The 288,358-nt window shown below is 46.0% G+C and overlaps 1 non-coding gene and 2 pseudogenes across 1 annotated transcript; 2 read left to right on the forward strand and 1 right to left on the reverse strand.

The window, feature by feature from the left end:
* The first annotated feature begins 7,924 nt into the window (after positions 1-7,924).
* Positions 7,925-157,241, forward strand: LOC115315603 (annotated as a pseudogene).
* Positions 13,653-13,832, forward strand: LOC115315604 (annotated as a pseudogene).
* Positions 129,687-129,768, reverse strand: Trnas-gga. The gene has a single exon. It is a non-coding gene; the product is annotated as a tRNA-Ser (tRNA).
* Positions 157,242-288,358: the final 131,117 nt, after the last annotated feature.

The raw sequence follows: 288,358 nt of genomic DNA on the forward strand, positions 1-288,358 counted from the left end.
GTTTCACGACATGAACAAAATTTCTTGCAATCAGTTGAGAACAAGCCAGAGCAGTGAACTTGTCCTTGCCCTTGGCATAACAGTTTAGTGTTGCCCATGGAAACACAAATAAATTTGTGAATAAAAACAAAAAAGACTAACCTTCATAAAAAAAATCTAACTTTCGCAAAGAAAAGCTATCTTGAACAAAATATGCTGGATACAGTTGTACAGCATCCATTTTTGCGCTGAACCAATTTTGAGGCGAATCTGCGACAATGAAAAGAAAACGCCTGAGTACATTAGGGAAAGACAGAAAGGGTGCATACCTACAACAAAAAAATTTAGAACGACCACGGGCAGGAACCTCTGGTGAGGCTCTCGGAGTGACTCCCTGCAATGGGCCTGCGCAGACCAGAGAACAAAATCGGTCAGAGCTTGCAGCCATAAGGTGCTTCATACCATGAAGTTCCAGAAGTAGCTGCAATTGAAAGCAAAGTGCATTTCATTTCTCTGCAGAATGGAGAGTTTAATAGCTATAATGCATTCATAAGGTGATACAGTCACGAATGCAGATTTTTCAATGCAGCACTATATCACCAAATTGTTAACCGTGCCGGGCAACACTAAAAACCGGGAGCATTATTCCAAACTATCTCAGTTTAAAGTTAATTACGGCAGAAGCTGCAAGCCATGTGACCTTCTAGTTGGATGCCATGGTACGTCGAGCTTATAATCATGTCTCGCACTGTTTTTGCTGCAATGGCTTGTAGTGTCAAAAGTGGTCGAGCTTAAAGAGATGCAAAGTATAGACGTTTGTGAGTGGGGCCCTGACCTAGTCTTGAGCTACATTGCGAGGAAGGACGTTTCAACCGGGATGTTTGCTGTCTGCATCCACACGACCAGCTTGTGCACAGCGATTGCTCGAGCCGAGTACATGTCCTCGACAGTGCCATTATTTGACAAGCAGTTTTATGAATGTTAAACATGACTGACTTGCAGAGAGACTGCATCTCAACGACTAATGACTTGGGATACCTAACTGAATACTCATATATTAACTGAATGCAAAACAAATTACCTGGCAGGCATTAAATTTATCAACAGGGTGGGTCAACTCCGCATTAAGTTGGAGTCGATGCGTCAGGCACGTAGCCAGGATTTTGTTTCAGGGGGTGCCCCCTCATAACAAAACGCTGTATGAGGGGGAGGTGGGAGAGGAGGACCCATGCAAAATGGAAGATATCGGGGGGGAGGGGGGGGCCGGGCCTCATAAGCCTCCCCCTGGCTACGTGCCTGCGATGCGTAATAGGACAATACAAACAAAGATATGCCTTACAATTCCTTTTGCACCCCCAAAATGATCTGTTTTTAAAGGTAAGATACACAATGTTCTTGATTCAGAAAGTGCCTCAGCTGTACAAATGCATATGCAGTAAGGGCACTCGCCAAGCCTATTCTCCTCAGCTATGTGCAGGTTAAGCTAAGTTAGAGTATAGAGGTACACGCTCACTGACAGCATCAGAAAGGCAGGGAGAAGTCTCCGTTGTTCCACCACCAGCCCGTCTGCTACCTTCGATGACGTTTCAGCGCCTCATGAGCCTGGAGTAAGCACATCTGTCCAAAGTGGGGTGTAAAGCACAAGCACTTGCTGGAGGACGCCCAGCCATCCTCTTTTTGTCATCGGCTATTTTACATATTTTAGTATGAGATGTTTTTAAGTGAGAAAAAGTATTGCAAACATGCAGTCCAACTTTGACCATAATACAGAAGTCTGATAAAGATAACAGTTGCCATTCACCATTTTCCAAATAAGTGCTCCCACCTATCGGAACATCTACACATGTGGTGCGTGAGTGGGTTCAGGACTGAGACGCTAGAAAATGAAGCGCTCACAAGGCTTGTCTGGCCCTTCCAACCATGCGGGTACATTCATCGCAAATCCCAGATTTTTAGACAAAATGATTTAGAATAAGCAAATCTTGTCTACGCCCGAGGTAGAACATTGAATTGTGATTCCCCCATATTGTGCCAACCATCCTTCAACCTGCGGTACCACCTGCAAATGAACTATGTTGTGCTGCGGCACGCATCCATGCTGCCTGCTTGAGAAGAAAACCACTGCTCGTGTTGAAGACGACATCCCACAATGTACAGGCAACAATGTTTAACGAACTAAAACAAAATTGATATCATTCAATAGACACAGATAGGTTTACAAAGTGTCGACACCAAGATTGTTGTTGTTGGTTTTACTCCTGCATACAAACATAAGTGACTTCCTCTTTCCTCCGATGTACAGTAAAACCCCCTTATCTTCGTGGCCCCTATTTCTTCTCGAATCGGTCACAGAGGACATAATCGCAGCCACTGAATTCTGCAAAATTAAAGGCCGCGAAAATTAAAGGTTCGCCAACATTAAAGAGTTTACTGTTCTTCCGTGTGTCACATGATGTTAACATTTCAAGGAGGCTGAAGGTATTGGTTTAAGAAAAAATTGACCTATGAAAAAAAATGTCCTTCTCCAGGTTAGGCACGCGAGGTTCTTTTGCACTACCTATAAGGCGGCAACTTTGTTTCGGCAGAGCTTTTGGTTAAACGGAGTCACAAAAGTAGCTATACTTGGAGTCAACTATTTTGTGCTGCATTATAAAGCTAGAGTAAATTCCACTGTGCTTCTGCACAGCACTGTTTGTTGCGAGAGCATATGTGGTTTAGTGTTGCATCCCATTTGCATGATCTAGAGAAACTAGCGCTGACAGAGTTGGAGCACTAAAAAAAAAAAACAAAAAAAAAAGCAGCCGACTGTGGAAACATTGAGAGATGCACACATGCGAACTGTGCATTTCTTAAAAGTGGATTCGAGCAAAGGTAAAGACAATATGTATACTTACGGCGGCCATACTTGCCTTTCCCAAGCATGACCACTTTTCCCTCGGTAGCACCATCCAGTAAGCACCAGCAACACGCCCATGAGACGCCGCCGACTCATGGATTAAATGACGACCCGCCTGAGGTCTTGGAAGGAGATCCGGAACACTGCTTTAGGCCAGATGTTGTATCTTGAGGGGGCAGGGACTAAAAGTAAAAATTAACAAATTTATTTGAAGCGCTACATTCCTATAGCATAAACTCTAGGATAGCAGTATTTTCTTTTTTTTTTGAGGTCAGTGATGCATTTTAATTAAACACAAATGGTTGGTTTATATGATGAACCAGCAGCCCCTATTTTCCTTAAGTGTAACGGAGTGTCTAACGTTACGTCCGACGGAACCCGAAATAAAAATTAAAGTTACCGTGTTTACTCGAAAATATTTCGAACCCTATTTATTGGATCCACCAAAAACAAAAAAAAAAATCAAATATAGGTCGACCTTTTTTTTTATTTTTAAGAACAGGAGAAATTTTGGGCAAAAGAAAGAAAAAAAACCTTTATTTACATCACTCTCAGCTAAATCACGGGGCGATGCCAAAAACTTCATCACCGTCAGAACTTCTGGACATGTTATCATCGTCCGAAGCTTCGTCAGCTGGGTAGACATCCTCGCAAATTCGCAGCAATACTTCACTGACACCGTTGTAAAATGACGACAAGAAACGAAAAAAGGTGCGAAGCGACGGGAGACAAACTACAAAGACGCAAGCAAAGCCGCCGTGTCGCCATGAGCAACACGCGAGCCGAGCCGCCTCAAGCAACTAACAAAAATAACATCTTTTCTCTTTTTTTTTTGTGCGCGTTTGCGAGGATGGAGGGTAAAGTGCATGGCGCATCGCGTTCCTCTCCTTACCCGTTGCCCAGCAAGGGGAACGCTAGAGGCGCGATGTCGAAATCCGACGCCCGAGGGGTGCACGCGATATCGGCACCGGCCACCGCGGGCGGCGAGCCATTTCGGCAACCAAAAGCTTTTTGAAACAAGAAGCGGCGCGGCCCTACGGCAACGCCGGCTCGGTGACTCGATAGCTTCATGCCTCCGGTAGGGTCGCAAAATTTGGTCGCGAATGTAGGTCGAAATTCCTTAATCACAATTTCCGAAAAAGAAAAAAAAAAAAAAAGTCGACTTATATTTGAATAAACACGGCAGTCAGCCGCGCGACGAGACACACATTATGAAAGCGATTGGTGCGAGCGACCAAGGCGATTAGCGACGTTTTCTAGAAGCCCAAGAACCGATCGGCGCAAGCACTGAGAGTGAGAAATCTTCGGCGCTCGGCGCCAGCTCCCGTAGCTTCTCGCCGTCGCTCGTCTGGTTGATCGCTATATTGCAAACATGCCGTTCAGAAACTCGCTCTAAGTGCTTACCATCGCATTGGGACCAGCCTCGCATCCAACCGTAACCAGTCTTGACTTTTTTTTTTAGCCGCCCAGGTAGAATTTAACATCGTACTACATACACCGTTTTCAAGGGGAGGCACTCACTTGATCGAATGACGTTTTAGCGAACGCCCACGTTTCATCGAACGACACTCTAGCGAATAGTCGGACGCCGCGATGCGGCGTTTTCGGGTGGGCCAAATGAGTTCATATTTTTGTACTGAGTTGCCTCAGACTGTCGCCGCGAAGCGGCATAAAGCGCAGCGCGACAGGTGGGCTAACGCGCGCCCCCGTTATTCGCTAGAACGAACATTCGCTCAAATGTCGCCGTTCGCTAAAATGTCATTCGCTCTTGTGATATGGACCCGTTTTCAAGCATGGCTCCTCGTTCATTGCTCGATTTACATTTTTGGCAAATGACCGCAATGAAGCACAATTATTCTAGTTCAAAACTGTCACGAACACTTGGCACGCATGCTTATACTGTAGCGCACCTAACGTAATTTAAAAGTAGAAAGAAAACGGGACGAGATTCGCTTACCGCTTCACGGATCCTAGGCCTTCGGATCCTAGGCCTAACGGCCGTACTTGGAAGTCGCCTGCGGTCCGGCGATCGGACGAGTCGAGCCGGCCTGACGCAGGCTGACCACGCCTGGTTGAACTATGAGAGGCGCCGTCCAGTTGAGAGCCAGAGACGCAGTAGAAACGGACCGCAAAACATCTGTCCCGTAACCGTAAACGAGCCAACGACCCCCCACACCGCTCTATCTTCGCCATCTCCGCGACGACCGGAAGTGGAAGCCGCGAAGTTAGAAAAGCCGCGGCAGCGGAAGCCACTGGGCGGAAACTTTAGTTTCAGTTTCGCTTTTCTCCAACGCAGGCTACGGTAGGTATACGGTTTCGGGCTGGCGGGTTTGTCGGGTTTGTGGCTGGTTGCGACGACGCGAGGGGCCACAAAAAGACGCCAAGTTGGCCGAGTACGAGTCACGGCCCACCATACAAGCAACGGGCCGTTTGCCGCTGTCGACCGGCGATGCGGTATCCGCGGCTTGGTGTCACCATCGGTTTGTGGCCGTGCACGTTGACTCAAAGCTCGAAGTTATGCAGTTCCGTTCCGGCACCAGCCGCACCACGTTTTCCGGTGCATCGCACGTGGAGGCCTTTCGACGCATTCAGTGAACGTAAAGATCGTGCCCGCTGTCTTCGGTGCTGTGGAAGAAGTTGGGAGACGGAAGGCGTTTAGGACTCCAGGCCGGGCCGCCGGTTCACTCTGAACGAGAGGCGACGTGTGTGTGCACGCTTTGAGGAAGCCTCCGCGTTTCGCCGCGCTAGACCTCGCCGATCGCGACCGGACCAACCGGACCCCGAGTCCGAGAGGCTCTTGCGGAGTCAGGAACTGCGCCGAGGTAGGAGCTGCTCGTTCTGCGCTACCATGCAGTGCTCTACAGTGTTCGGAGCTCTCGGTGTCATTCGTGCTTACACTGAAGCCTTTGTGACCCCTTCGGACGCGCAAGTCGTACTTCTCAAAGGTTGTGACGGGGCCGCCCTCACCGAGCAGCTCCGCTATATTCCGCTTACTTATGATCGCAATAAAAGCTTGCGTTCTCGGGAAAAAAATTGCGGGACCGCTCTCCGCGCCGCCGACGAGGTTGGCCGCCGCCATGTTCTCAGCTGTTCACTCGCTCCCGCAGCGAGCGCCTTCCGATAATCCTCCCCGTTCCAAAATGCGATGCGCTTTGCGCATTATGCCGTTTACATGACCGCATATTGAATGCGCCAACTGGATTTAATGCGACTAAGTCGCATTCGTGTAAACGTGGCTTATGTTCTTTTTCGACATGTATGGTGTATGTAACGATAGCGGTGGTGAACGATGGACGTTTTTGTTGGAAGACGGTGGTCGTCTTTCTGCATGTATGATTTGGTTATACCGGTGGTCCTGTGGTATAAGCGTTTTGTTGGAAAGACGGCAGTCACCTACGTCATCGGACGCGAAATCATACCAGCCACACCGAATCATATCGGCAAGCAAAGTGGCTGCCAGTATAGACAGACGCGGTGTCATAGCGGTGCCGGTATCTCCAGTTATGCAGAACGCCAAACCAAACTAGCTGCATGCATAACACAAAGAAATTATGATGGTGTCATACCAGAACTGTACAAGCAGCAGGTTTGTTTCTTGTACGTTTTTCCAATAGGGTATTGGTGTTTTTAACCCTAATTTCGCAGTTTTTAAGACTTTTGTAACTAACCTGTGAACATTTTGTTGTGCATCATTACCAAGGCGTCAAGCTGTTCACGAGCACAAACAATAAACAAAGGAATGAATAAAAATGAATGAATAGCGGGAACATTGGTTTCGGTTCCGGATTACGACCGAAATAGGCATGCTTGGTGCACGTGGAAATACAAGCACATGTTTTCATCGCCACAAGAGATCGATGCCGTACGTGCTGTTCCGTACAGACACATTTCGTGCCCATACTTATGGTCCTAGTGGCACACACCACAAAAGTGAGTATGTTCGATCCGATTATCTTCAACGTGTGTCCAACGGAACACGGGGAACAATCAAACTTCTTGCGCCTTGCTATTACAGTCTCCTGTACTGCATTTGTACCTTTCTGGCGAATAATAATAATAATAACAATCATCTTTATTTACAAGAGTAATGTTACGTCCAGTGGCTTGTGAGGCAAAGACAGGCAATGACAGAAAGAACAATAAAGTTTCGTTGGACACATCTGCGTTGTGTTTCTTTTTCATCAAATACAGTTCACGCACACAAAACTTGCTGCCGAGAACGGAGAAACGACACTGCGACGCTTTACTTCGCCGCCGGTAAGAGGTCGAAGTTGAGACGAGCAACATTCATGTCGCTCTCGCGCCTTAAACCTACAGACATGAGCAGCTCTAGAGAAGGAGACGAATCATTTCCTTGGCTGAATATATTTATTCTGCGTTGCGCCACCTTATGTATAATACATAGCATTTCGCGACATTTTATTGATCACAGCGAAAACGCACAGAAACCGAGACCATTGGTTAGGCCCACGTCAACCACACCAATCAGGTCAGTTGGACATGGTTTAGAAGGACAGTACAGTACATACCATACGTTGACATAAACAAGACGAAATCTGGTAATATGCAGTACCAGTATCTAGAGAAAAGCACAACTGACCGCATTCGCGGGAATCACGACCAGGTTCACGCTGCCATCTGCAACCAGCGACGAATCTCCGAGTCTGCCGCATATTCGTTGCGGGAAGTTCGGAAATTTCCGATTCTGTCCGAATCTGAATCTCCGGGGATTCGTCCCGGCCATCGCTAGCTGAGATCGAAGTTCGAGCTTGTCGGCAATTGCTACGCAAGAATCGTCTCCCTGTGGTCCGCGTCCCTCAGTCGCGCGCCACCGGGGCCCCCACCCTATTGCCACGGAAGATGCCGCCGCCATCCCAGGCCCCGCCGAAAGCTCAGTCTTTCGTGTTCTCGGCACCCGCCGAAGTCCCTGTCGATGAAATAATCGACAGCTTGTATGGCCTCGTTGGTGAGGACAGTTTGACGCAGTTGCAACACTTCGGTGCAATGAACTTCCTGGCTGCAGTAGGTTCGACGGAAGCTGCAGACAAGATGGTAGCGCAGAGCCACCTGCTATTTCGAAACGTCGTGGTCCCGCTCGAACAGGTGGGACCGCGTATCATCCACGTGACGGTCTTCCGGCTCCCTCCCTACGTCCCCGACGACGCCCTCCGAGCAGTCTCAGACTTGTACCGTACGTATTACAAATAATCAAATTACTTGTAATTGATTACTCTTTGAAGTAATTTTGTAATCAGTTGATTACTTTTATTAGGCAGTAATCAAGAGAGTCATCTGATTTCTTTTTGAAGTAATAAAAATTACTTTTAACCGTTACTATTTTTTCACAGGACCTTCCCCCCCCCCTGCACACACCTTTTTTTTCTGAAATGACAGAAATAAAATTTTCGTCTTTTTTTTTTTAACGGAAAAAGGAAAGATTTTTGCAGAGCTGTAGGAAACAAGGTCAACCCCTTTGTATGCACAGTTTATAAAGAACGTCCGTTTTTCTTTTTTTTTTTTTTTTGATTTGGGACTGGGCGTGGGAAGCCTTAGTGAAGCCCCTGTGCGTGACAAAGGCTATTCAGGGCGAAGTTTTAGGGAGCAGAATGTAGCTTTGTAAGCCCTTCGTTCAAACCAGCTCCGTCATGCACACACACACAGAAAAAAAAATCCTGCTTACGTTACCTACTCGCAGCTCGTAGGATAGCCAGAACCGAAGAATGTCTAAAGCGGATACAAAATATAACGAAGCCAGTTCAAATATTTCCCTATTTCCCCTACGTAATCTTTGTGGCAAGCAAGGTTTCGAGTCGAGAAGTGGTCGGGGCAATCTCTTCCGCTAATGGATACTACACACGATCCGTTTGAAATCCTGGAGCTGCTGCTCTTTTGTAAAACATGCGAGTTCATCCACGCGTGAATAATAAAATGAGCGACGCAAACTTTGAGCGACAACTCTTGCTTAAACCTTAAGAAGATCTAGAACCCCTCCGCTCCCTCCCCCCTCTCCCCCTCCCTCTCCGCAACTGGCGAACGCCAAAATCATGAAACTTCTTCAAACGAATCCTATGCTTGTGTCAGCATTGTGAAGGTGCAACGACCACGAAGTGGGAACCCGTTTTTTCTTCTTCAATACTTGTGAAAATGTAGAATAGAGGTTGGAAGTAGTTCATTGTTATGAGCGCTAAAGATGTAAGTTTTCACACAATGAAGTAATCGGAAAAGTAACTGTTGCTTCTTAAAGTAATGTCCAATTACTTTTGCTGCCGAGTAATCAAGTAATCTAATCGAATACTTTTTAGCCAAGAGTAATAGTAATTGTAATCGATTACTTTTTTTAGTAACGTGTACAAGACTGAGCAGTTTTCAGTTCTTACGGGAAGGTGCTCGCCATTTCCCACCTGACCTACAAAGACCGGCCAAAGCTTCTCACCGGCTCGCGAGTCCTTCGCATGGAGATGAAGACGCCCGTGCCGAACTTCGTCAACGTGGGAGCGCACCGTGTGATGTGCGAATACCGAGTATGAAGAAGCTCTGTGCCAGCTGCGGCCTGGAGGGCCACTTTGGAGCCGCTTGTCGCACACCCCACTGCGACCGGTGCGGCGTTTCCGGCCACGGCACTGACGGCTGCAATGGCCCGTGCAAGCGTTGCGGTCACAACCACGGCACCACGGATTGCACGCAGCGCCGGAGTTACTCGGCAGTGATTCGAGACGAGGGTCCTTCGGATCATAGGCCCCCTCCGCTGACGGCACCCGACCCGCCCGACAGCACTCCAGGTGCATCCCCCCAGCCTGCAGAGACTCACCCGACCGCCGGCACGACCCAACCGGACGCTCCCCACCAGCCGCGCTTTCGGAGGCCAGCGGGCGCGACTGCCCCGACTCGGAAGCCGAGTCTCTCCCTCCCCTTATCATCGACGAGTCGGCAGAAAGGGCAGAAAGCGAGTCGCCCGCAAGCCCAGAAGCCCAAACCCGAGCAGCCACTGCTCCGGTTTGGTCTTCAACAAGCGACCCAGGTGTGAGTCCACGGACTCGCGTGGAATCCGCCACCGACAACACGGAAAGCGTGGAGTCGTCGCCGCCAGAGAGCGACTGGGTCAGCTTCTCGGCGCCGGACCAAGCGGCCAAAAGCGGTCCCCCCTCCTCGTCAGACTCTGGACTTGACGGGTACGAAGAAAATGGTTCGACGTCTGAGTTTGATAGACCGTCCCGTAATTGGACGCCAGCAGCCGTAACTAAGAGGCCGTACTCGTCACTAATTTTATGTCGCGTTCCAGCCTTTTTTTTTTTACCATGATCGTGTTTTTTTGTTATTGTAATGGCCCTCCGCATGTTATCCCTCAACGTCCAGGCTTTCCCAAATGAGGATAACCAACGCGAAGTTGTTCATTTCGCCAGGGGTTTGGGCTGTGACCTTCTTTTCGTACACGAAACTAACGTCTACGGTGCTCGCGATGTCAAAGATTTTGAAGGTCGTTTTTTTTTCCTTGTTATTTTTTTTTACAGTTCGTCGCGTTGCACGGGTGTGGGCGTGTTTTTTTTTTTCGACCGTGCTTCTTCACTAGTAGTTTTTCCGCTTTCGACCTAGGCGGCCGCGTAATCTTTCTCGATCTTTATCACGGATCGCAACCGGCGCGCGTTATCAACGTTTAGGCGCCCGCTGAACCAGCGTTTTCACATTCCTTTTTCGCATCGCTAGACGCGTTTCTTTTAGAGTGCCATCCTTTTATTCTTATGGGGGACTTCAACTGCGTCATTAATTCTTTCCAAGACGTCCGGGGGCGGGGCTGGGGCCGCTCGACATTGAACGCAAAAGAATTAGACAGCCTTATTCGTCTGTTTGGGTTAGTGGACGCCTGGGAGGTTAAAAACCCTAACGTTTTTGGGTACACCTGGGCGCGCCGTGGCTCCTACAGCCGTCTGGATAGGGCTTACCTCCACGCGAACTTCCCGTTCCCTGTGACCCGGTGCGATATCGCGCCCCTCCCGCCTGGCAACCGGTTTATCTCGGACCACCGCGCACTGCTCGTGGCACTGGCGGTTCCTGAGCACCGGGCTGGAAGAAGCGCCCTGTGGCGCATGGAAGTGAACCTCCTTCGGGATCCGGCTTCCGTTTCTGAACAGCGTAGCAGCATCTCAGAAACTTTGAGTCAACAACACTTTGACCCCACCCAGTGGGACGGTCTGAAAGCCGCCTGGCACCTAGGCCTTGCTGGCCTCGGCTGGCCGAAGCCGTAGAGCTCGGCAAACCGCAACTCTGAACGACCTGATAAGGCGGATGCGCATTGTTCAGCGAGGTGGGACAGCGACCTTGCTCATGCAAGAGTAGCTGAGCGTGCTTCGGTCGCGCTACAGCCGCGTACTTATGTACAACTCTCGAGCCGCCAGTGCCCAATTTCTAAGGGGCAGACCTGTGTCCGACCCCGAGGTTCTGAGGTATTTGCGCGTGTCTGGTGGGAGGGGCGGGGCCTCTACGCGGGTTTCGGAGGTGGTCCTGTCGGACGGCAGTGTGTCATCCAAGCAGGATGACATAGACGCCGTGTTCCGGGAGTATTTCTCTCGCCTGTACGCTTCGGCTCAAAGCGATACCCCTTGTGAATGTGCCGCGGACGTACCTCAGTTTTGTGGGGACCTCCCTGACGTTCCGACTGAGACGGGCGAGAGGTTGGTGCGTCCCGCCACCCGTCAGGAGGTGGTGGACGTTTTGCAATCCATGAAGACCGGCTCAGCCCCGGGTCCAGATGGCTTGCCTACAGAATCTTACTCAAAGTTTTGGGACGTTTTGGGCGACGCGCTGGTCAAGGTAATTAACACATTTCTTGATTCGGGCTACGCCCCTGGATCTATTAAAACTGGACGAGTCATTTTAACCCCCAAGACGGGGGTTTCTGGCTCCGATCGTCAATCGTGGCGGCCAATCACGCTACTAAACGCGGATTACAATTGATACTAACCAGTTTGTTAAGTAAGCGGCTTCGCGATATTTTGCCCGTGATCATTAGTCCGTTTCAGACGTGCAGAGTCTACGGGCGCACAATCTTTTCTTCTTTAACTTTGACGAAAGACCTTTTTGCATACGCGTCTTCAAGATCTCTTAACGGTTGTTTCATCTCTCTTGATCAAGCCAAAGCGTTCGACAGTCTTGAGCACAATTACCTCTATTGTGTCTTAGCTACGTTTGAATGTTCTAGTCAGTTTATAAATTTTTTAGCAAGTTTGTACTCAAACATGTCTGGTGAGATTTTTGTAAACGGGCGCCTGACAACGGATTTCCCCGTAACGAGAGGAGTGCGTCAAGGCTGCCCTTTATCGCCACTGCTTTTTGTTCTGTGTATCGATTTTTGCTACGTAGAATTCACAGAATCAAAAATGTTCGGGGGTTTCCACTTCCGGGGCTAAGTACAGTTTCTGTTTTAGCGTATACTGATGATGTTTCTTTATTTTTGCGCGACAGTGACAGTTTTCTGGCAGTAGATTGTATATCTTCGAACTACGCCGCGCTGTCTGGGGCCCAGTGGAACCCGAGGAAAAGCCAGGCTTTGTCTTTTGGTTTGTTCCCGCGTACTTCACTTGGTGCTATCTCGTTTGTCCAAACTGTTCATGTACTAGGCGTACCTTTCTCACACGAAGGAGTGTCACTACTGGCTTGGGACGAGGTCTTTGGTGAAGCTCGAACACAAGTTCGGCTGGCGTCATAGTTTGAATTATTAAAATGTAATCTGCGCCATGCTATGGTACGCGTCGCGGGTGGCACTTCCTCCTGCTGTTTTTACTCGACGTTTGACATCTTTATTCTTTTCTTTTGTATGGGAAGGGAAGACTGAGCTCGTTGCCAGACCGGCGTTGGTCTACCGCGGTCCAGCGGCGGCCTTAGCATTCCGTGTCTCAGTACGTTTGCTCGGGTACTGGTCCTCCACTGCGTGTTAGATATCTTGGAGGATGTAGACTATATCGGCCGTACTCTAATGCTGTACTGGTTCGGTCATTTGCGCCGGACGCTCGTGCCTCCGGGACTGGGGAACCTCTACCGCATTACCCGGCGGTCGTTGCGACGCAGCGCCGAGTGACCCAAGAGTTACCCGGCGGTTACATTCAACAGCTACCAGTATCCCGCCTTTGTGAGTCGCTTTGTGCCTCAGAGGTGTCTCTGGCGCACCAGCCACGTAGCTCCCAGGTGTCCTGGTAGAGCCTTGTTTCTGCGGGCGTCCCTGCGCAGGCAGCCGATACTGGCTGGAAATTTGGGTGGGGAGTCCTACCAACGAGAGACCGACTAGCACACTGGGGAGTTGCCGCTGCCGACAGCTGTCCCAACTGCCCTTCTATCGAATCCAATGAACATGCCCTCATCGGTCGTGTTGTCGCCAGGTCCTTCTTGACACTAGTGGCACGGGTCTTCGGGGTGCGCCTCCTCACGCAGAGACAACCCAACCGTTTCGCTAGACTTTTAGAAATTTTAACGCGCCAAGTCTTGTGGGAGTTTAGGTGTCGCGCTGTGGTCCAACGCCGCCGGTTTAGGCCTCTGTTATTCATGCTCCGAACTTTAAGAGAGAAAGTTGCGGACTACCTGGAAACACAACTGTGGACGCTTGGGGATCAAGAGTTCCTGAGACGGTGGCACTCGGGGTTTTTTCACGTTAATAACAACAGAATTTTGGTGCGGCCTACTCGGGTTCTGCACGGAATGTGACATAAATGAGTGGTGAAGTGTGGCCTGCGTGCCACCAACTCTGAGCACTGTTGTCAGAGGTGTGGCCTTTGTGCCAAGATCTTTGTAAATATGTAAATAAACTTTTCTTTCCAGTATCTGTTCTTTTCAGCTTAATATCTGAGAAGGGCCCGAGATGGGTCCTCGATATTAACTTTATTTTTGTAGCGAAGTGGGGTTCTCTGGGCTTGCCCGGAATCTGCCACGGTCGGTCCTGCATTGCAGTATAGCGGGGATCGGCCCAATTCCTTCGGGAATAAAATATTTTAATCCAAAATGAGATTCTAGCACATGGTAAGATTCTAGCAAAGTGGAACCCTCCTCGGCGAGATGCGTTCCACTGTGCTAGAACCAAGTGTACCTGCCTCCGGGTTACCGTGGTGACGCGAAGCGAACTTTTCCGAGCACTACCAGCGGCTCGGACGGGCCCATCGCGTCAACCGTCAAAAAAAAATAAAAAAATAAACAGCGTTTCTAGCTTTATGACTTGGACGAGGACTACAGCCTCACATTTTAGCCTCGGCTGTATATACAGTGCCGTCCGAAAGAGAGTCGAAGGACGCGTGTATCACTAGAAAACTCCCCCCCCCCCCCCCCCCCCCGCTATGGTTCTGCCCCCCTCCTGCGTTCACGCCGCTTCGCGGGGACAGTATGCGACTGCTAATTACAGAACTATTAATGCACTTGGCCCCATCGTGCACGCCACTTCGCGGCTTCCAGCCAGCAACCGAAGCCCCGCTATCCCCCATGCACCTCCGGAAAGGAAATCTCACACGATTTTGTTCAGCGAAGTTTCATCGGCAACACTCGTTTCTGTTTTCTTCTTTTTTTTTTTGTTTTAGTGTTAATTGTAAAAAAAGAAATGTCGTACACATGATTTCGAGTCAAGAGGTCCAACACGTCAAGAGTTCCAACGAGTCAAGTGCACACGGTTGAAAAAACCCCGAGACTGCGGGTAAACGACACAACACTAAAAAGTCTCTAACAAGTCAAGTGGTCCAATATTGGACCTTTGACCCGTTGGACCTCCTGACGAGTTGGACCCCTTGACTCGCCGTGGATCTCTTGACTTGTTGGACTCCTTGACGTGTTGGACATCTTGACCCGTATTGGATCTCTTGACTCGTGCCTCGATGTGTCAAGAGGTCCAACGCGTCAAGGGGTCCAATATTGGATATCTTGACTTGTTTCATCTCTTGGTGTGAAATATGTACAGGCAAGAGGTGTGAAAAAGGTGCAAACAAAAAAAAACAGAAGAAAAAAAACTACGGGGACACAATTAAGCTTTTCCTTTTGATGTGAGAATGCGTGAGCACTAGCTTTGCCCGAGGGCAAGCAAGTTGCGCCCTCCTATGGTTCCCTCTCGTGACGTCATTACCTTGCGAACAACAAATTCAACAGTGTTTTTAATGAGCATGGTGGAAGCTCAAAATCATAGCGCTCTGGAACCAAAACTGCAAATACCGTCAAAATTGAAGCTCTTACATTACTCTTATTTCCGTCGAGGAGAAATCCTTTGCCGACGTCATTGTCGGCATTCGGCCATCGGGAAGGCTGATCCCAGCAAACGTTACTAGAACAGCTCAGTTGACAAGCTCCGAATTAGCCGCGCGTCGGAAAGCGGGCCCCTTCCGTTCGCGCGCGAGTGGTGGCGCTATCGTCGCAGCCCGCCTAGAGTTCTGTATAGGCTCCCCACGGGAGCCAGAGTTGCGTGTTCATGCATGGCATGTGGATGCAGCTCCTCACGTGACTGAATTCGGCGAATAGCAGCGCCGCGCGTTCGAGGCGCGCGGCGCGCTCAACAGCCGGGAACGTACGCCAGGGCGCGTGCAGCATCTACTTTGCTGCACGACACTCGATACGGCTCTTCACGCGATCGGATCTCGGCGAATAGCGGCGAGGGCGGCACGCGGCACGTGGAATCAAACGCGCAACTCTGGCTCCCGTAGGGAGCCTATACAGGAACTCTAAGCCCGCCCGGTCCGCGAGGCCCGCCAAGCTCTGGGCAACCTCGGGACGCTGTCTTTTCATCGCGTAATCAGGCGGTCGGCGGCACGTCGGCGGCCCTTCCGCATTTCTTTTTAAGAAATGGACTCTGCAAGTAGATTCTGCTGCAGTCACGATTGTAATTATGCAAGCTATCGATTTATTCGATTTTTACTCTATAATCCATCGGATGGCAGCATGGGTGCCTACAGTGGTTTCCCCAGGTATTGCAATTGGGGGGAGGGGGGGGGGGGTAAATTTTTAGGGGGGGGGGGCATTGAAAATAGAGGGGTCGTCGCAAATTCAGGGATGTGCCTTCAGAAACTAAAGGGGGGGGGGGGGGTACACCCCGCCTAAGGGGCTTGTAGGGAAATCACTGGGTGCCTAGCTATGGGTCTGGCTTCCAAGCGCGATTCTATGATAGTGCAATATCAAAGTACACCGGGATTTATATCAAAGTTGATGTCGCTCATATTTGTCTATGACCAGTATCCACGAGCAGGGGCTCGCGTGCGTTGTCAGCGTCGTACACACACAGCGAAAAAGTACACCCCTGGACGTGTAAACCGTTGTCCCAGGGCGGACTCCCCAAATGGTGTTCGTTTTACACGCGAGGCTCGGTGTATATCGTTTGCACCCGAGGTCTCGTGTAAAATGAACATCTTTGAACGTGTACTTCGTTCTGCGATTACACGTCTAGGGGTGTTTTTTTTTACAATGGCGGCCGTTTGACGTAAGACGCGTTCTACGAGCGAGGCCCAGCGCTTTACACGGCTTTTCGCCGCAGCGAAAGCGTAGTTTGCACGTGTTCGTTCGTAATCGTCCATACGTGCTGAACTACCGCAGGCATTCACCCCCAAGCGCCGACGCCGTATCCATTACGGCGATTACGCGACAGTGGGAGCGACCATCGGCTGCATCCAGCAGCGTGTTTCCCCATCGAGTGGGTCCCGTTCGCGTGGCGGTTCAGCCGATCGCCGAGGCCTCAAGCCGGTTGCATTGTCACCGACGCCGGGTAATTTGCACAGGAGTTATCTTTTCGCGACCACAGATATAAACTTTATTGAAAAAACCCGTTTGCCGTGAGCGACGACGAATAGCTCCGACACCGACCCGACCCTACCTGACCGGCGTTACCGACGTCCCGCTCACCTCTTTACCGCGAGCAAAGTTGTACGCGACGTTTCGACGTATCCACTCATATCTCGTGTGTACGCAAATTTTGCGGCTTTCCGGGTACGAATCGGCTACCGAAACGGCCAGCTAACGAAGACGAACTGAACGCCGGCGCTATGCGCCATTTAAACACGCGGTTACTTTTCTACTAGACTGTAGCTATAGTGGTGTGGTTCCTTACACACTAAATGGACTACGTACGAACAAAGCTAAAATAAAATTAGGCGGCTGCTTGCGCCATCTAGTGAGTATGCGGAAAACTACAAAAATGAAAGACATTTTGGCATTTTTTGGAAGTGACACGCTCGAACACGGACCACCCATACATATATCACAGCACATACCACAAGATCAACATACAAGCATATACATGCACCAACAACGAACAAAAGCACTAATCACCCGACACTCCTACTCAGTTCCAACGGTAACCCGCTCGGTATATATAGCAGACTTTTTGTTTCAGACGAAGGTCTGGTGACCCTCACCGTATTTTACATGAACGTAACGATACTACACAATTATTACTTTATAGTACGGTGACATAAATATAATTTGGGAAGGTACACATTTCTCTTAGTCTAAATTATGGCTAAAAGACACCTTATATTTAAAAAAAAAATGTTTCGAGCTAGCCAAAATGTAGCAAAATCTGGTTTCGTTTTCGGAAGTTCGAGCGCTCAAGGCTGGAATGCGCTAGCGAAGTGTGTGCTTGCTTCTGTCAAACTTCAATTCATTGTATGACGCTCTCAAAGCTGCTGGCTGCAGCCCCCGTCTGGGTTTAGGGTTTGTTTTACACGCGCTCCCGTGGAAATGAAATTATGCGCGCTCGAGTCGATATTATTGACAGCGTGAAGTATAAACCGAATGTAAACGATTTTGCGATCGACGAGAAAAGCGACGGCGACCTCTTCGCTGACGCTCGGTCACTCGCGCGAAGACGCAAGCCGCATAAAAGCGGAACGATGTTTTCTAGAAATCCAAAAACCGAGTGACGCGACGAGCGATAGTAAGAAATCTTCGTAATACGTCACTGACTCGTCGCTGTCGCCGTCGCTCGCTAAATCGCTTTATGCAGTTCAGCCTTTATACTCACGCTAGTGCCGACCTGCGTTACCCGCTGAGCCCAAGCAAGCGATAAGGATATTCAAATATGTCAAACAGTGGCGTGCATTCGCTAAGAAAACATATATCTCAAATTCCTGCAGTTTGACGTCGGGATCCGTTACTTGTTCTGCTGTTACCTTGGCGAAACGGTCACTGAAGAGAAACTAGTCAGTTTGTTTTATCAGAAATTATAAAAAACCTTATCTAGCCACTGTTATGCACAAAAGCACTCTGGCATTTTATATAAATAGTTTAGAATAAACTGAACACAATCGGTAACTTAATTTTCCAAGCATAATAATAAAAAAAATCTTAGAAAACAATATATTTTTAAGGTGTTTCAAATAAAAAAACTGAAAAAGGAGTTCAGCTGCACTCTCACGTAAATACTTTGGGAAAAAATATCTATTGAGAAGTAGGTTTTGCAATCTCTAATTTGCTTCTTTCAACTTTCAAGTTACTTTATGCATACTTGCAGATTGTATCCTGACAAATCTAGACAAAATTGTATAAAAAGTAACATAAATTCACATTTGTTTGATAATGTTCAATCTTAAATATGAGTTTTAAATTTCACATCTATTATTACAAATGATTGAATTACATGCTGCTTGATGCATGCTGTGGCCCCCCCCCCCCCCCCCCCTTTAAATATATATATCCTGTATATTTGCTGGTTAGTTGTTGTAAACCTCTTAATGTCGTGTTATTTGTTTGTTGTTGTAGGTGTGTGAATGCATATGTTGTGCCCCACTCCTACTTGGTCCTTCAATGGCCTGTAGTACCCTCTAAATAAAATTAAAAAAAACAAGTGAGCAGTAAAAATCTGGAAGACAAACGTAAACACAGAGCCGTGCAAAAAGGCATTCAGTATATGAAACAGATACAGATATGGGCCTCTGGCGGTCCATCGGTTCAGCCTCCACACCGCCTAAAGACGGCAGTGTTGCAATATTACGAACCAGCGCACAGGTAGACAGTTACCCAAAATCCAAACACAAAAAACTCACATCAGTGCTGTGCGAGTGTATATTTTTGTGTATTTGGATTTTGAGTAACTGTCTACCTGTGCGCTGGTTCGCAATTATGCCGTACCCACTCGCCCAATCTGCCGTATTAATAGTGTTGCAAAATACTTAGATCAACTATAATGCTAATGACTGCAGTGTATAAAAGCAAGCTACTCGTCGGAACGAGCTTGACAGTACGAGAATAAAGAGAATGTTTTCACAGTTAAACTCAGAGTCTGTTGCACCGTCTCTTCCGTCCTCAAGATCGAAAGTGCTACAAATTGGTGACCTGGACATGATGATTGACTCCGAGCACCTGCTATCCAGGGGAATGTTCTTCGTGGCCAAGGGCACGGCAACGGCTCTGCCTTTTCGGACGAAAATGCAGTAGGCACATATTCAACTTTCTCAGCCTCCACATCTGCAGCGCCTCCGCAACCGCATCTGCTCTGTCGCATCTAGCGCCGGCATCTCCCAGCAATGGGCTGCGACCACCTTGCTTGCCCGACCGGCTCGGCAAGTGAATATTCATCGACATTTTCACACTGTTCACAAGGCATGTTGCTAGCCGACCAGGGTCTCCTCATCGTTGCCACGTCAGGCATTCGCTCTCAGTTCGGTTCCTCATCTTAGAGGATGTTGCATCGGCCCCGCAGTCGGCCGGCATCCCCCTTTCAGACCGAGGCTGAACACTCCAAACTGATCGAGCCGGACTAAAAGCACGACAAGGTCCATTTTCCCCGTCTGCTGCCTCATTTCCTGACCTCGGCATCGACTACCATGCACGGCTTCCGAACGCTCTCTTTCCTGCTCTCTAGTATGTCGTCCTGCTTGCGGTACATGTCAACAGCAACGACACCTTTCTGGAGCCGCAATCACTTCAACAAAATCGTGCCATTCCTCACAGTGCAGAGCTGAGGGCGATAGCTCTGCGGCAGTCTATCGGTTCAGCCTTGGCATGGCCAAAGATGACAATGCTACTCATACTTGTTGCCACGAGCTCAACGACATGATCGAGAATAAACAGAATGTTTTTATTGCTCGGAGTCGGTCGCAGCATCTTTTCCGTCCACAACATCGTATACTCTATAGGTAGTAAGCAAGAGACACACTTCCGATGAGAAGAACAAATGCTCAGATCACACATGCCGCGGGTGTCCACAATTATCCATCATGTTGAATATTGTTTTGGTTTTTTTAATTCTAACAGAAGACAAACATGATTATCGCGCAATCAAAATGAATACTTACGAAACACCTAAGTCGCAGTGTAAGTGCTCATCGCTGAGCTGCGGCTGTGGCATATATTTATTGAAAAGTGCACCGATGATAAAACTTTCAGGTTTGTCAACAATACCGAGATTACAACGCTTGTCACCCTCTTAACAAAGAAGAGTTGTCCATTAAAAAATACAAAATAAATAAAAAATACCGGAAACAATGCAAGGTACAAATCTGCACAACAGGCTTCTGAATTCAACTACTTCGTCGTACTGAAGTCTGTTACAGTAATAACAGCTTTGGATGGGCTGTGTGGACAGCATTCGCACTGAATTGGGTGCCTTGGTGACTATCACCAGTGTTGAGGAGTTGCCACTCCAGAGTTGGAACTATTCCGCACTTCCACAACCCTGGAATCGAATGCAAATAAAATGGTGGCAGCACTGGAATGGAATGGGAATGAAATTATTAGTATTTACATTTTGCCCAGAATCGAGTAGGAATGGAATAGGCTTTGTTCTAATGCGAGCTGCATCGATGCCGTCAAAGGGGCTTTCGAAACGGCATTATTGCACTTAGGTAACTGACGGCTTGGTTATCTGACTGCTTATGTTCCTTCGAGGATGAAAGTGGCAACCCCAGTGAAGCAACCCAAACTGTAGAGTTGTAGGCGGACAAGGGCAATTTACTCGATCTTACTCCAGGGTAAGGGTTTTGTACCTCGGCGTTCCAAAACCTACCCGTGCCCAGCACTTTTCAATCTGTGTTGTCACGTGACACGACCCACCGGAGTAACTCGGATCCATTTGGGTAAGATTTGGAACCCAGCCAAAGTGTCGTTCCTGGCGCTGCGAGATGCAACCATAAGGCTGTTGGGACCCTGTGTGATTACGGCACCAGTTGCAGGCCACCAGGCAGGGACAATGTCACACCGCCCGCATTTCGTTAATACACGTGACTCCACACTTATTATGTATCTCGTAAAAGTGCAGGACATATACAGTTCTTTTGTGGAAAAGATGGGTGACTTAGTTTTCCTCTCTGTTATGAGGCTTTTACGCCTGGTGGTGCGATTGATATCTGCAGTGCCCCCATACCAATTGCCACTAGTGCTATATGCGACCAGAAGTCGGCATTTTAGGTCGCCCTCACTCACCCTCACCCTCACAGCCACACTCACCTAAGCCCCTCACTCACCCTCACCCTCACAGCTACACTAACCTTGAGCCCCTCACTCACCCTCACCGTCACAGTCACACTCACCTTCAGCCCTTCACTCACCCTCACTGAACCTCACGGCCCTCACGCACTCACCGCCCTCACGGCCCTCACGGCCCTCACCGCCCTCACAGCCCTCACGCCCCTCACTCACTCGTGGCCCTCACGAAACTCACCGACCTCACGCCACTCACCGCCCTCACGGCCCTCACGGCCCTCACGCCACTCACCGCCCTCACGGCCCTCACCGCCCTCACGGCCCTCACCGCCCTCATGGCCCTCACGCCACTCACCGCCCTCACGGCCCTCACGGCCCTCACCGCCCTCACAACCCTCGTGCCACTCACCGCCCTCACGGCCCTCACCGCCCTCACGCCACTCACCGGCGTCACCGCCCTCACGCCACTCACCGCCCATTAACAATACTAATGCACCTTTCTGAAACAGTTTATTTCCAAAAAACGATCGATTTCAAACCAGAACCAAGTCTTTCGGTGTCATCATCACCGGCACGAGGTATCACGTGAAAATTTTGCGTCCCTGATTGGATGCAGCCGCTTCAAACGTATTCGAATTGCTCCGAGTTGCTTGCTTATTTCGAGCCGGACCCTATCTCAGCAATTCGAATCGATCTAGGGAAAGCTAGAGAACAACCCGTCATTAACACCAAAATTGCTGAGAAAGATGCTCGATCTGAAGGGGGCCTCACGCACTCACCACCCTCACGCACTCATGGCCCTCACACCACCCCATGCACTCGCCGCCCTCACGGCCCTCACGGCCCTCACGCCTCTTATGCCACTCACTGCTCTCACGCACTCATGGCCCTCACACCCCTCACGCACTCACCACCCTCACACCACTCACGCGCTCATGGCCCTCACGCCACTCACCGCCCTCACGCCCCTCACGCACTCATGGCCCTCATACCCCTCACCGCCCTCACGGCCCTCACGGCCCTCACCGCCCTCACGGCCCTCACCGCCCTTACAGCCCTCACGGCCATCACCGCCCTCACAGCCCTCAAGGCCCTCACTCACCCTCAAACTCATGAATTTTCCTGGTTCAGAAACTCACTCACCCTCACCTCACCTGTGAGGATGAGGGTGAGTGAGGGTGAGTGAGGGCCCTCATGAGTGAGGTTTGCCGAGGTATGTGTGCGACCAATGCTCAACTTAGTAAAATCAATGATTGCGGATAGGGTTTTGAATTTTGCAGTTGTCTACGCATTTCACAACGCCAGCTTTACGCTGACGTTATTTTCCGGTAACTTAGTACTAGCCATCAAGTGCCATTTTCACAATTGGGAGGGATCGAGAGCAATGGAATGCAGCAGTTCAGCCATTCCAGGAGTGGGGATGGGCCCAGTTTTTCCTTTCCAGGAGTTCAAAGGAATGGAATTAGTATTAGAAAATTCCAATTCTCTGGAATGGAGTTGGGTGGAATGGGGAATCTTTCGTTTGTTTGCATGCCTAGAATGTTTGAGATGACTCGAGAATCTTGTTTGTTCGAGCTCGGAACCTTCTGGATACCTACGGGCTTACAAAAAGAGCTTCGCATGGCTGCTCGAGTCAGTCGTCCTTTTGTCGCTGTCAAAGTATGTGCGATCTTTGTTACTTTATGTTTCTCGGCACAAGTTCCCTGCATTTAACATTGATCTGAAGTTTTAATAATCAAGTTTGTTTTTGTTCATGACATATTGGTGGATGTGCAGGGTAACGCAGTCTATGCCCATAAGGCGTACCATCTGTGAACACGATAACTCTGAAGACGACGATCGTGAAGGCGACGTCCTTGAAATCATCCGAGGACGACTCCAACTGTGACATCAACGACGACCTCAACTATGGCCTCGGAAGCGACCCGGACAATGAACTGGACAAAGCCCCTGGCTACCACACTTAGACGAAAACATCATGACGACTTCTACGCTGATGATGAAACGGACAACTCCAAAGACCAAACCCGGCTACAATGTCAACAACCAACCTGACAACGGCCTCGATGACAAACAGTCTTCAACCGTGATGACGAGACTGATGACGACACTGATGATGACCCAGGCGAAGACTCAAACAATTTCATGGAAGACGATCCCAACTACGGCTTTGACAGTTACCCAAGGACAATCCGGACGATGACTTTAAAGGGCAACTCCGGCCAAAACTCAAAATTAAAGAAATTACTGGTATCGCTGTAGTGACACAAAATACGACCCCAGCCAAATTATTACGTCCGTGGGATGCCGCATTCTCAACTAATGCCAATAATAAAAATGTGACCCGCAGCGAGCCGCTGCACCTTAGCGGGCGGCTAGCGGGTTGCCGATCACTAAAGCAACAATGGGCCGTGACGTCAGTATCGTTCTCTTTTTTTCCTCCAGTCCGAGCGTTACGCGGAATGCGCTTCTTTGAGCCGCTACCTCCGCTACTTGGACTTGTGATTGTCACATTTAGCCGTTGCTTTTATCTGTAGCCCGTGTAGCTTCGGTATAGCCTTTTGTTTATTTGCTTGTGAGGACTCAAAGACTGGTTTTAGCGAGCAACTCGTAGCGCCCAAGACTGCCCAGCTGTTCCTTGAAGGATGCCGAGTACAACTTATAGTGCTGTGGGCTGCTCAAACAACCCGCTGCACAACCCGGAGGTGCGTTTTCACAAGTTTCCAACGGTCCAGAATTGAAGAAGGTGTGGGTAAACGCTGTTCGACGAGTGGACTTTGGTTTTTACGCGCCCAAGGAAAAAAGAGCGCAAAAACTGACGTGTACAGCCCTAACGCAGCAGCCCGTGCCGGAAAGCCTCAAAGCTTCGTGTCTGTTACTGACCCGCAGCGCGAAAGCGAGAGGGCCCCCAGTACTGTACTTCACTGGCAGCGCGTCGTAGAGCAACGCCGCTCCATCCACGGAGCCCCGATGACAATTTAGGCATAGTGACAGAGTACGGAAGACCGCACACACGGCGACAGCCGCTGAGTACGGTACTGAACGAGTCCACTCGTTTTCCAGTCGCTACCTTTTGGGTATACTAGCGACAAGTATGGCATGGTGCACGCACGGTGGTAGCGGCCGCCGAGTACGGCACTGTATGAGTTTACGGGTTTTCCAGTCGCTAGCTTTTGGGTATACGCACTAACTCTTCCTACATGTGCTGGATAACTACCACGTATACAGAATTAGAATAAAATCAGCTTACCTCCTACCTTTCGACGGCTAGCGCAACAGAAGTAGCTGCTGCTCGGCCTGCGTACTTGTTGAACGAGAACGATCGTGACGTCACAATCACATAGCCGCTGATTTCTAGTGCTGCCATGGCCTCGAGCGGCTAGTTTTGGTTTTGTTGGCCGTGCCCCAAACAAAACTTTGAGGCGTCCATATCTTTAAAACTACGCACAATAACGAGGGAAAAAGTACACCTTGCAATTCAGGGACGCTGACTGCACTAAAAACAGTCATAATCCCAAAATTGAAAGTATGGTCCGGAGTTGCCCTTCAACGACAACCACAACTACAAACTTGACGGCGACCTTGATGGTGAACCCGATGACGATACCTACGGCAAGTGTGGTATCTGGCACGAAGACGAACAGGACGACGACGCCTGCTATGTCACTCAACGAACGGAGGAAGTTCGCCAGCTTGGTCGCATTTTGATGCAAGCCACAACTTCCCGAAGATGACTGCTACAATATTTGTCGCCACGACGCCCAGTTTCAGCCTGGCTACCCACTGTGAATCTAAACAGCAATTCATTGTCGCAGCAAGGAACTGTTAAAGTGGTGCTTCGACCTCAAGGTTATTCGCTACATGAGACCTAAGTTGTAAGTCGTTGGCCAACGGCACATCAACATTGTCACGCTGCCCTCTGCGACCCGAAGGCGATTCACGTCTTCCGACTCAACTGAACTAGGTATGCTCGGTAGGACTGTGAAAATCTGCTATTTACGTGACTCTGTATTTTGACCTAGTCTAGTTTAAGCTGTTAATTTAATTTTGTGTTGCATAGAGACGACGAGTCTTTCACAAGAGGGGAGCAATGCCACGTGCAAATAGCCGAGTCAGCAGCGTGATCGACTCTCATGCCGCTGACCCCGCCAGCGCATGTCCTTCTTTCTTTTGTTTGCGTGACTGGAATGATGAGATGACTAAATTTTTGTTGTTCGAGCTCAGAAACGTCTAGATACACACGCGCTTACAAAAGTACCTTCGCATGGCTGCTTGAGGCAGTTGTCCTTCCGACACCATCAAAGGTCTTTGTTCATTTATGTTTCTCAGCACAAGTTCGGCGCATTACACACTTATTTTAAGTTTAATAAATAAGTATGTTTTTATTCGTGACAATATTTAGATGAATTTTGATAATTCAATCTTCTGATATTTCAAACTAAAGTGTGTGGCTTCCAGGGCCCGTTTGCTCAAGCGCTAACCGACGCTAAAGCTAGCCGCAGTACATAGGAGAGGGATTTTGAAATCACGTGACTGGCTCGGCCTGTATGCAGAGAAACATGGCGGTGCCCCCATTGAGTGAGCGCCGCTCGCTTTGAAACTAATATGTCGTTGTAGCTGCAATAATGGGCGAGGTTAGTCAGCAATGAATGGTGCCAGAGGCTTTCGCTTTGCCTTACCTCATTTAAATCGCAAAGCATGAGCATATGACCTCGCCGCATTTTTTAGATTGTCTTTCGATTCTGGCCATTCCTAAGCCTAAATGAACGCGATAAATGTTAGCATAATTAAAATAAGAACGCCGACTTGACATAACAGAAAAAACAACTTCATTAGACGTTTCGCCTCCCATGCGGGAGGCATCATCAGTAGTTACACAGCAAATGCAGGGTTCAACCTAAACTCAACGTTATTTATCACGAATGTCCGTGTAGGCTTCGTGGAGAGGGCCGCGGTTTTTGTTGCACACGGATGTGTCCCTGCGAAGAAACCACGATTCTAGAAGCTTTCGGGGCCCCCATCTGTCCTCTCTCGCCAAGGTCGTCGCAGCCGGAAAGTCGAAAGAATGCCCCATTGTCCACGCATGGTCCACCAGTTCAGTATTCAGTCGCGTCGCGTGGGATGCGTACGTGACGTCACGCTTGTGTTCTTTCAGTCTGGTATCTCTCCTCCGTCCGGTTTCACCAATGTAGGACGCTGGGCAGTCACTGCAGGGGATCTTGTTGATAACGCCTCTTTGGACGTTCGCCGGGGTTGGGTCCTTTGGTTTGGAAACGGAATTTCCAATAGTTCTGTATGGCTTGAAAACAGTTCGAATGCCAAGGGGCCTCAAAGCGCGACTAAGAGGTTCGGAGACTCCTTTGACATAGGGGATGCACACTACATTCTTATCTCTTTCCCTTTCGCACGGTTCCACATCTTGTTTTATTTTGTTTTTGACCTCGTCAACAAAACGCCTCGGGTAGTGACGTTTCACCAAAGCTTCCTGTAAATGAGTCATCTCATTTGCGCCATGGAGCTCATTAGATGACACGGTATTTGATCTCTGTACAAACGATCGCACTACTGATTTCTTGTGTTGCACTGGGTGATGGGACAAAAAATCCAAAAACATTATCTGTTTCACATGGTTTGCGGTACACCCCCGTTTCAATCCTGTGGTTCGGCTCGCCTGTCCTTATTACAGATACATCTAGGAAGGGCAATTTGCCCTGCTGTTCTGCCTCGCAAGAAAACTGTATCGCGGGGTGAACACTGTTTAGCTCCCGGTGGAAATCATTAGCATGACTTTTATCTAAAATGACGAAAGTGTCATCCACATATCGGCGGTAAAATTTGACCGGGAACAGAACTTTTTTCAGCACTTTCTCCTCAATATGCTCCATAACGAGATTGGCAACACTGACGGATACCGGGCTCCCCATCGGACATCCGTTCACCTGATGATACGTCTCCCCACGGAAGGCGAAAAAACATTGGTTTAAGCAAAAACGCAAAAGTAAAATTATATCATCAACGTGAAGTGACGTGCGACATCAATGTGACATCTATGTCATTAAGTAGACGCTCGCGTGCGACATCAATGGCAACATCGTTAGGAACATTAGTGAAAAGAGAAACTACATCAAAAGAAAACATGCCTTCATTCGGAAGAAGGGTCTGGGCGCGGACTAACTGAACGAATTCTTGGGAATTCTGCACACAAAGACCATTTTTCCCTGTCACCGGCGCCAGTAGCTCTACCAAATATTTTGACAGGTCGTACGTGGGGCTACCGATAAAGGATACAATCGGGCGGAGAGGACATTCTGGTTTGTGCACTTTAGGTAGGCCGTACATTTTAGGTGTGCATCCGTCGGAGGAAAAAAGGCGGCGGTACAGAGAATCATTTATCCTACCCTTCTTTCGAAGTTCCCGGAGATGACCAACTAACGAACGTTCGGTTTTCCCAGTTGGGTCGCGAGCTAGTTTGACAAAGTGTGCGGGATTACTAAGAACGTTATACATTTCCTGGTCGTAGTCGGTCTTGTCGAGAATCACCGTTACCCCAGCCTTATCAGCACGTACAATGACGATCGACTCATCAGCTCTCAACTCCTGCAACGCCTTGCGTTCATGCTGGTCCAGGTTTGGCTGCGGAGGCTTGGCATTGCTCAAAGTGGACAACACTCGACTTCGGGCAAGGTTGACGCCAGTCTCGCTAGATATGTGGCGGAGTTTCTCCTCGATTTCGACAATGAAGTCACGCTTGGGGACGTATCGAGGTGCCATTGCAAAGTTGAGACCTTTTGAAAGAAGACTCACGTGGTGGTCCGTCAACTCCTTGGAAGAGTAGTTGAACACAGTCCTTTTCTCGTTCTGGGAAGTTGGTTCCGGGGGCATTCACCGTGCGAGCTTCTTGTTGTGCAGTTCTGACTGTTTGTTTTTTCCATGTCCTCGGCCTGTTTTCGTTTTCGCCACGTCGCCACACAGCCACAACATGTTTTTCAAAAAAGGGTGCACGTGGAGCGAAAGCTCGCGCTGCAGAACCCAGGGGCCTGGTTTCAATCCCCACCCCTGCCCGTGTCGATCTTAATGAGCATCGCACCGGCGTGCGGTCGTGTATCACTACTGCGTGGTGCACGTTAAAGACCCCAGGGCTGGTTTGCTCATCTTGCGGCTGCGGTCGCGGCTGCGGCCAGGAGGGATTTTTACGTCACGTGACCAGCTCCATGGGGACAAGGAAGTACCTAGCGTCCCTGCCTTATGGCGGAGTGATCCGCATCGCTTCAAGCACAAAAGCCTAATTTCGCTCGCAGAAACTGATTGCCGGGACTTTCATCTAAAACCTAATTGACCGCCCCTTTATACTGTAGGAGCGGCAGGTAAAGTTACGGCCAGGGAGGGTAAATAGGAGCCAAAATAAAGAAGAAACCACTGGAGATATAAGCGGTAGCAGTATATTTATCTACCTCCGCCGGCGCCGGCGCCTTGTCCCTGCTGCTAACATCGCTGAGATAAAAAGTCGAAAGACTCCCGGTCCGGATGGCCTGCCGGCAAGTTTCTTTAAGAAATGGAAAAAAGAACTTGCACCAGTTCTTCTTCGTGTATTCAACGAATCATATGAAAAAGGTGCCTTACCGCCATCGCTCCGAAAAGCGCACACAGTTTTTCACAAACAAAAATTTTTCGGATCAGGCAGTCGTATTGCCGGATCGGACGTCGGATCGGATGGATTTTTCGCGCATGTGTCTCGCGTTTTAGTCATACATTGCTGTCATGACGTCATTGTGTATCTCTCTTTTTGATAATTGCCGTTTTGTCTCTCATATTATTTTAATTAGTACTGCATTTCACTTATTCTCAAAATTGATTTGCAATTCCAACTGTTATAACCTTGCTCTGTTAATTCAGTGTTATTTTATTTATAAGTTTATAATTATTATGAGTGTTAAACTTACTGTTATTTTGTTCATTTTATATCACTGCAATTAGTTCTGTGTTTCACTTATTCATGTCATAATTTATTTTCTATTCTGACTGCTGTAAATTTGTTTTATTATTATTATTGCTACCATTAACAGGAGGTCCCTTTCCAGTTTCTGACTCTGGGACCTCCTTCTGTAATATTTCTAATGTATTCACCTTTGATCTACGCACAATAAAACCTGAAACCTGAAACAGTACTTATTCCGAAGTCGAAAGATCCAGACAAGCTACAGCAGATTGGCGGCTACAGACCAATTAGCCTTCTCAATTGTGACTATAAAATATTCGCCCGCCTGCTCGCTGCTCGATTGCAAAGCGTTATATCCTCGGTTGTAGGAGGCCACCAAACTTGTTCCATAAAAGGAAGAAATATCCAGACAAATCTTCATATTGTACGGTCTATATTAGAAATATGCGAAAGAACCCGTGAGACAGCTGCTATATTACAAATCGATCTTTCAAAAGCCTTCGACAGGGTGGAACATCATTTTCTTTTTACTCTTCTGAAACATATAAAAGTAGGCGAAACAATTGAGAAAGGCGTGGGACTTTGTTACAATGATAATACGACTAAGTTGGTTATGAACGGATCTCTCTCAAAGACCATTCAGGTTCAACGCTTGGTGCGTCAGGGTTGCCCCCTCTCACCCTTACTATTCGACTTGTATTTGGAACCACTTTGCAGAAACATCATAAACAACAACGTGGTTCAAGGTTTTCGTCTCCACGGTTGCGAGGTGAAAATCCTCGCATATGCAGACGATTTGGTGATAATGTGTTCCGATAAACCTAGCATACTAAACGCAATGTCATGTGTTTCAGCTCTCTGTGCTGCGTCTGGTGCTGCCATTAACAATGACAAAAGTTGTGGCTCCTGGTGTGGGGAGTGGGGGACAATGCCATCTAAATATGTAGACATTGCATGGTCAACAAGCAAACCGCAACTGTTAGGGGTGCCTTTAAGTGCTATGGACAATCCGAAGTCTGTGTGGGACAGCGCCGGAGTGAGTGTTAAATCAGCTGCGCGTATGTGGAACATGAGGTACCTTTCGATCTTTGGACGAGCTGCAGTTTGTAACATCTTTTTCTTGTCGAAACTGAAGTATTTCCTCCAGGTCCTACACTGTTCAAGAACGACGGTCAATATGTTCAACAGGATATTTGCCACATTTATTTGGAGGTCTTCCTATGAACCGATGAGAACATCTAATTTATTTCGTTCTATAAAAGACGGTGGTCTTGGCCTAGGTCATATTTTTGTGATTCAATTAATTGACAGGTGGAAGTTCTTCCAGAAACCACAACACCCATTCCTTGAAATTTGTAAGAAATTATTTTTGACAAGCTACGTCGAACCTCAGAACCGATTGGAGGTCTCGCACAATATCGGAAGGTTGCGGGGTTTTTATAAGGAAGTGTCAGACACCTTAGATTTCCTAAAAGACAGATTTGACCAGGCCTTTCTAGAGTCATGCTCTAAAATAAGTCTAGTAAAGCAGCTGTTAAGAACGTTGTTCCCTGAACCGCTATTTCGACTAAGCCCGTTCGATCCTCCACAAAACTGCAAGATGGATATAATAAAAAGAATTAAGAGAATGCCAATTCCGCCAAAATGCAAAACATTCTTCTTTCGCTTCCATTCCCGAACTGTGCCGGTGAAGGAGTGGCTTGAGTCCAGAGGCATTGAGGAAGCATGGTCCCTGGACTGCAGACTCTGCAAGACTGCCGATACATTTACACATGCTTTTGTAATTTGTGTAGACGCGTTTTTCTTTTGGGACGTTTTCAAAAGAACATTGAAGAAAGATTTCAAGGTGGAAGAGAAACTTCTTCGCTATTTACATTTTTCAGAGCAACTAGAAAGTGTGCTCGACACGCTTGTCGTTCTAGGGCTTTAGAGCCTATGGAAAACCAGAAAGGTTGACACGGAAGGAGGGGTTGCAAAGCCTCCATGGGTAAATTTCAAGAACATAGCTATACCAGTGGGCCAACGGATGGTTAACATTTGTGAAGATACGGAATGGAAAGAAGTTGTAAGTAATCTTAGCCGTTCCCCGGACATCATATAAAACAAACTCTCTAGCCTGCAGCGTAAACTATGCAAAATTGATACCGATATCAACACCGTTATCTGGTTGGTGAAAAGTATACTGATGACTCAAATGCTATGTGGTCTTCAAAGACAGTACGTAAATAGCTTGTATCATATTCCGGCGCTGGAACCCGCAGACATCCACGTGATCCTGCCATCCTGCCTTATAAAGCTGCCTACTACAGCGGCGGCGGTATTCTGGCGGCAGCGGCGGCGAATGACGGGACGGGGATTTAATCTCTTCTGTACGCCCTTGCAGGTTGGTGACTGCCTGCTATACTTAAATTTTCCACTTGTCACTGCCGCTGCTGCTGCCTGGGTGTGTTTTTGTTTGTCACGCGTTTGCACGCGTAGATGGCTGGAACTTTGTGTCAAAAATGCCAGGAAGAGGTACTCGATCAGGAACTGTCGATTTCTTGTTCTGAATGTGAGTGTTTTTATCACTCCGGGCCATGCGCGGGGGTGTCCGAAGTGACGCTGAAGACGAAAGGGGAGGCGTACCGTAATGCATGGAAATGTCCAGCTTGCGGGCTGTCACAAAAGGGGGGTAAACAAAAATGCGGGGAAGACATGTCTGTGCTGTTAGCAAATATTAACAGAAAACTGGATGACGTTCTGACCTTAAAGGAGACAGTTGTTGGAATCGAAACGTCGGTTCAGCTAATGTCTGATCAATATGATAGCATCCTTAGCCACATGAAAGAACAGGACCGTGAGCTAAAGGACCTAAAAAAACGCGTCGAGGCAATCGAGCAAAGCGAAAAAGAGGCAAACCTAAAACAACTGCAGCTCCAAGTGAATGACCTCGAGTGGCGAAGCAGAAAGCTTAACTTAGAATTCCACGGCATCCCGAAAACTGAAGGTGAAGATTTGATAAGCAAAGTGAACAATATAGCAGAAAAATTGGAAATGCCCGAACTGTCTCAAAGTGACGTCACAGCTATCCACAGATTACCGTCAAAGCCTGATAAAATTCCGGAAATCATTATCAAGTTTGCATCGCAGACCACAAGGGACGCCTGGTTGGATAGGAGGGCTAGGCTGAGAAACGCTGGTATCAACGCGTACGTCAGCGAAAACATGACCACGTATAACAGGGAGCTGCTGGCCAAGACAAAAGAATGGGCGAAAGGGAAAGGATTCTTGTATGTCTGGCACCGGAACGGAAAGCTTTTTGTCAGGCGAAAGGATGGTGAGCGCTCTTATATCGTCAAGAACGAAGATGATTTGCGCGCACTTGACTCCTGGTTCTGCCTACGTGATTATGACGCGTCAGTTATTACTTGATGGATTCACCTTATTTACTACTTACTGATTTGAAACAACACCTAAGCTCATGTTCTAATATTTCCCTACGGGCTTTCCATTTAAATGTACGTTCTGCGAAGAACAAAGTCATTGACCTCGAATGTCTTTTTGGACAGTTTGAAATTCCTTTCGATGTAATTATGTTAACTGAAACTTGGTATTCTGATGAAGGGGACGTTTTTCATTTGCCATCCTACAATGCCTATTGTTTAAATCGCACCACTAGTCGTGGTGGAGGTGTGTGTGCACTAATAAAAGAAGGCATGGACTGTGAATTGTTACCATGTTTTTGCTCTGTCTCTAGTGATTATGAAATCCCGTCTTTGCTGACAGATAATACGCTTGTTTCTGTAGTTTATCGTCCACCTGATGGCAACATTCCGAATTTTCTTGCCTTCTTTGACACTCTGCTGGGATTCTGTAGCGACAATAAGCTAACTGTGATAATTGGAGGTGATTTTAACATTAACATGCTACTTAATACCACACCTAAAAATGATTTCGACTTTCTGCTTGCTACGTATGACTGTGTTAATGTGATAACCGAACCAACTAGAATCACGGAAAACACGGAAACCCTTATTGATCTCTTTATCACAAATGTTGATAATACTTGTGTGATTAGCGGAATTTTGAATTATCATAAAAGTGACCATTTGTCAACTTTCTTTTGCGTAGCAGGCAAGCGATGCCATAAAAATAAAAAAAAAGTCCATCAGTCGTTTTCAAGATATCACGCCTGATAACCTTGAAACGTTTCGTGAATGTATTATAAATGAAAATTGGTCTGACGTTGTTAATGAAACAAACCCTGATTTAGCATACAATCTTTTTCTGGACAGGTTGAAAAAAACTGTATGCAAGCACTTTTCCGTATAAGACATTTAAAACATCCAAAAGAATTCGTAAGCCCTGGATTACCCCAGAGCTCTTATCAAAAATTAATATAAAAAATCGATTGTTCGAAAAATTTAATAAAACAAGAGATCAGACGGATCTAAACAATTTCAAATTATACAGAAATAGGCTAACAAAGGAACTTCAAAAGGCGAAGGCGAATTACTATCATAGGAACTTGGGCTCGTCGAGGGGACGTGTTGATGTTCTATGGAAAAGGATTAATTCAATCCTACAGTGTGACAGGTCTCATGTTGATGTTGAAAAGCTTTGTGTGAATGGTACAGAACTTACAGGTGTTGCTTTAGTTAATGCGATTAATGATCATTTTGTAAACTTAGCTACAAACGCATATAGTAATGAAGCCTGTTCATACATTGAAAAAAGGAATGAGAATTTTGTTTTTCTAGATCCCGTTATTAATACCGAGGTGTTTTCGGTGTTTATGAATTTAAAGAACACTACGAGTAGAGATGTTGATGATATCCAGGTTAAGCCAGCAAAATATGTTCTAGACATTATAACGCCCTATGTAACACATATTTTCAACTTGTGCATATCGACAGGAATATTTCCTGTCCGTATGCAAGTAGCCAAGGTTTCCGTTCTGCATAAGAAGGGAGATAGAAATGATATTAATAACTATAGGCCTGTGTCAATACTGCCAGTCTTTTCAAAGGGACTTGAAAAAGTTATTCATATCCGCTTGTCGAACTTTTTTGATAAACACAAGCTAATTACAAGGTCATAGTTTGGATTCAGAAAGCATAAATCAACTGAACTTGCCTTACTTGAACAGAAAGAGTTTATTTTGGGAAATCTAGAGAAACGAAAACTAGTACTTGGTATTTACGTTGACCTTACAAAGGCTTTTGATTTTCTAAACCATGAACTATTATTGAAAAAGCTGGAATATTATGGAATTCGCGGACAAGCTTTAACTCTTCTTCAATCCTATCTTGGAAACCGCAAACAATACGTTTGTTGTAATACTTTCATTTCCACAGTTAAATCGGTAATATCGGGCAGTATGTTGGGACCTTTTCTTTTTAACGCTTATGTCAATGGTATTGTTAACATTGACCAGACAACTAAATTTGTTATATATGCCGACGATGCGACGCTTCTTTTTACTGCTGATAAGGCAGACCAACTTATATCTATGGCCAACACAGTACTAGATAAATTAGGACAATGGACCGATAAAAACGCTTTAGAAATAAATACGAATAAAACAAAAGCTATGATATTTAGGCCAAAAAATAAAGTTATTTCTCCATTAGAACACATTTATATAAACACAGTAAATATTGAATTGGTTGAGTCATTCAAAACGCTTGGCGTTGTGTTTTCACAAAACATGTCATGGGACCATCATATTGAGTATTTAAAAAATAAATTAGCAAAAGTTGTAGGTCTGGTATATCCGAATCGATATATATTTCCGAGGTCGGTTAAATTATTACTGTATAAATCTCTATGTTTTGCTCATTTAAGTTACTGCCACCTAGTTTGGGGTACTACCACGGTAACCAATCTTAAGATAATACATTTACTTCAAAAACGAATGTTACGTATAATTGCCAATGTGCCATTCTGCTCGCATACAGAAAACCTGTTCAGAATTTATAATATATTAAGTATCCACAACATGTATAATTATAGGCTTTCTACAAAGTATAAACATGAATTGTGCAGTAACAGTACTTATATAATTGAACTGTCTGGTTTAAACCAACGCGTCCCCAATTCGAAAACCTGATTGCTGGAATGTACCTACTTGCCAATTGAACCTAGGAAAAGAAATGTTGTGCTATAAATTATCTAAACTGCTTAATTGTTTTATTCACAGTGATGTTGACGTAGGCACTATAAGCATGAAAGAATTGCGTGCGTTGATGTACCATTTTGTTGTAGACGATTAATGTTTTTGGTGTGTGTGTTTTTGGCGTGTGTGTTTTTAACGTGTTTTTTTTTTTTTCTTGTCTCTCTTTTGCCTTGTCACTGCTGCAGAATGTAGTTCGGGGGCCGAGAGCTCGTCAAGCCGTTTCGTGCGGCTTTTTTTTCTCGGCCTCCACCATTGTAAATGGAAAATAAAATATATATTATTATTATTATTATAAGTGAGTGAACAATTTGTACATAGTGAAGCGTTTTGTACATAACTGTAAATAAATGTATTTGTTTAAGAAAAAAAAACCTGCTACTATGGTCTTGAGGTTTAAACGCCGGTACTTGTCGTCGCGGCGTGAAAGTTCCGGGTTCAAATCGCGCTAGAACTTCTTTTTTTTTTTCTTTTTTTTTGTATTTTGTGAGCGTCTTACTTTTTAGCTGTGATCCTTTTTAGGAAATCATCCACTTGCACTACTGCGCCTTACACGGTTTGTTTCTGTTATTCCCACCTGTTCAATCGAAACATCGGGAAGAAAAAAAAAAGATGAGCGCAAGTTAACGCGCTAATACAATCATTTCATTCCATTTGTTGATCCAAAGTCATTTTAGGAGTTTGCATTAGAGTGAAGGACCTAAAATGACTTTGGATCATAAATGGAATTAATTATAATGAATTCCATTTGTTGTTCCAAAGTCATTTTAGGTGTTTGCATTAGAGAGAGGGTTTGCGATGTCGACACCTGATTCATTTTTGCATTCGGTCGTGATCGTCCGCTAATCTAACTAAAATTCAGCAAGTAATGTGGTAATATTACAAAACGATTGCCACAACAAAATGTAAAGACTATAAATATACTTTTTATCACATTCCATGCAAGTAAAAGTGTGATCGCTTTTATTTCGGTTTTACTACTTTCTCAGACGTTTGACTTGCTGCCTTGCCTGTAGGATTTCGCTCAATCAGTGTAGGCACAGTTGCTAGTCTTTTTTTTTTGCTTGTTTTTTTTTTAGTTGTCATAACTGCAGTTTTTATTAGTCCTAAATAGGCGTCTCTTGTTATTGAAATGAATCGTAGCAAGAGCGTTGTACATTTAAAAACACGTAAAACTAGTTGCTGGGGAAAGGATGCGTGTTTCGGCTCCGTTAGTGTGAAAGCCATAGCGATGCTGTTATCTCGGTTTCCTTTTAATGAACATTACGAAATGATTGTATTGGCGCGTTAACTTGGGTAGATCCTGTTTTTTTTTTCTTCCCGGTGTTTCGATTGAACAGGTGGGACTAACAGTAAAAACCGTGTAAGGCGCAGTAGTGCAAGTGGATGATTTTCTAAAAAGGATCACAGCCAAAAAGTAAGACACGTGCAAAATACAAAAAAGAAAGAAAAAAAAAGAAGTTCCTAGTGCGATTTGAACCCAGAACTTTCACGCCGCGACGACAAGTACCGGCGGTTTTACCTCTCGACCATAGCAGAACTTTTTTTTTTTTGTAAACAGAAATTTATTCACAGTTATCTACAGAACACTATACTATGTACAAATGGTTCACTCACTTGGAATATGATACAAACTATTTACATACTGTCACTGAAGACCGCATAGCATTTGAGTCATCCGTACACTTTTCCCCTTAGCAAAAAGAGGCCGTACTTCAAACGAAGTTGAAATATATTTAGTACGAATATTCATTTTGTATTTATTCGGTATTATTTTGGCCGCATTCGAAATACGCGCGTAAGGTATTCAAAATACGTTATAAATATGAATCAAAAAATATTTTATATATACCAAAAATATTATCCCTTCACACTCAAGATGCCATTTGTGCATTAAAAACCGGCTACACAATTTTTTTTTTATTTTCGATTTTGTCAGCAAATGGTGTCCCTGTTGTATTTGAAGGCACTACTAAATACATCTCACAAAGCTACATTAGAAACGAACACAAACACAAACACCATGACGCACTGGACAGCTCATTCACAATCACGTTGACTGCTCTAGGGCCTTATATAGCCTACGTAGTGAAGGTGATAATTTTTTCGGTGACCACCTCTGCGCTTATTAAGGGTCCAAGTATTCGATCTTCTCCTCGGGAGTCTGTCAAAGGGGAAACAGTGTTTTGAAGTTCGTGGACGAAATCTCTTACTAAAAGGCATTGGTACGACTAATAACAATTCGGCGCAGTCCCTAAAACAATATCCACACAAACGGCTCATAAAATACATGTTATTGCTTCTCTGCGTAGCAGCAGTCAGGACGAAGCAATCAAGGCAGTTTCTTCACTTTTAAATACTGCAAACGACTTTATTTTCGTGAGGACCTAATTCTCGCAAAGTTCGCCAATCGCCTACAATTCCGAAAAATAGGTTCCGTGAACAATTCCGGCAAAATGTAAAAACATTAAAATCTATATTGCGATCCTAGCGCGTCGCGAAAATTAGAATTTGCGAATTATTCCAAAACTCCAATTTTGGCCTAAATCGCGAAATATTGAGACCGCGAAAAATAAATATATTACAGTAGTTGTTCTACCTTTCCTTTTTAGTAGTTGACTATTTAATATGGTAGTTAATGTCACTATATTAAAGTCACTATTCACATCACGTACAATGGTGAGTATGCACGTTCAGTGAACTAACATTGTGCTAACAAAACCACGCCAAACGTATCTGTTCACAGCACCTGCTGAAGCTTTCCAGCATCAGCAAATGTTGTGGTTGTAGCTCCCGAACCCCGTTTTGTGATTGGTGTGCAAGGAACTGATCAGGTGTGTTCTTGATAGAAAAAAGGAAACAATAACAAAAACTGGGCTGATTTATCAGTGCGATGCTGCGCAATTCAATTGACAAACTAATCAAATGTTGTATTTAGGCGCTTCAGTGAACTCCATATCTGCTTGAAGTGAACTTCTAAGAGGGGAGCTTTTCAATATTTTGGTAGTTTAAGTCAAACTACCAAAGTATTGCAGTCAAAAGGTGCTTAGAGTATAACACAACAGTATTTATGATTTTCGGGTATTTTAAGTGTATTCTGCACGTATTTTTGATTGCTCCATTTCTTTTAGGGTTGGAGTATGTTTTGCACGAATTAAATAAATATTTCAAGAAATATATGTGAAAGGTATTTTGTGCCTATTAATTAAGTATTTACATATTTCAAAACGCATGAAGGGAACTTCAAATGTAGTTGAAGTAGAGGTATTTTAAAATGATTTTTAGAAGTATATTTTAGTACTAGGTAAACAAAAAAGAAGTTTATAATTTCGGTCTATTTTTCGTGTACTTACAATTATGAACTGTATTTCAAATACACTCAAATTAGAATGTGGTATATTTCAAACGTATTGGTTTTCGCTAAGGGTCACCAACCAGATTACGCTGTTGGCATAGGTATCCATTCTGCATAGCTTGCGCTGCAAGCTAAAGAGCTTGCTCTATATGATGTCCGGGGAACGGCTAAGATTAGTTACAACTTCTTTCCATTCCGTATCTTCACAAACTTTAACCATCCGTTGGCCCACTGGTATAGCTATGTTCTTGAAATTGACCCATGAAGGCTTTGCAACCCCTCCTTCCGTGTCAACCTTTCTGGTTTTCCATAGACTGTAAAGCCCTAGAACGACAAGCGTGTCTAGCACATTATCTAGTTGCCCTGTAAAAGGTAAATAGCGAAGAATTTTCTCTTCCACCTCGAAATCTTTCCTTAATGTCCTTTTGAAAACATCCCAAAAGAAAAACGCGTCTACACAAATTACAAAAGCATGTGTAAATGTCTCGGTAGTCTTGCAAAGTCTGCAATCCAGGGACCATGCTTCCTCAATGCCTCTGGAATCAAGCCAGTCCTTCACCGGCACAGTTCGCGAATGGAAGCGAAAGAAGAATGTTTTGTATTTTGGTGGAATCGGCATTCTCTTAATTCTTTTCATTAGGTCCATATTACAGTTTTGAGGAGGGTCGAACGGGCTTAATCGATATAACGGTTCAGGGACAACGTTCTTAATAGCTGCTTTACTAGACTTATTTTGGAGCATGACTCTAGAAAGGTCTGATCAAATCTATCTTTCAGGAAATCTAAGGTGTCTGCTACTTCCTTATAAAAACCCCGCAACTTTCCGATATTGTGCGAGACCTGCAATCGGTTCTTAGGTTCAATGTAGTTTGTCAAAAATAATTTCTCACAAATTTCAAGGAATGGGTGTTGTGGTTTCTGGAAGAACTTCCACCTGGCAATTAATTGCCACACAAAAATATGACCTAGGCCAAGACCACCATCTTCGATAGAACGAAATAAATTAGGTCTTCTCATCGGTTCATAGGAAGACCTCCAAATAAATGTGGCAAATATCCTATTGAACATATTGACCGTCGTCCTTGAACAGTGTAGGACCTGGAGGAGGTACGTCAGTTTTGACAAGAAAAAGATGTTGCAAACGGCAGCTCGACCAAAGATCGAAAGGTACCTCATGTTCCACATGCGCGCAGCCGTTTTAACACTCATTCCAACGTTGTCCCACATAGACTTTGGGTTGTCCATAGCACTTAAAGGTACCCCTAAAAGTTGCGGTTTGCTTGTTGACCATGTAAAGTCTACAAATTTAGATGGCATTGTCCACCACTCCCCACACCAGGAACCACAACTTTTGTCATTGTTAATGGCAGCACCAGACGTGGCACAGAAATCTGAAACACATGACATTCCGTTTACTATGCTAGGTTTATGGGAACACACCAACACCAGATCGTCTGCATATGCGAGAATTTTCACCTCGCCACCGTGGAGACGAAAACCTTGAACCGTGTTGTTGCTTATGATGCTTCTGCAGAGTCGTTCCAAATACAAGTCGAAGAGTAATGGTGAGAGTGGGCAACCCTGACGCACTGAGCGTTGAACCTGAATGGTCTTTGTGAGAGATCCGTTCATAACCAACTTAGTCGTAATATCATTGTAACAAAGTCCCACGCCTTTCTCAATTGTTTCGCCTACTTTTATATGTTTCAGAAGAGCAAAAATGAAAGGATGTTCCATCCTGTCAAAAGCTTTGGAAAGATCAATTTGCAATATTGCAGCTGTTTCACAAGTTCTTTCGCACATTTCTAATATAGACCGTACAATATGAAGGTTTGTCTGGATATTTCTTCTTTTTAGGGAGCAAGTTTGGTGGTCTCCTACAACCGAGGATATCACATTTTGCAATCGAGCAGCGAGCAGGCGGGCGAATATTTTATAATCACAATTTAGTAAGCTAATTGGTCTGTAGCCACCAATCTGCTGTAGCTTGTCTGGATCTTTCGACTTCGGAATAAGTATTGTATGTGCTTTTCGGAACGATGGCGGTAAGACACCTTTTTCATATGATTCGTTGAATACACGAAGAAGTACTGGTGCAAGTTGTTTTTTCCATTTTTTAAAGAAACTTGCCGGCAGACCATCCGGACCGGGAGTCTTTCGACTTTTCATCTCAACGATGTTAGTTTCAATTTCTTCAACCGTCAGGGCCCCATTTAGGCTCATGGTCACAGCACTATGCAGGGTGGGTACTGCAGATATGATTTCCTCTTGTCTTGGGTGTGTAGGACTGGACTTTTCTGAAAAAAGGAATTCGTAGTGAGATACGAAAGCGTCTTTGATATCCTTTTCATCAGTCAGGAGCGTCCCATTTTCGTGTAGGAGGGAGACTAGTTTGTTTTTGGCGCACTCCCTTTCCGCGTGTAAATATTTTTTCGTTGGTTGTTCTGCTTCAATTACTTGCAGAGTTGGTGTTCTTGCAGCAGCACCTTCATAACGTCTCGTGTCATAATCTTGAAGTTGTTTTTTTATGTTTTTAATCTCTTTTTTGTATTGCCCAGAATGGAGACACTCAAGTTGGAGTAGGTATAGCATGTCGCTATTCAGGCGTCTTTCTTCAGCTTTCTCGTAAAATCTTGTGACTGAGGAAATTTCGTTGGCCATTTTTCTTATTTCAAGTTGAAATGACTCCCATTTCTGGCACCACCCATCTTTCGTCAGTGTGAGTTCATCTATCATTTTCTTTACCCTTTCTTTGAAGTCCTCATTTTCAAGCAACCTTTCATTCATCTTCCAGAGTGACCATGACTGTGACTTATGCTTTACTTGTTTCTTTTTGGAGCCTACGTTTACCATAACCATGCAGTGATCTGAGAAGAAAACTGGAATCACTTTGTAGTTGCTTAGCGAATTGCTTACTGATCCTGAAACATAGATTCGATCTAAGCGTGCGTGGGATGACCCTTGGAAGTGCGTGTATTTAAGAGAGCTATCTATTGTCGATGAATCAAACATGTCGCAATCGCAAATAGTAGCTTTTAGGATATCTGTACTGTGGTGTTCAATTTTCCTAGTATGTGTTCTGTCTCTAACATTCAAGACACAGTTAAAAACACCTAGTAGAATTACGTTAAACCTAGTGTCAGCATGTATTCGCACTTGACTAAATAATAATTCTCTCTGCTTCACATCATTGTAGGCATACACTACAATGATGCGCCAAGGAAGGTTGTAAATAAGCACGTTAGCGACCAAGAGTTTACCGGCGTCTGCGCTTTCAAGCACGCTGCACATTCTGTACTGGAGGTCTTTTTTAAACAAAATAGCACACCCGGTCGAATAGTCAATTGCTGGACAGTGGAATATATCATAGCAATTGATCCATACACTATTAGTCGAAAACAATTAATTTTTCTCTGAAACTTTAGTTTCTTGCAGGGTTACTATGTCACAGTCATAGGCCTCTAGAAGGCGAAAACGTTGGTACTGTTTTTTGGTTGAGTTGATTCCCCGGACATTGAGGATAGAAATACTAAATGGGCTTGCCTGAGCCGTGCCACCAATTACTCTAGTCCTGTTTAGGGTTAGTTTCCGGCCGGGCTAGACTTGTTTTCGCTCGATCTTTAAATTTAGGCTTTCCTCTTTGTTCTTGTAGGTCCAAGCTTGTCTGTGGCTTTTGTGTTACTGACAAGTCAACAACGGGTGTTCCAGACTCGGCAAGAGTATGTCGGTCAGTTGCCCTCAGTTTGGGTTTTTTGCATACCCGGTCTTCTTTCGTCTCAGTCTCTGGTGTTTTTCGTGGTTGTGCCGGTTGTTTTCTGGCGTCCTTACTCTTCTTAGGTGGGACGTCGTCGTCGAGGCTTGCTTGTAACCCCTGCACCGGGCATACTTCCTTATCGACGTTAGGAGTCTGTTCTCCAGATAGATGTTCTGAAACCTCAGCATCGGACATGGTAACCTCCCGGTGCGTGTCAGGAGGGTCTTGAGTGGAGCAATCATCGTTGTTGCACATCTCCTCTACGTCCATGATGTGTTCGTTGTCGTCAGCTTCCGGCGATGACTTTCCTAAAAGCTTCGACGCATACGTAACCGCGCATTCTTCGCTCTCGTGCCCATAACGCCAGCAGTTATGGCATTGTGGGGTGCGACACTGTCTGCGAATATGACCGATGGATTTACATCGTAGACAGAGAGGAGGTCTTCCAGGGATGACCACCAGCGTGTTCACCCCAAAGATGGTCAGAGTGTGCGGTACCTTGTCCACCGTGAGGTGTTCTTTTAGGACCAGTGTCACCACACGTGTCAGCGTTTCGGTTTCTTCAAGGTCTGAAAACCGCCACCTCTCTCTTTTGATGTCCTTGACCGTGCCAAACGGCTCAAGGACTTTCTTGATTTCGCAGTCTGGCAGAGGAATCGGAAGCCATAGAAGCTTCAGCTTTATCTTTTCCTTGCAGGGGTCGATTATAAGGCATCTTTTCTGTTTCACGAGTAGCTAATCACATGCCTTGATCTTGAGTTTGGCTGCTCCATTTGCAAAGATTGCCATCCAAACGTGGCTCATTTGGTATGGGCCCAAGCCTATTAGGTCTTTCCGATCAATGATCGAAAAAAGCACATCCTTGAAGTCTGTTGCTTTGTACGGTCGTCCGGTCATATCAGCATGAAGAAATAAAGAATTAGTAACAAGCATACCTGAAGGTAGACGAGGAAGAATGATCCTATACTCTTGGGAGCTTTCCGCTGCCCGTTGAGAAACCCGGTCACCAAGTGCCGTCGAACTGCTCTCCTTCGAGCTCATCTTGCTTCGCTCACGAAGAGCCACGTTGCGCGTGTTTCGGTACCCGGGACAAACCCGGGTCCCTAAAATTATATTTGACTGAGGACAAGCAAAGAGCCGCCTTCACTTACTAACACTTCGTCGTCTTCCTCCGACCATAGCAGAACGCGCGAGGCGCCGGCGGAGGTAGATAAATATGCTGCTACCGCTTTTATCTCGTGTGGTTTTTTCTTTATTTTGGCTTCTATTTACCCTCCCTGGCCGTAACTTTACCTGCCGCTCCTACAGTATAACGGGGCGGTCAATTGGACTGCAGTTGAAAGTCCCTGCAATCAGCTCCTGCGAGCGACATTAGGCTTTTGTGCTTGAAGCGATGCGGATCTCTCCGCCATTAGGCAGGGACGCTAGGTACTTCCTTGTCCCCATGGAGCTGGTCACGTGACGTAAAAATCCCTCTTGGCCGCGGCCGCAGCCGCAGCCGCAAGATGAGCAAACCGGCCCAGGCTAGCGGTTGTACCGCACTGGCTAAATCGCTTATCTACAGGCAACAATGTCGCCATGCTCTGGCATGTTGTTCCGTATAAACAACTAACGAACGATTTGTTCGTCAGAATACTCTGTGGAGGGAGAAAGATGCGAAAGAAATTACACAGTTGTTAGTCTGCGCATTCATGTAGATTGCTTTTCTTCCATCCTCTTTTAGTTTAAATCTTATCAAGTGCGTTTCTCTTGCATCTACGCAGCACAGCAAACCAACACAATAATTGTAAAAGCCTGTAGGTAATGATAAATTGCGTTCCTGGTTGCAGATTGCTGTAAAAACACATTTGTTTCTAGGATTCACTTCGTAGAATTTGTAGGTTTTACGACGGGGACGACGGTTCATTCACGGCTCCATCGCCTCAAGCCCAGTTCGCCACGCAGTTCATCGCACAGCCACCTTACCACGTATTTCGAGAGGCGATAGTGTTGTTGAAAATCAACGTCGTCTATGTCAAACACGGTGCCGTGGCTTAAGTACCTTCACCGACGGCGAAACACGCACAAAAACGCTGCCATTTTGGACGCGCCTCCCTCATCTCGCGCCCAACTCGCCCAAACTCGCCTAGGTCGGAGCCGGCAAGCTTTTCCTATCCGCGGCGGCTTTTGCCACGTCAGAATGACGTCACAGCACCTCGCCGCGAGTTCCGAATATGCCACTCTCCGACCGCCTCAAACCCTCCGTTCTGACGTCACGATCTAGGGAGTGACGGCGCGTGTCGTCATGCACGGCGCCGGCCAATCGCGGCGAGCGGCGAGTTCGGTGGAGAACTCGCCTTGATCTCTCCGAGCCGAGCTTAGCCCCCCAGCACAGGTCACTGAATGTTCCTTCGCGACCCGCCGGGTCCACCGAGGACTCCACATTCTTTTGAAGACGGGATGGGCGGCGGATTCGGCATCAAACCTCCTCAAGACTTCTTGAGTAAGCGAGGGAAGTCTGAAATTCCCCGGGAGCGATGGATTTTGCTCTTCGAATGTTTCATGGGGGCATGTGGTGCTCACGCACTCCCCTCGGAATGTCGTCGACCGATAACTGCTCCGCCACTGCCTGGGAGTGGAGGGTCAACGGGTCTTCGACACGCTGCCTTCCTCCCGCGCTGTCGCTGTGCTGTCGCCAGCTACGACGTCAGCGGCAGCCGCTACTAGAAGTCCGACGAGAGACGTCTATCAATATAAGGGCTTGTCGACACTCTCGGCGCGCACTTCAAAAAGTCGTGCAACACCTACAAGGAGTGTCACTGGTTTCGCCAGCGTTATCGACCGGTTCCGCCAGTGTTACAAGCACTCAACTACGAGAATAAAAGTAAGAAAAACTAACATCTGGCTTTGCTGCTGTGCATCGGTATGACAATGTACTGTTTGCAAGTGGTTGAACAGGTACCATTTGCAAGTGGTACCAGTAGCAAGTGGTACCAATTGCTAGTGGTGCCTGTTCAATAAACCACTCGCAAGTGGTACCATTTGCAAAAATGTTCGCTTGAGAAGGTAGTCATGTTCTATAAACAAACTCAACGGCAATCATTGAGCTCACCTAAAAAACCGCCTAAAAAAAGTTCCAGCTGCTCGCATGTAGCTGATATTTGGACTAGTTGGTAGTCTAACTTATTGAGGTATTTAGCGCACAAGGTAGACAGAAGACGGTAGAGAGAAGAAGTGCTCCTTTCTGACCTTCTTCTCTCTATCTTGTGCGCTAAATATCTCAATATGTCAGCTTCTCGCGGAGTTTTACTGATTTCAGCTTTATGTAAATAATTAAGATATATATAGATGCACACTAGATTAGAGATATGTTACTTTATTAAGACATACATGTTCCAAACGCCAGAAGTATTGCTTTTTCCCCTGACAACTAAATCTCGTAAGAACTGCTTTGCGCCGCGTATGAACAATGCGCGAAACTTTTTTTTTTCTTGAGGTGAAAACGAGTAAATACTGTTCGACTAAAGGATTCACAATGCCAAGTGCAGGACGGCCTTGAATGGCACGGGTCACAATATAAGAAAGACGAAGTGAATATGTCGGCTCCGTGCGTGAAGAACAGATTTTATACCTTCTAGGCCGAAGGCTTTATAGTATAAAATATTCAGGTATGAAATGTCCTTGGTATGAAGCGACTTGGAATGAGACGCCTTTGAATAGAAGGTTTCTGGGATACAGTGTCCGTGATAAAAAGTCCTGGGATGAAATGACCTGAACTGAAATGTGTGGCCCTTGAATCGGCTAAATTGTATGGACCATTTTTGGCAAGAATGTAGTATGGATTGTTCATGGGATAAAGTGTCTTGGGGTGAAACATCTTGGGATGAAATGACTTTCGTATGATATGTCTGAGATGAACTGTCCTGGGATGAATTTACTTTGGATGAAGTGCGGTAAAGCCGCCAATCCGCTATAGAACGTGCAAAGCAACCTCGCTTTCCGTGGGCACCATGGTGACACTCCTTAAGTAAAGCATCAAAGCAAATGGCACCAAATCATCAAATACACCAATGGACGATCCGTGGCTCATGCGACACTTAGAAACAAATGCTGGCGTGACACTAAAATAAGCAGCTATGGAGCCCCAAGTGGAAAGTTTTTCAAGTGGTACCACTTGTAAGTGGTTTATTAAACAGGTACTACTAGGAAGTGGTAGCACTAGCAAGTGGTACCACTTGTAAGTGGTACCACGTGTTAGTGGTACCGCTTGCTAGTTGTACCGCTTGCTAGTGGTACTACTTGCCAGTGGTACCACTTGCTAGTTGTACCGCTTACTCGTGGTACTACTTGCTAGTGGTACCACATGCTAGTGGTACCACTTGCTAGTGGCACCACTTCTTACTGGTAGCACTTGCAAACAGTACCATTGTTATAGAGATGCACAAAAACAAAGCAAGATGTTTGTCTTCCTTACTTTTATTTTGCAGTTGAGAGTGCTTGTAGAGCAGAAGTACTATGGCTGAAGGTGAAAAATCCTCAAAACCCAGGCACCTCACAGCTTTTCCGGAGTCCTGGGTCTTTTGTGACAGGGCTGTCGGCATGTTAGTGATGACTTGCTGAACAGGCACTTTGTTCTGTTGTCCCCAATGTTGCAGTGTCTCTGCAATAAAAATACTAACCTAATAACAGCTCATGGGAATATAGTCAAATGATTGAACAGATTGAACTCGTTTACGTATTACAAGGCCAACTTTGAAGGGACTCAGTCCCTTCCGGACCACCACATGTTGTTTTCGTCTGCCCTTCGGTGCCACCTTGCCCCCATAAGTCCTTCAAGCAAGTCCCACGCGATCCCAAATCGCTTGCGCCATGTCTTTGGTTACAATGGTAAGTTTGGTCTGCTTCATTACTTTTCTGCTTGGTAAGAGCCGATGGTGGTGCTCCGATTCATATGGTAGTGTGGGTCAAAGGGTATCGTAGCTTTGACAGCGGTCAACACCAAATCCACAATTCGCGCAAAGCCAATCGTCGCAATGAGTCGCCTCGTGCCACTTAGGCGTTCGTGTGTAAAACTCTGAGGGTGCCGACAGCCTTTTGGTAGACATCTCTCGTCGGAGTTCTAGAAGCGACTGCCACTGACGTCGTTGCTTGCGACGGCACAGCGTGACAGCGCGGGAGGAAGGCAACGTGTCGAAGACCCGTTCACCCTCCACTCCCATTCAGTGGCGGATCAGGTATTGACGGCATTCCGAGGGCAGTGCGTGAGCCCCACATGCCCCCATGAAACAATCGAAGAGCGAAATCCATCGCTCCTAGGGAATTTCTGACTTCCCCGGTTTACTCAAGAAGCATTGAGAAGGTTTCTTTCCAAATCCGCCGTCCCTCCTGTCGTGAAAAGAATGTGGAGTCCTCGGTGAACCCGGCGGGTCGGAAAGGAACGTGCTGGTCTCGTGAGGCTCTTTATTCAGCAATGCTGATGATGAAGAAGGAAGTGAAGGAACACATAGCATAGAGGAATACGATATTATCCGCATGTACGAAAATATAACAATGAAGACACAACTCCCCCAACTGGTACAGGCAGTACATGTGGCAAATGACGGCTCAAGAAACGCAGGGCGTGACTTGTTATCTTCCTGGTTCGTTATTGGTTTTCCGGCGGTCGTCTCGGCTAATGTCGCGTTCTCATTTGCTGTGACGGGATGACAAGACGCTCAAGACTCGCCATGCCCTGCGTTTTTTGAGCTTGAGCTCAAGAAACGTCTTGTTGCAATTTTTTTTTTCAATTTTAAAAAAAGATTTCTAGGAGTTGTATGCATGTGTGAAATATCAAAATATTTTAATTGCATATCAAATAAGTGTGGACGTTTCACTTTATTTTTTAAATATGTACATTTATTGTCTCTGATTTTGGCTTTTTGTAACTTAAAGTATTATATTTAAGACACCTGAAACTTTTTTGTAGATTGAACGTGAAGCAACACCTTTCTCTTATTTTATGAGTGATATATGTGATTTTGCAAACTGGTGCAATTAGGAAAACAAGTTGTACCATTTGACGCTCATGTGGCATCATTGGCAACCCAAGTGGTACCACTTGAGGCCCAAGCAGTATCACTTGAAGCCTAAGTGGTATACACTTTGCTTGCAAGTGGCACCACTTGATTTGAAAGTGGTATCATTTGACTTGCAAGGGGTATCACTTGACTTGCAACTGGTACCACTTGAAATACCACTTCCCATTTTCACTTAGGGCGGCCTCTTAAAAGAAGCCCCGGTGCCTCTCTCGCTCGTGGTCTCATTGTACGGCTGTCTTGTTTTCCACAATCGAGGTTGTCGGTTCTTGAATGAAACGCCAAGCGTGATTTTTATTCAGGGACTTTTGTTTACAGCCCTGCTTTGGCTTTTGTGGCGTCTATCGGCCGCTTGACATCTGGGTTCTTTTTAGGCCCATCATGTTTTGACGAAAAAAGGAAAGATGTTTACAATTCCCTGTAACGAGAAATTAGATGACAGCTATTGAGGAAAAGAAAGAGAAAGTACGGAAAGAAGGTTTTGCCCCTCTGCTCCCATCCCATTTAGGGGAAATTTGTTCGCTAAATTTGGCGGAGAGATTGTCCGCTGCATTTAGTGGGGAAATAGTTCAGCTAAATATATCGGGGAAAAATTCCCACTAAGTTTAGCAGGGAAAGTTTCCCGGTAAATTTAGCGGGGAATTTACCCATAATGCGCCGCGCGATTACGCCGGCGACGACGACGGCGACGACACTGCTCAAGCCGGAAACGGGCGCCTAATAGCTGCGCTCTAAAACAATTATGTGGTGTTGAGTATTTCAACGCGAGAGCTCGGTCTATGTTACATTCAATTTTCTCTCTGTCTTTAAATACCATGGTTTTATATTCGGTATGTGCGTGAACCAAGGCGAGAGTTGGTGTTTATGCTGTGACAAACCGTGATCATCAAACCCGGCTCTTAATCTACGCCGCCGAGTATTTCAAAACCTAACTGGACGCAAATTCGGCCGAGATAGCGCTACTAATGGCTTGCAGGGAAGGACCTTGCACCATTCCGGTGTGCATTTTACTTCAAAACGAAAGTAAACAGTTTACACTGCAAACGTTTCAAAGGCAGCCAAAATGGCAGCTAGTGTGACGTGTGTGCCACCATGGAACCACTGTGCTCGTGCCTTCGGCTTCGATTGCACTTATGGTGAAGATAGAACATGGAGTACATAGATGCATTAGCCCTTTGATGCCCAAAAGTTTACTTGAAATACTGCATAGCTAGAAATACTGACACACAAAATAACAAGAATCTTACCTCAGAAAAATAATGGCCTTTCTTTGTAATTACATTTTTGAAATATTGATTGTGAGCAACGTTGGACATCTGCAGCATTATCTTAAATTCAATGACCAAAAGCAGTTACGACCTGGGAGAAGACACATGCGCACTTCGCATTGCTCACAGTAGGAACACTTGTAACTGCATGCGTAATATTTCCGGCGGTTTCTCTTCTCGGAGTTTCGAGGTCAATGGTGCGCGCCATCATACCGCACATCTCGTGTCAGCTTTGGCTTTAAAGGACAAGTGATCTCTTTTAAAAATGCCATTCAATTCTTCACTGCTAAGCGCAGATATCCTCACCCTTGCGATAGAGGCCACTAAATTTATTGAGGCGCACATGGCGTGTGAGAAATAAATCATATTTGAATAGTTGCTCATGGGCCACACTGGGGATCAAAGGGCTAGGCAAGAGCCAAATTTCAGCCGTCATTGCAGATTTTCTCCTCTTACCGAGATACAAAGCTGCTGAAACGGGCGTTTACGAGCCTTTTCGCAAAAGCTAATGCTGAGAAGAAGGACATAGTGAAATCCAGATTGAAAATAACTTGACCTACTATGGTAATGGTGATGTAAAGTAATAAAGATGAGAGGACACAAAAAGAAAAGGTTATCTCGTTGTGACGGCGATGTACGGTAGCCGAGAGATGCAAAAATCCGTGCAATCAGCAAAATCGGAATACGGGTCTTGAATAGCCCAGATGTATCATCCGGACGCTACAAACCATCAGACTGAATCCAACACTGGTTGTATGCGACTCTCCGCGCTTGCCTTGCGATTCCAGGATCTCTAACTCACGTGGTGCTTAATCGGTTGCTATCGTTACTCCGGAATAGCTTGTGTTGCATCGGCCGCGGCCATATGCTCCTGCTTGTAAAAGGCACACCCTCGGCAAAAGCTATAAAGCATTGCGTATTGCAATGGCATCACAACGTTCTAACGCACCGCCTTAAAAATATTTTTCTAGACGGCAATGAAATCTTGCAGATCTCCAGCAAAGCCGTTGGACGAAGCCGACCTCGGCCGCATCCGCTGCCAAGCAAAAACACGTGCCGCGTGCCGTTTGCTCGACGCCACGTTTTGCGCTTATGCAGCATTACTGGTACGATTACTGTCTCTTACGGAGGACCTGGCAAATTTCTGTCGGCTTATGTTTTTCAAGAAAAACTAAATCTTTACTAGCCGAGGACCCATACTTGGTCAGAAACTCAAATGAGGTAATACGTTTTCTAAAAGATCATAATGACAAAGCCTTCAATGAACTTTCTAGATATTAAAGTCCTTAATTATTATGCCTTACCTCAAAATGAATGTTAATCTCCATTGAATACTGCATTGATGCCTTCGGCGCCATTGCATTTCAGAATGCGTCAGGACTGTCCCAAAGATATGTTTTTGGAATTGCTTACTGTATATCTAAAATCTAAATTTGCCGATTGAAATGGTAAAACCTACCGGCAAAAGCAAGGTGTATGCATTGGATCATGAATCGCGCCACGACTTAACCACCTTTACCTCGCACGTGAAGACAAAATCCTCCAACGGGTCTTAATTTCTTAAACTCTTCCAAAGTTGTGAAGCTATTTCGGCTCGTAGAGGACTTTTTGATTATTTTTGGACGTTGAACGAAAGAGTTCTTTTTTTAACTGTGGTGTGCCTCTGACACGCCAAAAACAAAATTTTTCTTTCATGCTAGGCGTTGAAATGGCATGTCAGGACATTACAAAAAAATTGTTTCACTATAGAGGTGCGTAGTTTCTTTATAAAAAATAAAAATACGAGGCCCAATTCAAAGTTCCCGCCAGGGCATTGTGACGTAACAGTGTACCGCAAGGTGTCGGGGCGGTCAGAAGGGAGGCATCGCCGGAAGCCACGTGAGTTGTATCCCTCCTCGTGCTTACCGCGAGCGCGTGTAATATTTTTTAAATATTTTTGTTCTTCTCCGCCCCTCCACGAGCGATATCCAAACAGACAAGGTTTCTTTTATTTGCTTTTCATCGCTTAATGTTGCTGTAAAGGTAGAAGAAGAGGAGTCAGTGAATTGACGTGATCAACTAAAGTGCCTAGAAGGTGCTGTGCGAGGGACTGTCCCGGTATTTCAGCAACTGAAGAGATCACACTGCATGCATTTCCGAGAGACGGTAGGCATCTTCAGCCTGGAGAGTATACGATGATTCGACGACCTTGGTGTCCGAAGCTTCAGCAATGCAATTGGACGTGTCGTACGCAAGCAATCCTAATTTCTGCGAGCGTTCTAAAATTTTTTTTTCAAAACTTGATAGCCTTTTTTGTGCCCAGTATAGCTCTGTATCATCGGACTGACGGCACACACTCGTACATTGGCTTGTACTCGCAACGCTTTCATCATTGACCTCCATCACGTCAATCCACTGACTCTTCGTCCTCAACTTTTACAGCACGCAAGCTAACCAACGGTGCAGCGATAAGGATATAGTGGAACTGAAACTTCGTTTTCTACAATCGCTCGTACAAAGGGCAGAAAATAAAAAAAAGTCGTACGCACGGTCGCGGAGAGCACGAGTGAAACTCACGTGACTTCCTGCGAACCCACTTTTAGTGACGTATGTCCATGCCTCCCTTCTGACCGCCCGACACCTTGCGGTACACTGTTACGTCACAGTGCACTGGCGGGAACTTTCAATTGGGCCTCCTATTTCTATTTTTTATAAAAAAGCTACGCACCTCTATAGTGAAACAAATTTTTTTTAATGTCCTGACATGCCATTTCAACGCCTAGCATGAAAAAACATTTTTTTTTTTTGGCGTGTCAGAGGATTCCTTAGAGCCGCTGGATATAACACATGAGCTACCGGTAGAGGGGTCTATACGATTCTTTGACCTCCGGCTCTTTTTGACATCAAATCACATTTGTTGGTCCTACGAGCCAAGATGAAAACAACCAGTCCTTCCGTACCAATTGGCGCATCCTAAGTTAGTGAAGACAAGTACAGTGAACCATGCATTTCACTGTATCTTTCTAAGTCGTGACCGCATTCGGTGAAAATAAGCTTTAAGGCACTAATGAAAAGGTTGCAAGCAGCGGGATACCCGATTCCTTTATTAACCTCTCTTGCGGAGAGATTCCTCAAGACCATCAAGAAGGCGGAAGTGACTCAACGCAAGGTACACAACAATATTCAAACGCATGTTGTAGTGCCATACATCTACAATATCTCTCACGGTCTAAAGAAGATTGTTAACCGCGTAAACATCGATGTCATGTTCTCTGCTGCGTACAAGCGTTTCAGTTTATGCAGAAAGGTGATTTTTTTTTTCTTCCTCAACCGGGTCTTAATTTGTACAAAAAAAACACCGAAACCGATTTGTTCCATGTACAGAAGGAGTGGTGTATTCAATTCCCCTGTCATTTGGAGAGCAGTATATAGCACAAACTGGAAGATATATCAACGACAGATTTCGTGAACACAAATACACCCTACACAAAGTAGTTTCCGGACAGCTGGGGAAGCATTGCAGAGACTGCGGTTGCTCGGCGGACATGACCAATTGCACTGTCATCAGCAGGATTGGCAGCCAGCTATCAAGGGTAATTATTGAAGCTGACAACACTCCTAGGTTTTAAGGAGAAGCTTGTGTCAGCACTCCCTCTCTAGAGTTATTACAGAAAGAACTGGACTATCTTGGAACAAGATGAACGTAGCGAAGGTTTCCTTTTTAGTTTTTTTATCTTAAGCAGAGTATTGCTTATTAATATTTATTATTTTTCTTCTTCATCAATATTTTCACTTAAATTTTCACCGTTTAATTTTCATTAACGTTTTGTTTAAGAGAAATAAAAAGATGATCAGAGAAAGTAGAAATACTAACCTGAGTTACAGTGCTCTAGAGGATGTAGCGTCAAGACCGGCATCCGCTTACAATGGGCCACGTGAAGACATAGATGTCTGCGAGGGGCTCTGGAGCTCCGAGCCCTAGGAGAATTTGTGGTAGATGTACCATAGAGTAATATAGCAAACGTAAAGAAAGGACACAGAAGCTGATTTGCGGCACAGATAGTGCGTTTAATGCCCTCCGCTACGTGGCGCTTTTTTGTAATTAGGTTAATATTAATTAGAGCTCTTTCTTCGAGAAGTATTTACTTTTTAAATTGTTATGCTTTAGAATTATTTAAAGTGCTTAAAACGGCTACAGAGTGTTAAAAAAAGTATGTCACAAAAACCACGTGATGAATGGCGCTTGCATGGTCTGCCTGCCTGCACGCCGTCCTTTCTGCACCATTCTGCATAGCCTCTGCTCGTCCGGGCGTCGTTCGTCTGTGCCGTGCGTGCCGTCCGTCTGTGCTTTCTGCTGCATTGTGTCTGGTCGACTTTGCATCAATCAAGGTGACGCATGACCGCCCGCGTGCTCGCATGCTCGGCGTGAATTTGTGGAGCCGATCGGTTTGAGTTTCTCGCGCTGTTGTTTCCGCCGGGCTGTAGGGCTGCACTTGATCGTGTGTGCATCTTGATTTTCGATGAGATTGTTTAAAAAAAAAACAGCTTAACTTACGACCCTGCACACGACATTGTCCATGGATTTACAAATGACGGTGCTGAACGAATCACTAACATTGCAGATAGAGCCTTGGTTGTTGTGTTCTCTGGAATTTCCAGGAGGTGGGGTGAACTTAAGCCCTTGTATACAGTATTGGGAACACTCCAACAACGTCTTTTGTTCAACGCAGTTTCCTCAGTTCTCTCATTCGGGAGCTTAAGACTGTTGGCTTCACAGTAAAGGCTCTGGTCTGTGATCAAGGGGCTTCAAACGTAAGCTTGGCCAACCAACGGTGTGTGTGTTGTTAATGGGGTATCCACACGAAGGGGAAATCCGCCCCTTTCCTCCGCGGAGCGCGCATCACGTGAGACATACGTCATCCCTTTTCGACGCCTCGCGGCGCCGTTCTCCTCCATGGCGGAGGCGCGGAGGCTTCGTACTGTCAGCACGAAAGCTCCGCAGGTGGGCGGCGGAGCCGAGGACGGAGTTTCCTGGGTTGCTGACGTCATGACATCCGTCCGGTGAGTTCTCCTTCATGTAGATACCCCTTAAGCCATTTTTTTGAAGTTGACAACGAATTTGTTTACTTTATCGTTCATGCTCCGCACCTCCCTAAAACAACCTAGAGCAATCTCCAAGCACACAAACTTTGCATTGGAAATGAGGTCATCGAGTAATCCTATATTGTTGAGCTTTATCGTTCTACCCATAAGATAAGCTTCCAATCGGCTCCGAAACTTACTGAGAGTCACATTGTTTTCAAAAAACCGTTCTTTAACATGGAAGTAAATCGTGCCGCACAGGTACTGGGTGCCTCACTCTTTCTTGCAATCTATCCCATGTTTATGCCAAGGAGTTTCCTGAGGCAGCCATAGCTACAGCCTATTTCTTTGATAGGATGTACATGCTTTTTGATTGTGTAAATAGCTCAAAATTCAAGAACACAGGGCAGAATTTGCGTCATGCCGTTCTGAAGGGAGAATCTGAAAAACTCCATTTCCTTCACCAGCAACTTGGATGGATTTCAGCATGGCAGTTCCAAAGTGGGAGGGAGCCATAAGCCATCACAAGGTGGCAACTTACCATAAAAGTGTCCTCATGCTTTGGGATGAGCTTTCAAACAGTCATGACTTTAAGTTCTTACTTACACGACGCTTGCAGCAAAACCCAATAGAGAAGCTTTTTGGAACTATATACAACAAACGCTGAGCTGCTACACAAACCCAAATGTGCATCAGTTCACCTTAGGAATAAAACACATAGGGATAGAGAAATTGTCCAAACTGTCGAACAATCGAAAGGTAGAGGATCACAAGGCTCACCTCCTTAAGAAGTTGCCTATATCTTCGCACCATGAAAGTTCAAATGCAGACATTGGGGAGTGTCTTCGATTGATAACTTCCCGCCACTAGAGGATATTTCTGAGCTGGCATCAGACATCAGGTCTAACGTAATTAATGACTCGTCCACTTATTAAGTTTGGGGTATATGATCAAGCTTGTGCCTTAACAAACAACCCACAGCTGTGCCTGTTCTTAGCTGCTATGGGATGAGTCTGATAACTTGACCAGGCTTCACATTTTATTGTGCTTAGAGCACACCACGTGCCAGGAAAACTCTTCGGGAACTTAGTACCATCACAGGCTCCTTTTAATTTCATTCAGCAACTAGAAAATCACTTTTTTCCTATAATAGAGAATGTGGCACATGTTCGAGGAGTGTATGCCGCCTTGTATCGCACACTTGGAGGTCTGGGTGGTTTTAACCTTTGCTCATAGGAGTGCTGCGAAAGGTTTTTAAAAAATGTTTTGCAGAATATGTTTGTGTTGGCATGTTCGATTACTTAAGTGGAATTCGGACAAAGTTCGGTTGCACTCTTTAGTGGCTGGTAAGCCACTAGACAGGTTTTACTGTTTATAGTGCATTAATGGAGGCGGTTCCCAAACCAAAAAGCAGAAAATGCTTATTAATTGGGCGGTGCTGCTTGCACAACAAACTTTTTTTTTTCACTTTTTCCAGCAAATGTGTACCACGGCTAGTGAATAAATATTTATTCACTGAAAGTGAATAAATATTTATTCACTTTCCACAGAATTTCTGTAGAAAATAGTGTATTGAGGCCAAAACTATTAGGAAGAAAATGTATCCACTTTTGTATCCACTTTTGTATCCACTCTAAATAGTTTTTTAGCCGCTTTTTCTAAAGCCATATTTTTTTCCTGAACAATTTCGGGGAATGTTCAGGGACGTTGAATCTTGCAGATTTCGAATGGAGTTCTCACTGTGTGGTAATAGCTTGCCCGCAGTGAGATTGAGGCTATGCAAATTGGTGTTTTTTTATAGCAACCGGAAATCGCGAATTTGTACCATCCGGTGTGCGCTTCGCACTCTTATTATGCTTTTATGACTGGTAACGATAGCGATGTCTTGTTTATTTATGCACTTACTTCCCGTGCGCAAGTCCGCGGGAAAGTGGATAGATCATTCAGCATGTTCTCTGGAACGTTTTTGTTAACTTGGTTCCGCTAAGAATCTATTACAAAGTCTACGATAGGCCGAACTCCTTCATATTAATCTTTTTTTTGTGAGTATCTGTTTCGTAGAAAACATACAGAGCTTCTGACGACGACGACAATGCCAGGAAGCTACGCCGGGTGACCGCGGCGCTACGTTCTAGCCCTGGACGTCAATGCATCGGGGGTGGCAGCCGTCTACTTTGACTGGGCCACCACCTGGAGCCGCTGCCTTCAACGAAGCGAGGGAGCGCACCATCAACCGCCAGGGCTTCACCATCCAGAACGTCCATGGAACAGCCTACCGAAGGTCACCTTGGCTCGCTTGCCTACTGGCCTGAACCGCCGCCGAACCTCCAAGACTCGTGCGGTGGATCAGAAGAGCACGTCGTCCTGAACACCATGAAACCGCCAAGGCTTTCCCAGCCGCAACGCACGGTGAAGCCTCCAGACACCACCCTTTCCCCAGACACTTCTTACAGCTGGTAGAAGTGTCTTGGCAAACCCCAAACCTTCAAGCTACGGTGCTTGCGATGTTGAGAAGACCGCGTCGTCCCCCCCTTGTATATATCATCTCATAATCATCATCACTAGACGTGGCACCGCGGGCCTCCATGATACGGGCTCTCGCCTTTCCGCGGTGCCACGGCTCTCCTGAGCCAATAAAGATTACGATTACGATTATGAAGTAAATCATGTATACATGAATGTGGTCTCATAAAATGTTTTCGAACCACTTACTGTTGTTGACTCCAAAATGCTCAACCAGCCAGGAGTCAATGTGGCGATTGTGTAACGTCAATGTTTTACAATAGGAAAAGAACAAGAAATACACCTCTGTTTTTTTAAGTGAGTCGAAATATTGTTTGAAACATTTTGCACGGATTCTATCGTAAAAAGTAAAATAAAAGCGCATCAGTATTAGAAATAAAACACTAAAAAAAACAGCGGCTTCGGGAGTTGAGGAGCTGCCGAGAGCCGTGCGAGGAGAGAGGCGGGGAGGAAAGCGAGAGAAAAGGGTACCGGAGAACGGGAGCACAAACACCCAAACCAAAACCGAAACTAACTTGACCGGAACAGGAGTTAGATTATGCTTAATGCCGCCCGCTAGGAGCGCTACTTGTCACTCGTCTATCTGGGCCGCTGGGGCCTATGGCAGTGCCCGTTCTTTACCGAAGAAGACGAAGCTGGAGCGGCACGCTTCTCCGGAATGTAGCGCCGACTCTCTTTTTGTGGTGTAGTGGTGGGGAGGCTTAAGGCCACGGTCCCACTGAATGTGGCAGTTTAGGTACTTTTTGACAGGCCATTACTCATCTCCTTTTAAATACTGTTTTGTGGGATTGATGTCATTCGAAAGGAAATGCAATCCTCTTTCATTTGATATTATGTATGTGTTGGTTTTTACTGTTCATGCGCGTTTGTAGCGTTGCGAATATGATGGCGCGGACCCTCGCTTGCTCCGCTAGTTCATGTTTTATGAACGATCCATTAAAGATAACACGGTTCCAATATAGCGGTTTTGTTAAGATGATGTCGGAGCAGAATCTAACGATCCACTTTTTTGATATTTGCATTACTTTGTTTTTTTCATCCCTCCAAATATTGCCCTAAAACTGACATTTTTCAGCACAAATATGTTTTTAATGACAAGTGCTAAGGCAATGAAAGTAGCTACAGATGTAGTGCTTATAATTAGTAATATGCAGAAAAAAATGTATTGTTGTGTAAAATTTTTTTGTTTAGATATTTTATATCAAACGTAGCACTTTTTTGTGCTTCGAGTCATGGTAGTTCAAATGCCGCTGAAGAAATAATTAAACCACGATAACATTTCTTATAACATTTAGAGCTACAATGGTTTCCCAAGAGGTGGACGATGGCTTTTTTTCATTTTCAAAGTCATAACGCTCCAGTAGCCCTTCAAACTTACCTGTTTTTGACGCATATCTGTTTTGGACATCAAATAGATTTATTGGCATTTAATAACATTTATTGTCTGGAATAGATATACATTGCGATGTATTAAATTTTCACAATGATCTTGATTTGGTTTCTTAATAGGTGTAGAGCTTAGCTAATTTTAAAAACAATTAAAAACTGTTTGGGTGTTTTGTTGCGCTACCTGGCGGATGGCAGACAAACTGCTGATTTCTAGTGTTCAAAAAAAGTGAAAGCCGTTTACAAATCCCTGTAACGCCGAATTGGAGCGCAGCTCTTGAGGAGGAGGAGTGAAGGGTACTGAGGGGAGGGTAGACCCCTCCCCCTTCTCCTCCTCCTCCCCTCATTCTTTAATATGCTCCGGGGGGGGTGTCACGTGACTTCGGGGAGGGGGTCACGTGACCTCGGGGAGGCGTGACCTGGGGGCGACCTCAAGGCCACGTGACCCCAAAGGTGACCCCCACGTGACCTTGGGGTCACGTGACCTGGAGGGGTCACGTGACCTCGGGGGGGTCACGTGACCTCAGAGGGGTCACGTGACCTCAGAGGGGTCACGTGACCTGGGGGTCACGTGGGGTCACGTGACCTTGAGATGACCTTGGAAGGGGTCACGTGACCTTGGGGGTCACGTGACCTCGGGGGTCACGTGACCTTGGGGAGGCGACCACGTGACCTCGGGGGTCACGTGACCTCAGAGGGGTCACGTGACTTGGGGGTCACGTGACCTTCAAAGGGTCACGTGGGGTCATCTTGAGGTCACGTGACCTTGAGATGACCTTGGAAGGGGTCACGTGACCTCGAGGGGTCACGTGACCTTCAGGGGGTCACGTGGGGTCACGTGACCTTGAGATGACCTTGGGAGGGGTCACGTGACCTTGGGGGTCACGTGACCTTGGGATGACCTTGGTTACGCCGACGCCGACGGCGACGGCGACGGCGACGCCGACGGCGACGCCGCTCAAGCCGGGAACGGGCCCCTAAGAGCTGCGCTCTAAAATTTCCGAGGGCGGCGTTGGCATCTGTATCATCATCAGTCTCCGTGTCTTTTTACCTTCACATTTAAAAAATATATTGGAAGATTTACTATCGATAAATGAATGGTTTAAGTATTGGGTCAGGCTAATAAATATAAGACAAATAATTACACAAGCGTAGCGTGATATAATGCGTTCATTATTCGATATGATTGAAATCAATAAACAATAAAGACGAAGAGGAAAATAATACACCCGAGTTCACTTTATGCCTAGAGTCACTACATAAGCTTTAAAGTATCGGCACTCAGTTCCCCAAAATTTGTTTGGGCGCCGCCATTTTAAGTCTTGCTCAGAGCAAACGCAACTGCCGATCATCATGATCCAAAAGTACGACTTCCTCAGCATTAGACGCGGTGCTAGGAAGCTGATGCAATATTGAAATGCTCTGTCGCTGGTTGTTTAAACATTTGTGAGGGACAGAGAGGCGTTTCCTGTGATTTTAGAAAAAGCTCCATATAACTGGCAACCATGATTTTAAGCCACAATTTTAAGCCAAGAGTCGTTACTCGGATCCGCAGCTAATTTACTGGCACAAGCGGGAGCAATGAAGAAGAGGCAGGTGTCAAAAGGTAGTGGCTTGTGGAATGCACGGGGCTTACGTCATGGCCCCTCCAGGTATTACTAAAGCCCCTTGATAAGAGCGTTTTTTACAAGTACCGCCAACCATTGTTGTGGAAGCGCGCAAGACACGTGCCATGAGCGGGTGCTCCGCCGCCATTCGCTTCCAAGGCCCGCTCATTTCCGTGCTGCGCCGCCATTTACTTCCAAGGGCCGCTCGAGACATGGGCCTCGTGCACTCGCGCATTTGACGCTACTTGCAAGACAAGCGCAAACACATCGAGGGGCTTTAGGTATTACAAGCCTTTTGAACTAGAGCCACTAAATAAGCTGCGCTTAGAGTATCGGCACTCCGTTCCCCGACATTGTTGTGGGCGCCGCCATATTGGCTCGTATGCAGAACAGACGCAACGGCCGATGGTCATGATTCAGAAGTGCGACTTCCTCAGCATTAGATTCGTTGTTAGGAAGGTCATGTAATATTGCTTTGCTCAGTCGCGAACGGTTTAAACATTTGTGGAGGGCGGAAAGGCATTTCCTGTGATTTCAGATAAAGCTTCAGATAACTGGCAACCATGATTTTAAGCCACAATATGGCCAAGTGTCGTTACTCTGAAGCGTAGCTTATTTAGTGGCACTATCTTGAACAAGAGCATGAATAGTGTCATTAAATAAGCTACGCTTCAGAGTAGCGACACTTGGCCTTATTGTGGCTTAAAATCATGGTTGCCAGTTATTTGAAGCTTTATCTGAAATCACAAGAAACGCTTTTCCGTCCTCCACTTTAAACAGTTTTCGACAAAGCAAAGCAACATTACATGAGCTTCCTAACACCGAATCTAATGCTGAGGACGTCGCACTTTTGAATCATGACGATCGGCAGTTGCGCATGCTCTGCTCAAGCAACAAAATGGCGGCCTTCACAACACTGTCGGGGAAGAGAGTGCCGATACTCTAAGTGCAGCTCATTTATTGGCTCTAGTTCCCGCGAAACTTTTTTCCCTGACTGAAACTGAAAGTAAATATGAATAATACACCATCATTATAGCTTATTTAGTTATAACAAAGTACACATAATGAGAGGAGGAAGCGGGCGGGTAGGAGAAACGCGGGTCTTTATGTGCGACCGTTCTAACCGTTTCAAAAGAAAGAACGCACGAACTTGCGCTGGTTTAAAAAAAAAAAAAAAAAGCACCAAAAGAAAAGATGCGGCACGCTGTGTTCTTTGTTATTATGCGTCTAATTGCAAATTGTTGTGTGTATGTTTATACAGCCGGAAGTTAGTCTGCCTTAGTGGGCGTCTGGTGTCTGAGCTGTAGATGAACAATTTAGCCAGTGCGGTACAGCCGCAAACCTGGGGTCTTTAACCTGCACCACGCAGTAGTGATACACGACCGCACGCCGGTACGATGCTCTTCCAGATCGAAACGAGCAGGGGCGGGGTGGGTTCTGCAGCGCGAGCTTTCGCTCCAAGTGCTCCGAGCTGGTGTGCGCTAGATCATGCACTCAACCACCTCCCCCCTCCCTCCCCCCCCGTTCTTGTGCGTCTAATTTATATACAGGTATAAGTATTTGAAGATCGACGATGGACGTCGATCGTCTCGAGGTAATGTAACGTAATAACAATGTATAAATAATAAACTTGTTGAAGGACTGAACGACTAAATTTTTCAATTCTTGGATTGTAATATGGCGGTAGCCTATTGTACTTACTGTTGATGAAGAGCAATATGAGGTGACGAGGTAATTATTAATTGATGAGGCTCCATAAGGACGATGACATTAGTGGGTGTCGAACCACAACGTACAGTGCCAGACTTGTTTCAAGTATCGTGTACCCAAAGACTCTTCACCCGCAACAGTATAAGGTAGAATCATTGAGGATGCTGCTTTACAACTGTACGTTGAACAGGAAAACTGCACTGTGCAGAAGTGCGGCTTATTTGTTAATATGAGGGACGGATTTCTAGGAGCATTCCCTGATTGACTACTTGGAACAAATGGCCTCGTTGACGTAAAGTGTCCCCGTTCCAAAAGATTCTTGAAGCATACCTAAACCGCAAAGGAGTATGAGGCGAAAAATAAGAAAAAGGAGCCTGGTGTGAAAGGTCCATATCGCCACTATAGCTTCTACTATCTAATACAAGGGAAGTTAAACAATACACAAAGAGAGTTTTGTGATTTAGTTATATTTACACTGAAGGTCATTGATATCCAACGTATTCAGAGAGATGACACCTCCTGGTCAGCCAACATAGAGCCTTTTCTACTCAAGTTTTACATGGAAGGCCCCACTTCCGCTGAAATTCCTCACGTAGATAAGTTGTCCGACCGATTAAACTGCCATTACTCTCTATCTGGGAATCTCTCGATCTTTGTTCGTAGGCTACAGCAATATGAGATCGAGGGGTGTGGCTCTTCGTCCACCGAATATTGCTTCGGCGGGTTTTCTTTCGTGTAAGATGAGACCGTCACGTGCTGCCGGAACGAGAACCTGGCGATTCTTCACTGAACTGCTTCTTCCGTAAGCTTCAAAAGGGCTTTTTTCGTTTCGGACATCATCTGCTCTGCTTGCCCGTTAGTTGCAGGATGGTATGGTGCACTAATGTGATGCCTCATGCCGGTTTTTTTTCTTCAAAAACTTGTTTATTTTATTTGAAGCAAAAGTTTGCGCGTTATTAGAGAAAAGTATTTTCTGTAGGGCAAAAGTAGGTAAAAGAGACCATAGAACGTCAATGACGTGTTTGGACGTCGTGGCAGGCCTCGTGTAAACTTCCAGCCAGTTAGAGCACGCATCGCCCATGACTCCGTAGATGGATACGTTTCGCCACCCACCGACTGAATAGTGGATCGTTTTCAGTTACTGTTCATGATGGCGTTGGATTCAAGGAAGACTTCGAGTCTTTCCACAAAGTTAGCCCAGGTGCCAGGACTTTTGTCGAAAGCGGGAAGTGTTCGAAACGTCGACAACGTTGGTAGCCAGGTGTTGTGCTTGACACTGGACACTTACCATTCGCTGAGCAGAAACTTGCTTGTTCGTCTGCCATGAGTCGTCCGAAATCAGGTCATCACCGCAACACCATCTCCCGACAAAACTGGTCTTTATTGTTCGCATGTCCATAGTTAGCAATCACGTCAACTTATGAATTCTCGAACGCTCATAACTTGCCGTCGCTAAACGCCGTTCATTCATAGCGTCTTCATTGCAAATAAACGTCTTCCTATTTCTTCTGTTGTTTTTCCTAAGCTGTACTTACAACATTATGTGTGTCGGTACTTCCGAAAATATCAACTGCGTTTGTTTTCCGGGAACTATAATGTAACAACCTTTACAACATCTTCCGGACCCCGTGAAACACAATATTTCGTGACGTTATTTTAGTCGTCATTAAAATGGTGAGGTAAGTACCGTAAATCGCGAAGCAGTTTACTTGACGTCCGCTTCCACTGGTTGAGTCTACTGAGCGTGCATTCCTGCAGAGGAAATTTTCATTGATAGAATATTGACACGTCAATCAACATTTGATTCCTTCTTGCTAAGATTTATTGCGAAAGCCCGTTACAACCGCCGAACCGCATCTTCCTATATCAGAGAACAATTTATACCCAGCCTGACATTCTCGCATGCATCCGTTTGCTGGGCCACGCTACTTGAGCTAGCTGAGCACAGCTGGCAGCGGCGCGAGCAAGGCCACGAGGCGAACGTGATGGTGCTCGAGCCATCCCACTGTGAACCAAAGTTTCGGCCACCCCACGGGTGCGTGTCGCCATCTATTGGTTGAACTAACGCCTTGTTCAAGATGGCTGCCGTGGGACCGCAGCCTTAACCGTTCCGTTGCCGTCTCGGTTATGAAGGCAAGAAAAAGGCCGGACACACACTGCTTTGCGCCGGGATGCAAGTCGGGCTACCCGGTCACAAGGGCAGCCAAAACACCAGCGATCGTAAGTTGTCGCTGTTTCCTGAGCCGAAGGAGGAGTGGCGCAGAATAAAGAGGGAACGAAATCTTAATTTAAAAGATAAACGCCTCGCCGAGACATCAGCGTTGTGCGACGGACATTTTAAACCGCGCCTTATCCTTCGGGACTATGTGCACATCGTCAGTGGCGAAGAGGTTAGGACTCAATGGCCGCAATATATTATGACTATTTCGTAGTCTTTTTGCGTAGGATGTTGCTGGATATCTGTCATGTGCTTTCTGTGTATGTCGATGAAGTTTATTACCACTTTTGAGAGGTCATAAAGCAGTGAGTTTAGAAAATTTTTTTTCATAATAGGGATTGTTGATGTTTGTGTTCATATTGTGTTTTAATGCTTCATGTACTCCCCAATCGAGGTATTCTCCCTTCATAGACTGCCTTCCACAAAAGACAATTCGCTATATGTTCGCCAGTTGCAGTGGCACCTTTGCCGTTCCCAAACGCGCTCGGCCTTGCACCTTACACAACGCTGGTCCCCGCATCAGCAACACGATAACAAAAAAGAATACACCAGTTTATTCTTCCTCTCAATAATAAAAAAGTGAGATATTCATTCAGATTTATTACTCCATTTTTCCTTGCTATATCAGTATCACGTGGTTTTTTTGTGTAGCTATTATGCGTGCAGCCCAAGTGATAGCGTTGCTGAACGACCTGTCAGTACTCGGAAGGGGGAAGGGGAGCCCATAATAATTAAATAATCTCCATCAAAAACATACGAATAATAATGTAGAAGATAGCACACACTCTAGAGGCCTTAGTTGAATGGAAAACATACAATTTTTTCTATCAGTAAGTTGCTCTGCAACGCGGAAACCTCCAGTCGAACCACTGTAGTACACGCCGAGCAGCGCCGACGACGAAGCTGGCGGGGGCACGTTCCTAGGTCTCAGAACAGCAGCGCTACGGTGTCGTCTACGCGCCAAATCTTCACGCGGCAGCCTCCGCTCTTTCCACTACAACACTCTAGAAGACTGTACCTGAGTTGTTAGTCAGCGCAGTGTACGTGATTTTTTTTTGTGCTTGTCTTTGCGTGTCAATCTTACGCGTTGTTTCCCTCCAGCATGAACTACCAAGCCTCTGTCCTCTCAAGCTCTTCTTCGTCTTCACGCACACTGAATGGGGGTTGATCCTGCACTTTTTTATGCGCGTGACTGGTTGGTTCGGTGATGTCAAATGCCCGAAGACGACGAGCACTTTGACGGTGCACATTAAATGTAGCATAATTTGTTCCGTCCTATCCGCGTTGTCCTATCGTATCGTTCGCAAGCTCCCTATTATAACAAAAAAGGACAAGACGAATTGTTTTGCATAGTAGCGAATGGTTTTGGCCACGAGCCGAAATTAGAGAAAAAAGAAAGGTCTCGCCCCTTCGCGGTCTTGACAGTCACGTTCGCACGCTCTCCCCGTTCCATTCGTTTTCCGCTGAATTAGAGAATCAGTCACTCAGGTTCCGTAAGTGCCTCGACCGAATTTATTCCAGTAATATTTTTTTTTTCACTCAGTTTTACCCACCCCGCTCTGGAAATCAGTGCCTGCAAAAGCGTTCGTGACTGCCGTGGCAATATCGTCATCAGTGGCAGTTTTCCCAAGTCTTATATCTCGGTTCGGCGGATTACCCCTGACTCTCCAGCCTTCTCGACGTGTAACGCCACCGATTACAAGATAGGGTAAGCTTCTGTGGAATTGAATCCTACACCGTAAGGAGGGTGCGGCAGTTTCTACACTTGTCCCATGAATCAGGGGGTACGTTTCTCAGGAGTACCATTATTTTTTAACCACCATTAACCAAGCTTATATTCGTCTCTTCTTTTATATTTTAATCTTATAATTTGAGGAAGGTTCAACCGCTATATATCTGTACCCGTTTCCTCATTGATGGCGCAGGATTTTTCCCGAAAAAACGAGTTGCATGCTTGCAGTTGCGCATGCGGGTTGGGCGCCCGAGGTGGACTCGGGCAACGGGCTGTTCGCCGCCGATTTCGAGCTAGCTGTCTTCGCTCTGCGTTCGCCGCTGCCGCAAGAGGCCAACGGGCAGTGCGAGATACGAGCCAGTGCATACGTAGATTCAAGTGGCTTACATAACGTAGAACAAGCTCTGATTTCCGAATAGATTCCAAATTCCAACCACGTTCGAAATTACCGAAAGCACAGGGTGCGGCGATGCGGTCCTTTGGACCACCACATTTAACACGCAAACGTTTTAAAAAAAAGTTTATTTTTAGAGCTTAATTAAAGCTAGAAAACAGAAAACTGTGCTCTCCCAGGTTGTGTGGAGTAAAGCCCATCTATCCTGGGAAAAGTGGCGCCATTCATTTTTGTGGAAATGCTCAAGACACGTGCCGCGCGCGCTACTTCTGGGAAGAACTAGGGCCACTAAATTAGCTGCGTTTAGAGTATTGGCAATCTGTTCTCCAGCATTGTTCTGGGCACCGCCATTTTGGTGCTTGAGCAGAGCAGTCGGTATTTCCGATCGTCATAATTCTAAAGTGCGACTTCCTCACCATTTGAATCGGTGTTAGGAAGCGCATATAATTTTGCTTTGCTCTGTCGCAAACTGTTTAAAATATGTTTAAAGAAAAGATTTATCTGAAGATTTCAGATAAATCTTCAGACACCTGGCAACCGTGATTTTAAACCACAATATAAACAAGTGTAGTTACTTTGAAGCGTAGCTTATTTAGTTGCACTATGGAAGAACATGGCGTCTGAAATCTAGCTCAGTGCTGCGCTGTTCCGCCATGATCTTCCCTACGGCCACTAAATAACCTACGCTTCAGAGTAACGACACTCTACCATATTGTGGCTTAAAATCATGGTTGCTAGTTATCTGAAAATGTATCTAACATCACAAAAAACTTTTTTACCTCCTCCACAAATATTGAAACATTTTGCGACAGAGCAAAGCAATATTACATGAGCTTCCTAACACCGAATAGATTGCTGAGAAAGTCGAATTTTTGAATCATGACGATTGGCAGTTGTGTCTGCTCTGTACAAGCACCAAGATGGCGGGGCCCACAGCAAGAACTTGAGATTGGGCGAGTTGGTTGTTCATGTTTGTCGACGTTTAGCGCACTCGAAAAACTGTCATTCAAGCATTCACACACCCAAAGAACACTCCTTTCACACAGCGCTCACTAATAACTTTGTATTTCGTCTTTTACTTCGGCTTCTACTTCTTCAGATTTTTGATGATTTGCATATAGAAAAAGACGACATAAGAGTAAAAATTCCTGTCTAACGCTTCGGCTAATTCGCGGCTAAATAATTAATCTCTTTTTGTGATAATGTTATCGACGGCGTACTAACACATTTGTCCTCTAGTCGTGTGATATTGTCGGCTTCGATGATTTCCCTTGTTAATTGGTTAACACCTTTGCCCAACACGGTGCTGTTGTTGAAGTGCGCGACACACCCACAATCCCGACAGTGTATCCCCTAGTGGCCAGAGTTAGCGTTTACAATGTTGTTGGAGTGTTCTCGAAGGCGGTCATTTAAACATCGCCCAGTTTGTCCAACGTATTGTCTTCCACAGGAAAGGGGGAATGAATAAACAACCCCCTCGACGCAAGGCACAAAGTTGGTCCTATGCTTCTTGGAGCAGCAGATTGCGGGATTTGAGGGTGTGGTGACGTTCTTGCAAAGGCTGGACAGTTTGGTGGGTGCTGAAAACACGATGTCAACATTGACTCTGTTCGCTGTTTTCTTGAGGCCGTGGGAAAAATTGTGGATGTAAGGGACGATGACTGGTCTTCTTGTCCTCTCTCTGTGTGTTTGTTTGACACAGTTCTTTTGCTTCATTCCTTTAAGAAGAGTTTCGACCACTGACACCAATAAGAACACAGGGTACGCTGCTGCCTTCAGTCTTGCAATTTGCCCGTCGAAACTCTTTTGTATGGAATGCGAGCACGACTTTGCGATTGAGCTCTTAAGGCATGACCGCACTATGCCTCTTTTCACGAGTTTTGAGTGCGCGGAGTTGAAAGGGAGTAGTGGTTTTTTACCCCTGGGTTCATAGAACCAGCAGACGTGGTGAGGTATCACCACCAGTCGGAGATCCAAGAACCTTGTGATCCTTCAACCGGCAACTCGTGGGTGATTTCTAGGGGACTCATGCAGTCTTTAGATGCCGAGAGGACGTTGTCCACCGAGCTTGAACAATTGTTTTTATCGGTGGCTAAAAGATTAAAAAATCGTCCACGTATCTAAACACGCGCACCACTTTTGTGCCATCTAACCTCTGTTGTAGAGTCCTATCGATATGTGCGAGATATAGGTCGCCGAGTACAGGTGCAATGCACGAACCTATGCACACTCCTCTCTTTTGCAAGTAAGTGTGTCCATCCCAGGCAGCAAAGGTGGATTTAAGATAGATGTTAAGCAATTCCAAAAACTTATTTTGGGGCATGCCTGAGGCATTCTGAAATGCAATAGCACCAAAGGTGTCAATGCTGTCTTCAATACTTGTTAAGAGACGGTCCTGGGGCAATGCATAGTAGAGGTCCTTGATGTCAATTGAAAAAACTTGCATCTCTTGGTGTTTTCGTTCTTCTAGGAAGTTGAAGACTTCGAAAGAACTTCGGATTAGGTAGGGGTCGTCTACTGTTAAAAGATTTAGTCTGTCTTGTAGGTATAAGGCAACTGATTTTTGCCATGTTTCCCGCTCTGAAACGATGACTCTTAGGGGGCAGTCAGGCTTGTGGGTTTTTGCACTAAAGAATACTTCTAAGGATAACGTTTTGCTGCGGTCAATCTGGGAACCAAGTTTTTTTAGGTCAAGCGATTGGCAAAAGTGTCTTGCGGCTTGTTTTACCTTGCCTAACACAATCTCGTCATGATTTTTGAAGACGGATTCAATTGCTGCTTTTGACATTTCGCTGAATGGATCTTTGCGCATAAGGACAAAACCTCCTTCTTTGTCGGCAGGCATGAGTGCAAGGGAATGCTCTTTTAGGTACCGCTTTACTCTCTTTACAGGTAGTAGTTTGACGGGTGGTTTATGTCGAAGGAGTAGGTCCACTCCTTCAGAAGTGCAACGATGAATCTCAGCTTCGGGAGCTTGCCTGGACACTTGTCTCACAATGGAAAGTGGCTCTGGTGGCGATTTTTTAGGCTCCACAGCAAACTTAGGACCGAGACTGAGGACGTGCTGGAGAAAATCTGGTACAAAGACTGCACCTATTGTGTGCACTGGGTTGCACGAACCACTCTCTTTTCTCGGGGTGTTGATGCGAAGATGCTGTACAGTAAGTCTCCAGAGATGTTCTGTAGTATGGCCCAGTAAGATGGAAATTCCTCGCTGTCTCCGAAAGGGGAAATTTCCGTTGCCTCTCATTTGACCGCAGCAAAACGTTATCCTTAGAAGTATTCTTTAGTGCAAAAACCCACAAGCCTGACTGCCCCCTAAGAGTCATCGTTTCAGAGCGGGGAACATGGCAAAAATCAGTTGCCTTATTCCTACAAGACAGAGTAAATCTTTTAACAGTAGACGACCCCTACCTAATCCGAAGTTCCTTCGAAGTCTTCAACTTCCTAGAAGAACGAAAACACCAAGAGATGCAAGTTTTTTCAATTGACATCAAGGACCTCTACTATGCATTGCCCCAGGACCGTCTCTTAACAAGTATTGAAGACAGCATTGACACCTATGGTGCTATTGCATTTCAGAATGCCTCAGGCATGCCCCAAAATAAGCGTTTGGAATTGCTTAACATCTATCTTAAATCTACCTTTGCTGCCTGGGATGGACACACTTACTTGCAAAAGAGAGGAGTGTGCATAGGTTCGTGCATTGCACCTGTACTCAGCGACCTATATCTCGCACATATCGATAGGATTCTACAACAGAGGTTAGATGGCACAAAAGTGGTGCGTGTGTTTAGATACGTGGACGATTTTTTAATTTTTTTAGCCACCGATGAAAAAAATTGTTCAAGCTCGGTGGACAACGTCCTCTCGGCATTTAAAGACTGCATGAGTCCCCTAGAAATCACCCACGAGTTGCCGGTTGAAGGATCCCTAAGGTTCTTGGATCTCCGACTGGTGGTGATACCTCACCACGTCTGCTGGTTCTATGAACCCAGGGGTAAAAAACCACTACTCCTTTTCAACTCCGCGCACTCAAAACTCGTGAAAAGAGGCATAGTGCGGTCATGCCTTAAGAGCTCAGTCGTAAAGTCGTGCTCGCATTTCATACAAAAGAGTTTCGACGGGCAAATTGCAAGACTGAAGGCAGCAGGGTACCCTGTGTTCTTGTTGGTGTCAGTGGTCGAAACTCTTCTTAAAGAAATGAAGCAAAAGAACTGTGTCAAACAAACACACAGAGACAGGACAAGAAGACCAGTCATCGTCCCTTACATCCACAATTTTTCCCACGGCCTCAAGAAAACAGCGAACAGAGTCAATGTTGACATCGTGTTTTCAGCACCCACCAAACTGTCCAGCCTTTGCAAGAACGTCACCACACCCTCAAATCCCGCAATCTGCTGCTCCAAGAAGCATAGGACCAACTTTGTGCCTTGCGTCGAGGGGGTTGTTTATTCATTCCCCCTTTCCTGAGGAAGACAATACGTTGGACAAACTGGGCGATGTTTAAATGACCGCCTTCGAGAACACTCCAACAACATTGTAAACGCTAACTCTGGCCACTTGGGGATACACTGTCGGGATTGTGGGTGTGTCGCGTACTTCAACAACAGCACCGTGTTGGGCAAAAGTGTTAACCAATTAACAAGGGAAATCATCGAAGCCAACAATATCATACGACTAGAGGACAAATGTGTTAGTACGCCGTCGATAACATTATCACAAAAAGAGATTAATTATTTAGCCGCGAATTAGCCGAAGCGTTAGACAGGAATTTTTACTCTTATGTCGTCTTTTTCTATATGCAAATCATCAAAAATCTGAAGAAGTAGAAGCCGAAGTAAAAGACGAAATACAAAGTTGTCAGTGAGCGCTGTGTGAAAGGAGTGTTCTTTGGGTGTGTGAATGCTTGAATGACAGTTTTTCGAGTGCGCTAAACGTCGACAAGCCCACAGCAATATCGGGGAACAGAGTGCCGACTCTAAGCATCGCTCATTTAGTGGCGAGGTCCACGCTACTGCGCGGCGAGGTCCACACTTCTGCGGGGCGACTCAAAAGCAACAAGGAAGCAACCGTTTCTCACCCGTAAACTGAACCAAGGAGTTGTCTGTCCGAGCAAGTGGCGCGGCTCTACTACTCGTCCACAGTCGCGCACCAAGTGCACAGCAGCTGATAACGTTAGCAGAAGGTAAGAAAAGAAAGGACACTTTACGTCAGTCTGCCAGTCGGCAAAAACGAACCACTCAAATACACAAAGCCATGTTACACTCGAGCTAGTCTCGTAAATTGCAAAAGTTGAAGGCGCTCCCGGCAAGTGCAGAATAACCACTCACTCACACTGGAAGCGGATCCGCGTTCGCAAAGCGGTTGCGAGCGCGGTTGTATATCGACATTTCCAATGTTTGCAAAATCACAGTCCAACGTGTGATCTTCACAGACCAGTACGTGCATGTTCGTCGCTTCGGAAAGCGAGCAAAGCACTCGCCATCCGAACGAACACTCAAAATGGAACCGGCCACACACTCTTTTTTGGAAAGGTCCATAGATCCAGTACAATCGCACCCGCATTTGATGTCATCGAGTGCGCGTGCAATTGTATTGAATCTTTATACAACCGCGTTCGCAACCGCCTTGCGAACGCGTATCCGCTTCCAGAGTGAATGAGTGGTAAATCCTTTTGATAAAATTCCCGCTTACAAGTGCCGCCAACCATTGTTAAGGAAACGCGCAAGACACGTGCCAGGAGTGGGTGCTCCGCTGCCATTTGCTTCCAAGCAAATGGCAGCGACAACTGCTTCCGAGGGCCGCTCGAGACATTCGCGTCGTTCACTGACGCATTTGACGCTACTTGCGAGGCAGACGCAAACACATCGAAGGGCTTTAGCCCAGACCTTGTGGTTTCGACAGATAAAGCGGGATCGGTGGCAAAGTGAAATGAACAAAAAAAAAAAAAGGATCGGTGGCAGAGTGGGCTAGAGCATACCAGCTCGGAGCACGTGGAGCGAAAGCTCTCGCTGCAGAACCCAGGGATCCTGAGTTTAATCCCCACCCCTGCCCATTTCTATTTGGATGAGCATCGTGCCGGCGTGCCGTCGTGTGTCACTACTGCATGGTGCACGTTAAAAACCACATGCTTCCGGCTGTACTGCACTGGCTAAATTTCTCATCTACAGCTAGGAGACAAGTCGCCTGTTGTGGCAGACTATGTTCTAGGCCAGGGGTGGCCAGGCTGGCCTGGCCTAAGAGCCACAAACAAAACCACGGAACTTCTAAGAGCCCCGGGGGGGGGGGGGGGGGGGAGAGGGGGCGGCACATTGAACTTTTGTTCAGAGTCTGACGGTACTGTACGTATGGGGGCACAAGGCCGTACGACTGTACGTATGGGAGTACAAGGCTGTCAAACTGCAAGCTGCAGTGTGCTTTATTCTGAAACCCTTTCTTTTTTTTTCCTGGGGAAACGCGGAAGGGGCGAAAGGAGTGGGGGACTGTCCCCTTACGAGGGATCCGCGAGCCGCACTTGGACCAGCAAAGAGCCGCATGCGGCTCGCGAGCCGCAGTTTGGCCACGCCTGTTCTAGGCTGTCTAAACATGCAGACTCCCCAGTTAGTTTCCAGACAGTTAAGACAGCACCGCTTCATTCCACCATGGCATAGTAAGATCACCTTTGAAAGATTTGTTTATAACGGACAATAGAATAGTGAACTCTCGAGGTTACTTATGAAGACACTAAAGTTATTTAGAGGCTCTTTCGATTTGGCCCAAAAATTAAAAAGCTGAATAGAAAAAAAAGAAAAAGACACGTACGCCTTACCTTTGGCAGAAACGTATTTTCTACCCAAGGATGGCCCGATTTGTTTTCTTACCATTCCGCAAAACGAGAAGTGTTAAAGTTACAAAAAAAAAAAAATGCTTCGGGCGCCAAAACGCTAACGCCGAAATTCAATTTGCATCTCAGAGTAAGCACCTAGTTGTTTGGTTAAGAAAATATATTGTAATTGTTCAAATACTAGAGATCATGGTACCTTTTTTTTTCATATCCACTAGCTACCAAACCAGGTCTACAGAGAATGAAAATATCTGAAAGAATGTTTCATAAAATAAATGTTGTTCGGAATAAGTATCATAGCCTTCTTTGCAATGCATTTAACCCTTTTTTTTATTATCAAATACATATTAGGGTATCTCTGTTCAACCCTGCACGATCTTACTGTGCTTACGAGTCGCGCTTGTAGCGTATGCAAGCGTTTGACCACGCGCGATAACATAGCGCACACTCAAAAACTAGAACCGAGAAAAGTCTCCCCTTCATAGCCTTATCAGGCCTTTCGCTAGGAGTCTGCTGACGTCTAGTTACACTCGTAACACGTGCTGGCGTCTGCAGTCATAAAACTGCTTGAAAGGAAAAATTATATTTTTCTAACTTATGTTGATTATCCACTTCTAATTACTTATATGAAAGAGACGAGTGCGTGCAGGGCATACACTTAGTAATGCTTTTGAGAAAATCTTCTTTTTTAGCCCGTGATATAACTTACGCATCGCGGGAAGATTAAACCCTGAAAATGAGACGCCAGCAGTTAGAATAGAGTGCGAAATTTTGAGAGGAGGATGTCAACTGGATCAAAAGATTAAAATGAGAGGAGAAATTTCTTTATCAAAGACGTCTACCTGAGCCTAATATTGTCAAAACAAGAATTTACGCCGCGGACACGTTTAGGATTTATTTAATTGAACAAGGAGCTGTCCGGAGGGGGGGAAGGGAACAATAGTCTTTTTTTTTTTTTTTGCTGCCAAGTGTATTTTGCTCATATATATGTCACATAGGTCCACAACGATAGTTTTGTTCGTTTTGACGATATTAGGCTTAGGTGGACCTCGGCTGATCCACTGCACAATGGCGGAACAATCGACATTGCAGAGCGTGAGTATCTGACACTTTGGGAGATAATCAGAAATGCTGCGAGGCGCAAACGTGTTTGTACCTTTGGCTTGAGCTTTAGCTGCACGAGTACTGTTGCAGCTTACGTGCAGTCGAATGCAAAGAGTTGAAGCTTGTATCCATAATTGTGCAGGGATTCCGCGGCTTGTACCAAAGGTCAAACTTTCGAAAAGATCCACTGAGCTTGCCAGAAGCCCTATTCGTAGCTTGAGCGTCACATCTGACTCCGGTCTTATGTTCTGCACTCCCTTACACTGAGGGAATATTTCCTCTGGACGTCCAGTTCCGCTACCAAATAAGATGACATGATCAAGTATAGAGGCACCCAAAAATTACTCCCAGTGGAAGAAGGAAACGAGACACAAATGGTTGTTGTTTAATATTTCCTAGTTTTATAGAGCGACAATTAGAAATAACCAATACTAACAAGCCTCAAGTAAAGGACACAATCAATCTCGGCCCCTGCCCGTTTCGATCTGAATGAGCATCGTACCGGCTTGCGGTCGTGGAGCACGTGAAAAACCCCAGCCTAGCTGTTGTACTCCATTGGCTATATTGCTCGTCTACAGATGAGAGATAAGCCGCCAGTTGAGGCAGACTAACTTCAGGCAGTATAAACACACACAGAAACACAAATGAAGCACGCGCACAAAGGTACCTTTGACAAGCTTGCTGTCTTTCGGTGCTTTTGGAGTAAGCACGAGCGATCGCAAACAAGCCTAAGATACATTCGCGTGCTTGATTCATTTGCTCGAGGTGTGTTGGTGATGGTTGTTTATATTAGGCACTCTCGGTTGGACTTGTGCATAAGCAAAGTGATCCCGCCACCGCCCAGAGCTGCAGTACAACCGGGAGCTCGCACTATTATTTCGAAGCATGCTCTGTCATCATCATCATCGTAAACTTCAATATTTGAGAAGTGAAAGGACCTTGCGGTCCCTGGTCGGTGCCCTTAGTGCAGGGTTCCGTTGGCCTCCAATATTCGGCGGGCTTGCTCAACCAGTCGCTGCTGGTCACCGAGCTCTGTGCCGGATAAGGCCGCCTACGAGGAGGAAAAGGTAGGGGAAGGGAGTGGGGGGGATTCCCAGATGGAGAGGTACAGGCTGGGACAACCTGTACAAGGACCAGTACACCGTCGCCGTGGTAGGCAGCGGAAACTCTCGTCTAAAGGCCCGTAAACAGTGGCGTTTGAGAGCGTTTGGATGTGTTTGACTGCGTTGCGGCTGCAAAACACGAGGACATCCCTGCTTCGTATGTCACGTGCCAAGATACTTTTTGAATTGAATTCCACGCTTCATACGAAGGATACATGTGCAAATGATTCGCGTCCGTTTCTTGACGCAGCGCAGCCAAAGGCGCTAAAACGCAGCTCTGTGTATGTTCATTTAAGCAACCTGTTATGCATGGCATTAATTCTTGCTGTTTTTCAGAATCTGGTTTCGGCAGCACTTGCAAGCATCACTATTTTCCTCTTGTCATCAAGGAACACGACCGCTCTCACTGATGTAACACATAAAACCAAAATATTCGTTTGTAGGAAGGTTGGTATTAATTTGCGCTCGCGAGCACAGGCGCCACAGAGAGGCACGTAGCCCGTACAAAGAATGCCGGAGAGGCCCGTATAAGGGGTGATACTGATAATGCAGTGCGATATAATGTGAGTCACTGAGAATGTTCAGTGAGGCTTCACGAAGCAGGGGTCTAAGTTGATTGCAGGTGTGTGGTGGCTTCGCGACAAAGTTGCGGAACCTTAGACTAATGAGCACGTTTGTTATTCTTTTTTTTTTTGCAACGTTTTAAAAGGTGCCGAACCTCGAAGCCATTAGTTGTAGTTCTGTAACGTATATGGTTATACAGTGGGAAGTTACTAAGCCCTGAGGACGCCTGGTCTCTTCGTTGTAGATGAAAGACAGTGCAGTATACCGCAGCTTGTCTGACGTCTTTAACGTCCATCACGCAATAGTGATACATGACAGGACGCCGGTACGATGCTCATCCAGATCGAAACAAAGAGAGGCGGTGGATGGAATCCGCGATCAGTGAGCTTTACAGAACGAGCTTTCGCTACACGTGCTACCGATCCACGAGCAACGAGACATCGTGATCGAATTCGAGCTCGAAAGAAAAACAACAACAGCAACAGGAAAACAATCACCGGTATGAGGCATTTAGTATTAGTGTCGCCATCTCGCTTAACAAGATAACGATAAAATTAACAGGGTGATTTTATTTACACCAATACGGAAATACAACAATATTTTGTTTTCTCGTTGTGGTCTTAAAATTAAGACTAGAGGCGCCCCTAGTACGTACGGCCAACCGTTTCGTCAAGTTTGTCCTCTTAATAAGTGTAGTTTCAAAAGTGCCTCAAAACGGGCTAAAAACAGTAAAAACGGTCATATTTTTGGATTTTATAAAAAAATCTCCAGCGCTCTCAAGAAAAATTGCAAGGGTCGTACAACCTAAATCACGTTTTATAAGTAACCCCTCAAAAAAATAATACTCTCGTGCATTCCTGAAACACAGATTTGTGTAGCGAAATTTGTCCATGAGTGACGAGCAGTTGAAACCCGCTTAAATCCCTCTTCGCCGCCTGTAGCACCGAGTAGCCATGGTCTGGGCAAACCCATTCATAAATTGCATGTGAAGGCATTGGCCACGATTGTTTGCTTCACTGTGTTAGTCTCGCACCACAAAAGTTTTCGTTAAAAAAAAAAAAACGGTAAGTAGATACCAGTCAGTACCCAACAACACTTGCAAGTTGTGTCTCTGATATTCATATTCTCTATTACTCATTTGCTCGGACTCGTTCAGGCGAAAATTTGAGATAATATTGAAACACTACACGGATTCATGTAAGCAGTACCCACATCGGCGCGTCCTCATAATTTACTTCCAAAGGACATTGGCGGCACCGAAATTGACCACTTAAGTTACTGCCTTAAAGGGCCACTGACAGGGTATTTATGCCCGCCGAGGTTTTTAGTTGTACGTGACATATTAGAGCCCAACTGCCCAGAACAGAATTTGCGGCTCCAAATTCGTTTTCTTTCCGCCCGAAAACCGCCGATCGAGAACTGGCCGGTTTGAGTCGCGCTCACTCTCTTCTCCGTGGTCACGGGCCGTCTTCTAAGGTTTAGACACAACCATCAAATATAATCGAAGTCATAGGTCATTGATGGCACGCACACATCATTAAAAATGGAAAAGAAATGTGATACCTATTCTGTGTGGCTTCTAAAATGCTGCAAATGCGTTTTTTTCTCTTCTTTTTTTTTAGGGTGGGGAAGGGGGATACTACAGCAACGTGTCCACTTCTCTGTATTTCTTCTTCCTCCGCCATCCAGTTTCGGTATCAGTTTTGGACAGTCACGTTTTTTTTTTTTTTGTTTTTTTTTTACTTTATTATATACGTGACGCTGTAGCAAAATAGTGAATGGGAAGTCTTCTGACACCATATTAAAGTGCCTGGCAAACAAAAAAAAAAAGTTTCCTTTTTTTTTTTGGGGGGGGGGGGGGGGGGGTGGTCGGTGTCTTTTTAAAGCGTTGGCTTCACAACATGGAAGGAAAGCGCGAGGATGCACGTTCAACCTCCATTCCACACAATCATGATCCTTGTTTTTGGAAGAAAAACAAAAACAGCCGTTCTGAGAATACGCTGGCCACGATGTCAAATAAATTGTATTATTCTGGTTAAAAACACACAAAAGACGAGGACGAATTAGAAAACAAACAAGAAATCTAAGCCCTCACTGGCAATTGGTCGTTTATTCAAACTGCAGTGACCACTTTGAAAAAAGAAAAGTTATTTCCTCCACTATTCCCCCTCCCTTTTTTTTTTGTTTGCTCATGAGAAAAACAAATTAAGTCCGGTTTATAAACAACAAATTCCGATGAAAACCCTTGTTTAGCAATCCTAGTTAAGAACGCGTGGCCATGTCAATAATAAAATCCGTACCTCAGGATCTGTTAAAAGGACCATGAAGGCAATTTAATTTTTCTTTAAAAAAGGTGTTTTCGGAAGCTTTGGGGTCCTGGCATGCCACACAATTTTTTCTAGAACGTTGTGACTCTTATTTTTGTACCTGCAATTAAATTTGCGAAACCAAAACAAACATTCAGATTTCTTCTCTTTTTCGCCTCTGGAAAGAGAAGTAACTTCAGGGAGCACTGTCGGCATCGGTAGGATTTAGTGCACACTCAGTGTGGTTCCCATGGTTCGCTCTAGTGCACGGCGGTCTATGAAGAAAACCCGGAAGAAATGGACGACAACGCCGCGCTTTCCTCAGACGCGGGAACTTCATGTTTTTACCCAGACTCCGGCTGACGTGAAGGTGTTGCTCAAAGTCTTCTGGTCGGAAATGCAACGAACAAATCCTGACACCGCTGTCCACAGCTCTACGCAAGACGACGGCGCGCAACCAAATGCTCGGCATTGCTGCATCGGTCGGCAGTTTATGCAAACTAACGTCGCCCGATCGACCGCACGTCTTTAGCCGACCTTTCGCGCAACCTACTACTGCACATAAGCGCAGCATGATTGGTGAGACACCAGTTCGCAAAGCGAACACGAGAGGACGCATGAAACCAAAACCAAGAGTCCGCCGCCCCCCGCGCTCGTACCTCTTTTTTTTTCTTTTTTTGTCCATCGTCGCTTGATGCTTGTTACGCGCCCGAGGTAGCAGTGCGGGATGCGTTCAACCAGTGAAAACGGAGGGATCGCTTCAGATTATGCTTTCATACACGGTAGGAAACCTATTAATTCCCAACTGCAACTTCAAAAGAATATCCAACGTTCAAATAAACTTCTTTCATCACATCTCACCACCGAAATCGAAACCAAGAGCGCGTCTATCGTTTGAACAAATCGCCAGACGAGGAGCCTGTTGTCGTCACGCTTCTACGGCGCACTTTATTTCACCTTTCTGCCGCCGCCTCGGTGGGGTCTCAGGCATCGTTCCCGGCGCTATTATTACCGCACCTGTTTGCTCGATTGGTGCGGCACCCAAATTTCTGTTCGGGCTAGAACTTGGTCAACAGTATCTGAGACGTGCCTGACATCCATTTCAATCATCGAATAAAACTTCGAAACTGCCTTCATGGACCCTTCAATGCAAGGCAAGGACTACTGATGCAAACGTGTCCAGGGAATTTTATTTCAGAGTTGGGCTGGGTGTCCAATATAAGTTTAACCTGATTAATTCCTACCCCTTCATGGACTATTTATAAATTATTCGGTCAATGTTTTATGCACAATAATTTAAAAATGGAAATATTATTTTTTTTTTCTGCTGAATATGTGACAAACGGCGCAGTATACAACTTGGATTATGAGTTAATCTGCGATAAGAACAGTTAAAAGACACTCACACTCGCAGATGATAACTTCAGCTGCATGAGGCAAAGAGGTTTCCTGACATTCTCGGGCAAGAGCGACCTCCTATACTTGTTGACAATATGCAAATTTTAACGATGGTGGTAACGCCGGGTGAGAATCGGGTCTCCTGTATACACAGTGTCAGCTATTTTAAGCTACGCCGCCAAAGCTAACTTCTCTTTCACTAGAAAGCCTTCAGGTATGCTCTGCTTAAAGTGATGATATTTTGCCATTTTGTTTCGAACGCAAATCTTTCCCTTTGTCTCTGAAGCGCATGAAAAAACGTCTCCCTGCACGCACTCATGGCGTCGACTGTGCTACGCCGGCATTTTGTTTTTAGTGATTCCTATAGATTTTCTCTTCAACCGCGTGCTGTCGGCATCCGGAACGGCAAAGGATGTGATCATCCGAGAGCCACTAAACGAGCTGCGCTTAGAGTATCAGAACTCTCTTCCCCGACATTGTTGTGGGCGCCGACATTTTGGTTCATATGCAGAGCAGACGCAACTGGAGATCGTCATGATTCAGAAGTGCGACTTCCTCAGCATTAGATTTGGTGTTAGGAAGCTCATGTATTATTGCTTTGCTCTGTCGCGCACTGTTTAAACATTTCTGGAGAGCGGAAAAGTGTTTCCTGTGATTTCAAATAAAGCTTAATACAACTGGAAAGCATGATCCTTAAGCCACAATATGGACAAGTGTCGTTACTCTAAACCGTAGCTTATTCACTTTCACTACATCACCCTAAACAGAAGGGCATTGAGGCGCCCTAGCTTTCACAGTTCTCCAACCCTGGAAAAGCTACTTGCGCAAGCGCATGCAGATGAGGCGGAACAGACAGATCGACGGGCTCTCGCAGCGGTGCCGCACCGCTGCATCCACAGTGCCAGCCTTAAAGGGCCAGCCTTAAAGGGCCAGCCTTAAAGGGCAGTGCCAGCCTAGGCCAGCCTTAAAAGGGTGATGCAACATTTTTTCAACTTTCAATAAATATAATTTAATATATTTTCCTGACATTTTTGACCTATAAAGCACACGTTGCTTGATTTCTCTCCGCAATGCCGGTCGCAAGAAAAAAAGAAAAAATCTGAGAAAAACGAAAACTGTTTACCCCTCAAATCGCAGCCAGAAAAAAACGTTCCCATGATCTGGAGCCGATTTTATGCCACCAGTGTTTGAACACAGCCACGCGTTGGAGTTGGCCGAGAAGGGGGCGCGCGCTGAGTTCCACGCATTCTTAAACTTCGGCAATTCACGCCATCTCAGCGATTCGGTACATGCCACTACCAGAATGCATGTCGAGGCATTGATTGTCACGAGTCTAAGCGAACGCGTACGCAGGCCTCCTGTCCGCTGTATGAACAGCATTCAAGGATCGTCACAGCGGGGATGGCAAAGCTAGATGACGCACTCCTGGGGATCGCATCACTCGCATTGTCCCCACAGCTCCGTCATCGGCTGCGTCATCAAGTTTTGCGAAAGAGAGACTGAACGAAAATGTCCGCTTTCATTCTTGGAATTCCAAAGCGACCATGACGCTTCTCGGTCAGTGGCGTTGCGTTCGAGTATAATTGGGTCTCACTCGTGCAATAAGTTGGTGTAAAGTGAGAAACGATCTTACCCAGTATCGATGCACAGCCTCTTCAGTAATGCAGCACAAAATAGTTGACGCAGACAATGCACGTTCCCACTGTTTAAAAAAACGTCACACTCCACAGATGCGAAATCACCGAATAGCCAGCGGTCGTTGGCATTTGTGTAGAGAGAGAAAGTGAGCGTGCATAACACACAAACCCCACCATGAACCCATCCTCTTCCGCTTTTATAAAGACGTGTGTAGACGTTTTCTGTTTCCTCTCGTTCTCAGTCAAGTTGGTTTCGTATCTGATATGCGGGACGGAAAAAAAATAAAACATTTCAACCTGGAATACGCGAGCACATATAGGCGAGGCGAAAGAATGTGTGACAATCACGCATTTTTCGTAAACACCTTCCAGCAGTGAGGAGAGATCAAAACGATTTTTCACTGCATACCACAAGCGATGACATTAATAATGACTTTATTTACCAGACAAGTATGGTGGGAGCTGAGGAAAAAAGCTGTGCAAGTAGCTTGACTGGGCCTCAGCCCCCTACAGGTACACAGCATTGGGGAAGTCATACACACGAATTTATATAATACAAAATACTTAACAACAACAAAAAATTAACAAAACAAAAACAAAAGCAATAATCTGCTAGCTAATCAACAGCAGGAAGGATTGTATAATTTGAAAGAAAATAATCCTTAAGCGCACACATATTGGAAGTTTCGACATCAAAATTAGAGCCCATAAGAGTGTTCAGTAATGTTGGCAAGGTTATTTTAATCATTTGGAGGCCATAATCTGTTCGTGATGTTTGTACTGCCCAAACGTCCGAGTGACGGGTGGAATATGTTGCAGCTTTTTTTCGAAGTGGTGATAATGACAATAAAAAACTGTTTAACTCGTGGCATTCCTGTTCATACTTTATTCTAAGTCTGAAAGCATAGCGACAAAAAATCTTCACTACACGCAGCTCTCTAAAAGGTTGGTCAGTGTGAGAATCATAAGGCACGTTACACACAATTCGTAACACTCTTTTCTGCACTAGAAATAGTTTCTGCAGATTGTTTTTTGTCGTCGTCCCCCAAACTGAATGGCAGTAATTCAGATGAGATAAAAACAATGAGTTATACAAAAGCAACTTAACTCCTTTTGGAAGATTATGACGATGTCTATGCAAGATACCAGTGATACGAGAGAGCTTAGAAATAATATAGTCAACGTGTTCAGTCCAGGACTAGCGCCTAGAAAAAAACACCCCCAAAGTCATAAACGTGCTTACCACTTCGATAGGCGAAGAGTCTAGAAAAATATCACTCGTAAGGTCAGGTTTCTAATTTTTGGGGCAAAATAAGGTCGCGTTAGTTTTCTTCTTATTAATTATGAGATTATTTGATTTAGCCCATGTGTCTATAGCTTTTATGGTGTCATTAGCTACGTGCGAAATTTCATTATAATTCTTGCTTGAAAAAAGGCTGGTGTCATCCGCGTAAATGATAAACTTCACTTGCTGCGCAATGTTAACGATGTCATTAATATATATATATTGAAGAGTAATGGCTCAAGTATGCTTCCGTGTGGTACCCCAGACTTAATTGGCTTGATATCAGAAAAGTGACCTTGAATACTAACATACTAACGCCGTTTCTCTAAATACGACTTAATGAGAAGCGCTGCATGTCCCCTAATACCATAATACTTTAATTTTTGAATGAGCAACTCGTGGTTAATGTAGTCAAACGCTTTTGTAAAATCGATGAATATGCCCAGTACTATATGCTTATTTTCAAAGTTGCGCAGTGTAAATTATTTTTGGTCAAGCAAAGCTAGTTCCATAGAACGTTTCTTTCTAAATCCGAACTGAGATTCTGTAATGACGTTATGCTTTTCTAGAAACACAATAAAACGAATATGTATAATCGTTTCCAAGCCTTTCGAAAATACTGGGAGAAGTGACCCAGGTCTGTATTTGTTTCTGTCATTTCTATCGCCTTTCTTATAAAGCATTATCACCTTGGCTATCTGCATCTTTTGGCCGAATATAGCCGTTTCTAAACAGAGATTAAAAATGTACGCCAGGTAACGGCCGATAATGTCCAAAACGTATAGTACTGGGCGTATCTGTATACCATCGGCGTCGCAACTGTGACTAACGTTTACGTTACGAAACACTGACACCACTTCATCTTCAGTGACTGGATTAAAATAGAAAGTTTCCAGAATTTGTTCGGTTCATATAACTGCAAGCATTAGTTATATTGAAGTCCCCCCTTAGATTTACAAAAACGTCGTTAAATACATCAGCGAGAGAACGACCAGTCAATTCAACGTTATTTTATGCTATAGATTCAACGCTGTTTTGCGTGTCGTTGCGATTTAAAACAAAATTCAACTCCCTCCACATCACATCAGTGCGGCCGGGAATTGAGCTGAACAAATTTTGGTAGTAGACGGTTTTGCATTTCTTTAGTTTCTTGTTCAAATTGTTTCTGAACACCTTAAAAGTTTTAAGCTTGTCTGGGTCTTTTGTTTTAATGAAAGCTTGATATAGCTTGTTTTTTATTTGTACCTTTGCAATTAATTTTGCCGTTATCCATGGTTTCCCGTTTTTTTTTTTTTTTAGTGTCCTTACTTTTCGATTGGGAAAGTGGTTCACGTAAATAGTTTTCAAAATATGGAGAAATTCCTCGGTAAGCTTCATTCGCGTCAGCTTTGTTTAAAACCACCGCCCAGTTGGCGTTCCTCGAGTTATCTTTGAAGTAGTCAAGACGGTCAGTGGTAATACTTTGTACTAGAGTGTGCACTTTAGGGCCTTTGCGTTTACTGATATCATTACCTATACATAAAAAAAGTTGCGAATGCATCACTGATATTGCAAGCTATCACACTTGATGTCACGATTTGCTGGTCAAAATTTGTGATGAATATACATTCAAGGTGGCTACGTCCTTCTGGAAAAGGAGTAGCATGGCGCCTCCATCTCCATGCGCACAAGCAAGTGCAGGTTCCGCGTGAACAGAGCTTTGGCAAGCTTCCAATTTTTCGGGCTTGTCCGCACGAGCTGAGATGTGGCGGCGACTATTCGTCTTGCTTGCAATCGCCTATAGGTGACGTGAGCGATAGAGAGCGTTGCTGGGATCGGCCTTCCACGATTGTCCGAATGCTGACTATCACCTGAACAAAGGCTTTCTCATCGACGGAAAGAAGAGCAATGCGAAGCCCCTCTCTGACCGGAAACAAACCACGGGCTCCCTGGGGCAGAGCGGGGCTATATGACACGCAGTTTTTACATAGAGTACATAGAGCTCTTTACACAAGGTAAAGAGCGGACACTTCCATGAGCCCCAGCGGCCCATTTAGCTGGCAGGGACCGCAATCAGCGGCCGTCGTAGTCCCCAACTGAATGAATGGAATCAGAATAAGAACACTTACCGGATGGATAGATATATAGTTTGGCGTAGTATGTTGGGCGGTAGCCTGCGCCATCTGGTTTGCCGCGAGTTATGTTTTTGCTTTTATTCCCGCATGCCGAATTTTAGCTATAATTACTTTACACGTATGTGTGAATCCTAATGCGGACAACTAATGGACAATACTATATATAGTTAACACTGATTCTAAATGCCAGGAAACCCTTGTAGGTTTGTGCTGTCCAGAAGAACACCAGGGAGTAATCAAGAGAGTTTATTTTCACAACAAAAAAATATCATGGGCAGTTTGTGCCTCATGTATGATTACAAAAACTACAAAACACAAGCACCGTGTATCAAGGATTCAAAAACAAGACATCCTACAAAAAAAGTGACAAGTCTATTATGGCATGCATGAATATCATATCAAACAACTGGAATTACAACTGCAATTGTACTGGAAGCCTGTTTTGTATTCTCAAGCAAGTTCCATGGAAGGCGCACACACACATATAACAAATGCAGCATCAGTAACAATCTCTAAAAAAACTAGCCATGCAGTATCAAAGCTCGTTAACCCATTGAATTTTGTATGCAAATAAAACGTCCAGCAGAAGAATTCTGAGATGCACGATGACCACAATGAGAAAAAACAGACAAGTAAATGCCTAAACGAGATTGCCACTATATAAACCTACTTACTTTGTGACATAGTCATTAAATAGCACTAACACAGCCTGCACTGCAAAATGAAACATACCTTGCTCCTGCTGATTTCAGTAACAATAATTACCAAAATAACAAGAAATGAAAGCCAACCGACGGACTAATATAGGTTTTAGGTTCATGCCGTCTCGTGGAACTCGGAAGAACTTTGTTCCTGGCTTCTTGCGCGTTCTTGCATTGTTTCCGCACCAGGCCAGGCAACAGTAGCTGCCGTAGGCAAACATCCTGGCGACATCAGCTGGGAAACGAAAATAGCACAAGTCAATTTGAGATAGCACACGTCAATAATCTATGTACCCTACACTGCTGTGTTAGAACTGTAAAGCGGACAGAGACCTCGTCAGGCATCACGCCTTTAGTCTCTGCCCACCTCCCGGTCAAACGGAAAAAGAAAGAATAAATAAAGAATGAAAGAATTACGCAAATTTAGTGCCTTCATTTCAAAGCAATTTGGAAACCAAAATTGTTGAAGCGACAATAAAGAGGGGTGATGAAGAAAAGCCTTCACGGTATTGCCACACCCCATTTCTTTGTATTTTCCTCGTGAGCGCGCTTTCCATGGGATGGCCTCGCCCTAAGCAAAGTACGCATGAAGGCTACCTGCACACTGCTTCATACCTGGCGCCAGGTACAACGCTGTCAACGCTGCTGGCGCGAAAGCCACGCGCTCGCGCCACCAGTATTGACAGCGATGCTCATGAGGTATGAAATTGAGTATGCTTTGAGCGCCTTGACTGGCACTCTCGCTGCACGAGCGCACGCGCGCACGTGCAACAGCCGAGGCTTCATCCAGAGCAATTAGCTCGCGCTTTAGCCCGTGTGCCCAACTATTGCCTAAACTACAGTGTACCTAAAGCAAGCAAAATACGTTGTCAGTAATACTCCATTCATACAGTCAACATAAAGGTACTTTTAACAAGTCGTCCTTTGCTATCGGCGAATCAGCCCGTGCTCTTGGGTCGCGAGGACACGCCACGAGCGGAAGATCGTTAATTGACTGGCAGCAGAGAATAAAGGTCCCTTAGCTAAAGGTAACTTTATGGTCGTGTAAATGGGGTATATAAAACGACTCACCTTTCTAACAACGAAAGAATGACGAGAAGCCCGTACGAGCTATTCAGGCGCAGCCCAACCGACCTTTCGCGCGACGTGACCGGAAAGCCACCGTCCGCGGATTCGACGGCCCCAAGGCCATCCACTGAGCCGCAACCAAAGCCGAAGCTGTTGAAATTGTTTTTAAAGTATTTGGAGCTGCTATTAATTTTGGAATATTAGGTTTTAGAGTAGAGTTATTTATCAAGGGTGAAATTATGATAAATGTCTAAATCAAATGTGTGACTGCAGTGCCACTGAGCGGTCGTCGTAGTCCCTAGCTCCTGGGCCGCGAATCGGCTCGAGTGGCCACTTTTTTCGTCTATGTTACTCTATGGTTTATATGTAGAGGGCGATAGGTCAGCAAATCCCCCAGCTATACAACACAGGAGTATGGCTATGCACGTACAGTGCAGTGACTTTACGTTGCCCTGTTGACTGCTGCAGCGCTTCTATTGCTGCCAACACACGGAGCTTTACACGCTCTCATTGTTGAGCCACGCCTGTCCAAACATTATTACGTAGTTTCGTACGCTGTTGCAGCCGTGCATGGCGGAGTCGTGACTGACATTCTATTTTTCTTCCTCTCATTTGGTGCGCCTCACATTATTCCTGTGGTCGAGAGACGTGTTTTTTTTTTAAGTTCTATACAGCAGTGTTATTTCCGATAACTTGTCGTGGGGTCAATACCTTAATACCCATTTTAGCCGCTGGTTATCTCGGTGAGGTAACAAAAAAGCCACTGGTCTACTGAAATCTGAAGTTGGGGAAATCATAGACTAGTATAATAAACGTAAAGAGTAAACACTTAATGCCCTTCGCGGCCCAGGTAAGCACTCCATGGAGCGACATACGTAGCAAGTCACTCCGTTACTTGAAGTGCTGCCTCTGCCGACCGCTATACATCGCCGGTGTGAAAAAGATACATTTTGAGATTCGTGGCAATAATTTGTCCAGAAAACCTTGTTTTTAACAAACGTAGCGTAATTGTTTATAGGAATATTTAAACTACTTAATTTCTTCCATCATTAGTCTCGTCGTAGCAGTAGCCTCAGCCCCACAGACATCACCATTTATTCCAGGCAAGGGTTGGGGAATGTTGGAGAGAGCGGGCGCGGCTCGTGCTACGCAACGTCATGTAGCGTTGTTCCTTTAAGACCTTTAAGAAAAAAAAAAAAAAAACGTGTGTCCGGTGCAATTTTGAGGGTTCTTACGTCTGGCGTTTGCTTTCCTCGCTTTCCGAAACGACAAACACGCGCTTGCTTGGATCTGAAGATCGCACGCTGGACTGTGATTTTGTAAACATTGGAACGATCTATGAATACTTCATTCGGGGTCTTTTCGTTTTTCGGTAAGGTTGTTTCAGTTGTTCGTCTTAGTTACCGTGAAGAGAGAAATCTCGCTCACGTATCGGTATTCGCACGTATAGTCCTGTGAAATACAGAAGGCCCACTGGGAGCGCCTGGCCAATATGGCTGGCTGTCGGAGGCGCTGCGCGCTCTCCGGCCCATTCCCTTTTTCGCCGTGTGGAGGACTCACTGAGGGCTTACCTAAGGAGCAACACGCGCATATGAGTTTCACTTTCGCGGCTAAAAGCGGTTAGTCAGCGTCGTGCCGCGGCTATTACCTAGTAACGCCGCAATAGACATATCGCTAAATTACCCAAGCATCAAGGATAAGGCAGGGATTGGTGTTGAACGTGCCACACGCACAAGCCTTCGCCTTATAAAATATTCGAAGTAAACAACCAAAATAATGCTTTGAGAAACGCACGTGCAAAATGCAATTTGGTTTAGGTATTTGCTTTAAAAAAGTTACTAATGCTGAGGCCAGCACGTGCGGCGCGTGGAACACCGATTCCTTCATTCTCCTTGATGCTTGGGCAATTTAGCAATAGGAAGTATTCTGTAGCGGCCATAGCTGTGTGCGCAATTGCTGAGCACGTGCTGATGGCTAGCTTCCAGGGTTCTTTTGCAACGTCCATTCCACACCGCCAAAATGGCCGGTCTTAGCAGCCTATTAATGGGGCTTGTTCTGAGCATGCGCTCTAGGCAGCACCCACAAATATGGCGCTCAGTGAATACTCCTTATGGGCCTATTGCAGCCTGAGAGAGACCGGACTGAGCCAAAGCGATTCTTCAGTCTATGTTTGAGCGCGAGATCCGTGCCATCTTTCTAACCAAAAAATGCGCCCTGAACTAATGGGGAATTCCACTCTAATAAAGTTCAGTGGTAAATTCCACCCAAATCTCGAGCGCCCCTAAGCGCTTCGTTCGGAGCCTGCATATTCCCCTCGCAGATCTGGCTCGAGTTGGTCCTCTTCCGCTTGGAAATCTCTGAGAGCGCCCGCGCCTTGGAGCGTCCCAAATCGTCCCACAACCGCCCCGTGGAATTCCACGGATCCTGGCGGAAGTTGACAAAGCGCGTTACGTCATTTCCTTTAACTCGGCGGTGCGCATGCGCGGCAAGCTTGGCGAGGTCGCCGTTCTGACTGGGCCGTCAAGTTGGATCTGATCGGATGCGTCCGTTGTTTACGCGAGATTGCTACGGCTCGAACGCTTCTACCTCGCGTAATCAGGAATACAAAGCCGACACTGGAGCGTGGTAAATGGCAAGCGCCGACAATTGTGATCGTGAGAGGAAGAATGAGAAAAAGAGTCACAGACAATCTGAAGGAGGCAGACGCAACGTTAGACCTGTTCATTTTGCCGCCACTGATAATTTACATTTTTACACTGCACGCCGCCGGCGTTTTTTCGTGAAATAGAGCAAAAGAGAAAAGGCAACGACCGTGCAAGTCATGGTTTGTTACCTCGTTGTGTTTCTGAAAGTCTTACCAGCAATCTGAACTCCACCGATGGCAATCGCTGTGTGTGCCATGTCGATTCGAGGAGGCCGAGAGGAAGGTGACGGTTGCGAACGCGGACTTCTTACTCGTTTTTTGTGACATGGGCTCCACGCTACGGATATTTTCGCCTGGTCTGTGTCGCGTGTTATTCCTGCATCTAAGCAGTGGCAGTCGTCACTGGTCGTGGGAAAGATCAGTCGGCTGACGCGTTGGTTCGTTTTTCAAGTTCGAGCAGCGGCCATCTTAAACGGCCGACCGTCTTGCGCGGGACGGTTTTTCGCCATAAAAATTCGAATTCATCTTCGGCTCATCAATTCGGAGCGGGTCCCACAAAGCTGAACTTCGCCTTCCTCGCGGATTTTAGAAAGCGCTCCGGATTTTTCTGTGGTGTATTTTAAATATAGGACTTCGTTATAACTTAAGGCCACGGTCCCACTGAATGTGGCAGTTTAGGTACTTTTTGGCACGTAAATGCTCATCTTCTTTTAGATACTGTTTTGCGGGATTGATGTCATTCGAAAGACCATGCAATCCTCTTTCATTTGATATTATGTATGTGTTGGTTTTTACTGTTCATGCGCATTTGTAGCGTTGCAAATATGATGGCGCGGACCCTCACTTGCTCCGCTAGTTCATGTTTTATGAACGATCCATTAAAGATAACACGGTTCCAATATAGCAGTTTTGTTAAGATGATGTCGGAGCAGAATGTAACGATACACTTTTTTGGTATTTGCACTACTTTGTTTTTTTCATCCCTCCAAAGATTGCCCCAAAATTGACACTTTTCAGCACAAACATGTTTTTAATGACACGCGCTAGGACAATGAAATTAGCTACAGATGTAGTGCTCATAATTGGTAATATGCAGAAAAAAAATGTAATGTTGTGTAAAACTTTTTTGTTTAGATATTTCATATCAAACGTAGCACCTTTTTATGCTTTGAGTCATGGTACTTCAAATGCCGCTGAGGAAATAATTAAACTATGATAAACTCTTTTATAACATTAAGAGCTGCAATGGTTGCCCAAAAGGTGGACGATGGCTTTTTATCATTTTCAAAGTCATAACGCTCCAGGAGCCCTTGAAACTTACCTGTTTTTGACGCAAATCTTTTTTGCACATCAAACAGATTTATTGGCATCTAAAACCGTTTATTGTTTGGAATAGATATAGATTGCGATGTATTAAATTTTCACAATGATCTTGCTCTGGTTTTTTAATAGGTGTGTAGCTTAGCTAATTTGAAAAACAATTAAAAACTGTTTGTGTGTTGTGTTGCGCTACCTGGCGGATGGCAGACAAACTGCTGAATTCTCATGTTCAAAAAATTTCCGAGGGCGGCGTTGGCGTCTGTATCATCGTCAATCTCCGTGTATTTTTACCTTCACATTTAAAAATATATTGGAAGATTTACTATCGATAAATGAATGGTTTAAGTACTGGGTTAGGTTAATAAATCTAAGACAAGTAATTACACACGCGTAGCGTGATATAACGTGTTCATTATTCGATATGATTGAAATCAATAAACAATAAAGACGAAGAGGAAAATAATAGACCCGAGTTCACTTCATGCCTAGAGTCACTAAGTGAGCTTTAAAGTATCGGCACTCCGTTCCCCAAAATTGTTTTGGGTGTCGCCATTTTGGGTCTTGTTCAGAGCAAACGCAACTGCCGATCGTCATGATCCAAAAGTACGACTCCCTCAGCATTAGATGCGGTGCTAGGAAGCTGATGCATTATTGCTATGCTCTGTCGCGGGTTGTTTAAACATTTATGGGGGACGGAAAAGCGTTTCCTGTTATTTTAGATAAAGCTTCAGATAACTGGCCCCCATGATTTTAAGCCACAATATGGCCAAGTGTCGTTAATCTAAACCGTAGCTAATGTACTGTCAAGAGCGAGAACAATGAGGAAGAGGCAGGTGTCAAAAGGTAGTGGCTTGTTGAATCCACGGAGTTTGCCTTATGGCCCCTACAGGTATTACAAGCCTCTTGAACAAGAGCATGAATAGTCATTAAATAAGCTACGCTTAAGAGTAGAGACACTTGGCCATATTGTGGCTTAAAATCATCGTGGCCAGTTATTTAAAGCTTTATCTGAAATCACAAGAGACGCTTTTCCGTCCTTCACTTTAAACAGTTTGCGACAAAGCAAAGCAACATTACATGAGCTTCCTAACACCAAATCTAATGCTGAGGATGTCGCACTTTTGAATCATGACGATCGGCACTTGCGCCTGCTCTGCACAAGCACCATAATGGCGGCGTTCACGACACTGTCGGGGAAGAGTGCCGATACTCTAAGCGCAGCTCATTTATTGGCTCTACTGCCCGCTAAACTACTTTTCCCTGACTGAAACTGAAAGTAAATATAAATAATACACCATTATTATAGCTTATTTAGTTATAACCAACTACACATAATGAGAAGAGGAAGCGGCCGGGTAGGAGAAACGCGGGTTTTATGTGCGATTGTTCTAACCGTCTCAAAAGAGACACCGCGTGAGCTTGCGCTGGTTTGAAAAAAAGCATCCAAAGAAAAGAGGCGGCACGCTGTGCTCTTTGTAATTATGCGTCTAATTGCAAATTGTTGTGTGTATGTTTATACAGCCGGAAGTTTGTCTCCCTCAGTGGGCGTCTGGTGTCTCAGCTGTAGATGAGCAATTTAGCCAGTGCGGTACAACCGCAAACCTGGGGTCTTTAAAGTGCACCACGCAGTAGTGATACACGACCGCATGCGGTACAATGCTCATCCAGATCGAAACAGGCAGGGGCGGGGTGGGTTCTGTAGCACGAGCTTTCGCTCCACGTGCTCCAAGCTGGTGTGCGCTAGACCATGCACTCGGCCACCGACCCCCCCCCCCCCCCCCCCCCCTTTGTGCGTCTAATTTATATACAGGTATAAGTATTTGAAGATCGACGATGGACGTCGATCGTCTCGAGGTAATGTAATGTAATAACATTATATAAATAATAAACTTGTTGAAGGACTCAACGACCCAATTTTTCAATTCTTGGATTGTAATATGGCAGTAGCCTATTGTTCTTGCTGTTGATGAAGAGCAATATGAGGTGACGAAGTAATGATTAAATGATGAGGCTGTATAAGGGCGACGACATTAGAGGATGTCGAACCACAGCGTACAGTGCCAGACTTGTTTCAAGTATCGTGTGCCTAAAGACTTTCCTCACCCGCAACAGAATACGGTAGAATCAATGATGATGCTGCTTTACAACTGTACGTGGAACAGGAAAACTGCACTGTGCAGAAGTGCGGCTTATTCGTTAATATGAGGGACGGATTTCTAGCCGCATTTCCTGATTGACTACTTGGAACAAATGGCCTCGTTGACGTAAAGTGTTCACGTTACAAAAGATTCTTGAAGCATACTTAAACCGCAAAGGAGTATGAGGCGAAAAATAAGAAAAAGGAGTCTGGTGTAAAAGATCCAAATCACTACCATAACTTCTACTATCAAATACAAGGGCAGTTACACAATACACAAAGACAGTTTTGTGATTTAGTTATATTTACACAGAAGGGCATTGATTTCCAATGTATTCAGACGGATGACACCTTCTGGTCAACCAACATAGAGCCTTTTCTACTCAAGTTTTACATGGAAGGCCCGACTTCCGCTGAAATTCCTCACGTAGACGAGTTGTCCGACCGAATAAACTGCCATTACTCCCGATCTGGGAATCTCTCGATCTTCGTTCGTAGGCCATAGTATCATGAGATCGAGTGGTGTGGCTCTTCGTCCGCCGAATATTGCTTCGGTGGGTGTTTTTACCGTGTAAGATGAGACCGTCGCGTGCTGCTGAAACAAGAACCTGGCGATTTTTCACTGAACAGCTCCTTCCGTAAGCTTCAAAAGGGCTTGTTTTCGTTTCGCACACCATCTGTTCTGCTTGCCCGTTAGTTGCAGGATGCTATGGTGCACTAATGTGATGCCTGATGCGGGTTTCTTTTCTTTAAAAACTTGTTGATTTTATTTTAAGCAAGATTTGTCGCGTTTTCAGAGAAAAGTATTTTCGGCAGTGCAAAACTAAGTAAAAGAGACCGTAGAACGTCAATGACGTGTTTGGACGTCGTGGCAGGCATCGTGTAAACTTCCAGCCACTTAGAGCACGCATCGACCATAACTCCGCGGATGCGGATACGTTTCGCCACCCACCGACTGAGTAGTGGATCGTTTCCAATTACTGTTCATGGTGGCGTTGGACTCAATGAAGACTTCGAGTCTTTCCAGAAAGTTAGCCCAGGTGCCAGGACTTTCGTCGAAAGCGGTAAGTGTTCGAAACGTCGACAACGTCGGTAGCCACGTGTTGCGCTTGACACTGGACACTTACCATTCGCTGAGAAGAAATTTGCTTGTTCGTCTCCCACGAGTAGTCCGATATTAGGTCATCACCGCAACACCATCTGACAAAACTGGTCTTCATTGTCCGCATGTCCATAGTTAGCAATCACGTGAACTTATAAATTCCCGAACGCTCATAACTTGCCGTCGCTAAACGCCGTTCATTCATAGCGTCTTCATTGCAAATAAACGTCTTCCTATTTCTTCTGATGGTTTTCATCATATTCCTCCGGAGCTGTACTTACAACATTATGTGTGTCGCTACTTCCGAAAATATTGCAATGGCGTTTGTTTTCTGGGAACTATAATGTAACAACCTTTACAACATCTTCCGGACCCCGTGAAACACAATATTTCGTGACGTTATTTTAGTCGTCATTAAAATGGTGAGGTAGTACCGTAAGTCGGTGAAGCAGTTTACTTGACGTCCGCTCTAAAGGAGCTGTGCAACGATATTCAATTGGAATGTATCTCTCTATACACGAGCTTACTGGCACACCTGGGACTCAAGGATACTCACACGCAACGCCATTGGCCAAGAAACTCCTTTGTTGCGGTGTAATTTCAAGGACAAAAGCGATCCTTTTCATTCAATCTCTCCTTTGCAAAATTTGATGACGTAACTCGGGGGTCCCATACACCCAAGTGACGATATTTGAATGCGGTTCATAGATTGGACCCGAGCATTGCGTGGGCACTCGACTTGGGCTCGTGACAATTGCTAGCTCGAGAAGCATTCGGGTTTTGACCCGTGTCCAATCGCTGCAACGACGACAACAGCCGAGCCATAACAATGCCTGGAACTCAGCGCGTGTCCTGCGCTTTGCCAACCCCAGCGCGTGGCTATGATCAACACTGGCGGCATATAATCGGCTCCAGATCACGTGGCCGCTTGTTCTGGCTGCGAGTTGAGGGGGTGAACGCTGCTCGTTTTTCTTAAATTTTTTTCTGGAACTTCTATTGCGTGGGGTTAAAAACGAACGCGTGTTTCATAGGTCATTAACGTTAGGGATCCGTTTTAAGCGGTATTTGCGCAAAGTACAAATATTGTTGCATTGGTCCTTTAACTGGTGTCTTGGAAGATTGAGTCTACTGAGCGTGCATTCCTGCGGAAGAACTTTTTATTGATAGAATATTGACGTCAATCAACATTTGATTCCTTCTTGGTAAGATTTTTTGCTAAAGCCCGCGACAACCGCCGAACCGCATCTCCCTATATCAGAGAACAATTTATACCCAGCCTGACATTCTCGCATATAGACCTTTCCAGAAAAGGGCTGCTGGCCGGTTTACTTTTCAGTGTTCGTGCGTATCGCGCGTGATTTGCTCGCTTTCCGAAGCGACGCACACGCGCGTGCTGAGCTGTGGAGATCGCACGCTGAGCTGTGGATTTGTAAACATTGGAAAGGTCTATATGCGTTTGCTGGGCCACGCTACTTGAGACAGCTGAGCACAGCTTGCAGCGGCGCGAGCAAGGCCACGAGGGGAACGTGATGGTGCTCGAGCCATCCCATCGTGAACCAATGTTTCGGCCACCCCACGGGTGCGTGTCGCCATCTATTGGTTGAACTAACGCCTTGTTCAAGATGGCTGCCTTGGGACGGCAGCCTTAAATGTTCGTTTTAAAGCGCAGCCCTTATGCTGCGCTCCAAAACGCTCCGGGCTTTAAAGGGATACTTTCCGGGCTTTAAAGAAATACTTCAACGAAATTTGAAATATACCCATCGTGTTAAAAAATAGGTTGAATATGATCCACAATATCCGTAAATGACAATCGCACGTTTGTATTTTGAGTCTGGTGCCGGTGTTTTTCGTTTAAACGGCCCACTCCAGCAAGCGCTCAGAGAGCAGCCAGTGGAGAGCACATGACATCCGACGCGATTGTGACGTAGATCGTCTCGGTACGAGCAAAGCTACGGTGAGGCTGGCGTGGAGAGGATGGCCTAGTCGTTCCAGCCACGGAAGCGGCTGCTTTTGTACGAATCGTGAGTGACGGGGAGGGCAATAGTGACTTCTGGGTCACACAAAAGAGATTCTCGGGAAGAGGGGAGTTCCTCCTTCCCCTCTTCTCTCGTCGTGGCTAACGTTGGTCGTGGCCGGAGGCGAGACACCTACCGTCACTACCTCAAGGTTCCTAGACGGGTATCACAAACGAGGCGTTAGCGACATCCACCAGGGCCCGTTTGCTCGAAGCACTAACCGCGGCTAAAGTTAACCGCAGTACCTAGGAGAGGGATTTTGAAATCACGTGACTGGGCTCGGTAGGGATGCGGTGAAAGATGGCGGTGCCCCAGTGAGTGAGCGCCGCTCACTTTGGAACTAATATGTCGTTGTAGCTGTAATATCGGGCGCGTTAGTCAGCAACGAATGGCACAGGAGGCTTTCGCTTTGCCTTACCTCACTTAACTTGCAAAGCATGAGCAATGACCTCGCCGAATTTTTAGATAGTCTTTCGATTCTGGCCATTCCTAAGCCTAAATGAACGCGATAATTGTCGGCATGGCAACATCTTTGGAAAGTGTATTGCCTTGACCCAATTGGCCGAGTACTGATAGCACACAAAAGCAGACAGCGTCCCCCCAACCACCGAGATGCATGCTACGAGCGTAGTTACACGGGTTTCACGTGCTGGCGTCTGCAGTAGTAATAGTTCTGATGCAAAAAGTATACACCAAATTTTGTTTTTCACGCGCGTTCGTCAAAGCCTTATTATGATTATTTACTTGGAATATTTTATAAGAGGAATGCCAGCGACCGCGAGCCGTAGAATTACACTTCTAGCGTTCTCCTGGATGCTTGGGTAATTCAGAAAAAGGTTTATTGGGACGCTGTCTGTTTTTGTGTGCTATCAATACCCGGCCGATTGAGTCAAGGCAATCCGCTTTCCGAAGACGTTGCCATGCCAACAGTCATCGCGTTCATTTAGGCTTAGGAATGGCCAGAATCGAAAGACAATCTAGAAAAATGCGGCAAGGTCATTGCTCATGGTTTGAGAGCAGTGAGGAAAGGCAAAGCGAAGGCCTTCTGCACCATTCGTTGCTGACTAACGCGCCCGATATTGCAGCTACAACGACATATTAGTTCCAAAGCGAGCGGCGCTCACTCACAGGGGCACCGCCATGTTTCCCCGCATCCCTATCGAAACAGTCACGTGATTAAAAAATCCCTCTCCTAGGTACTGCGGCTAACTTTAGCCGCGGTTAGCGCTTCGAGCAAACGGGCCCAGGTGCTGTTTGCTAATTGTATAATTCGTTTTAAATTTCATTTTCGCGACTTTTTTAACAAGATATCAGTGTGTTCGATGTGATACTGGTAATTTGAACACATATAAACGAAAAATAAGCGCCGAAATCTCGTTGTAGTATCTCTTTAAGGTGTCGCCGTCGTCGTAACCGCTCTAAACTTAGCGGGAAAATTGACATCATTTGACTTCAACACCAATTCATTTCGCCGCTAAATATAGCGGGGAAGATGACGTAACATGACTTGGTGTAATGTCACTTATAAACATATTCAGTTTACCGCTAGATTTAGCACTAAAATTTACGTCAGGTTACCTTAACTGAACGCGACCTCAATATCAATGCAGTTTCTCCGCTAAATTTTGCGGGGAAAAAGACATCATATGACTTGGCGTCACGTCAACTATGAACAAATTCAGTTTCTCTGCTAGAATTAGCGGGGAATCGAATTGCTGTAGAGGTCACGTGGCTTCACTTTTTCAGCTAAGTTTAGTGGGGGAATTGTGGGAGGAGAGGGGGGTATGAAAGAGTAGGAGGAAAGGAGGATGAGCATGAGAGGAGAGGAGGAGAGAGAGGAGGAGCACCGAGGGAGGAGGAGGAGGGGGAGAGAAGGTGAAAAAAGTGAAAGCCGTTTACAACTCTCGGTAACGCCGAATTGGAGCGCAGCTCTTGAGGAGGAGGAGGGAAGGGTACTGAGGGGAGGGTAGACCCCTCCTCCTCCTTCTCCTCCTCCCCTCATTTTTTAATATGCTCCGGGGGAGTCACCTGACCTCGGGGGGAGGGGTCACGTGACCTCAGGGGGTGTCACGTGACCTGAGGAGGGGGAGGGGGGTCACGGGGCCTCGGGGAGGGGGCCACGTGACCACAGGGGGTCACGTGACCTTGGGGGGCACGACCTGGGGTGTCACGTGACCTTAAAGTGACCTTGGGGGTCACGTGGGGGTCACCTTGGGGTCACGTGGCCTTGAGGCGACCTTGGGAGGGGTCACCTGACCTGGGGGTCAGGTGACCTTGGGGGGGGGGTCACCTGACCTGGGGGTCACATGACTTTGGGGTGACCTTGGGAGGGGTTACGTAACCTCGGGGGTCACGTGACCTTGGGATGACCTTGGGGGGTCACGTGCCCTTGGGGTGACCTTAGTTACGCCGACGGCGACGGCGACGCCCACGCCGCTCAAGCCGGAAATGGGCGCCTAAAAGCTACGCTCTAAAAGAAGGGTAGGAGGAGAGGGTAAGGGGGAGGAGGGGCGTACCCTCCTATCTTCCTCCTCATGAGCTACCCTCTAATTTTGCGCTACAGGGATCCGCAAACGTCGATAATTTTTGTTGGTAGTGTCTGTTCTGACATTTTACTATAGAAACATCTGGTAATAACCGATTCACACGACGGACCGAATAGTGATTTTCGTCCGCGAACCGTGTACCACGTGACCGGCACGTCACCGATTCCTGCGATGCGCGCCTCGTCCACGGACGCGCGGACTGGTAAAGTCGAGTGCCTTTCTCACTCGCGGACGTTTGGCAGGGGCTTGACTGGGAAAGCGTTTAGTCTGGCAACGGTACATTGTTTTCTAGTTTTTTGCTTTTGGGCGCTCAAAACAAAAATGGCGCATCGCTGTGTTTTGTGGGTTCGTTGGTTCATTTTGACGCGCGATTCTTAGTTCCACGAGTGAAAGAAACTCCAGAAACTTGTCTGGCTGACGCGGCGCAGGTTTCGGTACTCCTCCGGGTCCGTGTCAAGAAGCTGCCGTCAAAACTCGTCTAGCACGCCGCGGTAATTCTTGCACGTCCGATCAGGATTTCACCGAGTAAAACCTCTCTTGTGAATGTAGTGTGCTTGAGTGTTGTGCACGAGCGCGGAGTGCGTGAAGGCATCTCCAAACGCCCCTCCGCGAGCCCAGAGCTCCGTGGCGTCCACGCCGAAGCTTTCTCGAGCAGGACCATGCCTGTGTCACTGTCATGCTTTGGGATAGTAAAGTTAGTGGCGCTTGGTGCGAATCCTGCCTAGAGTGCCTTCATACACACGCGCGCTTTTGCTTGAGTGGTGACATCTCAGCCATTTTTCCGCCCAATCGTTTTTTTATGCATTTTGAAGTGCGCGCAATCCGGTGTCACTCAGCTCGAGCGCGTAGCTCTGGCTGATGCATTGACGCCATCTTACCGCCCAAGTCACGCACCGAGTGCGCGAGAGCGTCACGCGCTGGCACATTCCGGACAACAATGGATGTCTTCACCCTGAGACAGACAGACATCTAGGCACCCTAATCCTGCCCCGGTGTTTTGTCTCGATCTGTGCGTAAGAGCTGCGTACGATTCTTAATCGCCGTAGCAAACGTCGATTTCTCTCTTGGACAACGGTGCCACGGTGCGATGTTGGAGTTTCGCGGCACTGTGGGTAAACGAGCAAGATCGATCCGTCCTCGCTGGCGTCTGCTCGTCGTCTCCCTCGTGTGGATGTGCTTGGGAGACGGATGAACCGCGGACATGTCATCACGTGATCAATCCGTCCGCGGATCAGTCCGTCGTGTGAATCGGCTATAATCAACAGTGAGGACTATAGTCCGTGTCACTAGTTGTGTGCAGTGCTGGCGAAGGCAGCGCAGGCGAAGAGAGAAGAGCGAGCACAAAGAAGGTTGAACGGGAGAGGGGGGCAATGAAGGGGGAGGGGAGTAAAAGAGAGAACAAGGAACGTTTGAGAGGAGGGTTTTCTCCTTCTCCCAACCTTCCTTGTGGTGCCCTTTCTCCCCTCGCCTGGCTTTGTCTTCTTCTGTTCAACACCCAACTAGTGACAGGGAGTTTAACTTGATTCCAGCCTTCGTGACCTTCAATGCTGAATGCCGGGCTAGTTGGTATTGGTCTTGGGTTGCCAAAGACATGATAGCACTTTTTAGGCGAGGACAGAAGAAAGAAAGACAAGACAGACACAGCGCTCGCGTCTACCTTGTCTTGTCTCCACGACATCCACGACGAAGCTAAAAAGCGCTATGACTGCGCAATGATAGGGCCATAGACCAAACTAAAGAGGCTTATAAAGACGACCATAAAAATGCTACAGAAAGCCATAGAAAATTCTTTAGCTAACTGCGCCAAATAGCTAAAGCCGACCATACAAAAAAAATTTATAGCCGACAATGTGACATTTGTGGATGGGTGGATCGTCATGCGCACCGTGACGAATGGGATTGCGGAGTTCCTAGGTAGAGAAATGAGAAGCCGTTTTTGAGAAAGTCGTTCATCGTTATTTTTGCAAGATGACTACGACAAAATAGTTAAAAGTGATAAAAACGACCTCCTTGGGGTTTTGCGCTCAAGCCTTTAGCGTGGACACGAGGCTTCTGGGGACAACCTTCGTAATTGCGGTAGATAAAAAGATGAACCAAGCTCATCGTTGCCATTTGAATCAAACTCACTCACTGTCGATGACTGCCAAAGAGTCAATGTCGGCGCGCTTTATTTGGAGAGACCCCATCGAAGACACCGGTGAAACAAATATTCATTCACGGTTTTCGTTCATGTGGGATTCGCAAAAAAGAATTCAGATTGGTTGATCAATCAGTTTGGAGGCGTTTTGTTGCACACACGGTTATAGTCTCATAACGACGTCAACATACTCGCAAACAAAAAAAGTGATGACGCAAACAGGGCGCCAACACCAACACGACAACATTGTTTCCACGGTGTCCTGTTTCTTTTGGAGCGCCGCAGCATACACTTTGTCGAAACAGGTTGGGCTATTTTCGTTAAAATTAGTTTATCCCATAAAGTTTCACATTTTATATTGAGATTGTATTGTTTTTTTCTAACTCTCCGAAAGTTAACACTCCATGCACTATTCACTTGCTTCAATAAACAAGGTAAAGATCGAAGTGAGCATAAACGTAATAGAAATTAGGTGATTGCTGCGCCCTAATTGCGTAGCCGCATCGAAGCCACTTAGGGGGATCGGCAGATTCGAGATGGCCGCCTACGTGAACCCCACATTGAGGGTGGAGCCACGAACAAAAACATTTCGAGTTTGAGCTTCCACCTCAAGGTTCGAGTTATGGTACAAATTGAAAGATTCGCACAGGAAAAACCAATTATCGCGAGACGTCAATTGGTTTTTCCGAACCCTCATTTTACTCCAAAAGGTAGCACTAGAGGTCCAGCAAGATGCCAAGGTTCAGCCCGAACCGATATCTCATTCAAAATATGTCATTTTTTGAACATTTCAATGGAAAAATGGAGCCTCTTTTCGCCTCCTTTCGGTTTCTGGCAGCATAGAGCTCCATGCATTCGAGAGCTCTGTCGACCGCCACTTTCTCATTGATATTTGCAAAAAATCATGAAACGAGGAAGAGATTTCGTTTCAAGCTGAAACTATGGCATCTGGTTCGGACCTCCACCCCTATTATTAGGAAAAAAAGAGTGTTCGGGCGGTGCATGGTTTATATTGGCGGTGAGAAAAGCCCTGTAACTTTTTTGGGGGACACCCTGTACTTCTTAAACAGCAAGGCATCGGCGATCAGCCCCTACCTACCCGAAGTGCCGAAAATACGCGCCGAGCTTCACCGCAGAGATCGCCGAGTCGGACCTTGGTTGAGGAGACAATATCTCGAAAGTTTTCTTTACACTTTTTTCACTGCGACCCGAGCCTCTGTAATGTGCAACAGTCAAATGCTTTGACTTGCTTGCTTTCGTATTCAAGATCTCTTTCAGACAGCTCCGTGTCACCTTTCATATCTATCTCGCGCAATGGCAAGGTTTGCACTTATCGTTGTGCGGAGATTATTGGGTCAGTCACTGTTTTTTTTTTTTTTTCGCTTTTTAAGATGGGTCGTCTTTCGGCAAATCACGGAATTACGCGAGCACTTTCTGCTTAACATTGCCTTCAGTCACCCAACCTCAGGGGCCGTCCGCAGTGCCAAGCGGCGTTTCTCGTCCGAACCAAATTGACTGATGGCATTTTGTTCAAGTTGGATTAGAATCTGCGGAACCTATAAGCACGACAGTTGGACATTTCTGGTGCGTAGCTCTAACGCAGTATTTCACGGGAGGAACTAGAGTCATCAGGCGCCCAACCGAACGCGATGTAAACATAAGACGAACGGATGTACAGGGTGTCACACAAAAAAAAATTTACACGTTTTTTTTTACCGCATGAATAAACTATGCGTCGCCGAAAGCTCATTCTCCACCCAAAGGTAGAGCTAGAAGTCACAACCAGATGCCAAAGTTTCAGCCCGATCCGATAAGTTGATCAAAAGTTATAAGTGATTTTCTGAAACTTTCAATGGAAAAATGGAGCCCACTTCTGCTCGTTTCCGGTTTCTGGTGCCCTAAAACCCCATCTGCTTGAAAACTTCGTTGGCCGCCATTTTCCCATTGAAATTTTCAGAAAATCCCGTACAACTTTTGATTAAGTTATCGGATCGGGCTGAAACTTTGGCATCTGGTTGTGACCTCTAGCGGTACCTTTGGGCGGAGAATGAGCGTTCGGCGACGCCTAGTTTATTATTCAGGTAAGAAAGACCATGTAAATTTTCTTTTATGACACCCTGTATTTCTCTCACCCTGTCATGGCGGCCGGAAGTTGTTCGAATACTCTTTCTATAGGAGAAAACGTCTGCCTTTCTCCCCCAATCAGAATCAATAGAGGTAAGGCCCCTTGATAAAGGCGTGTTTTACAAGTACCTCCAACCATTGTTCCGGAAACGCACAACACACGTGCCACGAGCAGGTGCTCAACCTCCATTCGATTCCAAGGGCCGCCCATTTCAATGCGGCGCCGCCATTTGCTTCCATAGGCCGCTCGAGACACGGACCTCGTGCAGCGGCTCATTTGACGCTACTTACAACAAGACAAACGGCAACACATCGACGGTCTATAACTCGAGGATCCACACAGCGACGATTAGCTTTCGTCAGCATTGCCGCCAGCTAGTCATGAGGTGTTAACCTAATAATTCATTCTTTTTCCTTCTTTTCTCGGAATACATAATCGTGATATTGTTCGCCATGGCAGCTTTGGAAATGCGGGGTGTGCCTTATGACGTTCACGTTTCGTGCTTCGGGATTTTAAACATGTTGAAATACAGCCTCAGTAAACACGGTAGAGGATCCATGTTGTTCTCTCAGCACCACAAAAGATGAGCCAGGCTTGCGCCAGAGTTAGTATTCGCGTTGAAAAAGTCCGCAAACTGAGCGCACAAAGAATAAATTAAACACACATCAAAGACCGTTGGTGACCTGTAGATCGGGTATCGTCTACCGAAGACCCTTGTCATCTGGAAGGTGTTATGTAGGCCAGACGGGCAAGTGGTTCAATGAGAGGTTGAGTAAGTACACTTGCTCCTTTAGGGCTACGGTCGGAGGACTCCTACCGCAGCATTGCAGGGTTTAATTCTCGTCTCCCCTTTTAGAGACGCGGTTGTTGTCGGCAGACGTCGAGACACAATACCTCGTGAAATAATTGATGCACTTTTTTGTTAGCTCGCTAGCAGACAGATGTGTCGTTGAGCCATTAGTGGCAGAAGGAGGTAACGTCCCTCCGGTCTAGCATTACTGTCATTTTGCGAGGCGATATCTCTGCGGCCTCTAGCTGTCTGGTATGCGTCCGTTTTAATCTATGTGAGTAATATGTTGAAGATTACCTTGTTACGTTTTCATAGGACTACACTTCAGCTGCGTGTCAGCTGTTGTCCCGTCGTTTACGTGTCTTCTCCGGGGTCCATAATTGCTGAGTCTCCATATCTTCATGTTTAACTGTTGCCAGCTGTTTTAGTTTACAATCATACTTCGTGATATGTTCGTCGCTGTTCTTATCCACTGATGTCCAAATCGTCTTGGGAGCGGAGTAAGATGGTGACAATCCTCATTTCTGATGTTTACAGGGGCTATAAACGGCAGCATTTTATGATATTTTTGAGAATATCTTAGTGCAACAGATTACAGCCAGCAGGGTGATGAGCCTTACGCGTTGCTGCCGTTCCGAGACCCATTCGAGAACACCGGCAAGTTCTCAGAACATTTTTTATGCAAATACATATTTTAAGGGTACAATCACACGGCTACAAGGTACATACGATCCGACGTTGGCAAGTAATAAAAGAGATTGGGAGAATCGGAACAAAATACGAGAGATAGGCGAAAACGATAAATATCTTGGACGGGCCATGGGTACCAGTCGTGAGCATTGAAACGGCTCTGGGGGAACCGTATTTGCAGACTGTTGCACACGATCGGTACAGGTCGCTCCCCCTGGCAACGAAAACCTTCATCGGCTTCAGCGAGAAAAGACCGGCTTCCGTGTGTGTTTGTGGCGGGATTTACAAATCGCAGAAGACTAAGTAAATCAAAAAGTTCGTCTCGTTTTCTTTTTTCTACTGAAATCAATGCGCTTCAGTGATACAACCCCTTACGCCTCACGGCGTGTTGCCACTATCACTTTAAATTCTAGTGTTGAATGCTGGCGCTTTACTCCTTGACGATGACTTCAAGTTCACTTTTTTCGGGGAAAATAATTTACAAGTTAATTTGTATGACTGTCTGCTCACTAAGAGCCTGTTGGTCGCAAGGCATGGAACGTTCGACCTGCCGTCCTTGGACGAGGAGGACGTTGTACGGCAGTTCAGACTAAAGAAAGATTATCTCCCTATTTTCGATCGACACTGCTGACTAGAAGTATTGTAGAAGGGAAGACAAAGGAGGTATTTCGTAGCTTTAGCTTGGAATGTCACCTTTTGTTGTTCGGTGCGCGCGCATCCTGGAGACGCTGACAACCAACGGCTGGCTCCTGGTGTGAAAGGATAAGATCTTCGCGATTGCGTAACGGAGGATGGCCTGCCCTAACCGCCTCGACGCTCATGTTGCGGTCGCGTGCGGTACAGATAGCAGACAATCTCGGTCGTACGGGGGAGAACAGATTGTCGCACCATGTAGTCTACGACCACGAAGCTAAAAAAAAATGTCACTTTACTGATCTGCGCTCTTTCTAAATTATCACCCAGTAATCGGAGGGCTCGTTTTAAAGGATCTTTGTAATTAGCCTTTCTACACACATTTTTTATAATTCATGCTGTATTTTTCTTTTTAAAAATTGGAAGTCGTGTTGCAAAAGCATAGTGCTCACTCTGTCGCCACTAGACATAACCGTCATATTCATGACGGTACCTGTAAAAACGGGTAATAGGTGTTTGAATGCACATCCCAATGTTTAAACAAACATCATAAAAACTGCAAGTGTAATGACATAAACACTTTGTAGCTCAGTTGGATTTCAAATGTCCATCTTAGTTGTCCTGCGAGCACGACACTAGCGCTTTATATAACTTAGCTACTGCGAAAGCGAGTCTCAGATCAATTAAATGGTAATTTATTTATTTGGAGAAAGTTCTATCACGTTTTGTTTTGACTTTCCTTTCTTTTTTTCTGACTCCCAATGTATGCACTTGCTGCCGGGAACTACCACGAGTTATTGTATTCATGTATGAAGCCTCGGCCCTTTTTCTGACCACGAAAAAAGCTGCTTTGGTCACGAATCGAGACTGTCTCGTAGGCTATGGGCCGTGACTTTTGTCTTGAAACGCGCATCACGGTAAGACGGCAGAACACTCGCAGATTCGCAGTTGGTACCTGGTGGCCCATCCTACCTTATCATGTGTGAAAAAACACTTCCTTAAAACTCTCTTATGTCTTATCTACAGTCGCCGACAGCAAGGTCAAGAACCCTCAAGCTGCTCCACCATGGAGCTCGCGTTCCCTCTTTTATAACACTCGTCGCGCGCGCAGTGAAAGGTTAGCGGAAGGAAACGAGCGCGTGCTGGAGGCGGAGCTTCGATTGGGTTCTCAACCTTTCACCGACTTCATTAGACTATAATGTATGCACTCGGGTGGGATGTGACATATTCTCTTTGACTGTGGTTTTTGCAAATAACTTGCTTAGGTATTCAGTAAGAGATAAATTCTACTGTCCTGGATGCCTCTTGGCTGTTTTTGAGAGGAGCTGAAATAAACTAACTTCATTACTAAACATTTAACCTCCCGCTGCCTTAAGGAATAAACTGAAATAAATCAACTCTCTTACTGTATCATCTTTCGCAGACGCTATGGACGAGGGCATGCAAAATGTTGTCGAGGCTCCAGCAACACCGGAGGACGACAGCAGTATGTACACCTCCATTCTGTTTTCTCAAACCACTAACCTGATTGCGACATGAAGGTGATTCTGGCTGTCATTTTAATTTCAGCTAATCGGTAAGTTTAATTGTTACAGTGGTTTTTAAACCTCTTAAGAAATGCTAGGAGACATATTGCATACCCTACCAAAACTTTTATAAATATTTATACTGTTTGACTAGTTTAATTTATATAATCTTTCAAACTCTTCTCCCTGTATGCATACCGGAACTGTACTCATACAAGAGCTGTTCGCATGAAGGTTTTTTTTTATTTATACGAAAGCATATATGTGTAAAGGACCTGTATGCACACAGGTTTGCGTCTTGTAAAGTTGGCATAGAAGCGACCGAGGTGAAACCAATTAATAAGGCAATCAAATACTGACAAAAAAAGAAGTGAAAATAGAATTAAAATAAATTGTGAAAATTAACTTTAATGTATCGTTCAGGTTTACCATGCCAAATTTGATTCAAGTCATGTCTTCTTTGTGATTATCAAGGTGTAAACTCTGAAAAAAATAGCTCTGCCTTTCTTGACATGATTTCGGGTAAGCTGCAAGATATCAAAATAATTCATCGATTCCCCGAAGACCCTTCAACTTATATCGCTGATTCAATCTTTCCGAAGAGCCTAAACATGGGATTTCTATTTTGCTAAATATGCTCATGTTTAAAATTGCTAATGAAAAACATGCAAAACTTTCACACCCGTATTGGTTTTAGAATGTTATAAAAAATAAAGTGTAATAACACGAGCTTACCCCTCACGACATTGACACCCGCCTTCTTGTTAGAGCCCTTTGGTGATGCAATTGGGGGAACTTGTTCTGTTGTTTCGGAAATAAAAAAAATAAAAAAAATACTGATCGACAATTAAGGAAATAGTGGTAAGCCACATTTTTGTCGCAATGATAATATGCACACAATATAATACTTCTCCAAAATTTAATACCTATCTATTTTTTTTTAAATATAAATATGTCTGCCGCAAAAATAAATTAGTAATATTCACGTCGTCCGAACAACACAGGAACGTGCACCGACCCTGCTTTGTTTCCTTGAGAAATTGAGATTTTTTTTGTTGGTTACAACCTGTAGTGGCCTGCGCTAGTGTGACGAAAAGTAAGTTCTTAATTTACAGCGAAGATGTGTACCTCTACCAGGCAAGGAAATTTTTAGTCGTTGGCGTTGTAAGCAAAAAAACCTCACGGCGAACAATTCAAAGCAAATCAGCATATGTCTTTTAAAATCAGGCGTACAACATACAACTGAGTATCTGTTTCAATAAAGAAAATCATATAACAAGCATCAAATCCACATGATGGATGGTAAGGCGCGTGTCAACAATAGAAACGCCACCCTGCCCCCATGCGTTGCGGTAAAGATTAGGCTTGCAGTGATTCGAAAGGGGTTAACGTAATTCGAAGCCCTCGTGTGAAGTGCAAACCGCATAATGGGCAATAACGGCGCCTGCGAACAATGCGAAGGACGTTCCTTCTCCACGCGTGTGTTTTCGTGTCGGCGTTCTCACGGAAAAAAATACTTCAGAAGATTGAAGCGAAAAGTACAAACACCACGCATACAACGTACAGCGTAACATTCGTTTCAATAAAGAGTAAGCACAAAAAAAAGCATCCTAACCATATAATGAATAATAAGAACATCCTGAAAACAATTCGAAGCACGTGATACGCTTTCCGCGCGTCGCTGTGCCCCTCTCTAAGGTCACGTGACACTTGTTATGTATCTTGAATAACAGGCAGCGCTTCTTGGCTCCTGTGTTCTCGTGGCTACCGGCCGAGGATGAAGTGATTGGCGCGTTCTCGAACATTCCATCGATGATTGACCAGGGGTGCTATGTTGCGCTTTTCGCACTCCCAGGAAACTTGGAAGAAGGAAGTGACGTTAACGACTAGAGCAAACGCAGATTGGATGTTGTGGGATTTTGCTACCAACACAGGTAGCGATAGAGTAACCAAAGGGTTGTCTCAACAGCGGCGATATCCCGAAGGAGACGTCAAACCTAGTAGCGCGGTCCCCACATCACCGCGGCAACGTAGACGACGTTTAGGGCTACATTACCGCGGGTTGGTTCGACTAATTACCTAAGTCGGTGCCAATGATCGTCTACCTTGTCTCACTCTCTCGAATATAGCGGAAGAGAAGACACACGTACCAGAGTAAGGACAGCGTCCAAGAGCATTTATTAGAACACTCTTAAAATGAACTACTATGCCCCCATCCAAAATGCCCCCACGCCGGCAAGGTAAGAAAAGGTCCTTACCTGGCCAGACGCGGGGTTTCGGAGAGCCAAGACTGGGGAAGCATCGGAGAAGTCGCCGACACACGTCCTATCTCTTTCGCGGTCACCTGAACGAGCCCCTTTCCCAAAAGCGGGAAAACAAGAGGCGAAACCTCCTAGCCTGTCGGCAGTGATTCGCATCCGAGCGGGGGGACGGAAAAAGGTCCCCCCGGGAGAGTGTGAGAGGAGAGCACCCCAAGCCAGGCGGCCCTCCGCTTCACGAACAGGTCGGAGCTCACGGCGAAGAAGGTCGAGCGTTCCGACCCGCGGCCGTTATCACAGCCACCGGGGAAGGGAGAGCAGAGGAGTCCCCACATCCCCCCTCCTTAAAACGATAGGTGGGTCTCAAAAAAGAATGAAGGAGGCCGACCTGCTCTCATAAAATAATATATCTCTCTGCGCACCCCCAACAAATACACGCGACACCCAGCGCGCGTCTTCACAGTGTCCGCCGTCAACAGCTGCCCCGCAGGACCGAAGACCCGGAAAGTTCAAGTCCCGAAGCACTTGACAGTCGCCGCCACAGCCCCGCAAAGCAACACAAGCACCGTGCTGACGCCGCTGGACCCAGGTGTCGCAGTACGAGCTGGCCTGAAGTGGAGTGCAGTCAGGCGGTCGTGAAGGCGGCAGCACCAAAAAAAGACCAAAGACCGCCGCCCACCAGCGGAGACCAGCTGGGGAAGTCCCAGGCACGCTGCCGGGGGGGTTCGGCGCCATCTCGGCCGCACTGGGCTGGTGAAGGGGAGTGGACGATTTCGGAACAGACCTTCGAAGTCGTAATGCGCCAGCAGCAAACACGCCCAAAGCCGGCCGTAGACCTCCCCAAAGGGAAGAAAAGGCACCGCAGCCTCCGATCGAGGGGTGCGCGGGCAACCGACGCTCGCCTGCCTCGGGCCGCAAAGGCTACAGAAACGGGCAGGAGCGAACGACAAACAAAAACCACAAAAAAGGTGGCCAGTTTATCAACGGGGACAGGAGCATGCCAGAGTGACCCGATTCGACACCGGAAGAAGCCATAAAAAGGGGGCCCCTACGTTCGAAACGCATCCACGTACCAAGAAAACTAATTGAGTTCGCTTAATGTGGACACCGGGGAGAGAGCTTCTAGGAAAAACGCCGAGTTCTCAATCCTTTGTGCAAGCAGCTAACACAGAGGCGGCCTACAATACCCGGTTTTATAGTTACCGGAAGAGTCCGTTGACTATAAGCGGCCAAAAACAGATAACAGTCTGCAGCTGGCCCGTCTTCTGAAGTCGAAGTAAAGGGATACGGGGACTTCGAAGGGGCGGGTAGAAAGAAACCGCCATGCATGGGCGTCTGCAAGCGGGGAAGATGCAAGTTCCCTCGCAAAATAGCCGCCATCTTGTTCCCCACGGAGGAAGCCAAAAGAAGCGCAGCTCACACGCTCAAACCTGCTAGCTTCGCCAAATATTTGAGCTAGCTAGCTTACCGAGGCTTGAAAAACATGTCTTTCACTCGATACGGCTTGATCAAGGGCTCACAACGGTGTGGACCCTTCTTTTGAGGCAAGGCCAGGTTTCAAAGCATTGAAACTGCTAAGAGTCTTGGAGTCACTCTTCCACCTGGATCACGCGAGTCTGACAGATATCGCCAAAGGGAGCTGTGACCACATGGCGCCCGGGTTTCAGAGCAACATAACCTCCGAAAGTCTTAGAGTCACTCGTCCACACAGATACTGTTACAGTGCGCCTCAGACCGCGTAGCGCCACCACCAGGAACGCAAAACTAGTGTCGTTCTTGGAAAACAACAACAGGCTGCAGCAGTACGTTGGCATCAAGCAGATACAAATCGTTTCCAAAGAAAACCCTCCGCGCCCACTGCAATACCAGCAGTGAATACAGCGCGCGCGTCAACAGTGTACAAACTGCTTCTCGACGCCGACGGTTACGCAGCCCGGCTCCCGGAGCCCGTCAGTAGCAGTACCAGCTACTTATCGACGTTATTGGCAGGCGTACCGTCCGACTCTAAATTAGTGTCCGCGACTACTCCGAGTCAAAGAAAACGCGAATATTTACATTCCCAGTTTGCACTGCTGATCCTTCGCTACTCTTTTCTGCCAAGCCTCGCTCCCCGCCAGACATAAAAGTCCACCCGGTTCTTAAAAACATAATCGAGACTTCTATATACAATTTCCCTTCAAGAAAAGTTGTTGGTGGCGCGCAAGGAACCCAAATGCACACAGGTGAAGGGTTCGCCTCAAGCATGGAGAACAAAGGGTCTCCCGGAACAACGAATGTTGCTTGAGGCACGCCATTTCAAAACAGGAACACGCGTACGAATCACACTGCGCTCGCTCATAGGAGTGGCACTGCGGGTTGCCGACTCGGCGTTAATCGCTCAGCCATAAGTGGCGAGATCAGGACGCTCGTGGTACGGGGCGATCAAAGGCAAGGAATTGCTGGCAAAGGCCGGACAAAAGGGACGGAGGCCAGAGGCCACGACCACGATAGAGGAAGCCGTGGCCCAACGTTGGGCGCCATTTTATGTGGGATTTCGCTACCAACGCAGGTACCAATAGAGTAACCAAAGGGTTGTCTCAACAGCGGCGATATCCCGAAGGAGACGTCAAACCTAGTAGCGCGGTCCCCACATCACCGCGGCAATGTACGCGACGTTTAGGGCTACATTACCGCGGGTCGGTTCGATTAATTACCTCCGCCGGTGACAATGATCGTCTACCTTGTCTCACTCTCTCGAATATAGCGGAAGAGACGACACACGCACCAGAGTAAGGACAGCGTCCAAGAGCATTCATTAGAACACTCTTAAAATGAACTACTATGCCCCCATCCAAAATGCCCCCGCGCCGGCAAGGTAAGAAAAGGTCCTTACCTGTCCAGACGCGGGGTTCCGAAGAGCCAAGACTGGGGAAGCATCGGAGAAGTCGCCGACACACGTCCTATCTCTTTCGCGGTCACCCGGACGAGTCCCTTTCCCGAAAGCGGGAAAACAAGAGGCGAAACCTCCTCGCCTGTCGGCAGTGATTCGCATCCGAGCGGGGGGACGGAAAGAGGTCCCCCCGGGAGAGAGTGAGAGGAGAGCACCCCAAGCCAGGCGGCCCTCCGCCTCACGAACAGGTCGGAGCTCACGGCGAAGAAGGTCGAGCGTTCAGACCCGCGGCAGTTATCACAGCCATCGGGGAAGGGAGACCAGAGGAATCCCCACGATATTGACAGAAGAAAACAAAGTCAACATCCAATCTGCATTTGTTGAGTTGTTGACGTCACTTCCTCCTCCCTAGTCTCCTGGGAGTGCAAAAAGCGCAACATAGCCCCAGAGAAGCAGCATTTCATTCTTTGTTCTAGGCTATGCTGTAAATCAACATAGACTGGTACATAACAACACTCACACGGCCTCCGATGGGCTCCGATGGCTCGTAACATCCGCTGCGCTTAAACGTAAGATAAAACGGAGTATAGCAACTGATTTCATTGTTGCTGCACGACCGATATGAATAGGCCACGCATAGTTAAGTCTCCCGAGGAGCAGCGTGAAGACGAGGAGCGGCAAAGGGAAAAGAAACGGCAATACGATCAGCAATCGTTGCAGGCGATACCACAGCTTGGCTGACCAACCCCCTTCACAGCCTGGACTGGAGCCCCAACTTTTATTTACGTTTATATTTCGCGTCGAACATGAGCAACACGCAAGGTGCTCACGCTCTAGCAAGCGCGTAATTAAGGAGTTCGATCCCCAATACCATAGTGGTCTGACATTAGTAAAAACTGGTGGCCCGGAATTCGAACAGCGTCACCCAAACACCGCGAACGCCAGCTTCATCACGAACTTGGATCGCGCTAACACTTCTTCTGATGGTAACACGACAGCAGCGTCCAGTATCGCGCTCGGTATGCGATCGAGCCATGGCTTCTAGCGTTCAGGTCCAATAACCCACATGTGTGGTTAATTCATGGAGAATGCCGTTTCCATTTGAGGTGCATCAATTCGCAACTGGCATGCTGTCGTCGCCCCTTTCTGAAATAAACGTATTGTCACTGACTCAGCTCTGCTGGTACAACTGCGGATCCGGTGATAAAGCTACCAGGTGTGAACATCCCTGCTCGTGGTCGGGAAACGCCGAGGCCTAGCACTAGCAGGGAAGATGACCAAGTACAGACTACAAAGCCGCTTGTTTTATGTTGTCAATCGGATCGCACGGTATTGTTTCCTCACTGACACCGAAGCTGAGTTTAGCCAGAGCCGTATACTGGGAGAGTTTGGTCAATGGGAGGAGCCGTCGAGAGGCGGGGTGGAGCGGCGGAAGCATCGCCGCCACTAGGGCCGCATATTCTCCCCGTTATGTTCCTGCGAAGTAAAATAAAGCCGAGATGACCTTAAAAAAAATCCGCACCACGGCGCAGGATTTTCGTTTTTTGTTTCTTCATGAGGCTGGCATTACGTCAATGGGTGATTGTGAGAGATTCGGGGAAATAGGGAGTTTCAAGTTGCTATTACGCCAAACAAAATGACATTGACGATGGAAGTTTTCTGAAATTTGAGGCGAAACTGCGAATATGGGGTGCGCGTTTTGGGTCAAAGTCAAAATTCCCATGGAGTCTTGCCCATGTTTTTAACTGTTATTTTGGTCGTTGCCGTGATGGCGACTGAAATTAAAAAAGAGACAAACAGCATTTTGAATGTCGCTCTGACTTCGAAGTCATCTGCGTTGCCCTTTCAGTTTCGAAGAGTCACAAATTTGAACTCTTGCGTGCTGAAATAAAATACTTGAGTACGTCCTTATCTGAAAATTTTATCTGTGGGTACTTGTTAAGCTCGTCGCCTCCCCTAGGGGAACATTCGTGGCTAGTGGTTGGTCACAAGAGCTGTCAATGAACACGCCCAGGGTCATTGAAACAATTTCGGCCAGTGGCGTGCTTTTATTTTCACCCGATTCTTACCAATTAATCACCAATCTTCCAACATATATGACTTTAAGGTTAGCGTCTTACCAGCATGACGTGCTGAGGGCCTCTAGCGTCAGGCCCCCTCACCTTCCCTGCGTGCCGTCAAAAGCTCTGCGGTAGCCAACTATGGGCTACGCTCGCTCACAATTGACGTTGAACTGCGAACGAACATTTCAATGGGTTTTCATCGTAGCCAACTTCCGACTGACAATCTTGGGAGCAGACTTTCTCATTTTGGTTTGTCCGAGAACTTCCAGGCAGACGACTCATCGATGCGACAACGTAATTCTCGGTTCAAGTCATTCTTTCCAACTTGACGATGTCTCTCTTGCGACCGCGTCCAGCCACATCGCGCCACAAGGCCGCCCTTGCGGAATACCCAGCGCAGAAAAAACCCAGGAACCTTGAACTACTTGCCAAGAACGGAATCATTCAACCCATCTTGGTTTCCGAACCACTCGGCTCCGCGCGCCACCGTCGGCTTGCCGGTGAGCACCTCACCACCGCGTGTCGAAAGTTTGACCATATGTTACAGTTAAACATCATTCGACCCTCAGAAAGCGATTGGTCATCGCCTCTGAATATGGTCCCGAAGAAAAACCCCAACGACTGGCCACCACACGCCGATTATTGAGCCCTGATTGCATGCACAGTGCCCGATCGCTAGCCCCTGCCGCACCATACAGAGCAAGACAATCTACAGCAAGATTGACTTGGTGAAAGCCTAACACCAGATTCCCGTGGAACCAACAGAGGTAGTGAAAACGGGAGTCACCACACCGTTCGAAATATTTGAGCACGTCCCTACGCCCTTGAGCCTGCGGAACGCTGCTCAGACGTTCCCAAAATTCAAACAGAATTTCACTCGAGGATCTTTTTTTTGTCGTCGCCTACCTTGAAGATCTACTGGTGGCTAATTCCACTCCGAACGAACACGAACAGATCCGAAGTTTGTTCAACCGCCCGAAAGAATTTGGCCTTCTCATCAAACCTACCAAATGCGCCTTTGGAGTGGACACCGTGAAATTACTTGGCCATCGCAGAGTTTCCGGACCCAATATTTCTACGCAAGCTCTGAGAATTCATAGGCCTGGTAACTTTTCATCACGGATTAACATCACATTGCGCAAGCATGTTTCAACTCATGACGGACCTGAAGAAGTCAAAGAAAAATTTTTTGTCAGAAGTGAAGTGGAGCGAAGACGTTGCGTCAGATATTTCCACAGTAAAAGAGACCTTGGCTAACGCAACACTTCTTGTCCACCTGCTCCCTGATGCGCCAACCGCCTCCTGACCAACGCCTCGGAGAAAGCTGTCGGAACTGTTCTACAGCTGCTCCTGGACGGAGCCTGGAAGCCGCTTGGTATCTTTCCACAGAAACTCAAGCCAGAGGAAACCTGCTACAGTACCTTTGGACGGTACCTTCTAGCTGTTTTCTTGGCTGTGAGACATTTTTGCTACTTCCTCGATGAACGGCAGTTTTATGTACTCGTAGACCACAGGCTCCTACGTATGCCTTTCGTGGCAACCACTCGACGTACTCAGCGCGAGACATAAGACTCCCTGCCTTCATCTCCTAGTTTACAACTGAAATCTGTCACATCAAGGACCAGGACAACAGCGCGGACGAGGCTCTTTCTAGCATCGAAGCCATTCTCTTGTCCTCGGGCTTGGTAAATTTCGAGGCCCTCGCTGCAGCAGAACAGGCAGACTCGGATGTGCAAATTGTTAGGAACGCAACAACATCAGATAGGACTGCTTACTGAGTGAGTTGGTAGTTTATCTTGATTAACGTTACACCACACCATAAAAGAAACACCCACAAACACAGACGCACTAAAAAAAAATATACACTCACTCGTCGCTGACTCAAAACTCATGTTTGTATTGCCATCTTCTGTGCACAACATCAGCCATCTAGGCATTGAGGCCATGCATTCGCTGCTAACAGCAGGTTATATATGGTCGAAATTCGACGCTGATGTACGCAGCTGGGTAAAGGCTCATATTTATAGTGCCAGCGTTTGAAAGTGAGCAAGTATACAATGACACCCTTGCAAGTATTTGCAATAATTCGACTATATTCTGAAGTTACAAGATGCTGCCAGTTGATTCAAGGCCGCGACGTAACTGTCGATTGACTCGTCGACTAGCTGGTCCCGAGGCTGGTACTTGTAGCGGCTGTATAGCTTCGAGGCTTGAGGGTCAAAATATGTACAAAGGATCGACAGACCTTTCTGGAACCCGATATTTCCCGGCGTCCTAGGAGCTACTAAAGCTTGAAGGATGTCGTACGTCTCTGGGCCACAAAGCGTGGGCAGCAGTGCCCAATTTTCGTTCAAGCTCGTGAGGGAATCGGCCACGAAGTAGAACCCTAAGCGTTCGATCCATGACGACCATGACTTGCTTTGTGAAGGCTGTGGGGTCTTGTCAGCCCCCCTCTGGTCGACAACCGGACGCCGGCGCCTGGGGATTCGTTTCGGTTGCTTCCGTGGCAAGGACGGCGCCTTTGAAGGTGCCCGAGTGCCTCCTCTCTCGGGACCCATCTTAAAGACGTTGGCGGTGTCGGCGGTGGACATCCAGGATCCCCCTCCCGGACGGCGTCGGCGCCCGAGGCCCTGCACGTGCTACGGCAGAGCCAGACGGGGAGCTCCAGCGAGAAACCGCCCACGATGGGACACAGGAGGCTCCCGCCTGTCTGGTGCGCGGTGACGGCGGGAACAACGGAGAAGACTAGGACGACGGTAGATTGGAGGGGGACTCTTGCGCGGGAAACGGGCCACGACGGACGTTCGCGGTGGTGGCGACCGCGACGTCGGCTCGGGCGACGGCCCGGTGACATGGTCCGGACTTAAAACCCGGATTCGACCCTCGACGGCGGCGTTCAAAGGATGCGGTGTGGACTAGCACCGCAGGGACGATCGGCATGCAGCGAGCAGTGGTGGCGCATCCCTTCCAGGCTTCCTCGATCACCTCTCCCGACCCCAAAACCCCCAGCAGAATGTGAGTGGAATAAACCCCTTCTGCCGAGAACTATACGTTGCTGTGTCACGTTCATCCGGAGGCAGGGGCTCGGGCAATCGGACGAGAACACTACAAGGCTTTCATGTTTCCTTGGGTCGGCATTGCTTGCGGTGGCTTTCCAGGCTTCGTTAGATCGTGCCAAGTCTCGTCGTCAGTGTTGTATTCGTTTAGGTAGGAAGACTACCGCCGAATACATAGTATTTAATATTGTCCGCCGTTTACAAATGGCGGGCAGATCGGCTGCTTGCGAGAGCCGCGCATGCTGTGTGTTGGTGGCTTCTGTGACAACATTGTCGTCTTTCAGCACAGTGTTCCCACACATCATATAAGAGTTTCCATATTTAATTTTGACGCAGCCGGAATAGTATAATTACGACATCTCTTATTTCCTATGAGAATGAGGTAAACATTTAACCACTGATTCTTAAACAAGTGGAGAAATGTGGAGAGGCACTATAGTGATAGTCTACAATATAAAATATCAATTCGTAAATAAATATTGAGAAACTAATCCAGATTTAGCCTTCAACACTGGGTATATACGCCTAACGTGCTATGAGGCTTTTTTGTTTAAAGAGATTATTATAGCGAAGTGAAGAATGACGGCATGCGCTAACGAATCACATTATATTTAAGTTGGGTGAATGTATTTCACTTAAATGAACGCTCAATCCTTAGATTCGTAGGTGAGCTTTATTCTGCGTCTGTCACAAGGCTGGTGACCTTTTCTCTACATCGGACAGTTTTGAGGAGACTTTTCTTCCGGTAATCTTTTCTGTGATGAGAGTTTTCAGGTGAGCTTTTCTCCGCCGTCTACGCTACGTGTATCATAACTTTAAAAAATTATCTTGGCTGAGTGAGGAGTAGCAAAATAACAGCGTCAATTCGCTACGTGCGGAGCCCCTCTGCAAACACAAGGCGTCTGGGTAACTCAACTGCCGAACGATACAAACTGCATGAGAGTGAATCATACGCCACCTACGCCATACAACAAGAGAAGCTCTCGTGGTGCCAAAAAGTCATCAAATGTCGAACCGAAGTCAAATGCGCCCGGGTACAAGAGCGTCAGAACACGCGCGAATAGAAAGTATACTATGACGGGCTCTAGGCATCCTACTACTAGAAAACTCATAGACAGTAGCGCTAACTCTCCGTACCTTAAAAGGTTCCACTTGGCATGCGACTTGACTTGAAAGTTGAGATTGCACATGAAGCATTCCCAAGAGCCCGAAATCAACTTTCAAACGGCTTCTTTTCTCCGGCAGCCGGCACAACGCCCACTGGACCACCAACGGAATCAGAAGGCAGGAGTGAAGATCTGTTTTTGATCGCGAGTCGAAAGCAGAGTACGATCACACTGTTTGCAAAACGTGCATGGCATGGGACCCTGTAACGCGGTGACGCTATTGATTCTAGGCATAGCCCCTACTCGAGGAAACATTCACCGGTGCTTCAGTTTTCTTTGTGCCATTTTGTGTACGTTTTGTGTTTTAATTCCCGTGGTTCCCTGAGTGCGGTCTCGTGGTCTGGTTACGACAGGTGTTTGGAGTAGATCTGCTCAGTTGACGCAGTCCTGCTGGTTCTGCTGTCGTGTCACGGCTGTTCATCTGCGAATTTTATCTTGTTGGAGGGTGAAAGCATCTAATACCTCGTCGCGGATAGTATGCGGATTACTCAAAAGATTTGTGGTGAGGACGGACGGGGGACGGGCGAAACGGGCAGTTTGCGCTTCTTCGCTTTAGAAACCCACATTTTCAATGCCCGAGACTACCAAACTCGATTCTGAAACACGTACTCGCTAGTTTTCTAAAGTGATTTGCGACTTAATCCGAGACAATTAATACATTTATTAGTATTAGGATGTGTTAGTGTAGATAAATAAGAATGTGCGCTCATCGAGATATGTGTCCTGAAATTTTCAATTTTATTGAGAAGAATTGTGTTTCAGTGAGGAATGTTATCAAGTTTATTGGGTTTATCGAATACAAATCAACTTTATTTGTATTACAATCACTTCAATAAGCCTACGTTAGGATACCGTAACTCCATGAAACATTTTTCATTTGACTTTTTCTAATAGGGTGGTAGGAACCTGACGAGGCGAGCGTAAAGTAGTATAGTTTTTTGTCTTCAGTAGTGTTGAACGACTCTTATGAAACATTTCCTTTATCGTGTTTTCTCGTATCTTTAGTGGCACTGATAATTCTAGTATCATCCTCGTGATTTGAGTCACCATCCTTGCATATCCTATAGAATAGTGAGTAGAACCATTTTGACTTTTTTTAAATCTTGAATTGCTAGTCAGACTTTAAAAAAAAACGTATGGTAAAAGTCCCACTACCCCACAAAATGTCTGTCTTGGTTAAGGGAAGGCAGTTCCAAGGATAAAGTTCAGTCTCCTATAATACACGCAGAGTGGTACAAGCGTATTCGACGCGTTAAGATAAGCCGGAAGAATAGGCGCCTGCACACGGAAAGCTCGAACTTTCATAAAATGTTCACTGATGAGGTCAATTTTACTGTCTAATATTTCAAGGTGCAGTCCTATTTGAAAACAAGTGCCAGCAAATAACTTGTACAAGTGAACGACTTGAGCGGTCGCAGACGACCGAGAGAGCGACGCTATTAATTTACGACGTCATCAGCCAATAGCGCCACAAGCAGACGACGCACTCCTTTCCGCTGGCTGTGCCTACAAGTGTATCGCGCTGCAAATTAACAGCTTCGGTAACTTGGTAATCTGGGAACGTGCCTGATGTTCACTTTGACAAGTTTGTTATTATTGTTTACTGAAGAGCACTACGCGTTGAACTTTCACACGGCATAACTGAGCTGCTCGGTGCAAACCCGGTGAAAGTTAGAACTTTCAATGTGCAGGAGCCAAAGTTTCCGGACCGTTTTTCAGCATCAGAAACGTCTGAGCCACCGAATATTGTTTATTGATTATAAGGAAAGGAATGCAGGTGCATAGGCCCTATTGTAAAAGCGGTACAGCGGTGTTCGTCCTCCCTTTTTGGGTGAAGAGGAGGGGTACAGCGATTATCCGATCAGAACTGACGGTAGGTGCCCTCCTGACTACTCCCGAAATCTGTGAATTTATATGTGCATCGATGCTCTCATCACTACCTCGACGCAAATCCTATACTCAAAAAAGGAACCTTCTTGCTAACTCGGAGGCGCTACGAGTTCCAAAGGGTCGACATCCAGTGGTTTTCTTGATTAAATTGTTTCTTGCATTAACATTGCTTTCTGTACAGCTATAGTTTTCTGAAATTCGCGGGTTTGATTGTGAAAGCAAGCCCTCAAATTTTATACCTTATGAAAGTATGTAGCAAGTGCGGAACAATTTAAGGCATCGATTATATATCCTGTGTATATATGATTTGGGAATGTAAAGGTTTATCCATTTTATTTCAGGATGAAAAGGATTTCATTTGCCAAGGCCGCCTGCCTGTTTCTTGTCTTCGGACTATTGGTGATCGGATTCATCGTTTTATACTTTGGTAAGCATAGCCCAGTAAAAAAGGCAGTGAAGTAAACAGTTGCTCTTGTGAACATCCAGACGAATGGAAATCATTTGCAGTCTATGTACGAACGAGGTTCAATCCCATTTTAGCTTTTAAAATTATATTTATGAAAATGCGCGAGCACCAGACGAAAAATGACTTCGTTACTTTTTGGCCTTATTGTGCCATGGTCCTGCGAATTTTGGTCCGAAATCTGTTTTCGGTTTTAGAGCGAAGACCTTATGATGATTAGGCAAATGCACGTTATACCAATGAAGTTTTTTTGTACCAAAAAGTTAGGACAAGCTCTGAAGATCGCCACTTGTTTTCTTGTGACGGTGCTGGTCGAGTGTCACCGTCAAAAAATAATAAACGCATCTCCACGTGGCGAATGATGTTGATCTTGGCGAAGCTCTGGTGGTGCTGATGATACTGATTTTATTTTTCATAGGCAGTGCTGATGGTGCTGATTTTTTTTATTGCTCATAGGTAGTGCTGAGTTCCGGGTTGCCGTTTCGACTTCATTATTACTGCTTTATGGCCGGTGAAATGCAGAGCCAGTAGTTCTTCTAGCAGATCAGCTTGGATCCGCTAGGAGCCATGGGAACGCATCTCCACCGCTAAAGTGAACGGTCCATGTCAGAAAGAGAATGTGTGGTATGGATCGTGCTTATATACACAGTTGAGCATTTGACCGCACCGCCCTCTCCTGAATAGACGTCGAGCGGCTACATGCAACGTTCGAGTGCAACGTAGGGGTTAAGACGTCTGCCTCGTCAGCAAACGGTCCGGAGTTCGAACCCCCGTGTTTTTTTTTGTTTTTTTTGTAAAGTGGGCCGATCCCGGAGGCAGTGCAATCGATGTGAGCACAGACGCGGACGGATGGACAAGGCTAGACCCTAAGGAGCTTCGCCCCTAAAAACAATGCGAATCGTTCACGGGGGAGGAGAAGTAAGAGCAGCAACAATTATGTTTATGTCTTCAGAGCCGATTACGTTAACCAAAAACTTGAAAAGCACGACCTCACGGCTCCTCGCCTTACACTAGGTGTTTAATGTAATGCAATAATTAATCTTATCAAAAAAGTGCACCGTCACAATACGCATTTAGATTGTGCGTAGGTGTTTGCGTGTCTTCTATCCTTCGACTGAACGTTTACTTACAATCAAGCCAGGGGCTCTAGATTTCGGTGGAAAAAAAAAAGAAGCGTCTGAACAAGGCCAGGCAGAGAGCTGAAATTGCGCCGGGGTTTCGCGCATTTCTCGGCGGCGGCAATGTCTGCTTAAAGGGGCGATGCAACAATTTTTGTACATTGCGCAAATACCGCTTAGAACGGATCCCTGACGCTAATGACCTATGAAACACGCGTTCTTTTTCACCCCACGCAATGGAAGTCCCGGCAAAAATTATAGAAAAACGAGCAGCGTTCACCCCCTCAACTCGAAGCCAGAACAAGCGGCCACGTGATCTGGAGCCGATTATATGCCGCCAATGTTGATCATAGCCCCGCGCTGAGGTCGGGAAAGCACAGGACACGCGCTGAGTTCCAGACATTCTTATGGCTCGGCTATTGTCGTCGTTGCAGCGATTGGACACGGGCGACTACCCGAATGCTTCTCGAGCTAGTAATTATCACGAGCCCAAATCGAGTGTCCACGCTATGCTCGGGTCCAGTCTATGAACCGCATTCAAATATCGTCATATGGGTGTACTGCGATCCCCACGTTACGTCATCAAATTTTGCCAAGGAAAGATTGAATTAAAATCTTCGCTTTATTGAATTAAAATCTTCGCCTTTGTCCTTGAAATTACACCTTAACAAAGGAGTTTCTTGGCCAGCGGCGTCGCGTGCGAGTATCCTCGAGTCCCACTAGTGCCACTAAGCTCGTGTAAAGTGAAAAACATTCCAATTGAATATCATTGCACCGCTCCTTTAAGGCTCCTGGCAAGGTGCAGTCGCGCGCCTCGGGACTTTTAAAACGCGTGCACGAGTAAGGACGGTTTTTGGGTCTCAGTCATGTTCGGCGTCTCATGTCGTTTGCCAGAAATGCGAGCAAAGCTTCGGCACACGTGTTCCAGAGAAAGCAGGTGCCGTTCAGTCACCTCCCTCTTCTTCCATCATGACCTGGACTCGGAAAACGCAAAGCTAGGGCCAAAGTTTATGAACCGCACTTTTTGGTCACTCGCAACGATGATCGCGCACTTTTGTCAACGAAACTGAATCGGAGTGCTTCGCGAACTTTCGCCTCCAACTTTGCGCTTGACGAGTCTATAGTCTGTGTCAGGGGAAGAGTTCGGTGGAGGCTTATGCTTGTTTTGGAGAACATTTGTTTAAAAACGTATATGGTTTTCAGCAACCTCAAAAGCTTAAATGAAAAAAAAAAATCACGAGATAAATGTTTTACGTTGTCTTAAACAAGACACTGAATTTATGTTTAGTGGCCGACTTTAAAATGAATGCTCTCTACGGTAGCAACCTTAAAAATAGTGGAAGTGTTTTTTTTTGTATTGCTTTAATTATTACACAAATATTTTAAGCTGCTTTACAGAGTACGCCAACTCAACTATCCGAAGTCGCAGCAGTGCGGTGGCGCTGCTGTCGGCACTGCGCATGAGCAGACGCTTCGTCTTACGCGAATCTGTCTTCAGTGCATGCGCAATGCCCAAACCTAGCATTTGCAAGCACGCGGGTTTCTTTGTAAATTGCCTGATCGTGTATATGATGCCGTCTATTCTCTTATGGGAAATACGTCGAAGTGTGTTCTATTCATATACTGAGCTGACGATGAACATATTCGTACCTGGCTTTCACGGTGCACTTATGTGTATGATTACCGAGTGGCGGTAGTCAGCCCTAGGCGGCTGATATGCTCGTCGAAGAAGAGAAATTTAGCGAATTCAGTACAACTGGTACCATAGCGTTTTTATCGTGCACCACGTAGTACAGATGCCAGACCACAGGAAGATACGACGCTCATCCAGATAGAAATGGGCGGGGTGAGAGTTCAATCGTACCATTAAATCTGTTCTGAACTAAAAACAAATTGGTTTTCTGAGGAAAAAGCAATGCTTTTGGCGTTTCGAAAGTACGCGCTTTTATAGGATGGCGTATATATAATCTAAAATGCACCTGCAGATATGCCTTGATTATCCAGATAAAGGCGGAACTAGTAACGCTCCTCGAGAAGCCCGATTTTTCTTACTACCATACGTAAGCTGAACGCGAGTATAGAAGAAAGTGAATGCGCATGACGCCATCTTCAGCGGATTCCCCGCCTGCCCCTAGCGGCAGGCACGATGAGTCTCAACGACAGTCGCCGCAAGTCATCAAACGTTTTCGTCTAGTCGTCGCAACGTTCTTGCGTAACGCTCTTTGCGTCCCACTGCTAGAGGCGCTGGTGATGATGTTCACGCAAGCTAGGCGGCGCTGCGTGGATTCACCAATGATGGTGTTGAGGGAAAGGTGGAGGCCCAGTATCTTAGACGGTCTGAATTGCATTTAGGATCCTCAGGTTCTGCGACGCAATATTTTACTCCACGCGCTCTGAGCTGCTGTTGTGTGAACCCACTTGACCACCGACTCCCTTTGATTGAGGTGTCGTACAGTGCTCCAAACGATTTTCTTCTTCTTCTCGTTGCATGATAGGTGCAGATGACGTTGACTTCACATCTGAGCGGGTATTGCCTAGTACTTCATCCGACGGTGGCCCTCGTGGTTCATCCACGTCTCCGCGACAAACACCCAGACCCACAGCAACAACACAAAAAGTGGCCCCGTCGACGACAAGCGCAATTGCAACAGCAACCAGGTCAACAATAATAACAGCGATATTAAGCAATACAACCATTGAAAGAGTAACACAAAGCAATAAAACCGCTGCAAAAAAGACAACAAGCAATATTACCGCTGCAACAGCGGTTGTTTCAATAAATACTACATTGAGTGATATAAATAATACGACGACTGCAAGGACGCCTACAAAGACGAATACCAAAATATCAATAGCGGCAAATGCTACATTTCGGAGGAACGAGGCCATGCGCACACGCAAACCTTTCTTTATGCAGGCGTTTGATCCGTTCTGCCTCGTCCCCGCTGGAATCAGTTTCCTAAGTTTCCTGACGTCGCATGCAGCGTGAGCTGCATGCGACGTGAACGTCCTATCAGCCTTCCCGTCGGACGATTCCAAGTTCTTCGGAATTCTTTACTGTTCCGCCCGTCTTACCCTCTAGTCAACCAACCGAGTGGACTGTTCGAGTCAGCATATAAGCCGAAGCGTGTCACGGAATGCCTGCACACTTAAAATTTTAACACCCTTATTTGTGTAAAGAGCTCGTCCTCTGGCTAACGTGTTTATTCGTGTAAGGGTGTTAGCCGCCGGAGCTGAAGAAAATCGTGTAACTGCTAACACCCTAAAAACAATATGGCGGGCAGTCGATACGATTAAAAGGCTTGGCGAGCCGCAGGCGGCTTCTCGCCGGAGCGAGAGCATACGGCTCGCACGCTCGTTTGGTGTCATCTGTAGGCGCAAAAACTTTCCAAGCATCTCTATGTCAAAGCGCCAACACCGCAAGTAAGACGAGTAAGGCCCAACCCGCTGGAGGCTGAAAAGCCGAGATTGTCGCCGAAGTCTCGCTCGGCCTGCTCAATGCCGGTCGCATTTCCATCGCATCAGAAGCGTTTATAAAGAAGAGATCGCTTTACAAACAATGGCATGCTGGCTTTATTGAGCACAACGCCCAGTTGTGGACGACAAGTTGACAACGAATCGCTCCGACACCCTCTGTCGATAGCGGCTAGGAGGTATCGCACTCGCGCTCCGTGTGGCTCTCGATTAACTATTGCCCGTGCTCACCTCTGTTACTTGGGTTATCCACTCATGAACGTTTGTGCGTGAACACCGGCATTCAGTACCTAGAACACGCACTGGGGAAGACGCCTAACTTCCTTTTGTTGCAATCAGGCAACATAACACGTCGACACAGCTACCAGCGGAAATAAATCGGAGCGATCAACACGACGGATGGACTAATGGAGTCCACCCCTCTAACAGATATAGATCACCAACCGCCACACTTTTCAAACTGGGCGGCAACAACCCCCATCTAGCGACGAAGCAAAAAGTGATAACTATTTCAGGAAAAAAACGGCAACTCCTTTCGCTGCCTGTTGCACCGCCACATTCACTCACGACACCGGACATATACAGAACACTGCACATACACAGGCGGATACAAGCATTCCAGAACAAACTCACAACACCCATCAATAGTACATACATCCTACTTATTTTTTTTTCGTTATTGCATACATCCTACTTATACGAACTGAGCAATGCTCCGAGCGGTATATATGCCCTCCTCTTTCGCGCATTGGTTAGCCCAGTAACCAGACTAGTCTTAATAAAAATATAAAAAGATCACGCCAATTTTATTTTTTATTAATATTTTCCTGCATTTGTCTTAGGTAGGTACACATATCCGTTAATAATTTCTTACAGCATAATGTATTCTAATGATATGCACCTAACTTCTTGTAACTCAACGTGAGTGACAAGATCTATCGTCAAAACCTCTGATGGAACAGTGTTTTAAGATAATCTACTAGCTATTATGTATAATTTCTCATGTTCTTGTTTATAGTTACTGTTATTATTCTACAACTGCGTCTGCTATTGCATTCTTCGTTCTACTGCCCTCCCCTTATGTAATGCCCTAACCGGGCCCTTAAGGTAAAAATAAATGAAATAAATGAAGAAAAAAAATCGTGTGAATTCTGTCTGGCAACCACACTCGCGGCGTGGTTGTTATGGCGACGCTGTCGGTACGCACGCCGGTCAGTCACAGCCGTCCAGCTGCGGCCTGGTGCACGAGTCCACGGTGAACGCCGCGAACGCGAACGAGAGAACAACGCGCCGACTAGAGACCTGGAGAAAAAAATCCTGCGAGGGGGCAGGAGGTGGGCATTGCAGAAAGCAATAAAAGGCTAGGACGCATACGTAAGCTGTACGTAATCGAGTTTCCGCCCGTTTGCTGCCGAATTCTCCATAGTCTTCTTCCTCCGCCCGTTCGAAAGGGAACAGCCTACAAGTCCGATTACCGCCGTGGCTTCAGTGGCTTCATCTTCGGGAGGAACTGTCAACTGAATTAGTTCCAAAACATGGGTGCGTCAGGCAGAGCAACGTGGCGCGGTCCACGCACGAAGTCGGTAAGTAAACAAAACACTCAATGCCGTTCCATTCTTGCTTTTTTTTTAATTTACGGGGGCGCGCGGTGTTTCTGGGTGGCTCAAGGTATGGGAAAGCAACCGGAAAAATTGGCGCCTGATCGACCAGGGGTGTACTAGTCTATTGATGCATTTTACCTTCTGAAATTTCAAGGCGTGTCGTATGTAGACGACAGCGTTTGCCGGCGGGAGGCTCGGTCGTCCGTTGCGAACGCATTTTTAGTATTTTTAAGGATGTTCTGGTTGCAAAAGAAATGAGCGCCTTAAAATTTCACACGGTAAAGTGCACCATAAAATACACTGCAGAGGAAACGACGCTCCTTTGCGTTCAGGCACCGATTTTTCCGGCAGACTTTAGCGCGCTGTGAAATACAGTGTGCACTTAGAGGAAGTTTTGGCCTGATATAATATTGCTCATTGGGAATAAAAAAAATGCTGGCATCATATGTTTACACACACTTGGTCATTTTTGGAACCTTAAGTACCCTTTTTCTTGACAGGTAGTGGACGGCAGCACATCTTACGAGGACCGAAGAGTGGAATCCGGCCCACTCCCCTCTACATTAACATCAAATGAGTGCTGGGAAAGCAAAGAAAGTGAGGGTGAAACAGTTCCTGTGGTAGTAAGTGCCAAAAACAACAAAAGTGCCCCGAAGTGGAAAATATACTCCCTTGAAAAGGATCCAAAAGAAATAGAGGTCATCAGGTATTAGAGACACTGCCCAGCGTCACAGACCTGGACATCCATTCCAGTTTTTTAAATGCCCATGCCCTGATGAGGTGTTTACAATATTTGAGGGCACCATCCTCTATTCAACTCAATGTCACCCTTAACACAATGTTCGGGTTCCGGTCACACCTCCACGCAGGATGTCCTGCTCTAGATCAAGGAGGATATCCTTGGCAGAATCTCCTGTACGACGACGCGGGCGGTCCTGGCCGTGGATATAAAGGGTGCCTTCGACAACGTCATTCACACGCTGGTGTTAGAGAACCTGGCCTCGACTGAGCGCGGGCCCCGGATGTATGATTATGTGCGGGACGTCCTAAGCAACTACATGGCCACCATCGGAGTCGAGTCCATCTGCACAAGCACCATCCCGGTCCCCAGCAAGGGCACGCGGCAAGGCTCGGTCCTGTGACCCACCTTGTTACCTGGCGATGTGCAAGCCACCTCTTTTACTGGAACGGATTCCCCGGATGAAGCATACACTTTATGCGGACGGCCTGACGATTTGGACTACGTCGGGATCGGACGGCAGGAGGCAAGACTTCCTCGAAGAAGTCATTGAGACGGCGCAGAACTACCTCGAAGCCGGCAACCTCCAGCGCGCCCCCGATAAGTCTCAGCTGTTGCTCGTCTGCGCGGTCAAGCCAATTCCCAAATAACTAGGAGGCGGACATCCGCCTCACGTTAAAGGATGGTACCCCCGTGCCGGTGGTGAAGCGGGTTCGGATCCTGGGACCTTCACCTCCAACGGGATGGCGGAGCCAAGTACACGGTCGACCGACTCGTCGAGACAACCACGCAAGCCATGTGCATGATGAGCAGGATAACGAGTCACAGACACGGGCTCAAGGAGTCGGACCTGGTTCGGCTGACTCATCGTGAGCCACAACACCTACGCAAATCTGTATCTCAACCTGCTGTCGAGAGGTAAGGGCAAGGTGGACGTGATTATTCGCAAGGCGTACTAGCTGGCACTGGGGGTGCAGCTGTACGCGTTGAACGCCAAGCTCCGGCGGCTGTGTGTAAACAACACCTTCTAGGAACTCATCAACATGCACCTAGCCGGTCAGTGGGAGCACGTGGCCTTCACATTGAGTGGGCGGCACGTCCTGAGCTCGCTGGGCATCCCCATCCCCGCATCGCAATGTGAGGCTATCGAGCTGCTGTTGGCCCTTCGGGACAAGATCCAGGTGGCACCAATCCCATGAAACATGACCCCATTCCTGCATACAGGTCGCTGGATGGCTCCCGGTCCCTTGACTCCGCTTGGTCCCGTAGTGTAGCAAATGGCCCCTGGTAGCAATTTGTTGCTAGCCCAGCATTTAAGCATACTCCAGCCTTTTTGTATGTAAAGCAAAACAATTACTGCAACTGAACACTCCTTAACTGACGATAATCGAATTTTGCACTGCTCAATGCCCTTCTGTTTTATCTTAAAAAAAACGCAACTATGTACTCCGAGTACCGGTCGGAGCACTGCGGTGCAGGTAAAGTTTCTACTTATGAAAAATGTCTGCCCAAAACCTTGCTTCGGTACCTCGAGCCGCAACAGGAAGCCCGATACAGAGGTTTTAAGAGCAAGCTCCATACTTTGAATGTTGCTAAGCATGTGCGCTTGTGCAGTGCAAGTGTCGTTCAGCACAACGTGCTCATTCTTGGCATTTCGGTTTCACTTGCGCTTAAAGGAATGTTGAACTGAAATCTGAATTCCACAAAACACGGTGGCAAAAGTGTGTAACGGGATGCTACAAACACCGAAGCATCACTCACACAGCGATTTCTCGAACGGATGACCTTCTTTAAAAAAAAAAAAGGAGGCGCATTTGACAGATATGTTTACTTCTTGTTTCTCCGTGAAGGAAAGGGAACGGCCTCGTGTCTTCTCCGCCTCGCCACCTTGAGGGGGCGAAGCGGAGAGAGGAGGAAACGAGATATCTTCACGTCACGTGTCACGTCGTCCTCGTTCAATCTCAACCTCTTTTTCCTAAAATATGGGCGTCCATTCGAGATATCGCCTTACGAACAGTGGTAGGGATTGTAGCGGCCCGCCTACAGCTTCTGCATTGATTTCTGAAATTCAAATTCCGGTTCACCATCCCTTTAAAGGGAAACGGAGTGTGGCAGTGAAGGGATGATTTTTTGTGTCAAGCTGGAGTTTCCTACCATTACCACTGTAGGCCAGCAAAGGCTACAGGCACGCAAAAGCGATTTTGCGAAGTTCTTTGGCAGAACAAGTGCTTGCAATAGAGCGTGTACTATCTCGCACTTGTCGCCTTGGACTGCGCTTTCGCCTTGGCACGGCTTCGGCAACACCTTTAGAATGCCCGCATTCTTCAATAGAGCCACAATGTTATGAATATACAACAACAATGCCTAGCTTTTATTTTTTTCCAAAAAAGAGCATTTCTGAAACTTTGAAAATGCGGCAGTGCACGCTCATTACCTTCAGTACTGCTTAGTACGTGCTCACGCACGCTCACTTTATCAAGGCTGAAAAGCTTGTGCTGGGATGGGGCTAACAGACCACACACATCCATCAAATCATTTAAAATCGGGATCTCATTTTCTTTTCTTCTGTTGACCCTCTATAAGTTTATTCTGCCAAATGTTACCGAAACGTTAACTGCCCACTTCTCCAATTTCGAAAAATCACAAGAGGTTAGTGTAAATTCTAGCATGGGGTGGGGACCATTCATATAGAAGCACTATCGAAAACAAGTGTAAAGTCAACAGTTTGTTCTTAGGGGCGAAGCTCCTTAGGGTCTAGCCTTGTCCGGCGTCCGTGCTCACATCGACTGCCATCCCATCTGTCTTTTTAAAAAAAGAAAAAAATGTTTGCGCAATCGACAGGACTCGAACCCGCGCGGGGAGACCCCAATGGATCTCCAGTCCATCGCCTTAACCACTCGGCCACGACTGCGGGACGAGTAAAGGGCTCTGTGATGTGGCAGTAACTCGAGAGCTGGGGGTGTCATGGATGAAACGTTGCATGTAGCCGCTCAATACAGGAGAGGGCGGTGTGGTCAAATGCGTATATAATCGCGTTAAACTTTGCACGCATTGGCTAAACCTTCATAGACGAGAGGACGCTGCGGTCAAATACTCAACTGCGTATATAAACACGATCCATACCACACATTCTCTTTCTGACATGGACCGTTGACTTAAGTGGTGGAGATGCGTTCCCACGGCTTCTAGCGGATCCAAGCTGATCTACTAGGAGGACCACTGTCTCTGCATTTCACCGACCATAAAGCAGTAATAATGAAGTCGAAACGCAACCCGGAACTCAGCACTACCTATGAGCAATAAAACAAAATCAGCACCATCAGCACTACCTATGAACAAAATCAGTATCATCAGCACCTCCAGAGCTTCGCCCCAATCAACATCATTCACCACGTGCAGATGCAGTCATTTTTATTTTCCAGATATGTTGCACAATCTTATATCTGAATTTTTTTTCTAAAGAAAAGAAAGCCTTAAATTTAAACAACTAATTTTAAAACAAGTTTTAAATGAATAGCCATACAGGAAATCTTATATATAGCACTGTACTGCCCTATGAAAAACGAGCAGGCTATGAACAAAATGAACCAAAGCATTTCACTAACACGGGAATATTGAACACTAGTGGTGTCTTTTGACTGAAGTAATATGCAAAGTATGAACGGAGCGATAAAGAAACACAACATTTAATGCCGGTCATCTCCACTTCTTGAAAGTATCTCAACAAAAGATTAATTTGACATTTCGTAGTAAGGGTGTTGAATTCCAGACATAGTGACACAAACCGTTTTGAGAAAAACGTAAAAACAAAATGTAACTACTTCATACAGGTGCCTAATAGTTTGATGACTAGGAAACAACACATAGGACTAGAGAAATGTGATGAATATAAAGCTGGTCATGAATTGAAGCATACTTAGGTATGTGAGCCACACAACATGCAGCTGCCATCTCAAGGAAAAGAAACAAAACCTTTAGTGATTTCGAAAATCGAAACTATCCTGGCAGGAGTTTCACAGACTTTGGCGACCGCACTATGTGATCAGCAATCAGGCTACAGGTGTTTTCTTGATTGTATTAATCACCTTGATTGCAAGTGGTCGTATCTCTGAGTAGATTAGAATAAGACAAAGCCTCTCAAGAAGGCAGCTCGTATTGTATGTCTTCTGGCCATGGGCGAAGACGAAAAGCCAGTAGGCCGCTATGACCACAGTCAAGCCATTCTCCGCATCTTGCACTTCGAAAAACCAAACTGTATCAACGCGTATGTTCATGCTCTTCGCTGCCTCCACATCATACCCTGAGAAGGCAACGGAGGGTGTCGTCGGAATGCTTGCCACCTGCATATAAAGCAGAATTGATTCAGTCAGAGAACAATAAAGCCCGCACTGATGAGTGTGATTTTAAGCATGAAATGCTTTTAGCTCCCGGCCACCAAACCGATGAGGTATCTTTTCGGGAACTAACGCCAAAAATCACTTCAAAACATCCCAGGTTTCGAAGTTGACTTTCGCGTTGGTTTTCTTATTTGAAACCGGCTTTGAAACCTACTGAGTCTTGAAGTCAGTTTTGGGTCAAAAAGGTGTGCACTAGCAGGGTTCAAAATTTGCTGTCAAAATTTTGTTTCGCTGAGACAAGGAAACAAAAAGGAACATGCCCACCACCGTCCCAAAACCAGCAACCAGCACAGCATACAGCTGTCGTTTACTTCCACAAGCTTTCTTCCTTGTCATCCTACACGCTACACATGCTGTGGAACCTATTCTCATACACGCCATGAAACCTACATTATACATGCTATGAAGCCCATTAATTCCGAACTACAACTTTAAAACATTATCCAATATTCAAATTATTTTTTGTATGACATCACACCACTGAATTCGAAACCAAGAGCGCGTCACTCATTTCAACCGTTTGAAGTAGTCGCCTGACGAGGAGCCCGTTGTCGTAACGCTTTGACGGCGCACTTTAGTTCACCTTTCTGCCGTCGTCTTGGGGGGGGGGGGGGGGGTCTCAGGCATCGTGCCCGCGCGAATATTACCACAACTCTTTAATTGATTGGTGCGGCACAGAAACTTCTGTTCGGGCTGGAACTTGGTCAACAGTGTCTGAGACGAGCACAACGCCCATTTAAGTCGTTAAATAAAATTTCGAAATTGTCTTCATGGTCTCTTTCAATGCAGGCGTCTGGAATTCGGAAAATTTAGTGGCCGTCATTATGCCCTATGTGACCGACTTGCGACAATTAATGGTTTTACAGAGTGTATCATATTGTGATTTATTGGGAATTAAGCCGTGCTGTTAATAACATGCTCTGTATTGTCCGCTTCGCTGGTGTTTTTTTCTGCCGTCATTGCATTCACGCAGCTTGAAAGTGCCGTGCTTTATGCGACTTGTGGCATGCACACACCGTGGCGCTCCACTTCACAGCGTGGCGTGCGGTGGCGGCAATAGCCTCTGCCAAAAACATGCTAAGCTACTCCCTGCATAGCATTTGTGGCGGGAGAAAAGATACAAGAGTATAGTATGTTGCAGGTTAAGACGGTACGGCGAGGGGAAGAAGTTCCGCCTACACTCTTTTCACTTTAGCAGAAAGGATGCTATAGAGAAAAGAAGGAAACCGCCAATCGCGGCAAGCAAACCCTTTTTGGACTGGCGCAAGTGATGGGAGACGCCAGGCAGTGTAAAAAAAGGGGAGGGGGGTGGACTGCAAACGTGCTTACCAGGAATAAAAAGGGGGAAGAGTGAAAAGAGGTATTCTTCTGTAGATTCCTTTTGCTCTCGGAGCTGTGAATGCGCCATGGCCGGAGTGAGCTCAACTCAATGCCCCCAATCTTATTAAAAAAAATATTGCCGGCAGAGTTTTGCGGACTCCTAAAATGCCTTTACGGACAGGTTCCACAGACCCTCATTCCAGAACTGTTGGCCTAGATTGCGGGCATGGGCATCTGGAGTACGTTTTGCACGAAAAAAAAAGGGGGGGGGGGGGGGCAAACCTCATTTTCATTCAAAGTTATAGGGCTGAAAGCTACACCCCCCTTTTCCGCCACTTTCCTGACGCCCATGATTGTGGGCACCTCATCACTTACTAAATGTTTCCTAAGACCAATGTGTAGAAAGTAGGAGCTACCATTCAAGCACCTGTCATGACTACAGTGCAAACATATCACAATAGCAGGGAAGAACAATAAATACTAATAGACATTCTGGCCGGAAACAATGGCACAGTTTCAGAGTCACTGCTCAGCTTGCCAGCTGAGCCAGACTAGAGAAACGAAATTGGTAAAGTGAATGAGTTGCGAGTATAAAAATGCCACAACAAAACCCTAGTGGAGTTCTTAGAAAATGTTGGGGGCTTCTTGTCAATGAAAAAGGCACTCGGCAATTAAATCCGATACTTGGAGCTTACGCTTCATGAGCTTGCAGTTGGCACCTTTTACTGAGATCACGGTGATGTGCTCCAGCAGCTCCTTGTTGCATCTCAAAATCTTCTTGGAGGCAAGACTAATGATGGATGCCACCCCTTCCGGCATTAGCTTCATTAGCTCGATCTTTGTCTGGCTCTTTTAGTCTTTTCGGAACTGAAACTAGAGCATGCATACATATCCGCATGATTGTCACAGAAGTGAAACAAGACAGAACCAAATTTCCAAGAAAATGTCTCCTAATTCCAGCCCACAAAAAATAATTTTAAAAATTAGCTTCATCTTTCTATATTAAATCTATATATATTTTCAAATATATAGGCACTTTAGAGACACAGAGAACTAGCGTTAAAGGAGAAAATATAAAAGGTTCTTGGGGCCCGATTCGGATCATCGTTGAGATTGCGATTAAGATCTCACTAGGTCCGCACAGTGATTGGACACTGTGCCACATACGAACGCTCCTGACCAATGAGAATTCTTTTCGCTGTCGACGAGGCAATTTTTGGTGAGAACCTGTCACCTTCTTTCGGATAGTGAGATTGATATCGTAGTAAGGTGGGTGCTTGTCCCAAGCTCTTTTTTTGGCACCAGTGGGTGTCAAGTCACACACGGCCAGAAAACAAATCAGCATAGCCAAACGAAGCACAGGACGACAATTGCGTCCGTAGATAGCCGATGTTCCATATTTCAATTAGTTTTTGATCTCATTCTGCGCGGCACACAATTCGTAGCAGACTAATGTCCCTTCTGCCTCTGTTCGCAGATGACTTGCTAGGCTGTTCTTCGTTTTTTTTCTGTCACAGAATGGTACCTAGTAGCAAACAAACTCATTATCATTCCCTCATGTTAAGAAACGATACGTCTAATAGCGGTATTTTAGCTTCCTCAGTGCAAGCCGGTTGAGATCTCGATGACCAAAATCGCGTTCCCGGTGAAATGAAATGGCAAACTGAGAAGGAGTTCATGGCCAGGGGCCAAACAAATACCAGGCGCATTCTATGGTGAGAGTATTAGCACCAAGAAGTTCCGGTGGCGACCCCTTGCGGTGAGCCGGGGTGACGTCACGCCGAGGACAAAATTTACCCCCTCACTCGCCCTGCGGAGGCTGAGACGGCGTTAGTTGTCGGCATACTAGTTTCTGTTTTCTTTTTTTTTGTGCACGTTTCACGTAGTAAATATAAATTATTATTTGCTGCCTTATTAGGGTATGGTCTGTAGCTGCAGGCGAAATTTCAACCAACATTCCGAGCATGATCTCCAGGGCAGACAGCGCATGAATCACAGCTGGTATATGAAAAGGAAGAAATGTCACCACACTTGCAGGAGCATTGCAATATATTTACATCTCGCACAATCAACGCTGCTGATGATTTGAATAAATTAAGAGGTTTTTTCATCTTTGTTTCTAAACAAAAACGTCTCAGCGAAAAAGCTGCACTCTGCTCGAGCAACATGTCAAATCAGACTATTCTGGGACATGGAGAGAAAATCACAAGTAGACCGCCCAAAGGCCTTTGACTTAAATGCCATTTGTATGCCCGCAAAGCGGGGTATAATGTTCTTCTAACTCATGATTCTGCAAAGAACAGAATTTCAGTGTCTGAAACACTTACACCGCCGCTTCCACAACCCCTTGCACAATCGCCTTATATTGTGTGGAGAGGGCGGGGGGGGGGGGGGGGGGTTCATCGACGGAATTGCCTCCACCGATAGCTTTCCATACCTATAACCCAATTATAAAGGTAAACGTGACAAACACGGCTGGAAAAGGTATGAAAATTCTGTCGGTAAAGTCTTACCCAGCGCCCTGTACACAGGGTAAACGAAACCCCGCTTCTCAACGTGCTTACAGCACACAACGGCCGATGTTGACGGTGCCTTTCCCATCCTTAATCTGACTTCCATGCTTTCTTTAATCTCGACGTTTTCAGGTGGTAAAACATGACACCGGCTTCTTTTTGAAAACTGCATTGCAGCGCTGAACAGTAGGTCAGCATGATCACAAACCTCCGATCGTGAGAAAACGGGCGCAGGAAAGCGAGCCAGATGCCAGAACGCAACGCGGAGTCCGTCGCCAGACGTCACGGTACACCTCACCCAATCAAGACGTGGCGACCACAGCGACGCTTGTGTTCGTTCTTAAGGCTAATAGTACGCCATGGAGGCAATACCATTGATCTCCATGACAATTTGCTGGATCGCGCGTCTCCGCTTGGTCGCTGCAGCTCAGGTGCGGCCACTGGACAGCCACATTGGGACACAGATTATCAGTCAACGTTTTGGAGCGTTGCACAGGCTGGGCGGCAGCGAGCTGAAGACATGTTTTCTGCTCGTTCGTTGTCATTTACGGAAGAAGTTTGTTGAAACCCCGAATGGTGAGAATTGCGTTTGAGAACACGTGGAAAGTTTTACGAAAGCCCAGCACCGCAAGAAAAAGGAGCAACTCGTCGAACGCAAGTCTCGCCGGTCTGGCGGCATAATCAAAGCTTTATTGGCATACCAAAGTGCTGCGTCTCTGTCTTCGCACGCTTGAATAGCGATCAAGAATCAACGTCGTGTAAATTTGTTTTGTGAGTGGAACGTGCATGAAGATGCATGTGCCTCTGGAGTAGCATTTATTTTACTCTTACGATTCTATTTGTAACTTGCGGCACTTGCGGTCCAGAAACGAGCATGATCCAGTGGCGACAAAGCAGGGGTAGGAGGCTATGGCGACGGCGACAGATTGCTCACAACCATATAGACGGGCCGAGTTTGAAAAACTTTCGATCTCACCGCTTCATACTTTTGCCTTTGAAAACCTACCTTCCTCCACAGCATTGCTCTATTTGTGCTGTCATGTGATCCGTTCCCCGGGATGTCCCGTTTTCTACCTTGAGGAATATGGTCACCCTATTTATAATGCTCAGCCCAGCGAATAAAATATTTCGGCGGGGAAAGCCAAAACATCAGTTAGCGTTGAGGAAAAAATTTGTTTATGCGTCTTGCCTGAAAACGAAGTGATCTATCGAACGAGTGTGTTGATAGCTTGGCGAAAGAAAAGTTGTCGAGAAGACAGTGGGACGGCTGCCCTTTTTAAAATGCTTAGTTCAGCTGCAGCGAATAAAGGTACTTAGATTGGAAAGCCGAAGCGCCATTTAGCATCGCGGGAAAGGTTTGTTCATGCATCTAGCCTGAAAACGAATCTATGTATTGAACGGTAGGTTACCGACAACACAGCGACAGAAAAGTTGTTGTAACGAGAAGACAGTCGGACCGCTGCCCTTTCTAGGACGCTTTGCCCAGAGAATCGAGATACTTCGAATGGAAAGCCAAAACATCATGTTCATGTCTCGCCTGGAACGAATTGATGCACTATCGATTGCACAACGGTGTTCTGGTATCAGCATAGCACATCGACAGCTTCCATCCAATTCCGCCTCGCTGCAATACGAAACCACGAAATTACTGGCAAGTTTGAGGGTTTCGTGCGTCGACAGCCGGGTTCATGAATGTTGTCTTTAATTTAAATATGAACAGCTTGCATGGTCAATATATAGGTCAACTAAGGTAACTTTCCCCGTATGTGCTCGAAGCGAGCCTCCAAACCTCTCAGGTATACTTAAACGTTCGTAGAAACTTCATAACGTCGCTGTCTCTTTTACTTTATACCCTGCCGCTCTACACCGGCCTTAATTAATTTAGCACCGAAATAATTTTGGCTTCTGCCACCCGTATCCATGGGATGCCAGGTTCGTCATAACCGTGCGGTCAGAACGAGCTTGTGCGGCTCGTCGATAGATTCGGTGTGTTGCGCTCCAGTACGCCATGCGCCGTTTAGTTGCTGCGCCTGGAGTATGCAACTCGGAGTGTCGGAGTAGGAGTAAAGCAGCGTGGACTTGACGCGCCCATTGACGACAAACGAGCAGAAAGCATGTCTTCAGCACGCTGTCGACCAGCCTCTGCAACGCTTGAAAAGGTTAATTTTCCGTGTCCGAAGATGGCCGTCCAGTAGCCGCAATCACACAGTAGGGAAGCGCAATTTATCAATTGTCATAGAGATCAGTAAAAAAATATGGTATGCATAGCCTCCTAGCATCCATCAGGTAGGGATAAACATTCTGTGCAGTCTATATGCTCATCAATGTCAACGCATTCAGCCGTTTGCAGGCAGTCAGACCCATTCTAAGATCAATCTGGCCTTCGTCAGGCACCAGCTTTCGCTCTCAGCACACAGCAACTGTTGGTGGGCTTTGAGGCTGCTCACATCTTCACCCACCACAGGCGGGGAGACCCCGGTCTGTAAACGTAGAATATGAATATGGCAGGTATTATTTGATAACACTTTATGTTTTTGCCATGTAAAAAAAATCTGCATTCGATTTTCTAACACATCAAATATGAAATACGAAGGTCAGGTCGAACGGCTTGAGTTCACTGACTGAAAGACAAAGGGCTTAGCCTGAACCAATATCCTAGCAGCCTTCGATACTGGTGCGGTAGGATAGAAGGCTGAACCTTTAAATATGTCTTCAAATGTTTCTCTAATTGCTCAACTCCAGCGTTTCGGGCTACTGCACTTGAACGTTCTGAACTTTTTGCGCTGTCAGTAACCATGTTCTATTTGCCAATTTTTTACACGCCCATTCTCCTCCAATCAAAACAGCACGAGAGCCCGCCGTGAACAGACTTCGCATCATATTGTGTGTTATATCCCCGATGACTGCCTTCCCCACTAAGATGCATTAAAGCAAAGGCTGGAGCACGAGCTCCTCGCATCGCTATACTCCGTTTCACCTTATGTTGTACCGCAGCAAAAGCTAGAAGCGCGAGCTCATGGCGTTGGCAGCTGCCTTTGGTACACGAGAGCTTGTGTCGCCGAGATGTGCCCTAGAGCAAGGAGCTCGTGCTTGTAGCCTTTCCTGCTGTACAACACAAGGTGAAACAGAGTATAGATGGACGCACTGCACGAACCCTCGTGCAGCTTGAGTATCTACTAGTACTGGAAGAAGCGGGCGAGTTGAAAATGAATACTTAAAATCGAAAGAATAAAACGCGAAGGACAAGCACAGGACAACCACGTAAAGCCTGGTTCAGACAGTTGCATTTGACTGCGTTTGACCACATTGTGGCTGCGAAAAACCAGGACATCCCTGTTGCTTATATCGCGTGCCAAGATGATTCCTTGAATTGGAATCCACGCTCCATACGTGCCGGTTACTCGCTTTCGGTTCTCGACGCAACGCAGCCAAACGCACTCAAACGCAAGCGTCTGGACTGACCTTTACGGTACAGGCTCACGGTAAAGCTGTGAGCCCGAACCGTCTCGCACGTCTAGCCCTCGCTTTAGTACATCTCAAGATGAGACAGAATGTATCATAATAGAACCGATATGGTCTCACCATTTTGAGCAGAAGTGCGTGAGTAGCGGATGCTATTTTCGTGGTCGCTAGCACGTAAACAACCAAGGAGCTTGTACACAACGCAGGCGTTGATCTGGCTTGAAAACAACTTGAACGTTGGCTTGGCTTGGATGTCAGCTGCCCATTGTGCTTACTTGAACTTCACGAAATCCGCTAAATTGAGCGAACTGCTTCTTGACTTCTGCCGTTGACTTCTGCTGTCGGCGCGTATGTCTGCAATTTGGTGGTTTCCGAGGACGACTCGAAAATCATGGGTTTACCACCACAACACCTTCTTAACACGATTTCGATAGCCGCAGGGTGTAGACAGGATGTACAAAGGGTGTATGCCTTTCCGTACAGCCTTGAATATTCAAAAATCATGTAAAAATAGTGTAGGATGGGTGTGAGCTCGGAAAAACACCTTTTTAACACGAACATGGGGGTTGAATTTTTAGTGTGTGGGTTTCGGAGCTGGCTGGAACGAGGCCACGCGCTCACGCCAACTTTTCTTGATGCAGGTTAGTGATCTCCCATCTGGCCCTTTCCGTTTGCTGCCAGCTCCTCCCAACCACCTATTCTTGATTGCGAACACTAGGAATACGCACTTTCATGCCATAGTCGGTAATAGACGCAAACTATATTCCAGTAAAAAAGTGTTGTTTGTGCTCTTGTTGATGTTGTTGAGTGGGGACGGTAGAAACTGATCGTGGCCTGCAACTAAGGAACAAATAAAACTCCTACGATCTATGTTCTCGGAACTGCAAAACAACCAAAAAAGTGTCCTCGCGAAGTTAAATCTTATTGAAAGCAAACAAACGTAAATTCACTACAAAATAGAGAATTTAATTGCAAAAACAAACAAACGAGGAATCTGAACAACGGATCTGATATGTTGAAGAAAATAGAAGAAAGCTAGAAGCAAGACTATATGACCTTGAAAATCGGAGCCGCAGGACAAACCTGGCGTTTTTGGCATACCTCATGACACAATGCGAGGGTCACGGGAGGAGTCGGAAATTGTTATTAGACGTAAAGGAAATCTAGGTGTTGATGTCACCTCAATACAAATGGCCCACTGTTTAGGTACTTTCAAGGAACATAGCTGTCGGCCGCTTATAGCAAGCTTTCAAAATTGGAAATAACGTGACAACATCATGCGCAACGCCTTTAAATTCAAAAACTCTGCTTACAGCGATTTTGAGGATTTTAGTGCACTCGTCAGAGATAAAAGCCGCAATCTTTGGGACTATTTCAAAGAAAAAGTGAAAGCCGTTTACAACTTCCTGTAACGCCGAATTGGAGCGCAGCTCTTGAGGAGGAGGAGTGGAGGGTATATTCCTCCTCCTCCCTCGTGATCATGCCTGCTAGTCCTCCTCCCCTCCTGCTCCCCCTCCCTCTCTTTTACCCCTCTTCCCGAGGTCACGTGACCCCCCCGGACCATACTAGACAATGAGGGGAGGAGGAGGAGGAGGGCAGAGGTCCGGGGGGTCCCGTGACCTCGAGGGGACGGGATCACATGACCTTGGGCGGGCCGTCACGTGACTTCGGCGGGGGAAGGGGAGTCACCCCCCGGGGTCACGTGACCTTGGCGGGGGAGGAGGGGGGAGGAGGAGGAGCGGAGGGGGAGGAGGAGGGGGGGGGAGGGGCGACGCCGACGCCGACGCCGCACAGGCTGGAAACGGGTCATGTGACCCCCTCCCCCCGAGGTCACGTGACCCGCCCGGACCATACTACACAATGAGGGGAGGAGGAGGAGAAGGAGGGGGAGGAGGAGAACGTGGAGGAGGAGGGGGAGGAGGAGGAGGGGAGGAGGAGGAGAGGGAGGGGCGCGGTTACGCCGACGCCGACGGCGACGCCAACGGCGACGCCGACGCCGCTCAGGCTGGAAACGGGCCCCTAAGAGCTGCGCTCTAAAAAGACAAGATAAGAACAACAACGTATGCCTTACCTACGACAGGCTTGTTATCAACGGTGACACTTACGACTGTGATTTTGAACAAAGCATGCATGTAGCCATTCGTTAAAAGGCTGCGACAATTCAGCATAATTGACGCAGTGCGACAAATATCTCAAAATGCCACTTCATCAGACATAGATGAATCGGTATTACTTGTGAACTTCCGCAGCATAAAAAAATAAAGTGGAAGATTTCTTGTCTCTAGTCGAGACAATAAAACCCAAAGTTATTATGGGAACTGAGACATGGCTACATGACTCGGTTTCTAATTGCGAAGTTTTTCCCCTGGTTTTAGCCTATACCGCAAAGACAGAAATGGACACGGAGGTGGTGTTTGTTTACTAATTTCATCGGACGGAAGTAGCAGTGAACTAGTTTTTTTTTCCAAAAACAACACTGATTTTATATGGTATTGTGTAGTTTTACCTAAGGGGACCACTTAAGTTTTAAGTACATTTTATCGCCCCCCCCCCCCCCTGACAGTGATGTATACTCAGTAGACAAACTAGGTGACTTCTTGACGACAATTCCAGATAGCGCATTCTTGCGACAAAACTTCAATCTGCCAGGATTAATTGGTCTGATGAAGTTCTTGCTACAGATGGGCCCCGCGCTAACTCGATGTTTGCTGACATAGTTGGTGTAATTGTATTTGAACAATATGATAAAAAACCTACTCGAGGGAATTCTGTCTTGGATTTGATTGTAGGCAATTTTCCTGTTGTTGTATCTGAGGTCGCTTTACTTCCCGGCGCAAGTGATCACTGCGCGGTTGTTGCTAAGTTTTCGGAGCCCGGAACGCGAAAGCAGGTGGAGTGTTTACGGAAAGCATTTTTGTTCGACAAAGGTAATTACGAAGCGATCGATGCAAAGCTGACTCCTATTTTTATTCATTTAGTCGTCTGTCAGAAAGTATTGATTTAGAAATAAAATATTAGAGCTTGCGGAGATGTATATTCCATCAAAACAAATAAGAAAGCCTAAAAAAATAAACCTTGGTTTAATGTAGAAATTCGCAGACTTATAAGTAAAGCAAGATGTGCTTACAAAAAGCTTTCCAAAAGTTGGTCAGTCCAAACTGAGCAGAAGGACAAAGAGATTAATAAGCTTCTCAAATTGCAAATAAAATTAACAAAAAAGAGTCTGACAAGTTTAACGAAAGTCTAAACAAAAACCCTAAAGAATTCTGGAAGTTTTGTTAACGCGAACAGAAAGAAGACACTTCTATTCCTGTTTCGACAGTTGATGGTGGTACACTGGTGTCTGATAACGGGAAGGATAAATGTTATAACTCGTATTTAAAGTCGTTCTTTTCGGAGGACTCTCCGCACCTGGCATCTCTAGTGGCTCACCAAACACAGCAAAGCGTAATGCCTAGCATTACAATCGCCATAAACGGTATCGTGAAGTTGCTGCGCGGAATTGATGCAACCAACGCCGTCACCCCTGACGGCATTCCTCCTTTTATTTTTCTTATGTACAGTGAATCTATAGCGCGGTATATTTTTGTTAAATTCAATGAAATTTTAAAAACGGGGATGGTTCCAGTGGTTTGGAAAATGGCAAACGTCGGGCCAGGTTTAAAATCGGGATCTAAAGCCAGTGTTGAAAATTATCGCCGTATTTCATTGACATCGATCTCATGTAAGTTTTTTGAACACAATATTTACAGTACCCCTTACTCGTTTCTGGATTTAATACAGTTCCTATCCCCCTCACAGCATGGTTTTCGAAGCGGCTACTTTTGCAATACCCAGCTGGTAGACTTTTATCACCATATATCCAGATCACTAGACAGTAGGAAATATGTCGACGGCGTGTTCTTATACTATCGAAAGGCATTTGACACAGTCCCCCATCTGTTAATATTCTATAAATTGGCTTTTCTAAACATAGATCTAAACGTCCTTAACTGAATACAAAATTATCTAGAAGGTCGAGAGCAGCGTGTTGTTTTAAATGGTACGATATCCCCATCACCTCGGGTTATGTCGGGTGTGCCCCAAGCAAGTGTTTTAGGGCCTTTTTCTCATATACATCAATGACATCACCGAAAATATACAGTCTCATATTAAACTGTTCGCCGATGACTGTGTATTGTACAGGGAAATAGACACGTCAGACAACTTGGCCATATTACAAACCGACATAAATATGTTTATCTTTTTGATGCCATCAATGGAAAATGAGACTAAATTTAAGTAAATGCAAACATATTCGTTTCTCGATAAGTAAGCTGCACGATTCTCATCATAGCTATCTAACCAACAGAACCGGTTTATGTACCGCGTTCGAGTATGTTTACCTAAGAGTGCTATTTGCGGATTCCCTAAAATGGAACAGTCTTATAGAACGTAAAATCGGAAAGGCTAGTAAAATGTTTTATTTTATCCGTCGGAATTTTAGATCCGCGTCAAGAAACGTTAAAGAAACACTTTATTTTTCTTTAGTAAGAACAATTCTTGATTACGCGTGCGTTGTGTAGGACCCTTATCACGACTATCTTATCAATAAACACGAACAAATTCAAAATCAGGCCGCGCGTTTTGTAGTGAACATCTATGACCCTTATGTTAGTGTTACAGATATGAGAACTGTGCTCGGATGGGAAACACTCGATTGTAAAATAAATAAAAACTAAGTCTAAAATTCTTTCGTGTCTTTTACAACAAAACAGGAATTTATAAAGTCACTTATCTCATGGAGCCATCCTACGTCTCTTCACGTTGTGATAATTCTAAGAAGGCTGCAGTTCCCACTTACAGGGCTAAGAGTCTTGCTAATTAATTTTCCGCCAAAACCATGAGAGAGTGGAACGACCTCCCGAAAGATATTTGTCCATTGATGATAATGACGTTTTCTTTTTCCACTTACTATAATGTTTTCTAAAAAAACCCTAAAATAATGCCCACAGGGCGATGTAGGCACAATGTGAATAAATAAATAAATAAATATCTCCGTGGACAGGCAAATCTACATCTCCAATGCCGACTACAACTGCACCAACAATGGCAGAGGCTACAGCAACAAGGACTACGACACCCGGTAAGTGTCCGTGAACCCCACCTCTTCCAAGAGGTTTCTCCTAGCTTACAGCCACATCTTTTCGTGAAATCAGAATAGCGTAGGGTACAACGAAAAATAACCCGACGTCTGTAACAAAAGTCATTCCTAGCTGTCGACATACGAGTGTATTTACTAGACCCAAATCGTAAATATAGTTTTGTTGAGGCTCGTTCATACGCCAGCCACAGCTTCCGACCGAGTTCGTCACATCCTCTTGTGACCTTTTATAACAAGAGACCATCTGCCGGTTAGGTGTTTATCACTACGTATTCCTGTATATTTCATATTTTGTTGTACCATTTGGGTTTAGGCGCTCGAAAAACGTTTGACAATAGAGACTTTTAGTAGATCGTTCCCATGACTCGATAACGATACCCGATACTCCGCCACCGCCTCCCTTGCCCATGCATAGTATCGTTATCGGGGCTATCGGAGGTATCGGAACGATCTACTAAAACTCTCCACTATAAGTAGTGAATATCTTTCACAGATAGTACGTACATTTGATCTCAAAAAACGCTTAAAATCTCGCTCTGGTTAAACAAAATTTTATGGTAACTTCTCATACATGGTGCCAGCGTATCAGTGCTACGTCGTCGCCAGAAATAAAAAAAAAATCGGTCGTCAGCACAATTGTGTGAGCGTGTATTTAAATATTTACTTCAACATCTATGAGAGAGATACCTCCGCCTTATGTTTTATTTCAATGAATGGCGTGTAACATTTAACACAAAATGTGTTTTACAAGGAAAATACAGCCTTTAAAAATGCAAGTGCCATCTGGTGGCTTAAATAGTAGTTGACATATTACTGTACTGATGACGGTAGTTGACGTACTGTCTGCTGTATTCTACCGGGCACCATGAATTACTCTAGTCATGAGCAGTCGAGGATGAGATTTTTTACCTTGCAATTTCAATTAAAATTACAATATACAACCTGTTACTACGAAGCACCGAGACAGTGACTTTAGAGTGGATTATCGGCCAACAGCCGATTCAATAAACCCGAGATATGAATGATCACTTTTGCAGATCTTGTATTCAATTTCTGCTTCCCATCGTAGTTAAGCCTGGTTCAGACAGTTGCGTTTGACTGCGTTTGACTGCGTTGCTGCAGCGAGAAACCAGGACATCCCTGCTGCTTATATCGCGTGCCAAGATGATTCCTTGAATTGGATTCCACGCTTCATACGAAGCACAGATGTGCCGGGGACTAGCTTTCGGTTCTCGACGCAACGCAGTCAAACGCACTCAAACGCAAGTATCTGAACCGGCCTTTACGTCTCGAATGTATGGGCCTTGCATTAAGCACTTCGTAGCATCTTCATTCTCTTCCATCATCAGTAAACAGAAGGACAGCAATTACCACACATAGGACATTCCTCAGATGATGATAGTGATCAGAGCGGCCCAAATAAACTCAGGAGAGAATCTATTCCATCAAAAACTTTATCGTGACCCAACCTTCTTTCTGCCGTTATACCCCAGCATTAGTTCGAACTTTAAAGAGTAAGGGATATATAAAGAACGTGAGTCAATTACGAACAAATGAAACGAACATAAGGACAACCGGGACAGGAAGTGAGCTCGCGACTAAGTGCTTAATAGCTGAGCTAAGCGGCGCAGGAGTTCGGAGGACAAGTGGTGAGAGTGCATGTGTGAGACAAGCGCCATCGCTCAGCGGAATTTCATAAAACAATTGGGCAAACTTCATCGTGCTGACAAAGATCGGTGGTCGTAAAATGTGACGAGGACACACTCCTCGCAGGTCGTGTGTGATTAACGAGAAAGACTGAGGTGAGTGAAGCCATAGCCTCGGAGGTTTTTCGCATGCATAACATTCCTCTGTCCCTTCCGACGCGGGTTTGCCCAGCTGAAGTGGAGTATAGCACATCATCATGAAGGACGATGATGCCGATGACTGGAAGCTATGCCGGGTCACCCCGGCGTTGCGTGTTAAGCCGTAGCCTTGAATGCTTTAGGGGCGGCAGTCGTCTACTTTTAGTGCGTCCTGCAGCCCGCTTCCTTCACCGAAGTTCGCAACGAAACCCTCCAGACTCCGGAACGTTACTACCTGAAAATACCCTGATTCGGACAGAAAAGCCGCCCTTTATCCGGGCAGCTAGCCAAGCAAGCTTAATTATGGGGATTTTTAGCCCTATTTCAACGCCACCATGCCGCAGAAAATTTCGCGAGCTCCACCCACAAACGGAGATGGCCGGAAGAGAGCTTTGCGTGTCAAGAATCTCGGAGAACATTGCGACGCAAACACCGCAAAACTTTTACACCATGGCGCTTAACACATTTCGTGCTTCCCAATCTTTGTTAATATTGTCACGAATGACAATTATTGAGCCGACGAAAACTGAAACAAAGTGAACGTTTAATGGGGCGAACTCGTGCCCAAAACAAAACGGAAACCGAAGTAAACAACATAGCCACGAAGGCGTCGACAGCGACGGAAAAGAAGGATCAAACCCCGGAGCAAGACTGACTCCGCTCGCCATGCGGTGTCCCTTATGTACCCTCGTGGGCGTGACGAGAGCTGTCCTCTCTCGGTCCCGTTCGTCGACTTCGATCTGCCAGTAGCCGCTCTTTTGGTCCATCGATGAGAAGTATCAAGAGCGGCGCGGTTCGGTCTAACGTGTCGTCGATGAGGGGGGTGGATGGACGTTTTTCTTCGTCACCACGTTCAGGTGCCGGTAGTCCACGCACAACCTACGTGTTTCGTCCTTCTTCCTATCCAGTACGACTGGAGAGGCCCCTGGACCGTTCGAAGGTTGGAGTATGTCGTCGTTCAGCATCTCTTAAACTTGTTCCTCGATTACCTCCCTTTCTTTTACGGAGACTGTACTGCAATCGATGCGCGGGGCGCGCGTTGTCCCCGGTAATGATGCGGTTCTTCGCAACACCGGTTTGGCCTACCTTCGACGATGTCGCAAAGCAGTCGGTGTATTTGGCGAGGAGGTTCATCAGCTGTCGTCGTTTATGGCCCGGAAGCTCAGGGTCGATGTCAGGCTGCGCTGGCGACGTAGTGTCTTGCTCAAGTGAAGGGGACCCTTCAGCAATTGCGGCGATTTCAACGGAATTCTGGTGTTCCTCGACGTTGCCCACGGTCGTTCCTTTCGTAAGGTGTTGCGGTTCTTGCGGAAAGTTTGTAACGAGGACCATAGTACGCCCGTCGGGAAGATTCGTTACCCCTCTTGCGACGCCGATTAATCTTCCTAGAAGCAACTGTAAGCTGCTTTCAAGCAAAGAACCGACACAGGAATCTTCATCGGCCCCGACGGGTACAAACACAGACGATCGTGGCGGCAGGTTTACATGATTGGCGAGAACTCAGACCGCGGGTGACGTCACTGTTGGTTCTTCCGACGGTAGGGCAGGTTCTTGTAGCGTCAACCTGTTCGCTCCCAGGTCGATGAGGCGCCGTACTCACACAAGAAGTACATACAAAGAATAACGTCTCTCGCACAGTCTTGTAGAACGAATAATTTCACAGGACAGGTCTCGCCGTGAATATCAACGCGAGCAGTGCGCCTTCCGACAGGCGTGATGGAGTGTCCTTCAGGGGTTCGTATATGCGGCCAATCCTACGGCGTCGACACTTTTCGAAGGCGACGAAAGAGCCTCCTGTTCAAGACTGAGTAGGTCCGGTGTCCACAAGTGCTGATCCGTCGTGGCTGTCGATAAAAACGTTAAGGTTATTGGGCACCGTTGCAGGACCGTCTTTGAGATACGTGGCGTCGGAAGAGTGGGAGCCCTACGGCGTTCTTGGACGATTTTTACATCGGTCTTCTTCGGCAGCGCAACCTCCAGGCGTTGCCGCGCTTAGTTATCCCGGCGACGCAGGGGAGACGAGCTCTCTTAGCGGAGTTGTGGCGCAGGAGACGCTGAACGTCGTCGCGATGGTGAGCGAGATTCACAGCGGAGAGACAGCACCGAGGAAGGCGAGTGTCGGAGGTACTTCTCGCCGTACCTTGGGCGCGAGTCATTCGGGTCGAAACCACGCAGCTCAAGACGACGGTAGGGGCAGCCGCGGTAGATGTGGTCGGCTTCCCCGTAGTAGTAGCAGAGCGGGCGTCGGTCAGCCGTTCGCCACACGTCGGTCTTCCTTGGTTAGGGCCGCTGCGGACAAACGTACTGGGCATGTTCCTTCCGACGCCGCAGATACCGCGAAATTTGGGTGTGTTTTCGGGTGGTTCCGGGGCCTGGCGGGGAGCTTGCGGTGGTCGTCGGGCCATGGCGGCGTAGCTCAACTTCGGTTCTTCTGGCGTTGTCATGTTGATGAGATTTTCAGGTTGGACTGCCCGTTTGACTTCCTCGCGCACAACCTCGGCGATCGAGAGTGTCGCTGGACGATTCGAGGGTGGCAGTAACCTGCTGATTGCTTCCCGGACGACGTACCGGATAATTTCGAGGATATCCGGGGTTACAGGGGAGGTTTCTCCGCTAAAGGGGTATTCGCACGAGGGAGAAATCCCGGGGATTTCTCCCCGGCACGCGCACATCACGAGATGAAAACGCGAGGCTTTTGCACGTCGCAAAGCCTGACGTTTTCCTCGTGTGATGCGCGTGCCGGAGAGAAATCTTCGGGATTTCTCCATCGTGTGAATATTCCTTAAACAGTGTGGGTGCAGCGACGCCTGGATGTCGTTGGTAGTGAAAAGCGCCTGCTTGGTGAACACGCTGGATGTTGGTGGCCTCCGTGACGAAGCCTTCGACGGTGGCCGGCGGGTTGAGTACAATGCCTCTGAAGATGACATCCCTTACACCTAGCATCAGGATCCGCAGCTTTTTTTCGCCGGTGGCTTGAGGGTCGGCGCGAGCGAGCAGGTGAAGAACATCCTCGATGAAGCCGGTGAGGCTTTCGCTGGGGCCTTGGGTTCTAGTTCAAAGTAGATCTTCGGCTCTCTCGGTGGTATTGGTTGACATATGTCGCCTTCAGCTGGCCCTTGAAAACATCCCACGTTGTCAAAGAAGACTCGTGATTTTCGTACCAGTACCTGGCAGGCCCTTCGACCGAGAAATACACGTTTTGGGGACGCTGCTTGTCGGTCCAGCCATTTTGGCGGGCGACGCGTTCGTACTGATCGACCCAATCTTGAACAAATTTGTCGAGTTCACCGTGAACTGAGCAGCCATCCATGGCGCGACGTGCAGGTAGATGACGGTAGAAGTGGCCGGGGTCTGCGGCTGATTGGCCATCGTCGTCGTCTTTGGCTTGGGCTTGTCCGGCAGCAAACCCAATTCAGGAGCCTCTCCCTGGATGCGGCGGCTGGCCCGAGATTCACGTATCTCGTCTATCACCCCGTCCATCAATTATCACAAATGACAATTGATGAGGCGACAAAAAGTTAAACAAACTAAAAGTTAAAGGGGGCGAACTTGTGCGCAAACAAGAAAAAAACAAAGATAACAATAGAGCGTCACGGGCGTCGATAGGGGCGTAACGGCAGGTTTGAACGCTGGGACGAGACTGACTCCGCTCGCCATGCGGTGTTCCTTCTGCACCCTCGTGGGTTTCTGGAACCGTCGGCGTAGAGCTTTCGGTGCGTAGAGCATTCGGAACTCAATCAGACGAGAATGTTCTCGAACTTACAAGGACGCTAAGTTGAAAGATGAAATAAAAGGACGGTCCGCTGACTGGCAATCGAACTTCCGCAATTACAACTTCCGCGGGACGGTCAACCGCGGTAACTACTCGGCCACGCGCGCGCTCGCTCGCCGTCGCGCGTGGCATTATATTTAAAGCTTGCGCAAATATTTTATTTCAAGTTGCTCATGTTTTCTACTTTTTATAGCACCATTGTAACCTTAAAAAGGCGATGCAACCATTTTTTCTCAATAAATAGAGGTTGGCACCATTGCTTGACATTTATAACTAACGAAACACGTTGCGGTTGTTTTTGTCTACGCACTGGCAGTTTCCTGGAAAAATTTCAGAATAACGACCACATCCTACTCCCTCAACTCGCAGCCAGAAAACGAGGCACGCGATAGCGAGTCCATTTTATGCCACCAATGTTTTTAACTTATCCACGCAATGGGGTTGGTAGGCACAGTGTACGCGCTGAGTTCCACGTGTTGTTAAGGTTCGACTATACCCGTCAACCCAGCGATTGGGCATGAGCCACTACCCGAATGCACATGGTGTCATTGATTGTCACAAGCCGAAATCAGATGCCTAGGCAGTTTTTTGTGTCCAATTTATAAGCAGCATTTAAACATCGCCGCAGCGGATATGGCAAAACTTGATGACATACTCCTGAGGGTCGCATTGTTGGCATTGTCCACACAGCTCCGTAATCAAGGTTTGTGATGGAGAGAGTGAAAGAAATGGTCCGCTTTTATAGATGGAATGCAACTTTGCCAAAGACGGACATTTGTGTTGCGTGTGAGTAATCTTGGGTCCCAGTAGTTCCCGTAAGTGCGTATCAAGTGAGAAAGATTCCTACCCAATACCGTTACATAGCCCCTTTAATACTGAACGAAGCACTACTCGATCGTTTAGAATCAGTGACCGACGAAAGCGCGGTCAATAACCATGAGTATTTTTTAGACATTGCGCTCGTCACAAAGCTTCTTTTGCCGCCATGCTGTATCCACATTTCGAAAAAAAAAAAACCGAGACTGGGACAATAAGGGACGGACAAACACAAAGTCTCAAACACAGCTGAATTTTATTTGACAACGAAGGGTGCTTATATAGGCGTCAAATCCTACACAAATCAAAAGATACGAAGAAAAGAGAGGGAGAAACCTACACAAAAAAGGGACGAAAGAAAGAAATGAAGGAAAGGGAGAGAGAAAAACCCGTGCCACAAGCAGTACAAAAAAAAAGTGTTACAAAAGGACTGAGAAGTGGTGAGATCGTTTATACAAAAGCAAACTGGAAGACTAAAGTGCATTAATCCCCAAGAAACCCCAACGCTATAACAGGAAGTCATTTATACAAAAACAAAATAGAAGGACTAAAGTGCATTAGTCCCCAAGAAACCCCAACACTATAACAGGAAGGATGCAACGAACGAACGAACAGGGAACAATAAAGCGAAAGGACTTAAAATCGGACAAGGGCCTCAACAGAACAATTGACAAGACGCGTAGACATCAAATTTGTAGGAACTTTCTTAGTTCTTTATCTATTGTGAGGGATGGCTTATTTACCGCATTCCCATGATTCATGATTGTTATAGAATCTTTTATCAAACGCTTCCGATCATCCTTTTCTGATAAGATGACTGTTGTTGAGTCCAAATTAGGTAGATAATTGTTGCTTTCAACTACATGTTTTGATACTTCCGAATAAGGATCTTTGTTTTTGACACAACGTTTGCGTTCGGTGAGACGATCGTTTATACAGCGCTTGGTCTGTCCTATGTAGCATAATCCGCAATCAAACGGGATCCTGTATGCTAGTCCCGACACGCAACTGACCTCTTTTTCCTTGTGTATTTTAGTGCACCCTGCTCAGGCGGAAGCAAACGGAGTCAACCGATTCAGTCTGTAATCATTGCTGAAAAACCGTGCTAATACCATACTAATTACCGAATCCCGGACAAAAGCTCACCGGACAAAAGCTCACCGGACAGAAGCTCATCGGACAAAAGCTCACCGGACAAAAGCTCACCCATTTTTAATAGACCCGGACAAAAGCTCACCAGGAGAAAATTTCATGTTGATCTTATAGAGAAACGAAGTTTAGAGAAAAAGGCGATGAGCCTCCTTTTGGTGAATTCGGCCACCGCGAAGCGGCGTGTACGGATAAGTCAAGTGAGTTAAATTTTTGCAGTGAGCCGCCGCAGAGTGCCGCCGCAAAGCAGCGGGAGCGCAGAGGGGGCTTGGGTTAACCCGCGCACCAGTGATACACGCGCGAAGTAGAAACGCCTTTTTTGAATAGCGTTCCCTTTTCGATAAACGGCATATCTCTAAACTGAGGCTCTGCTTTCTCTAAAACGTGCTTCACTAAAACGTGCCCGTTCTCTAAAACATGTTTCGACGAAAAGGCATTCGATCAGCCGTAGTAAACCCTTGCGTGAGATGGGGTACAAGTTCACCTAAAAATTGTGTAATGTTCATCGCGTCCGCATTTTATTTCAGCCCGTGTTTCGCCCGGGTAGCGAAAAAAAAATCAGGTGAGCTTTTGTCCAGGTCTGTGAAAAAACGGGTGAGCTTTTGTCCGGTGAGCTTTTGTCCGGTGAGCTACAGTCCGGTAAGCTTTTGTTTGGTGAGCTTTTGTTCGGGTACCCTTATTACCAATGGATTTAAGATTATGTGAAATCTGGTGAAAAAACGGAAGAACTATATGCTTTGTGGGTTAAAGGACTCTTTGGCACTTTTTATTGAGGAAGATGAGAAGCAACAACTGATTGAACACGTAATCTTGAGGGTACCCAGCGGCTTTAAAACGGTCAAACAGGCGCTTGAGAGCAGACTCAATAAAAACTGGGAACATGATTTTTTCGGAGCACTGTTGACCAAATTGCGTACTATGCCAGTCTTTACATGTTTTGAGTGACAACTGTGAAATGGAAGGAGAGGTTTTGCATTTGGCTTGCCATATTCCCAGCACAAATTGGATGGATGTTTCAGCTGTAGATAAAAAAAAATTGTAAGTTACCCCCCTCTGGTCTATCTACAGAAAACTTTAATTCTGGAGAACTGTTAAGAGCAGCATTTTCAAGTGATGCCGCTAAATTAGAATCGGTACTGCAGATCAAAAGGTCGTCGACGTAACGCCTTACAAGAACGTCGCCAGGAGAACGGTTCCGGTTAAATCTCCACGATATCATGGAGGTTGAGATCTAGATAACTTAAATAAATCTCTGAAACAATTGGAGCAACAGCAGAACCTATGCATATTCCAAGTTTCTGAATGAAATCTCGATTATTGTGTTGAACCACAGTTGCTTTTAAATATAGTTCAAGAATCATAAGGAAGTCGGCTACCCCAATCCCAGAATGTGACTGGCATCTAACAAAATCGTTTTCAAGAAACTGACCTACGCGTTCAAGTAACGTCTTGGGTTCTAGCGAATAATATAAGTCTTTGATATCCACCGAGAAAAGAGTGCAGAGCTTACCATGAAAAGGCTCCAATTTTGTCACTAAGGGCTGGTTGCACCAACGCCGTTTAGCGCAAAGCGGAGCTTAGCCGGGAACCTAAACTAAGTTTGGGTTTTGTTCGGTTGCACCAAAATCGCTTATCGCTAAACCTAGCATTAAACTACGCTTATCGTAAGCGCTCAACATTAGGCGCGTTGCTTTTAGTTGTTTCGTGATCCTGGGGCTCTAAACTTGTCAGATGCAAAGTTGGAGCCGAAAGTTTGCGGAGCGCGCCGATTGGACGTCGGCAAAAAAAGCGCGAAGTCAGCGTCGTGATGAGCCAATCAGTGCGCTCCGTCAACTTCGGACCCAACTTTGTGTTGGACGAGTTTAGAGTCCCTGGATTTAAAACATGGCGGCTGGTTTGTGGCGGTCGACGCGGTGGACGAAGTTGGTTGTACAAAGTGTTTTAGGCTACAACAGCGTGAGAGTTTCGACAGAACGACCTTCGATTGTGACAAGGATGCAAAATATTTTAGCGTGAAGTGTTTATCGACCCCTGTTTTCAAGTTGGCTCTCCACTGTCAGTGCGTTTTAGCCCTAACCAAGATACGTACGGGGCTGTGGGGCTCACGTCTGTCTTCCGGTTGGTTTTTCTGTCAACGAGCTTATTCGTATGCACTTACTCTACTAATTTTCGCGTAACTGTAACGTATTGTTATTTATCACCTTGTTTATTTCTACTTGCAACGCACATCCTTCAATCCGATCAGCGCGTTGAATAGTGGCAGTACATGATCTCGGCGATCAGATAATTGTCGGCACTACTGCCGTTTGCATCAGATTGCGGCGCTTTTAAATTATGAAGCAGCGAAAACTGAATTTCTATTGTTTTCTGAGTTTCGAGACAATCTTCGGTGAATTTTTCTTGTCTCGCGAGTAGAATTTTGACTTCAGAAAATTGTATCGCTCCATAACCATAACTTTTCTGGTGATCGCGTTTTTTACAAATATTTTGCTTTATATCTTTCATTCGTGGCGACGACAACTCGACGACATCTATTCGACGATTTCCGGGCATTTTCGCAGCTGCCGTGGCGAGTTCGTCACTGTTTTGAACTTCATCGGTCTCAGGCATGAGTTGATTTTAGTAGTCATCTTACCTGCCTACTTATTCTCGATGATGTTCTGTCTTCAGCGATGTAGCGAGTAAAGCGTCCTTCTCGCGTTCGGTGAGATTTGGGCCCCCAATGGCTCCTTTATTTCAAAATGTGAGCACGAAAACTACTGTCACTGTCAAAATATTCTGTTATCGACCTATATTAAACACACAATCACAAATGGGAAGAGCATTCGTGTTTATTTAAAGCGTTAACTCGTGTTTTTTAATGTCAAGCGAAAAAATGATTGAATTTGGAGACCTTTAATTCCCTACTCACCGAAGAAATACAGCGAAAAGCAGACGCCGACTACAGCAGGTTTTTTTTGTTTACATCGTATTTGTCCCTCTGAGCATTCCCTAGTTCGCTCTGTTTGTCCCTACATTTCCTAGGCAAATCCAGCGTTTAGCTAGCGGCACGTCTGTAAAGCCGGGTTAACGTTGGTGCAACCGGAATTTAAACCCGTGCTTATCCGAGCTCGGTTTAGGACGCTAAGCCGACTTAGGAAAGAGCCGCTTTGGGTTAAGGTAAGCGACGTTGGTGCAACCGCCCTAAGTCATCTGAGCAACGTAGGATCAATGGACTTCCAACATCTAAACCACTCAGGGCCTTCTGAAGAAAGGACGACACTAGTTTTTGCCAAGTGCCGTTCTCATTCACCACAACTCGAAGAGGAAGGTCCACCTTATGTTCCTTCAAGAAAAACTTGATTCCAAAGGTGTATTTTGAGGTTACATTCATTTTGGAAAACAAGGCAGGAAATTCACTGACCTTAATTATTCTAACATTTTCCCGCTTAATCTGTTTTAGGTTTCCATTGAACTGCTTAAACAACCCCTCTATGGCTAAGCGTGATTTTTTTCGGAACTCATTCATTGGTAATACAGCAAATTTCCCAGATTTTTTAGTTTCGAGAAGCATAATGTCCTTTTCTATCAACCCATTTTTTTTTATCAACTCACATCTTTAAAAAAAAAGGTTTACTTTATTCCTCACAGTAAAAGCGCGAAACGACTGTTGTTAGCGACGGGTCAAGAGTAACATGGATAATTTTACTGCTGCGTGAGCTTTTTGCGGTTGAAAATACTTGGTTGCGCGGGCAATCAATGCCCAGCGGAACACAAAGATGGCGTTCTAGAGCAATACCACGTAGAAGAAAAACCCTAGGCATTACGTCGTCGTTAGCGAGTGCCCGTCTCGCCCCAAGCGGAAAACACGCTGAAACTCGGCGTTAGCCGCCACAAAACTGAAGGCGCGTCCCTCCTGTGGCACCACGCATAGTGTCGCGCTCGCTGTGAGACGCTCCGCGACGCACTGTCGGGGATGCTGACGCAATAATGGCAGTACATTTTCTCTATCGTTTCTTTTTGTCCTGATGCCTCTCCCCTCTTGGGTTTCCTCTCCATGTATTTCCTTTCCCCTCATTTCCTTCCCTCCCTCTTCCTCTCCCTTCTTTCTTCACGCGACACAATAAATCAGTTTTCCCCCTGAAGTATAGGTGGCGTAAAACACCGATTTCCTCTCCGCATTGCTACCTCCTTCCTTCCCTGTCTGACACTGTCTTCAACCTTCTACGGTTACCCCTCTTCTTCTCTCCCGTTCCGCTCACTCCTTTCTCTTTTCGTCGCCCTTTCCGCCATCTTTGCCTCCCTTCACTCACACGCTTCCTGGTCGCGGGACGCAAAAATTCATTTTCTCACGATTCGACGAAAAATTAGAAATCTATATATTCTCGACTCCCTCAACAACTGTTCAATCTCTCACCAATGATTTAATACACCATAACAAAACAGGAATCTATAGCGTAGCTCATGACAAAGAATCATATAGTTCTCATAAGATGACTTTGTTGCTAAATTCAGAAAATGACACGCTAGGACAAACACTGATGCGAATTCATGTGTTTTTGTTAAAACCGCTGTAGAGTGGAACCGACTGTCTTGAGAGCAAGTGTGATATCTCCACGAAGAATTGCTTTTTGCAAAGTTGTAACTCCCTCGCTGCAACGCTTTGAGGCAATGCGGGGTAATATTTTGAAAAATAAGAAATATAAAAAAAACAATTGCTCCCAAGAGACGCATTTCATTTATACTAACTCTTCGAAGGTAGTCTCCAATCTTCTTTGCTACCAAAATAAAGCTTAACAAAGCTCGCATTATTGGAAGGGTGCGACAAGACGGTGGCGCCATGGTGTGACTCCTAGCAAAAACGTTTCTCGTAGACATCGAGCGTAGCACCTGATATGATTTCTTAGACCATGAATACCTACCTAAGCATAGCATTATACAAAACGCTTTAGTCCTCCGTTGCTGGTACTTTTTGAACGTGAGACCCGGAAATCAAGTATATAGACGCACTTCATGCATTGGCAAAAAGAGACGCGATCATATTAATCCTAGTACGTCTATTCGATCCGCGAGCGAGTGTAGGTAATATGATAATAGTAGGTTCAAACATATTTATCTTGTGGATATTATCAGCTATTGGCACTAGTAAATGTTTTCACCTAGTGATTTTCGGGCCGTGACACACACAAGCGCTTCGAAAAGGAAAAGGCGCTTCGAATACTGCGGTGTACTGCCGTCGTTACCGCTCACAACTGCGAGGAACATGGTAGAACCCGAGCACCCAGCAGCTTGTGCGGGACGAATGACGTAAAAAGACGTGCAGAGCAGTGTCGGAGGCGGCCGGAATTTCGTATGTTAAGCTACCAAACGTCTCCTCCGGTGTCCGGAGAGAGAGAGAGAGAGAGAGATACTTTATTTTTAAACAACCCTTAGTCCGAGTCCTCGCTACCTAAGGAGCTCGGCTGGACCCCTGACAGTGGTGCTGGGTCCAGTTGCAGGATCCCTTTATGTGCTTGGTGAGGGCCACCAGCAATCGCCAACAGGGTCGGGCAGAGTTCCTGGGGTGTGGGGTGGAACGGTCCCGCTTTCCCAGAAATAGGAAAGATGGAGACGCTGCCGTGACAAGTGCGGTCGCATTAGAAGTGGCCGAAGCGGGGAGCGCTTCACTAAGCGACGTAGCGTGCATGCTACCTGCCTTAGTGGAGCGTTGCTCCCCCTTTGGTTGTCACATAGTATTGCTCTCCTTATTAGTGTACTTTCTTTTGCAGGGATGCCAATTGCAAAGAAGCCAATCTTTTGTACAATCCGCCAAGAACTGATCAGAGGTCCAGCGGATGGCGTCTGCGACATCATTTTTTACGAAAGCTTCTACGCGGAGAGAGACGGTTCCTTCCTTGACACCAGCCCAAACAAGTTCATAGCGTTTCTGCAGTACGCCGAGGTCAACACCGGTTCAACGCAATACGGTATCGCTATAAAACACAGGTAGGTTTAAGAAGCGTTTTGGGTTCCCAGAATTCCTAGATGAATGTGGTGTCTGCAATAAATTTAGCTCTTCAAAACGAGCGGGGAAAAAAATGAAAGAAAACCTTCGAACAGAAAGTTCAAACATTCTTCCAAAGTGCATTTAGGTGGTGAATTTATTGGGTGAAATATCTGGGCGTAACTCCCATTCAAGACAAAATAATAGCAACAAACGTTTTCAGGACCATCGCAGGCGACCGAGTTAGCGATGATTCTAAGCTCTACAACCCAGTACCCATAGCTACAGCGCTAGGAGACGACGAACTCTGTCGTCTGCTCGCTGCAACAGTTGGGACATAGCACCACAAGACTGGCCATCTCTTACTCAGCCGTCTGCGTACACGTCCGTCGTTAACCCTGGTAAAGTTTGCTCTTCTTAATTTTGCAGAATGTTCGAACATTCCATGTGCTGTTGACATTTTTTTTTTTTTTTGTTATTTTAATTTCGTTGACACTCTACAACCGGGTCTCAAACGCGCGGCCTGCGGACCGCATGTGGCCCACGACACTGTGGGATGTGGCCCAGAAGCATTCTGCGGTTGCGAGCCCTCGCTCCTGTGCCTCGAGCGCCACATGCGCCATAAATAGTAGTTTTATATTGTCGATTCATTTCCGCTCGAAAGGCTCTGCTCTGTTGACACATTTTACACTAGTCCGATTGTTTTTCTTTTTAATTTTTTTTAAAGGGCCGAACAATTGTGTTGTCTAAATGTTAGCGACTCAACAATTTCTCTCAGAAATCAACCGGAAAGACAATATAAGTAGGGTGTACAAATGCGAGCTGATTTCTTAAGGCTGCGGTACCACGGCGGCCATCTTGAACAAAACATTAGTTGAACCACCAGGGCGGCGTTGGCTGTCCGTATGAGCAAATGCTGCAAAACCTGCGCGCCAATTTCGAAACCCTTTTTCCCGTCGCTTGCGACCTTGAGTTTCCTTCTCCACTCTTACGCCCCTCCTTTCACGTGTTCACCCTCTGGCGCGTCGCGCCCACGTTCATTGTTGGGAGGACAATGTACCGGATAATCCCCAACTTGAGGCCCCCTGCCAAAATTGTCCCGCTGCCAAGTGATTTGAGCGAGATGGGGTTTTGACGCGGTATGGAAAAGTGGGACCGTCAATTTTGAACTATGCCTTTTCGATACTGCATAAGTTGTGTACGGGGCTGGCCAAGGCACGGGCGCGAGGACGTAACTGTATACAATGCTTGGGTTGCAGGAGCACTCGCGCGTAGAAATGGTAGGACGCGCTTTCTGAAATCACACGCCTACATTCCGCAGCGTTGCAATCCTACGAGTAAAACAGAGTACATCTTCGGACAGTGCGTGAGTTGATGCCGGCCGTACGAAAGACACACCTCGCGCTTCCTGTCACTACTGCCTCTGCTTGCACGCGCTGCCGATTGGCGGTCCTTTCTTTATTTTGTTTCGTCGCTCTTTTGAAAATACTGAAACTAATATTTTCTCAGACCCTGCTCATCGTACCTCTGCACTACAGTTGTGTAAACACGTTGTGATGTAATTTGAGATATGGGACGGAGTGTCTACATTCTTATTTCGTGTGTAATGCCGGCATAATATTCCTTTGCTGCCAGAGGGTCAAAATAATGGTAGGGTCGGCAGCAAAAACTATTTCAATGACCGAATTATGATCAAACACCAGTAAGAACATAAAAAAGAAATCACATGGGGAGAATAAAAATATTGCTACAAGAGGATGGTGCGTGGGGCACAAACAATATTCGGAGTGACGTTGAGGGAACGCGACAAGCCAGATCTTTCCTGATGGCAACCGTAAAAGTTGATCTGGTGCCTCGTTTTGATCGGCTTTGCACGGAAACTCGTAAACTACCGACTATCTTGTCAGTGGTGAACATAGTGAGCATGAACTGGATGATTTTTTTGTTGATGTTTTTGTTTCTGTAGTTAAATGAGAGTATGGAAATATGAGACGTCCGCTGACGCTTGCGTCGGCTAACGGAACCTCAATCGCCGATCGCGGCCGATGTCATGGGCGTATACAAATACATCAAGTCGTCTGGGCGGGAGCAGTTGAAGCGCCGCACTTTTTTGGCCGGTCAGTAGAGACTCCGCGAATTCTGACTCGAGGCTACTCTGTGCGGAGGGAGTACTGAGCGCGACCAATCGGAAACCAAGGATGGCTGAAATTTCCTAATTGCCATGAGATTTGCAAATTCGTTCTCCCCGCCGTAGTAAATTCGTCCGAATCGCTATTCGATTTACTAATCGATTATTTGGATGAAAAGATATATTTCAAAATTCGTACGTGGCTCACCAAATGGCAATAAAATGGGTATAGGATTTCAAACCTATATAGTGTCGCCCTAATTTACAAACTTGTTTCACTTGAAATTAGAGTTCACGCGCAAGCGAGCTGGTGGAAGCCTATACTAAAAAGGCCAGAAACAAGAGAAACAAAAAATAAATAAATAAGAGCGGGATAAGCGCAACACGGTCTCAAATCACAGCTGAAAATGGTTACTTGGTAAGTGTAAATGTCCAGACATTGTATTAGTAAAATGTATATATATATATATATATATATATATATATATATATATATATATATATATATATATATATATATATATATATATATAAAGTCAAAAATGCGTACTGTCGGAGTTATTAATTCGAAGTTTATTCCGACGTTTCGAGCGGGGACCGTTCTTCATTAGGTGATGAAGAGTGGTGCCCGCTCGAAACGTCGTAGTAAACTTCGAATTAGTAACTCTGACAGTACGCATTTTTGCCTTTGTATATATATATATATATATATATATATATAGAGAGAGAGAGAGAGAGAGAGAGAGAGATAGGTAGATAGATATTTTTCACTATTTGCTGACGGCCGAAACTAGCTATGCAACACAACAAGTAAAACCACAGAGCTGCCCCGCCTCATATCACCCTCAGTTGGAGCTCGACTGACACATTGCGCCGATCAAGCATCACCAACAGCTCAACACCTAAACGCCACGGCGTTCACTATCTTTGTTTGGGTGATTCCACCCACTAATATAACAACTCATACAATGCGCCGTGATAAAGTGTTTTTTGTCTTTGTGTATGTGTTTTCGTGACATCTAACCTCTGTTTGCGCTCTGACTAAGAATGAAACCATGTATACTAAAACATCGATAGTGGTCTCTATTTTTAGCGACGCTCGCACACGTCTTGCCTTTGACGCAGTGGCATTCTCATCTCCCATACACGGACATTTGGACAAAATAGGTTGGTCGGCCTTCACTCCTTAGCTGCGGAACGTTTTGACCGTGACGTATGTATAATTCAAAGAAGCACGGCGGGTGCCCTTTTGAAAACAAATCATGTTCGCGTAGAGATATTTAGCGGCTATAGTATAGTCCGTGGGTATTTATTTCTAGGCCAACTCGTCGGCGTCAGTCGGTACAGGCGCTGGAGGCGTGATGAAAATGCTGGCAGATGTCGGCTTGACGAGCCCCACACTCTCCCCTTACAGCAGATGGCAAATAAACCAACAACAATATTTGTCGACGGGCAATTGATTGAAGAGGCCAATCGGTAGTAGGATGACTCGACAAAGGGTAATTCATCGAAAATTCCAACTCGTTGACAATTGTTTGTGAGGCCATTCAGTTTCCACATTGCACTCATCTTCTGTATTAGAACACATACACATGTTAGACATTTTAATATAAGCAAGTTTCGGGCACCGGATATTTTTTTGAAAAGCTGTTTCACCGAATTTCGCATCTCCCGGTTCGTCGAATTTTGATATGAAATCATAATATAATTATTATACTTGTCACTTCTTCAATTAGAAATGGTTACAGATAATTATAAAATAAAAGTAGGCTTTCGCAAAAATTATGTCGATTATAGGCTACGCCAACGTAGCCGAACAGTAAAAAAAAATGTTATGAGGGTGTTTTTGTTAGGGTTCAAAAAAGACAAAGGCGATTCTTCAAATGAGCACTGTTCACACAGGCCGACTGGTAACATAATTAAAATAAAAGCACCGACTTCACAGAACAGGAAAAAACAATTTCACTAGACGTTTCGCCTCCATGAATAAACGCCTCCATGAATAAACGCCTCCATGAATCGTGAATAACCAACTCGCCCAAGCTGAAGTTCTGACCAGTTTCGCCTCCCTTGCGGGAGGCATCTTCAGTAGTCACACAACAATGCCTGTGTAAGCTTCGTGGAGAGGGCCGCGTTTTTTGTTACACACGGATGTGTGTGTCCCTGCGAACAAACCACGATTCTAGGATTTTCGGGACCCCCATCTGTCCTCCCTCGCCAAGGTCGTCGCGGCCGGGAAGTCAAAATAATGCCCTATTGTCCACACATAGTACACCAGTTCAGACTTCAGTCGGGTCGCGTGGGATGCGCACGTGACGTCACACTTGTGTTTACAAAGCAAGTGAAAAGTTCAACCTCAAGTCAACGCTATTTATCAAATATGTCCGTACTTCGTGGAGAGGGCCGCGGTTTTTCTTACACACGGATGTGTCTCTGAGAACAAACACGATTTTAGGAGATTTTCGGGACCCCCATCTTTGTCATAGGGTGACTCGTTTATCGGGCCGTTCGTCGAAAGGCAATTCGTAACAGGGCAATTCGTAGCAGGCTAATTAGTCGCGTAGGGCAATTCGTCATAGGGCTATTCGTCGCTAGGGCATCTAGTCGAAAACTGGGTTTTCTTTTTCTAGTTTATATTCTTTTAGGAAAGTTTAGAGGAATTTGGGAAGAAAAAAAAAAAGGGGGGGGGGGGGACGTGCATGTATAAAATATAAAGTTCAGAAGCCTTCCAAGAAAAGTTCGAACACCGCCTTGTTGTCCGCGTTCTTTCGGAGTTTCGGAAAGCTCGGAAGCTTTTCTTCTAAACATGCGTGCTGTGTTGTATCCTGTTAGGATAGTTCACGATTCTTTGTACGGTTCCTATAGACCAACGCGCGGCCCTGACGTCACGCAGCTGCGGTGGCGCTGTCGACGGCAGTGCGCATGCGCAGACGCTTCACATTTCGCGAATTCCGTTTCTGCGCACGCGCAGTGCCCACACCCGGTGTGGGCAAACGCGGGCTTGTTTGTAAACAGCGCGCCGGTCTATACTCAATTCACCCTTAACAGTGCACGGGAGGCTGCGTGTTCGCCGGGCCTCTCTTCTACCCCAGACCTCTATGCAAATAAAACTTTTTTCGTGAACTGACACCCGTGTGGTTGTCCTATCAAAATTACTGAAACATATTTCTAACTCGGCTGTGGCGCATACCCACAGAAGTAGACAGCGTCTACTGCGAAAGTAGAGCATTTAAGCCAAAACTTAAACATTATGCTAAAAATCCAAATACCGAATGAGGGAGAGCCTTCGTTCGTAATTAATAATTTTGAAGTAATATACTTGATAAACTGTGAAAATTAAACCCACAAGAAGCTTTTATTAGAGTGACGAATCGTCATCTGGACGAATTGCCCTATTACGAATTGCCCTATGCGACGACTTGCCCTGCTACGAGTTGCCCTGCTACGAATTGTCTTTCGACGAATTGTCCTACAGCCTAATAATTCATACCCTATATCGTGCAGAAGAGAAGAATATAAAAAAAAAAAGAAAACGAAGCGAAAATTTCGATTTCCTTTCTTGTGGACAGGGCATTGTAGGTGAACGTGGCTTCCTTGTTTGATTCGCCAAAATAGCAACAAAGCGACATTTTACGATCGAGCGAGCACCGTCGGAAACACTGCCCAAAATAATTTTATAGGGAGTTTCACGGCTTTCCACTGCGACATAAGCACGTGGATAGAAAAACAAATATTGACAACAATAATTGTCGAATATTTTTGGCACGCTCACACCTGGTTTTTCTTCATAATTTGATGACTCATATGTTGATTTTGTTTGCGGAACCGTACTTCTGACCGGCAATTTTATTGCGTACGCGAAGCTTTTGCGTGCGATCCACTACAGTTAATTATTTTGGGGTGTCCAAGTTGAAGCGGTGCGTGTTATTTTTCGATCTCTGTCCGAATGATACAAAGTTTCACGTTTTCACCCTGTGAGTGAAGTGAGTTGGTCAGTGCTAGCATCGAAGGCTAACTTCGAACTCTAATTTGGAAATAATGTCTCTGTTGCCGCATCGCGGACAAAGATATATATGCTCTTATCACTGTAGCAAAATAACGTGGCAGGATTTGTGCTCTTGTTATGATCGTGTACCATTGTAGTCGACGTCATCCCAGCACGGCGTATCGTTTTTGTATTCGGTTCAGCCCTGCAAACCACACTTAGGAAAAAAATGAAAGTTTGCACCTTGTTTGTTCAATTTTTTGTTATACTGCAGAAACATATTGCGCCCCGTGTTTTTGAAGGCACGGTAGACGGTGGTGACGGTGAGGTGACCGACCCCCATGTCAGCCGGCGTCTCGCTCGACCTCCTCGGAGGACAGGTCGTTTTTACTGGTGACTGGTGCATACGTGGAGCAACTCCGCGCGCATTGCGTTCTTCATCTCAGAGAACGCAATACATGACTCAGCTCTATCTCGTCATCGCTCCAAAATGACAAGTGGAATTCGCAACTGTATTCGGTGACAGGTCAAGAACGAAGTGGGAGCTCCTCCCACCCTGTTCCACTTCAGCGGAGCGAACGGGGGAGAGGAGGTCGCCCCCTCTCCAGCGTTCGCAAATGGCAAATATTAGTTTATTAGGCCACTAACTGTCAATTTACGCTCGTTCCTTTACGTCCGCCGCAGCCGATAATGTTATCCCCGGGAATACCAAAAGTATAATTTCTTTCAGCAAAAAAAACAAAACAAAACAAAACAGAATAATAAAACGCCCTGTATATCACAGCTTTGACAACGCTTCACGTGTGTGAGGTTCGATGACCGACAGAGAACCACCGCTGGCCGTGCTCCCGAAGCGGGGAAGTGCAATTTATGGAGACCGATCATATTATCAGAAAGGTGCAGACTAGAAACCCTTCATGTGCGCGAAGCGCACATGGAGGCACTCTAATGCAGACAATCCAGGAAAAGTATTCTTGCAACTATGAGGTTCCAGTTGTACTTACACATGCATTATCGTCAAATTTGACGGAGTTCCTTCCAACACTAAAGAGTTGTCAAGAGTGAAGATTATAAAGGAGAATATCAGCAGGAATCTATTGTATGTTTACTGAAAACAAAACAAGCATCAGAAAAACGCATTTGGGCGGCCGGGGAGGCCAGAAGCACGGACTGCGCGCACCCAGCGTGGAACCAGCGAATGAGAGGGCACTCCTAGCAATCTGTTTTCAGAGCCACGGTATGCCGGCTGCCGGCCAAATGTCCACTTTAATTCTATTATGGCTTTCGAAACGTAAATACACGCTCGAGAATTTTCAACAATATCACGCGAGCGCCGACCGGCCTGTAGATCAGCGCATCGTCACGGCGCGAAGTAGCGATATCAATGACAGTACGCGCGTGCGCAGAAGAAACGCGCCGAAGTCGGCGTCGGCTGCTAAGCTGTTTCCCCAATCACGACCCACCCCTGGCGCGACGCCCACCGCTTGCTCCACCCCATAAGCAGGGGACCTAGTAATCAAAGCGACACACACGGTACGCAAACACGAACAGCAGCCAGTAGGAAGGACACCGACACGAGCTTAGTCAGCGAACGAAAAGACAGACACAAACTTCACTCTAGGCAAACAGAGCAGGGGTAGTTACAAGGATGAGATGCGTGCGCAGACTGAGGTAAGCAGTGCACAATAAATACGCGAAAACTCGCAGCAACCGAAGAACTACGCAGCAAACACGTACGTGCACACGCACCAGAAGTACGTGCGTCACGCTGCGTATCTACGCAGAACTGGCGATTTTGGCATTTCGGTAATTTGAAACTTCGATATCGATTCCGTGAACAATTTATTCAGCAAACTGAACCGGTGGAGCCTCGCATAAAAAAAAATCGTTTAACAATATGAAAGCGACTGAAATTCTTCCTAAAAGCTATATTAGCAGAAAGTACCGTGTTATAAAGGACCTCACGAGTTTCGACCAAGTTTTCCAGCACGTTATTTTGCAAGAAACGGAAGAAGCCAGGTGTACAACCAGTTTCCGAAGCTGGCAACCACAGCTGGAATCAGCGCCATCCTCGGCAGTTTCCTGAACCTCGCGTAGTCACATTTCAGCCACCGCCACATAGAGGGCGCAACCAGACATCCAATTTGTGCTTTCTGTGTGTTTTATGATTCTTTTTAATAAATAGGCTCGATTAGTAAAAATGTGGGCTAATAATCAGGACCTGGAACAGTAATCTCCATTTAATACTAAAAATATCGGCCTAAATGTCTGCCAAAAGGGGTCAAAATACTCGTTTTTGACTATCAACAAATACGTGATTTCACCTATATTCAAACTTTTTTTATGGAAAATCAAAAGTGAAATTTAGAAAAAGGGCCTCGCTTTGCAAAGCAGAATATGTTTTTCTTTGCGGGCCTACAATTTTATTCATGTGTGCCAATCCCTAAGCGCTGTACCACTGTACTACCAAATGAAGTTTGCCAAAATTAACGGTTTTTGTCACTTTTCACGTGCGCATTCCGAAAAAAGTTTAAGCCATATTACAATGAAATTTAGCGTAACTCTTTCGACCATAATTACAAACTGATGTAAAAAGTTTCAAATAAAATGACCGAGTAGGCGCCCAAAACTTCGCGACTGAAATGCTTCCGCAAAGTCAATTGTTCTAAAGTAAATATCTGTCAAAATAAAATAAAAAACGAAAAAAGGGCCTCCGTTGACAATGAACGCACTCTTCTTCTATAGCATTCTAAAATTAGAAAGAAATTGCTCCAATAGTGCACCCTGTACCACTGTACTACGAAACCATGTTTTGCCGAAAAGGTCAATGTTCGCGGGTGCCCTCTGAATTAGCTTTTTGCACTAGGAAAACAAATCCTACATCAGATAAAAGATGATGTTGTACACTACAAGATGATATATAACACATAATTTTAGCAAGCTTGAACACGCCACGATCGCATTTCGAAAACGTGCTGAAAGCGTCATATGTGATGGCCGCCGTGGGACCGCAGCCTTAATGAGGCACCTCAACTGCACGGTGCACGAACTCATGGTCGGCAGGAGCAACGCGGCCAAGGATGAAGCTATAAACTCTCGCTTCTATCTGAATTCGAATGCCTTAAAATGAAAGTATTTTCTTACAATTCTGCTCGACAAATTGCCAGTAAAGCAAACCCCGCCGTATCAAGACATATTTTTGCTATGTTTTTGAATCTAGTCAAGTGTGCTACAGGGCAATGATGGTGCGCTCCCTCTCGTTTTATTGAACACTGGCAGTGCTGTGGTATGATGGTGTTTCAAATCTTTTCATAAAATCAGGCGTGCGCCCAAGGCAGTAGTATGCGCAAATAAAAACTAAAAAGGAAAAAACGATGATCTTACAGCAAGCTGAATGCATAAGTTTCGCGTCTAAAAAATCTATCGGGTGTCGCTGGGACAGTCGGCTGCTTTGCACTGGAAAAACTAGTGTTTGTTCTTTGCTTTTTGTCCCAAAATACAAAATAGACACGGCTCCCCCCCCCCCCCCCCCCCTCATCTCTCCCCCTTTCCCGTTAGCCCTCGGTCTTTTCGGGGTGGGCTATTCGGTCGATCTGGCCCCCAGACTTGGATGAGTTTGAGATCGCTGCTCGACACTTCAGAAAAAAGATGGTATCGAAGGACTAAAGGCAGCATTTCGACTCTGAACTCCCAATAGCTCTTCGAAAAGATCATCCGTCTGGACCTAGGTATAGTGCGCAAAAGGTAAAAACTAACTGCAATAGACCGGAACAATCCGACAAGGCGTGCGCGAGTAAAAGCAGACCTTAGTTCTCTTAGCCGATAATGCATCTGTATGCATTATCGGACAAAATTCCAGGCGTCATTGTCAGGTTTGCATCCCAAACAACTAGGGATGCATGGCTCTACCGGAAGAATAAGCTAAGGGCAACCGGAATGAGGGTGTACATCTACGAGAACATGACTAAACAAAACAAGGAACTCCTAGCGAAAACAAAAGAATGGGCGAAAGCGAACGGTTTCAAATACACTTGGCACAGAAACGGAAAAATCTTTGCTAGGCGCAAGGATGGTGACGATGCGGTTGTGATAAGGAGTGAAGACGACCTGGATTGGTTTGTAGTTTTTGGCATGGATCTTATTTACACATTGGGTTTTCAATAAATTTACGATGGATTCATCATACTTGCTAGTTTTAAGGCTTCACTCAAACTTTTTCACTTAAATGTACGGCCGGCTAAAAATAAATCGATGGAACTCGAATGTCTTTTTAGCCAACATTCAGTTAGGTTGAACGTGATTATGTTCACCGAAACATGGTATTCCGACGAAACTGATGCATTTCATATGCCGTCCTATAAAAGCTACTGTTTAAACCGGACTACAGGTCGCGGGGGTGGTGTTTGCACATTGGTCCAAGAAAACATTAACTCTCAATTATTATGAAATTTTTGCGTTACCACTGGAGACTATGAAGTGCTATCTCTTATAGCAGATAATACACTCTAAGAAAGGAGGGGAGTTCGAGGGAGTTAGACGGCGTGACCACACCCACAGCGTGCGCTAGCACCCCTTCGGAAGGAATATCCTCTCTCAAATAGAAGGAGCGAGCAAGGGGAAAGAGAATGGGGTGCTACAAGAGTCCCCTGGGGATTCGAAAGGATTATGGGAAGGGAAAGTCTGCCCTTCGGCCAGGCTTCTTTTGCGAAGGGGGAACGTGGATGACTAGCCTTGTGAAAGCTAAATCCGATCCTGGAGTTTATGCTTTTACTTTACTTCTTTTTCTTTTTTGCTTCAGAGATTCTTTGAAATTGCTGACGTTCCCTTTTTCTTCGCTTTCTTCTTTACGTTTTCTTATTAACTTCCAAGTCCGAGAAGTTACTTGACTGTTTTATGGAGGGCGCTGGCGGGCAGGTCGACAGACCGACACACCATGCCGTGGTTTACATTTTGCGAGTTCGAGTTTTTACAAGCTTCCGGTTGAGCATGTAACCTTCAAAGAAGGTTTAGATCGGTTTTGTTTACGCTTCTGATACAAATGTCTTTGTCGCAGGTCTGATCCGGTAAGATAGAGGACACAAACCAATGTGAGACATTCTGGGTAGCTAAAACGAAAATAAAAATATGTCGCCATTAATTTGTTTAGCGGTGGGAGACACTGAAAGGTGCAGCCCGGTGACAATCAATTTAGTCAGCTGCATGCGCTGGCGACCGAAAAGCTTTTAACATAGGAAATATATAGCAAAAAGAAAATCGCGGAGAAAGCGTGAAGAGACCATTTATTCTAGATTTGAAGTTCCGCGGACATAACGTCTTTGCGAACTCTCAAAGCTCGACCAATATTAAATTTAGGCAGCGTTTTATATATCGTACAAATAAATTGCGAAATAGAAAGCCTGCGAACATACTCATTCGAGGCACAACTTTTCACAAAGTTCTTTTTTATACAGCGCCCTAACTCGCTGAACCGAAGTTACTAGTGCTGGGGAGTCAGGACATCGTCGGAATTTTTCACTTGGTATGATTACCCTTCAGTTCACGTTAGGATATTTTAGGGTAAAAATTTCTGGAAGCCATCTTTTTTTTTCTTCAGTTTGTCACTTTGGGTAGTTTCTTGACTGCTTCATGTATGGCTCTGGCGCACTGCCTGATGGGCCGAGACGCCATTCCGTAAATTACATTTTCTGTGTACAAGTTTCGACAAGCCTACGGCCCTGCCGTAAACTGCGAGCGGAGTTGAGGTCGTTTTCGTTTAATATGTCCCTGTTGTACTAGAGATCCGACCGAATAGAGGTAACAATACAACCTGAGACGGGTTGGGTGGTGGATCGAAAACAAGAATATTTAAAGGGGCGATGCAATGATTTTAATGCTGAAGGAATTTGTAGCTTGTAATTTTTGTATCGTTTATCTTAAAAAAAAAAAAAAAAGATAAAAATCACGCCTATTTTTTTAATAAATATCGCAATTTCGTTTTGTAAAATGCAAAGCAAAATGGTAATATCTCGGGTCTTTAAACCCTTACAAAAATGATCAATGAGTTTCAATTGACTTTCTATTGTGTTCCTATAGAGTCAATTGAAACTCGATATAAACTCAATGTCTAATGAGTTTGACCATTAGAAACTCAATTTTGATTCTATTGAATTTACTCATTAGGAATGCAATTGAGACTGATCATAAGAAACTCAATATCGATTCTATTGACTTTACTCACTAGGAATGCAATTGAGTTCGATCATTAGAAACTCAATACCAATTCCATTGAATTTACTCAATAGGAATGCGATTGAGTTTGGTCATAAGAAACTCAATTTAGATTCTATTGAATTTACTCATTAGGAATGCAATTGAGACTGCTCATAAAAAACTCAATATCGATTCTATTGACTTTACTCACTAGGAATGCAATTGAGTTTGATCATTAGAAACTCAATACCAATTCCATTGAATTTACTCAATAGGAATGCGATTGAGTTTGGTCATAAGAAACTCAATTTAGATTCTATTGAATTTACTCATTAGGAATGCGATTGAGACTGCTCATAAAAAACTCAATATCGATTCTATTGACTTTACTCACTATGAATGCAATTGAGTTTGATCATTAGAAACTCAATACCAATTCCATTGAATTTACTCAATAGGAATGCGATTGAGTTTTGTCATAAGAAACTCAATTTAGATTCTATTGAATTTACTCATTAGGAATGCAATTGAGACTGCTCATAAAAAACTCAATATCGATTCTATTGACTTTACTCACTAGGAATGCAATTGAGTTTGATCATTAGAAACTCAATACCAATTCCATTGAATTTACTCAATAGGAATGCGATTGAGTTTGGTCATAAGAAACTCAATTTAGATTCTATTGAATTTACTCATTAGGAATGCAATTGAGTTTGGTCGTTTGTGGATTACTGCACCCGTGTGCACCGAACGATTATTGCTTGTACCAATGTTTTTCTATTAAGGGATAGAGTCCAATGACGCCGAAACACTGTTTATCATCTATGAGACTTTCAAGGAGGAAATAGGAAACTGGGAACCTTAGTAGATGCTGAGGTGGTCACCGGCCAAATGAATACCTTTCTTATGTAGGGTATATAAGGCGGTGGGGTAGTCAAGGGAGTACGATTAGTGGGTTGTGAGTGCTTAGTTACGATGTTTGTGTTCGTTTCCTCTATGTGCTTTGTTTCCTTCATGTTGCATGCTTTAAAGAATTGTGAAAAAAAAATTCTCAACCAGAGCATTTTTTTTAAATGCAGTTGCAATAAATTCTATTGAAGCACGTTGCAATAATTCAATTGAAAGTCAATTGCAATATTTTTACTAAAACTCAATAGCAAAAGTTCTATTGAAACACTATTGCCAAAATTCAATTGAAATGCAATTGCTAAAAATTCAATTAAGACTCAGTGGCCAATAGTCTGGGACGGATCAATAGCGACTCAATAGAAAAAGTCAATTAAGTTTCAATTGAGACTGAATGAGGTCTATTGAGTGAGTCCTTTACACTTTCAATTGAAAGTCAGTTCATTTTTTTGTAAGGGAACCACGCTTGGCGGCCGGTGTGACGGATATTTGGGTACATCTGGGTGTGTTTTCGTGACGCCATCTGCATGAGGCGCACAAAACCATTCCCTATGATGCTGTGGTGAAAGAATGCGAACACACACACGTTCAGACACAAAAGGGAACATGAAAGGGGGCTCGACCTTAAAAAGACTATTTACAGAACCCAGACACGCAGGTTAAACCTGTGCGCCTGTCTTTATGCGAATGACTTTGGTGTAGACACCTGCGTCTATTTCGGTTTTCAAGTAGAACAGGATGACGCCATTCCACGCGGGTACGAATAAGTGCAAAAGGCTCATCTTAAAAAATCAGTTTGTTGCAGAAACAGTGTCGTGTATGAAATATCTCCAGCTTGTCGGTCTACGTATGTCAGTCAAACATAAAGACGCATTAACGGCAAATTAAATGAGCATAAAAGGAATCTCAGGACCAATACAACGACCTCTGAAATAGCAAAACCTGTTCACGAGCAACTCTAAAATTGTGATTGGGACCATTTTTAGGGAACAAGGAGTCCAAAATACAAAACATTACTTCTTTTTTTTTTCTGCAAGGTTGTGTTTTTATTTTTTGCTTCACGATTCCGGGGTCTGTTAGGGCTTCTCTCTTTAAGTTTGCGATGAGTTACGGCTAGGAGATAGGCTTACAGCGTGGGGGCGCGGCATGCAGCACAGGGAGGGTGCCTCTCGATGATAGAAGTTGGCCTGCAGGCGAGCATTCCCCAAGAGAAACAAAGGGCCCGAGCCCCGCAAGTTCACTTTTCCCCGCTTCTCTGGCGCTCATGTCCGCCCACCGTCTTTTCTGCGTCCCGTTAAATATTATGACGTTAACCGAACGCCCTTCCTCATCGAGTCAGGGAGCAGGCTGCTCATGAATAATCCCTTAGTCACATTAACTAGGAACCCATCACTAAGTTTGGCCTCGACAACGAGCAACCTCTTTGCTGTAGTGTTGCAACTAAGATAAGAAATATGATTATTTTTAATTATGAAAAATTGCAACGGTTTCAACAGTTGTGGTCGTATTCCACAGTGGACCATTTTATAAAATCGGCGGTTCAAGAGATAAATATGTAAGTACGTGTTCAAGCGAGCGCGTGCACTCCCTCGATTCTGAAAGCTAGATCCCATTGGCTCCATTGAGCTGCAGTGACCCCCAACATCCCTTTGTGCTTATTGTTGGCTATCTTTGGCCCCCTAGGTCTTTCTGGGACGCTTCTTTCTTCTCCTTTCTAATAAGAGTATTGTTTTGTCCTGAAAATCCCCGAACCTTGTTTTCGGTCAGGTTGCACCAGTTATTTCTAGAATGGTGGATTTGTGCACAGGTAACATTTGCCTGAATTGTTAAAGGAGCTATGCAGCAATTTTGTACTTTGCGCAAATACCGCTTAAAACGGATCCCTAACGTTAATGACCTATGAAACACGCGTTCGTTTTTCACCCCGCGCAATAGAGGTCCCAGAAAAAAATTAAAGAAAAACGAGCAGCGTTCACCCCCTCAACTCGCAGCCAGAACAAGCGGCCACGTGATCCGGAGCCGACTATATGCCGCCAATGTTGATCATAGCCACGCGCTGGGGTTGGCAAAGCGCAGGACACGCGCTGAGTTCCAGACATTGTTATGGCTCGGCTGTTGTCGTCGTTGCAGCGATTGGACACGGGCCACCGTACCCGAATGCTTCTCGAGCTAGCAATTGTCACGAGCCCAAGTCGAGTGCCCACGCAATGCTCGGGTTCAATCTATGAACCGCATTCAAATATCGTCACTTGGGTGTACTGCGATCCCCGAGTTACGTCATCAAATTTTGCAAAGGAGAGATTGAATGAAAATGATCGCTTTTGTCCTTGAAATTACACCGCAACAAAGGAGTTTCTTGGCCAATGGCGTTGCGTGTGAGTATCCTTGAGTCCCAGGTGTGCCAGTAAGCTCGTGTAGAGAGAAAAACATTCCAATTGAATATCGTTGCACAGCTCCTTTAAAACTCTCAAGCGATGTCGCTTTTGCGCCATAAAACACCAATCTACTACAACTGCTCAAGCGATAGCATCTTCCCTTTCACATGTCATTTTTACTGGGATTTGGTGTCTCGCGTAAAACAAAATGTCGACACGGAATGCAGTTTATTCTGACTTGTGCCATTAAAGACTTCAAGCCTCATGGAAGCGCATGCAAATATGCTTCCTGGACGTCGTTCCGCTTTGCGTACGCACAAGCGGAAAGCAAAAAAATAAAAACATCCTGACGAAAGTTGAAGACTGTCCTGTTCAGTGAGGACACCTCTTGACTCAGATAAGATATTTCGAGGTCATATGTGTTTACAACCACGACATAATGACCGTGTGGGCAAATAATAATGCGGGTATTTTCCCAAGTGCCTTACTTTAGAACTACACCGATGGGGACAACAAAAATGGCGCAGCGCTCGGCTGACATACCCGACCGCTGAGTGAGCGTTCGGCTCAGACTTGTATTCTCCCGTCGCCTGGGGGGAACGCGCGAGGGGCCCTCCATCACGTATGAACGATGCAGCATGCACCGTGCATCTGTCCAGCACCTCTCAGCATAAATGCCGAAATGGGTCAAGCTCACATTTTTTGACAACTGCTTTCGGGAGAGATGCAGCCTGTAACGGCCGATCAACGTCACTCCGTCCATTATGGACACTGCTTTTGGGCAATACATTGATTGTCATTCCATTGGAGATACTGGGCCGTCCCATACTTTCTTTTTGCTACTCAAAGGACCCCATAAACAACCAACGGGGGCACGACATCGCTCGAGAAACGATGCAAATCCTATCCTTTGTTCAGGTGTTGCTGACCGCTGCCCTTGCTGCGACTTCGCCAACCTCGCCCGGAAATCTTCTCCACGACCCGCTAACACGGGATGACTCACGGATCGCCGCGGAGCATGTGGCGACAGGCCCACCAATGCTTTCACCGACCACGCGGCTCGCGCGGCCCGACCCGGACGCGTACATCTTCGACGCCTGGCAACACTCAAGCTCGGGGACATCACGTGACCCCTGCCTCCGCGGACGACTACAAAAACCCACCACGCGGGACGGCCAGTTGGGGCACGACATCGCTCGAGAAACGATGCAAATCCTATCCTTTGTTCAGGTGTTGCTGACCGCTGCCCTTGCTGCGACTTCGCCAACCTCGCCCGGAAATCTTCTCCACGACCCGCTAACACGGGATGACTCACGGATCGCCGCGGAGCATGTGGCGACAGGCCCACCAATGCTTTCACCGACCACGCGGCTCGCGCGGCCCGACCCGGACGCGTACATCTTCGACGCCTGGCAACACTCAAGCTCGGGGACATCACGTGACCCCTGCCTCCGCGGACGACTACAAAAACCCACCACGCGGGACGGCCAGTTGGGGCACGACATCGCTCGAGAAACGATGCAAATCCTATCCTTTGTTCAGGTGTTGCTGACCGCTGCCCTTGCTGCGACTTCGCCAACCTCGCCCGGAAATCTTCTCCACGACCCGCTAACACGGGATGACTCACGGATCGCCGCGGAGCATGTGGCGACAGGCCCACCAATGCTTTCACCGACCACGCGGCTCGCGCGGCCCGACCCGGACGCGTACATCTTCGACGCCTGGCAACACTCAAGCTCGGGGACATCACGTGACCCCTGCCTCCGCGGACGACTACAAAAACCCACCACGCGGGACGGCCAGTTGGGGCACGACATCGCTCGAGAAACGATGCAAATCCTATCCTTTGTTCAGGTTGGTCCCCTTTCTAATGCCGCCTGTTATCGTAGTAACGATCTGTGCTTGATGGCGATGTCGTGCCCCTACGACCTCCCTGACTGTCGTAAGCATGTGCTCGCGTTCCTTGTCAAGTGCATTCATGTTCGCTATTTGTCCCTTTTACTACTGCAAATGTCGGGTGACATTGAGACAAACCCAGGCCCCACTGTGGAGGAGCAGTTAGGTAGTATTCTTGAAATTATCACCAGGATTGAAAAGAGCCAGAACGATGTGCTTGCCGAGCTTGGGCGGGTTAAGAGCGCTCAAAAGTCCACCGACGAAAATGTGAGTGCACTTTCCGATAGAGTTACAGCTCTCGAGGCCCGGTTTGCCGCAGCGAAGGCCTCTCCCATCCGCGACGTTCTTGACCATGAGGCCTCAGGCGGTATTGTGTCGGAACTTTACAAGGTAAATTCGCGATGCGACGACACAGAGAATAGACTGCGGAGGTCAAATCTGCTGTTTTTTGGCATTCTGGACTCGCAGACCGAAACATGGACCCAGTCGGAGGGGAAGGTAATCCGGCTTTGTGCACAAAACCTAGGCGTCGAGATAAGCCCCGAAAACCTTGAACGCTCCCACCGGCTGGGAAAGTTCTCGGCTAACAAAAACCGACCGATTATCGTGAGATTCTTGCGCTTCAAGGACAAGCAGAACGTTTTGTTCGCTGGAGGTAAACTGAAGGAAACTCAGTACGCGGTGCGTGAGGACCTCTCGCTTTCAGTACGCGCGGCTCGCACTAAACTCTTTAATTATGGCAAATCACTGAACTCCCTTTTCAAAATTCGCTTTGACAAACTGTACGTCAATGACAGGTGTTTCCAGTATGACTCGACGACCGACTCCGTCACAGAGATTCCTAGATAGCAGCGAGGACCTCTCTCTGATCGGTCACCGCCGCCCACTACTACGCGACGTATAAAGACTTCGAATCATACAGTCACATTCACTAATATCCGTAGCCTCCTTCCCAAACGTGAGGAGCTCAGTGGTTTTATTCAAGATAATAATTCTGACATTGTCATTGTAACAGAAACGTGGTTAAAGCCTGAGATAAGTGACAGAGAAATTTCACCCCCTAACTTAATGTTTAATATTTACCGATGTGATCGGTCCGCACAGAGAGGAGGTGGTGTGCTAATAGCAGTAAAAAAATGCATTTCTTCCTTTCATATTACTACCAGCTCCAATATCGAGGCTACTTTTGTTTGTGTTACATCGTCCTGCACAAAAACTATTATCGGTGTCTGCTACCGACCTCCGAATTATACCGGCATGTTTTGCCACGAGCTTCATTCTCTGCTGCTTGAAATGAATGAGCGGTACCCAAGATCAAATGTCTTACTCTTTGGCGACTTTAATGTCCCTAACATAGATTGGTTTAGTCTAACAACTAGTGGGTCCAGTGAAGCCAGGGATTTTCTCGATCTATGCTTAAACCATAATCTCACCCAAGTCGTCGACAAACCTACACGTGAAGACAACATCCTTGATCTTATTCTAACGACGTCCCCAGACCTGGTGACATCCATTAGCCAAAGCAAAGGTTTTAGCGACCACAATCTGCTGACCGTGGAGTTATCTTTACCCATCCATTATAGAAACCCATCCTCAGAAATGATCAAGGACTACTCCAAAGCCAATTTCGACGCAATCAACAGCAATCTTTCTGCATATCTTCCTTTGTATACCGCCAGTTTTTACTCTAGGACCATAGAACAGAACTGGTTACTTTTTAAGAATAAGTTAAATAATCTCGTTGACCTGTTTGTACCCTCCGTACATATTCGGAGCGATGATTGCAACCCATGGTATAACAAAGCATTAAGATCCCTCAACAATAAAAAAAAACGATTGTTTAGAAGAGCAGGGCATCTAGACTGCGACGCTGCCTGGGATGCATACTTTTTGTGCCTTAAGACCTACACTCGGAACCTTCGTCTGGCTAAACACAAGTTCTTTTTTGAGGATCTTTTTGGTATCCTGCGTAACAACCCTAAAAAATTCTGGAAGATAATATCCCCCAACTCTCGCTCCTCCTCTATCCAGCTAACCGACGAGGACGGGTCCCCGATATCTGAAGCGGACTGTGCCACAGTATTAAACGACTATTTTTCGTCTGTGTTTACATTAGAAGACGCCGACGTCCCTATATTGGCAGCACTACCGTACGAGTCAATGGAACCTATTGATATCTCATGCGCTGGAATAGCGAAACTCCTTGACAACTTGAAATTGACATCCTCTGGAGGACCTGACGACATCACCCCCAAAATTCTTCATTACACCAAAGCAATATCCAGTGAATTTCTCTACTTAATATTCTCGCAGTCCTTATCGCAGGGATGCCTACCATCCGACTGGAAACTGGGTAAGGTCGTTCCGGTCTTTAAAAATGGGGATCGTTCTTCCGCTTCGAATTACCGCCCTATATCTCTAACCTGCGTAGCCTCAAAACTCCTAGAGCATATTATCTACTCAAACGTTGTATCTCATCTTGAGAGTAATAACTTCTTTTACAACAAGCAACACGGTTTTCGTAAGGGACTGTCCTGTGAGACGCAACTCGTAGAATTCACCCATGAGTTATACACTAATTTTGAATCCAACTACGAAACTGATGCCCTATTTTTAGACTTTTCAAAGGCTTTCGACCGCGTTGCTCACTGTCGCCTGCTTGCCAAACTTTCATGCCTCGGAATTGACCCTCTCATTCTCTCCTGGATCCAGGATTTCCTCTCCTCTCGCACTCAATTCACCACAATTAATAGTTCCTCATCCGCCCGCGCTGAGGTTACTTCGGGAGTTCCCCAGGGCTCGGTTCTTGGTCCCCTACTTTTTCTGATCTTTATTAATGACATTCCAGGCAAAATTTCCTCTAACATCCGCCTTTTCGCAGACGACTGCGTCCTATACCGAAGAATAGCTTCTTTTGAAGACCATCTTTTACTTCAAGGAGACCTGGACGAAATCCAGACATGGTGCACCAGGTGGTTAATGACGCTAAACAAATCTAAATGCAAGTTAGTCCAGTTTTCGCGAAAACGGCAAGCATCTCAGTTCTCGTACAAGTTAGAAAATAACTTAGTCGAAGCCGTCCCGTCCTATAAATACCTCGGTGTGACTCTAACTAACGATCTTACCTGGAACGCTCACATCGAACTTATATGCGCCGAGGCGTCTCGCTGCCTCGGTTACATAAGACGGAACCTAAAATCGGCTCCCCCGTTCGTGCGAAAATTGGCTTATGAGACATACATTCGACCCAAATTAGAATATGCTGCGGCCATTTGGAGCCCTCACCAAATATACTTATTAAATCATCTCGAGGCAGTCCAGAACCGCGCTGCCAGGTTTATTTTGAAGAAATACGATTGGTCGGTTAGTGTATCCGCGCTAAAGAGCGAACTGAACCTTCCTTTACTAAACGTCCGCCGTAAGATAGCGCGACTCTGTCTCTTTCACAAAATTTATTACTACCTCCCTGCGCTCCGAGACCCGCTCCTCCTACCCCCCAGGCGATCTTCATCGCGGCTAAATCACCCGTGTCACGTTTCCCGCATCTCAGGCAGCACAACGTATTTTAACTCCTCCTTCTTCCCTCGTACTATTGTAGACTGGAACGACCTCCCCTCACTTATTGTGACCCAGACGGATCCCACCGCATTTCGCGACGCTCTTTGTGCTCATTTCTGTTAGTCCCACTGTGCGTTTTTTTTTTTTGTGCTCTACTGGCTGCATCAATGTTTTCATCCCCTTACATCCCCATGTACCCAGACTAATTTGTGTATTGCCGTTGCTCGTGGCGATGCCACGTTGTTTTGCAGCACCCCATGTATTCGCATATGTCGTTGTTATTGTTTTATGCTCTCGTGTTATGTGCCCCCCCTTATGTAATGCCCTCAACGAGGGCCTTTAAGGGAACTTGAATAAATATTAAGATACAAATAAAATCATCTAATTTTGTGCGACTTGTGAGTTTCGTACACTGTCTCTTCTACTTTAGCTTCGGCTATTATTTCTGGTGGTATAAGATGTCATAAGACATGGGAAATATCAGAATATTTATACGGCGTTCATTATAAGAAACAAGGCTTATATGTCCGCTGAAAGGGGACAATTTGGATGACGTAATGTCTTCGGCGTGCTTTACGCTATTATTTTTAGACCATTTCCCTTTAGTGCGATGACCGGCTATTCAGATGCTTGTTTTACAGCAATCTAGGAATCCCACGCATTCATCGAAAGTTCGAAACACATGCTCCAAAAACAAAACAAAAAAACAACACCGTGATTAAGTTGAAAAAAATTCAGTTTATGTTTTCGGGTGTTTGCTGCAATGCACTCTATTTGACATGTCACAAACTCAAAGGGACATATTTTCTTTGAGGACGTCTAGGCAGTGAAAAGTTTGTTTGGATTGAGACTGTCCCTATTGCAGAAGGACAGTTTTGCCACCGCAGTGCGGAAGCTAACGTGGGATCTTAACGTTCATCATGCAATAATAATAAATTTTGCCATGAAACGATACTGAATTTAAAGATTAAGCACTTCAAAAAAGAATGCTGACAGAAGTACGTGAACTGTATTCTCAAATACAGTGCCTCTGAACTGTGCGTTTTTTTTTTTCTTCGTATAGTTTTAAAAGTACAAGCGAACTTCTATTGCAGTCGCTACTACGCAAAGCTTGCTGACGCAGTTTCGGGAAACCACGATGTTGATACACCACGGGTATACCTTCTGAACTGTCGTGACTGATATCTGAAAGGAGTTCATGTGTTGGACTTGAGCACTGCGTTGGCACTGCACTTGGGCTTAGCCGCAGTCGATGCCTTGCGGGACATTCAAATATTGGCTCGAGCCCAATCACTGCAGTGACGGCCGGCACAGCCAAATGTACGGAGTGGGGAGTGAGTACGGAGTGCGGAGTGCGGCGCGTGCACCGTTTATTGACAACCGCTGCGCATTGCTGTAATGATCATTCGCGGCACATCATCTGCAAGAAATACATAGGGAAGGCGAGCTGGTTGGAAAAGAACATGCTGTATTTGTAAACCCTGGAACGGAGAAAACAGAAAAAAAAAAAACAGACAACACAGTTCATAGTCTCAAACTCGTGGCCGCTTTTTCTGTTCAAAGTGCAAGAGCAAGTTGTTTTTATTCAACATTTTTTTCGACTACTCGTGCATGGCCAGAAAAGCTAATAAGTGTTTGATAGGTTATAAACTGGAGGTATCCGATGATGTAACTTAGTAATTCTACAAAAATTCATAACCTTTTTCCCATTATATAAGCAATATTACGACTTAAATTGAGAAGCTAAAAATATTTTTAAAAACTTCCATAAATATGCGTTTCTCAAAACAGGAGTTTTTTTTTCTTGTTTTTTTTACACAAGGCGTGATTCCATAAACAAAACGTCAGAACAAGGCTGGTCAATGTATTATTAATTGCTCTGCTCTCCCATAAAATCACGATGGAGAATACAGAGTGCGGCCTAAAGAAGACGAAGTAATTATAAAAACTAACGTCAAGGTGATTTCTCCCGAGGCTCTAAAATGTTTTCGCTGAAACTTTCCCAGCGTGCGCTCACAATGGACTCAGGTGCGCCAGCACCCGGCCGCTCCTCTATAATCCCTTACGTCCTCCAACCCGATTTCGCTAAGCTAGGGGAAAGACGGACTCGACAGGTTTGTTGTTCCCTTCTGCCCTTGGATGATCATTGACTTTCCTCTAAAGTCCGGTTCACAGCCGTATCATCCCGAACCCGGCCATATGGCGTCACCGGCGACGTGGTACGGCTTTGGGAGTTGTAAAACAAAACAACAAAAAAACACTATGTTATAAAAAATATAAAAAGACAACAACAAGTAGAGGTTAAGAGTTCAGAGCGAGGGAAAAGTACGCTGGGGAGGGGGAAGCAGGCGGAATGGTGAAGGTAGGGGATGTTCCCTCCTCTCCTCTCCAGCAATCCATCTGCTTCCTCCTCCCGTTCTACCTTCAACGGCGTTCGCCAGTGTCACTTGTTCGTGACTCACAAGACATCTACAAAAATTATCGTTGTTGGCGGCAGTCGAACAGAGAAAGGAGAACGCCAAGCGTTATTAGAATCGGCCCTCAAGGAGCTCGTCAACGAGACTGATGATTCAGGTAAGGTGTGCTCTTTATATTTCTCTTAGTGAAAATTGCTTAAAGAGTACTGATTCCGTAAAATTATATTTAAGGCCATCAGAATAGTCTGCAGTCGACTGGTGTTATTGCCGAATGACTCGTGTTCGAAAACAAAAGTCGCATAATAAACCGCTTGCCACAATTTGCGAGCTCATGTTACAAGCAGGAATATTCCCGGAATATTTATTTAAGTTGACAAACGTTAAATACTGTAATATTAACATAGATATTGGCTTGTCTAGAAAATTCTTACTTAAATGAAGACTACAAAATGAAAGACCTCTCGGGGAAAATTCAGTAAACCATTCATGTATTAGTCTTTCAAAGCATCTCAATCGCTTGGTTACTAGTAAGGCGAAACGTCGGTAAAAAAAATGTTAGCACGATTAAATCTTTTTATTCGATTAATTATTTGATTAATCGGTTTCGCTTATTACCATAACTAATAGATTAAAAATTCAAAATGTTATATTTTGCTTTCGCTGAATATTGTTATAAACGGCGCAATATACAATTCAGGATTTTAAATCAACCTGGATGTGTAGTTGAGATCAGCCAAAAGCCATTCACACTGCCAATTTATTACTCCAGCCGCGGAGGCAAAGAGTTTCTGTACACATAGAAATAAAACAGCGCAAACGAACACGAGGACAAGAAGAAGAAGAAGGGACACAAACACAGCGCTGTTTTTTTTTTTTTTTTTTTTTTTTCTACTTGTTTTTGTGCTCGTTTGCGCTGTTTTATTTCTATGTTTACAATGCATCACCGACTAGCCCACCTGCAAACATTATGGCAAAGAGGTTCCTTCATTTTCTCCGGCAATAGCGAACTGCTTTGAATATGCGCTAAACGGACTGTCACCAGGCGCTGAACGTTACTGGGACACGTATAACTTCCACTTGCATTGCGGCAAAGAAGTGTCTACCACTGTTGATCTCTTCAGGACTTTGAGGGAATGCGAAGAGGTTGTTGTTTTATTCACTAAGGTACTTGTTTTTTTTATGCTTAACATCTATATGCAACCTTTTACGCTTCTTCAAATTTATACTAATTATTTCTAAGAACAATATTAATTTCAGACAATAATTTATGTTTCCACAGATTCTCAACCAATTTGCGCAGCGCAGTGATAAGATGCCCTATGAAAGCCTCACTGTATTTTTCGAGCCAAAGTCTAAGCAGATCCTCGAACTGCACATGGAGAAGGTGGGCTCACGAAGGACGCCTCGCTATTCCTCAAACATCCGCAGCTGGAGCAGAGTAGCTAAAGCAACGGATCAAGAAAACCGACCCATCACAAGAATACAGCGAAACTCGTGTCAGCGTCCTCACAGAATTCGCGGTGGGTTAATCACCTTGATCTACAGAGCGCTCCAAGCGAATGACGCAGCTCATAACACTGTTTAAATTGAAAACGCGATCTGCACAGGACAATATTTCATTTTCCTGCGCGTGCCCGGTGGGGTTCCTTATGAGCCCTGACAAATTACGAAGTTAAACGGGCCCTGTTTTCTAGCTTAGTACATGACCAAATCTTGTGCGGCGTTTCGAGAATTGGCGTTGCATTAATTGGGTCAAATTAAGCTAAATTCATATTCGAATTATATGCATCACCTAAACATTTGCCCGCTTCGTACTAAGGACATGAAGGTCACATTTATGTTAAAATAATTTAAGCACTACCTGTTCACTTCATCTTGTGATATGTAGCCATTTCGTGAAAAGCCTCAAGAGTCTATGCAAAGTTAATGGCTACGAACGTCGAACTCATTACGCGACATTAAAAAAAAAAATGCACTCACGCAGCATTCGGAAGCAGGCAATCTCTGATTATTATATCTAAATATGAAAAATAATAGAACGTCTAATCATGACCCATGTTTGCATCCTTTTTTTAATTGTGGTGCTTTATCATATTGCAGGTTCCAGGAGAAAGATAAACTCATCCGACAGTCCTATCCTCTACAAAGGACGTCTTCTATTCTGCAGCTGTTCAAGTCCAGGTGGAGGACCTGTCGGTGGATGCTGGCGACGTCATCCATGGCTTCAGCCTCATGATCTATTGGACTTTTGATATTCAATATGCAACGGGGATCAAGTCCACCTTGGCTCTCTTTGAGCGCATGATCGGGCTGAAAGACACACCACTGGAAAGGATTGCCCTGAAGCTTCTTGGCAGGCTGCAAGCTTTTACTAATTACTATAATTTTTTTAAGGTTTTGACCTTTCTCAAGTTTTTGGATTTTACAATAAAAATGTGGTTGACAATATTGTTGGCTGACATGACTGGCAGGACTTTTTTTAGATGCCTGGATTGTGTGTTTCTGAAGGTTTTAGTTAAATTTTGATGCCGGCACATTGCCCGTGTGTATTATTCTCTTATCCCTGAAGCCTCCTCGAAGTGCCTCCTTAAGAAACTTGACACGCAAAGAATTCAGAACTGTCTCGTATGACAGCTGCTGACCTCAGGAATCGCCCCTCCAGCACACCTGAACAAGCCAGTTAGTTGAGTCTCGGGGTCTGAAAAAGTGCCCTCACCATTTGGAGCACCGCGAAACCCATGGTGTACAAAAGCGACCCCAAAAGTGGGGAGTTGCGGAAAACTTTGGGGGTTGTGTACAGTGTCCGACGGCACTCGCAATTATGGGGATCACGTGAGTCTCTAGGTGTAAAAAAAGGGCACCAGAAAGCACCCAATTTAGGGGGGATCAAGTGATTCCCTGAGAGTTCTAAGCAGTACTAAATAATTCCTGAATTTACGGGTGTCACATGAGTACCTGGGTGTAACAAAAGGCGCCAAAAAGCACCCTATTCAGAAGGGATCCGTTACCTCCCTGAGAGTTGAAAGTGGCTCCAAATAATTTAACTAATTAGGGGTGTAACATAAGTACCTGAATGTAACAAAGGGCGCCAAACAGCACCCAAAGTAAGGGGTGTCGGTGGAGGCCCGTGGACTTTGAGGGGGGTGCTAAGTGATCCCGTATATCTGGGGAGTACTTGAAATCCCCAACTTGAGAGGATACCACAAACACCCCAGGGGAGTCACATATGGGACACGGGCTAACTCCCCTGAGGGGAGTACCCGTATACACCCTTTTTTCTTAGAGTGTATGCTTATTTCTGTTGTTTATCGTCCACCGGATGCCAATATTGTGAATTTTTTTACGTTTTTCGAGAGGCTCTTGGGATTCGGTAGTGACAATAATTTTAATGCGATAATTGGTGGGGATTTCTATATCAATATGCTAGTTAATAGCACGCCTAAGAATGAGTTTGAAGTATTGCTTGCCACGTACGGATATCTTAATACGATAACCAGAGCAACACGAATCACTGTTCACACAGAAACCTTAATAGACCTTTCATTACAAATATTGATAATACACGTCTAAAAGGAGGAATATTTAGCACCCAGATCAGCGATCATCTCCCGATATTTATTTGCATTAACAAAGCCCTTCACCCAAAACGAGACATTCGGTCATTAAGAAAATTTCAAAACATAACGCCTGACAATCTTGATATGTTTCGCAACGATATTGTAAGCGCGAGTTGGAATGATGTTCTAACCGAGACTGATCCAAATATAGCATACAGCACTTTTTTGAATAGTTTCAGACGATCTATGCGAAGGATTTCCCCTATAAAATATGTAAATCGTCGCGTAAAATTTGAAAGCCGTGGATTACCCCAAACCTTTTATCAAAAATTGTTATAAAAAATCAGCTATTTCATAACTTTAACAAAACTAGAAACCAAGATGATTTAAAAAAGTTCAAATGTTATAGAAACCAGCTGTCAAAAGAATTACGAAAGGCTAGGGAACGTTATTACCATAACAATTTTACCTCGACAATTAGAAATGTTGAGGTCACTTGGAAAAAAGTGAATACGATTTTACGGGTAGTCAAAGAAATGAACACCTAGAGAAGTTGTATATAAACGGCGAAGAAATAAAGAATACTCCTTTAGCTGATATGTTTAATGACCATTTTGTAAATTTACTGAATATAAACTACGATGATGATGCTTGTAGGTATATTGAAAAGAGAAGTGCAAATTCAATCTTTTTGGATCCGGTTGACGATTCCGAGGTTTTCAAAGCATTTATGAATTTAAATAATACTCGTAGCAGAGATATGGATGATATACAGATTAAGTCTGTGAAATACGTTTTAGAGTTAATTATGCATTATTTGGCTTATATATTTAACTTGTGTATATCTGAAGGTGTATTCCCTGAGCGTATGCAAATAGCAAAAGTTTCTGTGCTGCATAAGAAAGGCGATAAAAAATGATATAAATAATTATAGACCAGTTTCCATACTGCCTGTTTCTTCAAAATGGCTAGAAAAACTTATTCATACACTGCTCTCAAAATGTTTTGATAAGCATCAGCTAATTACAAAGTCCCAGTTTGGATTTCGAAAGCACCGTTCCACTGAGCTTGCGTTACTTGAAAAAAAGGAATTTATTTTACGTAACCTAGAAGATAGAAAACTAGTTTTGGGAGTTTACATTGACTTTATGAAAGCTTTTGACTATTTGAACCACACGCTGTTATTACAGAAACTTGAATGCTATGGAGTACGCGGGCAAGCCCTGCTTTTATTGCAATCATATCTTGAAAATCGTAAACAATATGTGTGCTGTAGTAATTTTTCATCCAGTATAAAACCCATAGACTCTGGAGTACCAGAAGGAATTATATTAGGCCCTTTTCTCTTTAACGTATATGTAAATGACATTGTGAATATTGACCAAACAACTAAATTGATAATATATGCTGACAATACAACACTTCTGTATGCTGCGGACGATTCTGAGGAGCTCGTGTCAAAAGTAAACCTATTGTTAGGTCAGATATCGGTATGGACAAAAAAGAACGCTTTAAAAATAAATACAAGTAAAACTAAAGCCGTACCATTTCAACCTAAGCATAAAAGTCTCCCTCCAATAAACACCATTACTTTAACTCGGTAAATATCGAATTAACTGATAATTTTAAAACACTTGGAGTAGTGTTTTCCCAGAATATGTCCTTGGATAGCCATATTGAACATTTAAATAAAAAATTGTCAAGAACTGTGGGTATTATATGTCGGCATCGGTATTTACTTCCTACATCTGGTAAACTATTATTATACAAATCGTTATTTTCTTCCCATTTAAATTATTGTTCGTTAGTTTGGGGTACGACCACTGCAACTAATCTTGAGAAGGTGCACCTGCTTGAAAAAAGAATGTTGCGAGTAATTGCAAACGTACCTTATCTTTCGCACACGGAAAAATTGTTTAAAAGTTATCATATACTCAGTATTCACAATCTTTATAACTATAGGCTATCCACAAAACTTAGAACAGAATTTCTTTACAACACTTCATCCCTGGTAGAATTGTCTGCTTTGCAACAACATATCGTACCATACCAAATTCGTAATCCAGATTACTGGCACGTACCAACGTGTCGGCTAAACACTGGAAAGGAAATGTTAGCATACCGAATCCCAAAGCTTCTAAATGTATTGCATTCTAAAGGTGTCTTTATAGATAGGTTAAGCCTGGGTGGATTGCGATCTGTCATGCATGATTTTGCATATATAGATTGATGCGATTTCTTTTTTCTTATTTTAAAAGTGTGTTTTGTGTTGATTTGCGAATGTCAACTAATATGGTGCTCAGTGGCGTTTTTTAGTTTCATGTTGTTCTTTTGTTGTTTTTTCGTATTCATTGTGATTATGCACGAATTTTTGTATATCGATATTTCCGACGCTTCTGCAGAATGTACTGGGGCTGAGAACTCGTCAAGCCGCGTAGAGCGGCTTTTTTTCTTGGCTCCACCATTAGGTGTAATGGAAATAAACTGTTATTATTATTATTATTATTATATTTTAGCGCCAGAAAGTAGACGGAATTTTTGCCAGGAAGAGAGCTAATATTTCGCTTGTATTGGGGCTCGGCGCGACTGCGGAGCCAGCACGCTAAACCTTGTGACCGAATTCGGAAACAAACTGAAAGGCGTTTACAACACCATGTAACGCCGAATTGGAGCGCAGCTCTTGAGAAGGAGGAGTGAAGGGTACTGAGGTGAAGGTATATCCCTCCTCCCACCTGCTCCCCTCCTCCTTCAAGCTCGCTCCCACCCCTCACCTCCCCCTCCTCCTCTCCGCGCCGTGCATTATGGGACATTTCCCATAATTCACCGCGCGGCTACACCGACGCCGACGCCGATCAAGCCGGAAACGGTGCCTAAAGCGCGAAACACATGTACGACGAAACCTTCCGATCCGACGTGCGGACTGCCAGAATGACCTTGGGGGGAGAGGGTTTTCGTAGCATCGGAGAGCGTCGAAAACCCTCGCCTCCGACCGTCGTATTGCGCGGTCGGACGTCGGATCGGACGGTTTCGTCGTACATGTGTTTCGCGCTTAAGAGCTGCGCTCTAAAATGGCAAATTTATTTAACGCGCAACGATAATTTAGACATTAAATAGTACGCAGATCTTTGCGGGTTGTGAGAATAAGAAAACGAAAGTGTTAACTCGCATTCATCAAAAAATCTAGTCAGCAATGATGTGATGACATCCCACAGATCACATAGGTGTATTGTGTCTTTGCTTAAACATAATTATTTATCAAAAAGTAATATTTCTAAATAGTAGAACTTTTTTTTTAAATTAAACAACTTAAAGGTTGGCAAAGGACGCGTTTTGATCACCGGAATTTCGTAGTCATAGTAAATGCCCCCCCCCCCCCCCAGCCCTATTCGCAAAAACTGAGTTTATGACAAGTGGAGACTCGTCACTGCATCTCCCCGTGACCAATATTTCTTGATATTCCTATGGCAAAATAAAAAACTCCGTCAACACTCTTAATGCCGAGCAAGTTCCACTCAGAAAGCATGTTGTGGTGCTGTATCCAGACGCTTTCATATCGTCGACGCTATTGCACATAACACTCCAGAACAACAACAAAAAACTAACTCGACGCGCCCGCAAACTCGGTCATTGCAACACCGTGCCTAGGAACGTAACAAACCAAATCTAAACTAAACAAAAAAGAGCGCCCGAGAAAATTTGAGACGCCGAGAAAGAAAATGATAAAACAAAAGAAGCAGCATACACAAAAAGTAAACCTTTTGCTCGGAAATAAGCAGCTCTGATTCGTTGTCTCTTGTTGTCACGTGCCACGCACGTCACTCGACCTGTGATCCGACGAGGGGCAACGGGCTGAGACGTCCCCCATCTGGTCGGTCGGAATTACTTTTGCTCACCATTTTAAAATTTGGAATTGGGGAATTTTAGACGGTGCCTAACCCTTTTTAAACAAGTTATTCAATGCCACGTTCGAAATATATTTTCCAAAGTTAGGTTCTTACTGCTTCCTGGCTGACCGGTGGCCATTAATAAAAAGGCGACATAAGAAAGCTGAATTCTGAAGTCACTTAGCATCAAAAAGCTTCCTTGTTTTCACTTACAGTACAAAGCCTCACATCGCTAGGAATTTAATTAGAGCAACGTCATCGGGGCTTTTATCTACTGTAGAAGATTTTCCGACATATTTTATAATTAAACCAACCCTAGATTTGTAACGGCTCTTGTATACACCTTAAAATGTGTGGCCCGCGTACCGGTAGAACCTGAGGGAGGGGAAGGGATCAGACCGCTAGGGGACGCTTGAGGGCCGAGCTCTGGCCGGAATACATAGTGGATAGACACAGCCAGCTGTCGTTGTCTCTAGTAACTCGTCGAACGCGTTCGAAACCCGAACCCGAAATCCGGCTTTCAACGTTCGTGCTTGAACGCGTCTACCCACTGACAATTCCAGTCAGAGCTCGGCTCTCTGTGATTCCCGGGCGCTCGTCTCCTTCTTTTTGGCCTTATATAGACAATCGTATAGACATCTAGACAATCAAGTAGTGCTTCTTCCAAGCATCTTTCTAATGACACACGATGGATTACAAGTGTTCTTTGTGTACTCGCTTGTCCGCTAATTTTGAGGTAATCCGGTAATATGCCCAATCTGTTATACCAAGAAAGGACAAACAATCAAGGCGAACGGATAAACTTATGGCATACGATCCTATTCATAAATAGAAACTCTCCCTTTTTTTTTTTTAATTATTCATTGGCAAAAACGAATTCTTGGTTTTAGGAGGTTTAATTAGTAGAAAAGCAAAGTTATGCTGCAGCATATCTGAGAACATGTATTTTGGTAACAGCAAGCCGCACTCGCGTCTGCGTTTTCCTACCAGTATTCCCTCTTCTGTTAAAAAAAAAAATATATATATATATATATATATATATATATATATATATATATATATATATAAAGAGTGACGAATGTTGACAAATGCTTCCGTTGATATATACACAGAAGTAATGTGCGCAGACACAGCACCCGTAGGATGATAAAAATAACATTTTAATTTAATGGCGAAAGAAGCCACGCAAAAAAAAAACGGTGAACTGCCGAAAAAAAGTTGTATTAGTTTACGGGAATAATGAGGAGTAGGCACAAGAACGCTAATTACGCGGGAAAGAAATTTTAAAAAAACCGAAAGAGTAAAGAGTTAAAGTTAAAACACAAGAGCTTACAAAAATAAATTGTTAAATGAGAAATAAAATAAATAATTAAAAACAAAAAAAAAGATAAGAAAGGGGCCTGACGCCCGTCGACGTTTCGGCAGTGGCACTGGCTTCTTCAGCCCGTCCTGAAGAAGACAGTGCCTCTGCCGAAACGTCGACGGACGCCAGGCCCCTTTCTTATTTTTATCCATTTTTTTATTTTCAATTCTTTATTTTATTTTTTATTTAACAATTTATTTTTGTAAATTCGTGTGTTTTAACTTTGACTCTTTACTCCGTCCTTTTTAAAAGTTTCTTTCCCGCGTAATTAGCGTTCTTGTGCCTAGTCCTCATTATTGCCGTAAGCTAATACAACTTTTTTTCGGCACTTAACCCTTTGTTTTTGCGTGGCTTATTTCGCCATTAAATTAAAATTTTATTTTTATCACCCTACGGCTGCTGTGTCTGCGCACATTACTTTTGCATATATATATATATATATATATATATATATATATATATATATATATATATATATATATATATACACTGGTGAACAAAAAGATATATTTCGTTTCTTTTACAGAGGTATTGCTGGACGTCTAGTGAATAGCCATTAATATTTTTTATGGTACAGTTAGCAGCTTAAGTTTATATTTGATCAGCTTAAGTTTATATCTAGGCATAGGTTTTTAAGCGGTGTCCTATTTTGTCACAACAGCCAGATTATTGACGACGTCCTCTTGCACTGCTGTTACCAGGATTGCAATAAATATAGATTACAAAAAAATTATTCATATTTAAGTAAGCATCAGTTTCTACTCAATAAATACGTTAATGCAGTGTTCCATTACAATTTTTATATCTGTATCACAGTTCGAAGAAAAGTTACCCACGTAAAACCGAAATATAATATCTTTTTGTTCAGTACTGTATATATATATTTCTTGATTTGCTGATTGAGTGAGTGATTTATCAAATAAGTAAGTGAGTGAGTGAGCGACCGACTGACTGATTTGTGTAAACGATTATTGACCCTGAATAGGGCTTCGGAAGCAAAATTGAAATAAAGGAAAATAACGAGAACTCACACCAGCCTTATTTCTCGCAGCAAAGAAATCGACGCGTACAACCACCTGAATACGACAGCTGGAACAGACGCATTTCATAAAATCTGGACAAAAAACATTCGCCACTATGGGCTTCTCAATTTGCCAGTGCACGATGCCATGGTGACAAGCGTAGCAACGTTCGTCAACTACAACCTGTTGCTGAAGGTATGCGGCATACACTTCCACCTCAGCGGCACGGTAGAGGTATGGTGCCTAGAACACGTTTTGTCCTGCCTTTAAACCGAACGTCGTCTCGAAGTGGCGACAAATAACGTCAGAGGAGCCGGCGTTCCCAGCTGTCGTATGTCGCCTTCTCGGCGGTTGGTGTTCGGAGTCCCTGCGAAACGTATCGGTGACGCGACTGTCCCTGTCGTAGCGGAACCCGAAACCCGGGATGCCGAAAGCTTCCACCTATTGTAAAATTTCATTTGTATGAGGAATGTCTGTTTCCAATAATCATTAATGAATCACACAAGGTATATAAAAACATACAAGGCGTTTTTTAATTATTTACAGATTTGTTTAAAAAAGACAAAAAACATAAAAGCTGTACTTATGCGGTTTGAGCTAGTGAATTATGCGGCCAGGGGGACATAGTCTACAGGGTTAATCGTAACCATCTGTCAGCTAATAATTAGAACTTGTTAATTATTTTTTATTAATCAGAATAGACATTTGGCTCCAGTTAGAAACTTGCTCAGCGTCATCGAAAACCACCGAATCAGTAATTTTCAAAACGACTTTGAAGCCGTGAGAAGCGTAATAGTGAACTACGTTTACCACTCGTGGAGCAGGTGCAAGGCTGGGGCGCTAGCCTTGTACCTGCTCCACGAGTGGTAACTTTAGCGCACTACTATGCTTCTCACGCGCTCAAAGTTTTTCTAAAAATACTCATTTAGTGGCTTTCTAAGATGCTCATGAAATTTGTAATTGAAACATAATGTCAATTTTCAGTATTAAAAAGTAATTAACAGATTTTAATTAATTAGCCAAATTATCGCAAAGTTTAGCCACCTACATAGTGTCCCTATGGCCGTATAACTCACTGGCGCCAGCCGCAGAAGTGTAGCTTTCGTATTTTTTTTAACAAATCAGTAATCATAAAAAACTTGTAGAAGGACCATACAACAACTATATAGGAAATGTATCAGATATATAAGAACACATAAGAACCATGTAAGAAACTTGTGAGCAGTTTCTTTAAGGGTCTCATATGGTTCTTACGTGTTCTTGTATATCTTATATGGTTCTTATCTATCTTGTATGTCTCACATGTGTTGATTGGACGCCATAAATTATCACACAAATGGCATTCTCACTAGGGGCCGTTGATTGTCAAGCCAGAGAACGAGCTGCACCAGAACAGGTGTCTGTTACATCAGCCACAGCGTTGTTTCGCAACCAGAATTGCAGTGGGTAACACCTTGACATTTGTTGACGTCATCAGTTGAAAATCTAGGGATGACTTATTTGAAGGCGGCCAGCACACCAATAGCAGTCACATTCCAGGCAGATACGCGTCTCCGAGTTTAAGCAAGATCTCACAAAGAATACTACACTCTAAGATATGGGTGTACACGGGCAGTCTTTTAAGGGGATTTAAAACCTAAAAAGTTAATACCTCCGGCTTATATAACAATCTCAACAATTTTTAAGTAGACGTTTCGTCCCCTCTGCAGGAGACTTCATCAGTGCAGCCTAGAAACACCCAGAGTAACTACCAGCACCTAGACGCTTGCTTTGTCCTTCTCTTCATCCGTAGCGCTGGTTCCCACGACTTCTTCGTCCATGGCATACTGGAGGCATCATCACTACGCCCTCGTTTTAACTTTTTTCGTTCGTATTAGATATGACGTTATATGATGACACTAAGTTATTTCAGGATGTCGGTGTACACGTCCGGGAGAGGGCCACGGTTAGAATTGCAGGCGGATAGGTCGCTACGAATACTCCATGATTCCAGATATCTTTTGGGGCCGCACCGTTCTTCACGTGCAAGGGTCGCAGTGCTCGCGAGGTCAAAAGTGTGACCAATTGTCCACCAATGGTTCACTTTCGTTCTTTTGAATGAAGATCACGTCAACAACTTCCTTGCAACCCTAAACAGCATTGAATCATCAGTACAGTTCACAGGAGAAGTATAACAAAATGACACGCTACATTTTCTGGACGTAACTGTTTGCCGAAGTGACACCGGTCATATTGAAACCGCCGTGTATTGAAAACCTTGTGACACCGGTAACTTTTTGAGTTTCGACTCTCACCACCCTGTGGAACACAAGCGAGCTGTCGTAAGATCTTTAATTAGCCGATCAGAACATTTTTCTTCAAATTCAGATTTACGAAGAAGGGTGTTCATATTGCTGTCGCATCCATTTTGAGGTGCGGGTATTCACAAGAGCTTATTGAAAACAGGCTTGAACAGATGCAGCAAGGAACAACAAAAGCGACATAATTACAAAGCAGGTGTGGGTTCCATCCCTTACGTAAAAGGTGTCTCAGAGTCTATTCGCCGGTCCCTTCACCCATTTGGTATACGAACAACTTTCGAACCCTATATAAAATTATGGGGCCTAATTTTTAAGCCAAAGGATCCCACCCCTCCTGAGTCGCAAAGTGGTATTGTATATAAAGTAACTGTGAGAACTGTAACAAGTGTTGCTTCGAGAAACCGGCCGAAAACGGAGCACCCGCCTCAAAGAGCACAAAAGAGACGTGGAGAAGGCAACACATGCCCCAAGATCAAAAACTGATCCGGTAGTCTATTGTTGGACAACTGGTAACACGTTTGACCTCGCGAACGCTGTGACCCTGGCAGGTGAACAACGGTGGGGCTCCAGAAGTTATCTGGAGTAGGGTGCCTTCATGTGCGCTTCGCATAGAGTGATGCTGACTGCCTGTTTCCCTTTCCCCCACCGCCATTTTGTTCCTCATTGTCTCCCCGTGCGTTTCCCGTGCGCCGGAAAGTGGCCTTTGTGTCCATCGGTCCCCCCATCCGAGGGGGGAAATGCTAATCCTCCCTCCGTGGGTTCCACAACGTTGCTCCGAACTTGTGAGGTAAGATGCTTCTTTCCGGGAGGGTTATAAGCCCCACGGATTATCGCCGAGACCAAAATGGCTGCTAGTTTGTCGGCGAGTGGTATTACAAAGGGTGGCACCACCCTAGCAAAGCGGACATAAAGGCTCCCTAATCTGGAGTATAATGGGTATTCGTAGTGACCCCTCCGCCTGCAATTATATCCGCGGCCCTCTCCGCGTGTACACCGACATTCTGAAATATGTTAGTCATCATTTAACATCACATCTACTACGGATGAAAAATAAGTTGAAACGAGGGCCGTAATGAAGATATCTCCCGTATTCCATGGACGAAGAAGTCGTCGGAAGTACCGCTACGGATGAAGAGAAGGACAAAGCAAGCGTTTGGTTGCTGGTAGCTAGTCGGATTGTCGTTGGGCTTCACTGATGATGTCTCCCGCACATAAGACGAAACGTCTACTCATATATTGTCGATATTGTTATATAAGTCGCAGGTATTTGCTTTGTAATCATGAATCCCGGCTTTTGGAACATTTTTGCTGGGATTCAAACGATGTCCCATATATCACTCCGCTGGGGATTCATAAAGTTTCACTAAATCTGCGACTCACAGTATCGTGATTATTCTTGAATTTAGGGGTTCATTTAGCGACAAAGTCGAGTTTTCCTTGGACTCATCTGACGCCCCGTAATAAAGACCTCTATAAGCGCGGTTTCGTTAAAGATGGTTTTACTGTGTTTGACGGCATAGGCCCGTAGCTCTTAAGTTTTGCGCAGCGCTCCAGGGAGCAAAATAGAATATTTGGCTCGCGTTTCGAACCTGCGTCATTACGCTTCCCCACTACAGTTTTTTCTACACATTCCATTATGAGTGCCAGAGGCTAGAAGAGCGAGCTCCGGGATTTTAGTTAGTGTCCCTGCAAGCACGCGCGCTCCTGCAGCGCGAGCCTCGTTCAGGGGAACATGCTTTGGCATGTAGCCTCGGCAATTGCTACCAGGTAAAGTGAAACATAAGGGCTCGCGGAAGCTAATAAAGAAAGCAATAAAATAATAAAGCTTAAAGGAATGTTTAATAGGACGCTAAGGCGGCGAGCTGCATAATTTTTTTGTTTTATTTTTTAGACGTTTTGTTATTGCGCGTCCACAGATGCTCACAGACGCTTGCATTCGAACGTGGCACGTGCAAAATCGAGCGTTACAGAGCCGTCTAGATGGTCCTGCCAGCATAACATGATCGCGTTGTGTGGACGCTGTCGCGCCACCTGCCCGAGAGCAGCGGGTCTATTAAACCAGGACATACCTCTTTATTATGTCGCTTGTCTATGTATTCCTTGAATTGGATTCCACTCTTTATACGTAGCACAAACGCACTGGTGACTCGCTCTCCTTTCTCGACACAACGCAGTCAAACACTCAAACGCACTCAACCGCAACTGTGCGTAACGGCCTTTAACTTCTTGTTCAATTCCCATGTACCGCCTAGGGCATCAACCTAGCCGACTGATCTCGCTAAGCGTTCCACTCATTTGTGGCGCACTGTCTGCACTAGAGGGCTGGTTGTTGCACTTGAGCGAACTTGTAAGAAGTCACTTTAATTCATGCCTGACGCTTGACTTCATACTCGCGGACAAGCCGCCTGGTACGAAGTGGCTTGTCCGGGAAGGTGAATGGCTTATAGGCTTTTTTGGACTCTTCCGAGTGTTTTCTTAAACAACGTCCATGGTGCTGATTTTTTTTTTTCACATATCAAGTGTGCCTGCGTCTTGCGCAGTAACCGCACACGCAGACCTCAGAAGTCTCCTTGGAAGCGATTGGATGTGAACATTTTGAAATTCGAGTTGATCAAATATGTTTACGTCCGATACTTAAATGCCTAATTATCAGGATTCAATTCAAAACGGGATTATTAAAAGCCCCTCAAAGGCACAAGAAGGAATGAAACAAGACATCGACTGAATGCACTCCATCCCACCTCAGCATGAACTAATGTTAGCCGCGCATGCTGAAAGGGCGAGAGAGTTCCTTCGGATGAAGCCTCGGAGGTTGCACAAGGCCTTGTGGGACGAGTGGTCCTGTCAAGGCAGTCAAGGTAGGGTGCCCTAGTCGAGGCAAGCCCCTGGCGCTTGCACAGTCTTCGCAGTTAGTAGATACCACGCTGAGACAATGTGTAGGAAGCCAGCGGACACCCGACTTGAGGGAAAATCATATAACTTCTGGTGACTTCAGTTGACCTAGGATCGGAGAAAAGCTATCTGCCGTCCAGCCTAATATAGTAGATATCAGTCGCATGACGCCGCCGTAACTGTAGTTCATTGAAGTCAGGCTCAAGTTACCCGACAGTTCGTGCCGGCTCGTGCACGCTTTGCTCGCTCAGGCTTTCGGACGAGTTGTGGCGCGTGCAAAAAGACTTCACCTGCCGCGATGCTTTGCGGCAGCGGTGGCGTACGAAAAGTGCCTGTAAAGCCCTCGGTCTGCTAGGGCTGTTGGCTTGCCCCATTACATCTATCAGAGGTTCACATGACCACCCTTAATATGGTCTCTGTTTAACGCACTTTTTAACTGACTTAACCGTTCACAAGTAAACGTATTAAGGGCGGTACAGAGTGAACTTTTTTGTCTCCCAGCGTCTTTAATGATAACCCTTTCCAACGGTGCTCATAAACACCCTGGGAGTTAGATGATTTCGATCAGTAGAGAAATTATGTGCCTCCCTGTGATACATAACTAAAGGTAGCGCAAAAAACGCGAACGAGTAGGAAACAGATATAGACAAGCGCTGACTCGCAACTGAGGTTTAGTAAAGAGACAGATATGAAGCAGAAGTGCATTGAAATGTATAAAATGAGAAAGAAAAAACTAAAAGGAGACGAGGGAAAGCATAGATAATTTTTACATAAAAAATAAGAAGAAAAGTTATTGAAAATTAAGGAGTTACACTAATATAAACACACAAAAACCAAAAAGAGGAAGAAAATGCAGGGGAAAAAATTGAAAGTGAAACCTGCTCCATTGAAATACGAGAAAAAAAAAGGAAAAGAAGGGGCATCTGAAAATTACGGCAGGGTAACAAGGTTCTGAGACGACACAGTAGCTTCTTTCAATTTACCTGCACGTCCTGCAGCAGTGCACGAAAGTGCAGGGCAGTGCATTTCCGGTATGTGCATTGAGATACGACCGGAAGTGCACCGACTTCCATTTTTATGCACCGGTGAAGGGAGCGCAGTTAAACCGAACGAAGCAATTGAAAGTAGTGATGTTCCTTCGCCGATAAGGCATCGGACGATGCACTGATGTACGTAACCCTTTATGCTGCTATGGCTTGCGCCTAATTATTTATTTTGTTTTTGATGATTGAACTGCGTAAGGATTTTTGCTCAATGGAATGAAGTGATACACTTGCGATCTCGTACGTGTAATGCAAGATGCCACCCCGTCTGTGATGATATCAGAGACGGTGCATGTTCTTTCAATCTCATGTTCACACACCGGCCAGTCTGGCACCAAACATGCACTCATTACCACTCTAGAACAGAATCTCGTGTACTACGCCTTTGTGGCAGTTCACACGCTTGATCTCCTGCTTGGCAGCACAACCTTGACATCGAACCTGCTAGCTACATTTTTCAAGTCATGTGAACCGCAATGAATTTACGACACTATGGCTGGCTGGCTTCTCTTCTTGCTTCGATCTAATATTTCCCCATGTATTAACATAATTTATGCAACATCCATCAAAACAGTCATGGAATATCCCGAACATTGCAGTCGCTCGATTTTGTTATAAAAGCTATCTTCATCTGCGAGGTAGCAAAGACGTAGTTAATACCACTCTTAAACAATTGGTCACGATTCCTCTTCTGGTGAGTTTGGAATGTGCCGTGTCAAATAGGAGTAGCTTTTTCTTGTACCTGGGTGAACACAGACAGCACAAATGGTATTGCCAGGCTCATACTAAGCTTACGTGTACATTTTTATGTTGAATGATATGCAGCACTGATAATTAAGCTATTTAATTGTGTCACGTTTATCTATCGCCAAACGGACCGTGGGAAAATTGGCTAATACAAAAAGAAACTAATCTTAACACATACTTTAACCACAAAGTAATATATTAAGAATAATAATGATGCATATCTTTATCGGCTCAGGAGAGCCGTGGCACCGCAAAAAGCAAGAGCCTGTACCATAAAGGCCAGCAGTGACGCGTTTAGTGATATTGATTACGTGATCAGATAATGTAATAGATACAAATTACGGCGCTTATGATCTGAAATGTACAAGTGAGTTTGGCCTATCGATTGTCATCGCGAGGTGTTATGATGTCGCAATTTATTACGATATATTACGCTTGGCAATTGGTGATATAATACGATATATTCCGAATGATTCTTATTTAGACCATGCAAAGAATTAATTTTTAAAGTTTCGAATAATACCTGTTGAACTCATGCATGAGTATCGTTTACTTTGTTCTATTCGTTTCTCACCTACATCTTTCATAGACTGCTCATATACAGTTCATATACATATATGCTATTATGGGCGCAGTATATTTTACCAAAGCCGATGCCAATGTACCAAGGGTCTCAGCACAGTCAGGCTGTTTCTAACAATTTTTTTTGTCTAGAACTCATTCCCGTCAAGGACTCATTCCGGTTTTTCAAAATAATAAAATTTTGATTCGTTTGAATATATTTTATGTCAGCACGGCGCTTTGCACACCTGAATAGTTGAAGCGACCGTGCTCTAAAATCAAACCTCAAACACGGGAAATCGAAAAAAATGACATGTCAAGGATGCCAATAGATTTGCAAACTGCCTCAAAGACGTAGTAGACGAGAATCGTTTCTCGTATGGGAAGGTGTTCGTGTGTCAGACAAGCCAGATTGTGAATATGAAAGTGAGAGAACATGCACTGTCTCAAAAGTCATCACCATGCGTGTTTCTCGCTCTCCACGTGCGAGATTTTGTGTGCCCCCTTGATTCTACAGAACATGTATCCTAAAGCCATTCAGCTACTAAGGTCCAAGAAAAATGTATGAGTGGCACGTCATAGCAGGAAAAGGAGATAGAAGCACAATGCACCGACGGCAGCTATATGAGCGAAGGAATTGCACTTCTTGCAATGTCTTTTTTCTTCTGATAACTTTGTTTAACTAGCGTAATTTTAACAGCATTTCTATATCTCTTCCTTTATTTCATTTTATTGGAGTAGGTTTTCATGCCAATTTGTTCTTTCCGCTTTCTGATTCCTTTCTGTTTTATCTTTCGTGCGTTTTAGAGCGCAGCTCTTAGGGGCCCGTTTCCGGCTTGAGCGGCGTCGCCGTCGGCGAAACCAAGGTCATCCCAAGGTCACTTGACCGCCAAGGTCATCCCAAGGTCACGTGACACCAAGGTCACCCCAAAATCACGTGACCCCTCCCCAAGGGTCACGTGACACCCAATGTCACGTGACTCCCCAAGGTCGCCCCAAGGTCACGTGACCCCTCCCCCAGGGTCACGTGACCCCCCAGGTCACGTGACACCCAAAGTCACGTGGCTCCCCAAGTCCCGTGACCCCGGGGGTCACGTGACCCCTGATGACGTCATCAGTGACGTCACTGATGACGTCACCGGCATCCGCATCGTCATTGTCATCGTCTCTGGTGACGTCATCAGTGACGTCACTGATGACGTCACCGACATCCGCATCGTCATCGTCATCATCACTGATGACGTCACCGGCATCCGCATCGTCATTGTCATCATCGCTGATGACGTCATCAGTGACGTCACTGATGACGTCACCGGCATCCGCATCGTCATCGTCATCATCACTGATGACGTCACCGGCATCCGCATCGTCATTGTCATCATCACTGATGACGTCATCGGTATCCGCGTCGTCATCGTTACTGATGACGTCATCGGCATTGTCATCGTCACGTGACCCCCCTAGGTCACGTGACTTCCCCCCGAGGTCACCTGACCCCCCAGCCCCCCCCCCCCCAGTACCCTTCCCTCCTCCTCCTCAAGAGCTGCGCTCTAATTCGGCGTTACAGAGAGTTGTAAACGGCTTTCACTTTTTATTCGTGTAACTTTTTAATTTTCCTTCCAGCTTCTTTTCTCATTGTTTATAATATTAAAGAAAAAATAATCGCTGCTTTCGTCCGTCTTTGGTTTTTTTTTTTCCTCTTTTTTCAGATATTTCCTCGTTCTTCTGCTTCATCTTCCTTTGTTTCTTCACTAAACGTCAGTTCGGAGTCAGCGCCTGTCCGTGTCTCTTTTTTACTGGCTCTCGTATTTTGTGCTGCCCTTATTTGCGTAGTATATGACGAACTAGCCCGCCATAAGATTTCAGTAAAACTCCCTGTGTGTCCGGTTGAGACCCTCATCTGCACTCTGAGATATCCAGTGCGTCTTCTTTCCCGCAAAACACTTGACAGAGCCTTTCGCTACAATCTACGAAAGAAGATCGGCGAGGCTGTAAATATGTTTGGCCCTGAAATACTCGATTGCGTAGCGGCACCAAGCATGACCTTACACGTGATTACGTCATGCCCAGTGTCGCAGCGCAGTCTGTCATTTGTTTTATGTGCAAGCTCAATTACAGCCCCGTCATTACCGGACTTTCCTCCGTAGTTTGCAGCGACTGGTTCTTCCGAGCGCTTTGCGGGAAAGTATACATGCTCCAGATTTCGAGAGGACATCTGGAATTTGCTTGGTCGAGCATTTTCAGATGACAAATTTATGGTTCTTAAATTTGAATCTTTCCAAAGAGTGACACGCAGAGAAAGTAGGGTTCGGCAAATAAAGAAAAATGAATCTAATTGAAAATTCGGCTCATCAGTTTTACGATTTGATTCCTTGTCTCGTTGCGTACGGCAGTGTGCCGCAAGATCGCTCCGTCAGTAGGGGGATTTTAGGACTTGTTTAGGTCAAAACCTCAGAAAAGTTCTGCCTCGAAGAGTCTCAGAGCCCCTCAAAATCACTTCTGCTCCAATGGACGGTAGCATTTGGCCGTACATTGCCAAGCACAACGAAAAAAAAAAGTATAAACGTAAAGTAAACAAGTCTATTCTCAAGGACCGTAGGAAAACTATATAGCTTGCAAGATAATTTACGTGGTGTTCAAATATAACTATCAAATTTGCAGTTAAAGATTTTTATACAACGAAAACTTGCGCGACATCTGCCGGGTGAACAGTCATCTCTTCAACTGCCGATTCCAAAGACGCAGATCAGAGATCGTTCTTAGCAGCCGAATAAGCTTACAACTATCCTGGTACTTCCAGTAAAGGAAAACAAAATATTCCAACGTACAGTTGGGGACAAAAGTCTCCAGGACACGCGAGCTGCGGCTGAAACGCATTGCTCTGCCATCTGCCGGCGGGTCGCCTGGTTTCGAGATCACAAAAAAGCGCATGCGCGTCCTACTGTGCGTGCCAACATGTGCGCTTTCCCGCTCTTCTGCGGCGCGGCGCCTAACTCGGAATCGGGCGCGGGGTACCGCCTCGGAGATAGTGAGTCACGGCAGCTCAACTGAGCGATAAAATCAACTGGTTATAAAGCAAGGTGTGCTGACACGGCGAAATGCGGCGCAATGCCCCAGGCGGTATCTCGTGTTTCGTAATGTGTAGCAGACGCTCGTTAGCCGCCAGCGCTATCTCTGAGGCGGTACCACGCTCCCGATTCCGAGTTAGGCGCTGTGCCGCAGAAGAGCGGGAAAACGCACATGTTTGCAGGCAGAGTAGGACGCGCATGCGCTTTTGTGCGATCTCGAAACCAGGCGACCCGCCGGCAGATGGCAGGGCAATGCGTTTCAGCCGCAGCTCGCGTGTCCTGGAGACTTTTGTCCCCGACTGTACATAGAAAATAGCTTACTTCGAGCGCATTTAGAGGACAGAACGAGATAACACACGAGGCCATCTAGTGAGCAGCCTTGGCACGGATGCCATTTGCCTATATTTCTATTTTTTCTACTTTTCGGTGTACTTCCGTATATTTTCTACCCAAGCGTAATCATCGCTGTCTTTTTATAATTAATAGTTTTTGACATTAATATGACGACTATTTATTATAGATATTATGTACATTTAATCTTGAAAATACTGAAAACCATTGTCTCTGATTAAATTCAATTCCGGGTCCACCTCACAGATGGCGCCAGCCTGGCAGTGTGTTTTTTCGGAATAAACAATAGGCCATTTTCAAATGTGGGCTGCATCTAGTGGTTGCTGCGCCGATTTCCCGAGTCAGCCATTGCTTGAGACTCTGAGAAAATAATGGACTAGAGGGTTCAATGACCGTTCGGAACTGATTCGGGACCAAACACACGTTTCCTGCCCAGGAAATATCTGCCAGAAAGTTACTTTATGCGGTTTTCTAAAGTGTGTATTAAACTCGATTGTAAGAAGACATAAACTTGTGAAAGCGTTTTACGAGTTTCCATGAACCAAAATGCGCCTACAAAACACCCGTTTCTTTTTGCGCCACTATGTTCCAACAGAGGCTGCGGTTTCTTCAGGAAGAGCACAGAGCAGGAGCCGGCAACACGACTGGATATCTCGTGCTCGGAATCGCTCTCTACGCCCCGCGTACGGGCAACGTGCACCACTACTTGAATGGCCTTCTTAAGTAAGTCTTGACTCGAGAACATATATCTATAAATTTCTAACCAAGCTTTTTTAGTGCAGAATATCCTTTTTCAGCCGATATTCATGGTTTTATGTAATGTTTAGTAGTAACCTTGGGCTGTAACAGACGGCTGTTTAAGCTATATTGTCACGACTAACAAGTAATGAGGCGATAATAACTGGAGAAACTAAACGTTTAATGGGGCGAACTCGTGCCCAAAAATAAAAAGAAAACAGAATAAAGCAGAGCGTCTCGGGCGTCGAAGTCAGCGTGACCGCAGAATCGAACGCTGGGGCGAAAACTTGCTGCGGCTCGCCACGCGCAGCCCCTTACGTACCTGCGTGAGCTTCTGGAACATTCGGACCTCGAAGATGCAACGCGATTCTGAAATTCACCAGAAAACTAAAATCGCAGGAAAAACAAAACAAGCGTCACTCCCAGGAATCGAACCCTGGCTTTTCGCGTGTGAGGCAGGAGTGACAACCGCTAGGCCACGCGCGCGCTGCCCACTTGGCCCGCTGCGGGGGCGGCATTACTCCCCCCTTTAAAAAGTGCATCGTCCCGATGCAACATAAAACAAAACAAAGCAAACAAAAAGAACGGTAAACTAAAGAGTCATTTGGAAAACATAAGGTCCACAATCCTATCGAGCGTAGTACGGCTTCAGGCGCACGACATGGACGACCTCATGTTGCGGTGGGCGGCGTAAGGATGTTCTTGTTCCGTCGAGCATCACCTCGTAGCTCAGATCCCCGAGTCGACGAAGCACTTTGTAGGGTCCAAAGTAGCGCTTCAGGAGTTTCTCGCTGAGACCCCTGCGGCGAATCGGTGTCCACACCCACACCCTGTCTCCGGGCTGGAAGTGGACGTCCCGACGACGAAGGTTGTAGCGGCCAATGTCGATACATTGTTGGGCTTGAATCCGGAGTCTTGCGAGCGGACGGACTTCTACCCGTTGGGCAACCACCTGGCCGTCGTCGCTTCCGTCAAGAGCCGGTTCGTGGGGTAACATCGCGTCCAGCATCGTCACTTTGCGACCATGAACCAGTTGAAATGGTGTAACCCGGTGGTCTCTTGCACGGCCATGTTGTAGGCAAAGGTGACGTACGGCAACATCTCGTCCCATGTCTTCTGCTCCACGTCGACGTACATGAAAATCCTGTCGGCGATGGTCTTGTTGAGTCTTTCCGTCAGCCCCTTGGTCTGCGGGTGGTACGCCGTGGTACGACGATGGCTTGTGTGGCTGAGCCGAAGCAGCTCTTGTGTCAGCTGGGCCATGAGTGTGGATCCACGGTCTGAGATCAGGACTTCGGAGGCGCCGTGCCGGAGGACAATGGACTCGATGAAAAACTTGGCGACTTCGACAGCTGCACTTGATGGAAGGGCTTTCGTTTTGGCGTACCGCGTGAGATAATTTGTGGCGACGATGATCCAGCAATTTCCTGACGTCGACGGCGGAAAAGGGCCAAGCAGATCTATTCCGATCTGCTGGATCGGTGCGGTCGGGGGAGCAATCGGTTGCAGGAGGCCTGCCGGCTTCGTCGGCGGTTTTTACGTCGCTGGCACTCGTGGCACGACCGGGTGTAGAGTTGGACGGCTTTGGGGAGCTTTGGCCAGTAAAACGTTTCTCGAATGCGGGCCAATGTTCATCTGTAACCGAGGTGTCCGGACGTCGGGTCGTCGTGACATGCTTGTAAGACCTCCTCCCGAAGGTCGGTCGGGATTACCAGCAACCGCGGTGTGTTGCTGTCGCCGAAGATCTCTTTGTAGAGCACACCTTGTCGAATGGCAAAGGTCGGCAGTACTCGTGAGAAGATACGTGGCACGGTACTCCGCCCCCTTCCAGGTGCCCGATTAATGCGCGCAGCTCATTAGTCACCGACGACATGACGTCGTGACATGTCGTCGGTGTTCACTGCTCCTAGGAAGCACTTGTCGTCATTGTCGTCGCTGCTACCGGAAGGTGTTTCAACGGGCGCTCGAGACAGGCAATCGGCATCGCTGTGCTTGCGGCCTGACTTGTAGACCACAGTCATGTTGAGCTCTTGTAGTCGGAGACTCCATCGAGCGAGGCGTCCTGACGGGTCCTTGAGGTTCGCAAGCCAGCAAAGCGAGTGGTGGTCCGTCATTACGCGGAACGGGCTCCAGTACAAGTACGGACAAAACTTCGTGATTGCCCAGACGACCGCAAGGCATTCTTTCTCAGCCGTGGAGTAATTTTTCTCGGCCTTGGACAGTGTCCGATTTGCGTAGGCGATGACTCGCTCGATGCCTTCTTGCACGCGTTATTTGCGTCCGTGTGAATCGCAGTTCCGCATCCTGATCGAAATGTGTAAGCACAGGAGGAGTCTGGAGTCGTCGTTTCAGCTCGTCGAATGCCTGCTGCTGCTCCTCGGCCCATTCAAACTTCTAGGTTTCTTTCGTGAGGTTTGTGAGCGGTGCGGAAATTTTAGCGGAATCCCGAACGAAGCGTCGATCGTGGGCGGAAAGTCCAAGGAATCTTCGCACGGCCTTTTTGTCTGTCGGCGCTGAAAATGCCGCGACGGCGCGAGTCTTCTCAGGGTCTAAACGGACGCCATTCTAACTAACCACGTGGCCTAGGAAGTTCAGTTCGTCATAGGCAAACCGGCACTTTGACGGCTTGAGTGTGAGGCCGGCGGTCTGAATGCCTTGGAGAACAGGTCGGAGTCGTCGTAAGTGCTCGCCAAAGTCACTTGAAAACACCACGATGTCGCCAAGGTAGACGAGACAGCTCTGCCACTTCAACCCTGCCAGTACCATGTCCATGACCCGCTGGAAAGTTGCCAGCGCCGTGCATGGGCCGAAAGGCATCACCTTAAACTTGTGCAAGCCATCCGGCGTGACGAAGGCTGTCTTCTCTCGGCCCCGTTCGCCGACTTCGATCTGCCAGTAGCCGCTCTTCAGGTCCATCGATGAAAGGTGTCGAGAGTGGCGCAGCCGGTCTAGCGTGTCATCGATTCGGGGGAGTGGATAGACGTCTTTCTTCGTTCCCGCGTTCAGCTGCCGATAATCCACGCAGAACCTACACTCTCAGAAAAAAAAGGTGTCTTATTACACCCCTTGTCCCATATAATACACCCCAAAACTTCAATTCGACGTACAGCGCCCCATAATCGAACAGGCGGCCCCAAAGTTTACGAGGGGCTTGATAGCCGTGTGGTACAACTTATTAAGATAGCTGATGTACGTATTATTGACTACAAAAAATATTATCACAGTTTTCTTGGCCGTACTGCAAAAGCTTCATGTTTTCTTTCTTTGGTCTTTGATACGTACTTTAGCAATTTAATAAGTTATATCGTACCGTTATCAAGCCCCTGGTAAAATCTGGTGCCGTCTGTTCGACTATAGGGCGCTGTACGTCGAATTGAAGTTCTGGGGTGTATTATATGGGACAAAAGGGTGTAAGGTGATACCCTTTTTTCTTAGAGTGTAAGCGTTCCCTCCTTCTTCCTAACCAGGACGACTGGAGAGGCCCACGGACTGCTTGATGCTTGGATTATGTCGTCGCTCAGCATTTCTTCCACTTGCTGTTGGATGACCTCCCGTTCTTTTATGGAGACTCGGTATGGCGATCAGTGCACAGGGAGTGCGTCGTCCTTCGTGACGATGCGATGCTTCGCAACGGTGGTTTCGCGCACCTTCGACGACGCCGCGAAGCAGTCACTGTATTTGGCGAGGAGGTCAATCAGCTGTCGTCGTTTCGGGCCTGGAACCTTCGAGTCGATGTCGAGCTGCGCCAGCGGCGAAATGTTTTGCTGAGGTGCGTCAGCAATCGCGGTGATTTCGGGGGAGTTTTGAAGTTCCTCGGCGTGGCCCACAGCGGCACCTTTCGTGAGGTGTTGCGTTTCTTGTCGGGAGTTCGTCACAAGGATTACGGTGCGCCCATCCTGAAGTATAGTCACTCCTCTTGCGACGCCGATTCCTCTCCTCAGGAGCAATTGAAGGTTGCCTTTCAGGACAACTTCGCCGCAGGTAGCTGTATCGGTGATGACGGGTACGACAACACTTGATCGCGGCGGCAGGTTCACTCGGTCGGCGGCGACTCGGACGGTGGCTGACGCTGTTTGGGCTTTCTCTGAAGGCGGAACCGGTTTCCGCAGCGTCAATCTGTTTTCACCAAGGTCGATGACAGCGCCGTATTCACACAGAAAGTCCATGCCGAGAATGACGTCCCTGGCACAGTCTTGTAGAATGACGAATTTCACAGGGCACGTCTCACCGTGGATCTTCACGTGAGCGGTGCATCTCCTGACTGGTGTGATGAGATGCCCTCTGGCGGTTTGTATTTGAGGTCAATCCCACGGCGTTGTCACTTTTTGCAGGTAGCGAGAGAGCCTCCCACTAAAGACTGAGTAGTCTGCCCCGGTGTCCATGAGTGCCGATGCGTCCAGGCCGTCGATAGCCACGTTTAGGCTGTTGGACACCGTTGCAGGGCCGTCGGTGCGATGCGGGGTGTCGGGAGAGTGGGAGCGCTCCGGCGTTCTTGGAGGCTGTTCGCTTCCGTCGTTTTCGGCAACGTCACCTCCAGGCGTTTCCGCACTTAGTTTTCCCGGCGACGCAGGGGAGATAGGCTCTCTCGACGGGGTCGTTGCGCTGGGGACGCGGAACGTCGTGGTAATGGGGAGCAGCCTGCACGGCGGAGAGACGACACTAGGGAAGACGAGCGTCGGAGGTACTCCTCGATGTCACGAGGGCATTCGTCGTATCTTGGGCGCGGGTCGCTCGGGTGGAAACCGCGCAGCCCCCGTTGTCTGTAGGGGCATCTACGGTAAATGTGGCCGTCTTCACCGCAGTGATAGCACAAGGGGCGTTGATCGGCCGTCCTCCACACGTCGGTCTTTCGTGGCGCTGCTTGTTCTGGGTGGGCGTGCGCACGATCTTCCTGGCGCCGGAAAAACTGCAGCGCTGGAGGTTCACGTCAGGGTGGTGCCGTGACCAGGCGGTGAGCTTGCGGCGGTCGTGAGGCCATGGCGGCCTAGGTCAGTGTCGGCTCTTCGGGTGCGGCCACGGTGACAGGGGCATCTGGTAGGAACGCTCGCTGAACCTCGTCTCGACGACCTCGGCAATGGAGATTGAGGCGGGGCGTTCAGCAGTCGGCAAAGGCTTTTTAAGCTCCTCCCGGACGAAGTCGCGAAGGCCGGGGATGCTAGGGCTGATGTCGTAGTCAGATAAGGAAGCAGCAGCGACGCTCGAGTGCCGATGGTAGTGGCTGGCTCTCGCGAGGAGGGCACGTTCCATGTTCGTGGCCTCCGTGACGAAGTATTCGACGATGGATGGGGGGTTGCGAACAAGACCACCGAAGATGTCATCCTTGACACCTCGCATTAGGATCCGCAGCTTCTTTTCGTCGATAGCTTGATGGTCGGCGCGATCGACCAGGCGCAAAACATCCTCGAAAAAACTGGTGATAGTCTCGTTTGGTCCCTGTGTCCTCATTCGAAGAAGGTCCTCGGCCTTGTCCCGTCGATATTGGTAGGGGAATGTCCTTCTCAGCGCATCCTTGCAGGCTTTCCACGAGATCAAGAAAGTCTCGCGATTCTCGAACCAGTGCCTGGCCGTCCCTTCGAACGAAAAGTAAAGCCTCTGCAGGCGCTGTTCGTCCGTCCATCGGTTGTGCTGGGCCACTCGTTCGTACTGGCGTAGCCAGTCCTCATTGTCTCCATAAGGCTCACCGTGGATGGACGCGGGCGTACGGGCAGCGATGGGTAGGACAACAACGGGGGGAGTCGCCGTCGTCGCGGTCTTCTTTGGGTTCTGCGGCAGGGATCCGAGTTCCGGGGGTAGGCCTTGGTTACGTCAACTTGACCGGCCCTTGGTCTGGTCTTCTGCGAAGGGTAGCCTCCCGGGGCTGAGCACGTCACTTGGCCCGGGTGTTTTCGGAGGGGTACGGTCCACGGGCATTGAATGGAAATACCCCGCACCTCCACCAAAATGTCACGACTCACAAGTGATGAGGCGATAATAACTGGAGAAACTAAACGTTTAATGGGGCGAACTTGTGCCCAAAAACAAAAAGAGAACAGAATAAAGCAGAGTGTCCCGGGCGTCGAAGTCGGCGTGACAACAGAATCGAGCGCTGGGGCGGAAACTGATTTCGGCTCGCCACGCGGATCCCCTTATGTACCTGCGTGAGCTCCTTGAATAATCGGCGTAGAATGTTCGACGCGTAGAAGATTCGGATCTCGAACAAGCAGCACGATTCTCGAGTTCACCAGAAATCTAAATCGCAGGAAAAACAAAACATGCGTCGCTCCCAGGAATCGAACCCTGGCTTTTCGCGTGGGAGGCAGGCACGATAACCGCTAGGCCACGCGCGCACTGCTTGCCTGGAGAACTGCACGGGCGGCAATAGGGAGTTTTAGTAGACCGTGTTTCCCCCTCCGCTAGCCCTCCGCTACGAAGAAACCGCCACTGCGCCTGCGCGCCGATGGCCTCGGCTGTAGAGTTCCGGGTAGCGGAGGGCCTTAGCGGAGCGGGAAACACGGTCCACTAAAACTCGCTAATATAAGCTGTATACGCTGTAACAGCCGCCTGTTTCATCTGTAGGGGCTGCAGGTCTACACGATGTTATACGGTATGAGCTGTGCCAAACACCTTTTAGAGATGTACAGGCTGTGAGAGTATAGCCTGCAAGAACGTGTAGGCTGTATTGTATGCAATAGCCGGCTTGTACTGCTGTATAGGTTGCATTACGTAGCGGTGTAGGCTGTAGAATATAGGTTGTGTAGGCTGCAACTGTAAAGACTGTAACAGTGCATACGCTGTAACAGCTGTATAGGATGTATCTGTACAGGCTTCTCAGCCGGCTGTTGCTTTTGTATAGGCTTTAAAACTGTAACAGCCGGTTGTTAATTGTGACAGCCTACACAGTAAAGGCTGAGCCACAATACACAGTATCACGGTGACAGCTGAGTGTTACAGAGTTACAGCCCATATATCTGTAATAGCCAGTTGTTACGGTCTATACAAACTATACAATGTTGCAGTCTATACGATGACAGCTTTTATAGGTGAAACAGCCGGCTGTAACCAAAACCGACGCCGAAAAACTTTAGTCTAAGACAGGTTTTTAACTCACAAACCTGAGATTATGAGCCAATTGCTTTGCCGCCGAGGCTATCTGAGTTCAGTGGCGGTTGGGCCACAGACGTAAACTCAGTGTCGCGTCGTACGAAGGCACACCCGCGTGCTTCGCGGTCATTCCTTTGATGCTGCGCCACCTCACGGCAGCTCTCAGAAATGGAAGCGAGTGTTTGATAAGCGGTGCCGTTCGGACGCCTCTCTCGTCTTCCCTGGAAGGCATACATCATATCCTATGTTCACTAGTCTTTGTGAGCATGACAAGGATTGTGCAATATTATTTCTCCGATTCCGAGTTTGTTTAACGTCACGGCACATTTCCTACATTGAGGGGCACTAAAGTTGTTTCTGATGTCGTCTATCTTGGTCATGGCTCATAATTCGAGTGTTGGCTAAGGTCATCTGAACAGAAATGGGTGTAGAGTACAAATTGAATGAAGAAATATGTAATTCATGAAAACTAGTAAGCACATTGGGTCACAATACGGTTGAAGTAAACTACAACAAATGGAATGTACCTACAAAATAAATTAACAAGTACATATTAACACAATAAGTTATAACGCTCTTTGATATTCTATACGGAGACGTTCGTTTCCCCTGTCTTTCTTCTTCGACCAAGTTTCTCTGCTTTTACCGCAGTCTCGGGTTTTCTACAGCATGATCTATACAGAGTTGTTTTTTTAACCAATATATATTGACTCCGGGGCAATTGGTGGTGCATCAGGTATTTGCAGAAATGGTGGCGAATATGAAATAAGGAGAAGTTACCTCAGTGTAGTAGCTTTACACTCGCTAACAAACAATTCAACACATTCAACTTATAAGGCACTTATTTGTATCAGTCTTACAGTTGCCATTATTTGCCTTACCGGGTTGATCAGGTGACGTCTGAAAAGACCAGCGCCCATTTTCGCAAGACAATTAGCCATTTTTGTTTGGTTAGACTTGTGTGAACTGTTATAATCAACCTCTGAAGTTGTGCGTAGTACTGGAAAAATCATGGACGGATTGTCGTTGTTCTTGAAAGTGATAAATTTCACAGAGCGCAAAAACGCACTGTTTCGATCAACGCGCTTTTTTCCGTGCATTTTGTAAGTTCTTCGAGCCTTCCTCGTATTCCCTCATCTCCCTCCGACTTCTGAATTTGACTCCGCTTGCATTGGCTTGCGTCGATAGAGGGAAGACCTACTAGGTGAGAGCATGATGTCGGCACCATAGTTGTCGCAAGCCTGCGGAAAAGTGTCCCCTCATGATATTTTTAACCTCCTCGCCTGCGCTGGCTGAGAGAGAAGTCGCGAGAGTTTGAAATGCTGCGGCAAAGCCGCCCACAATACAAACGGAGGGATTCGTCGTGTACTCGCGTTTCTGGTGTGAGTAGAACTTTTCAACTCGCGGTATTTTTTCAGAGTTGACAAAGCATCATCGTGTCAGACAAAATTAAACGTAAGAACATTTTTTAACGACAAAGGAGATAAAAAATCTCGACTTTTTACATTTTCTTCCATTCGGCTCACAAACCAAATGCTGTTGTCTCTCGTGCGAGCGTTCGCTTCCTTCGCGGGATACCTACAAGTTGGAAGTCAGCCCGCCGTTGGTTGGCCTCTCTGCTGCGTGGAAAGCGATCACTCGCGATTGGCCCTTCCACATCCGAAGGCGCCCTGTTTTTTTGCGCCGAAAGGAAGAAAAGAGTAGAGGGAGTTCGCAGACTTTGACCCTGTCATAGATCAAAACATTTGCAGCGGATCTTTCTAAACTTGAGTAGTTTTATGCATAGTACCCGTAGATTAAGTTAGGACATTAAAGAGAATTTCTTGAAAACCACTGTAGTGCTCCCTTGTTATCCGTCAGCACCAGGAAATTTGTGGTCAGGTGAAGTCGAATGTCTCAATAAATCCGAACATCCCTAATGTGTTCGCAGTGTCACGGCCACCTAGGTTCTTTTTAACTGCGGTAGCCATTTTCGGCCAGGTGTCGCAGTTAATCTTGCGCGTTCTCTAAATTTATAAGAACATTTTGTTCGTTAAGTTTTTCAGTAATTGCAGTGTTGCGACATTGTGGTGTCCTGTCCCGACGGCACATTTCGTTTACAAGATTTCGTGAAGAAATTTTCCCGCTAAATTTATCATGCACATTTCTTCGATAAATTTAGAGGGTAAATGTTTCCGCTAGATTTAGCGGAATATTAATGCCACGCCAGGGTCATTGTGCCATACTCCGTCCCAGTGTCACGTTATTACACGGATTCACGTGACGTCACACCATCGCATGGATGCCGTCTGCTAGATTAAGACTTGGCGCTGTAACTGTGCGAAGCACTGAGCCACGTCTCGGCCGTCGTGAGAGTTAATTTGCTAGCCACAAAAAGTTAAGCTTGCATTTCCTTTCACGAGTGCTTTAACTAGTCCCTTTAAAATGATTTGCAAAATCGTACAGACGGAAACCACTCCCTCCAAAGCTAGGATAGCGACACCTTGATGATGTTGCGTAGATGGTCCCTCAAGAAAAGACCCTTTAATAAATTCAGGGTCCTCTGGTGCCTCAAATAAGCAGTATATTTTATGGCGGGTTAATCGCGGTAATGAACCTGTAGTATGCAGTATTTTGTCGGGAAGGCCATCATTTCTGATGGCCTTCCCATGAGACTGGACGCTCACATCAACGACTCCATATAATTTTATAAACCAAGGGACTTTGTATGATATAGTGTTCCGCGAACAGATTGACTGTACCCGACTTAAAAGAGGGCGCTTAGGCAGCTCTTGTATCTCATTCCTGCCTCGCATCGCACTAAAGTGTGGAATAGGTACCGCTTGCGTCATCCGCTAAGAAGCATTTTAACCATTTTCTTCAACACTAACTGGAAGGCCGCCATTACATGCTATTCCTCCGATGATGATAGTAATTAAAGTGTGTTAACGGAATTTCGTGAAAGGTACATTTCTTTCTCAAAATCCGAGCGGTCGTGCAGTGCCGACAAGAACAACTCGTCCGAGCCTTCGCCAACTTCCCAATTGTCCTCACCGCCATTAGAACATCCGCCGGGCGCCGCCACCTGGGGGCCGCTGGTGCACCGTCACTTACACTTCCGGAATGTTTACGTCCCGAAGTTGGCGGCGTAGTGCGCGTTTTCAAAAGTCGTGAAAGTGACATTTATTAATTGGCTATAATAAATCATAACATCATACAACTTGCAACAACTCAAATTATCTGGGAAAAAAAGTTGTCTCCACCTGTGTCACCGAAAAAATAAATGGGATATGACCTCGACATGCGCAAGGTTGGGGGGAACGCAGTTTTCTGACGGGCACTTGCCCACGCAAAAATAAAATGTTTTTTACTGCTAGTTGCTTTTTTTTTAATGCGATAGATTTATTAAGCTACTAATCATACATTTTCGTGACAACGGCTATCCTGCTTTCTGGCCAGGTTTTCGTTTCGCCTCTGAGTTTAGCGGAAAAAAATTCACGTCACGTAACCTATACACTAATTTAGTATCCCCGCTATACTGTATTTAGCGTGTGCAACGATAAATGCTGTCGCATTCATAGCTCATAACTTTTGTTTTATGGGGAGAGGGGGGGGATGGATGGAGGTTGCATTGCCGCGCTCATGGCCGAGGTGGCGTCGCGTAACCTTCCCATGCAAAAGCACGGAGTTCGAAGACCAGCAGCCTAAGCCTTCATTTTGTCTGTTGCGAATTTGTAAAACAACCCGGCAGAATCTCGTAACCTGTTGCTCGTTCCAGTTTCGATTATTCTAAACCACGGACTTTGTATAAAAAAAGCTGTTGCTGCGACATCAAGGCAGGTGCCCTTTCGTTGCAGATGCCGGATGGGGTCTACCTTCCTCGTTGAGTTTGTAGGCCCAAGTTCGCTTCATTAAGCACTTTCCTGCTCAGTTTCGTATTCGTCTATTATGTTTTATCCGTGAAAGTTCGAGCCGAACCAGCACTTCAGACGATGCAGCGCTTGAACTACGACTTAGGCACACCAAATTCTATCAGGGGTGTGGTAATTATTTATTCATACTCCGTTTTACTGAAAGATGGAAAAATAGACAAGGGTAAAGCGCTGCCAAAGCTTTCCTTTTTACACTGAGTGGTTAGGAACGATCGAAAGACCCGGATGAACGCTTTGGACGCCTGTGTTTTTCGAAGTTCGGTTATTTCATTCGCAGTTTCCTGCATTTTATTTTTCTTTCTAGGTGTAATTAGAGCTGGCGGAATCAATGACGACAATCTCCTGGTCATCGCGACATCATTCGCCGTTATTGGCTGCACGAATGCCAACCAAAAACGGAGGATATAATCGGAAGACGTCTGAATCGTGCAGGAGTTACGACAACGCAACTGCGATCGCACTGTCTTTAAAATCCATCGTTTTCCAAAAGACCAAAATCTTCGGCTGCTGTGGATTGCGTCCGTAAACCGAAATGACGTTTCCCCGACGGCATCCTCTTGAGCGTCCTCGGAAAATTTTGTAAACAGAGCACGCACCGAATTTACGGTTGCACCCTCGATGAACATGGGCCGCGCTCGCAAGGCGGGTACAAGTTTTCTGGTGAAAATCGCTGTTTCAGCTTGTAACTGTTCGTAACTTAAATTATCTTAATTCTGATATCTTGCACTGGTGACATTTACTCGCTTTTATCATCTACAACGTTTAATTCAAGCCTTATTTTCGTCGCCGCGTGTGGCAGAAAATTGTCGAGAGTATTTTGCGTAATCACGGTCTCCTGCGCGATGGCAGAGAGACGTGAATTCATGTGAACCGCCACAGCGTAACTGGGTTCTTATTTTCCTAACTAGTACATTACTTATCTGGAAAGACATCTTCAATTTCTACGGCTGAAACATGCACGTGTATCGATTTCAAATTGTTGAATCATTGATCAACTCCCTTTGGCAACTGACCCATTTCTACTAGGCTGTTCCCAGCTCTAGAAGAAGGACACACTCGTCGACACGGGAACCTCAATTAAAACGTTTATCAACATCTGCAAGCAGGAGGCAGCTGCCTTCGATCGTTCCCTGCATAGACATCATCGCGCCTGCTGTTGTTCACAGTATATTGCCGGGCGCGCAGCTGACCAAGTAGGCTGCGCAGACGTAATTTAACGGTTATTGCCCTTGTCTTTCACGCAGAAAGCGGGATTCGATTCCTGGCCCCGAGCACGCCTTTTTGTTGACTCTAATGTAATGCTCTGCTAAGTTCGAGAACCGTGTTTTGATTTGAGGTTAGAATGTTCTACACGCCGAACTTTCTACGCCAAAGGTTCTAGATGCCCACGCGTGTGTACAAAATGGGCTTCGCGTAACAAGCCGGGGTCAGTCTCGCCACAGCTTTTGATCCTGCTGTTACGCCGCTATCGACTTCGCGACGCTCTGTTGTTATCTTCTGTTTCCCTTTTATTTTGGGCACAAGTTCGCCCCATTAAACGTATAGTTTGTTTAAGCTTTCGTCGCCTCATGAATTGTCATTCGTGACAGTATTACATTGTCGTGAACGACACGAAACGCCAAAAAAAAAAAGACCATCGGTGTTCTGCATCTAAAATGACAAAAAAAGTTAAAAGGAGATTCAGTCGCTGTAAATGCACAACATATTTTGAGCACTCTTCCAATATTTATCGCTGGCGCGTTCACTGCCGCTCTTCTCGTCATCGCCGCAGTGGCGGATCCGATAATGCGGGACAAGAATCTTTGCCAATGAGGTCAGGAACACCACCCGCGGCACGCAAGGCACAAGACGCGCCTAGGTCGCATACACAGCAATTATTTGCGCCCAACCTGCAGATCCAACGCGGGAGCGGCGCCCCGGAGTGCACTTTCACCCATGTTTTTAACCACCCAGCATGGCCGCGGAACCTGACACCGCTCCCTAGATGGCGCAACAGTATTCAAAATTGCACTACTCACAATAAAATGGTCTATACTTTTTTCCAACGTCAAGATGTCCATGTCTTTCTATTGGGAGACTCTTGGACAGTGCAACGTAGCAATACATAACATAATGAGGAGTTATGTTGTTGCGATGTTTTGCCGCAGAACACGCCAAAATGTGATTGCATTGCATATCTTGAATGAAGGCTATATCCCGCTTTTTAAATTGGGACAAACATTAGATTCCATGTGTCTGCTACGTCGTCTCCTTGCACGTCGAGCACGGCCATACTCCACGCCGGCGCTTCGGTTCAGTTACCGATTTTTCCGTCCGCCCTTTCCTCTTGCGAGTCAATGTGAAGATTCCGGACATCCAGTGCGGTCTTTGTCCCGCAATCAGCGCGTGTGTATAATAAGGAGAGGTGGATGTCACGTGTGCCTCGTTCTCCGGCGCATGTGCCTGCGCATTTTTCTGGCGCTCGGAATGCTTAGGTAGTTTGGGGCGGTGTGAGGTGACCAAGAAATGCTTGGGCCACACAGCATGAATTTTTAAGGATTTACAAAGCGTTTCCAAAAACGCCGAGGAAGCTACACTAGTGCCTTTTGCGCAGGTTAGCTATACGGTCATCGGTATATGAGGGACCAATTGCAACAATAAAAACTAACATTAAACTAATTATATTTATTTCATTTTTTCATCATCGAAGAAAAGGGAACAGATGCTTCTAATTGTAAACTTGCTCAACACAATCGAAAACCGCTAAATAAGTATATTCTAAAATTTTTGGGAGCGTTCGGGAAGCGCCATGTTGGGATACACTTTCCACAGGCTCAAGGCTGGAGATTCGAAGATACAAGTGAAAACATCACAGCGCTTATCATTCCTTTAAAATTTGCCCCGCCAGTCTTGAACTAGTTGGGCAAGCGGTAACATTAGCGCACCACCTGCATTTTCTCGCACTACAAATTTTCCTAATACGTACCGTTTTCGTGGTTTTCAATGACACTCAGCAAGTTTCTAATTTGAGCCATAGGTTTATTTTCTATCACTAAAAAGTGAATCAACGAGCTTTAGTTAACTATGCGACTCATCTTGACGATGATCACCTATATTATTTTTCCTGCTTTTATAAGGCACCTTCACAAACCAAATTACCGTGCCTTTAAGTGATATTTAAAGCAAGCCTGGAGAGCTTAAAGAAATACCCGTATGTCTTACCATTCTCCTTTGCTCTTCTCACCAGGAATGAAGTAATTGATGCAGTGATACTCCGAACCCACTTCGAAGTTAACCTCCGAGGAAATGAATGCTTCATCACAGGGCCAAGCGTCTACGTTAGACCTTCTTACGATTACGAAGTGTCCGTGGTAAGAAACCTTATGCACTTGTGAGCCTGTATTTGATAAGTTCCAGCAGGGTACGGAGTCGATTCTTCAAGACCTATCGGGAGTCCAGGTCTATCTGAATGACGTCATTATCGCTGAGAAACATATTGAATGCTCTATACTTAAGAAAGTATTGCAAATATTTCGTGAGTCGGGGGTACGGTTGCATCCAGGGAACTGCAAGTTTCAATAGACCGAGGTGGACTTTTTGGGGCACCGAATTAGCAATCTGGGGGTGCAACCTAAGACAGAAAACGTTGATGCAATCCTCCAAGTTAATGCGCCCCGAAGAGTAGCCGAAGTAAGGTCCTTTGCAGGGCCGGTGACTTACTACCACAAGTTCCTCAATAACGCGTCCTCGATCATGGCGTCGTTGTACGAGCTTCTCCGCGCGGAGGCAAAGTGGGAATGGGGACACAGACAGCAACGCGCGTTTAGCGAGGTGAAGACCCAACTCAAAGAAGCTGACTTCTTGGTGCATTTTGACCCAGACAAGCCGTTAATTATTGAGTGTGACGCGTCACCAGTGGGTATTGGCGCCGTACTCTCTCACGATGTTGGCCAGGGGGTCCTGCGACCCATAGGGTTCCGCTCTCGCAGACTCACAACGGCGGAGCGGAATTATTCACAGTTAGAGCGGGACGCCCTCTCTTTGGTGTTCGGGGTGTCGAAATTCCGAACATACCTCCTGGGAAGTTGTTTCACGCTCGCGACTGACCATAAACCCTTGCTGGAGTTGTTTCATCCTGATAAGGCCGTACCGGCGATGGCCGTGGGGCGGATCCAACGGTGGGCTCTGCCTGCTGGGGGCCTACAACTACGTTATCCAGCACAAGGACGGCAAGGCCAATATTCCGGCCGACGCACTCAGCCTGCTTCCACTGACTGGATCAGCACCCCCTGAATTGGCGGAAGACGTGGATGGCTGTGAGTATGTTCTCCTCACCGAAAGCCTCAACGATGGCGTCTTGTCGGCTAAGCAGTTGGCCGTTTTGACGGCGGAAGATGATGGTTTCGCAAAGGTGCAGAAGTGGGTACAGGAAGGCTGGCCCTCTCGTCTAGCACTAGAGGATAGCCCTTTAAAACCCTACTTTGACAGGAGAGACGACATGACTGTTAGCCATGGGCTTTGGTATTGGGGCCATCGCGTGGTTGTTCCGGAAGTTGCCAGACCTGCAATGCTACTACTACTGCATGACACACATCAGGGAATGGGCTCCATGAAGACGCTAGCTCGCTCAATGCTGTGGTACCCGTGCATTGACCAAAATATTGAGCGACTCGTAAAGACATGCCATATTTGTGTGCAGGCCGCACCGATGCCACCAAGACAAGCATCTGTTCCGTGGCCGGAGACGGGGCGAGGTTGGTCCAGATTGCACATTGATTTTGCAGGGCCAGTGGATGGTTTTATGTTGTTAGTTGTGGTAGATTCACCCACGAAGTGGATTGAGGCGGTGCCCATGAAAAGTGCCAATGGGGTTACTACGGTTGAGGCGTTGCGAACGGTATTTAGCACCTTCGGGCTGCCAGAAATCATTGTATCCGACAATGGCCCACAGTGTACATGTGGAGAGCTTGGAAAGTTTCTGCGGCTCAATAACGTCGTTCAGCTTCGTACGGCACCTTACCACCCCCAGTCTAACGGGCTGGCGGAGCGCGCCGTCCACACAGTGAAACAGAGGACTTAAGAAAAACAAGCAAGGATCGCTGTAGACTCGTTTAGCAAAGGTGCTCCATCGGTACCGCCGGACACCTTCTGCAGGTGGCAAGACCCCGGCCATGCAGCAAATGGGATACGAGCTGCGCTCAAAGCTAGATAACGCGGTCGTACCCCCACTATGACGGGTCAATCATCGGAACGACACTTATACCAACGATCCTGTCCACACAGGGGAACCAGTATGGGTGCGAAATTTTGGAAGAGGTGAACCATGGACACCAGCTAGAATACAGTCCACGGACAGCGCACGCATGTTCAACGCCGACGGCAACGAGGGAGACGTCCTTCACAGACCCCTCAATCAAGTCATGCCCCTGCTTCCCGAAACTCCACCGGAAAGTGCTTCCAGTCCGCCACCCGTCCCGCCGCCGGAGGCGGCGCCAGGCCTGCAGCGACCGACTCGAACCAGGAGAGCCCCAGTACGGTTTTCCCCTTAGGAGGGAGAAGACTGTTGCAGATCGGCCATGCCGCCACAAGCACGGTGGCGCTTGTCATCTTATCTTCCGCCTTCTCTCTTTCTTTCCCTCTCGCCTTCCCTCCTTTCCTGTCTACCATATAAACCGCAAGCTGCGCAGGAATAAACGTAGTTGGTTACCAGTCGCTATCGTCATGTTTCCTGCGGCGTCGTAACAGAGTGAACAATGTTTTGGCCGAGTTTAGACTAGGCGTAATTACGCTTTTTGGCGTTCCTCGAGACGCTCAAATGGTAGAACTTCATTGATAAATAAGAATCTGTGCAGAAAGATAACAACAAAAAAGGTGCAAGGAATGCCTTCTCATCTATTGGCTGCTCACTTGAAGTCCGAAGCGCATTTTTATTATTTTTATTTTTTAATTTTCTCATATATGTTTCAGCCGTTTTTTTTTTCCGCGCGTAGACAGATATTGACAAATGTTCGCAGAAGACCTTAGGTCGTGCGATCAAACGCTAGAATTAGCTCAACTCAAAAAGGGCTATTCAATTGAATGTTGCACCCGTTATCAAGATATATAACAAGATTATGATACTACTTTGTTCGTCAAGCCAAGACACTTTTCTGAGATTCACGAGCGTTCCGCAAATCTAAAGAAATTTCGTTACCATTAATACCTACAGGCAACAAGCGCTACTTTTGCGTTAGTTTTGTATCAGTTTGGATATCAGTATTATCAGGTGGCACAATTTAAAAACGTATAAAACTATGACGATATCAGAACTGTCACAAACATATTTCGAATATTAATTTTATAATTGGTTTATCAAACTCTGTGAACCCAGCGAGGTCTCAATGGTGCTGCAGAGGGACCGAACACGTGACTTATTTTAACCAAACATAAGGCGTAACGAGAATCGTAATATGATACAGAATGCTGAAATGGAGTAACATAATGACTGTTCGTTAGTTATCTTAGCTCATAACAACCGATTTAGTGCGTTATTGAAAAAAAAACGAAGGGCTTACCAGTAACGTCGTTGCTTGTAACGCATAGCTTCCAGCGGTGTTTCTGGCCAGACTGACATACACTGGGGGAATTTGACCGAACGGAGGGGCCAGCGCACCCCCAGATCTACCGAAATCTCGCACGAAGAGCCTCCGCCATTATGGGTTATTCTACGAGAGAACGCGCTTTGGTTACATGAATCAAGTGCCTGTACTAACGCGAAAAAACAAAAGGGTAGTGTCCTTTGAAGTTTTCTCAAAAGATATAACATATCTTAACGTGTTATCTTTTGTAAAATAGGTTACACAACATATAGCCTATTGTTATATCTTGCCCTGTGACATCTTTAACGGAGAACCAACGGTGTCCAAGGAACTTTTTTGATGATCGTGTACGCGAGCGGTGGGCGTTGTTCGACTTTGTTTTTGTAGCGTCAGCTACACTGGCCGAGGTTAAGCAGTTTCGCGTGGCTCGCATAATGAGCCTTAATCCGTGCTGCGCATGCGCGAGGAGCGGTGACGTAACACGGCGCGTAGCTGGCGCGCCGGAGCCGCCGCCGCCGCGCGCTCCGCCGCCGCCGCGCCCGTCTCGCCGATCTGGGCATTCCAGAGGAGTGACGTCATAGCCGCGGCAAACGCACTGACGCCACCGCGTGCCCAGCTGTGCGCCTTTGTTGCGCAGTACTCAAGTCTGAAGCTGCACCGGAGCCGCTTGGTAGCGCCTCTTATTTTGTGCGCACAAGGTATAGACGTAGCGGCTACGTCTATACCTAGTCGTGTGGCGAGTGAACTGTGTGTGGTGGCTGGTGACTTCAATCGTGCTCCAGACTCTCTTGCTGTTCCTTTAAAGGACACGTTTAACCTGAACGTAGCCAGTGTTCCAACTGCACAGACGACCCAATGGAGAACCACCATTGATCTTGCGCATCAGAGACAGAGAATCGATTCTAAATACTCCGTTGGGGCCTTAGAGACGGCAGCATACTACTCCACTGACCACCGAGCCGTCTTTGTGGCAATAGAGAAGCAACCAGACGTTGAGCAAAAAAAAAATAAATATGAGTCACATAATGCGTATACCGTGTGTGTGTCATTGAAGCAGCAGTAAGCATGATAATCAAGCTCATCCGAGACAACCAGGAAAGTTAAGAATGACCAGCTGAACCTAGAGTGCGTACATGTTTCCGCTCCGCTTTAGGGTGACGCCAACTTCTTGTTACCCTTTCCCAAATCCTCTCCCACCGCCATTTTTTTCCCACTTCTTATTTCGTTAAACGCGAACAACGTTGCGTTTCTGTAGTCTCGACACACCGGCAACACTGTGAGGCCACTTCCGTTTCCGCTTATAAGAGAAGTCGGACGCTCAGCGGGATGGCAATCGCCGTGGCTGTCGCTCTCTTTATTCGTGTGTTTCATATTTTGAAGATGCGAGCAGGAAGTGTGCGGTGCTTTTATCGAAACGCGACAAAATGGAACGCGACAGACCGACATTGAACGCCGAAACCTCGCCGTCGAAACGATTGCGGTGAGCGCTCCCCTAGCCCTTACGAGGATTAGCGGCGTAGTCCGAGCGCACGACCGGCGAGTGTGACAAAATTGTCGACGAAGGCAGCGGAGGTTGTCATGGTAACGAGGTAGGCAACACTGGTTTGTCGGCAGCAGGTATCATAAACGTTGTCGCCACCCTAAACAGCGGAGCGGTGGAAACATGTTAGCACCCTAGCTGAACCTAAGCTCACGCTACGTATATCCTGGCATAACCGAGCTAAGCCACCGCATTTTTTTTTTTCTTTTTAGCTGATCGTGTACGCGAGCTAGGAGTTCGTTTGCGTTGGTTTTACGCATATTTTTCTATGAGTTTGGTGTATATGTTGCTGTGGTATTAAATATTCCGGCCTTAAGAATGGTTCGAGCTCAAATGTTACAAAAGTAGGTGACGACAACTTAAAATAGAAGTTGGGAAATCGTTATACTAGTTCAGCGATACAATATTCGTGAACGAAACGAGCCTCGCGTTGAGTTGCAGTAAAGTATTAAAGCAATTTTTTTCTATCAATATAGATCAATATCCAGGGTTGCTAATACTGCAAATTTCTGTAGAAATCTGCCGACTTCCGAGCTCGCGGCTTGCAAGGCTTTGAATGAGCGTCTCCACGAGCATGAGCATGGACGTTCTCGATTAAAAGCCACCCGCAGTCGCTCGAGCGTCTTCGGTGAACAATGCTTTATCAAAACCTTGACGTCCACACATTTTTAAAGTGATACTTTGTAATTTTTTTTTTCAAACTAGCGCATAACCAAAACTGCAGTAAATCTGTGTTTATTTATTGTTTCCGGAAAGCCCGACTACAACCATGGCACTTCTCGCAATCTTGTTTATGTCTAAATAGCGGGTTGCCCCCTAAAGAATCCTGTATGGTGTACTGTGGCAAAATACCAGTGTCCTTCAACCATGTAACATAGAAGACAGTAATATATAAAATAAGCTACCAAAGTGCAGCCACGTAATTTCGATTTTAAGCATATTTACTGTGCACTTCACATGTACATTCAGATGAACTCCAGAAGGCTGACGTTTCTACTTCTTTAACTCTTGTACAGGCCAGCAAACATGCTTTGTACATATGTCCACAAATGTAACATCAAGTAGCACAAAAATAAAATGTGAAAACGACAAGACATGGTAAAAAAAATTGCAAATAAAAACAAGTTGAACATTTATACTGATGCAAAGGTAGGGCAATTGACATATTGAGGCCACATTTCAGCCACGTTAAATGTAAAGGTGCAGCTCAACACAATAAGAAACTATAAATAAAATGAAAAGCCAGGACGAAATAAAGCAGATCATCATGTTTTTCTTGTAGCCAAATACGGATTCTAACGCAGGCTTATATGTATGTACTCCCTATATGCCCCCTAACGCATTTCATAAAAGACTTTTACAGTCTACATCATTACACACAGGCCCGAATACAAACTGATATATTTAATAGCTGCTGACGGGCTCAAAATCTTCTCGCCTCCAAGGAATTTTTCTTGTTCTTCATGCTGGCCCCAGCTCACCTCCACATAAAAATGTGGATGCGAATCACGAAAAACTTTATCAAATATTTCTTGATTGGATTACAGTCTGGGAAATCAAACGCTGAACCTGTTTTAGAGCGCAGCTCTTAGGCGCCCGTTTTTGGCTTGAGCGGCGTGGCCGTCGCCGTCGAAGTCCCTATGGGCATAACCGCGCTTTGCATTACGGGATCTTTCCAATATGACGTCACACGTGACGTCACGTGTGACGTCATTCTTGTGACTCCACACTGCGCCTAAATTTAACGGGAATATTTCACCTCTAAATTTAGCGGAAAAAATCCCCCGCTAAATTTAGCAGGAAACATTCCGCATTAAATTTTGCGAAACAATTTTCCCGATAAATTCAGCAGAAAAATGTACCTGCTAAATTAAGCGGGAAAATGTTATGCTAATTGTAGCGAAACAAAATTTCCGCTAAATTTAGGGGGAACCTTTTCCCGCTAAATCTTGCGGTATATATTCCCCGCGAAATTGAGCGGGAACATTTCCATGCTAAATCTAGCGAAAACAAATCCTTGCTAAACTTAGGTGGAAAAATATTTCCCTCTAAATTTAGCAGGAAATTTAGCTAAAATTTTCCACTAAACAGAAAGGGAGCAGAAGAGGAGGAGGGGAGGGGGAAGAGGGGCATACTCTCCCCTCCTCCTCCTCAAGAGCTGAGCTCTAATTCGGCGTTACAGAGAATCGTGAACCTCTTTCATTTCTTTTTGTGTGCAACACTTTCAGCAAGGGTTTTGGTGCAGCCTGTCAGTTTGGGAAGAACACCTTTATTCAGGAGAACACTGCCTTGCAGGCATGGTATTGAGGAACATGATGGAGCACCCCTTGAAAGCCACCGCTTTGTCAATGCTTCCTGGGTCTACACTACCGTTTATGCAAGCCGAACACGTGACCTTATTTTTCATGACTGATGCTTCAATGTAGCTTCACACTGGAAACGAATGCAGTCTCCTTTTGTTCTCGGCATCACAATATACTTATACGGGTCAGCTTTCCTTGTGTCTGCCACCCCATCCTGCACGTCTTGAATAATGGAAGAACGATTGTCTGCCAAAGAGAATGCTCCATCATCTATGGAGAAATGCATTTCTGATAGTGCATTCTAGTATTGACACACGCTGATGACGCTAAGAGCAACCTTGAACTGCTATGGCGTTGGAATAAAGTGTTTCTCCTTGACAACTAATAAAATATGTTCTAAGCTGTCAGGGGTGAAGCGGCCTAGTAAGTAAAAATACTACTTCTCGCCCTGAAGAAAAATGTTCTGTAAGGCCAAGAAACTGGACGTGCATAGCAGCACAACTTTCTCCACTAACTTCCACACACCATTCCCGATTTCGACAATCTGGATCATCTGCACGAAGAATTCCAGAAAAGGAAGAGCCTCATCTTGTGTTCCGAGCTTGGCCAAGCTGAGCACCATGTCGGAGTGTCTGTTGCCCGTCAAACCGAACCACGTGTTAAGGTCATGAAGGCGGTGCCGGTGATTGATGAAGTTCTTCTTTACTAGTCCTTCAGTGGCACATGCCGATTTATGACTCATCGAGTCAGCTACAAAGCACACCTTCATTATGTCAAATTGGCCCTGTGTAATTAAACACGAGGAAGATACATAGAAAGAGGGGGGAGGGACATCAAAGCCTTCCAACTCGTTGCTAGTTGCAGGCCTTTGTTGTCCGCCCCCCATTTCTATGTATTTTCCTCGTATTCAATGACTGTTACCAACAAGCTCGTTTTGTACATACTTGACCCTGTGACCAGTGGGTGTTTTTGTGGTGGGGTGCCAGCCTGAATGTTTTCCTCTTTCTTGGGACATCAGCTCCTTTACGGCCACGCGTGGACCACATGGGACGGCGAGCTTTACTAATCGACAACACCTTGCGAGAGAATAATTTTGCAAGAGCGGCAGAGGTGGTTTCTCGAATTGTTTGTAATGTGTGGAACCTCCTAAAAAGGATATAATTGACCCTTGAAGTATTGTCCATGTGGGGTGTACTGAAAGATACCAAGAAACCCCGATGGCCATTTTGCCTGCTCTCATGTCACTTGCGAAAGCAATCACATCTAATCTTATCTCTGAGCACCGTCTAGTAATGTATCTTTGATGATGTTCGCAGGTGATTCGCCTCCTCGCCGAATACAGCAATTGCTTCGCGACGTTGTCGAACGTGCGCCAAACCGCCGTCGCAAAGCACCGCATCGCTACCGAGGACGATGCGGTTCCTGTGCATCGATTGCCGTCAAGAGTGTCCGTAAAGGAAAGGTAGGCCATCCAGAAGCAAGTGCAAGTAATGCTGAACGACGACATAATCCAGCCTTCAAGCAGTCCGTGGGCATCTCTGTCGTACTGGTTAAGATGGAGGACGGAACGCTTAGGTTCGGTGTGGACTACCGGCAGCTGAACGCGGTGACGATAGAAGACATCTATCCACCCCCCCCCCCCCCCCCCCCCCCGTCCGCTTTAAAGACAAACTAGAGCTGCTGCGTTGCTCTCGATACTTTTTATGAATGGACCGGAAAATCGGCTACTGGCAGATGGAATTCTACGGACGGGACCGAGAGAAGACAGACATCATCACGCCGAATGGACTCTACAATTTCATGGTGACCCCGTTTGGACTATGCACAGCATTAGCAGTTGTCCAGAGTTCCATGGACACCGTACTGGCAAGAGCTTCGTCTTCTCCCTTGACGACGTCGTTGTGTTTTCCTGTGGCTTCAATAAGCACTTTTGGCGACTCAGAGTGGTTCTCGAAGCCATACAAACCGCCGGACTCGCGCTCAAGAAAATTAAAAGGTCGGCTGATTTATGACGAACTGAAGTTCCTAGACCACGTGGTTAGCACCGATCGCGTTTGCCAAGACCTAGAGAAGACTGGCGGCGTCTCGACATTTCCAGCGCCGACAGACAAGAAGACCGTGCGAAGATGTCTTGGACTGTGTACTTACTCTCGGCGCTTTGTTCGCGATTTCGCAAGATTTACGAACCGCTCACAAACCTCTCGAAGGAAGCCGAGAAGTTCGAATCGGCCGATGATCAGCAGCAGGCAATCGACGAGCTTAAGTGACAACTCCAGACTAATGCTCCCCTTGGACACTTCAATCAGGATGCGGAAACTCATATTCACACGGAGGCAAGTAACGCAGGACTCGGCGGGGTACTGGTTCAAGTACAATGAGGCACGGAGCAAGTCATCGCCTACGTAAGTGGGGCACTCTCGAAGGCAGAGATAACTTACTCAACGACTAAAGAAAAATGTCTGGCGGTCATATGCGCAATCACCAAGTTTCCTTCGTGATTGCCCAGACCTTCCTCATTTCATAAACCACCACGTTCACAAATGTACCTGAGCTCATAAAGAATGCCCAAGAAAAAACTAAAGATATTGTGCCCAATCTGTGGTCTTCACGTTTTCAAAGGAATTTATCGCGAATTTGATATTTTTGTATATTCTTTTTAGTGATTGTTTTTGGCCTAGTGTGCTGTTGTGGCGGAGTGTCTGATTAATTCAAAATGTCTACAAATATTTTTTTTTTTTTTGCCGGTAGAATTTTTTTTTTTTACGGCGTGTAGCCTTTTGGTTATTTCATATTCGTCGCATTTTCTTATATTGAGCGTAAATTCATTCTTATTGTTTGTTTGCAACGAGCATGCGTTCGTTGTAGTTACGTGTTTACATCCAGCTGATTTGGACATGTATTCTTGCTGGATGCCTGGCACTACGCACTAGCCGGACGCTGCTTTTGCAGGCCATCACTATTGTCTTTGTACTTTTTTATTTGAGTAGAATATTAGTATTATATTTAATATGTGTTTGTGTTGATCATATTTCTTTTTCGTATGTTTGTAAATTTGTGACCAATCTACACCTCTTTTCCCTGCAATACTATCTTCTTTTCACTGTCGGTTAAATAAAAGAAAATAATAAAATAAATCTCGGCAATTTTTCGCAGGTGGACGCCGTGGACTATGTACAAAACCGGCTGTCCCAATTTGCGGGACGTCCGCTGGCGTTGTCGTTTTCATTGGCCCTTTTTTGGATCGACCCAGTGGGTGACCGTGACCAAACGCGTTTCGATATCGGAAAGCGGTGCACCAAAATTGAATCGTACGAGCTGTCGTCGGTAAGTAATCAAATAAAAAAGACGAACGTGTGATCCCTGTCTTTTTACAGAATGTTTATAGTTTGTGTAGAACGGTTGGCAGGTTCAATACGCAGTCGGAGCAAGAAAATCAGTGACTGGCGGGCCGGCGAAAGGGCGACACGCGGTTCTGCAGTCTTGCGAAATCAGCGAGGTTGGCGGATGCCACGTTTGGAACGCAATGCACTAAACTTTTTTTTTTTACATACAAGTTAAACAAACTTTAAGGTGCAATAATAGGTATCTAGGAGAGTTGTTCGTAAAATAAGCTTCCCAAGGAGCTTCAGTTGCGAGGAAGGTTGTTACGTGGGATTCGCCGACACTGGCTTGTAGCTTGGTTCCTCCACTCCCTGTCCATGCCCCAGCGAGCTGTCTGCGACGCTGAGTCTTGACTTGGCAACCGTTCGAGATGGAGCTCCCACTCGCTTCTCCCGTGAGGTGCAAATTACTCTGTAATTCGTTTTTTTTTTTTTTGTTTTTTTCAAAAAACGTTGCGCCGGTGGATATTTATTCCTGACTGCGTGAAGTCTACGGAGAAAAGGGTATGGTCTACAAGACATGCGCATATGGTGCAGAGAATTCAAAGAAGAGCGTACAGACGTCCATGACGAACAACGTTGTGGACGGCCATTGGTTTCGCACGAAACGATTGTGAAAGGGGGAAAAACAAAACAATACTGAAAGATCGAAGGAAAGATCGGGAGCTCTGCGAGGTGATCCCTGATCTCAGCAAGACCTAGATTGACAAAATTTTGAGAGACCATTTAGAGTATGTCAAGGTTTGTGCAAGGGGGGTGCCGAGAATGCTTTCGAAAAACCATAAACGGCAATGTGTTGAAGCGGCCCCCGAATGTCTTCAGGCCTACGAAACCGATAGCGAGAAATTCTTGGACTCTTGGATTCTGGGGACACGACCTGGGTCCACTACACGACACCGAAACGAAACAATTCCGTCAGTGGAAACATCCAGAGTCGCTGAAGCCGCGGAAGTTCAAACAAACACCGTCTGTCGGCAAAGTGATGGCGAGCGTTTTTTGGGACAGGAAGGGGTTATTTCTGTGCGAATTTATGCCTGACGGTACAAAAATCAATGCGGGCCTCTACTCTGAGACGTTCAAGAACCTTCGCCGAGCAATACAAAACAATAGGAGAGGCATGCTCACGAAGGGAGTGTTTCCATCTGGTCAACGCTCGTCCGCACATCGGCCGTGTAACAGACAATCTCATCAACACAATTGAATGATATACCGTCACACACTCGCCCTACAGCCGAGACGTAGCCCTAAGTGACTACCATCTCTTCCCTGAATTGAAGAAACACCTTGGTGGGACGCATTTAAGAACCGATGAGGAGCTGAAAGAAGAGGGTTTGACCCGCCTTCACGGCGCGGCGGGAAAGTTCTACAATTCAGGAGTAAAGAAAATGGTACACGGCATTCAAACATTTATTGATCTCAACGGAGATTATGTCAAAAAATAGGGAAAAGTCTAAGCTTTTCAAACATGTACTATTCTATGCCAATAAGCATGTTTTTTATTGTGAAAAATTATTGGGAACCTTATTTTGCGGACAACCCACGTATCTTCGATTTTACTACAATTTATAGTGATAGTTTTTCTCTGAACTCTTGTTTTTGTTCATAAATATATGTTGCATAATTTTGTTTCCTTCAATGGTACAACCCTGCAAAATACACCTTCCACGCCGTTATTTTTCCTGAAGGCCACCGAAGATATGATTATTTGATTCCCTACCTATTATTCAGATATATCTGTGTGCTTTGTTCGGATATTGGGCTCAAGTTAAAGTATTCTACTAATTAAAACAATACCTGCGCCGCTTTTCCTTTGTAGGAATTCGGTTGGTTGAACATTATCGACAAAAGCCAGATGAAAACTTCTAATCGCTAATACTACCATTCCTACAAAAGTTAGTAGAAAATTAAGTACAATAGGGCAAAAAATATAGGAATATTTATATATATATATATATTCGCGATGAAGTGGTAATGCTTGAGCAGGCAAGCGTGTTACACTACTATTCATGACGGTTGCAGGTACGGCTGGCTAAGGTAAACATGGGATTTGACAGGCAGATTTTTGTAGGACGTTTCGAAATATTAAAATATGTTTTTATATTTAAATAAAGACAATAAAATGAAAAACGTAAAACCAATGTATTGAGTAAAGATATCGGGCGCACCAGTCGCCCGTGTTAGCAAGAAAACATCTTCAGATGTTCGTCTTTTGCCACTCTTCAAAGCAGACTGACGAATTCCGCAAAGCATTCACCTGTGCTCCAATAATTCCAGCGAGTGCAAGGAAATCGGTTAACTCCGAATGTGGCTACAATAGGGGAAGGCACCAATTGATCGTCGCGCTCTCATGGCCTCAGTGTTCCGGGAGGAGAGTTGGAAAGCTCTTGCGCAGTATATCTAAATCCGGCTCCCTGATTGTCTTAGTTTAGGCATGTGGCAGCCTGCGTTTCTTGAAGCAGCAGACAAAACTAGGCAGGAATGTATGCCGGAAAAACAGTGCAGGACTACGTTGTCGGTGTTTTAAAATAATGGCCTTCTACCAAACCGGACCGTGTTTTCTCACTCTGCATTATTCGACGTGACAGCTCGGAAAGCAAAGCAAAGCCACTAAGCCGAAAAAGTCAACAACCACTTATGAATCTAATTTTAGACTTGACAACTTAAGGCGGGTCATAAGAGGTCCGGGGAGAAATGTCGGCACGAAAAAATATGCGCCGCCAAATACGCCCCCTGTCATTAACACTGCGTTTAGTTTATTCCGGTTCGGTGCAAAGCGTCTACACTTTTCAAAGCGGCCATTGTCTCAATGAGCGCCTGAGAAAACGTGCAACAAGGTCATACGAGCTAATTCCAACCCATCCGTTCAAACGGTCTTCGCGATAGCCCAGCATGTCAAAGACTGCACAGGTTGCGATCCAGAGTTCAATAGCACCCTCAAAGTTTGACCTCTCAGGTCTCGGTATGACCGGGAGATAATGAGGCTTTCGCCATGCATCACACCCCGGGTAGCATTTGCTCCTCCTCTCTCAGAACCTCCGACACCGAGATCTCGTACCTCAGTCAACAAGTGCAGCCCACTTAGGATGACAATAAATCAAATCTCCGCACCCGCCACTTCGCCGACAAAGACCACAATGAAGCAATGGGATGGGTGCAGGCTGGCTGATGTAATTTGAGCAATGTCAAACCCTCGCGCCCTAATGGTTTTTCGAAAATCCAGGCGGTTTCCAGGGCGGTTGATATTAACTGAAAACCTGCTTTTTTTGATCATGTTCGATACTTGAGACGCCTAATGAAGAACGATTATCTACTTGAGAGGAGAAACGCTCGTGACGTCCGGTGCTTTAAAGAGAGTTGAAAGAAAAACCTCTACAGATGTTTCAAATAGACAAGTCGGGAAGTTTTGATCTGCTCCCGCTACAAGTTATACAGACGAGGCGGAGCGCACCATGGGTAGCCTATTTAATGCATCTGACGAGAACTAGACACGATTGACGGGATGTATTTGCAAAGTACTCGTGGAGAGTGAATTTAGCAGATTAGTAACTACAATCACCGGTGTACTGTGTTGGAAATCGGGCATAAATTTTGTTTTGAAGGATCATAGGCAGGAAATGCAATTACATGCTATATAATCAATGAAAATTAAACGTGCGAGAATGTCGTATCAAAGTATATTCAAAAGCTTTTGTTGTTTCCGTTCGAAGATACGTTATTGCTAAGGAACACTACGTACTAATTAAAATTTTGAGGGAATATCACAATGAGAGTCCCTTTGTTTTTCCAATGAACATAGAAAACCTGTACTAGTTTATGGAAAAGTTTCTTGCTAAAACGGGTAAAAGACCACCTGGAGCTAAATCTTGTAAAATTTTATTGTGGCGCGGGAATTTCGGTTGAAAGTTTTTTAACGTATTTTAAACCATAAGTTGCAATCAAGAGTGGTTGAGTACAGTGAACACAAGTATCTACGAAAGATGGCTGATGTATCGGTTAAGCGGTGGCTTCGATTATGTGGGATATTTACCTAAAATATCTGTATTCCAGTGTGTTCTCTTTTCTTAAAGGGGACGCCAGGAACCGCGGGTTTCGTTCCACGTCAGCTCAATGATATTTTGGAATAAACTGCAGATGAAAAGCCAAAAAGAATTTTGAAAAAAAAAAAAAACAGTCAGGGAGTTCGCATTAGAATTAGGGTTTACGCTAGAAAGAGAGAGAGGTGGGAACCTACAGTTTCTGGACCAGCAGATCCGCGTGGCAAAGGGTTTCTGTTGGAAGTACGGGAAGCTTATGCCGAAGCCTATCCTACCGCGCTCGGTAGAATAGTCTTCGGACTCGAACACGGTTAAATGCGATATTATCAGGTCATTATTCGACAACTCTTAAAACCTGACTTGTATCTACTACGTCGGTAAGGCAATGGAGAATCAAATGAGTCGACTAAAGAATGCTGGGTTTTCGAGGGACGGTTTGAATGGACAGAATAAAAAGCTAGTTCCGGGAACTCAGGAAAGACCGGAGCCACGGAGGAGTCGTCCGGCGGTCATCCCGTACCACCATGACATCTCATACAACATAAAGGCGTTCGCAAAGAAGTTGGGCGCCGACGTGGTGTTTGAGAGGGATTTTAGATTGGACCGGTTCGCCCCGATTTTGAGAACACCCAACCCATGTAAAACGGCACGCGGAGAAAATTCGCCAGTATGCGAGCTTGGTGTGGTGTGCGAAATACCGATGGAGTGTGGTGTCAGTTCAGCAGGCCAAACCAAAAGCTGTGTGAACGATAAATTTACGAAGCAAAAAATAAATGTAAAAAACAAAGATCCGAATTAGGAAATACCTAAAAACCTGAATGAATCCGCAAACTGCTCTCAAGCCTTGGGAAACGTGAACATTTTAGAAAGGGAAAGCAACGACATGAAAAGATTTGTGAAAAAGACGACTGATATTAAGACGTCTGCCGAGCGCACTAGCCAGGCGTCCGTGCACCTAAGCACGGAGTCTGGAAGATTTCTGCGGCTGACTGGGCTCCAAAGACCCAGGGTGACCTTGGTGTGTCGCTTTGTTTGGGTTGACATCTCGTTCTACGAGCAGTTGGCGCCATGTGAGTGTATTGTTGACTGAAATAAACGGGGCCGTGATGGAAATGGGAGAGGGAAGGGAGTAAAGGGGTTAGGGAAAAGGATGAGGGAACGGGTGGAAATTATATGTTTGAGCTGTGAAATAAAGTTTGTAGCTGCGTTTGACGTTTAGTCCTGGTTTTTAGTTCTTTAACTCCTTTGTTCCTATTCTGTCTTGGGCTTTAAACCATACTCAAAGTACTTCCCATTTATTTCCTTTGTTCCTCTCCTTTTTTCCCCCTTTTTAGTTTTTTTTTGTTTTTCCCCTTCCGCTGAAGTGATCGACATCGTCAAGGAACGTCAATAGAAGTTTAAGCTGCCAGTTTTAAATATATTTTGTACTGTCGCCGTCCTTTTTGCGGTTCTAGTTTTTTTTTTTTTTTTTTTGTATTCCCGCCAATTTTATAGGCCAGAGGTTTGAAGGGCATCCGTTATAACCCTGCCCCCCCCCCCCCCCCCCCCCCCCCCCGTGTACAAACTTTGCAGAGGGATCTGCTATCGCTTTGACTCACTGCCGCACCGGTGCTAAGCGACATTTTTGTCAATATAAAATCGTCCCCGGGGGCCAATGCCGGCGGCAAAAGCGTAATGCCACTATTCCTAATAGCGGCACGCGGAATACGAGTGCCACAGACGTAATTATCACTAAATCAGAAAGGCGGCGGCTTAGACAGAAAGTCAACTCCGCAAGCCCTACAGCGGTGGCCCCACTCTTGAGTCTAAAGAGTGACATTACTAGACCCACAGACGGTATGGACCGGAGGAACCAGTCAAACTTCGCCTGTTGTGGATTGGATGTTCGCTGCGGAAATTGAATGGCCAACGCCGACGTTCCTGGGCTATCGCAGCAAGTGCAAAGAACTTCCGCCAGGCATTCGCTGCGTGCGTTTCCAACGAGGAACGCTGCCGGCTTCTCACGTTACTTGCTCCAGCGTTAACTAAAATATGAATAAAATGTGTTGTACCGAGGCAACGATGTACAGCGAGGATAAGTCACGGAAACTACCAGATGATTTTGGCGTGTGATCGACGCAAGATTCCTTTTCGGGATGTATGGTGAGCGAAGAGTATTTGTCACTGGCTCTTGTGTTTTACACCAAGAATGAAGTGGGCTGCCTGTGAGAAAGTCCCAATCAAAAATACGAGATTTCCGTTTCGGTTAATGAAAAAAAGCAGTATCTGCCTAAATGTTTTTGGGGCGAAGTCAATCGGCGAGACATTTTCGTGTTGAAGAATGCACATACCGACACCAAGTTAGGCCTGACGAATTTTCATTCGTTGCAACGCCAGTGAGTTATGTGCGTGCCTCAGAATAAAGTTTGGTCATGCCACTACTACGTAAATTTTACGCTTTGCATTGCAGCACTTGAAAACGGCAGAGGTAGGCAGGCATGGCAGGATCGCCGTCATTGAAGGAATGTACACTTGCAGTAACCAATGAATACCGACTGGGCTATTTTATACTCCAGCGGCTTGTCGTACCAGAAGGAGCCGATATTTTGTTCGCGGCATGGGTGTCTAGTGACTTGATAAAAATAACCTTGAACTCTGCAGCGTTTTTAAACAAACTGGAAACAATGGTGGGAAGATGAATTCACTATAATGAAGTTTGGTCTATACTGGAAAAGTCGTTCACTCAGAAAAGCGGTGTGAAGAAAAAGAAAGTAACCTGGTACATTAAGACTTATGAAAAGTAGGACTGTTATTCTTCCCGAAGTCCAGGATTATTTCTGGCACACGAAGCAAGTTTTACTGTTTACGTGTGTGGGTACAACAAGAAAATTCATACGCTGCTTTGCTGTCATCAGTGACGATCTGCGCCATCGCTCGGACCATACCTGTTTCACATTAGAGAATGTTAGGCATTGGCTCGATGCTAATGATCTAATTCACTCCAAGTTAGTTCCAAGAGCAATAAAGCGTTGAGCCACTTTAAAAAGACACCATGTTTTTCCAATTGAGTAAACTTGTGTATCCTGTTGCCGAATGGATATGTTCGGCTACTCGACACAGTTTCTAGCGTGAACTGCGTAGAAGGACTTGTAAAACACAGGGCTACTCTACACAGCATGCAACCAGCAAGCATGGCAATACAGAATGCGCAAGACATGTCAAGGGTATTGGCTGAACATCTAAAAAGGGTCGATATTATCTACTGGACGAAAGCCAACTGTTGGAGTTTAGGAACAAGAAGAAGGAAGCATAGAGGAAGGTGCGTCCCCGACGGGACTGGGAAGTAGCATTTGTGGCGAAGTCGTATTACGGGGTCGAATGTGGAAGTGACTGTCTCTCGGACTGCAAAAAGCTCAGTATAAAGCATCTCGGCAGTAACCACCGCTGGTCTGTATTGAGCGCCGGTAATACCGACAAGACCTCAAGAGGTTGTGATGATGACTGCCAATTATTCTCTCGATTATTTCTATGCAGACGGTGCTCCCAAAAAACGCGCTGATATTTCAGTGACAAACCAACCAATAGCAAACAGTGACACAAGCGCCTCCTTTGTCATCGAGAATGCTAAGGCAAAAACGACGCCCTAATCAGCATTGACTACAGCGAAGCAATTTAAAAGCTAAGCTAAGCGCTAAGTGAAAAGCCGAGCCCCCCCCCCATTTTGCGGTGCGGGTGTCCGGAGTAACATGTAAATAAATCACAAACAAAAAATACGGCCGGACTCTCGTGCACGGTCTCGTCTGAACAAAGCCTTGCTAGGCCTTCACCGGCCATGCATGACAGTGCACAAGGGTCGTTTTCTCTGCTAGCTCAAAAGTGACTAGGGATACATTTTTTAGTAGTAGTATTAAATTTTTCAGTCAGTAGTGGTTTAAGTGTATTGATCCGTTTTGCGAATAAAACTGATTACATTTTTATTTAATTGGTAGACGCTGAACGTCCAGTTATATCAAATTAACAAGTTGCGTGTCTTTTTTTTTAATAAAAACTGCCTGCTAGGCATTTTTGAGATTCAAAGATGGGAACGGCACAAGGTGCTTTCGCTCTCAGTCTACTTGTGAGAACGCAAGGGCTTTGTGTGATGAATTGTATCGCTCCAGCCGTCGATCACTTGAGCTAATCTCTTTTAGTTGTGACTCTACTTGGCCAATTAACAGGAACGCGGAAAACCGTTGCACGGACTGCTATCATAGTGCTCTGGCGACGGGGCTAGCAACAGCAGTGATGCGGACGCCCTTCAATTGCGCAGCGGGCCATTAGAGCATTCCGACAGTACGGTGGCTGGGACGCGTCTGACACTGGTGTGCTTCGCAAGTGGTCGCGAAAAGGCAACAAATACAGGGTGTGCGCGTCACTTCCGGCCGCCTACGACCAGAGTGTCGAACCGATATTTTTATCGGTTCGGTTCGGGTTTGGGTTCACGGATTTTGGATCAGTTCCGGTTCAGTTCCGGGGCGCAAAAAGTAACAGTTCAAACCGGTTCGAACCGGTTCGAACCGGTTTGAACCGCTAAATTGAGAATATATTTTCCTCGTTGTTCTGTCAATTGGCACTATCTGATTTTTGCGAGGAACTATTTTTTTAGAATTTCGCGAATCGCCTACAATTCGCGAAAAATGAATCCCGCGAGCAATTTCGCTAAAATGTAAACACACTGGAATTTATATTGAGATTCCACCGCGTCGAGAAAATTACAACCCGCGAATTATTCCAAAACTTCAGCTTTGACCTAAATCGCGAAATACTGAGCCCACGAAAAATAAGCCATTTACAGTATATAGTTTTCTTTTTTTTATCGTTTGTTCAATCCAGTTTTATTTTCAGGTACCAAAATTATAAAATTCTGTTATTTATTCCTACACAACACGAAAATAAAATCTACATTAACATACAAAACGTCGTGTTTATACGACTCAACATCCCTTCGTTTACCAGAGTCACATACATTGTACCTGAATCGAAATGTTTTCGCGAAGTGAAGTAGGTTGCCTAAAAAAACCGTGATTGGTACAACTTTGTGTCGCAGTATTAGAAGTTGAATCGTTGTTTTGCCCTTAAACTAAGGAATTAATTACAGTGAAGAAAATCATGAAATGGGCACCTCGTCTCCATATATATCATGATATCTGTTTTACGGAATACGTTGCACAATATATATATATAATGACGAGACGACTGAGCTTAAGGCAATATAATTTTAAAATGTCACGAAAGTCATGAGACAAGCCCTTCCAGTCTATATTTTATAGATACACTAAGCGACAATCACGATGCTTGTTTTTCTAACCAGCATTGTTTGCTCTCAGCACCATGATGCGGGCGACGAATCATGCAAAAAGGAGTGGCTGAAATTGTTCACTCTAATCTATGAGCACCTTCGTACTGAGATCGAATCTCACCTAAAACAGTGCTTACCCATGTGAACATTTTCTTATATTGGATAAACTGGCATAGCCGGTTGAGGTTTGTTCTTGACAAGATGCCGGTCAATTTAATTTGCAAGTAAGCGTCACCCTCGCTAATTGATGATTTTTGTTAAATAGAACAAAGTGGTATTTCATGCTCTACTCAATTTGGAAGCTACTTAATTGGCCACTTTCTTACAGTTTGCGTGTGTAATCGTCATAGCTCCACCATTCGTCCCACTGTATTTTGCTTTGGTTCGACCCACAGACACGTGAAAGTTCTGTTTAACAGATAAAAGACGCGATAATAAACTTCTATATATTTGAGAAGTTATATATGCGTGAGGAACACATAGTTATTTAAATTAGCTTCAAAATAAAAAAAATATATATATTTAAAGCTTTACCAAATTACCTATAACGTGTCTATAGAGGATTAAAGCGCCGAAAAAGATTTGCAGAACATCTTTCAGATAATTTGAAGGTGCGTTTACTTATATGTGTATCTTTGAGGTGAGGATCTTTTATTTATGCTGCCAAATCTTCAGATAGGAATTAAGTATATTTCTATTATCATCGATAAATTTGACTTCATGAAGTTCACATAACCGCCTGAGACCGACACGGAAGGACGATACTCGAAAAATAGGCCAGCTGCATGTTGAGTCTTCGGAAACGTGCTTTTGTTAGCTGTTTTGCTGTGTAAAATACTGGGTTGCAGGGATGCCAAAAAGCACTGTGGTCACATGATATATCGGAAGGCAAATACGCGAAATGTGCAGAAATAAGGAGAAGACACGTTATTTTTCTAAATAATCCCTTACACAATGCTTTACTGCAAAAAGAGATGCATAGAAATGCATAAAATGATATACCTAATTAAACATAAATTGCGCGAAGGGCAAACGAAGATTCTTAGAATCCTAATATAATTCACGTTTGGGCATTAGCTTGCCTCAGCTCGAAACGTCACGAGATACCGCCTTGGGACGCCAATGTTATCTTAGGTTTTACGTTCACTTGTTTTGGGACCATACTTCACGACTCTGTTCTTTATCAGTCATGTGCTCTAACATTTCACAAGGCTGCCGTATATCATCGCGAGACTGCTATAAATACTACACAACTTTACACCTTGGACGTCTAGTGCTAGTGTTGCGAACGTCGCACTTCACCAGAAAGCTGAAGTATTTAACATGGTTTGCACGTGACGCAATCGCACTATATACTGGCTGTCATTGCGAGTTGTTTTTGCTGAAAAAATCAAATCCGGTGGGGCAAAATGCACGCTGCAAAAGGTTCACACTCAGTGCAAGCTATGTATTTGAGAGGCACATATTTTTCTTGTTGGTGCATCGCCGTTAGGCACGACGCAAGTATCTGGCACGACGAAAATGTGCTTTCTGGCAAGGGTGTTTTCACAAATAAAAGTTGTACTCACTACCCATCTGTCAGTATTGTTTCCAGGCCACGCTTTCTAGTCTGCGCCGAAAATGCGGGGCAAAGGATTCTTTACGACACATTATGCTTTAAAACTACACCCCCTCCCCACTCCCTTTTCTTTTCTAGTTGCTCCTCAAGATACCTTTTATTCCTCAGGGATTGCCTGCTCCGTAGTGGGTGGTGTTCATTCGACAATTATATTTGTGTCACTTGTTAACAGGAATTCTTCCTTGCTTTTACTTTGCACCAAGCTGTGAAGTTTAAACAAAATACAGGGCGGTCGAAACTTGGAGAACTTGAGAACGAACTCCTGTGAGACTTTGAGCGGCTGCCAACGTTCGGCTATCCCCCTGAGGCCACTGGGATCTTTTTTTTCAGGTATCCCTCCCGTACACACTAATAGTTCTATGTAATGTCGGACTAATACGTTACATTTAGATCCTTTAACACTTCTATTCCCGGTACAACTTTCTGAGGCCGTTCAGCAACAACGAAAACATGTTTGGGAGCCTCAATGGTGTGCATACATGCAAAATGGGTCGTACAGAATTTTTTTTTACCTAAGTTCAATAAATACCGCTAAGATGTAATCCCTGACGTTGATAACTTGCAAAACCATCCATTAGTTTGCCCCTCGGAGAAATGGTAGACGCAGTCGAAAGAAAGAAATGAAACAGCTTTCTCCTCCTCAACTCGCAATTAGAACTATCAGCCACGTGATCTGATCCTAATGTATACACCGTCAGTGTTTATCATAGTCAGTCATACGGAGGGTTGGCAAAGCATAGAGCATGGGGTGATCTTCAGACATAGTTTTAGATGGGCTATGATGCCCGAGCCCTACTAAAGCGACAAACAGAAACAAACGACAGCGGCAAACCTTAAACCAGAATATTCCGCGATTTGACATGCTTTGTAGAATAAAGAAGGCTATGCTCAAACACGAGCATCCTACACACGAGGGTACCATTTGCAGGCTTGTAAACACTCGTGCTAACTTTACGAGCACCGAGCAACTCAAAGCCGTATAAACGTACCATCGCGAGCATGCTGCATGTGTCTGAAGCTTGTCGCTGTCGTTTTTTTCTGCTTCTAGCTCTAGTGGGACTCGGGCCCATCATAATCCTTGAGTTGAACACGAGCCGTTACCCGAATGTTTGGCGATGCTGGTTGTCATGAACCAGAGCATTCGACTCGGGATCATGACATTCGGGTACATCATGGTGTCACGTGACTTTCGGTGCGAAGTTTTGATGTCATGTGACGTCACGGTATCAACAACGTTAATAGATATAGCGACTTCCTCAATTTGAATCGACTTAACGCGGTGAGTCACGTGACGTCACGGGGTCACCTGATGTGACATTACTTTACAGCATGTCTTGACATCATGACGTCACGTGACGATGTGACACATGCCTAATCATAGTGCCAATAAGAAAGTGCCGCAAAAACCCAGGATTTATTATACATTGCAATTCTGTATATGAAAATTTGATCAATACGTAGAGGAATACACGTGCCATTTTTATTCCCAAATATAAAATTTGTAATGCTAACAAAACAAAAAAATACCGTGAACCGTTTTGAAACGGTTACCTTTATATTTTTTTCCGGTTCACTTCCGGTTCAGTTCCAAGATGGCGGCGAAGATTTCGGTTCGGTTCAGTTCCGGTTCGGCTAAAAATAACGGTTCTGTTCCGGTTTTCGGTTCGGTTCGGTTCCGGTTCGACACCCTGCCTACGACCGGTGGATAGAAATACTTACGGTTCTCCGATGTTTACTCGATGTTTAGGTGAGTGCGCAACGGCTGCTGCTTCATTAGCGGATAAATCCGTGAGCGACACTCTAGAAATGCCCCAGTGTCGTGGTTTTTGTCTTAGCGATGCGTACCTGTTGATCAAAAGGCCACAATGGAAGTTATTTCGATCGTTTCGAGACGAGTGAGGCAACTGACGCCTGCCGAGCCTGGGTGGTGATCCCAGGATAAAGGTATTGGGAGCTGGTGCTAAGCTGCTTCGATATGCCACCGACAGATGGCGCAACGCGACAGGTGCCAGATTGCGGCTCAAGCGCTGTCTTGGGCAGTAACTAGTAAGTACTAACGCGTTACCGGTAACTAGTTACTTTTTTCAGCAACTTACTGTAACTCGATACTGCTTAGTGAAAAAAACTTGTAACTGTAACAGGGGTTACTATTTTGCGAAAGTAACAGTAAATGTAACGTCGTTGCAGTTACTTCTCATACTTATGGGTAAGCTCATTGCAAACAGGACCACCAAATCGTCTCGCAACTTGTGAGATGGTTCTGGTACGGGAAGGGCACAACAAAAACTGCCGCAGAAAACGTCTGTAACAGGAAAGTAAGAATAAAAATCTAAAGAAACTAAAGTATTTGTGACCCTGCTTGACCAAGCTAGTCCGGCCACCTGAGTGGATGGCGACGTTTCTGTCCGTACCAGCCGTACATCACCCCCAACGAACGCAGATGTAACAAAGCGCGGCATCTCTAAAGCGTTTTTCTTTTCTTCGTCCGGCGGAGGGAACGAGTGCTTTTGCAAAGGACAGTTTTTGGCGATTGTCGTCCCAAACACGCGCAGTCTTACGGCACAACCAATTTCCCGAACCTAGTCTTCTTGCCGCGACGGGGACGGGTAAAGGACAGAGTTTAACTTTAGGGTTCGGGAGGCTCGGGTTGAGGTGGCTGCACTCGAGGACAAACCTCAAGTGCGCTGGACCTTAGGGTTCAACCTGGACCGGGCTTAGGAAAGAGCCCCGGTTAGTGGGTGCGATGAGGCCAGCATTTAACAACGAGTGAACAGCGTTCTCTTAACACAGCCAATTGCGAGTCCGTGGGTGGGGGGGGGGGGGGGGGGGGGGTGCAGCATTAAAGACGAAACGGGTACGGGTAAACACGTTGAGTGCTGCTTGGTCGAGAGGTGTTGCTCACCCGAAAATGTGTTCCGTTCTGGCCCAGACGACTTGGGGTGGTCGTGGTCGCCTGGGGTGAGCTGGTGCATGAGGGAGGCCCGCTGGGAACGCCGCAGGGCTCCCTCCGGCTGTCGTTGTCGTCGGGTTGGGAGTCGACAGCATCGTCCGGTTGGTCTGGGTTGTGGCGGTCGAGGCAGGCGAGTAAACGCCGGGCAGCCGCTGCCAGGCTGTCCTGGGGTCCTAATCTGGACACACGGCGAAAACGTTGGCGAGAAAACTGGCGGCCGTGATCGGTCAACGCCACACTTGACCTTGGCGCCGGCCAATCAATGCAGCCGGATTTCTCGCCAACTTCTTTTCCAAGTGTCCAGATTAGGGCACCTGCTCTTCCCCCGAGTCTGAGTCGTCCTCGGTAGATGCGAGGAAAGTCCCAGGCGTGGGACCAAAAGGAGGACGTGTCCGGAGAGTCGACAATGTCGCCGTCTTGGAGGAACCAAGGCAGCGAGGAATCCACGGAGCTTTTCTCCAAGGGGTCGACGCACGTGAAAGGCCCGGGTGGTTTCTACGTCGTGATAGACCCATTCTACTACCCTCGTGGGGAAGACATGCCCGACGTTCTTGATTTATCCCGTCTGGCCACCGGTATGTCCAATAAAAACCAGGAGTGCTCTGGTTTGCCAGCTTAGCTGGTGCAGCATGCTCAGCGATTGGAGGCTTACCCTTTATGAGGACCGTGCAGCTTCTCAGCGCGACCTACGCCAACTGACTGAAGAGAGCTCGGCCGCCATCTTGACAGCCGTCGCCGAGGCTGTCGAGCGTACTTTGGGCCACGCGGAAGCTCCCCCGAGCCTCGCCGCTCAGCAGCCACAACACCTAGAGCCCCCTTACAACGCCTTTGGAAGACTCCACATCCAGCAGCCGCTGGTCAATGTGATGTTAAATAACATTGATCCAAGGAAACGCCCTGGTGCTAGCTCTATTTATAATAAGTTTTTGAAACGTTGCACAGAGTTAATTTTGAAGTATATATTCATAATATTTAAGGTATCTCCGTTACGGGGTACTACGAAATCGATGGAAAAGTGGTAAAATTATTTCTATTCACAAATCTGGTGATAGGAACAAGCCATAAAACTATAGGCCTGTATTTTTAACCAGTACGTGTTGCAAGTTTCTTGAATAAATAATGTTTTCTTATAGGATTCAATATCCTTATGATCACAATACTCTTACTCCATTCCACCGTGGCTTTAAAAGATCATTATAAACGACTACTCAGTTGATCGAAGTAGTTCATGAGCTTTCAAATTCATTAAATGATAGAAGTAAGACAGACATAATTTTGCTTGACCTTTCAAAGCCGTTTGATCGCATATCGCATTCTAACATTATAACTAAAACGTAGCGAAACACTTCCGAGCAACACAAAATCGAACGCAGCAAACGCAAAGCGCATCTGCGTTGAACTAACCCCCGCCCGCTCTTGCCCGCCTGAAAGAAAATGCGTATGACTACAAAAACAAAATATGAGCACCCAGCTACACGGCGGAACTACTTGATCTCTCCTCCTTATCAGTCGTTGCGAATGGAGACCGCCATCCAGAGGGTCAAGAACAAAATGCCAAGCACATCAAAATTAGTTGACAACATGCTTTTGGAAATATCACTGTAGTTCCGACACGAATTAACATACACTAATTATTTTGTACAAATCGAGTCCGTATTAACTTTTGCAGAATATTCTATAAACACTAATGTTTTTTTTTAATTAGTGAATTATGTAAAACCTTGTTGAACCCAAAAGGTCAAAACAACCGTTTTTAGTCGAATTTGCGCTTTAAAAAAGTTATAGATACATAATACTGGCAGACATTACCTGCATTGGTGCAAATTTTAAGCATTAATATCTTCATCGCAAACGTTTTAATCAAATACAAATAGCGGTTCTCGTGCAGGAAGTTTTTTAAATGTCGAAAATCTTCATGTATTCTCAATGCTGTTGAGGGGTACTATGCCCCATTAAGTTTTTTGGCATAAGTTCAGGTTATTAAAAGTTTAATTTTCATTCGAAATTCATCCCTTCATTTTATTGGAAACAATAATGCATCAGGCGGAAAGTGTATACAAATCAAGCCATAAATTATTATGAGCCTGCAAAACACAAGTCGATACGTCCTGTACGGAATAAAGCAATTATTTTAGCGTACGCTTTGTGCCTATTACTCACAACACAGTTTTTTCTGAGGGCACCTAAGAAATATCGCACTCCAATTCAACTATAAGAACTATAAAAATCCGTGCGGTGACATCTGCGAACTTGTTTAGAAGATTGGTTGTTTTTCCTTTGATCGCAGTATCTTCATGAAATGGTAATGGAGAAGGATGAACTTATCAATAAGATCCAACTCGAAGACAATTATTATCTAATCCTGTTTTTATCTTTGAAGTTTATTTTTTACACTCGGCACACACTCCGTTTGGCCGGGAATTTCCAGATGGCGTAAATGTTAGAGGTGAATGCGCCACGTGGGGACAGATAAGTGAGCCAGAAGCGCCTGTCTCAAATTTCTGCACATCTGGTCCGGGGCGGTTAGACATTTAATGTACGCGCTACTCACCTCAAACCTTCGAATAAATAAAAAAAAAAAAAAAGCCAGCCGGAAGTAATATACTTACACCAAAAGATCGCGTGGTATTTTTCGTTTGCTTCCCCACGTCTAGCTTGTATACTGTCGCATTAACTGGCGTTTCATGGTGTCGGAAGTCGCGATACTGGCGGTTGGTGCTTCAACATCCAACAAAACAATTGCAGTGGCTTAGCTCGGCAATGTCAGGATATACGTAGCCTGAGCTAAGGTTCAGCTGGTTATTCTTAGCTTTTCTGGTTGTCTAGGATTAGCTTGATTATCATGCTTACTGATGCTTCAATGACACAAGCACGGTATACGCATTATGTGACACATGTATATTTTGTTTGCTCAATGTCTGGTTGCTTCTTTATTGCCACAAAGGCCGCTCGGTGGTAAGTGTAGTTACACGCTGCTGTCTCTATGGCCCCAACGCAGTATTTGAAATCGATTGTCTGTTTCTGATAAACAAGATCAATGGTGGTTCCCCGTTGGGTCGTCTGTGCAGATGGAACACTGGCACTAAGTTCAGGTAAAACGTGTCCTTCAAAGGAGCACCAAGAGAGTCTGGAGCACGATTGAAGTCACCAGCCACCACACACAGTTCACTTGCCGCACGACCAGGTATAGACGCAGCCACCACGTCTATACCTAGTGCGCAAAAAATGAGAGGCGCTATCAAGCCGCTCCGGCACAGCGTCAGACTTGGCTACTGCGCAACGGAGGCGAACAGCTGGGCACGCGGCGGCACCAGTGCGTCTGCCGAGGCTATGGCGTCACTTCTCTGGAATGCGCAGACCGGCGAGGCGCGCGCGGCGCGGCGGAGCGTGCGTAGGTGGCGGCTCCGGAGCGCCAGCTGTGCGTCGTGTGACGTCACTGCTCCTCGCGCATGCGCAGCACGGCTCTTTGGGAGCCACGTGAAACTGCTCAACCTCTGCCAGTGTAGCTCACGCTGCAAAAATATTCGCGAACACCAATCTCATTTTTCGTCGTAGTGCCCCAACAGTTAACTGCCGAACTCTTCACGGAATGTCAAGCTCAAGAGTAACTAGCAGCACAACACGCCTGTGCCGGATTCACATTCGCTGGTATGACACCTCCAGGATCCCGGCCGCCGACATAACACTTCCGTGATGTCTTCGGACAGAAATTTAGTGAACCCATTTTAGGACGCGCTAAACACCCCAGTCGGAAGTGCGTCCCAGGGGCAGTACAAACTCGAGTGAGGCGGCGTTCTGTGCCCGACACTGTTAGCGTGAACATAAAATCGTCCCCTTTTTTGCATTTTTCTTGACGGGATTTCTGTGTCCCAGAATTTACCACCTAGGTTAGCTTCCCAATTGAGCACTTCCCACAACACCTACAACCGTAGAGCTGGCTCTTTAACGTCCCCAAAGAAGACGAACTCTAATAGGTGACGTTGAAGTGACGTTAAGCGAGTTTTCATAACAAACCACGCGTTAAATTCCAACTGGTTAAGAAGTTTATCAATAATTTATGGGTAAATATATGACCTACTGTGACCATTAGCCTACTATATTACGTCCCCCTCGCCTTATAACGAACCAGCACATATGGTAATAATGTAGCTTTCACGGTTTTTTAAAATGCGCAATTTTTAAAGCCTAAACAAAAACCGTGAAGGGGGTTCTAGTTTCACCCAGGACTTATTTAGAATGCGATATTTAAAAAGAGATTCTTCAAGATTATTTATTCGGGGTTAGCAGTATCGATCACGGAGGACCTCACAGTTTGAGTGCAAGGTGAAAAATAGTTAATATATTACCTGACCTTGTCTATACTCCGTTTCACTATAAATGAAAGCGAGGCTGAAATCACGAGCACGAGTATGTGGTCGACAGCAGTGCTTGCACTGCACGATTGCGCTAGCTTGTTAAGAATGCTGAAAGCCCATAGGGCAATCTTGCAGCTTCTTCTAAGCTCACACTTAAACCAAAAGTGAGTATAATTCCTCATAACAAGCACATTACGATCACACTTTGTTTTACACTTTTCTAAATGCACAACAAGGGTCGTTAGAATTCAGACAAACAAGTCGTGGCGTACGCTTACCTCTGAAAGCACAACCGCATTATGTTTTAAGCAGTTTTTTCTTTTGTAACCTCAATTATATGGGGCACATATATAAACACTCATTCATAATATTTCCTCAACGTAGTAAGACTACAATTACACGGAGATGTCTGCTCCTATAAAGGACAAGAGCGTAAAAAACACAGGGCGGTATTTGTCATGACGCCACTTGTTGCTTGGAAAATTTTTCCTTGGGCGTAAGAAGCCCGGGACTTCTAACACTCTGCGTTTCTTCGAAGGACCATGAGATAATTTTTTTAGCTTCTTCCTCACTAGCTTAAATCCTCACCTCAAAAGCTAAACGAGAAATCACGTGTTTGTGACTTGTTCGTCCACGGGTGACATCACTCCAAGCTTCCATCGTGCTTTTTAAACGCGCCATGAGACTTGTCTTTCCCAAGTGATTATAAAGTATCGCCACGGAATTGATTGGCCACGAACGTGAATCTAAATATTCACCGACTGTTTCATTGTTGACGAGTTCATACGTGCGAGAGACGCAGTGGGAATGTCCAATGCGTGAGTTGGAGTCCGCTGCCGTACTTCATGTACCGCGAGTATATCACAGTGAACAGAGCGAGAACATTCGAAAAAAAGAAAATATGAAGTAGTCCGCAACTTTTGAAAACGTTCGTACCGAAAGTCAGACTTTTCATTCTCTAACCTTTAACCCACTAAACGATATGTAATGAGTAAACTCCCAATCTAATACCCCCAATTTCCCAAACCAAAATTAGTTTAATTTTTTGTTTTTGGAAGAAAAAATAAAGCAGTCCTCTTCGGTATCAGCTAGGAAGACCAGACGTCAAATATTACGACTTAGTTCTGTCCAAGTGTTTCTTAAACGCTCCGGCGATCGCTGCGACAGGGCATTTTTGCCGAAATAGACATTTTGCCAACGTCATCAACGTTTCCTCTTGGCGCACAGTGCAAGGTGTCGATGTTCCTGGCGTACTGCGCCTGCGCACCGCACTTCTTGGGAATCGTCCGGTCGTCCCGTCCCGTCTCCAGCGTCACAACCACCGTAATCTTGTCACCATTTGTGATTATTGGGTATGAGAGTTTCCTTCAGATTACATGCGCAGACTAATGCCGCAGTCGTGCCAACGTCGTCGAATGGCAGACATCAAACGTTGTGCAGAGAGCGGTGCAGACGACACATGCGCCAGGCACACGCCCGTCCCAACAGTGGCTCGCAGGCCAGCCCCAATTCCGCCCGTCGTTGCGTAGCAAATCACGTGACATCTCTCCTGCCACGTGATTGCCACGCTTTTGGCGGCTCGAAGTAAGTGTTGCTGGACGGAGCCGAAGTTTCGGTTTCGATATCTCCTCATGTTTAAGATTTTACAATATATGTGTCCCATTTTTCGCCGAGCAAATGGCGTAGCGCCTTTAATAATACTTCTTTATGTGACATTACTTATTATCCCGAAGTTTGCAGAATTGTGGGGGGGTCGCCCTTTAAGCAGTCAAGACCTTAAATTACGATTTTGTTGCTTGAAGCCAATGGTTGAACGCGCAGGTGAAAGTGTAATTTAATGATAATACAGGGTGTTCACTGGATATCATATTTAAGGCAGCCGTTTACCTCATTTTCAGGACGAGCTCCCATTTATTCTGCTAAGACCGACAATCTTGAATGTGTGGAATGTACGTTGCCAAAGAACTGTGTAAGCACGCCGTCAGCACGAGCTCAGAAGTCGTGCACACAGCTATGACAGCCTGTGAATGCTCCCCTATATTATTTCTTGTTGGTACAAATTTTCATGGAAAATTCCTAGAGCTGTTTTTGGCCCATCGCATTTCGCGCGCAGTGCGATGATATTTTTTATTTTACATTTTTTTTTTTTTACTTTGTCATTGTGAGATGTCGCAAAAACAGAATTTCGATTTTTATATTCTGCAGTGACGGACAACGCATCGTCTATTGAGAAATGCCAACGATGCACAATTTCGCTGCATGAATACAAAGCAAACAATCTACCCTTTTTATACTTTCCGCAAATCGCAACTTAAATGCACGAAAGCATGCTTTTATCCACATGAGGAGGTGGAAAGGGTTTCAATGATCGTCGTTTTCAATGGAGATATTTTTACATAAAGACTATACCCAATGGGGAAAGTTCAATGTGCCATTGGAAGCAAGTTCCGCTACCTGTAGACCACTTTCTAAATTTTGAAAGGATGCACAAAATATGCGCAGCCTTTACTGGTTTGTCTCATCGCTTCCAGCGTGAAGCCAGTGATGAGTTCCGAGTTCCCCGCGAGCAGTGACGCAGCTTTCTTGTGGAATGTGTTTCGATTCGAGTACATTACGAATGCTGACGAAGCGTTCGTGTCCAGTGCCTGTTCACAGTGCATGTCCGAGTAATGGCGACCGCGGATAATCTACGCATCATTTAGAAGTTTCCAAAAAGGGTCTATTCTGCCTTCCCCGAGATTCAGGGGAGTCTTGTGAGAGGTATAAGGTAGCGCAGCTTCCCTTATGGACACCAACCGCAATTCAGCTTTTCCCGCTCAGTGATGGTGGCCCGCGCGTGCCCAAAACTCTTCTAAAGCAGAGTCAATCGAAGCGTGTTGCTCGTGTATTGGGGAATTACTACGACGGCCTTTCTAAAACGCAGCTGTGCCGGACGAGTGCCTCCGTCAAGTTCGAACTTATTCCTGGCGTTCGTGTGATGCGTGCCATTCACACGCCTAACAACTCTGCCGCAATGTACGAGACCAACGAGACCATCATTTGGAAAGTGAGTTCTCCTGAACAAAACAGTCTACGGTTTTTGAAAGGCGGGACATTGTTATGATATCTTATAGTCGCCTCCAACGAAGTGGCGGCCTTGCAGCTTCGAAAAACGAAGCGTGAGCTGAACGAGTCGGGCCTTTTGTTGCTTTAACTCAATGCAGGAAAAAAGGATTCCACTCAATTTAACTACAAATTATTGCTTAGCGCCATTCGAAACTTTATTAAGGTAGTTCTAAAGTTTTCAACATCACACTTTCCTTTGTTATGCATTTGTGAAAATACCCCAAAAGCCGAATGGACACATCATAAAACTTAAAAGGAAATCGGCTTGACTCGGCAATGCAAACAGTTTAGTTAATCGTTGCACCTCCAGTGCGGGAGGCATCTCCGGTAAGTCAAAGAGCAATGAGGAGATAAACGGGAAAGTGTGTTTATTTTGGCATTAAGCTACCTTAATAACTCGCTAGTGTTTTAGTCGTCACCTCAACGAATAGCGTTCCTTGTAGGCGCATATTTTATCTGGGTACTTTAAATTAATCAATATGCAGCGCCGCCCTGCAAAAAAGTATTCAGTTACGTCCAGCCACTTCTCACATTTTTTATCCCATTGATAAAAAATATTAAGTGCCCAGTGTCTTTACTTTTCTAACAGATGCCGGTCTTAAGATAAAGCATTGCTCAACTTCGAGAAAAGTGCAAAACACGTTTTGCAATGGTTAAACGTTGCAAGAGGGGCATTAAGCATTGCAAAGCAACAAACAACAACGCCTTTCCAAAGTTGAATATCCGCAAGATCAACTGAGTACCATTCTCGTGCAGCTAAATTTAGCGGCCCATGTAGAAACTAGAACTCACCGAGATTGGCATTCGCCGACAGATGAGCTGGCTGTGCTAGATGGAGTGCTTAGCATGCAGCCGAACAAAGTGGGCAGCGCTGGCACATCATGACGCGGAGACAGCACGGGGTGTATGTGAAACCTGCACATGGCACATGGGGCACAGAGAGGAAGGAATTAAGATCGGAAGAGGAACATCGGTGCCATAAGCCATGACACAGTTTATCGGCAACACGGATCTGTACCGCCATTTAGCGGTTGAATTTGAAGCTTCTTTACGATGGCCGCTGTGCGCTCTCAGCCATAAAGAAGCTCTCTAATGTTTTTTTGTTTTTTTTAATTCGTTTCAACTGTGCGCTGAGGTGGAGCTCATCAAACGTAGGAATACAAAGAAAAAACGTTTCGCTGCAAATGAGAATTATTGTATGAGTTATAAGCAAAACATTTTATCTCCGTGACGTACTATGGTCAATCCATTAGTTAGAGGGTTGGAGCGAAGCGACTGGCTGCGAGTTAAGTTCATGGCTGCAACGTCTAAGACTGGCACACATCATCGCCATATCCCTTTAAATCGTCCTCGAATCAGGCTCCGAACGCGATCGTGCCAAGATCGTCCACTAAGCCGCGCCCCGCTGGCCCCGCCTCGCTGAGCAATGCCACAATAAACTGAGTCCAGCGCGGTCTAGCGCGCTCTGCTCCACATTGTTTTCTTCTTCCCCTGATCGGTACATATGCGATCAGTGCGATCGAAGCAGCGATTCATGTCAGGTTTTAGTCGCCCCATTTCGGGATCGAAAATTGAGAAAACGATAGGAATAATGAGTTTAAATAAGCATTTATTTGTTCCCCAACGTAACAAAAATGTCGGCTTAAAATGATCGCAATACTGGGCCAATCAAAGTTGCTGGGCACGAATCCGCCAACGGACTTTTGTTGGCACGAATGGACATTTGGCGTATCTTGTTCTAAAGTGGAACGGCTGCCGCCGGGTACGACTAACACCTGGTCATACGTGGCTGATAAATGTTATCGTTCTGACTTCTAATCAACTCTACCTTTTCACGTCATCCAGCTTCCAACATTTTGTCAGCTTTACAGAAAGCGGGTATCGCTGGTTAGGCTTACAAAATGAAGGATCTCGGGGTAACGCCAGCGACACACGGACTCGTCCAACTGAATGCACTGATGTGGTATCAAACACAGACAAACACAAAAACACCAACCTGACCGGTGAGAACAGCTACCGGAGGACACAGGGCTTTGGCGGCTGCTTCAAAAAGAAGAAATAAGCGTCTCACTGGTTCCGTTATTCGAATATCTTGAACGTCGATTTCCGAATTGGGCTGATGGGACGCTTGCGTGAGGGCTGGAAAACCGATTCGCTGGTTTCGCCGCCAGGGCCGCTGGGAGGCCGTGGGAGGCCATGGTCTCGATAATTTTTCTCTTAATTTATTTAGTTCTGCCGACTCAGAACGTCTTTCTTTTTATTTTTTTTTTAATTTTTTTTTGTTAAGAAAATTTAAGAAAATAGTAAAAAAAAAAAAGACTTTTGACAGAATAACGAAATTTCATATTAAATACACTTTATTTGGCCCGGGGAAAAAAACAAAAAAAAATTTAGCGGCTTTTGCCACCGCTGTCAATCACAAAGTCGTCTATAAACCTTCACCATTAAACATATGGGACGTTACCCGGTTTTTGCCTTTTCAAGTAATTATATCATGCCCTAATATCTTTTTGCTCCTACTTGTTTCCCGAGAAGACCGGCCGACTAAGCGAGCAGAAGCTCAAATATTCTTAGTGCTGACTTTTGGGCGAGTTGGTGCTGAATTTCACAATACGTGGTAAAGACCGAAGACATGGGCGAACGGAACAGTTCTAACACGCAGTAGTGTCCAGTTCTTCTTTTGTTCTTGTTCCGAGCAACTTACTCCGTCTCACAGGTGATGCTATGATCGTGAGAAAAATTACGCAACAGATAAAGACAAGACAAAATTACACAAAAGTAGAAGCGCTACCATCAACTGCTTTTAAATGTGTGAAAATTGAAATACAAGAAAGAAGTGACATATAATTTGATTCCAATAAGAAAATGAAGAATATTGGATTGAAAATACATCGTTAAACAAGATAATACACTTTTAACAACATATTTGAATGAAAGAAACCATTATTATTTGACAGGACCATAAAAGCAAAAAAAAGGACCCATGTGGAAAAAAAATTCAGATACAGCATCCTTTTCTGGGATAGTTTTATATACGGTGTGCTAAGCTCTATGGTAAATTTTTGCCTCGTAGACCTTTCTGGCTGTTTTTCCATAAAAGCGATTAACGACTTTAGTCTGGTTAAACTTAGGGAAACAGTCACAGTATTTGACTTGTATGATTAGGTGTCCTGATGGTTATGCGAAGATCATTCTCTCGCTGCCTTACATTAATGCAGCTGCCAGATTGGCCATCATACACTCTCCCACACGAGCACAGTATCTCGTGCACAACGTTGAAATTGCAGTTGAGGTATTTATGTGCAATACGGACTGTGTATTGCTTATGACATTCATTTAGTGACTTTTGCGCTAATTTTTATCACCACGTCACACTATTAACTGTATAACAACCCCCCCCCCCCCCCAACGTTCAACGTCTTATTATCGAACTAGCCCAAGGATTAATTCTCACGCTACGGTTCAATGCAGTCGATCTAAGCAGCGCCCAAAAGTTCAAGGTCCGGCGTTCACTATTTTGGTGCGAAGGCTGCAACGGATTAAACCAATCACGCACAATGATTGGGACCATGCTGTCTTTGCTTTTGCGTGATTGGTTCAGCTGGCGATAACACACACGCTAAGAGAACGAGCGCCGGGACGATGCACTTTTCACGCAGCTTGATTGGCTCCATTGCGTCGAACAGTTGGCTGCGGTCGCAATTAAACCAATTTCTACCACGTATTCTCAGGGCTTATCATGCTTGCGCTCCCGGCTTCGTGATCTGTCCTTGGGCGTTCTTATCGTCTAATGCTGAGATCTGAATTGCTGTGAGAGATAATTAGATGCACTGGGCTCACCACGTGGCCAGTCCCGAATTTGACGCCACGTGACTTGAGCTAACATGACCTGCTCAAGTCACGCCAATTTCTCCACTAAATGTAGCAGGGAGATTGAAACCATATGGCATAACTTTTCTCCACACATTTAGCGTAGAAATGGACTTTGCGCGGAAATAAGTTTCCGGTTAAATTTTGCGGGAAAATCAACGTCACGTTTCTTTTGCGACGTTGTTTTTTTCTACGTTTAATAGTAGTGTTAATTTACGCCATAAGATGCTGGTAGCGATCAGAAAACAAAGCTGTGAGGTAGAGCTTGACGGGTTCCTGATTGCATACAGCAGCAGCAAGAGAGTGAGGAAAGATTACAGCAATCGAAAGAGAAACACAAATGTACAAAAATGATCGCTATCACAACATTATAAGCACAAGACTTTAAATTATCACTCTGTTGAGATGGGCATCACGGGCAAAAAAAAAAAAAGCTCGTAGCAATAATAACTTATAGAATAAGAAGTAAAGAGAGCAACTATACTAATCATCAGTTAAACAAGGGTGATTTCACTTCACTCAACGATGACTTATCCCGATCAATAGCTTTAGCTAAATACAGATTAAATAATTTAGGAACATCGTATTTCAGCGTTTGTGTGCCATAGTTTGTTCTCGGTGTCACCACCTCCCAACATTCAGCTCCACGGCTAGGGTAACTGTGAATGTGTTTCGAGATTTGTGCAAGATTTATAAAAAAAGTTTGTATTTCTATCTTGCTCTACTTTTAGGCTAGTGGCAAGCCTGTAATCACATAATGTGTGAACATTTATGACATTAAATTTTTGAATAAGCTGGCTGCATGAAAGTCAAACGGGAACATCTCCTATAGCTCTAAGTGGTTTCTTTTGCAACACAGGCAACTTTTCTTAGTAAAAGTCGTTGTACCCTAAACTAAGTGGCAGTAATTTAAGTGGGAGCTCGAGCAGACATGGGTATGGTAATAATAATTTCACTTTTCCTGGCAAAATATAACAATGACGATTAAACATAACCACAGCTCGGGATAGCTTTGGCAAAAGGTAGTTTATATGATTTTCTCACGACATACTCTCAGAGAAGGTAACACCTAAGAGCTTAAAAGAGTTTACCATTTCAATTTTGCTAGAACTTAAATTTAAGTCTTTTCTGATGTTTACAAGTTTATTTTTTGGGCGAAAGAGAACGGTTTTTGTTTTGTTCACATTTATTTGCAACGCGTTGTTCTTACTTTATATTTCTAATCTAGACAATGTCAGGCTTGCCATATCAGTTAAGGTATCTGCATTATTTGCAGTAGAGAGTATACTTGTGTCATCAGCGTCGTTGACAAATTTTGCATTTGTATTAATATTGGAGATATCATTAACATTTATATTAAAAAGAAAAGGACCCAAAATACTACCCTTTGGTACGCCAGAAACAAGAGGTTTTATGGTGGAGGAGTTTTTATTAATACTGACATATTCCATCCGATGCCCCAGACACGACCGTATTCTCTAATTTAGAAAGTAGAAGTTGATGATTTAGAGAGTTGAAAGCCTTAGTAAAGTTTATGAACACTCGAAGGGCCATAACTTTGCTTTCCAAACTTTGCAAAATGAATTCTTTTTGAACAAGTAGGGCAGATTCAGTAGATCCGTGCTTTCTAAAACCGTACTCCGACGTTGTTACCAAGTCATACTTATAAGAAAAGTTGGTTAATCGGGTATGAATGACGTTTTGGAGTGCCTTGAAAAACACTCTCAATATTGAGGTGGGTCTGTAATTTACAATTTCATTTACGCTTCGCTTTTTATTCAATACTGAGACTCTTGCAATCTCCCTATTGAAAATTGCATCAAGATACGTAATTTGGGACACTGACTGCCAGTCAGCAGCCTCGGTGGAACGTGCTCTGATGGTCCATCATATGACGTCTGACTGCCACTGCCAAGGGAATTTCATCAACAAGGGCAGCATTTATATAAGAGTAAAGCTATACGCACTCATAAATATCGCCAAATGCCTCAACAAAACAAAATGTTTGAGAAAAAAATAAGAAAAAAAAACAGGTCCACCGCGGGTCGAGCCCGCGTCCACTCGCGTACAAATCGGACACCTTAACCCCTATGCTATGCCATATTTTTTTTTTTTTTTGTAACAAGAACTTCATTTACAATAAATATGCAAAGCAATATTTTACACGCAATTTTACACTCAGCCCTTTTGCACACTGTTCACCGATGTCTGAGGAGGAACGCCAGCTGAAAGTTCTATCCGTTGGAACGCCTGCTCAGGCGTTACCTGACGAAGGACGCACGTGGTCTGTTTTCTGGTACCATGGGAACTCCTCACAGTCACAGCGCCTCCGGCTGCTCACGCCGCTCTTCGCGCGTGCTCATACGTGCTCCCGCACACACGATGCGCGCTACGCTCAGCAAATATTACAGATGAAAAAAAAAGAAAAAACTACAAACAGAAAGAAAAAAACGAAAAGAAGAGAAGAGGGGCCTCCCACGCGCACCGCCCCCCTCACACGATAAGCGAACCCTGCCCGTCAGAGGGCAGCCGACAGCCCCGGCCACCTAAAGCCCCTTGATAAAAGCGTTTTTTTACAAGTACCGCCAACCATTGTTGTGGAAGCGCTCGAGACACGTGCCATGAGCGGGTGCTCCGCCGCCATTCGCTTCCACGGCCCGCTCATTTCAGTGCTGCGCCGCCATTTGCTTCCAAGGGCCGCTCGAGACCTGGGCCTCGTGCACTCGCGCATTTGACGCTACTTGCAAGACAAACGCAAAACACTTCGAGGGGCTTTACCGGCCACCCAGAGGCCGGCGCCCCGGGCTATACGCTCTGGACTCGAGCTGTCTTCTCAGGCCCTGCCACTCGTCCGCCCCTCCCGTTGCCCCCCTGCCGGTCACCGATACCACCCAGTCCAGTTTAGCCAGGAAGTAGTCCCAGGTTGGACGCGCATCCAAGTGGCACTGCACCATTGATGTGCGCGACTGCCAGATGGCGTGCAGTCCCAGCAACACCAACACGCTCGTCACCTCCGTCCCTTCTCCGTCGCCGAGAAGGAGATACTTGAATGTACCCCACTCAACGTCAAAGGCCGACCTCAGGCGGAAGCACGTCCTCATCTCGTCCAAGAACAAGTAGGCGTTCGAGCACCCGACAAGGACGCGCTGGATGGTCTCGGTGTTACCACAGAGGTCGCAGTTGAGAGACCAGGGCACGAAGACTCCCTTCCCGTGCAGCCACGACTTGACAGGGAGCACCTCCATGTGCATACGGACGAAGAAGTCCTTTGTCGCCGTGGGAGCGGGGAGGCGCCGCACGAATCTGAAGAGACGCGCCGCTCCGTCGGGAACTAGTGGCGGCCTGTACAGAGGTGGCGGGAAAGTCGCTGCAACCGTGTACCAGTATAGCTTCCTCGTAGTGACGGTTGCTAAGTAATCTCAAGAAAACAGGACCAAGAAGAACAGTATGGCCTCTGCAATTTCGCTGTAAAAGCGCAGTGCCGCCGCTTTCGCCGTAAGACCACTCGTGCTCACCATCCACCTCCCCAGGCAAGGGAAACCAAGGTGGTGCAGCGCGCTCAGGAGCGTGGGCTCCTTTGCGTTCCGGAATAGAAGGAACCGCTGCACGTTGAGCTTGATGACGATGTCAACTAGGCCGAGGCCTCCGCTTTTCTGGTGTAGGAAGAGGTTGTCGCGTCGCGTCCGCTCCCATGGCGACCTCCAAACGAAAGTGGCCCAGCTTTTGTGGATCTTCTTGGCCGTCAAACCCGGGCAGCACACGGCCTGAGCCTTGTAGAACACGGCCGGGTAAGTCATGGTGTTGCAGACCTGGTCGCGAAATCGGCACGCGGCTGCTCATCAACGGAGTCAAGGGTGCGCGCATCCCTATAGGAAGATCGGTCCGGCAGGGGTGACCCCTTTCGCCAATCCTTTTCGCCTTGCAACTTGAACCACTATGCCGCGCCATCAGTGAAGACCAGAGCATCAGGGGACTGCAACTGGGAGACGGGAAGGACGTCAGCGTCTTGGCATTCGCAGACGACGTGGCCTTCATCCGCTCGTCAAAGAAACAAGTGGAGGCCATCCTGCAGCAAGTGGACGTCTACACCGCCGCATTGGGCGCGAAGGTTAACCCAGAGAAGTCGATGGGCGCTTGGCTCGGGTGTTGGACACAACTCCCTCAAGATTCGCAGGGATAGTCTGGAGCACCTCGATCGGAAACTACCGTGGCGCCCCTATCGACCCGGGGCAATCGGCGACGGCAGTGAGGAAAAGGGCCGCCAACTCCATGGTTGCGAAGCTATCACCGTGGCAGCCTAGATATATATCCTATGCTATGCCATCGCTTAGGAAACTCGATTTGACTATTCGTTTTATACGCGTTTAGCGGAGCGCGTATAGCTATTTCCGTCCGAAGTGCACTCCGGAGTGCGTATAGCTTTACTCTTTATATAAAGCTCAAATTACGAGGTGGCAATCTTAGATGGCTATGAAACGGTTCACAAGCCGAGGTGGCCATTTTGCATGGCTGTGAAACGGTTCACAAATCCTTAAAATGTATGTAATTCACGACATCACAAATCAGGAAAAGTGGATACCCGTCCTTTGTTGTTTTTTTCCCCCTTTTGAACTTTGTGTTTTTCGGGCAAAGGGGACATTCGTTTACAAATGGGACCACATGCACCGTAAGCATGTTTCAAAGAAACGCCTTCGATGTCTGAACCTTTCGGGACGACCGTATACACTTTAATTTGCAAAACCTATGCGACTCCGTTGAAGCTAGAGAGCAAGCATGCATGCTACGACAGACAGCCCTGGCTTCCACGGACGAACGCGAGCAGCCCCGACCCAGCGGTAAGGCCAATAGCCCATGCCAGATAGAAAGGTATAAACTTTCTAGCCCAAACCTCTCGGACCGAGTCAGGAGCATCTTAGTATTTCAGCGCGACATTCCGGCAATGAGCGCATCGCTCTCAAGAATGCTTCGGCTGCATATGCAATTAAGCCTTCAGCATGTAATGCAAAGCACTCGTACATCACTCGCCGTACTTCAGTTCTACTCACCTGCCATGTAGAGTACCTTCGCGTCGTAGACCGATCCCTCTGTTCGCGCGTCTCCGGCCCAGTAGACCTGGTACACCCTGTCGTCTTCAACTACACCGCTAAAGTCTCTTACATCGTCGGAACTCACAACAGGCTGGGTGTTGTCGAGTAGAAATTTTACTAAAACATAATACATTGTAGAGCCCGGGCAGGATCGACAGGTTGGAGCAAGCGGGCAAACAAAGCGAGTCGAGAGCGATCGTTCATGGAAGCTCGGCGAAGCCTCTATGGGCGAAGCGAAAGTGGCGTGTTCGACGTTTCGGCGGGCTTCTGTTCAAGGTTGTCGGTCGGTTGCGTGTCATATCTCTAACATCAGCGGTTTTGTGGGCTCACGTCCCGAAATTGTTTTCTCGTGCATAGATTATTTTTCGTATTCATAGATTTGACGAAATAGTGGTATCCGAACGAACTTTACGTCCTTTGACCGTACGTCTGTCTGCACGTCAAAGTTTTTTGACGTACAGTCAGAGGCAATCAATGTACAATCAGAATCGCCACCAAGACATCTTGATGGCATTTCGCGGCGGCCGACTGCCACCAGAAAACCATCAGAAAGACGACAAGCGGTGTCTGACTGGAGTTTGACTGTCGGTCAGAGCAACTTGTTGGCCAATCAGACATATGTTTGACGTACAGTCACGCACAGTCAGCGGTCTACTAGAAAACATTGACTGCCAAACAGGGTTACATTGATGGCTTTTTCCTTCGGGCTGCATTCGCTTGAGAAATACTCTGATGGCTAGAGAAATATTAAATATGTGAGTTACCACAGGTGGCTAACAAATGAATCACGTCCTTTACGGGTCTTATCTGAATACCACCCACGTCGCGGCTTCCACTATTTTTAAGCTAAAAAAATACACTCAACACTTCTAGTTCAACCACAGGCTCTAAAAATATCGTGTCACTGTTGTTTCTTTTCTTATCGCTAAAAACCGCAGCAATATTTGTGGCACACGTACTTGAAATATTTACAAAATGTTCGTTGAAAGCGTTTGCTAATGAGCAACCAGTAAGTTCAGTGCCAATATGCATATTTATTTTAATAGAACCGTATGGGTGATCTCGATGATAAAGATAGTTTAGCTGCTTCCACATGACGCCTGCATGACCCTTTACGGCTTTGAACATATCAGAATGATAACGCTGTCTCGCACGCCGTAGTTCTTTCGTTAAGTTGTTGCGACAGGTTTTGAATCTTGATAGATCATTCTGGTAACTTGACTTTACGAATTTACCATATATGTCGTTTTTTGTGTTAATTTTAGAAAGTCGCTCTGGAGTTATCCAAGGCTTTCTTTTGCGTTTATTTGTATCTATAAGTGTGAAAGGAAAGTATCTCTTATACAAATTAAGGAAAAATGCAATAAAAGTGTTCGTAAGCGCCATGGGCACTAATTCGCACAGTATACTATTGCTATTTGTCTTAGGGACAGCGATCTCGAAGGCGTCTAGTCGATCTAAACTGTTTTTTTTAATCAGTGTCTGCTTCGCTTTGCAGAGCTTTTTCGGGACGTTTTTAAAAGAAATGAATACAGGGAGGTGGTCACTCAGATCGCAACCAATGACAGCGGCCTTTATATATTCAACAGGGCTATTCGAAATCAATAAACCTGTTAGCGTTCCAGATAAACGATTAACAAGTGAAGGTTTATTGATAACATTTGCACAGCCATTAGCACTGCCTAGCGATTCTAGTCATTTTAACAGCGGTATCAGCACTCATATCGATGTTGAAATCCCCACCACATATTACGACACACTTTTCTTTATTAACAAAAACCAAAAAAAAGGTAAAAAATAAGACTCAATGATGTCGTTTGCTGGTCTGTAAACCGTTGCAAAAATATGCTTATTATTACGTATACACAGCACTCCGTAATCCAGAGTGATAACGCTGTAATCAATTTCTAATTCACAATTAACATACTTTGTCAGTATCGCTAAACTATCACCGCGTTTTTCAGTGTCACTTATATAAAAAGAACGGTACAAAGGCAGTCTCAGTGTATCAGTCTCTCTCGTGTACTTTGTTTCACTAAGCATTCTTACTTCAAAATTAAAACCAAATTCGTCCAAAAGCAACTCAAGTTCGACAGCTTTGTTTTTTTACCAACCTGACATTTAAATAAGCACATCACACATGAAATGTAGTCTGCACCAAGATTACTTTTCAAGTTTGGCGGTAGCACAAGGCCTTCATTTGCCATTAAAAATCAAGAGAACATACACATATAGTGTCATTGCCCAATCTCGGATAGAAAAGTGCAAACGAATCGTTGATAAGGGACCTTCTGGGTCTAAAAGGTATTAAAGCAGAAACCAAATTGTAGATCTAAGTTTTGCTTTTGGATATCATCATTTTGAGCGTAAATGTGTGTCGTTTTAGTGAACTTTGATTTTTTTTTTCAGATATGCACAAGCTCGAAGAATTATCCCACCCTTTCGCTCGGCGTGGCCTTATTTGGACTCGAATTCGAAGACATATTACGTTTCTGCGAACATGAGGGGACTATGTCATACGCTGCGGGATACTGGCGTGTAGAAACAGTGTCGTCGTACATGAAGAACGTGATTAGAGATGCCAGTTTTCAAATCAAGAATACGAGATGCTGATAAAACCTAAAATGCAGAAACACGGAAAATAAAAATGCAATAGACCACACGAAGTGATTTTGCGATTAACAGTGGTACGTGTTGCGTTCTGGAAAGACGTGTTTTAATAAATTTGCAATTAGTCTATAAACTTTAAAAAATCTCATTTAGAAGCTTCGGGTTTCAACAGCATAGTTGTACACAACGTTACAAGGGAGTATCACTTTGGAAACCGTGATGTAAAGTACGGGACTGGTGTTGCTGTAGTCGCCCTTACGTCTATTCTCGGCTGTCCTTCGTGCTTTTTGTTGTCACTCGCGTTCTGGCCCGTACCATCGGTGGCTCAACGTCGGCTCGCCAATCAATGAGGCCTGTACGAAAATGTCAGATCGGAGCGGTTCCAGTTCGGATCCGCGGGGTTCTAAACTTGTGGACAGTTTCGATCCGCGCGATCCTGGGTGTAACCAGTCAAATCCAGTGAGACGCAACGCACTGGTATCTCACGGTGATCGGTGAATCCGATCCGCTCCCCTTGTTCCAGTAGGGTCTGCTCACACCCAGCGGGCGCGCACATGCGTGACTGGAGGAGGGGAGGGAGGGGTGGGTGGGGGGGGGGGGTGAGGTGAGAACAACGTTTATTTAAACCAAGGACAAACGCCAGTCCCCAAAGCGGGGGCCACGCCGGTCCGACACCACACAAAAGACAGCCCCCAGACATATTTGGGCGCGAGCCACCGCGAAATCCGTGCCCCGAATGGCGCGGGGCAACAAGTTCAAAGAGAAACTCGGCACACGCCACCCGAACCACGAACACCGCGGCGACTCGCGTCCGCAGGCCATCCCCCGCACGATGAATGAGCAGCGCGACCCCGGCCCAAGGGACCGACGCGGCGTGGTCGCTCTCAAGCGTGGCGTCTACGTCCTTGGCGGCGTGAAATGATGATGCGTTTCATTATAACGAGGGCCCAAGTCCGCTCCGCCACACAAAGTCGAGGAGGGAAGCCAGGACCCTCATCCGGCGCTCGGAGTCGCCGGCAGGATGCGCCCATTCTTTCATGGTCGTCGGAAGGTCTTCAGGAAGAAGAGTAGCCCAGGCTTCTTGACGCTGGGCAACCAGAGCTGCGCACTCCCAAATGAGATGGTGAAGTTTCGGGAGGGCATCTGGGTCTTTGCATCGCTGGCAGCGAGGGTCTGGTGGGGCATAGTACGGGTCAAGTTTACGTTGCCGGGTCAGCTCGAAGCGATAGACATGATGAGGCGTGACCGCTCCACCTGTCCTAATGCGTCGAAGCAGGACCATCTGGTGCCTACAGAAGGTGTTTTCGGGTATTGGAAACTGTTCTGGGGTCCAAGAGGCGTCGAGTCGGCGTTTCCAGTCCCGACGGACGAGGCGAACAGCATCGACTGGGTCGTAGACGTAGGCCTCGTCTTCGGGAAACTGGTCATCGTTGGGCGACGCGGGAGGCACCGGTAAGGTCCGCTGGGAGGAGGGGAAATCTCTATGCAGCTCCTCCAATGCAGCCTTGTGGGCCTTCTCGTTGCCGTCAATTCCCGCATATCCTGGAACCCAGCGTATACTGACTCGGACTCTTCGATGGCGGTACAGGCGAAGTGCAGTGTCGTAAATAGCGGCAATTGTCGGACTTGATGTGAGTAGATGCGTTTTAAGCACGCGAATCGTGCTCTGAGAGTCTGTGAACACCGTAAGCGTGCCGGGCCCTGTATTTCTGACTTCATACGTCTGGAGGGCGAGGAGGACGGCGCGGGCTTCGGCTTGTTCGGGCGATGAAGGGGTCATGTTGGTGTTTGCAACAACGATACGATCGTACTGTGCAGGATCATGGGACGGGAACACCGCAGCTCTCGCAGACCAACCGGAGGTGTGCAGGGCAGCATCCGTATACACGATGACCTGTGCAGGGTCCTGAGATAATGCGGTGTCCTCGGCTTGGTGTTGACGAGCATAATGCTCCCGACGCTTGGCGTGGCGCTTGGCATCCATATTTCGCGGGACAGGCCGGGCATGTTGCGTGAGATCAATAAGATCCCATGGAGGCTTGGTAGGCGGCAGGTCGTTTATGTTCGTTACAGCTACTCCAATGAAACGAGCAACTGCCCTCCCGTGGAGCGTATGCTCAAGTCGGGCCATGTGGATGTCGAGTTGCTGCTCTAGTGTCTCTCGAAGGTCGACGAGGTGCAGGCACTTGCGAAGCTCTGACGTTCGTGTGTGTCGAGGGAGTCCGAGGATGGTTCGGCGGGCCTCGTTATACAGCGTTGCAATCTTGTCGAAATGGACTCGTTTGAGGGAGTAGAAACGCGCTGCATAGGCCACCTTCGAAGCAAGGACGGACGTGACTAGAATCTTGGCGATACGTTCTCCCGCGCCGCCCAGACGTAGGGAGATGCGACGGACGAGGTGTAGGCCGTGTCTCCATTGCCGCGAAATAGATTTAACCCATTCGGCTGCTACTTGAGAGCTGTACCCAAAATTCACTCCAAGGATCTTTATGAAAGGCTCTTTGCTTATGTGACTACCGTCAAAAGTGAGGCCCAAGTCCAGGGTAGAATGCCCACGGCCGTACAGCATGTACTTTGTTTTTTCCGGGGACGGAAACATGCCGACGCGGCGAAGGTGGGAGTGGATGGCATCTAGACCCGCTTGCAACGCTGTCTTCTGCGTCAAAACCGAGCCTTGGCATGTCCAGATGGTAATATCGTCGGCGTAGGCAGTAGCTCGTAGGTTCGGAATACGATGGATGGCCCAGAGCAGCGGCGCCATGACAATGTTAAATAACGTCGGTGACAATACTGCTCCTTGAGGGACTCCAATGTTGTTCTCCTTGGTAGTACTGCTCCGCGCGTCAGGGCCGTAGCCCGACTTGACGAGGTATCGGCGGCCGGCCAAAAATGACCGGACAAAATCTAGTTGTTTCCCATCTAGGCCCTGCTCGTACATCGAGGAGACAACGGCTTCGTGTGGGACCGTGTCAAAGGCTTTCTTGATGTCCACCGTGACCACGACCCGGAGCTGCTGGCTGTTGGGGTGCCAGTCAGCGACATCATGGTAAATCATAGCCAGACTATCGTGGGTACTCCAATTCTTACGGAACCCCGTTCGTGTGGGATGAAAGATCCTGAGGTTTTCTGCTTGCCACTGAATGTGTGCAAGTACCATTCGTTCCATCAACTTTCCCATTATAGATGTAAGGGAAATTGGACGCAGGTTTTTCGGGTCGGTCGGTTTTTTGCCGGGTTTAGGGATGGGGGTAACCCATGACATCTTCCAATCCTCAGGGAGGTGACCCGTGTGCCAGATAGAGTTGAACCAGTGAAGGATACCTTCCCTTGCGGCACGAGGTGCATTACGAAGCATCGGGGCAGTAACTCCATCGGGCCCGGGGGCACTCTTAAGTTTGCACTGGGCGATTGCCGCATCAAGTTCCCACTCAGTGAATGGCTGGTTCCCAGGGTTTTCCGTGTCCACAATGTCTGCATACACGGGTCTATATACATCGGGGGATGGGAGATCGTCAGGTTGCGGGAAGAATGCCGAGCCAAGCTGATCCAGGATATCTTCCTCGGTGTCTGTCGAAAGCAGGGTCAGAAGAGGGACAGGGCTACACGACTTGCGCTTGCCACACATAGCATTGAAAGTTCGCCACACCTCGCCGAGCTTCGTAGTCCTGTCGAAGGACTCGCAATGGGCAAACCAGCGTGTGAGGCTGAGGGTCTGGGTGTATGTGCTAGGTTCCTTGGTTAGGAGGGTCACACGTTTTAGATAGCAGCGCCGCTTGTGCCTCCAGTACTTGGTAAGCGCAGCCGTGCGACGATCCCACAGCGATAGTAGATGCGTGTCCGGGGTGGGTGTATTCCTATCCACCTCGCGGAAGTCAGTCGCAGACTTTGTAGCCGTCGTGAGAAAGGCCGAAATGTTAGCAGAGTTGATATCTTCAATGTGCTCCTCTATAAAGGCACGGAACTGATCCCATTTTATTGTCTTCGTAAGTCGCTTGATCATTTTGCGTTTGCCTGCATATAGTTCGAGCACTATGGGGAAATGGTCACTTCCCCACGCGTCGGGAAGCACAGTCCACGCTAGAAGGCGGGCGGTCGACGCGGGTGCGAAAGTGAGATCTATTACACTGTCCGATTGGCGTGCCGATGTGCTATAACGCGTCGCGCAATCTAAATTATTGACGATCGTTAGGTCATAATCATAATCATAATCATCTTTATTTGCTCAGGAGAGCCGCGGCACCGCAGAAAGGCAACAGCCCGTACCAAGGAGGCCCGCGGTGCCGCGTCTAGTGAAGAGGATTATGTGATGATGTAATATACAAGATGAAAGTTCTGATGATTAGGATATGTGTGTTAGGCCTAACAGCATTCTTCGCGGTTGTGGTCTTCGCGGTGCTGCCGTTGGCTGCTTACTTCTAGCAGGCCGGTCTCAAGCACCTGGAGTGGGCTCCTCGCGTGTCCGACTTGCATAGTAGCCGGCCGAATTACCGGCGACGCAGGGAATTCATCACCCCCGCGGGTGGGCTCCAGGGGTTGGCGCCGGTGTTGGCCGAGCGGCGGTCTTTACGAAAGCGGGCCTTGGAGTCTTTCAGCATGCGGTCCAGCTTGTAACTGAGCAGCCTGAGCACCATGTCGATCGAAGACATGGTCTGTGCCACTGGTCCGGCTGGCTTTCGGACGATCGAAAAGACACGTCTTACGCCCAGTTGGCTTCATCTTCCTCGGCCAGGTCGGTTAGTTCGAGGACAGTGCACAAGTCCCGTGCGGGCGGGGTATGTGGCGCAGAACTCCACAATTCAAAACGAGCGTTGAAGTCTCCTCCAAATATTACATAGTCAGAGGGGTACTTATCGCGGAGCGCTTTGATCCATGAAAAATCGTGAGCTGCGTGGAGGGGCCGAACGTATGTGGAGACAATCAAGAAACGTTTAGTGGTTCCGTCAAGAGCGACGCGGACCGCTACTACCTCCTGCGTGGTGGTACACCAGTTCATCGTGTCTATCTTGATATGTGAAACACCATGACGGACATATATACTGGCCTGAGCACTAGTAAGGGGGGTTTGGCGTGAACGCTTCGCGTATTCTATCGTAGGGTTGTGGTGCCCTTCAAAACCTGACAATGTAATGTTTTTGGCGCGAGATTCCTGCAGTAAAAGAACGTCACAGGTATATTGTGGATCTGACAGGCGCGTAAGGAGTTCGGCCTTTCTTGTTGCTAGCCCACGACAGTTCTACTGCAGGATCCGGAACGGAGCGTTATTCAGGAGTCTGGAAGCCATTGCGGTTTTGGACCTGGATCGGCGGAGTTTGGGGGACGACCATGAATATTGCAGAGTGCTCCGCATGGGTCACCGCTAGCATCTGTTGGAATTGTTGTAGCTGTTGCTGCATTTGTTGCTGCTGCTGCGGCAATTGCTGTTGCATTTGGGCGAGTGCGGCATGAAGATATTCCTGTGTTACCGTCATAGTGACGACGGAGGTGGCTGGTTGTTCAGGTCGAGTGGATTAGGAAACCAATACTGCTTTGCATGATTGCTGCACATCGTGGGTCGTGGGTTGTTGTTGATGTGATGCACATTGCTGCGATTTCCTGACTGCTTCTTTTTCTTTGAGGCGCCTTTGAAGTTCGGTTTCCCTGAGTGCTCGGCGCTTCTCTGCTTCTATTTCGTTCATCCGAATTTCAGCGTGCTTATTTGCCATTTTCTTTGCGTGAACTTCAAGATCTTGAATTCGTTTCGCACTTTTCTTGCGGGCTTCGCCGATAGACCGCAGTTCTTCCATCCAGGCCTGCGCCTCAGTGTCACTGTCCGCATAATAACCTGTCTTGAGCATTTTGTGCACCGCTTGGGCATACGTTCCAGCTTGTTGCTGCGGTCTCGGCGTCTTAGGTTGGCGCTTTTGGAATTCCGCGGCCTCGTCTCGCCGATTCGCGTTGTTCAAGAGTTGGCGTGACACTGATACATCACGCCTTGTTGTGCTCTTACTTGTAACTCTCGGTTTGTTTTTCGGTATCTCGTTCTCTTCTTCCCCGTCAGAAAACGTGCCGAGCGCGGCATATCTGTTGCGTGTAGCTATTACTTGAGGGTAGTCTTTTAGCGTGACATTGGGCGGGCTACGAGGCCTGCTCCTGCCGCGGCCTCCTGAGGGGTTACGGCATCTTTCGTTGTCTCGAGTTGCCTGGTTACGGTTTGCGTGGCCTCTGTCCTGAAGTCTTCGGTCCACCCGCAGCTTGGTGGGGCACTTGGGATCGGTCGCAAGGTGGTTGCCGTGGGATCGGCAGTTGATACAATACTTGCGTCCGCACACGTGGTGTTCCTGCTTCAGCCACCCGCAATCGGGGCATCTCAGCGCGCGGGTGCACACGTGTTGCTTGTGTCCTAGGCCTTGGCATCTCCAGCACTGCACTGTGTGAGACACATACGGCGTGACTCTTATGATGCACCCTCTGTATACGATAGAGTTTGGCACATTGGTTCCGCGGAATGTCACTATGGCCAAAGGAAGAAGAAGCGCCGGGGCGAAGAGCTTATGCTCTTTTGCTCCTGTGCTTATGTCCAAATTCGAGCCGAATTTGGACATGAGGTTGGCTAGAACACCCTTCTGAAGGGTAACGACGTCCCTTCCAGCAGGTCAGAACCCACAGTGAGTCCCGAACTCGGTATTTCGCATGTGTTTTCGACCGCCGGCGAATGTGCTTCGGAGCTAGGGCTAACTCTGGAGCTGGCCAAAGGCGAAGGGCTCCGAAGAGAGCGACATGGCTGAGATCTCGCAACCGTCTCAGCCCCAGTCTTCGAGCGATCCCGAGATGAACATCATTGGGCAAGCTCCTGCGACCGGCCAAATCGAAGCGATTGCTACGTTTACACAAGCTGAAGCTTTCATCCAGTCACCGCAACGAATTCATGGAAAGCGAAAAACGAAAAGGGACCCACTGATATTTTTGGATCCCGCAATTAAACGGACCCGCCACCCTAGTAGTTCTAGTACCGGTACGAACTCCTCCGAAGTGAGGGAAGATGACGACCGCGGAACTACTGACACAAATTCTGATCGAACGGACGCCGACGCAGACTCGGACACCACCTTCTCAATGGCTGAGATATCGTCCACAGAGACTCTCACCGAGGGTCCTCTTTCGACCTTCAGAGAATCAGTACATGCAGAAGACTATCCAGGCTCCGAATGGAACAAGGTGACATATGTTAAAAAAAAGACGCATAGACAAGGCGAGCATAGTGTACCAGTGGGAGGACCTACCTTATCATACACAAGACTCAGGGGTACCGATGAGGAAGACAGGCCGTGCCACGTAATTGTTTTTCGGTCGAAGGAACCTTATGATCTTACGAGCATTCCGAAGGGCTTACTGCAGAGAACTTTAAGCCAAATAACCGGCTTAATCAATGAAGAACTTACGTTCAGGCTGAATAGGGACACCAACACAATCTCAGTCATGGTACATTCGAGAGACGCCGCAGAAAAGCTTTTGGCGCTGCACTCTCTCACCGCACAGGATAGAGCCGTGTCGGTGGTGACCCACGAGATTCCCCCAAAGGACACAGTACGCGGCGTGGCGCACGGCATTGACTGCGGAGAGACTTCGGACACTTTAGCGAGTGCTTTACGGTCCAAAACACGCGAGGGGGGGGGGTAAACTTCCGTGGTCTCTCGCATGTCACGTGTTAGGGACAGGCGCATCCGCTACGCGGAGCTGCGAGCGGGCGTTCTCCGCTCGCGCGCCTGGCTTTGTCTCCGAGTCAGTTTAGTTCGTTCTTCGCTCTGGTCGGACGGTCGGTCGGCGCTCGACCGGCTGCGACGTTCGCGCTGCGGGCGCACGGATACTGACGCGCCCATCGTTGCCCTAGATGAATACCCACTGATCTCGGCTTTCAATCTTTATTTAGTGTGAAGCTGCCGACCCATTGCACTTTGGCTCGGCATCTGGATGCACTTGGCGCTAATGTGCTTTGTGGCAATACTTAGACAACTCGGATACCGCTTGCCCGCCGGAACTTCCCGATGCACTCCAACACTGGAGACTGTGCCTCTGCCTGCTGTGTGTGTGTGTTCCGTGCACCGTGTTTGGTGACGACGCGCGCCTTGCATTCAATAGGGAGTTGTAGTAGATCGTTTTTCTCCTTCGCTACGGCATCCCCGAAGAAAACGCCGCAGCTGCGCATGCGCGCCGCCAGCCTTCTTTGCATAGTTCAAGGTCTTGTGGCGGATTGCGGAGCGCTATCCGGGTGCTTAGTGGGCTGCGGGAACGGTCTACTTCAATTCCCTATTGTCTGTTGCAGTCAGCGGCAGAGCTTCGAGAGTTTCGGTTCTTCTCCGTTCCCGTCGGACTGCCGGCCGGCGGCGACGTTCGCGCTGCGGGCGCACGGATACTAACGCGCCCATCGTTGCCCTGAATGGATACCCGCTGACCTCGGCTTTGAATCTTTATATAGTGTGAAGCTGCCCAGCCATTGCAGTTTTTCTCGGCATTTGGATGCGCTGGTGTGCTTGGTGACAATACTTGGACAACTCGGATGCCGCTTGCCCGCCGGAACTTCCCGATGCACTCAACACTGGATACTGTGGTTGTGCGTGCTGTGTGTGTGTTCCGTGCACTGTGTTTAATGACGACGGCTGGACGACCGTGTGCGCCGCCATAATTACCGCTGCGCTCACCACTGGACTCTACAGAAGTCTTTCGTGCGATGCCCTTAGCCGTTACAAGCGACAGATCGTCGCGATTTCAGACCCAGTCCGCCTGGGTCTGAAATCGCGACGATCTCTTAGTTGTAGAGTCTAAGGGCATAGCAAGAAATTATTTTGTAGAGTCCAGTGGTGAGCGCCGCGGGAATTCCGGCGGTGCACCGCCTGGGTTTAAAATTGGGGCTGGAAATGCGCGGTTCCAGGCTGGATACAAACTGGTGCCCCAATTTTAGGTCTAGGCGGAACCGCCATTTTTTATTCCGGCCTGAATCTGACATTTTCGTGCGGGGCAGCATGCCGGTCTGGATCGCTCTCGGCTGTCGTAGCGGGTACGTCTCACAAACATCGAAAAGCCGAGAGAAAGGCCACTTCTTTCCGGCTTCAAAGGATACTGTGTGCCTGAAATATATTTATTTATTCATTTATTTATTCCAGGAATATTGCCGGTCCCCTCCTGACGGTCAAGCCATGGTTGCATGTACAGCTGCATTGTAAATTTTACATTGTAAAAATATACAATAGAAAATCTTAAAACTATCGATTATTTCGTGAAGGTTCACTTATACACAGAATCGACTTGACTCTAGCGAAACAATCATATGTAGCGAGGCTTGTCAAAATTTAAAGCAAATTATTTCAATCGCAAAAAATGTAAAAATAAATTCTGCATTTTTTTAGTAATAAAGCTGGGCGAGCAAGTTTTTGTGTTTCCGCCGTATGCCACGGCTCATTTTATTTCAGATTATCGTCTGACTTCAACCAAATCGCATCGTGTTTTAGATTATACAAAAACTTCAAGGACTTGACTTTCCTTCGACAGAATAACTGGTAATCCGTATGACACATACAAGGACGACGTGAAAGTTTCCCTACAGTATGCGCTATAAATAAATCGAAGTGTCTTTTTTTGCATGGCTTCCAGTGAGTCAATCGATGTCTTAAAATGACGGACTCATAATATATCTGCTTACTCAAATACTGGACGATTCAACGAAGAGTAAGCCTCGCGCTTCGATTCTGCAACACAGTGAAACATATTCATTCATACTTATTCGTATAAATAGTTCCTTCATACGAGTATAGTACCGCCTACTATACTTATATGAAGTGACTGTTCCTAAAGGAACTAATTTTATAACATTGAAATAAGTGGAGACATCATTAGTGTTAGTGTCTTTTGAACGCATTATTAGTACTTAAATTCAGTTGCCAATTATGGCACCAGAACAATACCTTACACAGACTACCATTTAAGCGTTCCTCACCCGCAAAGCAGGATACTTCAAATAACAAAACAATTTTCAGTAAAAAAAAAAAAAAAAAAAACGAGTCAATAACAAACACTAGAAAAAGCAAAGAACCGAGTACCAACAGTTTCGTGCTGCTGACGGTCTGTGAGGTAAGGGCCAATTTATCGTAATGAACAGTCATTGTTTAGTACCTGGCTAAGTCTATGCAGAACTTTACGATGCGAGACAATAGAGAGTTGTAGAACAGGGGACCCAACGTTTGGGGTTCCCCTAAGAAATTGGGGGACCCAAACGCAACAAGGTTGTTGAAGGCGGCTTATTGAATATGGGTTTCGGAACGCAGCACAGCGACCTTACGTTTCCCGCTAGCAACGCCAATGCGGCTAACGAGCGTAATAATAAAGAAAATATTCATAAACGTAAAACATATGCGCTTGGCAAGTACGTTTTGTTTACAAATAATCGATAAGATAGATCTGAATCAAGCCGGCTGAAACAAGAGACAATCTTAAATATAAATGTTGTTCGCTGTATTCAGCCAAAAGAATTCAATCCGTAGCGCGTTCTAATTTGGCACTCGTTCTCAGATATTTTAGGCGTTCGTGTGCTCTTTGACCGTCTGTCGCCGAAGACGTAGGCCTTCAACTAAGCCAGAACTGAGACGAGCGCGAGCGAGCATACTCTGCGAGCAGCTGCTCTATTTAGGTCTGAGCTAAAGCGACTTTGAAGCCTTAAAATACTTGTTTTCACGCTGCAAGTATCGTGCCACGAACGAAATTCACTCGGAGCTACGGAGCAGCAATTCGTTGCCATGTCAACGGTTAACTCGTCGCTTTAGGCTTAGAAACGGCCAGAATCAGGGACGATCTTTAAATGGGGTGAGCCCGCCGCTCATTCTTTGTGACTTGATCGAGATAAAGCGAAGCGAAAGCCGGTTGCACCTTTCATTGGCCATGAAATTGGCTAATACTGCAGCGACCATGACGAATAGACCGATCTCACTAAGCGTTGGGAGCATGCGTGACGCCGCCATAACTTTAGTTCGCAGGAGGCAGACGGCCGTGCACGCAAAGGCTCGTGCCTTCTCGTGCTGTACAGGCGCACAGCTCCAGCGAGGTTGACGCACGGGTAAAAATGCATTGCGGCAGCGGTGGCGTAGACAAACTGTCTGATGAGATCGGTCTATTTGCTCGGGAGCGAGCGGAAAGGGCGCTGCCATGTTTGCCGATGCAACCCCGCCCGAAGCAATTGGGGGCTCCACGCTCTTTCTGGAACTCTGCGTTGGGGGCGAGCGCCAAGCGAAAACCCCAGGAGTTTGGGTTCTGCGCATGCTCTGTGCTGAGCCCCTATTTCTTTAGGGCCCCCAAACTTTGGGGCACCCCTACGGTAGCAAATTCAAGAAAGGTGTAAAAAAGCTGCGTCACTGCTGAATACTCGCGTCAAAAAACATGCTGGTCGTTTGACAAAAATGGAGCAGTTTCCAAAAAAAAAAACGTTACGACGGGTTTAAAACTAAAAATGCTCAAGAGCCTTGCTGCATTTAAGAGACACGGTCTGTAGTTAGAGGCAATATTTTGATCACCGCTGATTTGACTACACTGGCCACTTTCGAATCGTGTGGCACTTCGCTATTTCTTAAACTACAAGAGTATATCTCGTCAAGAAACTTTGAACACCATTATGCATACTTTTGTAAAAACGCACTATGGTCCGCATGACCTTTAGATCTAATCGAATGAAACTCTCAAAAATGCCATCTGCGGTCGCCACCAAGTTACTAATTTGACAATGCATGTCAGAACCAAATGTTGGTTTTACAGTGTTATCAAGAGCGTACATTGAAGAAAAAAGGGGTTACTTTCGCTTGAGATACGCTGTTCATCATTGAGCGCGCGTCTTTCGTGCACTGTTAGCAAAAATAACACGCCCAGACGTGTAAACCGTTGTCCCATAGCGGACACGTCGAAACGTGTTCGTTTTACACGAGGCCATCTGTGTTTTTCGTCTACACATGAGTTGCTGTGTAAACTTAACACGCTACACCGTGTCTGCCTTCCGCAAAACCGTTTCGAGCGTGTTCCTTATGAAGCATGGCGGCCAGCGGCCGAGAACAGGCGAGAGACGAGCCCAGCGAGCCGCGCGCCTTTCAGCCGAATTGAAAGCACACAGGGCGCGTTAGTTCTCGTTCGATGTCTTTTATACACAGTAAAGTCTCCAAGCGGCGGACGTAACTACTTGCAAAGGTACGTACGTGTGTTGTCGGCGGTCGGCGGCGTCAATATAGACAAAAAAAGAAAAAAACGAATGCCGAACTCACATGGATAAATAACTTCAGCAAACTATTTAGAATCGGGCGGTAACTTGCGCCACCTATCGAGATGTCTAGCAGCCTGTTTTTTTTTAAAAAATACGAGTCTGTTAACACTGGGAACGACCACGGCCACACAGCAACCCTACATACAACGCAGGCAACACAACACACAGCTACACGGCACCGACATATACACAAACACAACAAACGACACAACGCCCGACACTTCCTATTCGATATCCATTTCTCCCCGCGGCGCATATAAGCTTGACATGTGCGGGTGAGCTCCTTGGTCACTGACCATTACAGATTTATAGAAGACTACACAAAACACGGCGCAATGGACAGCCGTGTGTTAGAACTGTTTGCATTTAAAAAGTATGGAGGCAAAATCTATAATGCTAGTCCGTTGCAATAAATAATGATATGTTAACAATAAATCTTAAACCGGTCATGAAAAAGTTCAAATTTTTTTTATTTTCTTGCTTGACCAGTGTTATGAGCAGTCCGACTAGTATGAATCAGATAGAAAAACAAATTATTGGGATTTTGTCATTACGTATACAATAATAAATGAAAATGATCCTTGCGCAAAGCATTTTTTATATATTTTTGTGAAGGACATCCGGACATCCGCCCAACACTTCACTTCCGCTAGTTGCAGCAGTTGCAGCAGTTGCAGTACGGGAGCAGACGCCTTCACTTTTGGGGCGTTTTGATGCAGTTTGTTGTCGCATGTCGTGTCGGTGTCGAGAGGAGCGGTGGGGCTTGGGAGTTTGTGACCGGTGTTATTCGTGAACACTGGTGTGGGGCGCTGATGCGTCTTTTTTTTATACTGCCACCACCCCGAACTTTGAAGATACACGGGCCCGTAGCAGTGTATTATGCTGAATCGCGAGCTCCTTCTCTGTTGACGTCGCTTTCCTGGTACCACTCGTGGATACTGCAAGCGTTTAAACAGTGTGCACCGTCTCGCCTACATCCCCGGTGACGTACTCGACCTGTTGAAACGTATTGCTTCCGTCATTTTAGAGTACGCAAGGCAGATATCTCGTTGTTCTGGTTTCGGTTATAAAAGCAAGGCAAAACGCTCGTAGTTCCCGCCCTCAGTACACGTTGGACATCTTCCACACTTTGACACCGGATAACTGAATGAACGAGGATTTACATTCACTTCCGAGGTTACTCTCGCCGCTTCCTCACCGTTGAGCAGCAGGATGAGCTGGCGACAAGCCGCGGATGAAAGGCTGGAGCATCAACAGCCCAAGCGCACTCGGTGAGGATGCGGGCGACGCGGGTTTCTGTCAACCGGGAGGCCAGCACAAACCGTGACCATTCCAGCTCTTCGTCATGACACGGTGTTGCAGAGAGCAGGGTAAAATACAGCTACACGGATCACCGAAGCAAACGACTGCTATCTTAAATCTTGGCTTGTAATTGCGCCTTTGTAGTAGATCATCTTATTCGTTTTGCTGGAGAGACGCAAACGACGGGCGTAACAAAATCGCTTGCATATTCCGCATATCTCACAAAAGCATTTACCCTGTCACCTTGCGAAAAGCGCGAAACACGGAGTCCGCACCGTCCTAGCTTCCCGTTTTTTACCTGCTTTAGAGCAGTTTGTACCTGCTAGTAGATATGCCTACTGAAACTGAAACAGGGCAGTGCCAGAGAGAAAGAGACAAAGTTGAGAAAGCTTGCTCGGTCTCTAATTTCTCAACTCTCAAGTGATTGTACCATAATAAATGCACCAACGCGTCTTCCAAAATAAAGAAAGAGCACTACGTTCACAACATAAAAAATGGTCTCAGTACATGCATCTGTGGGCAGGTAGGAAACCTTGCCCTTATTTATTCACGCCGCATGATTGCCGCAACAAACTCGTTGCAGGACCGAATCATACTCGAGCGGTGTGCGTCGCTATGCAAACGCAGTCCAACCCGAAGCATAAAAAACGGCAGATTTAAGACAACAATCCTGAGTCCATTATTCAATTCAAACAACGTAATTTTGTTGAAAACGCTCGCTGCTTCTTACTCACGGTATGTGTCGGGATACTTCCACAGTTCGAAACGGAACGAGGGAAGATTTACTTTTAAAAACGCTCGCTGCGTCCTCCCGGACCAGCTGGACCGGATCAGCTGACGACGACGGGACTGTACCCGTTGAACCTCTACCACGCAACAAACAATTTGCGCTCCGTGTTAAAAGCGTGGTTCAAACAGACCCGGAATACAAAGCACCGCACCACACACGACGAATGTTTCAGCTCTTTTTCGCATCGCCGGGTTGCATCAAACAGAACGAAATCGCCGAAGTCAACGCCGCGCTGTCGTGAACCTTGGCTTGTGGTTGCGAACTCGTGGACCCTGTGACTCCCTTCGCTTTCAAAGCACACACGACGATTACGAATGCTACTTTCCGTCTTCCAGGAACATCACAGGGGCACTTCTCCGGTCACGTCTTCACTGTGTGCTCGCAAACTCCGAAGCTCTATGCGAAGTTTCTCGCGTCCCGTCAAACCAAAACAGTAGCGACGCCATGCGTACTTGCCAGATTTTCTCCGGTCAAACAAAAACAACGAAAGCCAACCGGCGCTTGCTTCCAGCGTACATCGGCGTTGCGCTTGCGCCGTGGCCAGATCGCCAGATCGCTTGGAATTGAAGGTTGAAGCAAAAACGAAACCAACTGCAATGTCACGTGTTCACATCGAGGACACGCTTTTTATATCCATTTTAACTGTTTGGAACGAATAATTAGACCCATAACTTTATTTGTGGTGTCTAAGAAACTGTTATCAGGACCCCTAAACTAAATACAAACATGGGCGACATGAAGCAAGCCGCATTGCCATCGACCAGAAGATGGCGGCGAGCCCGGTATGCGCGGGTTTCGCCAACGTCCTGCGACATGGCGCAATTGCTTTTGGTGCATATCTGTCTCCGAGACATGTTTCTTTCCGCGGCATTTGTCTCGACGGTCCTTTCTAAGTGTGTCCCCAAGCATTCCGGTGCTTCGATAGCCGGCAATGCCGCGGTCGTCGACGGGGGCGATGCGTGTTTTCGAGGTCGGCTACACGGTTATGCGTGTATGACCGAACCAAAACACGTTTTTTACAACCTCGCATGATTTCTGAACGAATTATCCGTTACTCATCGTGTAAATTTATGGTAATTTGTGTAAATGGCGTGTTTTTCACCCCAAATATTCGCCAAATACACGGGACTTGCTAACAGTGTGACTGAGTTATTTATTAGCTTGACGTTTTATGGTTAAATACTCGTAGAATTTCCAGGAATTTTCCTTAAGAAAGTAGGACACAGTTATATAAAAAACGATACCTAGATGTACGTACGAGGACACGTTGTTGACAGAGGGAAAAGGCGTACCCTTGAAACATGGTTGGTATTTTTATCTGCGGCTTATAGTGTCTTTGAGATGTAGAATATTGTGCGTCAGCCATGGATTTCGCGTCTTTCTTTTTGTTGTACCTTCGGGAACAAACGTTTTGATGCACGCTAGGACAACATGATGGCAGAACACAATCCTTTAAAAAGGCTCAGGCTCATATAGAACACTCTAGATTGTGCGTTCTCAGCCTAACGATTTCAATCGTCATTACTAGCAGGTATTCGATGAACAGACGGTTTTGAAGGTCAGTGTTCAATACCGATTAAAAAATGATGCTCTTCGTTTGTTTCCGAAGGTTCTCCCACGTTTATCAAAATCATCCGCAAAGAGGTGCAAGCGAAAGGACCCCAAAATCGAAGCGTCGTTCACGCTGCGACGAGTGCTTTTAACCCAGATGTGACTATTACATTCGACTCCGAAGCAGACGACGGTGACAGCAACCGAACAGACACACGTACCAACCTTTCCAACATTTGTTTCAGAATTTCAGCAACTGAGTCGCCAGTGAAAAAAAAAAAAAAAAAAAGAGAAATCGCTAAATAACACCCGAGGATCTCATGATTTTGGCAAGCTTGTGCAGAGTCAAAGCGCTGCTTCTGTGACGAGGGCTCTCACATTAAAAAATGATGCTTCGTTAATTTTCATCATAAGAGAAAGGTTTGTGCCAGCGCCGAGCTGTTGATGTCAAAGTACAACTTAGCGAGGGAAATTCATTATAAAGCAAATTGTTGTGTGTATGTTTATACATCCGGAAGTTAGTCGGCCTCAGTGGGCGTCTGGTGTCTCAGCTGTAGATGAGCAATTCAGCCATTGCGGTACAACCGCTAACAAGGAGTCTTTAACGTGCACCACGCAGTAGTGATACACGACCGCACGCCGGTACGATGGTCATCTAGATAGAAACGGGCAGGAATTTGAGAATTCTTGGGTTATGCTGGCTCCCTCGTAGTGAGTGTTGGATGTCCTGTGAGTTCATTCCAACGGTAACAACCTCAACAACAAGCCACCTAGAATTAACGATGTCTAAAAAAAAAGTGCACTTACAACCTAAGATCTGTTTATCATTTCAAAACCAATTCGCAGCGGATCTGATGGAGCCCGCAGCAGACCATGCAACCAATGCACGTATAGCAGACCTCATCACCTGCAACATCAAGCCGCACCCTCACCCACAAGCTTCATTTCAACATCGTCACGCATCTTGTATATTAGATTAACCCATAATTATGATTATTACTATTTACACTTCTTTTCGGTGCTGCAGGCTTTGGGCATAGCAAAGGAGCACGGCGGCGGCGTCGCATCTTCCGCCTATTGTCCGTAGAAAGGGGGTTTAATGGCTGTGCGAAACATAGCCATTAAACCCCCTTTCCCGTTTTATACACCATATTCCCCATGGTCTTCCCAAAAGTGGCTCGTGGCACATGTCTCTAGCCTTTCCATAACGATGAATGGCGGCACTTTTTCAAGTAAAAAAGGCTTTACACGAGATTGGTTCTTAGAGTCACTAAATGAGCTGCGCCCAAATTATCGGCACTGCGTTCCCCGATATCGTTGTGGACACCGCCATTTTGTGTTTGGGCAGATCATGCTGGCCAGTAATCTGAAGCTTTTTCTGAAATCACAAGAAACGCCTTTTTTTCCTCCACAAATGTTTAAACAGTTCGCGACAAATTAAAGCAATATGACGTGAGCTTCTTAACACCAAACCTAATGCTGAGCAAGTCGCCCTTTGGAATCATGACGATCGGCAGTTGCGTCTGCTCTGCACGAGCAGTAAAATGGCTGCGCCAACAATAATGTCGGCGAACGGAGTTCTGGTACTCTAAGCGCAGCTCATTTGGCGAATTTAGAGCTGCCCTGTGCCGTCATGATCTCCCCGAGAGCTGCACGTTGCACGTCCCACTTGAACCGACGCACCTTGCGCTACTTATAAAACATGAAGGGCATTAAACCATGACCAGTTCTATACTTCCGACCACGTCATCTCAGCACTTCCTATGGAACAACCTGCCACCGGCTGAGGGCTAAAAAATGGGTTGTGTGTATGATTATAAATAATTAAGAATTAAAACCTTGAGACAAGGAAAGCAAAATGGACATGCACACCACTGTCTCAAAACCAGCTTAGCATACAGCTGTCATTTATTTCTACAACGGTCTTCCTGTTTCTCATCTTCCATCCAAATTATACACAGTAAACAGCAGGGACACTCACTACACCAAGAGAGCCTCGAGCTCACAAACTGAGTCATCTTCCTTGTCGTCTTTTTTTTTTTCTTCGTTGTCATATTCCAGTCCAATGTCCTAATTGCATCACACACAAACCACCGAGAAAACCATGAGTATCGAACACAGGTTTAAAGGTAGTTTTCAAATGTCAATTCCTCACAGGACAAAAACCTTCAGAAATTACTCTAGTCACGACCTACTTGATATTAAACAGATAAAAACGCTTTAGCGTCCTCGGCCAAAGTCAAAGCCTATACAATTTTTGGCGCTCATAATTATAATTGTCTCCTTAGTCACCTTTTTTAAAATTACCTTTTTCGTTGCCAAGCACAGTCGTCTGCTTTCAATTTGGGTAACAATTTCCACATTCACTCAGGTGTTTTATGATTTCCGCATTGGCAGAAGAATTAACCGCATTTTTGTGCGATATTATAAGGTCTTTCAGGCAGCGGGCGGTTTGACCCACGTACAAGAACCCACAGCCCATTGATATTTCGTCTACGACTGCCATCTCACAAGTAGTTGCCGCATCTTTATGTTTTTTTGTTTTTTTTTGTCACCTTGCTTAGCTTCCGAAAAAGTCCTGCTTCCACGGCGTTCAAGAAAGCCTCTTTTTTCAAATGTCGAGGTTATGTGCATCACGGTATAGTTTAAGCGTTCGATTAGGTGTGTTGCAACATGTTCTGGTTAGTTTAAACAAAAACCACATAGCTTAAAAAGAAGCCTGATAAGTGGGTATGCTTGCCCTTCTTTCATGGTGTCGCACACAACCTGAAAGCATTAGCAGAAACTTAGGGTGTACGAGTTGTTTTTAAAAGTAATTCCAAATTAGGTAGGCTAACTCCTTTTCCGGAAGCTAAACAAGGTTGCCAAAAAAAAAGTTGCGGCAACCACTTCTGACATGGTAGTAGTATACGATTACGAGATACCAATGGGCTTTGTTTTCTCGTATGTGGGTACGCGAGAAAAAGAAAAAGACGACAAGGCAGAAGACTCAGTTTCTGTGCTCGAGGCTCTCTTAGGGCAGTGAGTGTCCCTGCTATTTAATGTGTCTAATTTGGATGAAGGATGAAAAACAAGATGACTGCTGTGGAAGTAAATAACAGCCGTATGTTGTGCTGGTTTTGATACGGTGGTGTGTGTATGTTCCCTTTTTGTTTCCTTGTCTAAATGTTTTAATATTTAAATATGATTTTTCACCAGCTCGCCTGAGTTTTGACTATTATTTTAGTGTTTACACTACTGAAAAAACAGTCTGAAAAGAAAGTGGAAATGAACTGGAAATGCTAAATCGACCAAGGAATGACTGGAACGTCAACTTGAAAGACAATCTTCAGTTTGTTAAAACCGTAAATGTATACTGGTTACGCCTGTCTGGTTAGGACAAGCCAGTTTCGAAACCGGCAATATATACCAGTAATGCGTATCCAGTTAGGACAAGCTGGCAAGACTGAAAAATAAGACAACTGGAAAACAAAACTGAGCATGACCCTTCTGGAAACACATCTACCATGGCGGCTATGTATATTACAGTTTCTGAATGCTGAAAGGAAGTGGTGACAAATCCAGTTTTGTGGAACCACTCGAAACATTTACATAAACTTGATGAGAATAGTAAATGTATTCTCCTTTTTATTATATCTGTGGTTTCTAAGCCCCCAATAAATCTCAAAACGTTTGAACATAATTATCACATGAGATATATTTAATTTAAACTAGGTTCATTTTAATGTATGAATTTGGTGTATCTGTAATTATCAATTACTCAGATGAATATGACTACTTAATTGCTCCCAATATATTTATTACACCCTGATCTCTGCACATTTTGTAGCCTGCAATTATGACATGCCATAATTGTAAGCTGAACATTGAACATGATCGATCGGTGTAAGGTGCACACACCTTATAGAAATAGAAAAGTTGATGGGCTACATGCAATTGAACTGGGATAGCACCACGCCACACCACGGATCTCCGATTAAAATAAGATGCACTAATATCTTGATACTCTCCCTATTATTTCGGTTGCCCAAACCACCATAGAGGAAGAAAAAAGGCCGCAGCTAAAATAGCGTTGCAGGGCCCCTTTAACAAGACTGCCTCAATTGTTAAAAGTTTTTGAGGAACTAGGGAAAGCAAATATGTGTAGTTCGAAAAAAAACTTCTGAATCATACAAATTTTGCGTGGTGAACAACTTTTAATGTAAACATAAAACAGATACAAGGATTCGCAGAAATAATCTGCAAAGTTTAAAGAAATACGAATATTGGCATTCATGACAATAACAAGTAAAATACTGATACTGAAATACAGATTAAACAAGTATGTTGATATGAATCTAAAATGCATTTAAAAAGTAGATGCTCAAGATCCTGGATATAAAAATACAGGAATGCATATTGCAATAACATAAATATAGACACAGAATTATTGATATTGAAGTACATATTCCTCAGAATGAAGGCGTCAAAATTAATATCGTATCCTTCCACGCCACCGCTAGTAGGTACCGCACTCCTGCCTAAACTTTGCACTTGTTTCTGTAGCGATCTCGAAATGGCGTGGTTAGATAAATCGATGTTGTCCCACCCGTGTGTTTAATCGGCAGGTGGGAGCTATACCCCCATTGGGGGAGAAGGGAGGGCAATGTATTACATTTGTAAAGCTTGGAGCACCACAGGTTTTATGCTTTCTGAAATGAGAATGAGGTCACATAAGACAAAGTTTTAATGAATCTTGGTCTGCATCGTAACAAAACCTCAGACTCTCGTTTCCAGAACACTGATGTCTATCAATTAGAACAAAAATAAAGACAGCGCATCAAAAGTTGTAACAAAATACATGGGCCCCTAATGGCATTGTGATAGTAAAAATAGATTAGAAAATTTACTTTTATGCAGATATGCAAATACTATTTGAAAAGTGTGTCCTAATACAAAAATACAAATAAAAATTGTGTTTCTGAAATACTATCACGACACATTCATATCACGATACTGCCCATCCCTGACAGAATTCGATTAAATACATACAGTTGTGTGGCTATAGGAGGTGCACAACATTAAATATATAAAAAAGAGATCTTAAACAATCTATGAAACACTGATAAAAAGCATGCATGAGAGACAGATTCCTGACAATAATCCTAAAAATGTACATCACATAAGTAAATTAAGAACCATCATATGAAATTAAAAATGACCCCTCCTAATCGTGGAAAACATGATTTCTGAGTGCAGCGGCTGCGGCGGAAGCATTGCGCAATAAATTGGCACTTATAGTCTAGTATGGTGCAAGATTTTGTTAACCTTTAAACATAAAAAATGCCGACTAAACCTTTCAGGAAGTAGAGAGATTAATCCCGCTCAATTAAGTTTGGCAGATCACAAACATAGCTTGCTGCTGAACACTTGAATCGAAAAAAACAAACAGGCACGGGGCCTTGAGCTATTGTGTTTGGAGTGCATCTAGCCCAACCTGTGATACAAAACAAGGTCTGATGTGGCTTCGGAAAGACCCAGCATTGGTTGTAACAATTACCCTTCGACATAGAAGAGAGACTACACACTTGAAGAAGAGCACCTTCATGGTGACAACATACGACAGGTCCTCTGTTTGTGCAAAAGCTGAGTCCGACTTTCTGGCCCTCGAGGAACTCCAACTGTGGAATATTTGGCGCTGTAGGACAAACCGATGACCGTCTACAACTTCAGCATTGGAGCTGGCAGGACTAAAACTAGTAGAACGGCAAGACCTTTCTTCGCCACCCAGAGAGGCCCTGCGAGAATGTAGGAGCGAGGACACGTTGCCGGCAACCTGGTAGTTCTTAAGTTTGGGATACCCCAACATATCGTTGCAGAGGGCTTTCACGGAATTCCTCAAGGGTGATGACGCTAAAGTTTGTTCTAGCTGCAGGGCCATAACAACTCTTTCTACAATCTGCTAAGGTACTACACTGGCGCCTTTCACCAGTTTTACCAGGCGGCCATTTCCCCCCTCGAAGACAAAGGCCGCCTCCGGAAGGTGCCACAGCTGTTAGACATTAGGGAGTTTTAGAATAGCGCACGCTAAAGCTTTGAATACGCAAAGAATAGCGTCGTCGCCACTGCGCATGCTCCGAACGCAAACCAGGTTTTGTGCTTTGCGTGCGCAATTTCAGCTTGCGGTATTTCTCGGAAATAGTGTGCGTCCGCAGAGAGTTTTTGCGCTTCTCCAAGGAGGATTCGTGATCACAAGTTGGCTAAAGCCAAGACGAGCAGAGTTTAAAAAAATGGCGGCTTCCAGGATTATGTCGGCGGCTGCTTTGGCGGCGTCGTGAGTGCGACGTCGGCGACATCCTCGCGACTGCAATATTCAATGCGGGACGACATTGTACTCGGTTTGGCAACGATCCCCGGCAACTTGATACTTGCGACGCGCAAACATTTCTCGGCGAAAGTACGATGTGCGAAGGTCAGTACACGAGGCCTCTCTTGCCGAGGCGACGCAAGCGGACACGACCGGTCAACCACTCGTGTCGTATTCTCATGTTGAAACAAATCTAAAATAGTACTCTGAACCAAAAAAACTTGTTTGTTTCTAAAGTTACAGCATTTCGTGTGTGAAATAAAAAATGTGACTATCTTGGTGGCGTCGCAAGCGCGAGCTGCTTGGGCTTTTGCGTCGCGACGGAGAAACGCTATTCTAAAACCCTCTTGCGTCGCGTGCGCTAATACAAGCGCTAAATCTAGCGCTAACGTGCGCTAAAATTGCGTACGTTATTCTAAAACTCCCTATTGTATGTCATGGAAGTTACTCCATACAATCGTCAAGTCATAAAGACAAAGCTCCTCAGCAGGGCCTCTAGAAATGCAAAAGTCACTTAGTCATATGAGTGCATCATAATTATGGGCAGTCACAATTTTGTATCCTCTCAAATTCTTTCCTATGCGCCTTGATTAAAATATTCTAGCCACTGTACATTAAAACAAAGTTCTGCGGAATTTCAGAATAAGTAAGTGAAGGAGCAAAGCTTTTACTGGCGCTCAAGGTACGATAACATGCACGTCTATAACTTTTGAATTTCTAGCCACAGAAATATTTTGTAAGTAAAAGATGTGTCTAGTCCTTAGCAGGTTGATCATAAAAACAAATATTGCAAGAGTATTAATGGCAATCTGAGTGCCATATTGTCGCCTCGAATGTGGTGTCACTTATACATATGCTGGCAAACCCTCAAAAAGTGGATGTTGGGCAATGCATTTTACATATTTCCTGTTTATTTGCTTTGTTTTCATTATAGAACACCAACTGGAGTGAAGCAGGCAAAGAGAATGTGAAAGACAGCTTCCATTTAGGGAAGTATGAACGGGTGTTGAGTTTAATTTGGCGATATAAATAGGCCCCAGGGTTGTTCCAGCGAATAACTTCCAAGTTTTATTTAGGCTGGGCCGCGTTTGCCTGCCACAAAAATCTATTCAAAGTGATGAATGCACCGATATACATGACACCAACGCCCAAGACTCCGGTTTAATATTTTTTTTTTTACTTTATAAAGCATCAGAGTTCTGAAGTTGAATAATTTTGGAAAGCATATACTTCAAGCTAAGTCTTCAAAAATCAGTAAATAAATTAAAATATTAAAAGGCATTTCCTTGCTAATCTTCTATTGGAAGAACCCACGCATTTTCTCGCTCTTACGTGAGACACACATCATGCAAAATATGGGCACTTCCGCGTGTTTTGATTTTTTTGTCCTTTGTATTGCTGTTATCGCACTAAGAAGCATCGGCATCGCTGTAATCTGCTTTTACAACTTTTATGGAGTGCCTACGTGTTCGACGGTCCGAGGATTATTACAAGACGACATTGACCAGTAACAGCTCTATAAAAGTTTGATGTGAAAAGTATTTTCTCCTTCTTGTTTTATCAGATTGCGCTTCGCTCGGTGAAGCTGCTAAACCTCAGAGAAAAAACGGGCTACTTAAGGTAACGGGGTGACCTTTTTTTAATGCTGACTATCCCCAAATAATTTGAGTTTCGTGGTAGTCAGCTAAGCTTACATTGCTAAGAAATTACGGGTCACGGTTCGTCCGTTACTAAGATCAGGATAATGAACATTTTTCAACGCTGTTTTCCTTCCGGTTTGCTCACATCATTCGCTGAAGTCTTCTGATAATTTAGACATTTCTAAGAGGTATTATATTCATGCTCCAGGAGTGATGATCAACAGTCATAAGGGGACTATCACTCATGTTCAATATTATTTTACTACCTTTTCTACAGGTCAATAGGGAGGTTAATATTGAACGTTACCTACAGAAAGCAATTCACTTACGTTACCATATATAACAATATATCGGTTGTAGCAATCAGTTTTTAGTGAAGCATGAATTTTTGGATTCGGGCCTATGTAAGAATAAACCACACACAACAATGAAATATCTTAGACATATCAGACACAGCAATCGTAACAGAGCTGCTTGAACGGTATTTTGTATAAAATTCAGGAAAAACAATTCAACTAAATACAAGGAAAAACAACAAAAATATTGATGCCGAACTTTCCACGGCCCCGCGGACGGACACCGTGCGTGACGTTAAAACCAACTGCTATCATCATCATCAGTGTGAGTTTTCGCATTTCAAGGATGGCGCCGACCAAACATGTACGGCGACAGGCATATGGAACTCAAGTTTCGGTAGTTTCGGCATAGGTGAAAGGTAAACGAAGTGTACTGAACGATTCGCGTCAGGGTTTCGTAGTTGGGAGCTTCATCTAAGTATACGAGCTCTTCTCTTCCGCGCTGTCTTCGCCACCCGTGACGACGTCGCAGCCCCACGACCGTGTTTGCCGGGACCGCCGTCAACGGTGTAGACGACAGCGTTGGCAGCGTACTGAGAGAAAGCATTGACGGTGTCATCGACGATAGTCTGTCCCCACCTTTTATTCAGCACTCTAAGAAATAGGCGGTGTACAGGGGTACTCCCCTTTGTCCCATATGTAACTCCCCGAAGCTAAATGTCGTCGTTCTGTACACTGACGTCGAGCTGGCACTACCAACTTTTACGAGCGGCTTGATAGCTGAGCGAAAAAACTTATTAAAATAGCTAGTGTACTCATTAAAGGCTACATTAAGACAATAAAGGTTTTTTGGCCCTGCTGCAAAACCTCAGTATGTTTTTTTTTGTTTTTGTAGTCTGTTTTGCACATTAACTATTTAGTAGATTATATCCAAAAGCTGTCATGCCGCTTGTAAAAGTTGGTATCGCCAGCTCGACGTCAGTGGACAGAACGACGAAATATAGTTTTGGGGAGTTACATATGAGACAAAGGGGAGTATCCCTGTACGCACCCTATTTCTTAGAGTGAAGGCGATTTTCGCACAGCCCAGTTACTGATCAATTTCGTGCATGCGAGCGGACTCCTGCCGGCAGACGGGTAGCAGCTGGGTCCTGTGCACACTGCGGGACCATCTAGTTCCTGGTTCCGCAGAAGAAGCCTGGAGTTTCTACCTTTCATGCAATACTTACACCCAAGGCATCTTTATATGTTTTGGTCAAAGACGAATAAACACCTAAAATACTTCGTTCAAAGCTGATATTTTCGACGTGATATACTCTGTGGTACTGCTAAGTAATATAAAGCGTTCGGCTGCATGGGGACATTATTTCGGAAGTTGTAAAAACCAGTCCATACAGACCGATGATCGGTTATAAGGATAGGAGTTGTGGCAGGGTTGCCTTGCTGCATGCCCATCCTGCAGGGACAACACGAAGCCGGGGTTTCCAAAACGAGAAACTACATTTATTAAAGTAACAGGAATGGATTGTTAGTATCAACGTAAAACATTGCCGGAGCGTTCGAACTGCACACATCCGTGGCCACGGTCCGTCCTCCTTTGCTGTGGGCGTGTGCCCTCTTTTATAGGCTTTTGTGCCTGTCCTATAAGTGCGATATTGCGCGCCTCGGCCATTGTCTAGTTTGGGCATTCGGCAGCGGCCTCTCGCCGTGGTGGGAGACTCTTGCTCCCACACTCCCCCCCCCACCCCCTCCCTAAGCGTCTGGCATGTCGATGCCAGTGTTGTCGTGGTCGTCCTTGGGAGGGTGTCGTCGTCGAGGGTGTGGACGGCGGCGCTGTATCGGCGCTAGGGCGCGCTCCAGGTCGCGGTTGTCCTTTGATGGCCGTTTCCGGAATCGCCGGCAGTTGCAGTTTTCGGTGCCTTCTTGCCCACTGGCCGCAGTTCCGGGGGGTGGGCCTCGCTGGTTGCCGCCCTCGGTGACTGGTACCGCCACGTGTCCTGGGACAGTGGCGTTCAGATGCCCGGAATTGGTAGTGGCGTCGCCCGTGATCCATCTTCGTGAATCAGAACGAGCAATTGCCATGGGTTACTCTCATGTGTAATTCCTGGCTCTATGATCCATAAAAAATGGATAAAAGGTCTGGGGTGGGCACAACCGCGCAATATTTCCCCCCCCCCCCCCCCCCCTCAGAAAGGCAATCAGACCCGTGGGATGACATACGATTGAGGTACAACGCTCTAAACCCGAAAAAAAGAAGGAAAAAAAAATAATCTTGTCCACCGCTTTGCAACTTCTCTCAGCCGTCACCGACGTCACAGGTTGTACCGCCTGTGTGGAGGCGAGGGGGGGTCCGGGAACGGGCCGTCGTCGGCATCGGTCTGATCCTGCGAAAATCCGTCTTCCGGGATGTGGAATTGTTTAAGGTCGGCGACATAAGTTGGTCCTGTAGACTCACCACTGAAATGGTGAATTAGTGTGTTTGTAAGCGGGGAAAGCTTTTTGCCTACACGAAATGAACCATCCCACCTGTTGGCCAGTGAGGCCGTGAAGCCTTTCGCCGCGTTACTGAGGGGGTGAGTGCGCCTGAGCACCAAGTCTCCCACCTCGAACTGCAGGTCTCGGCGTCCCTGGTTGTACTGGTCGGATTGCTGCAGTCTGGCAACGTCAAGGTTCTCCCGGGCTTCCTTGAGGTTGATGGTGAAACGCTTTCGCAGGTCGTCTGCGAACTTTGTGTGGTTGCGGTCCTGTGCCCTGGGCTCTGTCGAACGGAAAGTGCTAGTGAGAGGGAAAGCAAGCTCTCTGCTAAAATTGAGCTGGGTAAGGGTGAGCCCGGTTGACCGGCTAACCGTGGTACGAGTGGCAAAGGCCGTTTCTGGGAGCTTCGCATCCCAGTCTTTGTGGCGCTCTGTATGAGCAACAAGCATCATCATAAGGTTTTGATTCACCTTTCGGTTATATTTGCCTGGGGATGTTACGGCGAAGTCCGTTTATGTTCAATTCCCAGAACCGCGCATGCATCGAAGAACACTTTGCTCGTAAAATACGACGCATCATCCGAAATTAGACTTGCCAGGAAACCAAAACGCGCGAAAACTTGAAGTAGCTGCAGTCCCATATTTTCTGCGAATCCAACTTTCGTAAAGGGAACAGCTCCACCCATTTGGTGAAATGGTCTGTTACTACGAACAAGTACTGGTTTCCACGTGGGCTACGTGGAAATGGACCCATGACGTCACAGCAACAGATCTGCCAAGGGCTCTGGCTTGCGATCGGTTGCATGCGACCTGGGGGTTGACCACCACGTGGCTTCGCTTTCTGGCATGACGGGGAACTACGCGCATACTTCAGTACATCTTGCCGCATGCCGGGCCACGTCGCAGTCTGGGACAACTTATCGTAAGTCTTGCTCCCACTGCTGTGTCCGGCTAGGGCAGAGCTAGGGTGACCACCCGTCCAGCGACTCGCGGGACTGTCCCGCATTGAGGGCTCGTGTCCTGCGTCCCGCAAGAAATTCTCAGATCTTCAAAATGTCCCGCATTTCATACTGTCGTGCAATTCACTCTGCAACTCATGGCGTTGCCGAACAACGGGGCACGGGGAAGCGCGGATGTCGCTGGTAATCGTGTGAATCGCAGTGGTACACCATTTTCTATACAAGCATCGTGGAAAGCAATCATCTTTCTTGCAGGAGACCCGACGCGCATGCTCCGTTGTGCCTCTTCCCTTGGCAAAATATTCTAAGAAGAATTGCTCACCAAAAGTTTCAATATAAAGTATTGTAATTATATTGAAATCACTGTGTCAATCCGAAAGGGCTGCTGTTGATTTTTGTTTCAGTAAAGGCAGCCATACAAGGCAGAAAGCCTACAACTCTCAACGGCCAAAAAAGAATATAATGTTAAACATTTGTGTAGGACCATGTTGATAAAAGTAAGCGTTGACAGGAAACAATAACCCGAAAAAGATTTGATGTTTCTTATTTCCATTTGATGCATTGAGTTCTGCTACAGTCGAGATTTTTTTATTTTCAACTTTGACACATTAATAACACATTCGGCATGAAAGATATATCACTGGGAGTGAAAATTAATTGAGCTTAGTTGCCGCAATACAATTAGCAGGTGTATAAACAGCATAAACAGGACAGGATATTAAATGTCTTAACAGAGCCTGGGTTCCTGGTGCAATGTTAATAAGTTTCCTCTACCCCCCCCCCCCCCCCCCCCCCCC

This window comes from Ixodes scapularis, unplaced genomic scaffold (assembly GCF_016920785.2).
Source record: "Ixodes scapularis isolate PalLabHiFi unplaced genomic scaffold, ASM1692078v2 PGA_scaffold10__122_contigs__length_95168666, whole genome shotgun sequence".
NCBI classification, from domain to species: domain Eukaryota; kingdom Metazoa; phylum Arthropoda; class Arachnida; order Ixodida; family Ixodidae; genus Ixodes; species Ixodes scapularis.